General features: G+C 41.0%; 1 protein-coding gene across 2 annotated transcripts; it reads left to right on the forward strand.

The window, feature by feature from the left end:
- Positions 1–7,003: 7,003 nt before the first annotated feature.
- On the forward strand, positions 7,004–215,316 carry LOC126284443 (cytochrome P450 302a1, mitochondrial). 2 transcript variants are annotated; one of them, XM_049983364.1, is made up of 10 exons: positions 7,004–7,145; positions 135,588–135,643; positions 143,015–143,249; positions 147,016–147,253; positions 147,912–148,099; positions 158,945–159,149; positions 166,636–166,804; positions 168,453–168,701; positions 192,948–193,157; positions 215,056–215,316. In XM_049983364.1, exons 3-10 carry the CDS (start codon positions 143,036–143,038, stop codon positions 215,161–215,163), a joined length of 1,581 nt encoding a protein of 526 aa, XP_049839321.1. In that variant the 5' UTR covers positions 7,004–7,145; positions 135,588–135,643; positions 143,015–143,035; the 3' UTR covers positions 215,164–215,316. The 2 variants fall into 2 exon arrangements, with proteins under 2 accessions (XP_049839321.1, XP_049839320.1); XM_049983363.1 differs by lacking the exon at positions 135,588–135,643 and having other exon boundaries at positions 7,005–7,145.
- The last annotated feature ends 48,988 nt before the right edge of the window (positions 215,317–264,304 follow it).

Below are 264,304 nucleotides of genomic sequence, written 5' to 3' on the forward strand. Positions count from 1 at the left end.
CGCACGCAATTGTGCAATCACGTCATCAACATAGATTTTCTGTGAATGTTCGGGCAGGCATTGTTGGTGATGTCTTGATTGGGCCCCATGTTTTTCCACCTACGCTCAATGGAGCACGTTATCATGATTTCATACGGGATACTGCACCTGTGCTGCTAGAACATGTGCCTTTACAAGTAAGACACAACAGGTGGTTCATACATGATGGAGCTCCTGCACATTTCAGTCGAACTGTTCGTACGCTTCTCAACAACAGATTCGGTGACCAATGGATTGGTAGAGGCGGACCAATTCCATGGCCTCCATGCTCTCCTGACCTCAACCCTCTTGACTTTCATTTATGGGGGCATTTGAAAGCTCTTGTCTACGCAACCCCGGTACCAAATGTAGAGACTCTTCGTGCTCGTATTGTGGACAGCTGTGATACAATACGCCATTCTCCAGGGCTGCATCAGTGCATCAGGGATTCTATGCGACGGAGGATGGATGCATGTATCCTCACTAACGGAGGACATTTTGAACATTTCCTGTAACAAAGTGTTTGAAGTCACGCTGGTATGTTCTGTTGCTGTGTGTTTCCATTCCATTTATTAATGTGATTTGAAGAGAAGTAATAAATTGAGCTCTAACATGGAAAGTAAGCGTTTCTGGACACATGTCCACATAACATATTTTCTTTCTTTGTGTGTGAGGAATGTTTCCTGAAAGTTTGGTCGTACCTTTTTGTAACACCCTGTATAATATAATGTATTTCTTGTACATAATTTTTTTTTAATGCTGAAACTTTCTGAATAGCCCTTGTATTTGTGGCAATCCACCATGATGTAACACATGGCAGTAGATATATAAATAGGACACACTTTTTCTATGAAAATATAACTACATGCAGACCTTTTAAATGACTGGAGTCTTTGTTTTGATTTTAACATGCAAAAAACTTGGTTGTTGAAACAGATACTTCTGTTTACTATCTAATGTAGAAACAGTTAATCCATAATCTGAAGGAATTACTACTTATCTGTTGTTCAATGTGTTATTTGGAGAAAAAAATGTTGTTTTGACTAAGCTTATTATTACAGTTAAGGATCTGACCAAAGCTGCATAAAGAAGAAGTGTTTCTTGAAGTAAAAATGCTTTGGGTTGCTTTAAGCTGATTTTAGTAAAAATAACAATGAATACATTATGAAAAACTATGCTGTGGGTAATTAAAATAATAAAATTACAAAATTGTAATCTGATTTAAGAAATGATGAAACTGAGAAAACCTAAATGAAAGAAAAAGCTGAACACACATTAAACATCCCAAATTATAATACGTCTGTAACGTTACACATATGTAGGTGAGTTTGGGTGCATAAAGGTGATATGAGGTAAGGTGCATTAATCTGTCCAGCTGAGTACTAGCTGGTGAGTCCAGGGCCCAGAACAGGCAGCATGGCCGGCCCAGCTGAACCGACCAATACAGATCAGCTCAGGTACAAAGGCGAGTAACATGTGGCTGGATGTAGGTAAATCCCAGAACAGGGAGCATGTGGGCAGTGGTTGCTTGCATAACGGGAGCACAGAAGATGCACCTGAAATGACAGAGTATAGAGAAGTCTTAAATATGGCTACTGACAACTTTTAAACGTGAGTTCCATAATTAAGCAAATCTGAATACATCTGAAACATCAGAGAAATGAGGTACATCGAATGATGTAATAATATTTTCAATATCTTCTACAGCATAAAAGTAAAGATTTTACAGTGACAGAATTAACAGTTTCTAAATGCTTGGTGCAAGTTCAACAAACAATGTCTCAGATGATAGCATGCACTATAGTTATCATCCCTGGAAGCTACATATCGGCATCTGTATTATTCATTGATATATTATGTTTTTAAATCTTTTTCATTGTGCAAATGTTTGTCAGAACTTTGTATCCTCTACAACAACACAGTAACTGAATGCAGCATGACTACCTCATATCTTGTCATATTTGTGTAGTTATTTAATGACTATTGTACTATTTTTGCCAATAACTTTATTGAAAGAAATTTGTAATCAATATTAAAAAAGAAAGAAAAAAACCAATGTAATTTCAAAGCAAACTGAAAGTGTTAGCTGACACCACCTTTGAAAAGGGTGCCAAAGGACACTGCTATCAAGCAGCCCTAAGTAATTGCGTAAACAATATTCAACAACAATTAAATGTCAGTTAATATGAGTGCATGGGCGCAATAATATTTGCTTTTTTATTTGTGAACAAATTATTATTTATAATTGTTGTAAATATTCAGACTGTGACCGAATGTCTATAACATTATTTTTATTTCAATATTGATGATACACTGAAGAGCCAAAGAAACTGGTACATCTGCATAATATCATGTAGGGCCCCCACGAGCACACAGAAGTGCTGGAACACAACATGGCATGGACTCAACTAATGTCCAAAGTAGTGCTGGAGGAAATTAACACCATGAATCCTGTAGCAATGTCCATAAATCAGTAAGAGTATGAGGAGGTGGAGACCTCTTCTGAACAGCATGTTGCAAGGCATCCCGTATATATGGTGAACAATATTCATATCTGGAGGGTTTAGTGGCCAGTGGAAGTATTTGAACTTTGAAGAGTGTTCCCGGACCACTCTGTAGCAATTCTGGACATGTGGGGTGTTGCATTGTCATGCTGGAATTCCCCAAGTCCATTGGAATGTGCAATGGACATGAGTGGATGGTGGTGATCAGACAGGGTGCTTATGTGCGTGTCACCTGTCAGAGCTGTATCTAGATGTATCAGGGGTCCCATATCATTCCAACTGCACACACCCCACACCATTACAGAGCCTCCACCAGCTCGAACAGCCCCTGCTGACATGCCGGGACCATGGATTCATGAGGTTATCCCCATCCCCATATACGTCCTTGCTCGATGCAATTTGAAATGAGACTCATCTGAGCAGGCAACATGTTTCCAGTCATCAACAGTCCAATGCCAGTGTTGAAAGGCCCAGGCAAGGCCTAAGGCTTCGTGTCATGCGGTTACCAAGGGTACACAAGTGGGCCTTCAGCCCTGAAAGCCCATTCAATGATTTTTCATTGAATGGTTTGCATGCTGACACTTGTTGATGGTCTAGCATTTAAATCTGCAGCAACTTGCGGAAGGGTTTGACTTTTGTCACGTTGAACGAATCTCTTCAGTCATCATCAATTCTTTTCTTGCAGGATCTTTTTCTGGCCACAGCGATGTTGGAGATTTGATGTTTTACTGGATTCCTCATACTCATGATACACTCATGAAATGGCCATACAGGAAAATCCCCACTTCATCACTACCTCAGAGGTTCTGTGTCCCATTGTTCATACATCGACTACAACACACAGTTCAAACTGACTTAAATCTTGATAACCTCCAATGCAGCAGCAGTAAATGATCTAACAACTGCGTCAGACATTTGTTGTCTTCTATAGGCGTTACCGACTCCAGCATCGTATTCTGCCTGTTTACATATCTCTGTATTTGAATAAGCATGCCTATACCAGTTTCTTTGACACTTCAGTGTATATTAGTTTAGTGTGGATAGTGGCCAAGTTGAGTCAAGTCATGTCTATAGAACATAAGAATTATGTATGCTTGGTGGGGATGGCCTTCACCTATGAGAGTTAGATGCTGGTGGAACACTGCTGGGATCAAGTTTTGACAGACACTTTTGAGTGGAGAGCTCAAGGAAGCTGTTCAGAACTTTTGTGCTCAGTTTTGGAAGACGGCAGACCTGCTTGAAGTAACATGTGATATTCAGGGCACATGTGTGATAGATTCTGGGAGATGAATGGTCGCTGTAGTCTTTAATTTTTGCAGGGACTTCAGCTTTTGCATGGTCTGAAACTACTCCAGTGCAGAACTTTAACTTTTATGCTAGCATTAGGGAACTGAGACTAGACAGATTATGGGTTCCTCCTACTTATCTCTCATGTGTTGATGTGTAAATCATCATGCTGAGCTCTGTAGTATTTTGTGCTAGTGGGTATTTTGTGTATTGTGTTCATAAAACGGGCTTAGTTTTTCACACATCTTGGATGACTATTTAGCCTGGGGATTGTGCTACCATTCTTGTAATGCACTTAACATAACTTCATTATTTTTTTAAGATTATCTTTGTTTTATATTATAATCTTATGACTACTATCAGACTGTTTGAGATGACTTACTTGAATAGACATTAACCAATATAATTCTCTAGTGTCATCTGCATCACTTTCATAATAGAACCCTTATTATTAATTATCCATTTATCTGTTATTTAATTTTTTAATGATTCTATTAATTTACAATTCCAGCTACTACATAGACTATCTGACTGCAGGATTTCAGCTACAGGTTATTATTATAAAAAAAGCACCTCTCTCTTTCACTCACTCTACATGGTGAGTAGCAATTTTTTTAATACACTGGCAAGAAGTATTTAATTGAATAAAAACACACCCATTCACACAGTAAAATTACCCCCTCTCATAGTAAATCAAGGGCTCCTAAATCGTACAGACAATGAGGCACCAGTGGTGCAGCAATGTTTAGAAGTAGCAAAAGACCAATGGTTTAGGTTTGCTAGTTGATACAACTAATACAGAAAGTAAAGAAATTTAATACTTGCAAGCTGTTGCACATTAGGCAGCATTTTCAAACCATAAAAATTTAGGTTTTTCACACTTTCCCTAAAGTATATGAGATGAATGGTTTCTTTGGAAAAAAAAAGACTACTAATGACACAGTCGCAGCTTTTGCCCCATCTCTAATGCTCTCACCATTGACAGATCATTCAATGAAAACATTCCTCCATTAGAATAATGTATGCAGAATGCTTCTGGCACAAAAGTTTCCAAAGTATGTAAACAGGGTTGATATTTTGCCACAAAAGTGATGTATTATTTTGGCATTCACCCTCCCCCCCTTCTCCCTCCCCTCTCTCCTTCATGAATTAGTTACCATTTCTTGGGCTCTTGGTTAGATCTTTAAAAATAAATCTAAATCTAGTTATGGTGTAAATGGATTGTTTTTGCTACTAATTATGATATACCCTGTGTGCAAATTTTGCAGTGTTTCTTCAGAAGTCTTAAGAAGTTAACAGAAACAAAGAATCACCTATCACTGTTCTCAATACAGGAGAGTGTGCTGTGATTAATTTAGATGGAAAAAGTAAGCAGACATTTATATTGTATGGAAACAAAATTTGTGATTTAGAAGGGAAAGGTTAGGTTGATGTTTTTTTCCAGAAAAAGCAAGAGCAATTAAACACCTTTATTTTAACAGTCGAGGAGCCATTTTTCAGCGAAGGAGGGGTTGTTCAAAAGCTCTCTATTACTTCTGGAGGTACGATTTGTAGATTCAAAGACATCATTTCTAAATACTTCAATGACGTACTGTATTAACAAACTAAGTTTATCAATTTAATTTACAATAAAGTAAAGAGAGGTAACAATTTTTGTTTAGAAAAGAGAATTAAAAGCTACAAGTAATGCAATATTATCAGTTCCTGATTCATAAAAAAAATTGTCTTTGGATCAGATAAATTTCGCTCCTTAATTCTCCTAGTTCCAAAAGAAATTTGACCTGTCCATATTCACACCAAAGACCACTATACAGAAAAAAATTAATGAGATTAACACTGCTGCTTCTATTCATCCCTCCTCATGCAGTGAACAGAAACACAAAGTTTTTAGTTTTTGTATTACAAAAACTTTTAGCTATTTTCCAAACCTAACTATAAAGTTAGACACAAACCTGTAATCCCATAGAATTTTGATTTTCATATTTCTTTCTAAAATTATCAATTTTTTGCCTTTAAAGTTGAAAAGAGTTTCTATTCACCCCAGTTTACAGAACATGAAACATGTGAATTATTCCGTAATAAGACATTTTGATACCAAAAGTAGAAACAGAAGAGTGAATACTGAGGAGCCTGTTCCAACACATCTCATTTGTCTATGATTTAATACACATTTGACAACCTTCAGTTCTTTCTGGAAATAAACTTCTAAGGTATAGTACATGTTTTGTAACTCTGATTGTTAAAGACTGTGAGATAAATCAATCTATCTATTGTTTTCTTTCAGTCTATACTGCCTTCGTTATGTCTTGTTGTGTGAGGTGGTACCTATAAAGTTCTATAGAATTTTAATCTCGACATAGGTCTGTATGACATTTCTTCTTAGTTACGATGAAGACTAACGTTCTAGTAACACATTTTTCTCATACGTAAATTTGCCTTAGTTTTAATTTCCAGTCATTAACAGTATTCACGTAGTAGATCTAGTAAAGATACAAAAATCAAGTAATTTAGTTCTTGCAGACCTTAGAACAATGACCTCACATAAATTTTTCAGATGCCCTCTGGAAATTCGCATTAGTATAATTGTGACTACATTTTTTTCCTTTCTCCTCCCGATTGAATTTGTAGCCCGTACATCAATTTTTATTTTACTCCGTCGAGATATGTTTGTATTTTTTAATTTATCTTTATACATCCACGGATCATCTGACAATTGTACACGATTTGTCAAGGTAATATCGTGCAAATCCGTAGCTCAAAATATACAACACACAGCGTACCGGTACGTAATACACTCGATGAGGACAGGACATGGGTTCGGCCGTGGTCTTTATTAAGGAAGCATCGCGGCAATGCCTAATCGACCTTGGAAAATCACGGAAAGCCCTAATTCGATTCATTATTGTACTTCGTTGCTTTCTGGAGTGCTGAGCAGTAAAATTATTGTACCGGTACATACTTATACACGATTGTAAAACCGGTAGACTTACTTTACAGTATCATAACCATGTCAACTACTTCGAGGATTAGTTCAGAATATAACTTGAGGATTTGTAGAAGTTTTCATCGGCGAAAGTACGAATGCTTTCGTTGAATGCACAAAATCTTGCAACGTACGTGAATCATCTTGCAACATACAGAGTTTCTATTCGTTTTGTTTTTCCTCTCTCTCTCTCTCTCTCTCTCTCTCTCTCTCTCGCTCGTCACGTGACTCTTATGTTGATGTTATTCAAATGCTGAGCCCGCGACCTGAGGTCACAGACTTCTGAGACTCACCAGATCCAGTAGCACAGGATCATCTGCGAGTGAGCTACGTTCGCGGTACTTTGCTAACAGGTAAGTTTTGTCAAGATGGTATTTGGTTCTTGCTTCTGATTTCTCACGCACCGTGCTGACATTCATGCTCTTGAACAGTGTTCCTTGTCGTAGCCATAAACGTCTTTTACATGTCTCCGAACGTTTTTGCCCAGTATAATGTACATAAGATTTTTCATATCATTAATTGCGAGCATGTGTGGTCTGTTCCTACTTAACGCAGAAACAGCAGCCGCAGTTATTCTCCACAATCCACAGGGCATTTTTCTCTCCCGATGTATGCAACGTGGTAGGCTTGGGTCGGAGCTCCCACCAAGTGTTAGATTAGTAGTTGAGTACTGTATCTTACGTGTGTGCATAAATATATGATCACACCTATCATAAGTGAACAATGTGTGTGTGTGTGTGTGTGTGTGTGTGTGTGACAGCAAAAGGAAAAGCACCGCCGCGCATAGTATTGGGAGGCAAAATAAAAAACAATAGCATTCGGTATAAAGGAAAAGTGCAACAATTCCTCATTATTTTTTCTGTTGTTCAGAATATGATGGATAATATGTCTATATGGAGGCTATCAACTCGGCATTTAACTTTAGATATCGTTGCGCAAAAACAAGGTTGTTTCAAGACCACCTACAATAAATGTTGGTGGTCTTGGTTGTTTGAAAGTAAAAGACTACTGAAAGACCAGGAGATCCATGACCAGTTAGTTATATGTTCCGTAATCATTTGAACGATTCATTTATCGGAATGATGTCGAACGAGCCGGTTTACAATATACGTATAAGTGACTGGTGTTAACATTAATGAACACGTGATTATTTTTAGTCGTACACATGCAACTACACTTCATCAACATCCACATGGCTACTCTGCAAATCACACCCAAGTTCCTAGCAGAGGTTTCATCCAACCACCTTCACAATAATTCTCAATCAAGAACAGCGCGCCGGAAAAAGAACACCTATAAACCTCCAAGCGAGCTCTAATTTTCCGTATTTTATGATGAACATTTCTCCACATGTAGTATCACGTCAACAAAATTCGGAGGAGAAAGCTGTTGGTTGAAGATCTGTGAGATCACATTGCAACGAGAAACGCCTTTGTTTTAATGACATCCACACCAAATCCTGTATCATGTCCGTGACTCTCAGTATTTCTCGATAATATAAAACGTGCTGCCCAGCTTTGAATTTTCTCGATGTATTCTGTTAATCCTGTCTGGTAAGGATCTCCACCGCTCAGCATTATTCCAGAAGAGAAGGAACAAGCGTAGTGTAAGCGAGTTTTTAGTATATTTGTTGTACCATGTAAGTGCTGTGCCAATAAAACGCAGTCTTTGGTTCGCCTTTCCCACAATTTCTGTGTGTTCTTCCCAATTTAAGTTGTTCGTATTTGTAATCATAGGTGTTTAGTTGAATTTACGGCCTTTATATTTGATTGATTTATCGTGTAACCGAAGTTCAACGGATTCGTTTTAGCACTCATGTAGACGACCTCACACTTTCTATTATTCAAGGTCAATTGACAATTTTCGCACTATACAGATATCTTAACTGGATCGTTTTGCAGTTGATTTTGATCTTTTGATGACATTACTAGATCATAGGCAACAGCATCATCTGGAAACAAAGACGGCTGCCCAAATGTTTTCCTAAATCGTTTTTAAAGATAGGGAACAACAGAGGGCCCATAACACTACCTTGGGGAAAGCCACGAATCACTTCTCTTATACCCGATGTCTTTCCCTAAATTACTACAAACTGTGATCTCTGTGGCGATATTCCGTTAGCATGCAATTTGATTTCAAGCTGCGTATGACGTAAGGTTTCAAAAGCCTTCTGGAAATCTAGAAATACGGAGTTAATTTGAATTCCTTTGTCGACAGCACTCATCACTTCGAGTGAATAAAGAGCTAGTTGTGTTGCACAAGAACGATATTTTCTAAATCCGTGTTGACCGTGTGCCTGCTGATCGTTCTCTTCAAGGTAATTCATAATGTTCGAACAGAAGATATGTTCCAAGATATTAACGTTAATGATGTGGGTCTGTGATTTAGTGGATTTCTTCCGTTTCCTTTCTTAAATATTAGTGTGACCTGTGCAAGTTTCCAGTCTGGGTACGGATCTATCATCCAGCGAACGTTTGTATATGATTGTTAAGTATGGAGCTATTGCATCAGCAACACTCTGAAAGGAATCTAGTTGGTGTGCGGTCTAGACCTGAAGACTTGCTTTTTATTAAGTGATTTAAGTTGCTTCAATATTCCGAGGATATCTATTTGTTAGTTACGCTTGTTGGCCGCTGTTCTTGATTCGAATTCTGAAGTATTTTACATCGTCTTCACGGATGAATGAATTTCGGAAGGCTGCATTTAGTAACTCTGCGAAAGCACCACTATCATCGATAGTATTTCCATTGATATCGTGCAGAGAAGCCATAGATTGTGTCTTACCGATAGCATATTTTACATACGAGCAATCTCTTTAGATTATCTGCCAGATTTATTGACAAATTTGCGCTGCAGAAAATCTCGAATTGTAGTCCGCGCTAAATTTTGAGCTTCTGCAAAAGATCGCTAATCTTGGTGATTTTGCCTTCTTTTAAATTTGGCATTCTGTTATTTTGGTGTTTCTGCAACAGTGTTCTGACCTGTTTTGTATACCACGGGGCTCAGCTCCACCGTTTGTTAATTTATTTAGAGTAAATCTTTCATTTGCTGTCGATGCTAATTCTTTGAATTCAAGCCACATCTGGTCTGCACTTAGATTGTTAGTTTGGATTGCCTCTCAGGGAGATACCAGGCGAATTTTTATCTGCTTTTTTCGAGTAGATATGTTTTACGTTTAGTTTTGGCTGATTTGGGAGATGCAGAATTCAGTCTCGCCACGACAACCCTGTATTCACCAATCCCTGTTTCCGTTTTGGTGCTCGCTGTTACCGCGAAATTATTTGTTACGAAGACGTGCTGCCCATCCGAAGACCAGTATCAGCTGCAAAGCGATTTAGAAAAGATTACTGTATGGTGTGTCAGGTGGCAGTTGACGCTAAATAACGAAAAGTGTGAGATGATCCACATGAGTTCCAAAAGAACTCCGTTGGAATTCGATTACTCGATAAATAGTACAATTCTCAAGGCTGTCAATTCAACTAAGTACCTGGGTGTTAAAATTACGAACAACTTCAGTTGGAAGGACCACATAGATAATATTGTCGGGAAGGCGAGCCAAAGGTTGCGTTTCATTGGCAGGACACTTAGAAGATGCAACAAGTCCACTAAAGAGACAGCTTACACTACACTCGTTCGTCCTCTGTTAGAATATTGCTGCGCGGTGTGGGATCCTTACCAGGTGGGATTGACGGAGGACATCGAGAGGGTGCAAAGAAGGGCAGCTCGTTTTGTATTATCACGTTATAGAGGAGAGAGTGTGGCAGATATGATACACGAGTTGGGATGGAAGTCATTACAGCATAGACGTTTTTCGTCGCGGCGAGAGCTTTTTACGAAATTTCAGTCACCAACTTTCTCTTCCGAATGCGAAAATATTTTGTTGAGCCCAACCTACATAGGTAGGAATGATCATCAAAATAAAATAAGAGAAATCAGAGCTCGAACAGAAAGGTTTAGGTGTTCGTTTTTCCCGCTCGCTGTTCGGGAGTGGAATAGTAGAGAGATAGTATGATTGTGGTTCGATGAACCCTCTGCCAAGCACTTAAATGTGAATTGCAGAGTAGTCATGTAGATGTAGATGTAGACGTCAGTTGTTTTACAACCGTTTACTATTCGTGTGGGCTCATAAACTAACTGCTCTAAATAATTTTCAGAGAATGCGTTTAGTGTAATTTAGGATGATGTTTTCTGCGTATCTCCGGTTTGAAACGTGTATTTTCGCCAACACATCGAGGGTAAATTAATTCTTTTAATTTCTTTTAATGGTTGCCAGTATGTAAGTAGAAATTCGTCAGTGGAATAAAATGAATTGTTCAGGAGATCTGATTTTAAATCAGATTAAACACGTTTTGTTACCTGTCAGACTTTTATGTTATTGGGAAAATGATCAAAAATTGTTGTTGCTGCCCATTGAACTCCTTTCTGAGCCACTTACATTTTTAAGAATGGGTAATAAAGTTCATTCCCCCCCCCCCCCCCCCTTCTAGTGTTCATAAGAATTGTTTAATTCATGCGAATGTGTCTATCTTACGCATGGAAATTTATTTGAAGCAATGATTAACCACACTGAAATGCATGGCAGACGATACGCGGCGTGGTACCACATGTTATACGGTTTCTTCCCGTTTCGACCGCATATGAAGTGCGGGAGAAATGACTTCGTGATTCCTCTGTGCATGCTGAACTAAGTCTAAATCATGATGCCCACGGAAGTGTTCCGCGGTGGGTTGAAGAATATAAACATCCCGGCAAGAAGAGATGCACAACTCGAAAATGCAATACTTGAGAAAATTCTACTTAAAGAATAACGTACACTGTATAAGCTTTCCTTAAATTTCGAGTGAGTATTGTTGGTAGTAAATTCCATTATATTTTTCTTGTGTGTTGGTGCACTTCGCACGTATTTTTCAGTGACAAACAAAAAATTGCCGTTTTTCGAGTTGTCACTTTTCTTGCTGGGGTGAGAATTATCCATATTTCTGTCTTTAACATTAGTTCTTGTAGTTAAGTATACTGTCGCTGAATGATGAGTGTTCATTTGCAAGAGTATGCCCGTTCACGTGTCTCGGCATCTCCGTGACTCCCGTGCGTCGAACAAACTTGTGACCATTCGAGTCGCCCTTCTCTGTGTACAAAAGATATCCCATGCATAGCTGTACCGGGGTGACCCTGCGTCCCTGACAGAAGTTCCAAAGTTATGCCTCCCCCTGTAAAACCACCACTTACTTTTTTCCGTGGAGTTTCAGCAAATTTCATGATTTTGTACAGTACGTAGCTTTAATAAAAATGAAACATTATTGAACAACCGATACTTAAATGAGCTGTAAGATATGCAGTAGAGATAGGAAAAGAGTGGAACAGGAGGGGAAAATCGCTGCCCTTCAGGCACAGTTAGAGCAGGCTAGGGAATATCTGAACAGGTTAAGGAGGGAGAAGGGTAAAGAGAGGTGGGAAGTGGCAACAGATAACAGGTGTAACAGACCTAGAACTTTGTCAGACAGCTTTGTGGTGAATGTAAAGAATAAGTTTGACCTCTAGTTAGAAGCTGATGAGCCTCAGACAGAGGTAGGTGTAGAGATGGCACAACAAGTAGAAAATTGAATAAGAATGTAGGGAAGTCAGCAAAGAGAAAGAAAGTTTTGTTGTTAGGTAGTTCACATGCCAGAGGTGCAGGACCAGTTAGGATCAGAATACCAGGTCACAAATTTTTTTAAACCAAATGCTGGTCTGGGTGAGGTGACAGAGGATTTAGGTTCACTCTGTAAAGATTTTACCAAGGAAGACACCATGATTATTCTGGGTGAGCCAGGCAATAGTATTGACAGAGATCCTCGGTACAATATAGAGTGTGACCTGGCAAAGATTGCATCAGCAAAGAGACATACCAGTGTTGAGTTTGTGTCTGTTCTGAGACGCCATGACCGACCTCATTTAAACTCTGCTGTCACTGTCAGGAGAGTTAATTTGGAGTTGGAACAGCTGCTTGAGTTGGGTGCCAGGTCACATATTGGTTTGGTTCCTGTTGATTCTCTCAGTAGGTGTGATTATACTAGACATGGCCTACACCTCAACAGGAAAGGGAAGGGTAAACTGGCTGGCCTCATAGCAGGAAATGTAAGAGGATGGGGGCTGGGAGGCACTGCCATGAGTGGTAATATACCAGTGGTCATAGGTGCTGGAGCAGCACCTTTTTTTAGGATAGGTAGGACAGAACGAAGTCAAGTTCTGAGAGAAGTAAAGATTGAAACAAACCTTCAGCTTGATAAAGAACTCAAACAGTATAATCCTGACACATTGGATCAGCGAACACAGCTGTTGGTTAAAACTTTACAGCAATCAGCAGAAATTTTATTTCCACCCGATTTCATCTCGGTAAATGTGAAATGCCAACTATCTTTAGTGCATCAAAATATTCGAGGGCTTAGAAGTAAAATTAATGAACTAGTTTTGTGCCTTGATGAATTAGAGTAATCGAACCCAGTTGATATAATCTGCCTCTCTGAACATCATGTGACCACTGGTATAGAAATGTTAAACCGTACAGAATTTAAGTTAGCCTCCTACTTCTGTAGACAAAAGATGGAGAAAGGAGGAGTTGCCACATTTGTTAAAACAGTTTTAAATTTAAGAATATTGACATTAATAAATTTTGCTTCGAGCAGCACTTATAAGCATTTTCCACAGAGATAGAATTTCATAATAGGTCCTTTTAATAGTAGCCATATACAGAGCACCTTCAGGAAATTTCAACCTGTTTATAAACGGCCTTTAAGATTTAGTATCTCATCTAAAATTAAAAAAAAACAAGGAACTAGTGGTTGCTGGTGATTTTAATATACACTCCTGGAAATGGAAAAAAGAACACATTGACACCGGTGTGTCAGACCCACCATACTTGCTCCGGACACTGGGAGAGGGCTGTACAAGCAATAATCACACGCACGGCACAGCGGACACACCAGGAACCGCGGTGTTGGCCGTCGAATGGCGCTAGCTGCGCAGCATTTGTGCACCGCCGCCGTCAGTGTCAGCCAGTTCGCCGTGGCATACGGAGCTCCAGCGCAGTCTTTAACACTGGTAGCACGCCGCGACAGCGTGGACATGAACCGTATGTGCAGTTGACGGACTTTGAGCGAGGGCGTATAGTGGGCATGCGGGAGGCCGGATGGACGTACCGCCGAATTGCTCAACACGTGGGGCGTGAGGTCTCCACAGTACATCGATGTTGTCGCCAGTGGTCGGCGGAAGGTGCACGTGCCCGTCGACCTGGGACCGGACCGCAGCGACGCACGGATGCACGCCAAGACCGTAGGATCCTACGCAGTGCCGTAGGGGACCGCACCGCCACTTGCCAGCAAATTAGGGACATTGTTGCTCCTGGGGTATCGGCGAGGACCATTCGCAACCGTCTCCATGAAGCTGGGCTACGGTCCCGCACACCGTTAGGCCGTCTTCCGCTCACGCCCCAACATCGTGCAGCCCCCCTCCAGTGGTGTCGCGACAGGCGTGAATGGAGGGACGAATGGAGACGTGTCGTCTTCAGCGATGAGAGTCGCTTCTGCCTTGGTGCCAATGATGGTCGTATGCGTGTTTGGCGCCGTGCAGCTGAGCGCCACAATCAGGACTGCATACGACCGAGGCACACAGGGCCAACACCCGGCATCATGGTGTGGGGAGCGATCTCCTACACTGTCCGTACACCTCTGGTGATCGTCGAGGGGACACTGAATAGTGCACGGTACATCCAAACCGTCATCGAACCCATCGTTCTACCATTCCTAGACCGGCAAGGGAACTTGCTGTTCCAACAGGACAATGCACGTCCTCATGTATCCCGTGCTACCCAACGTGCTCTAGAAGGTGTAAGTCAACTACCCTGGCCAGCAAGATCTCCGGATCTGTCCCCCATTGAGCATGTTTGGGACTGGATGAAGTGTCGTCTCACGCGGTCTGCACGTCCAGCACGAACGCAGGTCCAACTGAGACGCCAGGTGGAAATGGCATGGCAAGCCGTTCCACAGGACTACATTCAGCATCTCTGCGATCGTCTCCATGGGAGAATAGCAGCCTGCATTGCTGCGAAAGGTGGATATACACTGTACTAGTGCCGACATTGTGCATGCTCTGTTGCCTGTGTCTATGTGCCTGTGGTTCTGTCAGTGTGATCATGTGATGTATGTGACGCCAGGAATGTGTCAATAAAGTTTCCCCTTCCTGGGACAATGAATTCACGGTGTTCTTATTTCAATTTCCAGGAGTGTAGATGTCCTGAAAAACACTTTCAGTGAGCAGTTACTGAAATCAGTTACATTCAATTTAATTTCTACTGTAAATTTCCCAACTAGGGTATACAAATGTTCTAAGACTGTCATTGATAGTATATTTATAGACAATTGTAGGCAACTAAGCCACATTACAAAACCAGTAGTAAATAGGCTACCTGACCATGACACTAACCTAACATTAAAGTTTGAAAATTATCAGGGTAAAACATCTATCAAAACTGAGTACAGAAGGCCAATAAAACAGTCAAAAACTGAGAAATTTAGGAGAAATCTCAAAAAAATTGATTGGATGGATGTTTACAGCATCCAAGACACAAATGGAAAATACAAAACCTTCATTATTAAAGTTAACACCTTATTTGAAAATTGTTTTCCCCTGAAGGTAACTCAAATTAAGCAGACGTCTAGTAAGAAACCATGGATCACACAAGGGATAAAGATATCATGTGAGGCAAAAAGGAAACTCTATCTGATATGTAGGGACACTTTTGATACTAGCATTATAGATCTTTTCAAAAATTACTGCAAAATATTGAAGGTTATCCAGAAATCTAAACACCTGCATTATGAGAAGAAGATAAATACATCCAGCAATAAAATAAAAACAATATTGGATATAGTTAAGTCAGAGACAGGTAGGACCAGAAATGAGGAGGAACAAATAGCTCTAAAAATAAATGAAACCCTGGTAACAAACACATGTTGTGTTGCAAACCATTTAAACAAGTATTTTGTCTCTGTTACTGATAGCATGGGGTTGCTAGATTCATTAAATAATGCAATGGAATATCTGATACCAGTGCACATAGGCAATCTCAGTAAAATTTACAAGCCCACCAGGAAGATACAAGAATACTTTAAGCCTGCCAAGGACACTCGCAAACCATTGGAAATAGCTGGAGTGTACAGGATCCCATGCAGCTGCAGAGATGTTTATGTGGGTACCACTAAAAGAATTTACATGTGGTGTTCCCCAAGGTTCCATACTAGGTCCACTACTGTTTGTTGTGTATATTAATGACCTGTCATCTGTTACATTACCAGATGCCAAGTTTGTCTTATTTGCAGATGATACAAACATTACAATAAATAGTAAATCAAATATAAATTTAGAAAGGGCAGCTAATCAAATTAATAAGTGGTTCATAGCCAATTCACTGTCATCAAACTTTGAAAAGACCCACTATATGCAGTTCAGAACTTCCAAGAGATTTCCTTCTGGTGTGTGTATAAAATATGATGACATGGAAATAGGAGAAGTTGAGAGTGCAAAATTCTTGGAATTACAACTTTATAATAATTTCAGTTGGGAGCAACATACTAACGAACTGCTAAAGCGCCTAAACAAGTCTGTGTTTGCAATGCGAATGATGTCGAACACAGGAGATATAAATATAAAAAACTGGCATATTTTGCTTATTTTTACTCCACTATGTCATATGGTATCATATTTTGGGGTAACTCCACAAGCATAGAAAATTTTTTTAGAGTACATAAGTTTATAATAAGAGTAATGAGTAGTGTAAATCCAAGAACATCATGTCAAAACCTATTCAAAGAATTGGGCATATTAACCACAGCTTCTCAGTATATTTATTTCTTAATGAAATTTGTTGTAAATAATACATCTCTTTTTCCAACTAACTGTGTAGTACACAGTATCAATACTAGGAGTAAGAACAATATACATAAAGATTTAAAATCACTTATTCTTGCCCAGAAAGGAGTCCAGTATTCAGGAACGCATATTTTCAATAAGTTACCAGCAACCATTAAGAGTATAGTTTCAGACAAGGCACAATTTAAACATAATTTAGAAGAATTTTTGGTGGCCAAGTTTCTCAACAAGTGCAGTAGACCATTTTAATGATATACTGTGTGAAAGATGGATGTATGGAAAGCAGATGTAAGCCTTAAGTCTGTAAATAGTGGAAGTTTAATTTTAAATCTTGTACATAATTTGACTGTTCTTAACTAAGGATCACTGAAATGAATAATTTACTTTAATTTTTGACAATACTTGGTTGTAATTGCCGAGAATCTAGCAAATGTCTGAATGATGGATTTAATGAAAGCAGATGTAAATATTAAACTTGTAAATATTAGACGTTTATATTTAATTCATGTACATACTTTACTGTTTATTGACTGAGGATCATTACAATTAATGAAACTCAAGTTTTTCTAATTACATTTTTGTAATGTGTTTATCTGACATGTTCCACACCCAGGAGAATTCCCTTTTTTATGGGTCTATGGAATGAATAATTAATCTAATCTAATATATAATACCGGTATTGCCCACTACAGGTTAATACATAACTTACAAGTTGTATAAACTTTTTAAAAAATGAAAGCAAAACAGAATCTGTCTTATTGTTTATGGCAGCTACTGTGCATTGGCTTTAGTAAAATGTTTAATAAAAAAACAAATTTTAATTATTTATCATAAATTGATTATAGTGCATAAATTATTAATTAGAAAGAAATCAAAAAGGGGTGTAATTAATAGGAATTTTGTTGTTATTATAGTTTTACTTTGCATTCACTTGATTTAAATTAAATTAAAATCTGCCCGAACAGGCCACGAAGGCCCAATGGTACCGATCGGCTGCCGTGTCATCTTCAGCTCAGAGGTCACGGGATGTGGATATGGAAAGGCATGTGGTCAACACACTGCTCTCCCGGCCGTACATCAGTTTACGAGACTGGAGGTGCTACTTCTCAATCAAGTAGCTCCTCAGTTTGCCTCAGAATGGCTGAATGCTTCCCACTTGCTTGCCAACAGTGCTTTGCAGGCTGAATGGTCAGCCCTCCAATTGCTAGCTCAGCCTGGCAGCGCCTAACTTCGGTGATCTGACAGTAATGGGTGTTACCACTGAGAAGAGGCCGTTGGCTTTCCTTGCTTTGTGTGAAGCAAATCCATTGCTTATGCAGTTTTTGTCCCATTTAGCAGCTGTTTGGTATGCCATCAACCAGATAGCAAAATATGACACTGTGCATACTTTCAAACTCGATTATAATTTGCCATAAATGGGTTCACAAGATACAGTAGTCACTGGCATTGTCACAATATAACCATAGCTATTTCTATAAGCATCTCTTAAAACATACTTTGTGAAAAAAATATTCAAATGGCATGCTGTGTATAATTCCTCATCAGTTCTTTCATCTGGAACCTGAGAGCAGCTATTTCCATGACTAGTTCCATTGTATCAGTGTCTTTTGTGTTGTTGTTGTTGTTGTTGTTGTTGGTGGTGGTGGTGGTGGTCTTCAGTCCAAAGAATGGTTTGATGAAGCCCTCCATTATACTTTATCCCATGCAAGCTGCTTCATCTCTGAATAATTACTGCAACACACATCCTTCTGAATCCACTTGCAGTATTCAACTCTTGGTCGCTCTCTACGATTTTTACTCCCCTCCACACACTTCCCCTCCAATATCAAATCGATGCCATATGAGGTTGCCACATAGTCTCAGGCACCTTGCCACAGTTTGCGCTGCCTCCCCCCCCCCCCCCCCCCCCCCCAGTAGAAGGTTTGAGTTCACCCTCGAGTATGAGTGTGTGTGTTGCCCTTAGTGCAAGTTAGTTTAAGTTAGATTAAGTAGTGTGTAAGCCTAAGGACTGATGACCTCAGCAGTTCGCTCCCATAGGAACTTAACACCATCACCACCACCACCAAATTGGTAGATGTGTCCTATCAACTGCTCCCTTCTCCTAGTCAGGTTCTGCCATTAATTTCTTTCCAGCATAATATTATTCAGTGATCCCTTGATATTTCGTAATGTGTCCTATCAACTAATGCCTTCTTCTACTCAGGCTCTACCACAAATTTATTTTCTCCCTAGTACTATTCATTACTTCCTCGTTAGTTATGTGATCTATGCAGTTTATCTTCAGCATCTTTTGTAGCACTCCATTTCAAAAACTTCTATTCTCTCCTTTTCTAAGCTGTTCATATTTCACTTCCATACATGTCTACAATCCATACAATCACTTTCAGAAAAGACTTACTAACACATCAATCTAGATTTGATAATTTTTTTTCTTTGGAACCGCTTTTCTTGCCATTTCCACTCCACATTTTATGCCATTCCCACTCCACATTTTATGTTCTCTCTACTTCGGTCATCATCAGTTATTTTACTACCCAAACAGCAAAACTCATCTACCACTTTAAGTATATCATTTCGTAACCTAATTTCTTTAGCATCGCCTGATTTAATTCGACTACATTCCATTACCCATGTTTTGCTTTTTTATGTTCATCTTATATCCACCTTTCAAGACACTGTCTATTCCGTTTTCATTCAACTGCTCCTCTAGGTCCTTTGCTGTCTCTGACAAAAATATAACAACCTCGCAAACGGTTTTATTTTTTCTCTCTGAACATTAATTTCTTCTACAAAATTTTCTTTGATTTTCTATACTGCTTGCTCAGTGTAAAGATTGTATAACATCAGGGATAAGCTACAACCCTGTCACACTCCCTTTTCAATCAATGCTTCCTTTTCATGGCCCTCAACTCTTACATCTGCCGTCTGGTTTCTCTACAAGCTGTAAACAGCCGCTCCGTGTATTTTACCCCTGCTGCCTTCACAATTTCGAAGAGAGCATTTCAGTCAACATTGTCAAAAATTTTTGCCAAAACCTACAAATACTATAAACGTATGTTTGCCTTTCCTTAGCCTGTGGCCACATTTCTCTGGAATCCAAACTGATCTTCGTCAAAGTCGGCTTCTACCAGTTTTTCCATTCTTCTGTAATAAATTCGTGTTAGCATTTTGCAAACATTACTTACTGAATTGGCAGTTCGATAGTATTCACACCTGACAGCCACTGCTTTCTTTGGATTTACTACGTTGTTCTTGTAATCTGAGGGTATTTCGCCAGTCTCATAATCTTACACACCAGATGGATGGTCGACAGTCTTGTTGGCTTCACTCACATCCACGTTGGACATAGTGAACACCGATCCTTGCTGGATGGCTGCAGTGTTTTCACTGCAGAGTTGGTAGCCATTTATCGCGTCCATGAGCACATCCGCTCATGTGCCTGTGAGTTCTTCATCATCTATAGTAACTCCTTAAGCAGCCTATAAGCTCTCGACTAGTGCTTCCCTCGACATTCATGAGTCTCTTTATGCCATCGAGAACAGTGTATGTTCAGTGACCTCCTTCTGAACCCCAGGACATGTTGGAATACCGGGTAATGAACTTGCTGACCATCTGGCCAAACAGGCTATCAGTAAACAAACTATGAAGACTGGCCTGCTGGAGACCGATTTGCGATCGGTTTTCCGCTGCCAAGTTTTCACGATCTGGGATACTGAATGGAGCATCCTCAGTACACCAAATAAACTGTGTGTTATCAAGGAGACAACAAATGTGTGGCGGGCATCCGTGCGAGGCACCTGCAGGGAATCTGTTGTCCTTTTGCCGGCTCTCCATTGACCATACATGGCTAACACATGCTCACCTCCTCCGTCGGGAGGACTCACCTGGGTTAGCTGTGGCTCACTACGACTATCATTCACATCTACATTTTTTTGGACTGTGCCGTTTTAGCCGTTCTGCGACGGACTTTCAACCTTCACACCACCCTGCCTATGGTGTTGGGCGACAATGCCTCAACAGGAGATTTAGTTTTACATGAGGGGGGTTTTTATCGTACCATCTAAGGGCAGGCGACTGGCCTTCTCTCCGAGGCCTCCACCCTCCCTCCAATTTCACTCTCTGTCATCATTTCTGTGCATTTTGCTTGCCTTGTTTTCACTTTTCCCTATGTGTATTCATCTCGCCTTGTCTTTTTGTTGGACATTTTCGTGTGTCTCAGACTGGCTGGCTCATCCTGTTTTATTCTTGTGGTCAGCCAGCCCAGACCATCTGCTCTATGGTTTTAATTCCTTCCTCTACTTTTCCTTGCGGTGTGCGTTTTCTCCCTTTTTTTTGTTCCTTTCTTTTGTTTTCTCTTTCGGTGTGGTTCCCCATTCCTTTTACCCCCCCCCCCCCCACAAATTAAATTTGAGTGTTGTTTACTTTGAGCGTTGTTTGCATCAAGAAAAAGGGACTAATGACTCTTTAGTTTGGTCCCTTTGTATCCCAAACGAACCAACCATATGGATGAGTTTGGTCATGGCTAAGAGCAAGTTTGATGGAGTATCGTTTACTGCTGGGGACTTATTTCACCTAAAGTCTTTCAGTGCTCTGTCAAATTCTTCTCCCAGTGTCATATCTGCCATCTTCATCTATGTCTTCCATTTCTGTAATATTCCCTGCAAGTTGATCTCCCTTGTATAGATCCTCTATAAACTCCTTTCATCTTTCTGCTTTCCCTTCTTTGCTTAGGACTGGTTCTCAATCAGAGATCTTGATATTCATATAGCTGCTTCTCTTTTTCTCCAAAGGCCTGTTCAATTGTCCTGCAGGCAGTATCTTTCTTTCTCCTAGTGATATATGCTTCTATATTCTTAAATTTGTTCTCTAGCCATTCCTGCTTATCCTGCTTAGCCATTTTGCACATCCTGTCAATCTCATATTTTAGACGTTTGTATTCCCTTTCCCCCTCCTTTATTTGCTGCATTTCTTTTTTTATTTTGTCGTCTCATAAATTAAAATAAATATCTCCTGCATTAGCCAAGGAGTTCTACTACCCTTTTTTTCTCTATTTGATCCACTGGTGCCTTCAGCATTTCGTTTCTTAGAACTACCCAGTCTACATCTACATCTACATCTACATGACTACTCTGCAATTCACATTTAAGTGCTTGGCAGAGGGTTCATCGAACCACAATCATACTATCTCTCTACTATTCCACTCCCGAACAGCGAGCGGGAAAAACGAACACCTAAACCTTTCTGTTCGAGCTCTGATTTCTCTTATTTTATTTTGATGATCATTCCTACCTATGTAGGTTGGGCTCAACAAAATATTTTCGCATTCGGAAGAGAAAGTTGGTGACTGAAATTTCGTAAAAAGGTCTCGCCGCGACGAAAAACGTCTATGCTGTAATGACTTCCATCCCAACTCGTGTATCATATCTGCCACACTCTCTCCCCTATAACGCGATAATACAAAACGAGCTGCCCTTCTTTGCACCCTCTCGATGTCCTCCGTCAATCCCACCTGGTAAGGATCCCACACCGCGCAGCAATATTCTAACAGAGGACGAACGAGTGTAGTGTAAGCTGTCTCTTTAGTGGACTTGTTGCATCTTCTAAGTGTCCTGCCAATGAAACGCAACCTTTGGCTCGCCTTCCCGACAATATTATCTATGTGGTCCTTCCAACTGAAGTTGTTCGTAATTTTAACACCCAGGTACTTAGTTGAATTGACAGCCTTGAGAATTGTACTATTTATCGAGTAATCGAATTCCAACGGATTTCTTTTGGAACTCATGTGGATCATCTCACACTTTTCGTTATTTAGCGTCAACTGCCACCTGCCACACCATACAGCAATCTTTTCTAAATCGCTTTGCAGCTGATACTGGTCTTCGGATGACCTTACTAGACGGTAAATTACAGCATCATCTGCGAACAACCTAAGAGAACTGCTCAGATTGTCACCCAGGTCATTTATATAGATCAGGAACAGTAGAGGTCCCAGGACGCTTCCCTGGGGAACACCTGATATCACTTCAGTTTTACTCGATGATTTGCCGTCTATTACTACGAACTGCGACCTTCCTGACAGGAAATCACGAATCCAGTCGCACAACTGAGACGATACCCCATAGCTCCGCAGCTTGATTAGAAGTCGCTTCTACTGTATTCACTTCCCCTGCTCTGGTCAGCTGTTGCTTAATGCTGCCTCTCAAACTCTCAACAACCTCTGTTCTTCAACTTATGTGGGTCCCATCTCCTTAAATTCCTACCTTTTTGCAGTTTTTTCAGTTTTAGTCTACTGTTCATAACTAATAAATTGTGGCTAGAGCCCACATCTGCCCCTCGAAATGTCTTACAATTTCAAATATGGTCCTTAAATCTGTGTCTAACCATTATGTAATCAATCTGAAACCTTTCAATGTCTCTAGGCATTTTCTATATACACTACCTTATTTCATGGTTCTTAAACTACCTGTTAGCGATGACTAAATTATGTTCTGTGCAAAATTCTATCAGGTGGCTTCCTCTTTCATTGCTTTCCCCCAATCCATATTCACCTACAATTTTTCCTTCTCTTCATTTTCGTACTATCGAGTTCCAATCCCCCACCACAATTAAATTTTCGTTTCCCTTAACTATCTGAATAATTTATTTTATCTCACCATTCATTTCCTCAATCTCTTTGTTATCTGCAGAACTAGATGGCCTATAAATTTATACTACCATGGGAGGTGTGGGTTTCATGTCTATTTTGGTTCACAATGCTGTTCATAGTAGCTTCCCGCATTCCTGTTTTCTTGTTCATAATTAAATCTATTTCTGCATTACCCCTATCTGATTTTGGGTTATAAATACAAAATCAAATATGGGTAATGCAGGAGTAGATTTAATAATGTATAGTAAAATAGGCATGCGGGTAAGCTAATGCAAGCAGCATAGCAATCGCATTATGGTAGCCAGGATAGACATGAAACCCAGACCCACCATATTAGTGTAAATTTATATGCCAACTAGCTCTGCAGATGATGAAGAGATGAAGAAATGTATGATGAGATAAGATAAGTTATTCAGATAGTTAAGGGAAAAGAAAATTTCATTGTGATGGGGGACTAGAAATCAATACTAGGAAAAGGAAGAGAAGGAAAAGATGTAGGTGAATATGGACTGGAGGAAAGGAATGAAAGGCGGAGCCACCTGGTAAAATTTTGCATAGAGTATATTTTAATCATCACAAAGCTCTTTGGTGTGGAATCTTCAATGCTTTATACAACTTGGCGCACCCCAGAATAAAATGGATTTACCATAGAATGTTTGTGTCGGAACTTACACAGGGCACAGGAAGGTCCGATTGTTCCCTCCACACCCCTCCTCCTGCATTAGTCACCCTGCCTTGGGTGGGAATTATTCGTACTGTTTTGACGTTGGCGATATTTTGATCGGGTCTTGTCGGCGGTTATTCGACAATTTTCGTGTCCGCTACGCAACTGCTGCCAACGTATGTGGTGTTGCAATGTGTGGTGCTGCGGCAGTCATCGTGCTAAAGCTCTGTACAAAGGGAAGTATGGCCATATTTTCCACTGCGTATGCCGCCGTCCGCAGTCCAGGATTGGCTGAAACCACATCACGTGACATTAGAAACCATTGTGGGCCCAAGCGTTACGTGTGAAGCATAGGAAGTGTAGTGTATCTTTGGTGTTTTGAGTAGAGCGCTGTACTTTTGGCTGTTCGTTTCGAGGCAAAATGGGAGGACAACTGTATAGAATTCCTTCCGAAGGGAGAGATGTAACAAGGAGGAGAATATTGGTCGCAATGGGGAAGGTTGCAGGAACTCGACTTAACCATTCAGTTAATGTTATTCTTTTCTGGCCTTTTGTCTTTGTCTCCTTTTTACATTTCTGTTGATTAGTTTCCAGTCCATTTGAAGAGCAGAAAATGACAGAAGAACTAAATGGATGGTTTAATGGTAATTTAATTAGAAAATAGAAATCTTAGAGATAAAACTGCCACTGTTAGCACATAAAACGAAAAATAATGAGTGGTACTGCATGAAGTTATCACGACTGGTAAAAAAATTGACCTGATTGTACAATATCGTTTAAACTCATATTTACGATGCCCACAGTAATAAATTGTGGTTTGTTCCACACAATATACCGTACAAAAAAAAGTTTTTTTGCACTGGGCAAGTACCGAATCATGGACCTCAAAATTCAGTAGCCATTAACGTTACCTGGAGACTCTTATAACCGTTGCAACCGGCCGTTGATCTACATTGTATTAATGCAAATACAGTTATTGCTGTTTCCAACAGCCTGCTTTTGATCGTGGGCCTAGTTTTATTCGAACACCTTTTAAAAATATTCTACTCTCTTGTACTTTCGTAATCATTCTCCTAATGTCGTAGAACAATTTGCAGGCAAAATTTTATGGGATAGACCTGACAAAAATTTAAAGCATGCGTAATCATTCAGGCACGTTTATTAATTATATTTACTAAGGTACTGCGCATATATATTTGAATCCAATGCTTTATTTCGTATAACAAACGAGACACTGGGCGAATTTTCGTAGTACCGAGTAGCAGGAACAAGAAGTAAGTCGATATAGAGCTTTAAATTAGCAATGGATTTTTCCTTCCACTTGCGAACTAATATTGGTTTCATTTTGTCCTGCTGACTATGGAATAGGACCATTTTAACGCTAGTTACGAAAACAGATGTTCAAACTCGATACCGCAACAACTACTACGAAATCTCTTTTCGCTATTAATAAAGGATAGCACGGAAAAAAACTGTGTTCACACTCACCACAACAAATGCTTTTCGACTCATTTGGCTTAAATTTGTTGGGCTCCTTTATTGCTAAATATGCGACATGTTCCGTTTGAAACCACATATCTGTTTTAGCAATGCATTAGACAGCTGAGTGCACTTCTTTAATATGCATGGCTAAATATGCTGCAGAGGCCAATGTATCACCAGCGGTGCAGTGGGCATAAAATGGAGGCCAATTGCAAGTTGGCCATACTTTCCCTATATAGTGAAGGGTTTATTGTCGTTATTCACCCCTTTTACATGGGGGTTCCAAAACCGGATTTCGTAAACAATTTCTCGATACCACTTCTGGATGGTCATGTAAATGCTTCAAAATCGATAGTGAGAATTCGCTTTTCCTTTTCCGCAATCGATTTTCGCTTCTATGTAAACTAAACCGGTTTTGAAACGTGCTTGGATTGTCAAGTTACGTCTTGTTTTTAGAATATTCGGTTAATATGGACTTATTGTGCAGTGAAGGAGAAGCAGAAATATTAGGCTGAGCATAAAGCTGTTTAACTGTAAAATTTAAGTGAAGATAAATAACGATTGTGTTGACTGAATCAGAAACTGTATCAGCTGTTTTCCAGCCGCCGTATTTCACTGGGCTAGAAAATCCGCTTTAGACCTTTAATATGTAAACACGACAGCGAAAATCAGTTTCCGAAACTCGGTTTTCGTTCATAAGATGTGTCGTTGGGCCTTACCTTTAATGGCACCATGATAAGAAGAAAGCTTCCATCTGGAACCGGAGTGAAGTATTAGAACGAATTCATTCTCGACTGTTGTAATTGTAATGTGAAATTTAACTTGCGTGACTTACACATAATTGTGTTTTAAGGTAACCATGAAGCGATTTTTAAGCCAGGAAGTTCCTACCTTCAAGGATGCAGTTAAAGAACCTGAACCAACACCTGAGCGCCAGTATGATGAAAGCTACTTATTATCTGTCGTTACAGTAAAGGCCGGTACAGAAACAGGTGATAACCCAATTCCTGAGTGCGATCTATGCTTAGAAATGTTTTCAAACCAAAGCACCAAGTCTTCTTTATTAAAATTCCTCGAAGTTCTAAGCACTCTGTTTTAGTTGTTAAGCGTACTGACTTTTTTCAAAGAAAATCGGCCTTTTGAAAAAAGACTCGAAATGCAGGCAGCTTTTACCAACACTGATACTACCTTGATAAAAGCCTCAAACGTGGCTAGTTTTAGAATTGCAAAGGAAGGAAAACCTCACACATCTGGTGAGTCTCCCGTACCGCGTGTGGTTAGAACCATGGTCCGAGCATTTATGCGGGGAAAAAGCGTCTAAAGAAATACTGAAAGCTCCGTTACTCACCAAGACAGTGACAAGGAGAATTGAAGATATGTCTTACAATATTGAAGAAACGCTGTTATTTCAACTACAAGAGTGTCCTTATTTCGCTCTTCAAGTAAGTTCCCTCGTGTGAACACGAGTACTTTCACGAAAATTTATTACTTGGGTGTGTCACATTCGGCATGACGCAAAAGCTAGCACGAAAGTTTATTACTTGGATGTGTCACATTCGGCACGACACAAAAGCCGAAAGTATGTTGTCAACAGTGAGCTAGATGGCGCACTTATTTTCCCCGTACCGCTCCTCGCTCATACGCCGGTCATCGCTCAACCTTGTGAATTGTGGATCTTGAAGACCCCATCAAGCCCAAATTCTTGCTTCATGTGGAAACAGCACACAGGACGGAAATGTAAGATACATTTGACACTGTTCCAGGTACCACTGCGAAAACTGTGCTCTGAGCTCATAATCATCTGGTTCCAGGTTGTGCACACGCTGTAAGTGAAATGGATCAATAGTTACTCATGGAGGACGTTTCGTACATTAATCTGATTCGTCCCCATGTTATGAGCAATTTCACTACCGTTGAGACATTACGACCTCTACCGGATTAAAAACGTTCACATGTCATTATGACATTAGCGAAAAATGTTTGTTTTGGTGTCCGTGCCATCTCCCAGAGTGGTCAGTTTAAATAATTTTTCACCTTTTGGATCATTCGACAGAGCTTGCTCCCATTCTGGCAGCAGAGTGTCACAGGTTGCTGGAGAAGTGATTTGAGAAAGGTCATTGCCGTTTTTCAACAATTGTAATTAGGCAGTTGGTAATTATATGCCCGTATTTACTGACGTCAGTCTATTTCAGGATTATGGAACACATTTTACTGCTCGCGTTTCATGGTCTTTTTGGAGAGCAAAAATCTTCTCCGTAGCAATAAACATTGATTCCAGAAACTGCATTCTTGCGACACCCAGCTCGCTCTGTTTGTTCATATTTTACAAAAAGAAGGTAGACAATGTCGGTCAGGTGTTGAGTTTCCTTGACTCCTGGAGTGTATTCGAACAGTTCCTCACAGTAACCTACTGAACGAAATGCGATATTACTGAACACTGAATCAGCTTTGCAACTGGCTTGAGAAATCCCTATCAAGCAGATCTCAACGCCTTGTTAATGGGAGCGAAATCGTCAGATGTGAAAGTAATTTTGAGAGTACCCCGGGGGGGTGTATTGGGCAAATATTGTATGTGACGTATATGAATGGCATTATTCATTCATTAATTCATCGTTATTGTCTAATCGGTTTCCGTCGTATAGACGTTTTCAGGACACTCTCCATTTCGGTTATATTTATACGTATAACTTAACACAGTCAAAACGCAATTTAGTCACCCTCACAACAGAACCATCAGACCTGTTCATAACGGATTTTGACGAGCCTTAGGTGTGTTGCAGAGCAGCGGTAGAGTACCTGGTTGCTACCCTCCCTCCACCCCCCCCCCCACCCCTACTGGGCGTTTTAAAAACATATCAATTAGGTTTTCATAAAATTTTGGCAAGTATATGGTAAGTACTTATTACTACATGCGTTAACTTGCTGTAAGTCTGCTTTATAAATTTTAGAAAGAGAAGTTACTTCCATACTTTATAAATCACCCTTACTTTGGAATCGGTGGGCAGTCAGAAAAATTTACTGTTGACAGACACACAGAAGTACGTAGACAAAAAACTTCACGATCTCTATTGTAGGTCGACCGGTCCTGAGTACGAGGTAAAGTGTTTTTCATGCAGTGATCCCTAGTTTCCGAGAAAATCGATGTTAGTGTTTTGTGCGTACGTTGTACACCTGAAACATTGGTCATGTTTCGACCAAGCGAGGTCAGTAGCAAACATTCATGGCTTACTCGTTGGCGGTACAGGTTCAAAAGCTGCCTGTGCAGTTTTTTATTTTTCAGTTTCGTCGTATAGAATATCATTAAATAGTATACGTCGCATACAATTATTCAGTTTCATCAACAAATGGCGACTGGCGGTTTACAGGACCTGGGAATTCCGTGGTGGTCTTTGAGGGAGAGGTGACAAGACATGAGGTCCCTCTTAGGAAAAGCAGGAAGCGAACGTTGTGCAAATATTTGGACTTTTAACTATAAACCACAAACCGAATACACATTTGAAGAAAGTATTCTGCAATGATTATTAAAGAAATTACTACATCAAAAATAACCATTTTGAATAATAAACTATGTAATGATATTTTGTAGCACATAATTGAATAAAAAAATTTGGACTCGTACCACCAGCGTAGCACCGTAGTAAAATGCCTAGGAGATTGCTTACAGAGCGATATGAAGTGGAAAGCAGAACGGCCGCATAAAATTACTCCCGAGTAATGCAGATGCCAGTCTTTCATTGGTAGACTCTTCTGGAAACGTAGTCCCTCAACGAAGGAAGTAGCTTATAAAACTCCCGTTAGACCAATACTCAATATGAGGTTTGTTCAAAAAATTCCGGAACTTTGTCCACCAAATTTTTGTACGCTTACCTTTTACTTATTTTGCATAGCCTCCTTCGAAACGCTCTCCTCCACAACTGATACACCGCCCTGAACGCCGTCTCCACTCCCAGAAGCAGTTTTTCTGGATCGCTCGATGCGCCGTCTGCGAATTTTCTTTTATCTCGTCTATCGTTGCAAATCTTCATCCTTTCAACAGGGTTTTCAGCTGGGAAATAAAAAGTTCGCAGGGGCCAGGCCTGTAGAGTACGGAGGATGAGGCAGCGCAGTGATTTCGTTTTTTGCGCAATAGTCACGCACCAACAGGGATGAATGTACGGGCGCATAATCGTGATGCAAGAGCCATGAATTGTCTCGCCACATTTCAGGCCGTTTCCTTCTCACATTATCTCTCGGACATCGTAACACGTCCGGATAGTACCATCGATTGACAATTTGCCCCTGTGGCACGAATTCATGATGAAGTCATTCTTCAAAGTCAAAGAAAACTATCAGCATGACCTGACGAGCTTTTTTTGGTCTTGGTAAATCTTTCCTGACCCAATGTCAAGACTAAACCTTGTTCTTTACATCAGAACCGTAGACCCACGTCTCATCACCAGTTATGATTCCCCTAAGGAACACCTTGTTCTCATTTGCGCAATCCAAAGGCTTTATTCACAGATTGCAAGGCGAAGGTCTTTCTGGTCCTGACTCATGAGCTGTGGGACGAAATTGGCGGCAACACGATGCATTCCAAAATGCTGTGTCAGTATTTCATGATATGATCCAACTGAAAGGTTACATTCTTCTGGAATCTCTCGGACAGTCAGGCTTCGATTGGCACGCACAATCTTGTTGACGTTTCTGCCAGGATAGTCGTCGGTAGACGTCGAAGGGCGTCCTGAACGAGGGTCATCTTGAACTTTCGTCCGGCCATTTTTAAACTGTGTGAACCATTCGTAACATCGAGTACAGCTTAAACAATTATCAACTCATTATTTGGCGCACCTCTGTTAAGATTTTCCTGAGTTTCACACAAAATTTAGCGCGCACGCGTTGCTCCTCTAACTCTGTCATTACGAAATTCGCAAACTATGCGAACAATGGTCTACCCACTACAGCACTGAACAGTAACTAACAGACATACAACAATGAAATTTCCGATACACATTAAACACAGACGTGTGCAGGGATGCCAACCGCATTTCGCTTCGACACAGCATTGGCTTCAAATTCCGAATGTCCTGGATTTTTCCGTACAGACCTCGAATTGCTCGTCATTATGTGATCCATACCAAATACGACTGATATAGGAAATGGAGAAGAACCGAGAAGAGCAGCACGTACACTATTGGCCGCTAACATTGCTACACCATGAAGATAACGTACTACAGGTGCGAAATTTAACAGACAGGAAGAAGATGCTGTGATATGCAAATGATTAGCTTTTCAGAGCATTCAAACAAGGTTGACGCCGTTGGCACCACCTACAACGAGCTGACATGAGAAAAGTTTCCAACCGATTTCTCATACACAAGCAGCAGTTGACCGGCGTGCCTTGTGAAACTTAGTTGTGATGCCTCGTGTAAGGAGACATAACGTTTCCGACTTTGATAAAGGTCGGATTGTAGCCTATAGCGATTGCGATTTATCGTATCGCGACATTGCTGTTCGCGTTGGTCGAGATCCAATGACTGTTAGCAGAATATGGAATCGGTGGGTTCAGGAGGGTAATACGGAATGCCGTGTTGGATCCCAACGGCCTCGTATCAGTAGCACTCGAGATGACAGGTATCTTATCCGCATGGCTGTAACGGATGGTGCAGCCACGTCTCGATCCCTGAGTGAACAGATGGGGATGTTTACAAGACAACAACCATCTTCACGAACAGTTCGACGTTTGCAGCAGCGTGGACTATCAGCTCGGAGACAACGGCTGCGGTTACCCTTGACGCTGCATCATAGACAGGAGCGTCTGCCATGGTGTACTCAACGAAGAACCTGGGTGCACGAATGGCAAAACGCCATTTTTTCGGATGAATCCAGGTTCTGCCGGACGGAGTGGCCGAGTGGTTCTAGGCTCTGCAGTCTGGAGCCGCGCGACCGTTACAATCGCAGGTTCGAATCCTGCCTCGGGCATGGATATGTCCTTAGGTTAGTTTGGTTTAAGCAGTTCTGAGTTCTAGGGGACTGATGACCACAGCAGTTAAGTCCCATAGTGCTCAAAGCCAGCCAATCCATGTTCTGTTTACAGCATCATGATGGTCCCATCGCCGTACTGGCGTATCACACGGCGTAATGGTATGGGGTGCCATTGGTTACACGTCTCGGTCACCTCTTGTTCGCATTGACGTCACTTTGAACAGTGGACGTTACATTTCAGATGTGTTCAAAAATGGCTCTGAGCGCTATGGGACTCAACTGCTGTGGTCATCAGTCCCCTAGAACTTAGAACTACTTAAACCTAACTAACCTAAGGACATCACACACATCCATGCCCGAGGCAGGATTCGAACCTGCGACCGTAGCAGTCGCACGGTTCCGGACTGCGCGCCTAGAACCGCGAGACCACCGCGGCCGGCCAGATGTGTTAGACCCGTGGCTCTACCCTTCATTCGATCCCTGCGAAACCCTACATTTCAGAAGGATAATGCACGGCCGCATGTTGCAGGTCCGGTACGGACCTTTCTGGATACAGAAAATGTTCGACTGCTGCCCTAGCCAGCACGTTCTCTAGATCTCTCACCAACTGAAAAGTCTGGTCAATGGTGGCCGAGCAACTGGCTCGTCACAATACGCCAGTCACTACTCTTGATGAACTGCGGTATCGTGTTGAAGCTGCATGGCCATCCAAGCTCTGTTTGACTCAATGCCCAGGCGTATCAAGGCCGTTATTACGGCCAGAGGTGGTTGTTCTGGGTACTGATTTCTCAGGAACTATGCATCCAAATTGCGTGAAAATGTAATCACATGTCAGTTCTTGTATAATATATTTGTCCAATGAATACCCGTTTATCATCTGCATTTCTTCTTGGTTTAGCAATTTTAATGGCCAGTAGTGCATTATTACAGGTTCATGAAAGCGCGAAAGCGTCACGAAGATGCTAAACCAGCTCCAATGACAGACGCTGCAAGAGAGGCGTTCCGCATCACGATATGGTCTTTTGTGGAAGTTCCGAGAGCGTACCTTCCTAGAAGAGTCAACCAATATATTGCTTTGTCCTACGTATATCCTGCGAATAGACAAAGATAAAATTCCCGCGAACTTTTCGCGACTGGAACAGAAAAGTGGGACGTTATAGTGGTACATAAAGTACCCTCGGCCACACACCTTAAGGCGGCTTGTGGAGTAGACGGAAATAGCTGTAGCCACGAACCTTAGCGTTGAGCTACGCTCGCTTGTTGGAAGCATGAACATCGCTACGACTATAAAAAGTACTCATAAAACACGACATCGATTTCCTCGAAAGGCCGCTGGCAAGGTACTCAGGGCTGGTCCCTCTACAGCGTAGCGAAGACTCATCAAGTCTGATGGTCCCCTTGTTAGCTGAATATCCAACGCCTGTCCAATTTTCTTAATACGGGGTGTTCAAGAAGTCTCTCCGCAATGCCGCATGATTGTTAGCAGGGCGTGCCGTATGCTGCAGTGAATATACCGAACTGAAACTCAGTGAAATACAAGTTATTAATGTATTGAATATTCATTTTTAGTTACAAATTTTTACATTAAATATTGAAAGTGTCCCCCTGTTGTTGAATACACAATTCATTTCGTCTAATCATGATTCCAAACACAAGCTGTAACATCTCTTCTGTAACAGTAGCAGCGAAAGTGGATAATGCAGTTTTTAGTTCATCGCTGGATTTTGGACGGTTTTTATAGACAGTTGGTTTCACTGCACCGCAGAAGAAAAAGTCAGGTGGTGGTAGGTCAGCCGATTGTGGAGGCCAAAGTCCCTGTGAAATTATGTGATCACCAAAAACATCAACATGCAGTGACATTGATGTGCGAGTTGTATGCGCGGTTGCACCATGTTGTTGAAAATAACAGTTCAGTTATTTCACTTAACGCAAGTTCTCCTATGAATGGGTACAGAATATCACTGCAGTATCGTTGTGCGCTTATTGTTTCGTTGAAAAATATGGGATCCACAATCCGACGTCTAGAAATTGCGATCCAAACTCCTATTTTCACAGAATGAAGTGGTTCCTCATGAATACACAATGGATTTGCAGTACTCCACATACGAGAATTTTGCGAGTTTATGTACCCGTTTAAATGAAACCATGCCTCATCAGTGAAAATCTTTTCATTAAGAATATACCTTCCATTTTGTTGAACGAAATTTTTGAACCATTGACAATAATGCAGTCTCTTGCCATGATCAGTATTTTTGAGTTCTTGCACGACTGTCACTTTGTATAGGAAAACTTATTTTTTCCTTACAGATGTGTGGGCCGTTCCGACACTAACATCGATTTCCTGGGCGACTTTCCTTACTGACTTGTTCGGACTCGTGGACATTTTATCGGAAATATCGAGTAGTTTAGCCTCAGACAAAACGCTAGGACGACCACTTCTCGGTGCATCTGTCACTGAATTTGTTAATCACTTCTCCCACAGTATCATGATGTGGGAGTGTTCTCTCCGGGAAAACTGAATTAAATGTTTGACGAACTGAAACTGTGTATTTACCGCCAGCTTTGAACACTTGTTCGACTGAAACGTTCTTCAATGGTTAGCATTTTGACAGTGACAAAAACGAAGCAAACGAACAAAGGAACTGAACTTAAACGTTCACGTCAACATGTAACGACACACACCAACCATACACTGACGCGGGCTGAGATAAACGAAACAGTGGAATGTTGGGAGCGTCCACTTGAAGGGAAGTAATCCAGGCAGGCGAACAATCATACGGCACGCGCGGCTAACAGCCATACGACACTGCGGAGAGGCTTTTTGAGCACGCCGTATAAACTGTATGGTAAAATGGAAATGCCGTGTGGCTAGGGCCTCCCGTCGGGTAGACCGTTTGCCTGGTGCAAGTCTTTCGAGTTAACGCCACTTCGGCGACTTGCGTGTCGATGGGCATGAAATGATGATGATAAGGACAACACAACACCCAGGCCCTGAACGGAGAAAATCTCCGGCCCGAAACCGGGCCGTTAAGTATGACATTCCGCCGCGCTGACCACTCAGCTACCAGAAGCGGACAGCTGTATGGTTGTTGTTGTTGTTGTTGTGGTCTTCAGTCCTGAGACTGGTTTGATGCAGCTCTCCATGCTAATCTATCCTGTGCAAGCTCCTTCAACTCCCAGTGCCTACTGCAACCTACGTCCTTCTGAATCTGCTTAGTGTATTCATCTCTTGGTCTCCCTCTGAGATTTTTACCCTCCACGCTGCCCTACAATGCTAAATTTGAGATCCCTTGATGCCTCAGGACATGTCCTACCAACCGATCCCTTCTTCTAGTCATGTTGTGCCACAAACTTCTCTTCTCCCCAATCCTATTCAATACCTCCCCATTAGTTACGTGATCTACCCACATAATCTTCAACATTCTTCTGTAGCACCACATTTCGAAAGCTTCTATTCTCTTCTTGTCAAAACTATTTATTGTCCATGTTTCACTTCCATACATGACTACATTCCATACAAATACTTTCAGAAACGACTTCCTGACACTTAAATCTATACTCGATGTTAAATTTCTCTTCTTCAGAAACGCTTTCCTTGCCATTGCCAGTCTACATTTTATATTCTCTCTACTTCGACCATCATCAGTTATTTTGCTCCCCAAATAGCAAAACTCCTTTACTACTTTAAGTATCTCATTTCCTAATCTAATTCCCTCAGTATCACCCGACTTAATTCGACTACATCCCATCATCCTTGTTTTGCTTTTGTAGATGTTCATCTTTAAAAAAATGGTTCAAATGGCTCTGAGCACTATGGGACTTAGCATTTGTGGTCATCAGTCTCCTATAACTTAGAACTACTTGAACCTAACTAATCTAAGGACATCACACACATCCATGCCCGAGGCAGGATTCGAAGCTGCGACCGTAGCAGTCGCGCGGTTCCGGACTGAGCGCCTAGAACCGCGAGACTACCGCGGCCGGCTGTTCATCTTATATTCTCCTTTCAAGACACTGTCCATTCCATTCAACTGCTCTTCCAAGCTGTATGGTATAAAACCATAAATAATCACACTTCGACTTGTGCACAAGAATTTACAGTCTCATCTTCGCAGTTTCATAAATATACACTTTCACCATTTCATTTTAGCAATGCATACCATGCTCCCAGCCCCGTGCTTTGAGGCGCCTTGCCATGGTTCGTGCGGCTCCCCCCGTCGGAGGTTCGAGTTGCATGGCGGTAGCAGTAAGCACGGGCCAACATGTTTCTGGAGTATTGGTTATTCTTCGTGTTTTACAGTCTCTGTAATTACATATCGATAAAATGAACGTCGCACTAGACTATTTTGGGACTGATCTATCGAATGGGCACGTAAAATTCCGCTTTAAAATCATTTTGTTTGTAACAGGAAACAACCCGATGCTTTCCACTGACACTAGGCGTCGCACGAAAGACGCAATTAGCACTGTTTGTCTGAGCTGACTCCAACTACAAAATCCAAAAACGAAATTGCAGGTATCTGCTGAAACACCAGATGAAATGCGCATGGCCATTCTCAGGAAAGACACTCTGCATAAAGATGAAGGGACTAAATAACCTCAAAGTTAATTACTAAAAACAGGTGTCTTTCCAATGTTACTTTATTCTGTGTGGTAATTTACTGTGTAACATGCGCCCAACAGTTACGAGATCTTTTTCGGTTATTTGAGACGCTTTCCATGTAGATAAAAGGTGTACAACTTTGCTTCCGCCGTTTGCCGATAGGTGGAGATAATGGTAATTAGCGGTCCAAAGAAACAGATCGCAGACGCCAAGCAGTTAGCCTGGACCTCGATCAACATAACCTCATTCAAACATTATCGATTTTTGTCTGCATCATAAAGTTGTTCTTGATTGAAAAAGTCAGTTTACGAGCCTAATTCTCGTCATTAGAGGGAAGTGTTACAGTTTTGTTTCAATATGAAGAAAACAGCGGCTGAGTCTCATCGGATGCTCCCAAGTGCGAATAGTAAGAACGCTATTAGTGAAAGAACGTGTCGTGGGTGGTTTCAACGCTCCAAGAACGGTGATTTTAACGTCGTAGAAATGGTTCAAATGGCTCTGAGCACTATGGGACTCGACTGCTGAGGTCACCAGTCCCCTAGAACTTAGAACTACTTAAACCTAACTAACCTAAGGACATGACACACATCCATGCCCGAGGCAGGATTCGAACATGCGACCGTAGCGGTCACGCGGCTCCGGACTGCGCGCCTAGAACCGCGAGACCACCGCGGCCGGCTTAACGCCGTAGACCGGCATAGTGGTGGAAGAGAGAACGTTTTCGAAGATGCAGAATTGGAAACATTGCTGAGCGAAGACTCGCGTCAAACTCAAGAAGAATTGGCACGATTAGTGGAAGTAACACAGCAAGCCATTTCAAAACGTCTCAAGGCTTTGGGCACGATTCAGAAAGAAGGAACTTGGGTCTCGTGTGAGCTGAAACCAAGAGACGTTGAAAGGCGTTTGTGTGTTTGCGAACAGTTGCTTCAGAGGCAAAAACGGAAGGTATTTCTGCATCGCATTGTGACCGGGGACGAAAATGGGTTCCTTACGATAACCCTAAACGCAAAAAATCATGGGGATATCTCAGACATGCTTCCACGTCGACGGCCAAACCGAATATTCACGGGTCCAAGATCATGCTCTGTATTTGATGGGACCAGCTCGGCGTCGTGTACTGTAAGATGTTAAAACCAAGTGAAACTATCGCAGGTCTCGTTATCGAACGCAATTAATGCGTTTGAGCAGAAATACAGCGAGAGGCACGATAAACTGATTTTGCAGCATGACAACGCTCGACCCCACGTTGCAAAAGAGATCGAAACGTATTTGGAAACGTTAAAATGAGAAGTCCTACCCCACCCGCCGTATTCTCCAGACATTACTCCCTCTGGCTATAACCTGCTTAGATCAATGGCTCATGGCCTGGCTGACTAACACTTCCGATCTCATGAAGAAGTCACAAATTGGATCGATTCGCGGATCGCTACAAAAGATGAGCAATTTTTTTGACGCGGGATTCGTACACTGCCCGAAAGATGGGAGAGAGTAGTGGCCAGCGATGTCAAATAATTTGAATGTTACAATTGTAACCAATTTGTTTCATTAAAGTCTCAAATGTTGGGGAAAAAACGGCAGAAGCAAAGTGTTAAAACCTTGTAATAATTGTCCCTATTTCTCGCATTGTAATCGTATGTGTCTCAGTTTATCTGTGCAGTAATATTTTCATTCAGGTGAATAATTGCTGCTAATCTCGTGAAGGGACAGTCATGGTATGAGGTTCTCTTAATTAATTTCTGCAGGATTATCTTGGGGTCAAGTTGCAGAGCATCTAACAACCTTCTTCCGAAGCTACACCATCTTATGTCTGTGCATGTATGCTGTATTTCCCAGACTACAATATAGTTCGACTGGGCCGTAGTAAACTGTCAACACACATCTGTGTTTACTGTCTTAAATATCTTTCTCAATATGCTAGTGTTTACTTTTGAGTATTCTTAGCAGACATATATGGTCCTCCCATGTGATGTGTTATCAGAGATGACACCTAAGAATTTGTGATTCGCTACTTCTCTGAGGACGAGTTACCTAGTTCAAGGCCGATCTATTTTAGTCTTTGTAGTCAAATTTATAATTGTATGTATTTTGTTTTATTACCGTTTACAAGCAATGTGTTTCCATTGGGATATTTACAAACTCATTCAAATCTGCTGTGGTACGTGATTCCAGTTTTTGTACTGAGTCACTTTTTGCTATGAGTGAAGTGTCATCTGCGAACATTACTACATTGTCACCTACCGCTGATATCATATCGTTTGCATACATAATGAAAAGATGGGATACTAGAACTAATCCCTGAATTACACTAAATTTTTCTAACCGAAAATGTACGCACACAGTAGTGACAATTGTTTTATGTTTTACTTGTACACACTGCTCTCCGCCGCGCGGGGTAGCCCCTTGGTCTGGGACGCCTTGTCACGGTCCGTTAGGCTCCCCCCGTACGGTATGACAGCGAAGAGGATTAACGGGGGCCCGGGCGCAGGAGCATTGACTCTGTCTGCCACTTCTTGTTCCTCTTCTGTAATGATTCCGCTAGGCAGTGGCCTCTGTTAGCGATTGCACACAGCTCTAAGTCGCGGTCAATCTGTGAGACATAAAAACTAGATCGAGCTAGAGATCGCCCGTGCCGGCCGTGGTGGCCGAGCGGTTGTAGGCGCTACAGTCTGGAACCACGTGTCCGCTATGATCGCAGGTTCGAACCCTGCCTCGGGCGTGGGTGTGTGTGATGTCCTTAGGTTAGTTAGGTTTAAGTAGTTCTAAGTTCTAGGGGACTGATGACCTAAGATGTTAAAGTCCCATAGTGCTCAGAGCCATTTGAACCATTTTGAGAAACCGCCCGTTTAAATTCTAAACATAGAGCAAAAATATGGATCGTTACTAGTTTTTAGTTAAAATATGCAATAACCGGTGAAAAGGAGCCAAATATGCAAATGCATATAATCCGTCTCTAGTGATAAGGTATTTGAAATAGTCAAACCGTAAAATATCGAGGAGAAGGCCTACTCGTACGGCGTGATAACAAATAGAACGACCGCATAGTACGAGGGGGTGCTGATAAATAATGTCTCCTTATTTTTTATATGAAAACTTTTTAAATAAAGGAAATTACATTAATGATATGTACTTTTACACTACTTTCCATTAAAATTGATACGCCACGAAGATGACGTGCGACAGACGCAAAATTTATCCGACAGGAAGAAGATGCTGTGATATGCAAATGATCAGCTTTTCAGAGCATTCATACAAGGTTCGCGTCGGTGGCTACACCTACAACGTGCAGACATGAGGAAGGTTTCCAACCAATTTCTCATACAGAAACAGTTGTTGACCGGCGTTACCTGATGAAACGTTGTTGTGATGCCTCGTGTAAGGAGGAGAAATGCGTACCATCACGTTTCCGACTTTGATAAAGGTCGGATTGTAGCCTATCGCGATTGCGGTTTATAATATCGCGACATTGCTGCTCGCGTTGGTCGAGATCCAATGGCTGTTAGCAGAATCGGTGGGTTCAGGAGGGTAATACGGAACGCCGTGCTGGATCCCAACGGCCTCGTATCACTAGCAGTCGAGATGACAGGCAGCTTACCCGCATGGCTGTAACGGATCGTGCAGCCACGTCTCGATCCATGAGTCAACAGACGGGGATGTTTGCAAGACAACAACCATCTGCACCAACAGTTCGACGACGTTTGCAGCAGCATGCACTGGCTGCTCGAAGACCATGGCTGCGGTTACCCTTCACGCTGCATCACAGACAGGAGCGCCTCCGACGGTGTACTCGACGACCAACCTGGGTGCACGAATGGCAAAGCGTCATTTTTTCGGATGAATCCACGTTCTGTTTACAGCATCACGAAGGTCACATCCGTGTTTGGCAACAACGCGGCGAACGGACATTGGAAGCGGTCATAATTTTATAAACATATATCCGCCCTACTGAAAAATTAATATATTATAAAACCATTTCTTTTTATATGCAATTCTTACAAAGCCGATTGTCGTGGTGACTGTTAAATAGCTTTCTTCGATTCAGCTCATAAATTGTTAAACCTTTTAATGTTTTCACGCTCATTAAGGCCATGGATGTATGGGCGTTTGCGGATGTACGTCTGACAAAAAAGCGATTCTGGTAGCTGGAGTCGGAGATTTTTGTAAATTCTGCCTTTTGATTTCTTGTGATGATATTTCCATAGAAACTTTCATCCCCTAGCACATACTCCTTTATTTCTTATGAGAAGTTAAATACCAGGTTTCATAGATTTTGATTAAAAATGTTTTAACAAAACAAAATATTTCCATTAAAAATTTCATCCCCTTTGGCATTGAATTTTTTTTAAAAAAAGAAAACGAACACGTATTTCCTATTTCCATCTGAGAAGCCGAATACAAATTTTCATAGATTTAGTTCTTTAATAATGATTTATTTTCAAAGAAAACGTTCACCTACTGTTTCACAGCCATAGGGGTTTAATTTCCAAAAATGCTGAAACATTTTTTTGAAATTTCTGACCGAGAAACGAAATACCAATTTTCGTAGTTCTAGCTTCAAAATTGCCTTAAGAGCGACATATTTTCAAACAACCATTAGAAAAGGAATTTTGAAAATTTCATTCTTAAATACTGCCTACCAGTGTAAAATCAACACGCTCTCCAAATTTCTAGTTGCTATCGTTAGCGGCTTGTACTGGGCGGTGATAAATCAGCCAGTCAAGACATTTCCTTTCATATACAATTTATCTTATTCGTAGTCTATTCCATCTTGTGCAACATTTGGTAGATACGAAAGAAACAAATTCTGAAACTTATAAAGTTGAGAAATCTGCTGATTGCTGCACTGAAGAAATTGGAAAAAAGTGTCGATTGGTGACTTTACCTTGTTTATGTGCTTCAAGATCTAGAAACAGAGTAAATATTTTGTATATAGTGCTCCTGAAGCTACTGCAAATTTTGTTTACGTCATTAATAATAATTCATATGCGCAACATATGTGAATTATGCAGCTCCAGAGCATCAGTTAAACTGATGTGACAGGGAAACGTAACAGAGATATACAAAAAAGTCAGGATTTTTTCGAAAATACTATGCTGTCATTGCAAGTCCACTTGGCTTTCAATTCGATTCTGCAGACAAGAGAGCATGAACTGAAACAGACTGGATCGGTGAAACTCCATGAACCATGGACCTTGCCGTTGGTGGGGAGGCTTGCGTGCCTCAGCGATACAGATAGCCGTACCGTAGGTGCAACGACAACGGGGGGGTATCTGTTGAGAGACCAGACAAACGTGTGGTTCCTGAAGAGGGGCAGCAGCCTTTTCAGTAGTTGCAGGGGCAACAGGCTGGATGATTGACTGATCTGGCCTTGTAACAATAACCAAAACAGCCTTGCTGTGCTGGTACTGCGAACGGCTGGAAGCAAGGGGAAACTACGGCCGTAATCTTTCCCGAGGGCATGCAGCTTTACTGTATGATTAAATGATGATGGCGTCCTCTTGGGTAAAATATTCCGGAGGTAAAATAGTCCCCCATTCGGATCTCCGGGCGGGAACTACTCAAGAGGACGTCGTTATCAGGAGAAAGAAAACTGGCGTTCTACGGATCGGAGCGTGGAATGTCAGATCCCTTAATCGGGCAGGTAGGTTAGAAAATTTAAAAAGGGAAATGGATAGGTTAAAGTTAGATATAGTGGGAATTAGTGAAGTTCGGTGGCAGGAGGAACAAGACTTCTGGTCAGGTGAATACAGGGTCATAAACACAAAATCAAATAGGGATAATGCAGGAGTAGGTTTAATAATGAATAGGAAAATAGGAATGCGGGTAAGCTACTACAAACAGCATAGTGAACGCATTATTGTGGCCAAGACAGATACGAAGCCCACACCTACCACAGTAGTACAAGTTTACATGCCAATAAGTTCTGCAGATAATGAAGAAATTGAAGAAAGGTATGATGAAATAGAAGAAATTATTCAGATAGTGAAGGGAGACGAAAATTTAATAGTCATGGGTGACTGGAATTCGTCAGTAGGAAGAGGGAGAGAAGGAAACGTAGTAGGTGAATATGGATTGGGGGTAAGAAATGAAAGAGGAAGCCGTCTGGTAGAATTTTGTACAGAGCACAACTTAATCATAGCTAGCACTTGGTTCAAGAATAATAAAAGAAGGTTGTATACATGGAAAAAGCCTGGAGATACTGACAGGCTTCAGATAGATTATATAATGGCAAGACAGAGATTTAGGAACCAGGTTTTAAATTGTAAAACATTTCCAGGGGCAGATGTGGACTCTGACCACAATCTGTTGGTTATGAACTGTAGATTAAAATTGAAGAAACTACGAAAAGGTGGTAATTTAAGGAGATGGGACCTGGATAAACTGAAAGAACCAGATGTTGTACAGAGTTTCAGGGAGAGCGTAAGGGAACAATTGGCAAGAATGGGGGAAAGAAATACAGTAGAAGAAGAATGGGTAGCTTTGAGGGATGAAGTAGTGAAGGCAGCAGAGGATCAAGTAGGTAAAAAGAAGAGGGCCAGTAGAAATCCTTGGGTAACAGAAGAAATATTGAATTTAATTGATGAAAGGAGAAAATATAAAAATGCAGTTAATGAAGGAGGCAAAAAGGAATACAAACGTCTCAAAAATAAGATCGACAGGAAGTGCACAATGGCTAACTTTCAAACTGGTGCAGATAATGTCTCCAAGACTAAAAGAAATGTTGGAAATGAAGTGTCAAAAGAAAATTTATTGCCTTGCTTAGAATTATTTTACGACAAAATGTATTACACCCATAGATAGGCCAAAACATTATCACAACCTATTTAACAAGATGATGCCCCACCCTTCGAACGCAGTACAGCTGCGACTCTGCCTGGCATATATTCGAAACGCCCTTGGTAGCTTTTCGGAGGTATGGTTGCGCACCCGTCGACGGACGGTGGCTTGTGAGCGCAGAGATTTCGCCAAACAGCGTCCCAGATGCGTTCCGTTGGGGTCAGATGGAGGGAATTTGATGGCTAAAACGTCAACGCGAGTTCACTTTGATGCTCCTCAAACTACTACCGTCGGCCAGTGTGGCCGAGCGGCTCTAGGCGCTTCAGTCTGGAACCGCGCGACCGCTACGGTCGCAGGTTCGAATCCTGCCTCGGGCATGGATGTCATTAGGTTAGTTAGGTTTAAGTAGTTCTAAGTTCTAGGGGACTTATGTCCTCAGTTGTTGAGTCCCATAGTGCTCAGAGCCTTTTGAACCAAACTACTACTGCACGATAGTGGCCTTGTGAGGCTGAAAGATATCATCGCTGTCGCAGAAGACACCAACCATGAAAGGATACAAATGGTTCGCAGTCTACATCTACATGGGTACTCTGCAAATCATATTTGAGTGCCTGGCAGAGGGTTCATCGAACCACCTTCACAACTCTCGATTATTCCAATCTCGTATAGCGCGCGGAAAGAACGAAATCCTAAATCGTTCCGTACGAGCTCTGATTCCCCTTAATTTACTACGATGATCATTTCTCCCTATGTAGGTCGGCGTCAACAAAATATTTTTGTATTCAGTTGGTGATCGAAGTTTCGTAGAACATTCCGCCGCACAAAAAAAACCTTTCCTTTAATGATGTCCACCCGAAATCCTGTATCATGTCAGTGACATTCTCCCATCTATTCCGGGATAGTAGGAAACGTACTACTCTTCTTTAAACTTTCTCGATGTACTCCGTTAGCCGCGTGGGCTTAGCCGAGCGGTCTAGAGTGTTGCAGTCATGGACTGTGCGGTTGGTCCCGGCGGAGGTTAGAGTCCTCCCTCGGGCATGGGTGTGTGTGTGTGTGTGTTTGCCCTTAGGATACTTTAGGTTAACTAGTGTGTAAGCTTAGGGACTGATGACCTTAGCAGTTAAGCCTCATAAGATTTCACACATATTAGAACATTAGTACTCCGTTAATCCTATCTGGTAAGGACCCCACACCGCACAACCGTACTCCAAAAGAGAACGAACAAGAGTAGTGTAGATAGTCTCTTTAGTAGATCCGTTACATTTTTTAAGTGCTCTGCCAAAAAACGCAGTCTCTGGTTTGCCTTCCCCACAACATTTTCTGTGTATTTTTTCCAATCTAAGTTGTTTTTGATTATAATTCCTAGGTATTTAGTTGAATTTACGGCCTTTAGATTTGGCTGATTTATCGTGTAACCGAAGTTTAACGGATTCTTTTTAGCACTCATGTGGATGACCTCACACTTTCCATTATTTAAGGTCAATTGCCAACTTTTGCACCGTACAAATATCTTTTCTAAATCGTTTTGCAGTTTGTTTTGATATTCTGATGACTTTACTAGATTGTAAACGACAGTATAATCTACAAGCAACCTAAGACGGTTGCTGACATTCTCTCCTGAATCATTTATATGATCAGGAACATCAGAGGGCCTGGGCAACTCTAGATGTAACTTCTGTTTTACTCGATTTTCAGTCAGTTACTAAGAACTCTGACCTCTCTGGTCACGAATCGAGTCACGTAACTTAGACAATATTTTATAAACAAGCAATTTCACTACAAGCCACTTTTGTGATGTGGTGTGGTGTGGTGTCGAAAGCCTTCCGGAAATCTAGAAATACGGAACTAATTTGAAATCTCTTGTCAATAGCACTCAATACTTCATGTATGGAAAGAACTAGTTGTGCTTCACAAGAACTTCGAAGTAATTGATAGACATGAGAGTGTTGTGGTGATATAACAAATGATTAAGAAGAAACGGGTGGTTTATGCAGGATAGAGCTCGAGACAGATAGAGTCTGAAACATTGTACATAAATCAGTGAATTAGGGCGAAGCTGTCGGGAACTAAAGAGAGCACCGTTTATTTGAACTGTGAGCACCAGGGCTGCAGGTGTTTGTCTAGTAGGGCATACAGCAATGCATTGGGAGGTGTCTGTAGCGAACTTAGACATCAAACAGCGAGACAAACACGAGGTCGGTTAAAAGCAATGGCTGTGTGAGCCAAGTCATCTCCTGCACTGTGGACTGACCGGCCATTTCAGGAACATGAACAGCTCCAGTACTGGTAATAGTCTCTATGAGTTGTGAAATGCATCTTCAGTCTGTCCTACTGCATCCCCATTATTAGCTAAAAAGTATTGCCCCTACACTCGCCCTTTAGCACTACCTGCCGTTCCTCATTTAGGCTACTCCAGACACGGTCCTCAGCTGCACGTATCTGTCCAGTACCAACATCTGGTCAGCTGAACATATTTCCCGCTATAAATAAAGATAGTACCTTCCACTCTAGCCTTTTTCCCGCCAATTCACAATTAGAGCAGAGAGATTTATTTCTACTTGTAGGCGAAGGGATCGTCATATATAGAGTTACTATTTTTGTTTTTGAGTAATCTACTAGTTTCCAGTGGTGCTGTGAATTTTTTTCCAGCAAGATAACACGAGCTGTATGACACCATCAATTTTTGAGCTGTATTGCGATTTCAGGTGCTCCTTGTGTAGCGCTATTTATATAAAATGTGTAATTAAGAATGATCTTTACGATTAAATTCGTAATTAGGACCAATCTTTACCTCAGTTTCTCACCCAAAATAAATAAGTAAAGCACACTAACATAACTTGTAAATAATAGATTTCAGCTATCAGTCGTCCTTTTGAAATTTTATTGGTAGATCTAGATTTCAGCTAGAAACTAGCCATTTTCAATGCACTATCGTTTTTTGATCAATGCATGTAATGCCTGTTGGTCGGGCTTCATCCACAGTTAATTGAGTATTCAATTTTCTTATTTTCCTAGATAATCAATTCATTGAGTATTCAGTGAACTGTGGATGAAGCCCGACCAACAGGCTATACATGCACTGATCAAAAACGATAGTGCATTGAAAATGGCTAGTTTCTAGCTGAAATCTAGATCTACCAATAAAATTTCAAAAGGGCGACTGATATCTGAAATCTATTATTTACAAGTCAATGTAACAGTCGTTGTATGCAACAGCCTCTGAATGGAGCGTAACCTGACTAACCTAACTTTTCTCTCCTGCAGCTGACGGAGAGTGACCGTTTTTCTGTGTAGTGGGGTGTACTTGAGCTTTCTGCCTAGAAGGACCAGGGTTTGAGTCCTAGAGAGGACACCCACCGTTTTCAATTTCCTGCCAATTCCCAAGTTGTAGGCGGGTGGGGCTGGGACATCAGCACAGCCTTGAGGCAAAGAAATTGCCGGCAATTTTTTAAGTCCCACCATTTTCTGAGCTTCTCACCAAAATTCGAAATTTCTTCAAACTTCTAAATTCCCACCAATAGGGCAGGTTCTGGAGGGGAGTGGTGGGGCGGGGAGGAGAGGGAAGGGGAGGGGGTGGAGAATTATATGCAGGCTGGGTAAAACCCATGACATAATCTGGGGGTGGAGGGCAATTAACTGATCAATTAATTCGCATTATCAATTTGATACCAAAACTGTGCTCATGTTGGCTTTGCTCTGCTACTTGTACGTTGTTTGGAAACAGATGAAATGGAGGAGCTAGTGGTGATTGAAAAGACGGCAAGCTCCGTTTTTTCGAAAACATGGACGTCAGTAAGCTTAAAGGAACAAGGCGGAGCGGTAAAAAGGTGTCTTTGGTGGGTGGTCTTATGGAAGAGTGCTTTGGCTCTTTCAGTGCCAAAATGAGAAAAGGAAATCACCGAGTTCTTAATTTCCTAGATAAGCAATTTGCACCGGAAAGTCAATTTATCTGACGGGAATGTGACTTCATTCCCGCCACGTTTAACCAGCCTCATACCACCCATGGACCAGGGAGTTATTTTCACGTTCAAGTCCCATTACAGTCGAGTACTGATGCAATCTCTCAGTGTTGAAGAATCCGAGTGTACTTTTACTCTTGTACAGTCAGTTTTAGCTCTGGATGCAGTAAACTGGACTGGCTTGGTAATAAGGAAAAGTGTCACGAAGTGCTTCCGCAATGAAGCATTTGCAGGCGATGAAGGAGACTCATTGAACCTCAAGAAAATGCAACAGCAATTGATGAATTAAATCAAATGCGGAACATTTCATGTAGTCCAATGAGTACATTCGAACTGATGACTTCTTGTCAACTCGCTACACTTTTACTTCGGCAAGAGATCTAATAGAAATCTGCAACAAAGAATATAATGATAAAACAGGAGGAAGAAGAAGAAGAAGAGGATAAAAATGATGTCCCTAGAAAAATTTATACGACTGAAGAAGCTATGTTGTTGTTGTTGTTGTGTTCTTCAGTCCTGAGACTGGTTTGATGCTGCTCTCCATGCTAATCTATCCTGTGCAAGCCTCTTCATCTCGCAGTACCTACTGCAACCTACATCCTTCTGAATCTGCTTAGTGTATTCATCTCTTGGTCTCTCTCTACGATTTTTACCCTCCACGCTGCCCTCCAATACTAAATTGGTGATCCCTTGATGCCTCAGAACATGTCCTACCAACCGATCCCTTCTTCTGGTCAAGTTGTGCCACAAACTTCTCTTCTCCCCAATCCTATTCAATACTTCCTCATTAGTTATGTGATCTACCCATCTAATCTTCAGCATTCTTCTGTAGCACCACATTTCGAAAGCTTCTATTCTGTTCTTGTCCAAACTATTTATCGTCCATGTTTCACTTCCATACATGGCTACACTCCAAACAAATACTTTCAGAAATGACTTCCTGACACTTGAATCTATACTCGATGTTAACAAATTTCTCTTCTTCTGAAACGCTTTCCTTGCCATTGGCAGTCTACATTTTATATCCTCTCTACTTCGACCATCATCAGTTATTTTGCTCCCCAAATAGCAAAACTCCTTTACTACTTTAAGTGTCTCATTTCCTAATCTAATTCCCTCAGCATCACCCGACTTAATTCGACTGCATTCCATTATCCTCGTTTTGCTTTTGTTGATGTTCATCTTATATACTCCTCTCAAGACACTGCCTATTCCATTCAACTGCTCTTCCAAGTCCCTTGCTGTCTCTGACAGAATTACAATGTCATCGGCGAACCTCAAAGTTTTTATTTCTTCTCCATGGATTTTAATACCTACTCCGAATTTTGCTTTTGTTTCCTTTACTGCTTGCTCAATATACAGATTGAATAACACCGGGGAGAGGCTACAACCCTATCTCACTCCCTTCCCAACCACTGCTTCCCTTTCATGTCCCTCGACTCTTATAACTGCCATCTGGTTTCTATACAAATTGTAAATAGCCTTTCGCTCCCTGTATTTTACCCTTGCCACCTTCAGAATTTGAAAGAGTGTATTCCAATCTACATTGTCAAAAGCTTTCTCTAAGTCTACAAATGCTAGAAACTTAGGTTTGCCTTTCCTTAATCTTTCTTCTAAGATGAGTCGTAAGGTCGGTATTGTCTCACGTGTTCCAGTATTTCTACGGAATCCAAACCGATCTTCCCCGAGGTCGGCAGCTTGTATTAGTTTTTCCATTCGTCTGTAAAGAATTCGTGTTAGTATTTTGCAGCCATGCCTTATTAAACTGATAGTTCGGTAATTTTCACATCTGTCAACACCTGCTTTCTTTGGGATTGGAATTATTATATTCTTCTTGAAGTCTGGGGGAATTTCGCCTGTTTCATACATCTTACTCACCAGATGGTAGAGTTTTGTCAGGACTGGCTCTCCCAAGGCCGTCAGTAGCTCCAATGGAATGTTGTCTACTCCGGGGGCCTTGTTTCGACTCAGGTCCTTCAGTGCTCTGTCAAACTCTTCACGCAGTATCGTATCTCCCATTTCATCTTCATCTACATCCTCTTCCATTTCCATAATATTGTCCTCAAGTATATCGCCCTTGTATAGACCCTCTACATACTCCTTCCACCTTTCTGCTTTCCCTTCTTTGCTTAGAACTGGATTTCCATCTGAAGAAGTTACTGCATGTAAAAAAGCCATTCTGCAATTTTCAACACACAGAAATTCCCCAAGTGTGTTGGAACTTTTTTGTTTGTTTGTTTGTTTTATTTGGTCTCCATATTCTGTACTCTCTTTAGCCGTCGAGAATAGATGTTTACACAGAATCCATACATTATGTGATCAAAAGTATCCGGACATCCCCAAAAACATACATTTTTCATATTAGGTGCATTGTGCCGCCACCTACTGCCAGGTACTCCATATCAGTGACCTCAGTAGTCATTGGACATCTTGAGAGTGCAGAATGGGGCGCTCAAGGAGTTCGAATGTGGTCAGGCGATTGAGTGTCACTTACGTCATACGCCTATACGGGAGATTTACACGCTCCTAACCATCCTTAGTTCCACTGTTTCCTATGTGATAGTGAAATGTAAACGTGAAGGGACACGTAGAGCAGAAAATCGCACAGCCCAAACTCGTCTGCTCACTGACAGAGACTGCCGACAGTTGAAGGTCGCAATGTGTAATAGGCAGACATCTATCCAGACCATCACACAGGAATTCCAAACTGCATCAGGATCCACTGCGAGTCCTAGTACTGTTAGGCTGCAGGTGGTAAACTTGGATTTCATGGTCGAGATGCTGCTCATAAGCCACACATCACGGCGGTAAATGCCAAATGTCGCCTAGCTTAGTGTAAGGAGTGACGAATCACGGTACACAATGTGGCGGTCAGATGGCAGGGTGTGGATATGGCGAATGTCCGGTGAACGTCATCTGCCGGCGTCTGTAGTGCCAACAGTAAAATTCTTAGGCGGTGGTGTAATGGTGTGGTCGTGTTGTTTCGCGTGGCACTATCACAGCACAGGCCTAAATTGATGTTTTAAGCACCTTCTTGTCTCCCACTGTTGAAGAGCAGTTCGGGGATGGCGATTGCATCTTTTAAAACGATCGAGCACCTGTTCATAATGCACGGCCTGTGGCGGTGTGGTTACACGGCAATAACGTCCTTGTAATGGACTGGCCTGCATAGAGTCCTGACCTGAATCCTATAGAGCACCTTTCGGATGCTTTGAAACGCCGACTCCGGCTTCGTGCCATGCCGCACCGACCGACATCGATACCCCTACTAAGTGCAGCACTCCGTGAAGAATGGGCTGCCATTCCCCAAGAAACCTTCCAGCATCTGACTGAACGAATGCCTTTGAGAGTGGAAGCTGTCATCAAGGCTGAGGGTGAGTCAACACCATATTGAATCCCAGCATTACCGCTGGAGTTCGCCACGAACTTGTAAGTCATTTTCAGCCAGGTGTCCGGATACTTTTGATCACATAGTGTAATTGTACAGAGATAATACATAAATGCGCATTTACAGAATTAAACGCTCAAGCTGGAATTTTTTCTACAACAAATGTTTAACAACTTGAGGCAGTTATGTTATCAATTCATAGTACTATCGTATAGTGCGAAAAATTGCATAGAAAAAAACAATTTTGAACAGAAAGTTCAAACAGGATTTCCTTCGTGATATGTGGCGAAAAAAGTGAAATGTAAAGGAAATAAACACAGGAATAATATTTATGTGCAACAATACACGAATTTGAAGTTACAGTTAACATACAGACATGCTGTATTATGTATGAGTTAGTGTAATAGTCTAGTTTTCTGCAGTACAGTTTTTCAGTAAGTGAACATTTACTGCACATGAGTAAAATTTCGCAAATACGTGAATAATTGCAAATTTATATACTTGTGCATGGCACTTTGACACATTTGAATAGCTTAGAGTGTTTTTTGTAATCTGGAAACTTCTCCAGTTTGGAAAATTATTTTATTTCTCTGTGATCCTGTTTTGAGCAAGTTTTGCTAGAAAACTGAAACTTCACTCACATCGATGGGTCTTAGGAAAGCGACTGTATAGCGGGTACTGCAGTTTTTTTTTTAGGATGGTTGTCAATTGTATCTTATCGCACGGAAGAGTCTCGGAAAACAGGAATTTGCCCTGTTTGGGAATGACGTAGTTTCATACGAACTTGGGCGTTGTAGGTTCTTAAATATTGATCCTAGTCAGTATAGAAATATTTCCGGCATTCTAGGAAAGCAACTTATTCAGTCATCTTACTCATTTCAGGAGAAGGCAATCTAGCAGTACGCTGCAGTCACAGAGATTAGGGCACGCACAGAAACGCATAGGCCGTAACTTTTCCATCTCTCAGTACGCGAATGGAATAAGACAGAAAACGGATCATATTAATACTGTTGCCCTTTGACATGTACTGTCTGTTGCAGGCGGAGCATGCAAAGGGTGCTTTAGATAAAGTGTTTTCCTCTGTCACTTACAAAACAGTAACATAAAGGTTTGAAATGATAATTAAATCGACACCATAGCTGCAAACAGACGTTGATATACATCATTGGGTTCATGTTGAAAATGAGTACCCCGACCGGGACTCGAACCCGGGATCTTCTGCTTACATGGCAGACGCTCTATCCATCTGAACCAACACAGAGGATAGTACGCCTCCAGAGGCTTATCCCTTGCACGCTCCCCGCGAGACCCACATTCCCAACATGTCCACACCACTACATTCGTAATGCGCCTATAGATGTTTGCCCATCACACTCGTGGCAAATTAATCTACCAAATCCCGTACGAGTTGGGGCATAGCGTGTGCGTTCGCACAAGAAGGTCAGTGGCCCAATGGCCGGGTAGCCATATTTCAACTATATATGAAGGTATTATCTGTTCCCGGAAGAACCGATACCATTAAGCGTGCAAGGGATAAGTCCCTGCAGGCGCACTATCCTGTGTGCCCTCGATGGCTCAGATGGATAGAGCGTCTGCCATGTAAGCAGCAGATCCCGGGTTCGAGAACCGGTCGGGGCACACATTTTCAACATGTCCCCAATGATGTATATCAACGCCTGTTCGCAGCTAGGGTGTCGATTTAATTATCATTTCATTCTAGAGAAGCTGCACGGTCATCAATGGTATCTACTCTTTCGGGAACAGATACTACCTTCATCCCAGCTATCTTGTCCACCCAAAATATCTCTGGAACAATAACAGCTATTGGAAAACGACTTTCACCGGTATCAATGTGGGGCTGGGGCCCACGAATGTACATATTTGGAAACATCCTAAAACGAAAGCATATGTGTTTTTTAACACAAACTTATGTTTTTTTTAAATGGACCTCCTATATTTTTTCTTCAGCAACCCATAGCATGACAAAGCACATACACAATGGCGTTGATTGCATCGCAATATTCCCATTACATCCCGAGATATTAAGACACGAAGATGACGCTTGAAACACCCGACATGCGCTGCTAGCGCACGTCCTGAGGCTCAGGCGTGAACCCCATGCTGCCCGTAATCACGATGTGATTGACATGGGTAATCACACTTCCATACTTATCAAGAGGTCCGAAACGAATAATAAGGTCTGCTGCCATCCTGCTGCGATTACGGACCATACCTGAGGAAAACGGCGACGTAATCATCTCCTAATGTTCAGTTCTTGCAGAACATCACGCGCGTTGTTTGCTGCGTTACCACTGAGTTCCAAGGAACCGGTTATAGAAGATATCCTTTTTTTTTCGCCTTTTGTTAAGACCATTAAAACTAAATCTAAAACTAGTAATAATGGAAAGTGGTTGTATTTCCTTTTGGAATAAGTAGTAAATGGGCAATCCAATGTGATATCGCATAAAGGAGCAACGATCTCAAAGTGTCCTAGTTCAGCCTTGATGTCGCTCTGTGTCAGCTTCCTGTAAATGCCTGACCTATATTAATGCGACGAAACAAGTATGACTCAGATGTAAGGCTGCTGCTGGTACGATGGAAGCAGGATGTAATTTTAATTGTGCGAAAATCGGGGAGATCGCAATCTCGGAATCTCTGATGCTTGCAGAGCTCAACAACGGATCTAATGTCTCCAGAACACTGTGCATTCAAGCCAATTTAGCGAGATTCCGCCCCGAATGGGTAATAGTCGCTACAATAATAATAATAATAATAATAATAATAAACCCCGTGGAGGCCCGGGAAAAGAATAGGCCTCTGGTATGTTCTGCCAGTCGTAAAAGGCGACGAAAAGAACAAACCACTAATAGGGCTAAACCCCCCCCCCCTTCTTTCAGTGTGAGTATTTGGTTCAGGACAGAACTAATGAAGCCTCGGACAAGCGCTGTCACGGTCGGGGACGACGCTTGAACCCTATGCTCGTCCACAATGGTAACGACACTGCTAGCCACACGGAAAATGATTTAAATCCAAATAGAGGTGTTTTGCAGGATATGCTTCCTCCAACCACTCTAGAAGGAAAACAAAGACAGAGGATGAGATGGTCAGATTAAGTTAACCGACACCTCATGTTCTGTAATTACCATGCAAAAAACTTAGGAACCAACACAACTGGATACAGATCACAAGTATGTTGCTGTTGTTGTGGTCTTCAGTCCTGAGACTGGTTTGATGCAGCTCTCCATGCTACTCTATCCTGTGCAAGCTTCTTCATCTACCAGTACCTACTGAAACCTACATCCTTCTGAATCTGCTTAGTTAAGTCATCTCTTGGTCTCCCTCTACGATTTTTACCCTCCACGCTGCCCTCCAATACTAAATTGGTGATCCCTTGATGCCTCAGAACATGTCCTACCAACCGATCCCTTCTTCTGGTCAAGTTGTGCCACAAACTTCTCTTCTCCTCAATCCTATTCAATACTTCCTCATTAGTTATGTGATCTACCCATCTAATCTTCAGCATTCTTCTGTAGCACCACATTTCGAAAGCTTCTATTCTCTTCTTGTCTAAACTATTTATCGTCCATGTTTTACTTCCATACATGGCTACACTACATACAAATACTTTCAGAAATGACTTCCTGACACTTAAATCTATCCTCGATGTTAACAAATTTCTCTTCTTCAGAAACGCTTTCCTTGCCATTGCCAGTCTACATTTTATATCCTCTCTACTTCGACCATCATCATTTATTTTGCTTCCCAAATAGCAAAACTCCTTTACTACTTTAAGTGTCTCACTTCCTAATCTAATTCCCTCAGCATCACCCGACTTAATCCGACTACATTCCATTATCCTCGTTTTGCTCTTGTTGATGTTCATCTTATATCCTCCTTTCAAGACACTATCCATTCCGTTTAACTGCTCTTCCAAGTCCCTTGCTGTCTCTGACAGAATTACAATGTCATCGGCGAACCTCAAAGTTTTTATTTCTTCTCCATGGACTTTAATACCTACTCCGTATTTTTCTTTTGTTTTCTTCACTGCTTGCTCAATATACAGATTGAATAACATCGGGGATAGGCTACAACCCTGTCTCACTCCCTTCCCAACCACTGCTTCCCTTTCATGTCCCTCGGCTCTTATAACTGCCATCTGGTTTCTATACAGATTGTAAATAGCCTTTCGCTCCCTGTATTTTACCCTTGCCACCTTCAGAATTTGAAAGAGAGTATTCCAGTCAAAATTGTCAAAAGCTTTCTGTAAGTCTACAAATGCTAGAAACGTAGGTTTGTCCTTCCTTAATCTAGCTTCTAAGATAAGTCGTAGGGTCAGTATTGCCTCACGTGTTCCAATATTTCTACGGAATCCAAACTGATCTTCCCCGAGGTCGGCTTCTACTAGTTTTTCCATTCGTCTGTAAAGAATTCGCGTTAGTATTTTGCAGCTGTGACTTATTAAACTGATAGTTCGGTAATTTTCACATCTGTCAACACCTGCTTTCTTTGGGATTGGAATTATTATAGTCTTCTTGAAGTCTGAGGGAATTTCGCCTGTATACACCACATTTATTAACAGATACCCAGAATTAAAAATTTTAACAGAACAACGACTAGCTGATCAGATCCGTGTAATAATAAAAAAATAACAGGATACCCCAGTCAGAATTAGAAAACATCAAACCACAAGTACAATAAATACTGGAACAAAATAACGTGCAATCAGAAGAAGAAGAAAATACAGTAATGGACTCAAACATCCCCGAGCAAACAAACAAAGAACAGATGGTTCAGATGGCTCTGAGCACTATGGGACTCAACTACTGTGGTCATCAGTCCCCTAGAACTTAGAACTACTTAAACCTAACTAACCTAAGGACATCACACACATCCATGCCCGAGGCAGGATTCGAACCTGCGACCGTAGCAGTCGCACGGTTCCGGACTGCGCGCCTAGAACCGCGAGACCACCGCAGCCGGCAAACAAAGAACAACACGCATCAATTAATCAATCAGAGGAAAACGAAATCTTAAGACAGCCATCAGAACAAGCACAAATAGAACACGAAGTGACACACTTGTTAGATATAGAAGAAAAATTTCAGCTGACATATATAGAATACAAAGTCACAAATACAGATATTAGACCATTCTTGTATAGACTACCAAATACCCCACAAGTCGAAACAACAATAACAACTATCAACACAATCATACACAACAAAATAAATGAAAGTACAACTATGGAAGAGTTACAACTACTGGTTTATATAGGAGCACTCACTACACTAAATATACACACTAGGCAGAGATCAGAACCAACCAACACACAGAAGAAACCCACAAAACCAGCATGGCAACACAGGCTACAGATCAGAATAGAAAAACTGAGAAAAGACATCGGACAGCTAACACAATTTATAAGAAATGAAGTATTAGACAAAAAAAGAAAAAGGTTAGGTGAAATCTCACAACAAGAAGCGATAGAGCAATTAGATGATAAGAAGTAGAAATTACAAGCATTGGCCAAACGACTTAGAAGATACAAAAAAAAGTGAAAATAGAAGGATACAAACTAAACATTCAACACAAACCAAAAGAAATTTTACCAGACAATATATAACACACAGATTAAAATAGGCAATCCACCAAACATAACAGACATGGAATACTTCTGGAGCAACATAAGGTCAAACCCAGTACAACATAACAGGCATGCATGGTGGATACAAGCGGAAACAGAAACACACAAGATGATACCACAAATGCCTGAAGTGATAATTTTGCAACATGACGTCAACTGAGCAATTAATTCTAAGCACAATTGGAAATCCCCTAGAAAAGATAAAATAGCAAATTTCTGGCCAAAGAAGTTCACTTCAACACATTCACATCTAACTAAATTATTTTAACAGTTACATTAAAGACGCATACACATTCCCTGATACACTTACACATGGAATAACTTATCTGAAACCTAAAGATCAAGCAGACACAGCAAACCCAGCAAAGTATCGCCCCATAACATGCCTACCAACAATATACAAAATATTAACTTCAGTCATTACACAGAAATTAATGACACATACAACAAAGAACAAAATTATAATTGAAGAACAAAAAGGCTGTTGCAAAGGAGCATGAGGATGTAAAGAGCAACTGATAATAGATGCAGAGGTAACATATCAAGCTAAAACTAAACAAAGGTCGCTACACTACTCATACATTGATTACCGAAAAGCTTTTGATAGTGTACCCCACTCATGGTTACTACAAATATTGTAAATATACAAAGTAGATCCTAAATTGATACAGCTCCTAAACATAGCAATGAAAAATTTGAAAACCACACTTAATATCGAAACAAATTCAAATAATATCACATCACAGCCAATACAGATTAAGTGTGGAATATACCAAGGAGACTCATTATGTCCTTTCTGGTTCTGCCTTGCTCTGAACCCACTATACAACATGCTAAATAATACAAATTATGGATACAATATTATGGAACATACCAACACAAAATCACACAGTTGCTATACATGGATGATCTAAAACTACTGGCAGCAACAACTCAACCAATTACTAAAGATAACAGAAGTATTCAGCAATGATATAAATATGGCTTTTGGAACAGACAAATGTAAGGAAAATAGCACAGTCAAGGGATAACACACTAAACAAGAAGATTACATATTGGGTAACGACAGTGACTGCATAGAAACGATGGAAAAAACAGATGCCTATAAATATCTAGGATACAGACAAAAAATAGGAAAAGATAATACAAATATTAAAGTAGAACTAAAAGAAAAATTAGGACAAAGACTAACAAAAATACTGAAAACAGAATTGACAGCAAGAAACAAGACAAAAGCTATAAGTACTTATGCTATACCAATATTGAACTACTCATTCGGAGTAGTGAAATGGAGTAACAAATACCTAGAAGCACTCAATACACTTACACAATCACAATGCCACAAATATATAATACATCACATACATTCAGCAACATCAAGATTCACATTAAGCAGAAAGGGAGGAGGAAGGGGATTTATCGACATAAAAAAACCTACATTATGGACAGGTAGACAATTTAAAAAAATTCTTTATAGAACGACCAGAAACTAGCAAAATACACAAAGCAATCACTCATATAAATACATCGGCTACACCATTGCAATTTCATAATCACTTCTACAACCCTTTAGACAACATAACATCAACAGATACGAAGAAAGTAAATTGGAAAAAGAAAACACTACATGGCAAGCACCCGTATCATCTAACACAGCCACACACCGATCAAGACGCATCCAACACATGGCTACGAAAAGGCAATGTATACAATGAGATGGAAGGATTCATGATTGAAATACAGGATCAAACAATAAACACCAGATATTACAACAAGCATATTATTAAAGATCCCAATACCACAACAGATAAATGCAGACTTTGCAAACAACAAATAGAAACAATAGATCACATCACAAGCGGATGTACAATACTAGCAAATATAGAATACCCCAGAAGACATGACAATGTAGCAAAAATAATACATCAACAATGTAGCAAAAATAATACATCAACAATTTGGCATACAACATAAACTAATAAAACAACAGGTTCCCACATACAAGTACGCACCACAAAATCTACTGCAGAATGATGAATATAAATTATACTGGAACAGAACCATTGTAACAGATAAAACAACACCACATAACAAACCTGACATTATACTCACCAATAAAAAGAAGAAATTAACACAATTAATCGAAATATCCATACCCAATACAACAAATATACAGAAGAAAACAGGAGAAAAAATTGAAAAATACATCCAACTGGCTGAGGAAGTCAAGGACATGTGGCATCAGGATAAAGTTGGCATTATACCAATTATACTATCAACTACAGGAGTCATACCACGCAATATCCACCAGTACATAACGCAATAATTAATAATATAATAATAACAATTATCATCATCATCATCATCGATTGCTTGCAATGCAAAAATAAACGACAATCGTAATATTGACGCTGACTTTAAACTACAAAGAGATTGTTTTGTGGATGCTCGCAAATCCGCCCGCGGACATCCATATCGGCGCAGACTTCTAGCTGTAAGCGAGCACAGAAAGACATCCCGCGTGCGGGAAAGGTTGCCATTGCATATTATTTGCCCTGAATACTGGAGCCGTAAGCTATTTTCGGTAGCGTTGCACTTCTGTCACGTTGAACTATTCTTTACAGTCATCGTTGGTCTCTATGTTGCAGGATCTTTTTCCGGCCGCAGCGATGTCGGAGATTTGATGTTTTACCGGATTCCTGATTTTCACGGTACACTCGTAGTAGTTCTAAGTAAATGAGTTTGGCAGGGGAAGTTTGTACCGTTAATTTTTAGTGAAAGCGTCTCCGAGTTTCAGTCGTCTGACGTAAGGGAAGTCACTTATATTATTCTTGTTATCTCACTTATTCGTGAAGTAATACTTCTTTACAGTATCAGTCGTTAAACAAGTTCTTTTGGCTTGCAAGTGTAGTTCCTTATCGTTTGTTTTGATTTGATAGTTTCTCCTGTAAACCACTAATGCCGACGTGGCGTCCGCTCGGGAAAAGTTGTCGCACTATTCACTGAGAGAACTCTCCACCTTGGCCATTTTTTCCCACACCTCATTTTTAATGTGTTTCGCCCCAAAAAGAGTTAGTTATCTTTATACGTCACGCATTATACTACACACTGACTGATAAATCCTTTTTTATACAAAGCTATCATTCATCATTCTGTTCTATTGTGATGATTTTGAATTGATTCATTAATGACATTCAAAACAATATCTATTCTGTTGTGGTTGGCAGGAGAGCCAACCGTATGGTTAAAGGAGGCCGAAATGCACGCGTCTCAGCTCACGCAGGCTGGCGTGAGGTCTGGAACATGACAAGGGAATTAGACTTGAGAAAAACGGACGTAGCTGGTGGAATACTTAACTTTAATCCATTAATGGAGAACGTCGCTCTTTATGGTACATGATTCACATCAATAGTAGGATATTGGCGCCTTGGTAGGTCGTAGCAAATAACGTAGCTGAAGGCTATGCTAACTATCGTCTCGGCAAATGAGAGCGTAGAAGTTGGCTGTACAACTGGGGCGAGTGCTAGAGAGACTCTAGACCTGCCGTGTGGCGGCGCTCGGTCTGCAATCACTGATAGTGGCGACACGCGGGTCCGACGTATACTACCGGGCCGCGGCCGATTTAAATGCTACCACCTAGCAAGTGTGGTGTCTGGCAGTGACACCACATGTTCTATTTGGCGTAATACGAACATCACATGGAAAACGGCTTGCTGTAGCCGCTTGGTATTGTTTCAGAAAACAATGCGCGAACATGACTAGAAAATATATTCTGAAGTCAGAGCAACGAATTAGATATCTTGTTGCGATGGAAAATGTGATTCTAGCGCCGAAGAGTTAGAGGTTGCCTTTTTTTTTACACGAGGAAGGCAATTTAATGTGCAACTTAAGAAGTTGAAAAAAAGAGTTATTGGAAAAAAAATAGAGATGCTTTGGGCGGTAAAAACATTATGGGAAGGTTAAGGTGCATATTCAATGAAGAACACGAACAAAAAATCCTTTATTCTGTTTTTGAAATGGAAAAGCGATTTTATGGATTTACAGTGAATGACCTACGCCGACAAGTATTCAAGCTGGCAGAGCGAAACAATATACCACCTCATTTTTACGTGCACTAATAATCTATACGGAGAAGTGGGCAGGCGCTGGCCACATTGCCCCTATAGGTAGGGAAAAGTGGCCACTACGTAAGCCTTCAGCAAAAATGCATATAGTTCCGATATATTACTTTATTTTTCGCTTAAAATATTTGGTATGTTACTTTTTAATAAGCAAATGCGAAACGTGTAGGTGCCAAGCTTCTATCAGTAACCATGTTTCGGTGAAAATTTAATTTCCCTTAGAGTAGCCACTTTACCCCACCTTCCGCTACTCGATAGGTGAATGTCTTGGAAAATTTTCTACGACTACCGCCAGACTGAAGTTTATTCATGGTTGTTATCAGAAAAGTTTGTTCGGAACAGACGTGACTGATAATCCGAACTGCTCCTGCTTCGGTTACGAAGAGGCAGGTTAGGTGTAAAAAATTGTCAACGGCTTGTAAAAACACTCGTGAGCTTGAATTGTGGACTGCCTACATGACGGAGGACTCGCAGAAGTGTACGGTGGATAATACAGGGTGTAATAACGAAGTACAGACAAACATTCAAGATACACTGTTCGCAGACAGAAGAGCAAAATATTTTACGTGGATATGGATCTGGAAACACCTTATATTTTACTGGAAAATAGCAGTTTGTGGTTGACACCTGTCCCCACGCAACCGTTGAAGTACGTCGTCCACCATGATTTTCTGTCAATATTCGTCCGGCATTATTGATGACTGTTTGTTAGGATCATTGTGCCACCATACAGTACTGAGTGACGAACCACATTATTTTTCTAAATTTTATTTGCAAGTGAAAACTCCACCTGATCTGCGTGTTTCTCAGTGCTTCAGGTTGAATGTTACTGTCCATCAGCTTCCAAGTAACAGATTCAGTGGTAGATGGGCTACTAGAGGTGAACTTATTACTGGCCTCCACGTCCTTCGGACCAAAATTCACTAGACTTGAACGCTCTTGCGTGTCTAATCCCGGTACAAAATACAGTATGTCCCCATCCTAGTATTGTGGAAGGGTACGAAACTACGCATTACTGAACGGATCTCTCAGCGGATTTACGTATTAGTTGTGAAGGTGAATTAATACATTCTGGTGACCACAGGAAAACTGACAAGTAAATTCTGGGATTCTAACACCTTTTTCAGTGAGGAAAGGAATATTTTAAAATAGATAACTTGGAGCGAAGATAAAATTTCTTGGACACTACATTACATCAAATTGAAAATAGATTTCTGTCTCCTTTCACGGTTTGAAACAAGGACCCTTAAGGCCAGAAACAAGCAACGTATTAGTGCTGGCGCAGGATGATGTGCATAAAATGAATTCAAAGAACAACCACTGTGTCCATTATTGACCAATTCACTTTTCTTCTCGCGCCAACCGAAAAATTCTCCAGTTCTTTGGCCATATTGTAAGAAGAGATGGAAAAATCTAGGGAAAAAATGATGGAAGGAAAGATCAGGGCGTGAGAACGAGGGGAGAGCAGCGCGCAGATCGATAGATCAAACCAAGATCTCCGGTTTACTCTTCTGGAGGCTCTAAGAGCAGCTGCTAACCATCCAGGACAGCGACGCTTGGTTCATGGGGGTCACAACGCTCACCAGTGAGCACAACGACGTGTTATCATGATTACGCACCTGCAGAAAGTAAGTTTTATTTATTTGAGTGTTAAGGAAACATTTCACTTTAAGAATAGCCGTGTTAATTTATGTTTAATCTAAAGCGCTAATCTTCGTTGGGGGTAGTGGTTCAAATGGTTCTGAGCACTATGGGACTCAACTGCTGAGGTCATAAGTCCCCTAGGACTTAGAACTACTTAAACCTAACTAACCTAAGGACAACACACACATCCATTCCCGAGCGTTGGGGGTAGTGTTTGACGTGGTCTCACAAAGGGTGGGAGACACTGTTCGTGATACTCGCCTTTCAGTGACTGCTCTGTTGTGTGTATACTCCACTGATCCTAAGAGTTGCCTCTACAAGCTCGAATTACGAGAAGTCAGCCGGTCTGGTTGGCGCCAGCGGCAGCGCAGTAGCTTACAATGCAAAGCGAACTGTAGACTATTAGCAAGCAGAACACTGCGAGTGCTTCCTCGGGCGTCCAATTCACCTGATCTGACATCTTGTGAATTTTTTTCGCCGTGAACAATTCCACCTTGCAGCCAAGATACGCCTGGCAACAGAAATACCTCCAGACTTCAAGAAGAATGTTAAAAGTCTAATTCCAACCGGGCCAGCTGGCGCAGTGGTTAACACACTGGACTCGCATTCGGGAGGACGATGATTCAATCCCGCGTCCTGCCATCCTGATTTAGGTTTTCCGTGATTTCCCTACATCGCTTCAGGCAAATGCGGGGATGCTCCCTTTGAAAGAGCGCGGCCGACTTCCCTAATCCGATGGCACCGATAACCTCAATGTTTGGTCCGTACCCCCGAATCAACCAACCAACCATCCAATGTAATTGCAAAGAAGGCGAGAGATGGTAGGTGTCAATATTACCGCACAACACGTTTAATGAGTCATAGTTACAAAGTAATGACACGAATTTTTGTGTTTCTCGTATGGTCCAGCTAAGGACAACGTGCCAATTTCGATTCCTTATTCGTTTTTCACTTCTTTTCTTCCAGTACTCCCTTTATTCATTATGATTTTTCTTCCTGTCTTTTGACCGCTTAATGTCGGTTTTTTTCCCTAAACACTTCTCTGCCAGTTGTTTCTTCAGAGTTGATATTGTCGTGTTTCTAAATTCTGTTTTACCTCATGGATCCAAGTTGTTGTCGACTTCTAATCCCACAAGTAATTGAAGATCTCTTTGGTTAATCTGTTGTCTTCCATTCGCTATAAATGGCCGAAAAATACGTCTTCTTTTTCTCATTACTTCTGATATGTTTCCTATGTTATGATAAATTTCACCATTACTACGTGATTACCAAACTTATTTAGTTTTTCGTGGGCATAATATATTTCTAATGATTCGCCTTTCTAGTATTTCTAATTTATCTAAATTATAATCTAATACTAGACATTCATTTGCACATAGATATTGTGGCTTCGCTACTGTATTGTAATGCCCCATTTCTACATTTTTTTACAGGCAGTTTCTGCTACAAAAGTCTTTGGTTATACCATATGCCCTTCCCATCTTACATATCCTTTCCTTTTAGCAGGTTTTTCCAGACAATTTTCTTGGGTGATCTCACCAACCTATTTCAATTGTTTAACCTTTTCAGTTTGGGCAGTATCTGTTTTCGGCAATTTCGGTGTATTTTTAATGTTTGTAAAAAAATTGGTTTTCTCTGCAGACATTCTTAAGTTATTTTTTCTAAAAGATTACTTTGTGTAGATGTCACATTTTCAGAAAGTATAGCAAAGTCATATGCAAAAGCGAAACAATTTAGTCCAATATTTCATTTCGTCTTAACAATCTTATCTGTGAAATCTTTTATTCATTCATTTTTTCATCCCAAAACTCACTATTTTTTCTAGAACCCAATTAAAAAGAATTCGTTCTAGGCCATAACCTTGCCATACACCTGTGGTTATTTCGAAGCGCTGAGATATTTCTCCCATAAATTTCACCTTAGATACTCTGCCTGTAAGTGTTTCACAAATTAGTTTTGGTAGTTTAGACTGAACACCAGTTTCTCGTACTATTTTATCTATAATTTGTCTCTCTGCGAAATCAAAGGCCTTTTTGATATCAAGAATTATTACCACAAATCTTTTGAATTCAGTAATCTGTGGCGGATATTTGACTTCTGATTAGATATTTGCTCAAAGCATGACTTTCCCTTCATAAAGACAGTTTGATTTTCACCTAAATGACTGTCCAGTGTTGTTTCCACCCTGTTTAGTAAAATCTTGGAAAATATTTTGTATGCAACTGGATTACAAACAAATTCTTCTATAATTGTTAAGGTCTTGTTTATTGCTTTCTTTTTCACTGGATGTATCAAGCCTACCTTCAACTCGTATGGGAATTTCTCTGTTTGGCGATTTTCTCAAAGATCGGTTTTAACTAATTTTTTATTATGTTATTATTAAGTAAGCTGTGCAAGAAAACAAGGAGAAATTTGCGAAGGGGATTAAAGTGCAGGGAGACTAAATTAAAAATTTGCGTTTGCCAATGGCCATGTAATTCTGACAGAGACGGCTGAGGACACGGAAGAGAAGTTGAACGGAATGGATAATGTATTGAAAAGAGATTACAAGATCAAAATCAACAGAAGTAAAACTAGGGTTTTGCAACGTAATCGAATTAAGTCAGGAGATGCTTAGAGACTTACACTAGGAAAGGAGACACTAAAAGTAGTTTTCCTATTTGGGCATCAAAATAACTGACGTTGGCAAAAATACAGAGGATATAAAATGCTATACAAGAAAATCGTTCATGAAGAGCTGAAATTTGGTAACACTGAATATCAATTAAAGTGTTCGGAAGTCATTTTTTAAGGTATTTATAAGGAGTGCAACCTCGTATGAAAGTGAAACGTGAACGGTAAGCATTACAGACAAGAACAGAATAGAAGCTTTTGAAATATGGTGTTATAGAAGAATGTTGAAAAATAGCTGGTTAGATCGCATAACTAATGGAGAGGTACTGAATCGAAGTAGAGGAAAAAAGAAATTTATGGCACAACTTGACTACGAGATGGGGTCGGTTGATAGGACACATTCTGAGACATCAAGGGATCATCATTTTGATAATGGAAGAAATAATGGGGGTACGAAGTGCAGAGGTAGACCAATGCTCGAATGTTGTTATGGTCTTCAGTCCAGAGACTGCTTTGATGCAGCTATTTGAACTACGCTATCCTGTGCAAGGTTCTTTATCCCCGAGGAACTGCTACAACCAGCATTCTTCTGAATCTGCTTTGTGTATTCATCTGTTGGTCTCCCTCTAACATTTTTACACCCCACACTTCCCTCCAGTACTAAAGTGGTGATCTCTTGATGCTTCAGAATGTGTCCTACCAACCAAACCCTTTTTCTAGTCAAATTGTGCCACAAACTCCTCTTCTCCCCAATCCTATTCAGTACCTCCTCATTAGTTATGTGATCTACCCATCTAACCTTCAGCATTCTTCTGTAGCATCACATTTCGAAAGCTTCTGTTCTCTTCTTGTCTAAACTATTTATCGTCCATGTTTTACTTCCATACATGACTACACTCCATACAAATACTTTCAGAAATGACTTCCTGACACTTAAATCTATACTCGATGTTAACAAATTTCTCTTCTTCAGAAACGCTTTCCTTGCCGTAGCCAGTCTACATTTTCGTCAGTTATTTTGCTCCCCAAATAACAAAAAATGGTTCAAATGGCTCTGAACACTATGGGACTTAACATCTGGGGCCATCAGTCCCCTAGAACTTAGAACTACGTAAACCTAACTAACTTAAGGACATTACATACATACATGCACGAGACAGGATTCGAATCTACCACCGTAGCAGTTGCGCGGTTCCGGACTGAAGCGCCTAGAACCGCACGGCCGGCCCCAAATAGCGAAACTCATCTGTTACTTTAAGTGTCTCATATTCTAATCTACTTCCTTCAGCATCTCCTGTCTTAATTCGACTACATTCCATTATCCTCGTTTTACTTTTGTTGATGCTCTTCTTATATCCTTCTCTCAAGACACTGTCCGTTCCGTTCAACTGCTGTTCCAAGTCCTTTGTTGTTTCTGACAGAATTACAATGTCGTCGGCAAACCTCAAAGTTTTTATTTCTTCTCCGTGGATTTTAATTCCTACTCAAAATTTTTCTTTTGCTTCCTTTACTGCTTGCTCCATATACAGGTTGAATAACACCGGGGGTAGGCTACAACGCTTTCTCACTCCCTTCTCAACCACTCCTTCCCTTTCAATCCCTTCGACTCTTATAACTGCCATCTGGTTTCTGTGCAACTTGTAAATAGCCTTTCACTCCCTGTATTTTATCTCCGCCACCTTCAGAATTTGAAACAGAGAATTCCAGTCAATTGTCAAAAGCTTTCTCTAAGTTTACATATGCTAGAAACGTAGGTATGACTTTTCTTAATCTTTCTTCTAAGATAAGTCGTAGGGTGAGTATTGCCTCGCGTGTTCCAACATTTCTACGGAATCCAAACTGATCTTTCCCGAGGTCGGCTTCTACCAGTTTTTCCATTCGTCTGTGAAGAATTCGTGTTAGTATTTTGTAGCGGTGACTTATAAAACTGGTAGTTCGGTAATTTTCACGCCTGTTAACACATGCTTTTTTGGGATTGAAATTATTATATTGTTCTTGAAGTCTGAGGGTATTTCGCCTGTCTCATACTTCTTGCTCACCAGATGGTAGAGTTTTGTCATGGCTGGCTCTCCTTAGGCTATCAGTAGTTCTAATGGAATGTTATCTCCTCCCAGGGCCTTCCTTCTACATAGGTCTTTCAGTGCTCTGTCAAATTCTTCACGCAGTATCATATCTCTCATTTCATTTTCATCTACTTCTCTTCAATTTCCATAGTATTGCCCTCCTTCTTGGAAAGTTCGGAAAGTTGTGGTAAGGTCTTATGAGACCAAACTGCTGAGGTCATCGGTCCCTAAACTTACGCACTACTTAATCAAACTTAAACTAACTTACGCTTACGACAACACACACATCCATGACCGAGGGAGGACTCGAACCTCCGACGGGGGCAGCCGCACGGACCGTGCGGCCCACCTTTCTGCCTTCCCTTCTTTACTTAGGACAGATTTTCCATCTGAGCTCTTGATATTCATATAGGTGGTTCTCTTTTCTCCAAAGGTGTCTTTAATTTTCCTGTAGGCAGTATCTATCTTACCCTTAGTGATACATGCCTCTACATCCTTGCATCTGTCCTCTAGCCATCCCTGCTTAGCCATTTTACACTTCTTGTCGATCTCATTTTTGTGAAGTTTGTATTCCTTTTCGCATGCTTCATTTACTGCATTTTTATATTTTCTCCTTCATCAATTAAATTCAATATATGTTCTGTTACCCAAGGATTTCTACTAGCTCTCGTCTTTTTACCGACTTGATCCTTTGTTGCCTTCACTATTTCATCCCTCAAAGCTACCTGTTGTTCTTTTACTGTATTTCTTTCCCCTGTTCTTGTCAATCGTTCCCTAATGCGCTCTCTGAAACTCTCTACTACGCCTGGTTCTTTCAGTTTATCCAGGTCCCATCTCCTTCAATTACTACCTTTTTGCAGTTTCTTCAGTTTTAACCTACAGTTTCATCAGCAACAAATTGTGGTCAGAACCCACATCTGGTTCCGAAATCTCTGTCTTACCGTTATATAACTATCTGAAACCTTCCAGTGTCTCCAGGCCTCTTCTACGTATACAACCTTCTTTCATGATTCGTAAACCAAGTGTTATCTATGATTAAGTTATGCTCTATGCAGAATTCTACCAGGCGGCTTCCTCTTTCATTCCTTATCCCAATCCATATTCACCTACTACTTTTCCTTCTCTTCCTTTTCTACTATCTAATTGCAGTCCCCCATGACTACTAAATTTTCGTCTCCCTTAACTATCTGATTAATTTCTTTTATAGCATCATATATTTCTCCGATCTGTTCATCATCTGCGGAGCTAGGTGGCATATGAACTTGTACTAGTGTGGTAGGTGTGGGCCTCGTCTTTCTTGGCTACAATAATGCGTCCACATGCCCTTAGGAGTAGCTTATCCGCACTCCTATTTTTTATTCATTATTAAACCATCTCCTGCATTCTCCCGGTTTGTTTTAGTATTTATAACCCTGTGTTCACCTGACCCACTATATCTATCTTTAACTTATCCACTTCTCTTTTTAAATTTTCTAATTTACCTGCCCGACTAAGGGATCTGACATTCCACGCTCCAATCCGTAGAACGCGTTTTCTTTCTCCGTATAACGACGTCCTCCTGAGTAGTTTACCTCCTGAATGTTTTATCCAAGAGGACGCCACCATCATCTGCCAAGCACTTTATTGTGAATAGCAATCACGTCGATATAGTTGTAGATTTAGCCATACACTAAAGCTGCATGCACTCGGGAAAAATTAGGCTGCAGTTTCCCCTTGATTTCAGCCGTTCGCAGTATCAGCACAGCAAGGCCGGTTTGGTTGATGTTACAAGGCCAGATCATTCAGTCATTCAGACTGTTGCCCCTGCAACTACTCCTCTTCAGCTCAAATACAGTAACCTAATCAGGTCCACACGGATGTAGGTTGCAGTTGTTATGCAGAGGCGAAGAGGCTGGTTGAGGATAGACTAGCATGTATCTAACCAGTCCCCGGACTGAACTCTGCAACACCAACAAGAATAAGAACAGCAACACCAACAACAATAGCCAACGAATAAAACATGTTAAAGAAGCACTTTCCTGTGTCTGAATGTGCAGTGGCATCCTACAGCTGTGTATTGAATGGCATTCTCCGAGAAATGTAGACTACATTTAAAATGGTTATGAAGAGTGATGTACTGCGTAAATGTTCATGAGGCGTACTTGAAAATAGCTTGCAATTTTTGAATAAAATGACTGCAACTGATTCAGAGGAAAAGGCATTCGGTGTGTCCGACGTACGCTGGTGGACCTAAGCTCCTTGCACACAATCGACTTCCTTGTAGCGCCAAAACAGCGTATGCTGTGACCGCTGCCTACTGTCTAGTTTGGCGTCTGAAAGGCGAAAGTGAGCTTATAATGAGCTATCCTTTTTAAGGAAAACTAAGTACTTGAACAAAATGCAGCAGCAAGCAACGATAATAGTTTATTGGTGACCAAAGCAGAATTTATAGTGGAAGTTCATGTCAAAGGAGTTGGGTGGGGTTGGGTTGTTTGGGGGAAGAGACCAAACAAGGAGGTCATCGGTCTCAACGGATTAGGGAAGGAAGTCGGCCGTGCCCTTTCAAAGGAACCATCACGGCATTTGCCTGGAGCGATTTAGGGAAATCACGGAAAACCTAAATTAGGATGGCCGGATGTGGGATTGAACCGTAGTCCTCCCGAATCCGAGTCCAGTGTGCTAACCACTGCGCCACCTCACTCGGTCATGTCAAAAATTATGTGGCAAATTCTATACACTCCTGAAAACTGAAAGAGTAGAAGTGTCATCGCAACATTTAAGAACATGCACAGTTTTATTTGCTTGAGAAATTTATACGCATCAAATAATATGTAGGACACAGTAAACAGCGTCTTTCTGATGTATCATTTGTATTTTGTTACCTTCCTACCTGTCAAAGAACATCGAACATTATTTTCTCGTCAATTAATCTAATTTCTTTCGCTGTAGAAATAATTTTCATTAAAACACGTCTGTCTATTTAAGTTCTTATTGATGCGCAGAGCACTTTTTTTATCTGTCAAACGTAAATACTTTTTTTGCTTTCAGATATTTCGTCTCTCTTGTAGCAGAACACTAGTAGGAAACGAGGGCCTTGTGTAACTTTTCAGTGTGTTACGAAAACAAAGCAAAGATTAACAAGATACGAAAGCATAAGTTGGGACTGAGCTGGACCGGAAAAGGTGAACTTCCGATGAAGCAGAGGCCGCCATTCTCTCTTGTTTCTGGGCACGTGCAGTGTGCAGCATATCCGGAAATTCAGAACTCCACCCTCGGCACAATGTATGGATAATTGACGTCATGGGCGGTTGCGTCCTCGTTGGCTGCTGATTTACGTGCAGGCATTATTTTGACCAAAAAGTACTTGGGTAAAGCGAGCTTTAAGATGTAATATTTTTGGCTTCGTAAGTATGGCCGAAGATACGGTCCTTCGCTCAGTTTACTACGCGCTGTCTAGCTCTGTACAGTGCAGCAGCCTATTGGACAGTCTTTAAACTTGTATTGTATTGTATTATACCGGGGCCCTAGAAACGACGTAGCGGCTTCGCCCCGCCGTAGCCCTCAGTGGTTCACAACCCCACAACAGGCTACAGCAGTCCACCTGCCCCCACTGAACCCACGGTTATTGCGCGGTTCGGCCCCCAGTGGACCCCCGCAGGAACGTCTCATAGCAGACGAGTGCAACCCCAAATGTTTGCATGGTAGAGTAATTATAGTGTACGCGTACGTGGAGACAGTGTTTGCGCAGCAATCGCCGACATAGTGTAACTGAGGCGGAATAAGGGGAACCAGCCCGCATTCGCCTAGGCAGTGGAAAACCTCCTTAAAAACGATCCACAGCCTGGCCGGAACACCGAACCTCGACACTAATCCGCCGGGCGGAGTCGTGGCGAGGACCGGCACGCTTTCCCACTCGGGAAGCAGCGCGTTAGACTGCGCAGCTAGCCGGACGAGCTGTCTTTAAACTTAGATGCGGAAGACTCAGGTTACTGGGTTGTTACTAGGCAGCATTTAGGGCGACTCTAGTCACTAACGATAGAATCGTTGTTGTTGATGAGATTCAGTGCGCTCAACGGCAAGTCATGAGCTTGCAAATGAAATTATTTTTTGACAAATGAGTATAAAATATGTAAGATCTCAGCATTCAGTATGCTATAAACACAGTAAAAGCTCCGAGGTAAAACATATCAAGTTTTGGTTAGAACAGCTACTGAGTTTTGTCCCTTCATTGTGGTAAGCATTTCTCACTGATTTCGTGGCTCGTCCGTACTAAAGTAGCACCGTTGTAATTGTTTGAACAGGAGGTCGGTTAATGCGCCTTTGTCACGCCAGTGTTTTGGATGTGACAGTGTGGGCAGGTCGCCGGCCTTGAATTACAGTCAGTGCGTTTTTCTAACCTTTCTCTCATGAGACGTACAGATTGAACAGTGTGAGAAACTGCAGCATCCTACAATATCCTAGTTTTGATGGTGTGTCCTTACACTGTTGATAGTTATTTCCACTTTATCTAGTTCCATTTACAAACGGTGGACCAAGGCACCCAGCTCCGATTATTTTGACTAATTACTCTCGCTTTACTTCCCGTGTGACTTAATGTCTGGTGCAGACCTTGAAACACAAGGGCGGCCAAGAATTTGGCTCTCAGGTAGTGCCTTGGCACGACTGCCACAGCGTTGAGCCTAGTTGCACACTTTCCCCGCTATCATGGAAGGCTGTCTGAGCTGGTTGCCATCTAATAGAAACTTATTCTAGTTCCATAATGGAAAAATTGCGTTTCGTACCCATGATCGAAACGTTGTAGCACTTTTGCAACCTCATTATAAAGACATGGAAACTCGACCTGTGGAAAACAATATAGATGCCCTGATCACTTAATGTAAAAGGATTTTGATTTGAAAAGGGAATTACATTGCAGATCAATAAATGACATCTGCACGTGCACTAGGATTCTTTCAAGTGGAACAGCAGATGATCTTCAAAATACAAGTAAGGTTGGCAGTGTCTGAAAAACGTTTATAAACTGTCCTTGTAATTCTTTCGAGGCCATATTTTCTTTAACGTTCTTGAGATTACAGAAATGGACAGTTCTTTCTGTCCAAATTTGTCCCTTACACAATGCGATTTTCTTTTTAAATACGTCCCCATCAAGTCAGAAATTATCTGTTTCTCACTTTGCAGCGCCTTACTGCACTCCTTCTTCCTTCGTAAATTCAACAATAGCGAATTTTAAGTCGAAAAGCTATCCTGGCATGCCCCTTGATTTAACGAAGTATCTTGCAGTAACAGCTCCGGTAAGGCATGTGTCGCGCTGGAATGTGCGTATTCAGTACAGACTAGGCGTGAGTGCAGATTGTTTACGAGTAGTGCACACTTCGTAGTTGCATTCAGGGGGCGAGATCGACGTGCAGTGAAAGACGTAAGAGACTTCCAAAAAGGACAGATTGTGGGGGCCCGATCAGCTGGAGAATCAGTAACCAAGACAGCCAACTTATTGAATGTTTCGAGAGCAACTGTTCCAACAGTCATGACACCCTACAGAAAACATGGAAAGACATCATCGTGTAAACGTAATCGTAGGCGCAAAGCAAAACTAAATGACAGAGATCGTTGTACGCTAACACGAATTGTGCCAAAAACAAAAAACAAAACTACGGCGGCTAAAGCGACTGCAGAGCTCAATAGCCATCTTCTAGACCCTGTATCTATTGACACTGTCCGACGAGAACTCCATAAAGCGAATATTCATGGACGAGCTGCTGTACCGATACCATTAGTGACAATAACCAACGCAAAGAAGCGTAAAACATGGTGTCAGCAGATTAAATCCTGGACGGTTGATCAGTGGAAACACGTCATGTGGTCCGAAAAGTCAATGTTTTTGTTATTTCTAACATCGGGCCGGCTTTACGTCTGGGGAACGCCAAAAGAAGCCTACGATCCTGATTGCTTGATTCCAACGGTTAAGCATGGAGGTGGAAGTGTGATGGTGTGGGCACCCATATCATGGTATTCTGTTGGTCCCATCATTACTCCATTACTCTCAAAGGCTGTGTTACAACCAACGATTATGTGAACATTTTAGGTGATCAGGTGCACCCTATGATTCAGATGTTGTTCCCCAACAATGATCCAATGTTTCAGGACGATAATGCACTCATTCACACGGCCAGGACAGTACAATCGTGGCATGAGGAGCATGCAACTGAACTGAGCGTCTTCCCTGACCAGCACAGTCCCCGGGCTTGAACATGATTGAACCCTTGGCGGCATTGGAGCACAGACTCCGGAGTAGATTTCTGCCTACCTCGTCACAACAGGAGTTCGAAGAGGGTCTGATCTAAGAGTGGCAAACATTCCACTGGAGACTATAAAATCATTATATGCCACTGTTCCAAGAAGAATCGCAGCTGCATTAGCAGAAGCGTATATATATATATATACACACACACACACACACACACACACACACACACACACACACACATATATATATATATATATATATATATATATATATATATATATATAATAAAATGAGTCCTATGCTCTTCGTTCCATTCCCTAAAAAAGTGTTGCAAGTGACAGTAGAAAAATGCGTGCGACTGTTCACACCACCATGTTCTCCATGTTGTCCGCACCTGTAAAACATAGAACAGAGTGCTTCTTGATGAACGATAGATAAATCCCATCTAGTGCTCACTGCAATTTTTTGATTTTTCATTGTCAAGAAGATCTTTAAATTCTTTCTGCGTGGTACTGTAATGTCATTTCTTAGCAAATGTGTAGTACTCGCCGATTATGCGACTGCATAATAGATACTGAGAATTATCGCCCCTCTCTTCTGTTATTTCCATTCAGTTTCAAAGGCTAGTGACGGTAGATGGCTCGATTTCCTCTTTTAGAAGAAACAGCCACTGGATCTGTGAACTTCCTTCATACCACGAACAAACAAAGTAGGCTAAACAGTGGTGACCGAAAAATGCAACACCATAGTACTAAATGAAATGTCTTTTGGTACCTGGTAGTTCAGAGAAGGTTCGAGCAAAGCCAAGACAGGCTGAGCCTCCACCCACACACCTGCCATGCGTGCGGTTTGACATACTGCGGCCGGCCCTAGTAAAGCGTCACTATTGCTTTGGCATGATTAACGAGAAAAGCTATTTTCAGTGTATCACACAGCAAACTGCACATCATTAGTGTAACAAAAGTTATTCGATAACTCATGAGTGGCTAGCAACGATCACACTGCTTAGTTCTATATCAGAATAAACTGCTACTCTCAAGACTCAACTGAAAGAAACTGGTATTCTTATTAGTCACAGTTATGAAGAACATAATGTGACAATCCCTCAAAAACTAGAAATTAGCATTGGTCTTGAGATGTCTTGTTGAAAGATAACTTCGCGGACACCCTTCTTGTAGCCCGCATCTCGTGGTCGTGCGGTAGCGTTCTCGCTTCTCACGCCCGGGTTCCCGGGTTCGATTCCCGGCGGGGTCAGGGATTTTCTCTGCCTCGTGATGGCTGGGTGTTGTGTGATGTCCTTAGGTTAGTCTGGTTTAAGTAGTTCTACGTTCTAGGGGACTGATGACCATAGATGTTAAGTCCCATAGTGCTCAGAGCCATTTGAACCACCCTTGTTGTACCCAACTGGCACTCCGTAGCATCAAGCCAGATGCTGGGCTCGTATGAGGATGACAAATGCAATGTGGCCTTTCTGCTCAGAACCTCAGCACCACGGTTTACGTCCGTCGTGATGCTGTCCACAGAGCCGGTACTCGTATGAAGAGACGACTCGCTGACTCTTGTGGCCACCACTGTGATTAGCTGCACGACTGCAACACGCCTCTGTGCTGCCGTGTCGAGCGAAGCTGCATTAAAAATCCAGTCAACGAAGCAAAATTAGACGAAATTTTTGCATGGAGCTAGGAGGTAGAGTCTTGAACAAAATACTGTGAGCAGCCTTCGATAAGTAACGCAGCACATTTTGTTCTCGGCCAGTTTCGGTTGAAAAAATGCGGATTTTGTTGTGTGGGGGGAGTCGTGCTGTGGCTCGCGTTGGTGCTGTTTGTAGGTTTCCGCCCTCTGTTGGAGGCCAGAGTGTATCCTTTAGTTGCCATGGTTGCGGTTGTTTGTTTCCGTCTCGTCTTGACTGGCGCCACTCGTTTCACAAGCGTTGCCTGTCCGCTAGTGGCAGCAGCGGCAGTTATCAATATGTAGTAGCTGTGGCCCTATCTTTGGGGCGACGTCGTTGTTTTTCCGTGTCGTCTGAGTGTTGCACTTCAGTTGGGAACTCAGGACGAGCCAGGTGTGTGCAACGCCAGGACTGCTGGCGGCGCACATGGACTGCCGGATGGAAGGGCTGTGGTCACGAGGGTGCACGACCTCGTCGTAATCCAGATCCTGTAAGCTTTAAGATGAGTGCATTTCAATTAAAATAGAGAAACCTCCACTATTGTGACATCTCGCGATTCTCCAGTGACTTGGGTTCGTGTTGCTGCTCGTAGTGTTGCCGAGGCGAAGAGCACCGAGTGGAGTGCTTGGGCCAAGCGGATCTGATTAGCTTTCTTCGACTCCTTATTACTATTTACTGCGTTCAGCTTGGTACCAAGGTGTCGCCTGGCTACCAAGAGCTGTTTCAGGACGATTAGATTCACCGATCCAATTATATGGCTCCTTCCGTGTATAGCGATTTTACGACTATGACAACTGGGGCATGAAGATGGCATGAATGAATTCGCGAAACTGGTAGCACATAGAAGTTCATAAAATACAATAAATTTCTACAATACATACGGCTGTTGATAAATTATTGCATCGAGAAGTTCATGACAGCCGTCGTCCCACGATCCATAATGGATCAACAAAGATAAAATTAAACTACGTTAAATTTCCTATAGAAAAGGTCCTATTCATTTTTTTGTCTAGGACTAATAGTTTCCGTGTTGCTGGGGATGAAAATATCGCAGATTATCAAAAATATTGTTGTAACGGTATAAAATTAGTGTTTATCTTTAAATGAAGTGCGTTAAAAAGAAATATTAAATGCGTGTACCACATCTAGGACCAGTAGACCTTTATTAAGGGATAAATTGTGTTCTGGGGATGTAATCAGATGGAGGAGGGAGAAGTGGGGAGTGGAATTGTGCGGGAAGGTAGGTCGCAAGATTTTGTTCATGCATTTCCCTCCTTTATAGGTCTGCGAACTAAAGGTAGAGCAGATGATACCCCACTCTGTCTATCCCAGCACGTCCTGAGAAGCAGCTACAGACCCTCCACAGTGCGCCTCATGATTCATTGGTGAATAAGTATTCACACATGCCTAGAGAGTGTTTATTTCACAGAAAATACTTTAGCGCTACATGGAATGAATATATGAATTACTAATAACACAATCTACGTCAATCTCTGCACACTATACCTCAATGCTAGAGACGAAATTGATTCTTTGCGATCCTGTACTGCAGCTATTGTTTTTATAAGTCCATCCTTGTGATTGGAGGTCTGGGGGATTTCGGCTGTTCACTTATGTACAGCCGTACTTATGATGTCATTTATTGTATGGTTACAAATTTCGGTGCTTTACTGCCCCATCCTCAGGACTTAGCTGATGCAAAGGGGGTTAACACTATCCGTATACACGAGGAACAGTGGCCAACATCTAAAAATGGTTTTTGCAGACTACCTATAACCAAGATGTTGTCTCTCCAACCAACAATCAACGTGATTGTTGGTGGTTGGAGAGAAATGGCTCTGAGCACTATGGGACTTAACATCTATGGTCATCAGTCCCCTAGAACTTAGAACTACTTAAACCTAACTAACCTAAGGACATCACAAACATCCATGCCCGAGGCAAGATTCGAACCTGCGACCGTAGCGGTCACTCGGTTCCAGACTGAAACGCCTAGAACCACACGGCCACAATGGCCGGCCGGTTGGAGAGACAACATGGCGGTTACATCACATGGACGGCTGTAAGTGTTTCATTTTATTAAAGCAGCAGTAGTGTTCTTCTGGGGAAGGCAACTTTCCCCATCGTGAATGTTTTTCAGTTTTCAGATTAAAAACGGACTACATACTCCTCTAGCATTTTCTGTCCAGTTCACTTATGTGAGTAAGCAAAATAACTTCACTGAGCACGTGCTTATCTAATGGAGCTATTTTCAGTTTACTAAATGAACACTTATTTGCAATTGTTATGTGAGCTACTACGCAGAAAAGCTCAGCAGCTGGACCTGTCAACAGTCTACCACATTGAAAAATCTGTCGACAGGGTGCCATGCCGCCAATATGTATTGTATTTGACAATATAGATTTCGTTCTCTCCACTGTGACTGTCTTGGATACTTTTCGCTGCATGGGTCTATCAAATGCATCACCCCAGCCTCAGCTCTACCAAAATCTGTAGTGGCCTTCTTTAGAAGTAGGTCACCTAGTTGTCATGGAACTTCAGATATTTCCACATAAGTCAAGCAATACATTAAGGAAAATTACTGTTCTAGGTTTGAACGTGATCATTCACATTCCGTCCGACATATTGACACCAATCTTGCAATATATACTGTGGATATGAGGTAAGAGGCCCCACTCAGAGCAGCCCAGTCCACAAATGCCAACAATTCCTAAGTGGAAGTGCAGTAGCTTTTTGGTCATCCATCAATACCAAATGGGTAAAACACAATTACACAGGTTTACAATACGCTGCCAAAGATAGACAGCAGAAAAGTGTCACGTATATCAATCCAATCCCTTTCCCAGGAACACTACATAGGCCGGTAACAATGTCACAGAAATAAAACACACAGGAATAAACATTACAGTCATTTAATAAATTGGAAAAAACCTCAATTAATTAAACACATGCTCTGTGAAGTTATTTTATTATGTAGATTCTGTCGATGTCCATTACTTGCATTAGTGTTATCTGTAACTCATATCTCCATCCCATGTAGTGTTAACAATTTTTTGCAATATGAACATTTCCCGGGCATGTCTGCACACTTCGTCGCCAGTGATTCGTTAGGTTTGGCGTGGGGGGGGGGGGGGGGGGGGTCCGTATAACTTTGGGAAACACCTTATAGTTCTTTCTTGTGGCGTACTGGGGTAGACGGAATGGGGAATGACCTGCTCGCTCTTAAGTTCGCAGACCTATGAAGAAATGTAGTACATGATCGCATACTGCCGACCTACCTTCGCCACATTTCTGCCCCACACATCTCCCCATGTAACGAAATATCAAAGTATAATGTAAAGTCAAAGATGTAATTATCCTGAAAAGGGTACAACATTAGCACACATAATACAGATTTGTAAAATTCATGCATATTCTGTTTCAAACGAATTGCTGTGCGGCTTACTCTTGTCTTTTACTGCTTGTTGGCTTTCTTGATTGGATGTACAGAGAGAAGGTTCTCCGTTTATTTGTGTTAATATACGTGATGTTTAGAAATGCTTCTTGTTCCTCATTACCACCATCATTATGATCATATTCTGATAGTTTGATTTTAATCCACTTCATTTGAGATAAACAATAATTTATAGCGTTAGAATAATATTTTTAAGAAACTGCGATATTTCCATCGCATGCGACACGGAAACTGTTAGTATTACAGAAAAAATGAATAGGATTTTTTGGTACGAAATTTAATGTAGTTTAATTTTATACTGGTTATTCGAGAGAAACATTAAAAAGTGACCCATAAACCCAACCTTCTTTCCCCCACGCACATGCCAGCGGTCTAGCGTCTCCCTGCTAGCACTGTGAAAGAAATGACGACTGTACGATTTTTTTTCCCCTGATCGACGCTTTTTGGTCTTCGTTGACTGGGCTATAATGGTCACTTTGGTGACCCAGAATAATCACTATAGTGCCCGTGTAGATACTTTTCTCGCTGCAAACAAGCACATTTCTCAATTCAAAGTACGATTCCGTATGGTCAAGTGAATACTCGGGATCTAGCTGAGTAGGACTATTGAGATACTGCATGGTGTTGGATACGACCCTCCCAAAACCATCGATTCCACATGCTCATGGCAATCATGGGACGAACTCCATGTGAGCAGCAATATCACGGAACAATAGACAGCAGTCTCGATAGGCCATACTGTAGTTGTTCAATTCCGACACGAACTGTATATTTTTGTCCTTGTTATATGACGTATAACACTATCTTTTTACAAACTACCAGTATTCAAATACTCTATCTTGGTGAAGAAACCAATGTGTAATCTTTCTTATATACACTGGCTGACAAAAAAAAGTGTAGCATCGAGAAGGGAGAAAGAAAACAAAATGAATCTACAAGGGTTGAAAGGATATGTAATGTCATTTCAGTGATTATAAAATCACGTAAAACTGACAAACAACTTGCAGAATCGGCCCACTTATCAGCAGGACACTGCACTCCCTCTGGCCCAGATACATGCACTGATTCGGTTGGGAAGGGCGTCATGAAGTTGGTGTTGTCCTCTCCTGAGGCAAATTAAACCGCAAATTTTGTAAATGGTCCTTGATATCTCGGATACAGACACTAGAAAGGAGCTGACACCGAAGCTGGTTATACACATATTAAACAAATGTTGGAGACAGACCTAGGGACCTTGCTGGCCAAGAAAACACGTCAACATCGTGCAGACAGCTCATAGAGACATGTGCCCTGTGTGGACAAGCATTGCCCTGTTGAAAAACGACACCACGGTACTGTTGCACGAGAGCTAGTTATGCTATCAGAGTTCCCTCAATCACTACCGGCTGTTAAGTGAAGTGATGCCCACTGGCTTCCCCACACAATGGGACCAGTATTAACACTGCTGTGCTTCTCCAAAAATTGAAATAATGGGATATAGCCCCAGATTGCCACCATCGCTGATGACGAAATAGGTCGTGCAGAGCCGAGAGTCATTGCTGAACACAATATGATGCCATTCATGAGCAGTCCATGCTTCCTCGTCATGACACCAGTCTAATCAAAGCTGTTTGTGTTGTTGTGTTAACGGGAGCCTGCTGCTGCTGCTAGTCTCGGACCAGTGTTGCAGAGAATGCTGCACAGAGCCCATTACATGTTCTCAGTATGCAGTTGGAGATGTGAAAAGGTTATGATGTGCTTGGTGCACAATATGGCGATCCTCCCTTGTGGTGTCCAGACTTGGACGACCAGAACCTTGAGGACGAATGTGTGCACCCTCACATTACCATGCAGCCCAACATTGGGCCATTGTCATAGCGGAATGCCCACAAATCTGGATATTGTACAGTTCGACCAGCCGATCAAATGAAGAGCGACAATAACCTCTCTTTGAGAGTCTAACAGGTGCTGATAATGCTGTGTCTTACCAGCACGCTGTGTCATGGCTGTCTACTCTGATTAACGTATTATGTGTCATGGTTGTCCAGTTTGATTAGTACCAACAAATGCATGTGACAACATAAGAGCCAATACGGTAGCGGGCGTGGCACAGTAAACAGGATCAGGAGAAAATGAGTCATCATTTATGGATATGTTTCTGGTAGTGAGGTCGTATGTATGTCACATTGGCACAGTCGGTCACTGAATCACAGAAGAGGTAGTGAGCCACCCAGTTTTGGGCACTTCTCTAATTGAGTGTGGAAGGTTTCCAGAAATTAGGAAAAACAATCAGAGAGTGAGGGCAGAAAATAAGTGACAAGAAACCCAGAGACAGAACCACTAGTAAATAGTAGGCTATAAGTTCAAAATGGCTCTGAGCACTATGCGACTTAACTTGTAAGGTCACCAGTCGCCTAGAACTTAAAACTAATTAAATCTAACTAACCTAAGGACATCACACACATCCATGCCCGAGGCAGGATTCGAACCTGCGACCGTATCGGTCGCTCGGCTGCAGATTGTAGTGACTAGAACCGCACAGCCACTCCGGTCGGAGGCTGTAAGTGGGGAGTCGTAGAGAAGAAGTGGCAGTTAGCTGTGAGAAGTCATCGCATTACATTCGGAAAAGAATAGCATAACAGGGTAACCTGAAGAACAGCAGTACCGCCTCAGTGCTTTAGAACTAAGAAGTAAGCGATCTAAAAAGAAGTCTGTATTGCATTTCGGTGACAGACTGACATAGATAATAGAGCACTAGAAGTATGATGTGTTTTTGCCTGTGTGACAAATAACAGGAGAACATGAGCTGTCTATTAGTGAGCTAATATAGTGTTTCTGTAAAGAGTCGGAATGAGTCATGACATACTACTGATCCCTGGCAAAGCTCAGTAGTTAAGGGGACCGAGTGAGGTATTTGTGTTCCGTATAGGTAAGCAGAACGAGACAGGGGACAGCACTAATCTGTGGCAGCTAGGAACCAGTGTTTCTAAAGTAATCAAACTGTTCACTGTATTGCAGCTGAAGGAATTAAGCCAGCGTTCCACAGAGGTAAAGCCGCTGTAAGACATCTCTCCCAGCAGTGAAAATATTTATGAAACAAATAGCTGAATGATTCAAATATTACTTGTTTAAATATTTCATAGTCTGACTGTAACCCTCTTCATTCTTCTCACTTTTTCTAAGTTACCTGGGCAGGTGTTTAGTCCCCGTCACTTCCTACGATGTTAGGACCCCACAAGGAACTGTTCCTCGAGTTCTGTCAGCAGCTAGCTGTGACACGAAACGAAAAATATTTTGGTGCCAGGCGTGTGGTGAGGTGTTAATGCTATTCTGAGAGCTAAGATCAGAAATTAGGCAAGAGAGCTTAAGAGGAGAGAGTAGGAAGGATATCTGGTCAGACTTATGAATGGTTACTGCTAGAAGATAAACCCATCTGGACCCACAGAGATAACAGAGGTTGAAGAAAGAAGAAGAAGAAGATGATGATGATGAAGCTCGCTTGGACGCCAAGCTTGTCAGAGCCAGATAAGTTGAAATTAACACAAAGGAAGACCAGCAAAACTTGTAATAGCACTAAAGATAACACCAGAGGAAGGGTGTAATCGTCATAGGTGCCACTATTGCAACCACTATCGCTACAGAAGGTCACACACGCAAGCAACAACAACATTAGTATTAAGGTACTTTGTGTTTGTATAAGCCGTATCCCTCCACTAGCAAAGGAGTTATCACAGTCAGTAATAAACACACAGTAGTATTAATGAGCAAGTCTTTTGATGGGATAGGAGTTCAAAGAGTTCATCGGGAATATGAGTGCAGCATTTGAGGCTGTGCGGGATGAAGATAAGGTATTTTTGTTGCAATATGTAAAAATAACTGGGGATGCTAATTTAACTGTGCAGGACTAGACTAACATGAGGAGTCAGGTACGTGAAATGTAGAAGAGAATTACCTAGATAAAAGAAGTTTTGACTTTTATGCCCTCCACATTATAAATTATTGTAAGATATATTTTACTTTTGACACATCGCTGTCTTCTGATACAATCATAACCTGTTTCGCCCTACAATGGCCTCTTCAGATGCTATGGGTGGCATTCTGTGAACAAGAGTTCATTCATTTTTCACCAAATGCCACCCATAGCATTTGAAGATGGCCTTATGAAAGGGAAACTCAGCAGTAAGCAGCATTTGAAGAACTGAAATAGAAATTGGTTACCCGTCTGATATTAAGTTACCCACACTTTGAGAAACCACTTACAATAACCACAGATGCCAGTGTGGAATTGTTAGTAGCAATGGTATGACAAGAATAGGCCTAAGTCTCGTCATTCTTAAATGAGACAGAGAATAGACAGAAAATAGAATGTTTGTCAATAGCGTGGGCACGAAACAGTTCGGACTATATGTGTATGGAAGACATTTTGTGGTAATAACCAATCACAGCCAGTGACACAAATTTCTAGAGTCCAAGATCCATCTTTGTAATTGTTGAATTTAGAGGAACACTCATATGATAATGCGTACAAGCCAGGCAAGCTGAATGCACACGCATTAAATAGGATAAGGGCTAATGATACAGGTAGCACAGAGGAAAGTATGGAGCCTCACATAACAAGAGTTACGAGAGAAGAAGATGCCGAGGACGAAGAAATTAGAGCAGACGAAAAAACACAGATTATGAAGGAAATGCATGATAGTCCATTAGGCAGACACCGAGGGACCTACAGAACACTGGATCGCATAAAAAGTATGAAACATGGAAAGATACAAAAAGTTGTGGAAGAAAATAGCAGAATATGCGGAAAGTGTCAGAGTATAAAATATATGAAAAGTAAATCTAATTTGCGTTAGTGAATGTGGACGCGCTAAACACATCTGAGAAGTGTCATAAGGACATAGATGATCTACTAGATATCACAGTTGCATGGAATAGATATATCCTGAATTTCATGATGATTTAAGCATATTTATGGTTGTGATACCAATCGAATCTCAAGCCGCCGAAACTGTGGCACAAAAAATTTGCGGAAGAGATTGTACTGAGATGTGGGATTCCGTCGGTATTAGTAACCTATCAGATGCATGATATTTAAGCAAGTATGCACGATAGTATGGACATAGAATATACAGACGATAGCTTTTCACCCACAGAAAGAGCACTACAAATGATTTATAGTACATTGGTACAATATCTCAGACATTTTGTCAAAGTATACAGAACAGTTTACTGTAATGAAATGTAGGAGTATGGCCAGAGTGCCATAAAGGTAAAGCTCTTGTATACCAAGTCTCTCAGCAGAGTAAATATGTATCAAATAATTATTCAAGTGGCACCAGTTTCAAGAGTTTCTAGTCCGTCAATGACCCTCTTAAACTCTCCTCGACTTTCCTAAGTAACTGACGAAGGCTTCTGCTCCCGCTCACTTCCTGTGACGTTACGAACGAGCCCGCCCACAAGGCATTGTCACTCATGGTGTGTCAGCAACTAATTCTATTTCTGCATCCTAAACAGTAATTCTCAACATCTGACGCTGTTCGCGCTTATATACCCCACCACGCCTGGTAACAACACTAAACACCTACACTACTAGCCATTAAAATTGCTACACCAAGAAGAAATGCAGATGAGAAACGGGTATTCATTGGACAAATATATTCTACTAGAACTCACATTTGATTACATTTTCACGCAATTTGGGTGCATAGATTCTGAGAAATCAGTACCCAGAACAATCACCTCTGGCCGTAATAACGGCCTTAATACGCCTGGGCATTGAGTAAAACAGAGCTTGGCGTGTACAGGTACAGCTGCCCATGCAGTTTCAACACGATACCACAGTTCCTCAAGAGTAACGACTGGCGCATTGTGACGACCCAGTTGTCGGCCACCATTGACCAACGTTTTCAGTTGGTGAGAGATATGGAGAATGTGCTGGTCAGGGCAGCAGTCGAACATTTTCTGTATCCAGAAAGGCCCGTGCAGGACCTGCAACATGCGGTCGTGCATTATCCTGTTGAAACGTAGGGTTTCGCAGGGACCGAATGAAGGGTAGAGCCACGGGTCGTAACACAACTGAAATCCACTGTTCAAAGTGCCGTCAATGCGAACAGGAGGTGACCGAGGCGTGTAACCAATGGCACCCCATATCATCACGCCGGCTGATACGCCAGTATGGCGATGACAAATGCATGCTTCCGATGTGCGTTCACCGCGATGTCGCCAAACACGGATGCGACCGCCATGATGCTGTCTGTAATCAGAACCTGGATTCATCGGAAAAAATGACGTTTTGCCATTCGTGTACCCAGGTTCTTCGTTGAGTACACCATCGCAGGCGCTCCTGTCTGTGATGCAGCGTCAAGGATAACCGCAGCCATGGTCTCCGAGCTGATAGTCCATGCTGCTGCAAACGTCGTCGAACTGTTCGTGCAGATGGTTGTTGTCTTGCAAACGTCCCCATGTGTTGGCTCAGGGATCGAGACGTGGCTGCACGATCCGATACAGCCATGCGGATAAGATGCCCGTCATCTCGACTGCTAGTGATACGAGACCGTTGGGATCCCTATTCCCTTCTGAACTCACAGATTCCGTATATTGCTAACAGTCATTGGATCTCGACCAACGCGAGCAGGAATGTCGCGATACGATAAACCGCAATCGCGATGGGCTACAGTCCGATCTTTATCAAAGTCGTAAACGTGATGGTACACATTTCTCATCCTCACACGAGGCATCACAACAACGTTTCACCAGGCAACGCCTGTCAAGTGCTGTTTGTGTATGAGAAATCGGTTGGAAGCTCTCCTCATGTCAGCACGTTGTAGGTGTGCCCACCGGATCCAGCCTTGTGTGAATGCTCTGAAAAGCTAATCATTTGCATACCACAGCATCTTCTTCCCGTCGGTTAAATTTCACATCTGTAGCACGTCATCTTCGTGGTGTAGCAATTTTAATGGGCAGAAGTGTATTTTATCCAGTTGCGCTGGAATGCTAATCATTTGCATATCAGGGACGTAGGACATTTGACGTTTTTGTATCTACGTGCACGTCATACTTCCCAAACCATCTAATGGGTTGTCGCGGAGGCTAATTCTGGTACCACTAACTGATTCCCCTCCCCCTTTCGCGAAAGGCGCGTGGGAAGAATGGTTGTTGGTAAGCCTCTATATTGGCTCTAATTTCTCGAATTTTCTCGTCGTAGTCATTACATGAATTGTACGTGGGAGGAAGCAATATGTTGGTCGAATCTTCCCGGAAAGTGCTTTCTCGAAATTTAAATAGTGGATCTCTTTGTGATGTATAATGGCACTCTTGTAACGTCTGCCGCCGGAGTTTGTTGAGCATCTCGCTAACGCTCTAGCACCGAGCAAACTACTCGTATCCCGAGACGAAACGCGCCGCTCTTCGTTGAATCTTCTCTGACTTTTATGTCTTGCCTGGTTAGGATCCCATTTTGATGAACAATAGTCAAGAATCGGTCGAAAATGCCCGCCCATGAAGTTTTAATTTTAATGACTACCAGTAAAATTGCGTTAAGACTGGCGGTTTTCACTTTTATGTTTACATGAGCGTAGTTGTTGCTATTCGAAGTAAGTTGTTTATTTCAATAAAAAACTAATCATTTCGGACTATTAGTTTCTTATCTAAAACTGTGTCCAGATCAAAACTCAAACCTGGAAAGTGGAGCCTTTTGCGGGTACTTGGACACTGTAGTACACAAAACTACCCAATTTAATGGATTTACGTCTGTATAACTTTGGTCCTAAAGATTCGGGTCACCCTATGTGCTATGAGAGAATTCTTTACGCGCTGTTTGGCGGACAGAAAGACTGCAACCGAACCAACTCGATGGCAAGGTAGCATTTCTGTAGAAGTGCTTCATCGCTGCCCTTGTAGATAATGTGTTTCCTTTTGGGGTGTGACCAAGGTGAACGGGAACCATTATTCCTAAAGAATACATTCAGGCGCTCTCGGGCTACTCTCGGCGTGCTTTGTTTTTAAATCGAGCGTGTCGCTGCGACTGTGGCATCAGATTGTGTGCCCTCAGACCAAGCGAGTTAGTGGGATGGTTAGGACACAACACACGCATTTCTGAGAAGTAGTGTGCAGACCCATTCAGTCTATCTTCGTGTTTTATTATTAACTGGAGAAATTAGCTTAAAAAAGGTGCTTGATATCCTACCAGTCATTGTCTGACTTCGTCTCTAATCACATTGGCGTCAACTGAAAGTTATACCCTGCACTTCCATGCTTGTCTCCTCTGCCCCTACAGTTAGCAGTGGAACACATTACATTTACAAACTGTATCTCATAAATGTACCTCCGTTACTTAAGCGCAAAATAAATCCTTCGGCGTATAAGTAGCTGCTAAATATTTACTACACAGCCTTAGACTCTTCAATGCAGCTTTGACTTGGCCCGCGTGTCGCACGTTATACCTCTGCTTACATTAAGGCGATATCACATTCATCTATACGGAACATAATGCAAAGAAATGTACGGAAACGATAAATAAAGCATTAAGGGCGGTAAGGAGACCGGGCGCGAGACAACGTGCTTTTGTTCGAAACACCGATGTTACTAATCCCGTTACAAAATTTCTAGTTAATGTTCGATTATTTCCACTGAACATACACTTGGGTGCGGAGGTTCTCTAACAAATTTGGCCAGTCTTACCTGTACAGGCACTATATACCTGCTGCCGGCCAGTGTGGCCGAGTGATTCTAGGCGCTTCAGTCTGGAACCGCGCGACCGCTACCGTCGCAGGTTCGAATCCTGCCTCGGGCATGGATGTGTGTGACGTCCTTAGGTTGGTTAGGTTTAAGTAGTTCTAAGTTCTAGGGGACTGATGACCTCCGATGTTTTGTCCCATAGTGGTCATAGCCATTTGAACCATTTTTTTTATATACTTGCTGATACTGGTCAATTGTCTATAAGATGTGATCATGGGGAGGAAGGAGAAGAGATGGGGAAGAAATTAATTTTAGTTGTGTCTTTCTTGTCTGAAACGCTATCATCTTCAATAAAACTATTCTTATCTGTCATTATGCAGCTAAGTTCAGTCTTCCCTTGTGAGTGCTCAAGAATTCTGTGGATACTTTGTCTGCCAGTATTTCAGTATTATTGACAGGGGTTTTGTTAAGTTTTTTTTTTTACACTTTGAGTAATTTTATTCACTCATAATGACAAGAGAAAAGTTGTTGTGTCATTATTCAATCACTAATGAGCGGCTTCTGATGAAAGCTTTTTGATGTACATGTTTCACCCTTCGTCAAAGTGGAAAAGGGATCATCGACCAAAGTTGCAAAATACTCACGTAGCAATGTACCAGAATAGTTAAACATTTCAACAATTTTGTAGGCACTTTTTTCCCTTTTTTCGAGTTGTTTACAACTCTCTAGATCGTTTCTCGCAACTTCGTATCCAAGACTTTCGATCCTCGTATAAATCTGATTTTCCTGTCTTTGCTTGGACACCAGTGTGTGGTTCGAGAAGTGAGGAAGATAACGTTCCTGACTTCAGCAGAAGATATAAACTAAGCTCACCCACCGTTTCAGAAATGTGATGAACACCACAGCAACTATAGAACTCAGAAATTTCTCTCTCTGTAGCAGTGCCTTCAGACAAGCCGCTAAAACTCCAAAAATGGTGAGCAATGTGCTTAGAGTTACAGAGATATTTATTTCGACTCCCAAGTTTAACCGTTTTGGTGTGTAAAATCATATATTGCAACTGATACCGGTTTCGGGATCTGTTTCCCACAAAAGCGTGTGTAGTGTTTCAGGAAGGTTTCACAAGTGTGTCGTGATCTTTTTGGAATCTGTGTTCAAGTGCGAGGTTATACATCACGAAATTGAAGCAAACTATTGTGCAGCGGTCTGTTTGAAAGTGTTTCAGAGACATATTCAGTTGGGTTTAGTAACTTCTAACGCAGCTCGTGCTCATAGACAAGAGCACGAAGCGTCTCCATGACTGTTTCACAAGTGTGTCGCGATCTATTTTAGAGTCAGTGTTCATGTGGAGTGGCGGTGGTATTCCTCGGAATAAAACGTGTAATTACATCGCAAATTGTTTAAATATTCTTGCGTCGTCAGCAAACCTCGCTCGCTCTCTTTGCGGATTGGTACTTAAAAATTCAAACGTGTGTGAAATCTTATGAGACTTAACAGCTAAGGTCATCAGTCCCTAAGCTTACACACTAATTAACCTAATTTATCCTAAGGACAAACACACACACCCATGCCCGAGGGATCCTCCGCCGGGACCAGCCGTGGTACTTTTAGTTTCTGTGACAACTTCAAGTTATGTATATGATAGTATTCCACACATTGCTTAAACAGCAGACGTAACAACTGCCGAAGCAGTTCATGTTCAACGACAAAGGGTATAGTAAGGATGGGAAGGAGGAATGCTGCAGGTATTTCCTACGCGACAGGAAGTACGCGGTCTCTCTTCGACTACCACGTGGCGGTGCCGTGATCCGGCGCATGGCCTTCAGGGGCAGGGAGCACATGCACCGGAGTGAACGTCTTGCTTCTTGCACTCCGGAAGACTGGCTGGACTTTTATCGAATGATCTAGATCAGGCTCATCCAAGAATCGCGCCAGGCGGGCGTGCCCGCGCCCTGCTGGCGCCAGGCAGTGTAGTTCAGCGCCCCGTCCGCGACCGTGTGTCGCTAGTGTCGCCATAGGAGCGAGAGAAAGCTGCGGAACGAGTGAGATCTCACAGCACTGCTCTGCGCTGGGCCGTCCCGCGGTCTGATCCAACGTAAACAAAATATTCTATTTTAGAGATAGGGATATAGTGTCTCATTCTTACTGTTAGTAGTTACATGTAAATATTTTTTGCTATACTGCGTGCTACAGCTTTTTGTATACATGTTCAGACTTTAGAAATCGGATCCTTAGTTTGCTGTTTTGTACGTAATAATAGTAACTGACCAAGTTTGAAAACGTATTAAAAATTGAATTAAGGTTATAAAGTCCTTTAATTCAACATTGTCAAAGAAGACAATTAACATTTTACACGTTTTTCTTTTTCAAGGAAACTATTTTGTCTAGGTTTGGTAGAATATTCCGTGAGACAGCTAACCTCAAAGAATTACTCAATTTTTTATCGCCAACTAATGAACGGTTCTTAATTTTAGCAAGCTTTAAAAGAGAGAAAAAGCGCTCACAAATATACGTAAAACTAAACATTGAGAGAAATTTGGCCGTGTGCTTGTGCAAAAGAGGATATTTCTCTCGTGGAAGACATCTGTAAAAGTCATCCAAAGTTTTACACATAAGAAAGCGGTTCTTCAGGCGGATATCGCATTGCAGGTCAATCAGCTCTAGTTGAAGCACTTGTGAGACATCCTCTGCCCGAAGGGAAAACGGGCGAACACACACACATATATATATATATATATATATATATATATATATATATATATATATATATATATATGGCCGGTTGAAGCTCACTTATCTCCAAACATCTGTTTTCAGACTGTTCTTGTTATTCGCAAATGATTTCAACATAATCTGAAAAATCCATACTTCTTTAATACTGTCTAGTGCAGGAAAGTGTCCATAATTCTTCGCGCGCAGCTGTTTTCCCCACAAAATATTTTTTTTTTTTAAATGCTTGAATCGTCTGCACCAAATCAGCAACAGAGTGATTTTCGCCTTGGAGTGAAATGTTCAAAGTATTTAAATGACCATTAAGGTCACTCAAAAAAGCCAAATTCGCCACCCACTTAGGATCACAAAGTAATTCTTCTGGACATCCTTTCATTTCAAAAAGATATTTATTTCACCCCTCAAGGAGAAAAAATGGATGAAGCACCTTTCCTCTGCTCAGCCATCTTACTTCGGTGTGGTAGGGGATTTCCGGGTATTCCGCTTCGATTGTCTAGTAAGGTCATCCGAAGACCAGTATCAGCTGCAAAGCGATTTAGAAAAGATTGCTGTATGGTGTGTCAGGTGGCAGTTGACGCTAAATAACGAAAAGTGTGAGATGATCCACATGAGTTCCAAAAGAACTCCGTTGGAATTCGATTACTCGATAAATAGTACAATTCTCAAGGCTGTCAATTCAACTAAGTACCTGGGTGTTAAAATTACGAACAACTTCAGTTGGAAGGACCACATAGATAATATTGTCGGGAAGGCGAGCCAAAGGTTGCGTTTCATTGGCAGGACACTTAGCAGATGCAACAAGTCCACTAAAGAGACAGCTTACACTACACTCGTTCGTCCTCTGTTAGAATATTGCTGCGCGGTGTGGGATCCTTACCAGGTGGGATTGACGGAGGACATCGAAAGCGTGCAAAAAAGGGCAGCTCGTTTTGTATTATCGCGTTATAGGGGAGAGAGTGTGGCAGATATGATACACGAGTTGGGATGGAAGTCATTATAGCATAGACGTTTTTCGTCGCGGCGAGACCTTTTTACGAAATTTCAGTCACCAACTTTCTCTTCCGAATGCGAAAATATTTTGTTGAGCCCAACCTACATAGGTAGGAATGATCATCAAAATAAAATAAGAGAAATCAGAGCTCGAACAGAAAGGTTTAGGTGTTCGTTTTTCCCGCTCGCTGTTCGGGAGTGGAATAGTAGAGAGATAGTATGATTGTGGTTCGATGAACCCTCTGCCAAGCACTTAAATGTGAATTGCAGAGTAGTCATGTAGATGTAGATGTAGATGTATCAGCCAGAAATTCTTTAAATTGATGATGTGTGAGTGCATGCGATCGAAGATAATTAACCGTTCGAACAACTGTGTCCATAACATTTTTTATGTTGACAATCTTCGCACAAAGTGCCTCCTGGTATATCAGACAATGGACTGCCGCGAATAAGGAACAGCCGACTTCAGCCATTTTTGACCTGACGTTACCCAGGAATCCAGTGCGTATCCCTCGTAGCGCACGGGCTCCATCCGTTGTTACACTGATCAGGCGTTCCCATTTTAAGCCCATTGACTCTAACACGTTTTCCACGGCCAGCAAAATATCCAAACCCGTGGTTGTCTTTTAATGGTATAAGGTCGAGAGGCGAGGCGGGCGGTCGGGCGGTCCGGACGGCCAGCTAAGCGGCACGGTTCGGTCACTGCAGCAACGTACGAATTTGCCCGGGGCGCTAACCGCGGTCGATCGCGGGCGCTAGCGCCTCAGGGCCACAGTTTGGACGAGCCTGATCTAGTTACAGCACACGCATTCCGCACCTTCATTATTTAATGAAGCGTATTTGTCTTCACCAAATATCATTGCTTTGCAAACATCATGCAGTTGGCTATCGACACTGCCCTGAGCTGCATGATTACAGTTAATATACCCATTAAACTCCTCCTCGTTCAGCACAGACATCTCATCAATTGAACACAGTAAAAAATTACGTCCATCCTCCCAGTCCAGCAGCTAACACAGACTGAGCGAATTTCCCTCCATTTTTTTTCCCCAGACCGTCATCTTGGATTAAGTCAAAGGAGATGAGAGGGGAGGTCTGACATTCTTCTCTGGTGGTGGTGGTGTTTTGAACTAGGGCAGTTGGACTCCGGACCTCATGGTGAACGTACTGGGTGGAACCCCAATCTATGAGAACTCAAATTGTTTAAATAAAGAATACATACAAAGTAAGGACTTACATCTGGCCTATCCAGGAGCGAGCACAGATTGAGTCCTTTTTCTGCCAGTTTCCAAATGGAAGAGTGAAGGGGGAGGGGAAAGCAGATGGGAGAGGAGATGGGGTCATGTTAGTTGAGGTAGCCTAATTGACCCACTTTCCCATCAATATTTGAACTACCCACCATGATGTCAGTGTGACATTGCCACATCTACGGCTGCCATGTTGGATCCGCCATCTATAAATAAATATGGCAACAATGCAGGGGGGGCGACGCTTTCTTTGCCCTGCTTTTCAGGCTTACATTAACGTTGACTGTCTTCCCCCCCCCCCCCCCCCCCCCCCTCCGGGCCACCGCTGTCTGTTATTCCCAGTCCTAGGATTTTAGTAATATATTAATAAATATTCTCATATAATGGAAATAATAATAATAATAATAATAAATTACTATTTTTTTACTTCAGCGCTTAGTACGTCACTACAGCACAACTTCAGATAGACAGAAATTCAGAGAAATACATCATTAGAAAATCTGAGAAATGTGTTTGTCATGCAATGATTTCAGAACGCTAGTAGAAGCAAACGTTCACATCTTGACTTCTCGACTATTAACAAGTGTGCAACTCAACATTATCAGTATTTTACTTACTACTATAACTAAAAAGTCTGCAGACTACGGACATACAATTGGGGCACACGCCGACTGTTTAGGTCGTTTCTAATTGTGTTTGACAAGTCAATAAAAGTGCAATGGCTATCAGGTTAGAACTTGTTTTAAAAAGTTTCGGCTAACGTGGAAGGAGTGCCGTTTTACATAGTGAAGGAGAAGTAGAAATATTACATTGAGCATGAATTGTTTACTTCTAATATTTAGTTGCAGAAAGATAGCGATTGTTGTTGTTGTTGTTGTCTTCAGTCCTGAGACTGGTTTGATGCAGCTCTCCATGCTACTCTATCCTGTGCAAGCTGCTTCATCTCCCAGTACCTACTGCAACCTACATCCTTCTGAATCTGCTTAGTGTACTCATCTCTCGGTCTCCCTCTACGATTTTTACCCTCCACGCTAACCTCCAATGCTAAATTTGTGATCCCTTGATGCCGCAAAACATGTCCTACCAACCGATCCCTTCTTCTAGTCAAGTTGTGCCACAAACTTCTCTTCTCCCCAATCCTATTCAATACCTCCTCATTAGTTACGTGATCTATCCACCTTATCTTCAGTATTCTTCTGTAGCACCACATTTCGAAAGCTTCTATTCTCTTCTTGTCCAAACTAGTTATCGTCCATGTTTCACTTCCATACATGGCTACACTCCAAACAAATACTTTCAGAAACGACTTCCTGATACATAAATCTATATTCGATGTTAACAAATTTCTCTTCTTCAGAAACGCTTTCCTTGCCATTGCCAGTCTACATTTTATATCCTCTCTACTTCGACCATCATCAGTTATTTTGGTCCCCAAATAGCAAAACTACTTTACTAGTTTAAGTGTCTCATTTCCTAATCCAATTCCCTCAGCATCACCCGACGTAATTCGACTACATTCCATTATCCTCGTTTTGCTTTTGTTGATGTTCATCTTATATCCTCCTTTCAAGACACTGTCCATTCCGTTCAACTGCTCTTCCAAGTCCTTTGCTGTCTCTGACAGAATTACAATGTCATCGGCGAACCTCAAAGTTTTTACTTCGTCTCCATGAATTTTAATACCTACTCCAAATTTTTCTTTTGTTTCCTTTACTGCCTGCTCAATATACAGATTGAATAACATCGGGGAGAGGCTACAACCCTGTCTCACTTCTTTCCCAACCACTGCTTCCCTTTCATGCCCCTCGACTCTTATGACTGCCATCTGGTTTCTGTACAAATTATAAATAGCCTTTCGCTCCCTGTATTTTACCCCTGCCACCTTTAGAATTTGAAAAAGAGTATTCCAGTCAACATTGTCAAAAGCTTTCTCTAAGTCTACAAATGCTAGAAACGTAGGTTTGCCTTTTCTTAATCTTTCTTCTAAGATAAGTCGTAAGGTCAGTATTGCCTCACGTGTTCCAACATTTCGACGGAATCCAAACTGATCCTCCCCGAGGTCTCCATCTACCAGTTTTTCCATTCGTCTGTAAAGAATTCGCGTTAGTATTTTGCAGCCGTGGCTTATTAAACTGATAGTTCAGTAATTTTCACATCTGTCAGCACCTGCTTTCTTTTAGATTGGAATTATTATATTCTTCTTGAAGTCTGAGGGTATTTCGCCTGTCTCATACATCTTGCTCACCAGCTGGTAGAGTTTTGTCAGGACTGGTTGTCCCAAGGCCGTCAGTAGTTCTAATGGAATGTTGTCTACTCCCGTGGCCTTGTTTCGACTCAGGTCTTTCAGTGCTCTGTCAAACTCTTCACATAGTATCGTATCTCCCATTTCGTCTTCATCTACATCCTCTTCCATTTCTATAATATTGTCCTCAAGTACATCGCCCTTGTATAAACCTTCTATATACTCCTTCCACCTTTCTGTCTTCCCTTCTTTGCTTAGAACTGGGCTGCCATCTGAGCTCTTGATATTCATACACGTGGTTCTCTTCTCTCCAAAGGTCTCTTTAATTTTCCTGTAGGCAGTATCTATCTTACCCCTAGTGAGATAAGCTTCTACATCCTTACATTTGTCCTCTAGCCATCCCTGTTTAGCCATTTTGCACTTCCTGTCGATCTCATTTTTGAGACGTTTGTATTCCTTTTTGCCTGCTTCATTTACTGCATTTTTATATTTTCTCCTTTCATCAATTAAATTCAATATTTCTTCTGTTACCCAAGGATTTCTAGCAGCCCTCGTCTTTGTACCTACTTTATCCTCTGCTGCCTTCACTACTACATCCCTCAGAGCTACCCATTCTTCTTCTACTGTATTTCTTTCCCCTATTCCTGTCAATTGTTCCCTTATGCTCTCTCTGAAACTCTGTACAAACTCTGGTTCTTTCAGTTTATCCAGGTCCCATCTCCTTAATTTCCCACATTTTTGCAGTTTCTTCAGTTTTAATCTACAGGTCATAACCAATAGATTGTGGTCAGAGTCCACATCTGCCCCTGGAAATGTCTTACAACTTAAAACCTGGTTCCTAAATCTCTGTCTTACCATTATATAATCTATCTGATACCTTTTAGTATCTCCAGGGTTCTTCCATGTATACAACCTTCTTTCATGATTCTTAAACCAAGTGTTAGCTATGATTAAGTTGTGCTCTGTGCAAAATTCTACTAGGCGGCTTCCTCTTTCATTTCTTAGCCCCAATCCATATTCACCTACTATGTTTCCTTCTCTCCCTTTTCCTACACTCGAATTCCAGTCACCCATTACTATTAAATTTTCGTCTCCCTGCACTATCTGAATAATTTCTTTTATTTCATCGTACATTTCTTCAATTTCTTCATCATCTGCAGAGCTAGTTGGCATATAAACTTGTACTACTGTAGTAGGTGTGGGCTTCGTATCTATCTTGGCCACAATAATGCGTTCACTATGCTGTTTGTAGTAGCTTACCCGCATTCCTATTTTCCTATTCATTATTAAACCTACTCCTGCATTACCCCTATTTGATTTTGTGTTTATAACCCTGTAGTCACCTGACCAAAAGTCTTGTTCCTCCTGCCACCGAACTTCACTAATTCCCACTATATCTAACTTTAACCTATCCATTTCCCTTTTTAAATTTTCTAACCTACCTGCCCGATTAAGGGATCTGACATTCAACGCTCCGATCCGTAGAACGCCAGTTTTCTTTCTCCTGATAACGACATCCTCCTGAGTAGTCCCCGCCCGGAGATCCGAATGGGGGACTATTTTACCTCCGGAATATTTTACCCAAGAGGATGCCATCATCATTTAATCATACAGTAAAGCTGCATGTCCTCGGGAAAAATTACGGCTGTAGTTTCCCCTTGCTTTCAGCCGTTCGCAGTACCAGCACAGCAAGGCCGTTTTGGTTAATGTTGCAAGGCCAGATCAGTCAATCATCCAGACTGTTGCCCCTGCAACTACTGAAAAGGCTGCTGCCCCTCTTCAGGAACCACACGTTTGTCTGGCCTCTTAACAGATACCCATCCGTTGTGGTTGCACCTACGGTACGGCCATCTGTATCGCTGAGGCACGCAAGCCTCCCCACAAACGGCAAGGTCCATGGTTCTACAGTTTCTAATTTAGTCAGCACAGATAGCGATTGTGCTGACTAAATTAGAAACTGGAACAGCTGGTTTCCAGACACCATATTTTGTTGGTCTGGAAATGCGCTTCAGGCGTTAACATGTAAACACAACAGAGAATAACGGTTTCCTAAATTCGGTTTTCGTCATTCGGAAGATGTGTCGCATGTAAACATAGTGATAGAGGCATGTACTTTACACCGTATGCTGTCAGCACATCATATGGCTTCGTTCCTCCATTTTCTCAGTAGGTGGCAACATCGTCTTAAAGAAAGCCGTTTATGGCAATTTCAACGTGTATTCCGGTTTGTTTTAGTAATTTTGCACTAGAGAGTGTTTAGAGCATGCTGTGATTGTTTCTTTTATGGTGCACCGGCGCTACATTCGCAAAGACAGATATTTTCACATTCCAAGGACCTTCTTCCATAATTTTTGGGTCTTTAATGTTAAGTTTTCTGAATGTTGCACACATTTGTCGTTTTTAACAAAAGTAGTATTCGATTTTAACATGATCTAAAATGTTTTTGAATCACCTACAGCTTTTATATTTAGTATTTTAATCTTAGTTTATCTTAGAAAAATACACTGACCACCAATACAAGTCTTTCATTGTAAAATCTGTAATATTAGTAATTTTCGCCTCAAAAGCATTAACATACGCTCAACAGTACACTCGTGATGGCCTGAAGTTATCGAACAATTGTAAAGTAAAAGAAATGAATCACCGCGTAGCAGCGACAGTATTTATTATTATTTATCTTTGCCGTTCTTGCACGGTGCCTCTAAATCTGTATGTACATGTATCGATTAATGATATAAAAAAGAATTCTGTTGTTTCAAGACAAATGAGGCATAGTGCGCCTCACCTTTTACTGTTTGTATTCCATGAAAGGCGGACGCGGACTTGATGCGTTCCGCATCGGTATTTTATATTTTATGTGAAAATATTGAGTGAATATGCCAATTGTTATTTTTCCAATCAGAAAACATGCAGTTTCTTGTAATTGTTTACGAACAGACAGCATCAAGAGGACATTTTGACTGTTATGTATAAAGTATTTAACCACAACGGTCATCTATTGTAATTTAATATAAAAAGGTACGTAACATTAAAAAAAAGTTTGTTGAAGATAAGTGTGCTTATTTTAGTAAATTAACCTTGATGATCTCCATCTCCTCATTTATTTGAATGATAATGATTCTGTGTTAGTTCATCACCAGAAATTACGATCACGCTGATGGGCCAGACGCAGCATGAGGCAGAAAGAACATAATCGGTTTCCTATTATTTATAAACCAACTCTTTTTTTTTAATTGTGTAGTGTTGCATTGCATTTCTTTTAAAGTCTATAAATCTTCTGGTCCCTTAGTGTTGTTCCGGTTATGACTACATCGCGACTATAAAAAATGCGCAGAAATGATGTTTCTTCCGAACGATCTCAAATAAATCAATCTGCTGCTCTTATTCAGGTATCTAATGCTTAACGTATGTTATTATAATAGTGTAATCAATCCCTGATTCTGTTGCCAAGTTTCACACTAAAATATTCACTTTTCGACATTAAAAAAAAGATATAAAATAACAATTGTTTTTCTTTTCGCCCCCAAGAGCAACGCTACAAATCTAAGCCCAGCACTGAGGAGGTTAATATTCATGCAACATTATTCTCCAAAAGTTGACTAAGAAGTTTTGAAATCGGTAACATAAAAGAACAGAAATGGTCGCCTGAAAAGAATCGTGACCCCGATGACTGTCCTCTTGGATCCGCTCCTGGTTGTAGATAGAATCAGCCGTAGAGTCGAAAATTATAGCCGCACAAAAATGACTGGAAATGTGTATGTGCTTGTATGTGAGTGGAGAGAAGAGGCTGTTGAAACGCCACTAAACAAAAACGGCCATTTGCTGGAGAAGGCAGCGTCGGGAACCAGAAAGCTTCTCGACGTTCTCGAAATACCTGTATATCTGCGGACTGAGACCGCCAGTACGCCATGCCTCAGCAGAGCGGAACTAACGCGATACAGCTCTGGTCAAGCAACCATCCTCAGCCGCTGATCTCCGAGTCGCAGGCCGAGCGCGACTCAGTGTTCTCGTGCGACACTTTGGACGATATGCCTGGCATTGAAACTAATTCCGCCGCTGAAACTTCCTGGCGGATTAAAACTTTGTGCAGGACCAGGACAAATTGACGATTTTAGTGGTTAACAAATTTTGATGAATGTATTTTTAAAGATAGTATGTTGTGTTTTGCATATCTTAATAGAACGGCCCTTTATCGAATGTAACTTGTTACATGAGTTTTTGATTTAATATCATCACAATCGTGTTGCCAATTTTGAGAGCTAATGCAGAAGGTTTTTATCCTAGTGCGCCTCATTATGTCGAAGCACGACATATTTTTGTTTATTGTTACAGGCTTCTGATGAACTATTTATTTATTATGCGTATTGATACTACTTACACAACGGCCCCATTACGGTCTTCTGACATTGTCAAGCATATCTGTTCAAAACTGGTTCAAATGGCTCTAAGCACTATGGTACTTAACATCTGAGGTCATCAGTCCCGTAGACTTAGAACTACTTAAACCTAACTAACCGAAGGACATCACACACATCCATGCCTGAGGCAGGGTTCGAACCTGCGACCGTAGCAGCAGCGCGGTTGCGGACTGAAGCGCCTAGAACCGCTCGGCCACATCGGCCGGCAAGCATATCTGTGAAGGTGGTATATTAGGCATGTGTTGTTCTTACGCCAGCTAAATTTCGATTACGCAATAAGTCACACAAATCTGAAAGCTGTAAATTCAACTAAATAAATGGGGATTTCTGTTACAAACAACCTAAGTTGGAACGATCAGATAGATATTATTGTGGGTAGAGCAAACCAAAGATTGCGATTCACTGGCAGAACACTTAGAAGGTGCAAAGGTCTACTAAAGAGACTGCTTACACCACGCTTGTCCGCCCTGTTCTGGAGTTCTGCTGTGCAGTGCGGGATCCCCATCAGGTGGGGCTGCCGGACGACATCCAAAAAGTACAAAGAAGGGCAGCTCGTTTTGTATGATCGCGAAATAGGGGAGATAGTGTCACAAACATAATATGTGGATTGGAGTGGCAATCATTAAAACAAAGGCGCTTCTCGTTGCGACGGGATCTTCTCATGAAATTTCAACCACCAGTTTTCTCCTCCGACTGCGAAAATATTCTGTTGGCATCCACCTACATAGGGAGAAATTATCATCACGATAAAATAAGAGAAATCAGGGCTCGCACGAAAAATTTAAGTGATCGTTTTTCCCGAGTGCCGTTCGAGAGTGGAACGGTAGAGAGACAGCTTGAAGGTGGTTCATTGAACCCTCTGCCAGGCTCTTTATTGTGAATGGCAGAGTAATCACGTAGATGTAGATGTTAGAATATGTCTACGTTTGACACATTATGCTTACGTCTTAGCTGGTATGATGTGGTCCATAATGCGTTTTGAAGCGTAAATAACGGTTGTCTTTTTGTTGTATTATGATCACGCTGTTTATATTTACTCGTATTTTTATTTGCTTATTTATATGTACTTTTATTTGCTTGACCCCGGTAAAATTATTTTTGATAGTTTCGGGTCCAGCGATGCTATATGTTTACAAGAGAATTTCTATTTTGTGGAAAGTCAATGATGATGTTTGATTATTCAGTGTCAAACAGTCAGTAATTTGGGAATCAGATTTAAATAACATACACGAAACTGCGAAAGCATCCACATTTTAGCTGTATTTAAAAAGCCGAAAACGTAAGGCAGAAAATATTGAAAACGTCCTGAAAATCATACACAAAGTACCTAAGGTCATACGTGAACATTTTGATGGAAATGTAAATTTACACTCATACAGAAAATGCTGTGCAAATTGGGTGCCAAGCTCTGGAAAGACCGGCTGTATTGTGCTGGGAATATCAGTTCTCCTGGAACCATCAATGTTCACCGTATACCATTTGTACTGGTGAACACTGGATGTCCTTCACTGCAGTTCTCAACTGAACCAGTGCCAATGCTGCGGTGATGAACTGCACATCAGGGCCGTTATGAGTTCGCGGTGGAATCGTTCTATCATTCTGTTGCTCACTGGATGCTGGCTTGTGGTGAGGAGGTTGTTGTAGCAGCAGAGGGGGGGGGGGGGGGCAAAGTTCATTGAAGATCTGGCGTTCAAATTGTCTCCTGCGATCTGTAATTATGTCTCGCCCGACACCAAACCTGGAGAACTAAGCGTGAAGCAACGCTTTCGCGACTGGTTCAGTGGATATATTCTGTCCCGCGACAACCTCTGCCCACCTGGCAAAGGGATCGACGATAGTAAATAACGATGTCCGGCAGAGTATGGTAGTGTCTCTACGATGTCCCAGTGTATGTGCGACAATCTGTCAGACGGTGTTGGTAACTGTGCAAGGCTCGAAAACATGTCTGACGATCTTATTACGCTGGCAAGTCAGGCATGTACTTTCCCATGTGGGACAGTCTTCCTGTGCTCGCGGCCACACGACTTCGGCGGAGACTAACTTAGCTGTTGCTCGGATTCCTGGATGTTCTAAGCTATCCAGCGTGTCGAAAACTTCTGTGCGGTATTATTCAGGTATGTAGGGTCGCTGCCTCCCTCCTGCTACGCCACACCAAATACCACCCGGCACATCCTGGACTGGTACACATATGAGCTGTAACGCTGTTCGCTTCTCGTGTATGAGACATCTACACCTACATCTACATGGTTACTTTGCAATTCACACTTAAGTGCCTGGCAGAGGGTTCATCGAACCATTTTCGTACTACTACTCTACCATTTCACTCTCGAATGGCGCTTGGGAAAAAGGAACACCTAAATCTTTCAATTCGAGCTCTGGTTTCTCTTATTTTATTATGATGATTATCTCTCTCTACATAGGTGGGAGTCAACAATATATTTCCGCATTCGGAAGAGAAAGTTGGTGATTGATATTTCGTAATTAGATCTCGCCGCAAAGAAAACCGCCTTTGTTTCAGTGACTGCCACCCCAACTCGCGTATCATATCAGTGACACTCTCACCACTGTTGCACGATAACACGAAACGGGCTGCCCTTCTTTGCACTTTTTCGATGTCCTCCGTCAAAGCTACCTGGTAAGGGTCCCACACCGCCCAGCAATATTCCAGCAGAGGACTGACAAGTGTAATGTAGGCTGTCTCTTTAGTGGGTTTGTCGCATCATGTCTGAGATTAATACCTCTGATAACAAAATCGGAATATTATTACAAGGGAGACAGGGCAACCAAGAGTACAAGATGACGGCATCACCATCAAAGTGAATGGAAACTTGATAACAACAAGTCAGAAGTCGAAAACATTTGGAATAATCATTTTTTAAATGTTGTAGAGAAAATAGGATCTAAATGTTCATTAGAAGAAGCAAGGCAGTTAATGGAAGAGGCCTTACCCACAATATTTGATAATTGAAATTCCACCTACCTCTCCTTCTGAAATTAGGAAGATAATAAATTCTCTCAAGAATAAAAGCTCACATGGAATTGATGGCATTTCCAGCAGTATAATAAAAGCTTGTCCCCAAGAAATAAGTGGGATTCCCAAGAAATAAGTGAGATTCTTAGCCACATATGTAATAGCTCTCTAAAGCAGGGTATTTTCCCAGATAGACTGAAGTATGCCATTGTTAAACTACTGATGTCAACAACTACCGCCCAATCTCTTTTCTGACTGCCTTATCCAAAATTCTTGAAAAAGTAATATATTTTAGAATAGCTTCACACCTTTGTAAAAATAAAGTTTTAACAAAATGTCAATTTGGTTTCCAGAAGGGTTTTTCAACGAAGAATGCTACATATACTTTCACTAATGAAATATTAAATGCTCTGAGTAACCGGAAGTCACCTGTTGGGATTTTTTGTAATCTATTAAAGGCTTTTGATTGTGTAAATCATGGAATATTTCTAGATAAGCCCAAGTACTGTGGTATGAATGGGACAGTTCTCCAATGGTTTAAATCATACCTAACTGGAAGAGTGCAGAAAGTTGAAATACGCAGTTCACATAATATGCAAAAGCTGGTGATTTCTCAAACTGGGGAACAATCAAGAATGGGGTGCCACAAGGTTCGGGCTTGGTTCCTCTGCTGTTCTTAATATATATTAATGACTTGCCATTCTATATTCACGAAGATGGAAAACTGGTACTTTTTGTCAATGATACAAGTATAGCTATCACACCCAACAGACAAGAATTAACTGGTGAAATTGTAAACGATGTTTTTCAGAAAATCATTAAGAGGTTCTCTGCAAATGGCCTCTCACTAAACATTGACAAAACACAGTATATACAGATCCACACAGTAAAAGGAATGACACCATTAATAGATATAGACTTCGATCAAAAATCGGTAGCTAAGGTAAAATATTCAAAACTTCTAGGTGTAGACAGCAACGGACTTGGAAGAGCAGTTGAACGGAATGGACAGTGTCTTGAAAGGAGGATATAAGATGAACATCAACAAAAGCAAAACGAGGATAATGGAATGTAGTCGAATTACGTCGGGTGATGCTGAGGGAATTGGATTAGGAAATGAGACACTTAAACTAGTAAAGTAGTTTTGCTATTTGGGGACCAAAATAACTGATGATGGTCGAAGTAGAGAGGATATAAAATGGAGACTGGCAAAGGCAAGGAAAGCGTTCCTGAAGAAGAGAAATTTGTTAACATCGAGTATAGATTTAAGTGTCAGGAAGTCGTTTCTGAAAGTATTTGTATGGAGTGTAGCCATGTATGGAAGTGAAACATGGACAATAAATAGTTTGGACAAAAAGAGAATAGAAGCTTTCGAAATGTCGTGCTACAGAAGAATGCTGGAAATTAGGTGGGTAGATCACGTAAGTAATGAGGAGGTATTGAATAGGATTGGGGAGAAGAGAAGTTTGTGGCACAACTTACCTAGAAGAAGGGATCGGTTGGTAGGACATGTCCTGAGGCATCAAGGGATCACCAATTTAGTATTGGAGGGCAGCGTGTAGGGTAAAAGTCGTAGAGGGAGACAAAGAGGTGAATACACTAAGCAGATTCAGAAGGATGTAGGTTGCAGTAGGTACTGGGAGATGAAGGAGCTTGCACAGGATAGATTAGCATGGAGAGCTGCATCAAACCAGTCCCAGAACTGAAGACCACAACAACATGCACTGATGAGGGGTTGACCTGGAAAAATCACACTGAGGATCTGCTGAAACGTTTGAGTTCAGCTACATATGCTATTAGGGTCATTGCAAATTTTGGCGATATACATCTCAGTAAATTAGCTTACTACGCCTATTTTCATTCTCTGCTTTCGTATGGCATCATATTCTGTGGTAACTCATCATTGAATAAAAGAGTGTTCATTGCACAAAAGCGTGTAATCAGAATAATTGCTGGAGCTCATCCCAGATCATCCTGCAGACACTTATTTAAAGAGCTAGAGATCTTCACTGTAGCCACACAATATATATATATATTCACTTATGAAATTTGTTATTAACAACCCGAACGAATTCAAAAGTAATAGCAGTGTACATGACTACAACACTAGGAGAAACGATGATCTTCACTACTCAAGGTTAAATCCAACTTTGGCTCAGAAGGGGGTAAATTATGCTGCCGCAAAAGTCTTTGGTCACTTACCTAATAGCATCAAAAGTCTGACAGATAGCCATATAGCATTTAAAAGGAAATTAAAAGAATTTCTGAATGGCAACTCCTTCTACTGATTAGATGAATTTTTGGATGTAGTAAGTGGGTAATTTCCCCAACCCGCACAAAAAAATTAAGTGTCATGTAATATTTTGTGTATTGTAATATCTTGTATAGACACCTTTTATTAACCTGACATGTTCCACATCGTTACGAAGTGTCGTATTCATGATCTATGGAACAAGTACTAATCTAATCTAATCTTAAGTGTTCTGCCAACAAAGCGTAGTCTTTGTTTCTCCTTCCCCACAATATTATCTTTGTGGTATTTCCAATTTAAGTTGCTCGTAATTGTAATTCCTAGGTATTTAGTCGAATTGACAGCCCTTAGATTTGCGCGATTTATCGTATACCCCAAATTTATCGGGTTTCTTTTCTTACCCATGTGGGTGACCTCGCACTTTTCTTTGTCTAGTGTTAGTTGCCAGTTTCCGTACCACACAGAAATTCTCTCTATCCATTTTGTAACTGGAATTGATCGCTGATGGTTTTACTAGACTGTAAATTACAGCGTCATTTGCAAAAAATATAAGGGGGCTGCTCACATTAACACCTAGACCATTTATGTAAATCAAGAGCAGCAGAGGGCTTATGAGACTACCTTGCGGCACGCCAGATATCACTTTTGATTTACCGTCTATCACTACGAACTGTGAGCTTTCTGAGAGGAAATCAAGAATCCAGTCACACAACTGAGACGATACTCCATATGCACGTAATTTGATTAATAGTCGCTAGTGAGGAACGGTATCAAAAGCCTTCTGGAAACCTGGGAATATGGAATTGATCTGATATCCCTTGGGCCGTGCGGGATTAGCCGAGCGGTCTCAGCCGCTGCAGTCGTGGACTGTGAGGGTGGTCCCGGCGGAGGTTCGAGTCGTCCCTCGGGCATGGGTGTGTGTGTTTGTGCTTAGGATAATTTAAGTAGTGTGTAAGCTTATGGACTGATAACCTTAGCATTGAAGTCCCATAAGATTTCACACACATGTGAACATTTGATATCCTTGTCGACAGCACTCATTACGTCATGGGAATAAAGAGCTGGCTCCGTTGCACAAGAACGATATTTTCTGAATCCGTGTTGGTTATGTATCAACAAGTCATTTTCTTCAAGGTGATTCATAATGTTAGAGAACAGTATATGTTCCAAAATCCTACTGCAAATTGAGATCAGTGATATGGATTTGTAATTCAATGGGCTACCCCTATTTGCTTGGTTGAATATTGGTGTGACCTGTGTGCTACTTTCCAGTCTTTACGAACAGACCTTTCGTCAAGTGAGCGGTTGTATATGATTGCTAAGAAAGGCGCTATTGTGTCTGCAAACTCTGAAAGGAACCTGATTGGTATACCATCTGGACCGGAAGACTTGCCTTTCATAAGTGATTTGAGTTGTTTTTCAACTGCGCTAAAAGGGATCCTCCCGTTGTTTCATTGGTATCTCTGTCTAACGCACTTGAGAAATGTATAATGTACTCGATCTGCCTGTACTGAAAAATGAACTGATGGGCGGCAGTCCTCTACTGGGGAAGCCTTCAGTTGCTGTGTTACAAGTCTTTCCAGTCGCCCCCTAATTGGGTGACTTGCCTGTCGATGACGATAAAGTGAAAATGAGGGACAACACAACACCCAGTCCCTGAGCGGGAAAAATCTCCTAACCGGCCAGGAATCGAACCACGACAGTCAGATACGCTGACCACGCAGCTAGGGGTATGATGTGGCCAGGTGAGATCAGAGTCGCACTGAAAAAATATCTACCAACGGCTTGTGATCAGTAAAAACTGTGAAATCTCTCTCTTTGGCGGATAAGCGGGAATGTTTCATTGCTAAATAAACAGCAAGGAACTCGCGGTCAATTGCACTCCATCTTCACTATTGTCCAGTCAGATTCATAGAAAAAAAGACAATTGTCTACCAGTTGCCGGCGACATTTTGTTACAGTGCTGCTCCCACTGCTGATCGGATTGCCTCTATCATTACTGCCTAGGGCATATTCAATCTCGGGTGTCCCAGGTCCGTGGCTAGAGCTAGATGTTTCTTGAGGTCCTGTGTCGGTACCGGAATCCACGGTGCCTTACCACTGCCTACAGTGTTCTTGCCGGTGAATAACGCTGTGAGCCGGTCTTGGACGGCAGCTAGGCAAGACAGGTGCCTTCGATAATACATTACCGGCCATTAAAATTGCTACACCAAGAAGAAATGCAGATGATAAATGGGGATTCATTGGACAAATATATTATACTAGAACTGACATGTGATTACATTTTCACGCAATTTGGGTGCATAGATCCTGAGAAATCAGTACCCAGAACAACTACCTCTGGCCGTAATAACGGCCTTGATACGCCTGGGCATTGAGTCAAACAGAGCTTGGATGGCGTGTACAGGTACAGCTGCCCATGCAATTCAACACGATACCACAGTTCATCAAGAGTAGTGACTGGCGTATTGTGACGAGCCAGTTGCTCGGCCACCATTGACCAGACGTTTGCAATTGGTGAGAGATCTGGAGAATGTGCTGGCCAGGGCAGCAGTCGAACATTTTCTGTATCCAGAAGGTCGGTAGAGGACCTGCAACATGCGGTCGTTCATTATCCTTCTGAAATGTAGGGGTTCGCCGGGATCGAAAGAAGGGTAGAGCCACGGGTTGTAACACATCTGAAATGTAACGTCCACTGTTCAAAGTACCATCTGTTGTAGTTGGCTGGAGAGCCAACACCTTGGTACTAAAGGAGGCCGCAATGCACGCGTTTTAGCTCACGCAGGCTGGCGTGAGGTCTGGAACATGGCAAGGGAATTAGAAATGAGAAAAACGGACGTATCTGGTGGAATACTTAACTTTAATCCATTAATGGAGAACGTCGCTCTTTATGGTACATGATTCACAATATCAATAGTACGGATACTGGCGTCTTGCTAGGTCGTAGCAAATAACGCAGCTGAAGGCTTTGCTGACTATCGTCTCGGCAAATGAGAGCGTAGAAGTCAGTGAACCATCGCTAGCAAAGTCGGCCGTACAACTGGGCGAGTGCTAGGAAGTCTCTCTAGACCTGCCGTGTGGCGGCGCTAGGTGTGCAATCACTGATAGTGGCGACACGTGGGTCCGACGTATACTACCGGACCGCGGCCGATTTAAAGGCTACCACCTAGCAAATGTGGTGTCTGGCGGTGACACCACACCGTCAATGCGAAATAGAGGTGACCGAGACGTGTAACCAATGGCACCCCATACCATCACGCCGGGAGATACGCCAGTATGGCGATGACGAATACACGCTTTCAATGTGCGTTCCCCGCGATTTCGCCAAACACGGAAGCGACCATCATGATGCTGTAAAAAGAACCTGGATTCATCCGAAAAAAAGAGGTTTTGCCATTCGTGCACCCAGGTTCATCGTTGAGTATACAATCGCAGGTGCTCCTGTCTGTGATGCAGCGTCAAGGGTAACTGCAGCCACGGTCTACGACCTGATAGTCCATGCTGCTGCAAACGTCTTCGAACTGTTCGTGCAGATGGTTGTTGTCTTGCAAACGTCCCCATCTGTTGACTCAGGGATCGAGACGTGGCTGCACGATCCGTTACACCCATGCAGATAAGATGCCTGTCATCTCAACTCTAGTGATACGAGGCCGTTGGGATCGAGCGCGGCGTTCCGTATTACCATCCTGAATCAACAGTCATTGGATCTCGACCAACGCGAGCAGGAATGTCGCTATACGATAAACCGCAATCGCTACAATCCGACCTTTATCAAAGTCGGAAACGTGACGGTACGCATTTCTCCTCCTTACACGAGGCATCATAACAACGTTTCACCAGGCAACGCTTGTCAACCGCTGTTTGTGTATGAGAAATCGGTTGGAAACTTTCCTCGAGTCAGCACGTTGTAGGTGTCGCCACCGGTGCCAGTCCTGTGTGAATGCCTTGAAACGCTAATCATTTGCATATCAGAGCATCTTTTTCCTGTTGGTTAAATTTCGCGTCTGTAGCACGTCATGTTCGTGGGGTAGCAATTTTAATGGCCAGTAGTGTAGTTGTTCGGCATGTCTAAGAGGAGGCGCCTGTCGTACTGCTTCGACACGCTTTGGCAATCGTGCCGGGGAGATCTAATATCTCATCAATTTAGATTCATGTCTTCCCAATACACGCTTTCCTACGTTGAATATTAGGCCATATTCTTGTAGGCTGGTGAAAAGCTGCTGCAGGTGTGCTGTATGCTGTTCTGCTGTATCCGAAAATACGAGAATGTCGTCCATGTAGCAATAAACAAACGATATTTCTCTAAGAATTTCATGCATGAACCGTTGCTACACTACTGGCCATTAAAATTGCTACACCACGAAGATTACGCGCTACAGACGCGAAATTTAACCGACAGGAAGAGGATGCTCTGATATGCAAATGATTAGCTTTTCATAGCTTCCACACAAGGTTGGCGCCGGTGGCGACACCTACAACGTGCTGACGTGATGAAAATTTCCAACCGATTTCTCATACACAAACAGCAGTTGACCGGCGTTGCCTGGTGAAAAGTTGTTGTGATGCCTCGTGTAAGGAGGAGAAATGCGTAGCATCACGTTTCCGACTTTAGTAAAGGTCGGATTGTAGCGATTGCGCTTTATCGTATCGCGACATTGCTGCTCGCGTTGGTCGGGCTCCAATGACTGTTAGCAGAATACGGAATCGGTGGGTTCAGGAGTGTAAACGGAACGTCGTATTGGATCCCAACGGCCTCGTATCACTAGCAGTCGAGATGACAGGCACTTTTTCCAGATGGCTGTAACGGATCGTAGAGCCACGAGTCGATTCCTGAGTCAACAGATGGGGACATTTGCAAGACAATAACCATCTGCACGAACAGTTCGACGACGTTTGCAGCAGCATGGACTATCAGCTCGGAGACTATGGCTGTGGTTACCATTGACGCTGCATCACAGACAGGAGCGTCTGCGATGGTGTACTCAACGACGAACCTGGGTGCACGAATGGCAAAACGTCATTTTTTCGGATGAATCCAGGTTCTGCTTACAGCATCGTGATCGTAGCATCTGTATTTGGCGACATCCGTGTTTGGCGAAATCGCGTTAACCAACATTGGAAGCGTGTATTCGTCATCGCCATACTGTCGTACCACCCGGCGTGATGGTATGGGGTACTATTGGTTACACGTCTCGGTCACCTCTTGTTCTCATTGACGGCACTTTGAACAGTGGACGTTACATTTCAGTTGTGTTACGACCCGTCGCTCTATCCTTCATTCGATCCCTGCGAAACCCTACATTTCAGAAGGATAATGCACAAACCTTACGTTTCAGAAGGATAGTGCACGACCGCATTTTGCAGGTCCTGTACGGCCCTTCTGGATATAGAAAATGTTAGACTGCTGCCCTGACGAGCACATTCTCCAGATCTCTCAGCAGTTGAAAACGTCTGGTCAATGGTGGCCGAGCAACTGGCTTGTCACAATACGCCAGTCGCTACTCTTGATGAACTGTGGTATCATGTTGAAGCTGCATGGGCAGCTGTACCTGTACACGCCATCCAAGCTCTGTTTGACTCAATGCCCAAGCGTATCAAGGCCGTTATTACGGCAAGAGGTGGTTGTTCTGGGTACTGATTTCTCAGGATCTCTGCACCCAAATTACGTGTAAATGAAATCACATGCCAGTTGTAGTATAATGTCTTTGTCCAATGCATACCCGTTTATGATCTGCATTTCTTCTTGGTGAAGCAATTTAGTGGCCAGTAGTGTAAGTTTGTGCGGCATTCTTGAGACCAAATGGCGTAAAATGATACTCATACATGCCGAATGGTGTGGTCACTGCTGTTTTGTAATGCCAAATGGTGCCATGGGAATTTGTGAATGGTCCTTAGCACACTATATCACGGTGAATATTTCTGCTTACTGATAGAGCTGTTCAGTTGTATTAGGTTCAGGATAGCGGTCTGAAATTGTGCGTCTGTGAAGCAATCTATAATCTCCACATATTTTCCAGGAACTATCCTTTTTACGTACCATGTCGACCGGCGAATCCCACTGAGTACCAGCTTTCAGCAGCCGCTCGAACAATGCTGCTGCTGCAACTAGCTTCTCCAGCTGGAGATAACGCGTGCGGAATGCGACGGTTGATTTCGTGTCATTCGGATGTGATGTAGGGTATTGTATGAGCGTTTCTTGATGTCACAAAAGGGTTTGGAGGATGCTGGAAAGTATAGGAGTGGATTATGGAAATGTGACTTCTCCGATGACGTCGTGATTTTTCCTACCGTACATGAGCCGTTACGATGACCTGCCAGGTTAGCCGAGCGCGCTAATGCGCTGCTTCCTGGACTCGGGTAGGCGCGCTGGCCCCGGAACGAATCCGCCCGGTCGATTAACGACGAGGGCCGGAGTGCCGGCCAGCGTGGATGTGGTATTTAGGCGGTTTTCCACATCCCCCTAGGTGAATACCGGACTGGTCACCACGACTCGCCTCAGTTACACGGCTCGCAGGCATGTGAACACTTTCGCACTATTCGGTGGATTACACTAGTCGCAGACAGTTGGGGTACACTAATTCCTTCCCGGGGGTTACGGGGTGGCGGCAGGAAGGGCATCCGGCCGCCCCTTCAACTAACACTTGCCACATCCGATTAACCATGCCGACCCTGCGTATCCGCGGGAAAAACGGCGCAAGCAAATGGAGGAGAAGAAAGAAGACATGAGCCGTTACGACGGCCGGAGTTCTTGCGGACGCACGCGTGTGCACTCCACGGTGTTGCGGGACGGCAACGATTCAGTATACTCTGGCGCGGTTGACGCTGGATATCTCCGTGCAGAAAGCCACTGGCTTGTCGTAGTGTGTTTGCCCTAGCGCGAAAGGCACGGTATGGGATATCCGTTTGTGGCTAATGATACTAATCGATGGTTGACCAGGTCGGAGATAAACCGATAATGACGTAAAAAGTCGACGTCTGCAATCACTAAAGTCCATGTCGGGTGGAAGATTGAATCCAGGTGTAGCGTTAATCATTTTTCACCGTAGGTAGCGATCCTTGAACCGTTTAATGCGTTGTTGCCATCAGTGTGTCACCGGCACTACCGACCCGTATCGATAAGAAAGTTGTCACCTAGTAGCTGGTTCTGTAAAAAAGATCGGTGTGTCTGGGTGACGGCTGCTAACGTGGCATTTGCATGTCTGCTTCTTCTGACACTCTGATTTGGGCGCTTCTGTTGCCGACAGACGTTAGCGTCCTGTAGCGCCCGTCTGTGAAATTTGGGCAATTGCAGGGTTGAGTGCATTTACGTGCCGAGTTGCCGAAACGCCTGTGTTACGGCTACCACTATTCCGGCGAGTCTTGATGCATGACAGACTTCCTATTTATCCACCTGCGACCTCTTAGCTGCTGTTTGTACTGCATCGGAGTAGTATAGTTAATTATACATCGTGTGACTGACCTCGGAAGGTTACACATTTGCCTCACAAGTCTTTATAACTGATCTATGACTCATGTTTAGAATCCATGTAATTCGTTAAATGTCTTGTAAAGTTGCTTTTATTTTCTTTCCAAATTCTTAACAGTAGTTTTATTGTCGCGAATAGGGTAAAATTTTTCCACCGTCGTTTCGTAGTTTATTTGTAACTGTATTCTTGATGAATGTGTAGCAGTGGTACATTACAGCTGATATACTTTTTCAAATCCGTGATAAATTAACTTTGTTTGTTAACCCACTGGCTATCCACCGTGGCCACGATACCAGCTTTCAGCAGCCGCTCGAACTCCGCTGCTGCAGCAAGTAGCTTCTTCAGATGCAGATAAAGCATCCGAAATGCGACGGGTTGATTTCGTGTCATGCAGATGTGATGTAGAGTCTGAGGCGCCTTGCCACGGTCCGCGCGGCTCTCCCCTCCCCCCCCCCCTTCCCCCCGCCACCCTATCGTAGATTCGAGTCCCTCCCTCGAGCATGCTTGTGTATGTGTTGTCCTTAGTCTAAATTACACTACTGGCCATTAAAATTGCTACATCACGAGAATGACGTGCTACAGACGCGAAATTTAACCGACAGGAAGAAGATGCTGTGATATGCAAATGATAAACTTTTCAGGACAGTCACACAAGACTGGCGCCGGTGGCGTCACCTACAACGTGCTGACATGAGGAAAGTTTCCAACCGATTTCTCATACACAAACAGCAGTTGACCGGCGTTGCCTGGTGAAACGTGATGTCTCGCGTAAGGAGGAGAAATGCGTACCATCCCGTTACCGATTTTGATAAAGGTCGGGTTGTAGCCTATCGCGATTGCGGTTTATCGTATCGCTACATTGCTGCTCGCGTTGGTCGAGATCCGATGACTGTTAGCAGAATATGGAATCGGTGGGTTCAGCATGGTAATACGGAACGCCGTGCTGTATCCCAACGACCTCGTATCACTAGCAGTCGAGATGACAGGCATCTTATCTGCATGGTTCTAACGGATCGTGCAGCCACGTCTCGATCCCTGATTCGACAGATGGGGACGTTTGCAAGACAACAACCATCTGCACGAACAGTTCGACGACGTTTGCAGCAGCATGGACTATCAGTTCGGAGACCATGGCTGCGGTTACCCGGTTACCCTTGACGCTGCATTACAGACAGGAGCGGCTTCCATTGTACTCAACGAGGAACCTGGGTGCAGGAATGGCAAAAAGTCATTTTTTCGAATGAATCCAGGTTCTGTTTACAGCATCATGATGGTCGCATCCGTGTTTGGCGACATCGCGGTGAACGCACATTGGAAGCGTGTATTCGTCATCGCCATACTGGCGTATAATCCGGCGTGATGGTATGGGGTGCCATTGGTTACACGTCTCGGTCACCTCTTGTTCGCATTGACGGCACTTTGAACAGTGGGCGTTACATTTCAGATGTGTCACGACCCGTAGCTCTACCCTTCGTTCGATCCCTGCGAAACCCTACATTTCAGCAGGATAATGCACGACCGCATGTTGCAGGTCTTCTACGGGCCTTTCTGTATACAAAATATGTTCGACTGCTGCCCTGGCCAGCACATTCTCCAGATCTCTCACCAACTGAAAACGTGTGGTCAATGGTGGCCGAGCAACTGGCTCGTCACAATATACCAGTCACTACTCTTGATGAACTGTGGTATTGCGTTGAAGCTGCATGGGCAGCTGTACCTGTACACGCCATCCAAGCTCTGTTTGGCTGAATCCCTAGGCGTATGAAGGCCAGAAGCGGTTGTTCTGGGTACTGATTTCTCAGGGTCTATGTACCCAAATTGCGTGAATATGTAATCATATGTCAGTTCTAGTATAATATATTTGTCCAATGAGTACCCGTTTATGATCTGCATCTCTTCTTAGTGTAGCAATTTTAATGGCCAGTAGTGTAGTTTAAGTAGAGTGTAAGCCTAGGGATCGATGCCCTTAGCTGTTTGTTCTCAAAGGAACTTACCACCACCAACTTATTATTCAGGAAATAGCTTTTATAATGTCTATGAGAAGAAGCTCAAATTCTAAAATAATGTTCGTCATGCTTCATATGATACCACATCTTTAATGTGTAGTAAGCTCATGGAGGCTAAAAGAAGGAGGGAGTTGTCATTACGTCACAAACTTGAAGCCGATGTCCACCATGCTATGTAGCTCAAAACATTAGATTCACCATATTTATACTTCACTGGTTCATCGCGGTGATACTAACCTCAGGATGTCACTCTGACGTGTCCGTACCCAGTTTCGACCGTTGAAGATGAAGATATCTATATCTGCTTTTGCGGTCGCGGTAATGAACTTTATTCCACAAGCATAGCAAAAGGCAAAGCATAGAAAACTAAACAGCACTGTACATAATAACAGTAACCATACCGTCAGCGGCAAAGATGCTTATTACCGTCCGTAATGATTTCGCCATACACACATATTACTAGACTGGCAAAGGCTCATCTTCTGCTGATGTCTGGCGTTTGGCGAGGTAAGATGGCAGCGTTAGGTAGAATCGTACTATTACGACTTTCTGAAATAAAATGACATAAGTTTTACAAGGACTTGAGCAAATATTTGCGTGCTGGTTGTGTTTAACACATATCTACATCTAAATCCATACTCCCCGAGCCACCTGACGGTGTGTGCCGGAGGGTACCTTGAGTATGTCTATCGGTTCTCCCTTCTATTCCATTCTCGTATTGTTCGTGGAAAGAAAAATTGTCGGTATGCCTCTGTGTGGGCCCTAATCTCTCTGATTTTATCCTCATTGCTTCTTTGCGATATATACGTAGGAGGGAGCAATATACTGCTTGACTCCTCGGTGAAGGTAGGTTCTCGAAACTTCAACAAAAGTCCGTACCGAGCTACTGAGCGTCTCTCCTGCAGGGTCTCCCACTGGAGTTTATCTATCATCTCCGTAACGCTTTCGCGATTACTAAATGATCCTGTAACGAAGCGCGCTGCTCTCCGTTGGATCTTCTCTATCTCTCCTATCAACCCTATCTGGTACGGATCCCACACCGGTGAGCAGTATTCTAGCAGTGGGCGAACAAGTGTACTGTAACCTACTTCCTTTGTTTTCGGACTGCATTTCCTTAGGATTCTTCCAATGAATCTCAGTCTGGCATCTGCTTTACCGACGATTAATTTTATATGGTCATTCTATTTTAAATCACTCGTAATGCCTACTCCCAGATAGTTTATGGAATTAACTGCTTCCAGTTGCTGACCCGCTATATTGTAGCTAAATGATAAAGATCTTTCTTTCTATGTATTCGCAGCACATTACACTTGTCTACATTGAGATTCAATTGTCATTCCCTGCACCATGCGTCGATTCGTTGCAGATCCTCCTGCATTTCAGTACAATTTTCCATAGTTACAACCTCTCGATATACCACAGCATCATCCAGAAAAAGCCTCAGTGAACTTCTGATGTTATCCACCAGGTCATTTCTGTATATTTTGAATAGCAAACGTCCTACGATACTCCCCTGCGGCACTCCTGAAATCACTCTTACTTCGGAAGACTTCTCTCCATTGAGAATGACATGCTGCGTTCTGTTATTTAGGAATTTATTGTGGAATAACGTTATGTCAGCATTAAACTACGTCTGTTAGTACTAGATTTATTAAACCCCTTAAAATATAAGAAAGCTATTTAATGACTGCCAGTATTTGAGATAAGACAAACTGTAATGTAATTATTTAGGCTTACAAACACTACAAAATCAAAACTATGTTTAGCGTTATACTTATGTTGAGACTTGTTTATTTCCTTTTCCTACCGCTGTATGCAAAATTAGAGCCAAACACGACGCATGTGTTGACCAGTATTTCAAAGCTGTAAAGGTAACGTAGTTATATCAATATATCCCCATCTCTTACGACTGTTTTATCAGTAAATAAGCAGCCATTTACATGTCCGTAGCGTTCTCCGTCACACTGCGATACTGCAGTGATAGCTTCAGTTACATCAATGAAACCGTATACAGTAATGTCAGTCTAGAAATGTATGTCTGTGGATTTCATCCACTTATCGTGGCGAAGTGTATTGTGGTGTTGCCACACCTCAATGAAAACCAGAAAACTATCTTTGAAAAATCAAACGTAATCATTGACTTTCGCGAAATATGAATTTCATTGTGAACATTTAGCATTTCTGGAGCCGAAACTGTCAAAAAAGACGTCAAAAATAATTTTGTAAGGGTCTCGCAAGTAAAAGTATGTATAAACAACATTGAACAGAGCTATTAGACATAAGCCCACCATATGCACATTCGTCGACTTTAAGAAGGCGTATGACTCAGTCGACCGTAAATCCCTTGTCAGCACTCTAATAGAACTCGGACTTGACCAGAAAACACGTAAGCTCATTGAACAGACAGTCTCCAACACAACCTCTATAGTAAAATTCATGGGGGATACCTCAGAATGTTTTGAGATCAGAACTGGAGTAAGATAAGGAGATGGACTATCTCCAATTCTGTTCAGTATCGTTTTGGACAAGGTCATAAGGGAATGGGAGACTGAGCTTAGAAAACGTGGCCTATGGAAGGCAAAGAATATTGGAAGGAAAACTGAAGTCACCTGCCTAACCTTTGCCGATGACCTTGCAATTTTGACAGACAGTGAACAAATGCAATTACATCAAATAGAAATATCGAACGAATGCGCCGAGAAGGTTGGCTTGCAAATTTGTTTTGAGAAAACGGAATTTACGTGTGCACTCTTAAACATACAGAATCTCACCTTGAAATATGTATGGATAAACAGAGTTCCACATTTGAAATACCTGAGGGAAATTTTGGAACCAACTTTACAGCAAAAAGTGCATGTCCATGCATGCAAAAATCAGACACTACAGCACTGTCATTAAACCCGAAGTGCTATACGCAGCAGACACCTTGTCACTCCATAACAAGATGCTCCTACAAAATCTACAAAAAGAAGAACGAAAGATCATTAGGAAAATCCTTGGACCACGAAAAACTGAAGCTGGATATAGGCCTCAAACCAACAAAAACTACAGAGGAAATTCAAATATTGCTGCTGGCATTAGAAAAAGACGCCTTAAATTCTATGGACACGTACACAGACTCACACGCCTGATACTCACAGCCACTGAAATCCTTAAAGGTATGACACAGGCCGAACAAGTACGAAGAGACCTTGCTGATGCTCGACTCACCATTCAGGACACTGCAGACCGTAAAATATACTGAAGCGAAATGGAGAAGTGGGAAGTCCAGCTAGAGACAAGAGCCAAAAAGACCGGTACAGCGAGAAAACGAAGGTCTCATAGAACAACCGCAGGAAGAACTGGAAACTTCTCGTGATCCACTAAGGGTCTACTGCGTGTATAATAATAATGTGATAATAACATAACAGAAAGACACCCATCATTTACGCTCCAAGATGGAAAACGGACCACTCCATACCAGCCAATGGAAGACCTTAGAGAGTGCGCTATGACATAATTACTTACAAGGAAGACTGCCCATCGCACCCCGTGAGATTTAGTTGTGAAATACAAATGTCGTGTGACTAGGGCCTCCTGTAGGGTAGACCGTTCGTCTGATACAAGTCATTCGATTTGACGCCACTTCTGTGACTTGCAAGTCGATTGGGATGCAATGGTGATGATTAGGACAACACAACACCCAGTCCCTGAGCGGAGAAAATCTCCGACCCAGTCGGGAATCGAACCCGGGCCCTTAGGATTGACATTCTGTCCCGCTGACCACTCAGCTACCGGGGGTAGTGGACAGGTTTAGTTGTAAGAAGGTCCAGTGGATAAACTGTCAAAAGTGGACACTGATCAAGGATGAAAACAGGAAGGTGTACTGAACTGTTAAAAAAAATTTCATAACTTTATGAACTGTCCGTCACGTCATTGAAATGTTCGTTCGCTCTCTGTGGTCTTGGCAGTTGTCATACTATACACATTGGTAATAGGATATGCGTCATACGGTAAGAGTACGTTACCGCCGCAAGTAAACGTGAAGAATAGTGAGAGCAGCTTAGATACCATATAGATGTGTCACAGAAACGGAAACAACAAATAAACGGCTGTGTACTACTACAACAAAGGGATTCAACAATCAAAACTTCCAAACCGGAACGCAACTTCAAAAACGTTAAAAAAAAAAAAACGAATTTTGACAGAACCTAGAGAAACCGTGTGATTGTGAAACTGTTGCATTCATTTGTTGCAGCTTGTATGGCAAACTATTATGTTTTCATCATTTCCTTGGGAGTGATCACATTCACATTCATGCGAACACCTAAATCGGGCGGAGAGGCGTATCTCACTCACTTGCCAGGAGTACAAATTAGGTGCGTCGGTAAGAGATTTCTGTCGTATGATACATGTACTGTCACTAATGCCGTTGGAGGATACGGCTGAGCTGTCGCCTCCTCATCAAACGTTTCCGCTTCCCATTCGAAAGCCACTTCCTTTCGCCTTCCAATAAAGTAGTTCTGCGGAATCAACTGTCCTTGTAGGTCCATTCCTTACAGCTCGCTGTTGCAAACGGGCGTTACACCAGCGAACAGCGAAAAAAAATACGCTTCTGGTACGAGACACGAAGACGGTTCGCCCGCTTGGCAGTCCAACACCATAACCACTTCAAAGCGACGCCATTGCGCTGTAAGTCGCCTCTATACTGGCTCTCCAGTCCTTGGAATGTTCACTGTTTCTATTTTCCTTTCTTTTCACAGTTTAGTACATCTTTCTGTTTTCGGCCTTGATTTGTGTTCAGCTTTTTGACAGGCTGTTCACTGGGCCATCTTATTACTAAATCTGAAGGGGATTCGATGGGGAGTTTCCATTGTTAATTTCGCGGGGCCAACGAGACATGCGGGCTCAGTAACGTACACGTGACGGCACAGTAGTCAGCTTGAGAGCCACACTTCGCGAACGCGTGGCTCCGGACAGGGCTCATGGGAATTCAGTATTTAACTGAAAACGTATCCACTAAAGATCTTATTATTGTCGTGTGCTATCGAGAACTTGCAGACATTTAAACACACTGTCAAGAATTATTAAACTCGTATGGAATACAGGGTGTACATAAAGTTTGGTGGGAACACTTTCAATTATTTATTGCACAAGAACTAAGCGTTGTACAGATGTCATACATATTGCATTTTGAAAAGAAACTCGGTAAGTTTTTTTTGCAAATATTCGATATGCGAACCGTGAGTGACCCGGCAGACGTCAATCGATAATCGAATTCTTGCCATACCCGTCCCAGTATGGCATCGTCGACTGTGGCAGTCGCTTCCCGTATTCTGCTCTGCTACATCACGTCATAGAGGCAGTACATACACTAGATCTTTAATGTGTCTCCACAGAAAAAAGTCACACAGAGTGAGATCTTGTGATCGTTGAGGCCATTTCATGAAACAGCTGTCCGCTTCTGTAGCACGGCCCATTAATCGATGCGGCAGCTCCATGTTCAGGTAATCACGAACTTCACGATGAAAATGAAGACAGCTTCTGTCACAGGACTTTCCACACAGTCACTGGAGCCAATTCGAGTTCACGGGATGCACGACGCACTGATTTCTTTGGACTCCTTATGAATATTTCTCGTACGCGCTCCACATTCACTTCACTCACGCTGGAACATTCGCCTCTCTTTGCTGGGCACAAGCAACCCGTCGTAACGAATTTGTGTGCCAGTGGTAAATGGCGTTCCTTGTTGGTGGCTTCTTGCCGTACTTGGTTCTAAACATCCATTGAACAGCTGTAGAATACTTGTTTTTGTCGAACACTAACACACAGAAAGCTCGCTCCGCACCTCAACTCGCCATGTTTGCGACTAGCGCCGAGTATCGGCAAATTACTAAACTACGCTGTGGCGGTATACATGAAAAAAAAAAGAAACCTTTCAAGGTTTCTCTCCAAAACGACGTATGTATGATATCTGTACAATGTTTGGTTCTTGTGCAATAAATAATTGAAAATGTTCGCGAACTTTATGTGCACCATCTAGTTACTAGCTCCTCACCGGAGACGGCTGCAGGTTCTCGTAAGACCTTCAGTGTCATGTGTTGCGACGTACGCGCCACGGGCTGTCTTTTTCGTAGGCCCCGGCAGGTTCGCTGCAGTTCTCTTAGTGGCACCTCCTTAGACCGAGCACAACAGGTACCAAGTTGAATAACAGGTTTCAACGAATAAATCAGATCCTACACTCAATGAACACTCAAGTATTAGCATTAGTTATTACTATCTTCCACCAACCTTTTGCTTTCAGAAAACCTAGATGCCATGATGTATCTACCTATCGTCTTCAGTTCAGAGAACGACAAAATAAGAAAAAAGATTGACTTTGAAACCGGTGTATGAACTATAATTCGACAGAGTGATACATAATCATCCACGAAAACTACGAATATAAGTCAAGAACCCGACAATTACGGCCTGCACTACGTAATTTTACAAGACGATTGTTACTGTTTTTTTTTTTAAATTATACGTTTCTAATATACTACACAAACACTGATGAGAAGAATCTCATTACATCTACATGGATACTCTGCAATTTCCACCCGAAATCCTGTATCATGGCAGTAACACTCTCTCCCCTATTTCGCGATAAATACAAAACGTGGTGCTCTTCTTTAAAGTTTCTCGATCTACTCCGTTAATCCTATCTGGTTAAGGATCCCAGATTGCGCAACAGTACTCCAAAAAGAGTAGTGTAAGCAGTCTCTTGAATAGACTGTTACATTTTCGAAGTGTTCTGCCAATAAAACGCAATCTATGGTTTGCCTTCCCCACAACATTTTCTATGTGTACCTTCCAATTTAAATTGTTCGTAATTGTAATTCTTAGGTGTTTTGTTGAATTTACGGCCTTTAGATCAGACTGACTTATCGTGTAATCGAAGCATTCCTTTTAGCATTCATGTGGACACTACACACTGCTCATTATTTAGACTCGATTGCCAACTTTCGCATCATTCAGATATCTTTTCTAAATCGCTTTCTAATTTGTTTTGATCTTGTGATGAGTTTACTATACGATAAACGACAGCATCATTTGCAAACAACTTCAGGCGGCTGCTCAGACTGTCTCCTAAATCGTTTATACAGATAAGGAACAGCTGAGGCCCTGTAACACTACCTTGGGGAACGCCAGAAATCACTTCCGGTTTACTCGAAGACTTGCTGGTAATTACTAGGAACTGTGACCTCTCTGACAGGAAATTACGAATCCAGTCGTATAACTGAGACGATATTTCATAAGCTCGCAATTTCAGTATAAGCCGCGTGTGTGGTGCTCGTACAGTTTCAGAAGCCTTCTGGAAATCTAGAATACCGAATTAATTTGAAATTCCTTGTCATTAGCACTCAACACTGCGTGTAAGTAAAGAGCTTGTTGTGTTTCGAAAGAACGGTGTTTTCTAAATCCGTGATGACTGTTTGTCAACAAACCGTTCTCTTCTAGGTAATTCATAATGTTCGAACACAATGTATGTTCCAAAATCCTGCTGCATATCGACGTTAATGATATGGGCCTGTAATTTATTGGATCACTTCCCCTATCTTTCTTGAATACTGGTGTGACCTGTGCAACTTTCCAGTCTTTAGATATGGATATTTCGTCGAGAGATCGGTTGTATACGATTGTTAAGTATGGAGCTATTGCATCAGCATAGTCTAAAAGGAACCTAATTGGCATATAGTCTGAACCAGAAGACTGGATTCTATTAACTGATTTAAGTAGTTACTCATGTTGGCAGCTGTTCTTGATTCGACTTGTGGAACATTTACTTCGTCTTCTTTGGTGAAGGAATTTCGAAAGGCTGTGTTTAAAAACTCTGATTTCGCAACTCTGTCGTCAATAGTATTTCCATTCCTATCGCGCAGAGAAGGCATTGACTTTGTTTTGCCGTTAGTATACTTTACATATGACCAGGATCTCTTTGGATTTTCCGCCAGGTTTCGAAACAAAGTGTCGTTGTGGATCTATTGTAAGCATTTCGCATTGAAGTCCGCGCTAATTCGAGCTGCTGTAAAAGACCGCCAGTCTTGGAGATTTTGCGTTCGTGTAAATTTGGCATTCTTTTTCCTTATTTCTGCAACGGTGTTGTAACCTGTTTTGTGTACCGTTGGGAATCAGATCCGTCGTTTGTTAGTTTATGTAGCATAAATATCTCAGTTACTGTCGATACTATTTCTTTGAATTGAACCCTCATCCAGTCTACACTTACTTTGAATTGTAGCCACATTTGGTCTACGCCTACATTTTTAATTTGGAAAGAGCGGAGATTGTCTCTCAGGGAGGCGTCTAGCGAATTTTTATTTGCTTTTTTTGCATAGGGGTGATTTTCGTTTATTTTTGGAGGATTTGGGGCCTACAGTATTCAATTTCGGTACGACTGCCGTGTGTTCATGAATCCATTATCCGTTTTGATGCTCGATATTAACTCAGGAGCATTTATTACGACCACCTGCGTAATAGTGTGTTTGTCTTCCTTTGGAAGCAATACAGCAGCGGTTCTGCGTGGCATGGATTCGACAAGTTCATGGTAGGTTTTCTGGGGTATGTGGCACCAGGTGTATACGCACAGGTCACGCAATTCCCGTAAAATACTGGCCCAGGTAGCATTTTGCATGGCTTCTCGTTGTCTTGATTCTAAAACCTACACGGGTATGACGATGAGTGCGGGTGTGGGTAAATTAATTAATAATCTAAGGGGAGAAGTAGACAGGGTCGGTCATTGTAGCGTGCTCGGATAGCGTAAGTGATAGGGGACCTCCTGTGATAAGAGGGAAATCCGGGTTCGATTCCTCGTCCTGCACAAATGTTCATATGTCGCTTTGGGTAGTACATCTATACTTATTACAGCTAAGTTGAATTTCAGAAACGAATTTCAGTATTTCAAAACTGCAGTTCCTCATCAAATATAAAGATTGCAATCGCGAACAGGGCAAGCACAGATGGACGGCTAACAAATACTATGTTAGAACATGGCGTCACTTAAAGAACAACAGTGGACTTAGGACAGAGTATTTGTCCTGTCTCTCAGACGTGTTTGAACACAAAATCATTTGGTTCAGATCTGGATGCAACGACAATATTTTTCTGAAAGCACGTGTATGTTGACTTATATTTTTCCCCATTATTAAGACCAAACAGAATACTACGAGATCGGTTCACTGTTGCCTTTCACTCTTTAGAGCAAGCGACATCTTTTTCGCAGCAGTCCAGAACTTACAGAACGAAATACCTGTTCCCTGATCGTCGTTCATGTATCTGTTACAGAGAGGCTAAGTTCGTGAGGCGCATTCGAAACTTGGAGGACCACTTTCGATAGAAGATGACACACTGCGCAAAACTTATGAATTAAACGGAGGTGCAGATTAATACGAAACTAACGGGGCGCGTGCAGATTACGAATCGCTTTGTGCCTAATGCACTTGGCAGAAACATTTAATGTTTCTGGCGCGTTAGAGAGAACATCGTGCCACTCCACTGGTCCAGTTTTTGTGTTTTGTAACAGGAAATACACCGCAGTGATAACTGCCTTCGGCAGTTCCGAAGCGACGGTTTACCAGTACGCTTTCGTAATTTCCACATCCTGAAAGTAACGCCTAGTGCTGATTCTCGCCATAGCAGTTCTTTGTCCTACCAGTTTCACATCTCGGTGTTACGAGTGTGCAAAGCTGACGTTGCAGTCCGATTTAACTGAACATAAATTACGTGCTTCACTTGCCACGGTATGATGGGTGCTAAACCGTACCTCACATCGTTATTATTACTGACAGCACGCCTTCGTATCTGCGCTCATCTGTATTATCATGTCCATATGATCTTTACGTGAGGTATCAGGTGCTTGCCATAGACTGTTTTATCCTATACTTCGAGTACTGATTCCATCTTCTGCACATTTCACGGTCGGTCTCATCCACGGTTACCGTGCAAATACAGCAAGCTCTTCTGTTACACTCTCCTGCTAAACAGCACTGTTCCGAATCCCTTTGATCTCCGTCATTAATTTGACAAGACGTGCATGTTAAACCCTCGAGCAGTTCTCAAGGGAGAAGGTATTGTACCAACGCCTTCTACACTTCTTTGCAGCTGCGCTTCGTTCTATCTACCTGAGACGATGCAGCACTGGTCTCGCATCCAGAAAGAGTAGGGTTCAAATTTTCGCGTGGACATCCGGAGTTAGGTTCTCTATAAATTTTCTGCATCGGTTAATGCGATTTTCGTTATGGTTCTGTTATAAAAGAATACGGTTGGTTTCCTTCTCCAGCCTTGTTCTGTTCGAGCTCGTGTCCCTTTCTCCTCTTGGCCGAGATCTGCTGTATCCCCTGAGGAACAGGCGCAATCGGTTTCGCGAAAAAAATCTTCCTTAGGTTCCCGCATTGTCAGCAATTCGAAAATCTAGACAAGTCAGCTTACAGACTACAGAAAAGCTTCAGCCTAATCCCAATTATTGTTACTAGTTCAAAAATAAGAAGCAGTAATTTCTGGAAGCTCTGATAGATATTCGACTATTACAGAACATGTTGAAACACGCACAGACAAAATGAATCCGCGGATTGATTTGAGTTCCCCAGTGGTTTACTAACTATGTATCTGTTGTAGGTAACACGTTCTTTCTGACACTCCTCGTTGACTGGATGTTCAACTGTAATCTTTCTTCCTTTCTACCTTAGAACTGCATCGATCTGATAGTCGTACGGAGGTACACAATTCAATGTGAAATTCGAACCACAGCGGAAACGTTTTTTTATTCATCGAAATTATTGACAGAGCTGAAAAGCCGTTTCTGTTGCCAGAAAAAAATCTAGGCCTGCTGGGGACCAAATACGAGATAGAACAGCACTTCCACCATGATAAAAGCACCTCAAAATAACACCCTGTATGCTACTATTATGCTACTAAAGATTCCAAGAGATAAAGGAGGCTTTTGTGACCTAATTCAACGTGGGTGGATGATACTGGGAGACATGCATGGGCAACATGGATGTGTGCTGCTCAAGACTGTAATTCAGGGAAAAACTTAGATGGGGTCAAGTTACTAGTGGTGCTGTTGGTACTACTAAGAACTGTATATACCTCTTTATGTTTTGTCAGTTGATACCAGTGTTCAGTTAATTTATATGACTAGAATACCTGAGGATTTTTGACTGAAAAATATTCCGCGTCATACTCACGCAAACATGTACACTGTCGTGAAAAAGGTAGTACTTTGAAAATTTCTCTTCGTTTTCATGTTGATATTTCGCTCTGGCCATTTTTTTAAAATGTCATTGGAATCCTGCTCTGTTTCGATATTCCAAAGAAATTTACGTTTCGGTGCTCTCTAATGCCTCGTATGGACTTGCTCTTAACTGTGGGACATTCCATACAGAGCTTTTCAGATTCATTGGGAGATGGGGCAGCGCATACAGCACCATGTTAACTTTCCGCGAGTGTACTGAATTTCGAAGTCAGATTATTGAAGTGTTAATGCCCATAGGGCCACTGAGTTATGCATTAGCTTACATTTCAGAAAAAAAATATAGTACTTTACGCTCAGTTTTTACAATGCTCTTCACATTGACCTCCACGTAGGAGGTACGTCGAGATTAGTACATGCCTGAATTAGTCGAGGATGGTCCCATCAAATATCTCTCCGACAAGATCCAGTGAGTCATTCAGCGGCACTCGTGTGAAGAGAGACATCACGTCGAAATTTAACATAATGTCAGAGTCCACGATGTGTCGTTGCCTCAGTCGTTGCAGGAAGTCCTCAAAGTTCCGAGTGTGGTGAACACATGTGCCCAAATGTGGTGCCAGCAACTTCTTCAGATGTTTTTCAGGAAACCATTGGACCATTGGAGAACCGCGGACGGAACACCCGAGGAGACGCGGACCGATTACGAAGCGCCCAGCACCATCCAGGCATAAACACTGGACTCGATCCACCCAAGGACCATTTTCGGGTAGCACCTGAAGAATACAGCCAGTTTTGAAATATTGTGCGAGGATGACGCGAACATCCAGCAGAAATCCCGAATATTCAACGTATGAGATATATGATTTACTCACAAAGTTCTGTGGTCGATAGTTAACATAAAACTGTGTTCACAGCTGTTCGTTGTGCCTGGATGATAGGTCATACATCATACGCTAGTGTATTGCTGGTAGTGTAATTGGTAAAGTCGACCGCCAGCCATCGGTGGTACACACCACCCATTGGGAGGGTCTAGCATGAGCCACAGGTAGTACACACTAGCTTGAACATATTAACCTGAACATTGTCTCTTCAGATCTAAGAATATGCCCTTCCAATTCGTTTTTAACCTTGTTGGAAAACACTTTATTGTGGCCAAAAATTTTTACACTACTGGCCAGTAAAATAGGTACACCAAAAAGAAATGCAGATGATAAACAGGTATTCATTGGACAAATATATTATACTAGAACTGACATGTGACTACATTTACACGCAATTTGGGTGCATAGATCCTGAGAAATCAGTACCAAGAACAACCACCTGTGGCCGTAATAACGGCCTTGATACGCCTGGGCATTGTGTCAAACAGAGCTTGGATGGCGTGTACAGGTACAGCTGCCCATGCAGCTTCAACACGATACCACAGTTCATCAAAAGTAGTGACTGGCGTATTGTGACGAGCCAGTTGCTCGGCCACCATTGACCAGACGTTTTCAGTTGGTCAGAGATCTGGAGAATGTGCTGGTAAGGGCAGCAGTCGAATATTTTCTGTATCCAGAAAGGCCCGTACAGGACCTGCAACATGCGGTCGTGCATTATCCTGCTGAAATGTAGGGTTTCGCAGGGATCGAATGAAGGGTAGAGCCACGGGTCGTAACACAATGGAAATGTAACGTCCACTGTACAAAGTGCCGTCGATGCGAATAAGAGGCGAGGTGATACGCCAGTATGGCGATGATGAATACTCGCTTCCAATGTACATTCATCGCGATGTCGCCAAACAAGGATGCGACCATCATGATGCTGTAAACAGAACCTGGATTCATCCGAAAAAATGACGTTTTGCCATTCGTGCACCCAGATTCGTCGTTGTGCACACCATCGCAGGCGCTCCTGTCTGTGATGCAGCGTCAAGGGTAACCGTAGCCATGGTCTCCGATCTGATAGTCCATGCTGCTGCAAAAGTCATCGAACTGTTCGTGCAGATGGTTGTTGTCTTGCAAACGTCTGCATCTGTTGACTCAGGGATCGAGATGTGGCTGCACGATCCGTTACAGCCATGCGGATAAGATGCCTGTCATCTCGACTGCTAGTGATACGAGGCCGTTGGGATCAAGCACGGCGTTTCGTATTACCCTCCTGAACCCACCGATTCCATATTCTGCTAAGAGTCGTTGGATATCAACCAACGCGAGCAGCAATGTCGCAATACGATAAACCGCAATCGCAATAGGCTACAATTCAACCTTTATCAAAGTTGGAAACGTGATGGTACGCATTTCTCCTCCTTACACGAGGCATCACAACAACGTTTTGCCAGGCAACGCCGTCAACTGCTGTTTGTGTATGAGAAATTGGTTGGAAACTTTCCTCATGTCAGCCACCGGCGCCAACCTTTTGTGAATGCTCTGAAAAGCTAATCATTTGCATATCACAGCATCTTCTTCCTGTCGGATTCGCGTCTGTAGCACGTCATCTTCGTAGTGTAGTAATTTTAATTACCAGTAGTGTATATCCTGCTTCAAATTTTCGATTTTATTTTCAGCATGTCCTGTAATTGTTGGCTCGGGCACACTTTACATGCTTCACAAATATTTAATCCATTACCCCCATTTAGATATACTGTTACCGCTAAATACAATTTACCATATCGTTTCTAAACATTATGCTGCACTAATAATGCTAAATGCCCATTATACGAACAAGTTCGTCAAATTATACTGGTATAATATCGAAAACTTACAGTGGTACATTATAGGCAACAGGCGAACTGCTGCAAATAGTCGTCACTATCTCCAGACTAAGATTATTTCATATATATGGTTCAAATGGCTCTGAGCACTATGGGACTTAACATCTATGGGCATCAGTCCCCTAGAACTTAGAACTACTTAAACCTAACTAACCTAAGGACATCACACAACACCCAGTCATATACAGGGTGAGTCACCTAACATTACCGCTGGATATATTTCGTAAACCACATCAAATACTGACGAATCGATTCCACAGACCGAACGTGAGGAGAGGAGCTAGTGTAATTGGTTAATACAAACCGTACAAAACGCACGGAAGTATGTTTTTAACACAAACCTACGTTTTTTTAAATAGAACCCCGTTAGTTTTGTCAGCACATCTGAACATATAAACAACTACGTAATCAGTGCCGTTTGTTGCATTGTAAAATGTTAATTACATCCGGAGATATTGTAACTTAAACTTGACGCTTGAGTACCACTCCTCCGCTGTTCGATCGTGTGTATCGGAGAGCACCGAATTACGTAGGGATCCAAAGGAAACGGTGATGGACCTTAGGTACAGAAGAGACTGGAACAGCACATTACGTCCACATGCTAACACCTTTTTATTGATCTTTTTCACTGACGAACATGTACATTACCATGAGGGGTGAGGTACACGTACACACGTGGTTTCCGTTTTCAATTACGGAGTGGAATAGAGTGTGTCCCGACATGTCAGGCCAATAGCTGTTCAATGTGGTGGCCATCATTTGCTGCACACAACTGCAATCTTTGGCGTAATGAATGTCGTACACGCCGCAGTACATCTGGTGTAATGTCGCCGCAGGCTGCCACAATACGTTGTTTCATATCCTCTGGGGTTGTAGGCACATCACGGTACACATTCTCCTTTAACGTACCCCACAGTAAGAAGTCCAGAGGTGTAAGATCAGGAGAACGGGCTGGCCAATTTATGCGTCCTCCTAGTCCTATGAAACGCCCGTCGAACATCCTGTCAAGGGTCAGCCTAGTGTTAATTGCGGAATGTGCAGATGCACCATCATGCTGACACCACATACGTCGACGCGTTTCCAGTGGGACTTTTCGACCAACGTTGGCAGATCATTCTGTAGAAACGCGATGTATGTTGCAGCTGTTTGGGCCCCTGCAATGAAGTGAGGACCAATGAGGTGGTCGCCAATGATTCCGCACCATACATTTACAGTCCACGGTCGCTGTTGCTCTACCTGTCTGAGCCAGCGAGGATTGTCCACGGACCAGTAATGCATGTTCCGTAGATTCACTGCCCCGTGGTTTGTGAAACCCGCTTCATCGCTAAACAGGTAGAACTGCAACGCATTCTCTGCTATTGCCCATTGACAGAATTGCACTCGATGATGAAAGTCATCACCATGTAATTGCTGATGTAGCGACACATGAAACGGGTGAAAGCGGCGACCATACCTGTTGAATACAGTTGGCGGTAGATGTTTTGCAATGTGCGGCACGTTGGATGCTCTCTGTCCGTGTACCGTTCTGCATACACCCTGCAGGCTTCAGCTGCATTTCGTCGACACTCGCCATGGATGAGTCACTATCACAGACGTCTGGTAACACAGACGAATGCAGAATAACAATAGCAGCAAGCGCTACATGCGGACACTGCGACAGCTAGACCAAACCACAACAGTGCACTACAGCCACACTCGTAAACACGGTCGTCATCGTAAACATGTCCCTGCAGATGGTGCTCGCCGACCGTGGCCCGTGTTTGTTACAACACTCAACTGAACGTCGGAGGTTTCAAGCGTCAACTTTAGGTTACAATATCTCCGGATGTAATTAACATTTTACAATGTAACAAACGGCACTGATTACGTATTTGTTTATATGTTCAGATGTGCTAACAAAACTAACGTGGTTCCATTTAAAAAAACGTAGGTTTGTGTTAAAAAACATACTCCCGTGCATTTTTGTATGGTTTGTATTAAACAATTACACTAGCCCCTCCTCACGTTCGGACTGTGGAATCGGTTCGTCAGTATTTGATGTGGTTTACGAAATATATCCAGCGGTAACGTTAGGTGACTCACCCTGTATATTTACCTATAAATAGAACATTATTTAGGCCCTTACTTTACAACAGTAATTCTCTGCGTCACAAAAACGTACACGAAAACTACAAGAAGATCGACGCTGTCTTCAGACGATCTGTTCCTCAACCCACACAGAAGCCATAGCTGATGATATGGGTCCAGGAACCACGTAGTTCACATGGACCACATTAAATGTTGGTTAGTACGAGATGCACGCAGGAGTGGTACGGATTAAGGGCCGGTACAATAGAGGTAACTCTCCATTATCTCATAAAATCCAGCGGGTAGAAGTGTTTTTGTTGGTCTAATTCTGGAAACTCTAAAAATGGTTCAAATGGCTCTGAGCACTATGGGACTTAACATCTGTGGTCATCAGTCCCCTAGAACTTAGAACTACTTAAATCTAACTAACCTAAGGACATCACACACATCCATGCCCGAGGCAGGATTCGAACCTGCGACCGTAGCAGTAGCGCGGTTCCGGACTGAGCGCCTGAACCACTAGACCACCGCGGCCGGCAATCTGGAAACTCTATTCGCCAATAACAATTCGTCAATAACAAAGTTTGTTCAATTCACACTACAACTTATTTTGTATTATTTCATTTTCTTACGTAATGAATCTACATAAGTAGGCGAGCTGCTCTTCTTTGTACCTTTGACATTTTTGTCCAGTTCTCAGATATTTGTCACTAAATTAGAATACTGCCGCAGCACACACTAATTTAACAACCGAAGCCCTTGTGTTCTTCAGACAGTGTTCGCATGCTAACGACTTGGCGCAGAAGTCTGGATTTTCTGCCGCATATAGAGCAACAATTGGGTTTCATATCTGTACCATTGATTTGCACTTGACACTGCCCCTGGATTTCAAATTTGAATTAGTTAACCGCACATTTAATTTTTGCTACTCGGGTGTGAGCGTCTGTTTTTTGATCTGATGTCTGAATTCCTTCCTTCATTGCCTTTGGTGCATCATTTCTATTATCATTGGCAGCTGCGGCTCTGGGAGGGGTGGGGGGCGGCAAACTGGCGTGTCTACCCTAGGCAGCAAATTCATATTCTTGAACAAAAAAAACCTCTTTCACAAAGTGCCTAGCATCCAGCGCAAATTGGTCTATCGATTATTCACATGATTTTGAAACACATCCCAGTTGGTTTTTAAATATATTTGAACACATTATATGTTCAGTTTTGAACGAATCATAGGTTGATTTTTGAATGCGTGCATAGTGATCGTGATGTCTCTGTCAGGGGGATACCCGTCGCACCTAGAAATAAAGACTTTCACGCAAACAAAAGGGGACGGGTCTATACAAGCTGAGCCAAATAAACCCGAGCAGGTGAATGCCAATCGCTATTTGTTTATATAGTTGATTGCGTCTGCGAATGATCAGCTTTGTTATAATTATTAGCGAAATCCATAGATTCAGACTACCAGAATGGAAATAAATGAGTGACAGGAATAACACCTAAGAAAGATTACACTTTACCTTCTTGGTGCATCCAAGGAAATGAAATTTTGACAGAAAATTTTTGTCATATCGCTACACTACTAGGGATCAGTTGCACAGTCCACAGCCAGCTCATTTTTCCTTCCTAGGCTACATTTCCTTTAACCTGCCCCTCCCCCCTATCCTTGTTCTTTCCCCGCTGCCCCCTCCTTCCCCTCTCTCGGTGTTCTAATATATGTCGACCTAGCTATCCACATGGTTCCCTGTAGTGCTTGCAATTTTGTTCCTCCTGCCTGTTCTCTTTCATCCTTTTTGACGTTGAGGTCGCTGTTTGAGGTTTGACCTCCACTTCCAAATTTTCTGTTTTTAATGTGTACCATTTGGTACAGTACTCCCTCCCTAGCGTCTACGGCGTGGGCTCCTCCCCCCCCCCCCCCTTCCTTCGCCACCGTAGGCCCCCTCCACCCCTCTAGTAGCATCCGAACTCCCAGCAAAGGCCGCTGTGCCAGGAGGCCCTTGCTGTGGCTGGATGGCGCACATGGGGAGAGGACCTGATCAGAATGGGTGGTATCAGGGTGGATGCTTGATACGTGAAGCGTATCAAGCTGCACAAATCTGGCCATTCTCAATTGGCCGTCTCCCTGAATGGTGAAGGATAATTGAATGCTGCTTCGTATGACCTGGCAACCTTCTCTTCCCTGGCTAAACCATGGAAGGAGGGCCAGGCTCATCGTCTTGGGGTGAAACACTTTCCCTGCTACCTCGTCTGTATTAGGGCGGACGGGGACACATTAACTGCCACAAATCCATTGTTTTTTGTGGAGAATGTTGAGGGCAAGTCTGGTGGAGTCTCTCAGTAAGATGAGGTCGGGCTCCCTGTTGATCAAAGCTTCTTCTGCTGTTCAATCTGCAGTTCTTAATACTTGTGATCGTCTTGGTAATGTTTCAAAATCCATTACTCTTCAAAAACCTCTAAACATGGTCCAGGAGTGATTTTTCATAGGGACCTCATCCTGCAAAGTGATGAGGAACGCTGGGCTAATCTGGAGTGATGTGGCGTTCATTTTGTTTGACGTGTGCAGAAGGGTCATAAAGACAAATTTCACCTTCATTCTGGCTTTCGAGGGGGCTACCCTCCCAAAGAAGGTCAAAGTTATGTGCTACATATTGACGTGAAGCCACATGTCCCACCACCCTTGAGGTGTTTTCGGTGTTTGCATTTTGGGCATATATCTTCCCTCTGTACAGTAGAACCTCTGTATGGTTACTGTAGACATCCATTCCACGAGGGAAGCCCTTGCGTCCTGCCTGTGTGTGTCAATTGTCATGATCGCCAGTCTCCTCACTCTCCAGATTACCCGGCTTACAAAGAGAGAAAAAAATATCCACGAGTATAAGTCACTGGACTCCCTGTCTGATGCTGAGGCTCGCCAAAAATATGAGAGAATCCATCTGGTGTCACTTTCTTCAACTTTTGCCTCTGTTACATTCCTTCCCCCTCCTACCTCTTCCTTAACCCAGCCACATCCCCCTCTCCCCTCCTCCTCCCCTGCAATTCCCATTCCCTCTACTCTGGGAGCTGCTCCCCCTCCCTGGATGAAGAAGTGGCCCCTTCTTCAGCACCTGTTGGTGAGGGGACTCCCCTGTAACCCCTCTTCCTGGTGTTTCTCAGGCTAGAAGCCTGTTACCACTGCTTGGCCATAAGACACACTATCTATGTGTCCCAATGTCGCCCACTCTATTCCCGTTATAGGTCTTGCAGAAGTCTGTACCCCCTCTGTGCCTTGCCCTCCTCCACCTCTGAAAGAGAAGCAGCAGCAGTAGCAGAAGAAGAAGAAGAAGAAGAAACTTAAGTCCCAAGACAGGCGCACCCCCTCCTCTCCCCCCCCCCCCCCCCAGTGCCCCAGAAGTGCCATCTCACTACCAGAGTCTAACATTTTATTTATTGATGTTACCTCATCCTTGCTGGGGATGACCATTACCGCATCCTTGCTGGGGACGACCACTGACTGACACGACATCTCCTCAGCTTCTTTATGTCTAACTTGGACTCTCTCCACACTATAACCCGTTTCCTCCTGCGTTCTGTCTTGTTCTACAAGAAACGCACCTCGATGATGACCACTCTCCAACATTTTGTGGCTGTCAGGCAGTTTTTCGGAACTGTTCTGGCCCTGGGATAGCATCTGGAAGGGTTTGCAATTTGGCTCACTCCAGTGTCATTAGTGACTCGATCTCCCTCCATATCAGCCTGGAAGCAATAATGGTTAGAGTGCATATAACTTTGTCAATCACTCTTTGCAATGTCTACCTTAATACACACCAAGTCCTGCCCCCGTTTCTCTTCCTTGCGGACTTCAGTGCACACCACTCCCTCTGGAGGAATGACAGTTCAGTGGGTAGGGGTCTCCTAATTGACCAACTCATTACAGACATTGATTTATGTCTCCTCAGTGACGGTTCCCCTACCCACTTCATTGCCACTCAAGGCACGTTTACTGTTTTTGATCTCACGATCTCCTCCCCTCCCTGAATTGGTCACCCCATGATGATCTTAGTGGCAGTGATCATATCGTTCCCCTGCCGCCGCCAGGCAGACAGGCCCCCTTGCTGGGCATTCTGCAGGGCCAGTTTACATTTATATACGTCTGCCGTGCACTTAGACACCTCTCTCTCGAATTGCATTGATGTGGTCGTGCAAGACACCTCTGCCACTATTCTTCATGCTGCTGGCACTGCTGTTCCCCTATCCACAGGGCCCCTTGGTCATCGACTTGTACCATGGTGGATCAAGGATGTAGAAGTCGCTGTCCAAGACTGACAACGGGCACTACAGTGATTTAAACGATACCTTTCACTGACGAACCCCCTCGCTTTTGTCTCCTTGCTAGGGCTCATTACCTTATTATCTAGAGTAAAAAGAAATGCTGGGAGCGCTATGTTTCCTCCCTGGAGACGTATGCCTTTTCCTCACAGGTCTGGTCCAAGCTCTGTAGCCTTCTGGGCTGCCAGCGACAGTGAACTGGCAACACATTTTGCGACATCATCGGCATCCACTTTCTATCCTGTTACTTTTCTCTGGCAGAAACGCCAACTTGAACATACCCCTTCTGTTTCAATCCCTACCACACTGAATCCTATAATGAACCTTCACTCAATTCTCAAAGCTCTTCACATAACATGGCACCAGGCCCAGATTCCATCCAGAAATAGATGACCCAAGACGTTACCCAGAGGCAATATCTACTCAAGATCTTTAACCGCATTTGGCTCACTTGTGCTTTACTGTCAAAATAGCGAGCCAGTATAGTTATTCCCATCCTTTAGCCCAGGAACAACCTAACATCTATCAACAGCTACCACCCGATTAGCGTGACGAACGTACTTTGTAAACTGCTTGAGAGAATGGTTAGCTTCTGATTATGTTGGGTATTCACATCTCAGGGCCTTTTGTCCCCATTCAGTATGGCTTCTGGGAGGGATGATCTCCAACTGACCATGTACTCAGACTGCAAACAGCAATCTGACAGGCTTTTTCTAACCACCATCACCTTGTTACAGACTTCTTTGAACTACATAAGGCACACAACATGGCTTGGTGCCATTACATTTTAGTTACCCTCCATGACTGAGGCTTTAGTGGCCGCCTTCCAATTTTTTCCGCTAGTTTTTATTTCATTGGCACTTCTTGGTTTGAATAGGCACTTCACTGAGCACCCCTCAGATTCAGGAGAACGGTATCCCACAGGGTTCCATGTTAAGTGCCACACTCTTCCTCATACCCATCAATGGTCTTGAAACTTCTGTTGGGTACGTGGTTGCTCCAGCATTGTATATCGACGATTTTTGCATCTAGTGCAGCTCCCACTCGGTAGCATCTGCTGAGCACCGGCTCCAAGACGTCATCTGATGGGCTTCTGTGTGGACTGTCTCCCATGGCTTCCAGTTTTCTCCCTCCAAAATGCAAGCTATACATTTTCGTCATGGACCCACAATACACCCCCCATCCAGAACTTCATGTAGGCGACCAGCTTCTAGATGTTGTAGCACAGTCTCGTTTCTTGGGCGTTATTTTTGATAAAAAGCTGACATGTCTGCCTCATATTCACCACCTGAAGACTACATGCATGTGGAAGCTTAATACTCTCCACCTCCTGGCCCACAAGTCTTGGGGTCCAGACCATGTACTCTTCTCCATCTTTACCATGCTGAATCTTGTCCAGACTAGATTATGATAGTCAAGTTTATGGCTCAGTGGCTCCTTCCACTCTGAAAATACTTGATCCTGTTCACCATTGTGGGGTGCATCTGGCTATTGGTGCCTTTCGCACTAGTCCCATTGACAGTCTCCTCACAGAAGAGGGGATTCTCCCTCTACAAATACAATGGAGCCAACTCCTAGTTTCTTATGCAATCGCCATTCGCCGTTTTGCTGACCATCCTGTGTACCTTGTCATCTTTGCAGACGAGGGATGTCTCCCTCCTGATAACCGTCCACAGGTGGGATTGCCAGTTGGAATGTGCCTTACTTCTCTCTTTCGGGATCTCCATCTCCACTCACTGGAATGAGCCCTGTGTATTCTACCCCCCTCCCCCCACCTTGGATGGTGCCTAGACCATGTATTAGAACCGACCTATTCCAGGGTCCTAAGGTCTCTGTTGCCCCTGTGGTCTTCCAGCATTTTGTATGTTCCATCCTTGCAGAGTTCCAGGGTGCCACCATCTTCTACATGGCTGATTCTAAGATGATAGGTAAGGAAGTATACGCTTTCACATCTCCTAGTGGCTTAGAACGCCAATTATTGCTGGGATCTTGTAGTGTGTTTCCAGCAGAGCTGCTATCCATTTACAGGACCCTCCTTTTTGTTACTCAGACCTCCATCCACAGTGTTTTAATATAGACTGAGTCAATGAGCAGCCTGCAGGCTGTCAACTGAGGCTACTCTCGCCACCCTTTGGTTTCTGCTATCCACGACCTTCTCTCTGCCTTTGGCCATGCCGCCTGCTCAGTTGTCTTTCTCTGGGACCCTAGACATGTGGATATCCCAGGGATTGAACTGGCTGACTGTTTGACTAGAGAAGCAGATATTTACCCCCCCCCCATTCCCTTTCATGATTCCAGCTGTCAGTATGTGGATCTGTGCCAAATTTCCCTTTGCCCAAAAGTGGAACAACATCTGGTGCACTTGTGCTCTCAGTAATAAACTCCACACAGTCAAGGAGTCTTCTGCAGGTTGGTGGTCTTCCTTGCGATCTTTTTGGAAGAGTCCACTGTCTTATGCCGTCTATGCATTGGTCATAGCAGACTCACTATTGTTTCCTCTTGCGTAACAAACCACCCCTACAATGTGGTTGTGAAGCCAGAATGATGGTATCTAATATATTGATCTTCTTTTGGCCCTTTGTACTAAGTCTAGTCGTTCAGATTCCTTAATTTTAATATTAGCAGATGATTCATTGGTAACTGAACTGATCCTCTGTTTTCTCCATGCAAGTGGTTTTTATTTTCAGATATAAGGTTTTCCTTCACTCCTGGAGCTGGAGCAGGGGCAGGGTGGTTGTACGAGGTGAGTCAAATGAAAGCCATAAATCTGTAAAAACAAATCGAAATTTCGCGCCGTTATCCTGTAAGTTGGTAAGCGTGCTATAAACAGCGTGCAGAATGGCGTGTAGGTGGCAGCATAGTGCAGATGCACACATACCGTCGCAATATCGGTATAAAGATGGCCGCCCCACTTGCGATTTGCACCAGGGAAGAACAGCGTTCTGTTATTCGGTTTTTTGCGTAGTGAAGGTGTGAAATCTATGGAAATTCATCGAAGATGAAGGTTCAGTACGGTGATGCACGTTTGGCACAGCAGCAAGTCTATGAATGGAGTAGGAAGTTTGCAAATGGTGTGACTTCAGTGGAAGACGCTCCTCGCCCAGCTCAGGTACAACGAGATGTGACTCCACAGAACATTGCAGCAGTTGAAGCCATAGTGAAAGAAAACCGCCGAGTGACACTGAATGACGTTGTAGCATGTTTACAGATTAGTCATGGGTCAGCACACCACATTGTGCATGATGTGCCTCAGTTTAACAAAGTGTCTGCAAGATGATTGCCACGGCTGCTGACTCGAGAAATGAGAGAATGACGTACTGATGCTTGTCAAGAACTTCTTCGGCGCTTTGAAAGAGAAGGTGGTGGCTTCCTTGCAAGAATCGTTACTGGGGACATAACCGGGGTTCACTTCCACCAACCGGAAACGAAGGGAGCGACCAAGGGATGGCGCCATTCCTCATCGCCAAAACCAATGAAGTTTCGAACAGAACCATCAGTAGGGAAGGTTATGCTGACTCTCTTTTGGGACGAAAAAGGCGTCATTCTGGAGCATTACATGCCTAGAGGGACCACTGTCACCATTGCATCACACACAGATCTCCTAAAAAATCATCTGCGGCCTGCAATCAAATCAAAGCGACCTGGATTGCTGTCAGCAGGTGTCCTTTTGCAACATGACAATGCAAGGTCTCACACTGCCTGTATAACAGTTGCAACAATCACAGACGTGCATTTTGAGTGTCTTCCTCATCCACCATACTCACCAGACCTTGCCCCAAGTGATTTCCATATGTTTGGGCCACTCAAAGACGCAATGTGAAGAAAGAAGTTCCATTCTCATGAAGACGTACGCCACGCGGTGCATGAGTGGTTGCGCAGACTACCAAAAGAATTTTTTTCTAAAGGAATTTATGCACTTTGTAAGCGCTGGAGGACTTGCATTGAGCATGGGGGAGATTATGTTGAAAAGTGATACAGCTTTGTACCACTTCTGCACAATAAATAATATTTTAAAAAACATTTAAGGTTTTCGTTTGACTCACTCTCGTAGTTGGAGCCCCTCTTTATGTTTTCTCCCTCTGGGACCCATGGCCACTCCACTTGCAAAGACCACTCTTTTATCTGTCTGTCTACCCAGCTTTTAGATTCGGGCTACCCCTTCATACCTTCTACTGAGTGTGTTTTATCTTCCTCGTTTTATAATTTGACTCCCCTGACTGGATCTGTCCACTTTTAGTGGACCGTCTCTCTTCCGCGTGCAACTTTGGAATCACGGGACTGGTGACCTTACTGTTTAATCCCATAGCTCCTCTCAGTTAATCAATCAATCAATCTAGTTAGCAGTCACTTTAAGGCTGTGGTCCTAGTGACGCCGATATCGGCGAATTGTGCCGACGACCAACATCAGCTGATCTTTTCAAATCAGAATGTGGGCGTGAATGCGGAGACACAGTAGCTGATTTCATCGCCTGAAAGTACAGACTTCGGACGACATTTGGTGAAATTCAAATCGATGTTCTCCATACGATCTGTGAAAAAACTGATGTTTAATCCAAGAAAGAATGAGTTTGTGGCATCCTGAGGGTAAAAAAGTCATAATCGGGATGGTGTTCGGAATCTGTCTACAGAAATTGCAGGTTTATTAGAAACCACAACTAGGCAAAGCTTTATCGGAAATTTTAGGTGTGAACTGTAATCTCAAAAAATAATTTGTTCAAATGAGAATAACGGAGTATCTTATGCTTAATGTTACTGTGGTGGATCTTTTTTGTTTTGTGGTTGGTGGACATTAGCTGTCTACAAATTACTAATACTGCTTACTGATGTTTCTATGCCAGGCGGGGGGTGATTCTGTTACATGGACCGGTTTGCAAATGTGGTGTTATGTGCGTCCAGTTTTCAGTGCTTTACATGTTCGTAGTATCGTATTCTAAGCTTTATTTATCTTTCACGCGTATGTTAAATGATAATCATTGAAAGTTAACTAACGTATGCCTGCACAGCTTCAAATAAATTCACCAAAACATAGTGTTTGTAACCTTGCTTTTCATCACTATCATATTGAGTGCGTAAAGCCGAAGACTCAAGCGCAAAACACTTTCGGATAACGAAAGCTAATTTAGGGTATTTGTAGAGGTGTAATTCGAGCTCGGTTAAAAAATACGGATTAAAGATACAGTTCTGGCTCAAGTAAAAGTAGACGTGACATTTCGGTATTTGATATTTGGCCATTTCATTTTTCCACTTTTCAAGCCCATACCACGTTCTGAAAATAGAATTTCTAAGTTTTTGTTCGATATCATGGATGCTGTTTACGAGGCTCTAAAGACCAATTTAAGAGCGCTAATATCTTCACTCTTGCACCACAAAGACCGAAATGTTAAATTTATTCTATACCGAATTTTGAAGCTACGCTTTGTGCAAATGTACTAAAAAGACGCAGTGATAAGTTATAGATGATTTCCTATATTGAAATCTACACTCGATTTCAAATAATACTGCTATCAGAAACCTTGTTACTTCCTTTCTCAAATCCACTAAGCAAGCGTTTAAAGAGCACTGAAGTTTCCTGTACTAGAAACTGATTATATGAATATCCTGCCACCATTGCATTAATTTTCACCATTTTCAAAATAAGGTGAGCTACTTTGAACTCACAAATCTGTCTCACATTAACCGAATAATTCTTCCTTACTCACACATATGTTATCCATGTATCATACAGCTACTTTCACCACGTACGATAACCACTATGTGCTCACAATCTCATTCGCAAAAACCTTTATACATAGAAGTCGCACATCCTATCACTGTTCTATAATAAACCATACTCAGAACAACTAGTGTGGGAGGGAGCCTTATTGCGGTGTATCACAGAAACTACATATTTTGGTAATATACACATATAAATATGAAACGCTACATGAATGGCATTTTAGATTCAAGGGTAGTGGTTCCTTCTGTCACTAATTGGTGGTGGGAGAAGGAAAATGTTGTCACAAAGTTAAAGCATTGTTAACTTTTGTAGCATGGCGTTTTCCCATTCATCTCATATTTATAAAACTTGTCGCATAATTCCAATAACAGATGACAGAGTGTGCAGTACTCGCCATGTCCGTTTCGAGACAGATGTAGATTATTTATATACAGTTGGAACCTTTTTAATGGCAAACGTAATACTGCAACTCTCGCCTCCAAGCACAAAGGCGTCGTGGTATCTATCCCCCCTTTGGGGGTTAAAATCTTAACCAAACTTCATACATACAATACATTCTAAGCTACCCTAACCTCCCCTCCTTGACCTTGCCACAAACTGCCGAAGAAGGTCGGACGGACCGCGACCAAGCTGTTGGCCGATGTTATCGGGTGGCATCTGATGGCGGGGGTCTGACGAACGTTGTCGGTGACACTGTAAACGCAAAGTAAGTTCTGTTCTCGGAATAGCGCTGTACGAACATGTAATAACGTCTAACCGAAGAATAAACTCGGGGCAATAGAACTGGTGATCCTGGCAGGGTTAGCGAAGTTCCCCAGAGAATAAGTTTTGGCAGTGGCTGGAATAGTTACAGAATTAGTTATGACAAGATTGTTTGTTAGAACAAGGAGTGAGAAGAAACGTGGACGTCCCACAAATTATATGGTAGAACATGACGATTCAAAATTTATACAAAAATTTCTTACTACTACTTTTCGATCTCATGCTTCAGAAACTGGAGCACATGAATGAAATGCGAAACTATTTCCTAACATAAAACTTTTGCTTGTAGTAAGCTTAATAGGTAAGTGATATTGATACTTCGTGAAATATATTCTGTCCTGTTATTTATGTAATGAGGTACACAAAAATAACCATTTGTGTCAAAATAGTCTCCCCTTCTTAACGTGTGTTACAATTGATGCAATATCAGAAAGTCCTATTTCGTTTTATCTAACAGACAGTGACATAATAGACGTAATCAAATCAGGAAACTACATCCGTCTTAGGTTCTATTCGTTTTAACAACTTTTTCAGTATTAGATAGTGACATTTTGATTTTTCATGTAGAAAAACGTTTGATGAACTTAGATGAGGTAAGATTATTTTCTAGGAAAAGGATTGAAGAAGTGTTTACTGTCTTGATTGCCTCTTGGCTTTCCTCGTTTTATGTTTCCTATATTTAATTTTATGACACACGAAAGAGAACGTTATTAACTAATTCCAAAGTACACACATTTGAATTCCACACAGCGAAACAACTGTGACGAGGGGATAGAATAATGTTGTGTGAAGAGGCGTGGCACTGGACTTCAGCACACTTACGACCAAATGACACGTCTTACATTTCCTCGAACATATATTTTATATATCAAACTCTTCAGAAAGATATGCGCTACAAACTGATCATATTTTTGAAAAATCTATATTTTAAAGTTTTTGATGTCCTACCTCAAACACTCGAGGGGGGGGGGGGGGGAGGTGGTGAGAGGGGGGACCACTGTCCTCGGTTCGGAAATTTCGTAGATCCAGGGCTGATCATTGTTAGTTGAATTTGCATTATCGGCTCATTGCTCTCTCTTGGACATCATTAACTACAAGATTAGTAACAACTAAATATTGTGCCTGCAGACAGAAATTTTTGAATTTTCACATGCAACTGAATTTACGAGCTCGTTAATATTAGCGGCTGTTAGTGCAATTAGCAACTGTTAGTACATTAAGCTCAACGGAGTTAAAACTGAGTGATTTTCCCCGACAATGACGGTATCACTATCGGTGTCGTTAAAATTAACCTTCCTGAACTAACTGCTTCACATTCACAAATCAAAATGACTGTTGCTTAGTTCATAATAATAATAATAATAATTCACCATTTGAAATTCGCTTCTATACAAAGTCGCTACACTGGATAACGAAGCACCGCTGAAAATTAGATATTCGTCGCTTGGGCACACACTGTTCTTTTGTCCTTGCGTCTGTATCGTCGTAACTGACTAAGAACATCTTCTCCAGTGCAATGTCGTATCGACTTTCCATTATTAAGGTGGCTGATGGGCACGATTCGAAAGCCAATAAATTGCAATACATAAAAAGGATTCTTGCGAGAAATGTCAATCACTTCAACATGACTGGGATACTGGTGGTTTGAACATAAGAACTCAAACATTTGCCGGCCTCGGTGGTCTAGCCGTTCAATCCGGAACCGCACGACTGCTATGGTCACAGGTTCGATTTCTGCCTCAGGCATGGATGTGTGTGATGTCCTTAGGTTAGTTAGGTTTAAGTAGTTCTGAGTTCTAGGGGACTGATGACCACAGATGTTAAGTCCCATAGTGCTCAGAGCCATTTGAACCATTTTGAACTCAAACATTTATGGTCATGAGCATTATTTTATCATCTAGCGACCTACAGATATTTACAATAAAGCTCACCACACTGAGGTGACAGAAGTCATGGGATACCTTCTACTATCATCGGACCTCCTTCTACCTGGGGTACTGCAGCAACTCAACGTGGCTTGGATTTAGCAAGTTGTTGGGCTTCTCATGCAGAAATATTGAGCCACGCTGCCTTTACAGTCATCGATAATTTCGAAAGTTTTGCTGGTGCAGGATTTTGTGTATGAACTGACCTCTGAATTATATCCCATAAATGTTCGATAGGATTCATGTCGGGCAATCTGGGTGGCCAAATCATTTGCCCGAATTGCCAGAATTTCTTCAAATCAATTGCAAACAATTGTGGCTCGGTGCTGTGACATCGTTGTTTGAGAAGATGAATTCCATGAATGGCTGCAAGTGGCTTCCAAGTAGCCAAACATAACCACTGCAAGTCAATGATCAGTTTTGTTGAACCAGAGGACACAGTCCATTCCATTTAAACATGACCCACACCATTATGAAACCACCACCAGCTTGCACAGTACCTTGTTGACAATGTGGACTCATGGCTTTGTGCAGTTTGCGTCACATTCAAACCCTACCCTCAGCTCTTACCAACTGAAATGAGGACTCATCTGACCAGGCCATGTTTTCAGTCGTCCAGAGTCCAACCAATATGGTCACGGGCCCAGGAGAGGTGATGCTGTGCTGTTTCCAAAGGCACTTGCTTTGGTCATCTGCTGCCATAACCCATTAACACCAGATCTCACTTAAGAGATATGTTCGTTGTACAACCCACATTGGTTTCTGTGGTTATTACATGCAGTGTTGATTGTACTTTTGCACTGACAACTCTATAAAATGTCGCTGCTCTAAGTCGGTAAGTGAAGGCCATTGGCTACAGCATTGTCCGTGGTGAAAGGTAAACCCTGAAATTTGGTATTCTTAGCACAGAGTTGACACTGTTGGTCTCAGATAATTGAATTCCCCAATAATTTCCAAAATGGAATTTTCCTAGCATTTAGCTCCAACTACTATTCTGCATTCGGAGTCAATTAATTCCCATTGTGTGGCTATGATCACATTGGAAACTTTTCACGTGAGCCACCTGAGTACAAAGACAGCTCCGCCGATACACTGGCCTTTTGTACCTTGGGTACACAATATTACCGCCGTCTGTATATGTGCATATTGCTATCCCATGTCTTTTGTCACTTCAGTGTGTATTGTGTACCATGAAATATCATCAAGATGTTTCACAATATTAAATTGTATATTGCCTGTCTGTTCCCAAAGTGGATGCACACCTGTTCTCCTGTGCTTTATGACAATATTAATTGAATCATCAGGTCTGTATGCCAGCACAACATTTTTTGTATAATGACTACATAGCATCATTGCTCACAAGAAGTACTAACAATGTGTACAGCTCTAGCATTGAATCTCTATGGCTCATTGTTTGTTGACAATAGTATGCTTCTATTTCTTTCAACAGATGGATATTATTTGACCTGCTATTGCATAGCTATTATAGTTAGCCACCCAGACTCTCTGTAGAAAAAAAATAAAGGACAAAAGTAAATAATAACACACAGAAATATTGTGTGAGGATATACAACATTACAATGGGCCTAATATTTTATTTAGGTTGTGCAAATGATTCACTGTTGCTGTGCTGAAGCCAATGTTGTATCTGCTTCATATTTTATTTATGTAATACATAATTTATACTTAAATTATATTTTGTTCTTTGCAGGAAACAGAACATCGTACAGCAATGAGAAATTACCATTGTCCCAGGCTGCTATCGAGACTGAAATTGGACGAATTTGAGAAACTACATAGGCCTGGTCGTCGTCTATTTCAGAAGTGTTACAGCACACATAGCACTGTAACAACTGGAACATCAGACCCCAAATTATTTAAACACATACCTGGACCCAAATCACTACCACTGATTGGAACTTTGTTAAATTATGTTCCATTACTTGGTATGTAACAAATCTCAATTTTTTATTTTGAAGTATATAAATGACCCAGTATTTTAGTAATTTCGAAAGCATTGAGGAAAACTGTTTGGTATCAGGCATTGCTTCTCCAACCATTTTTTAATAAGAACTTCCCTTCACATTTTATCCAGGCTTATGGTTGGCTCTGCACATTAATCATAGGCTTGTTTGAATGTTTTTTTTTATATTTTGAATCTGATTAAAAATACAGAAGATTGAATTATTGCAGTGTCAAATGAGCAGCAATGATATTTATAGTCCGACTGTTTCTCCTGAATATGGTGCGGTATCCAAAGGTGTGGTTAGGTGGAAATCAAGGGTACAGCTTAAATGATTCCAGAATGAAGTTTTCACTCTGTAGTGGAGTGTGCACTGATATGAAACTTCCTGGCAGATTAAAACTGTGTGCCGGACTGAGACTCGAGCTAAGGACCTTTGCCTTTCTTAGGCAAGTGCTCTGCCATCTGAAATACCCAAGCACGACTCACGACCTGTCCTCTCAGCTCTTCATCTGCCAGTACCTCGTCTCCTACCGTCCAGACTTCACAGAAGCTCTTGCAAAACCTGAAGAACTAGCACTCCTGGAAGAAAGGATATTGCAGAGACTTGGCTTTGCCACAGCTTGGGGGATGTTTCCAGAATGAAATTTTCACTGCGCACCAGAGTGTTCATTGATATGAAAGTTCCAGGCTGATTAAAACTGTGTGCCGGATCAAGACTCAAACATGGGGACCTTTGCCTCTCATGGACAAGTGCACTTGCAAAGGTCCTGAGTTCGAGTCTGGGTCCAGCATAAAGTTTTAATCTGCCAGGAAGTTTCAGCTTAAATGATGGTACACCTCTATGTTGCTGAGTCAAATGAAGCCACAACAATGGGGAGGCTCTGGATGAATATCCCATGGTGCAAATCTGATTAATTGGAAGCACTACGGTACTTACGACACCTACAAAGGGGTCAGAAACATCACGGTGGGGGGCGGGGGGGGGGGGGGGGGGGAAGTCCACAGAGTTGAAGAGTTTATTTATTGTTCTCTGCTAAGTTATTGTGGCTTTTGATTGTTGGATTGAATTTAAAATTGCAAAGTAATTTAAATACTTCAAGGCAGTGTTTGAATTTTATTCTTATTAACTGTAAGGACAGTCTCCAAACCACACAAATAATTTTATGGATGCAATAATGATGTTTATCTCTAAATGCACAAATATTGGTCTTTGAGAAACACAGGCCCTTCTGTTTATCTGTACTGCTCGCAAGTCTGTAGTTAAGTTGTTAATAGTAGAGAATAAATGTGAGAAGGCATCTGATCTGAATAAAATGTGAGATACAGCTAATTTTGTGGAAGCTGTGTGAGACCAATATTTTTAATAATAGCCTTGTACCTCACCTGTTAAGAAACTGCATTTATTAAAGCTGAAGAAACTTTTGTTTTGATATATATTGTTAGGATCTACCAGTGTTAATATCAAAACAACACAGTTAAGGCGCTCAGGGCTGATTTCAAGTTACGCAGGACCTGTAAAACAGATGAACTGCAGGGCCCTGTGTGGCGATATGTGCTCATTTTTTTAGTCATATTATTTTACTCTCATATAACATTTTAAGACAACAACTAATTTGAACTGTATAGGTGTTATGCATTTTTATTTTTGATCTATTATCCAAGCAATATCTATTGTCATAGCTTAGTGGTCAGCATGGCTGACTTCCATGTGAATGTGGGTTCGATTCCTGGCACTGCCAGTGAGTTTTCCTTGGTTGGATGACTGAAACGAGGTACACTCAGGCTTATGATGGCAGTCAATGAGCTTCTTCAATGAGAAATAGCAGCACCAGGTCTGCTAAACTGATAATGACTGGGAGGTCAGTGTGCTGACCTCACACTCCCTCCACTACATCCGTATGATGAGGGCCAGCTCCAGAATTTTTTCCTCAAAAGTGACTTATTATTTGATCCCTCCACCCTCTTTCCTCATACACTTTCACCTTTCAGTTTTTGCTACTAATTGTGATAAAAATCTTGCACTTTGGGTGCTCCTAGCACCTCCCTCATTTGGGTGCCCCTAGCAGCTGTTGCCAGTTGTGATAAGTCCTGCATATCACAGGCGTAGTGCCTCTGGAGCCCCAAGCAGCAGCTTGTGCTGCATGGGCCTTAAACTTACTCTTCATGTGGCATTTTACAGGTAGAAGATGACATGGCAATCATTCAGTCCTGACCGCTTTGTCTGTGACCAGAGTAGTGGAGCTTTTTTGGCTTGTGTTATTATGTAAACAACACTATAAACATTAGTCAAAGCACTAAACTATGTGTCACAGTAGACTTTTCGTAACTCCATACAAATCACAGTGGAAAATCAACAGTGTAAAAAAGTAAATAATACATATGTCCTTCTGTGTATTATGTTTCTTCTCAACAAGAAAATTGTTAACTCACTGACGTAGTTATGCAGTAATGTGTAGAGGTGAGCACTTTCTTGAATCAATTCAAACTTGTTCCAAGCCCTAAGTTGGTCTAACTCAGAGTGTTTTCAGATTTGTAACATGACATGTGCAGAACTAGTGAAGCATTTCCACCTCAGCGACTCTTGACATAACAAGGAAGAATAAGAAAAAAGTGCCCACACTAGAATGTAAGAGAGATTTGACCATTTACACATTGACCTATAGATTTAACCATCAGTCATCCAGATTAAACAACACACTCACAGGATGACATTTGCAAAAAAAGAAAAGAAATTGAGAAACATGTTTACTCCTGTTATTTGGATCAGGTATCTCAGTGCTTTCATAAGGAATTATTGTGCTCCCACCTATTTAAATTTCCTTGTGATAAAAAGCTGCCAAATTATTCTGATGACAGTTGATGTGAAGTGGAAAGTTGTGGTGTAAACACAGATTTTTACCAATTTCTTAGACAAACAATACAAACAGAACTTACAATCCTTCAGACTGAACTCACCCAAGCAGAAAACTGATTTTTTAACCATGTTGTACAACAATATTCCATTTCCATAAAATATGTAAACTGAAACTTCACATTGGCTTACAGTATCAAACTGCTGACTATTATCTTGCCTCCTCAGTGTGAACTAATTTCTTGAATTTTCTAAATTTCATTCCATATTTTTTATTCAGGTACCTTCAAGAATATTCAGTGATGTCTTCTCCCAAACAATGTTAATGATAGCATCATAAAATGAACACCAATTGCTAAGCAAAATACTAATTGGATATGATAGCATTTAGTGTGTACCACTATGAGGGAAACAGTTGCAGTGCCTACTATTGACCTCACACAGGTCACTACTCATCGCAGCCAAGTGATGAAGAGACAAAAACACTCCTGTGCCAATGTTGTGATTTTTGCACACTGTCATTATTATTAGTTATTTTCTGTAATACCTGCAAACTACTGGGATGTGTCAGTGTAAAATCTTAAAATTAAGACCAAAGATACTTTTGTCCTTCACACACTCACAAAACTTATCACTCAGTGTGCATGCACTGTTCTGTCAGCAGAGTCGATTGTGCTCTCCAGCATACATCAAACAGTAGCACTGAATTTCTGCTTTGGATATGTAAACACTAACAGATGCACCCAAATCTCACCCTCCTCTTATTGGCATAATTACTAATACTGATTGAAAAATCATATATTTTGTCATATAATTTTGACTAATTAGTGTTACTAATCTATGCTATCCAGTTTTTGGCTAAGTTTAGAGTCAATAGCATGTTTGCATTTTATAGGTGACTATAAGTTTGACAGATTGCATCGAAATGGAATGAAGAAGTTGAAGAAATATGGAAAGCTTGTGAAAGAAGAAATTGTACCTGGTGTTAATGTTGTATGGGTCTTTGACCCATCTGATATTGAAACAGTATTCAAAAGTGAAGGACGATATCCAGAGCGCCGAAGTCATCTTGCAGTGGAAAAGTACCGACGAGAGAGACCTGAAATCTATAGCAATGGCGGTCTTTTGCCTACGTAAGAACTATCAAGTCTTTCATTGTGTTAGGCATGCAGTTCTGTTAGTTTTACAAATGAACTTATGCAGCATTGATGAATTTAAAACAAATAGACAACAGATGTATTTGACACATTGGCACATGTGAAACTGTTCATGTCAAGGATATGCTATTCAAGTGAAAAAGAGCTGAAAATATGGCAGTGAATGCATGTGAACAAAATAAAATTTAGAGGCACTTAAATTTTCTGTAGTTTATCTAAGTACAAGATACGTGAATGATTACTGATAATGTGTCCTACATTAAACAGTGAAACATATTTGCAGCACCCCATGCTAACAATTTCCAAACTGTGTTATATTAAACTATAGCTACTTTTTTGTTAAAGTTGTGTGAAATACTTTCATCAAGAGGGGGTTACAAGGAGGGATTTTTAAGGAAAACTGACTGTTTATATGGTGAACAATTAGTAATGATACTAATTTTAAAAATTTTCATAATGATATTTTCTACAGCCAAGAAATTATTCTGTACAACTTAGATGCTGTGTTGTACTAACATCATAATGATACATTGTTGTGTAAATTGATTTTCACATGCACTTATATACACTATATTTTTAATTAATTATTATTGGCACTGAAATAATATCAGCACTTTCTTACTTTTACGTGCAGGAATGGAGCAGATTGGTGGCATCTGAGAAGTAAATTTCAGCAAGCATTGAGTCGACCCCAAAATGTTAAGCTGTACATAGAACAAACTGATGCTGTAATTCAAGAATTTATAGAACTGATCAGAAGACATTCAAAATCTCAAAAACCACATGATTATCTACATGATTTGTCTCATCTTTTCATGGAATGTATGCATTTTTATGTATCTGTGTTACTGTTGAGTAAAGAGGATACTGTAACATTTTCTTCTTCTTCTTCTTTCTTTCTTTCTTTTTTTTGTGTGTAAAAGTAGACCAAAACATGTTGAATAATCACATTTCTGGTCTAGTTTATCTTCTTGGACAGTTAACAACAGGAGTAATTTCAAATAGCCAACAAAGTTGCCAGTTCCATTTTTATGTGCATGATTCTGGCAACAAATATAGATAAATAAGTCAGACTCTGTAAGTTGGTATTACATATGTTTGATGACTGGACACCTACCATACTATGACATATTGTTGGTGCAAAAGTGCTAGTTATGTCCAACTTAGACTACTGGCACTTGCTGTGCATTTTGCTCGTATGTTTTCCAAAATCAACATTGATATTCATGTTACTCATCCTACAGTATAAATGACCCTGCCAAATGAAGTGACTGTTGTAATATTAACAAATTAAGTATTACATCTCAAGCCTTGTCTAGATGAAGTCATGAATATTATTTATGGGATTTTCTGAAATTCCTATTTTAACAGACTCTTTAAATATGCTACCAGAGAAATTAAGAGCCTGCTCTGTCATGTTTAATTTCATTTTATATTCCAGGGGTAGTGTGTGATGTTGCTGATCTTAACTATCAAGAAGTTGATCAGTCACAGTAGTGCCCACTTGCACTGCCCATTAAGCCATCGGAGTCTCGATGATTAAAGTCTCATAGAACAGATTTAAATTGCAACTTCCTGGCAGATTAAAACTGTTTGCTGGACCGAGACTCAAACTCAGGAACTTTGCCTTTCGCAGGCAAGTGCTCTACCATCTGAGGTACCTAAGCATGACTCACAACCTGTCCTCACAATTTTGCTTTCACCAGTACCTCATTTCCTACCTTCCAAACTTCACAGAAGTTCTCCTGCAAAACTTGCAGGACTAGCACTACTGGAAGAACGGATATTGTGGAGACATGACATAGCCACAGCCTGGGGGATGTTTCCAGAATGAGATTTTCACTGTGCAGCAGAGTGTGCACGGATTTGAAACTTCTTATCAGATTAAAAGTGTGAGACGGACCGAGACTCAGTCGGAACCTTTGCCTTTCACGGACAAGTGTTCCATTCTTCCTGTAGTGCTAGTCCTGCAAGTTTTGCAGAACTTCTGTGAAGTTTGGTAGGTAGGAGACAAGACATTGGTGGAAGTGAAATTGGGAAGATGGGTTGTGAGCCTTGCTTGGGCAGCTCAGATGGTAGAGCACTTGCCTGCAAAAGGCAGAGGTTCCGAGTTCGAGTCTCGGTCTGTTACACAGTTTTAATCAGCCAAGAAGTTTCAAATCAGTGCACACTCCAGTGCAAAGTAAAAATCTCATTCCAGATTTAAACTGATTCCTGGATATTGTACTAATGATGTACACTACACAAATTTTCAAGTAATGTGGTTTTTTCCACATTTATTATCACTTCAAATATTGTGACGACCAGATCCAGTTTCACATATAACATCCTTTGCAACTAGTTACCATCACACTATGCCATGGTAGTGTAGTGGTTGGTACATCTGGCTAGTGGGCAGCAGACCCAGGTTCAAATCCTGGACTTGGTACAAATTTTCATTCCTCACTTCAGTCTGTGCATGTACATAATAGTTTCCATCAATTTACTGTACCTAAACGTGGCATTAATGACACAGTTACACTATGAATTCAAAGTCCTTTTGAACACAATGCTAATAGACCACAGTGTAAAAGACAGTGCGCACGTTTGAAAGATGTTCATACAAAATCATACACTTATCGAAGTTAATATGTCGAGTCAAAGTTATATCTTGAGTGAGCAATACAGGTGGCCGATTTTTATACAATGTTATGAACTCGAACTCTCATGAGTATGTTACATATGTGTTACTTGATTGCTTGCTGGTCATGAACTTTCACATAAATGTTGCTTGTGAACTTTCAGAACAAGGACTTACTTTTTGGGGTGACATGAGCTTTACCAAGACAGGTGTATGAACATATTGTGACTTTGCAAACTACATTTTGTTTTAAAAAATGGCTAGGTAAGATATTGCTAATTCAAAGAGACTGTTGTTGTTGTGGTCTTCAGTCCAGAGACTGATTTGATGTAGCTCTCCATGCTACTCTATCTTGTGCAAGCTTCTTCATCTTCCAGTACCTACTGCAACCTAAATCCTTCTGAATCTGTTTAGTTTATTCATCTCAAAGAAACTATATGTTACAATAGTAATCTTGCATACAAAATATGTGGTGGTTAGGAAGATACAAAAGATAAGGCAACCACATTGTACACCTTCACTTTGAATAACCTATTTAGAAGTACAGTTGCTTTATTTTGATTTATGATCATTTATAGCAGTTTTAGGTAATTCTCAATGAATCGCCTAATTACTTAGTGAGAAGTGCCATTTGGTCCAGGAAATTTAGAGTGACAAAAGCATAGTGGTAAGAGTTGGAATCTAACAAGTGCAATGGCTAAATTTGCAATGGAAAATCTAAGTACATTTGAGATTTAAAATTTATCAGTGAAGATAATTAGTTTCAGTAAAATTAAAATACTTTACCATAAAGTCTTAATGTTGATCTTTTAGTGAGTAGTGTCATCATTATCAGATATAGCTATTGCTTCGAAAGGTTTTTCCCACTACTTAATGTAGTAGAATTTTCAGTTGGGCATAATTTTTAATAAACAAAATTAATTATGTCTTTGAAATCATCTGATCTGTGACAATGTAGGGAATAATGAAATTGAATGGGATCTGGTCTAAATAATAAATGGGTCGATTCACACATTCTTCAGAGATACACATTATAGAAAATGAGAATCAAATTACAGTTAAAGAAAAATAATTAATTATTGGTAGGAGTCTAATAAGGCAAATGAGAGATTTCAGCTTGCTCTGTTCCAAGGCAGCTGCATTTTCAGCTTGCTGAAGTTTACAGAAGGTAGTGTCTCAGATATGAGAGTTACTGGAAGTGGATTTAATGGCAGATGGTTAAACAGGTAACAGCTGTTAGTTTTTTTGTAACTTTAAATAGACTTGAATCAAGAAATGTCATCTCCAGGTAGGAATATCAACAATATAGGAAAAGACAGATTGCTACTTACTGTAAAGAAGACATGCTAAGTTGCAGTCAGGTGCACTGTTAATAAAGTTGGTTTGTCTCCTAATATTCTCCCCCACATACAAGAAGCTAAGCTGGCATGCAGTGTTTTATATACTCAGCTTTGATACTGTTAGTTTGTGCTTAATGTTTCAGTGAAGGCGTTTTGTCATTGTAGATAAAAATGAAATAATTTTTCTAGAGACAAAAGACAGCCAGTAGGGGGCATAAAAACAACCTTTATATTTTCCACAGTGCTCCTGATTTTTTACCACAATGAGAAATTGATTTGTCAGTTTGTGTATTTATCCTTTTTAAAAATATTCATAGACATTTTATTCTATGAAAAAAAATCTGCCTATCTGGCATTATGGATCAAGGTTCCTAGTGTGGTACACCTGTACATGGAGCATTTTTTGACAAAGGGACCAGAATTCACTAAGTCCCAGTTGGTGTGTCTGTATGGGTGATATGTTTGTTGTATGGTATCAAAGAACAAGGAAACTACTTGAAAACCTAAAATTTATACATCTTAATACAAAATTTAATGAAAAGGTTAGTTGATACTTCCATAAAGCAGAGATACTGAATCATAGACAGGCACAACAAAAAGACTCTTGGAAAGTGAGCTTTCAGGCAACAAGGCCTTTGTCACATGAGATGACTAGAGAAACGTGTGAAAGAAGAGAAAGAAGGATAAAAAAGTCTTGTTGGCTGAAAGCACACTTTCCAACTGTCCTTTGTGCCTATCTGTGTCTATATGTTGTGTAGCAACTGTCCTTTTCACGAAATTTTTACATTCTTCATGCATTTTCCATTGTTTAGCAATCCAAAATTTATGGTACAACTTGAAAATCTGAACTTGCTGTCACTTCTCAAAGTGTTAGTTGGTGGAAAACAAGTGAATTACCCAGCGAAAATCTGTATAGAAAATTTCTGCACATTGACGCTCTCTCTGTGTCTGAAACCACCATACCAACTGTAAGCTGGATGTAACCCTTTAATTGCTTACCTACCATCTTCCCTCATAGAGAAAGGCCTTGCTGAAATGAAGTAGGCACTAGAAGTGGAACTCTGGTATAAACTAGCATTTCATGAAAATACTACAAAACTGTCTTAAATACTAGAATGGGACTTTCTAGAAAAGCTACTTTCAAAGCCAACGCATGGAAAAAATATATTGGATCTTATGGCAACAAATAGTCTCAACGTCTCTGAGAATGTCCACACTGAAAAGGATGTTGGGGAACATGAGGCAGTTGTAGCAATACTGATAACTGGAAGTACAAAGGACATCTGACAGACATTTGCAGATTTGTATACTTGTTAGGCTTTTAAAAGAGGCTGTACTTTCATATTTCAAGGAGCTAATGAAATCATGTACTCCTGGACATAAGCATGTAGTAGAATTATAGCCCAAGGTCAGCAGAACAGTTGGCGAGGCACTGGACAGATGTGTTCCTAATGAAACAGTCATTATGGAAATGGTGACTGCTACACAACAGTTGTAAAACAAAGCATAAAGCTGGAGATATATGCTGAATGGAACATGCTTCACAGTCAAGAAAGCAAATAAATAAATAAATAAATGTAAAAATAAATAAAGGTATGAAGCCTCCAAGAACTATTGTAGCAGCACCTTATTGAAAAAATCTCTTACTGTAACTCTGAATTACTGTATGAATACCTATGTACTGTCATTGAGAAACAGCTGAAATCGTTCATAGTGAACAAAACACAAGGGCCTGATGGAATAACTGTCAGATTCTATTCATAATTTGCAACAGAGTTAACCATAATATACCACAGATTGCTTAATTTTTTAGTTTTATTTTTTTATATTTTTATTCATGATGTAAATAAAATAGAAAGAAACTTCCACATGGGAAAAATATATTAAAAACAACGATTCCAAGACTTACCAAGCGGGAAAGCGCCGGCAGACAGGCACAATGAACAAAACACACACACAGAATTACTAGCTTTTGCAACCGATGGTTGCTTCTTCAGGAAAGAGGGAAGGAGAGGGAAAGACGAAAGGATGTGGGTTTTAAGGGAGAGGGTAAGGAGTCATTCTAATCCCGGGAGCGGAAAGACCTCCCTTAGGGGGAAAAAAAGGACAGGTGTACACTCGCACACACACACATATCCATCCACACATCCCCTTTTTTTAGGGGGGGGGGTGTCAAAATTGTCCTCGTTGGTTGTAAGAAACTGCAGGTGACACCTGTCTATAGGAAGATAAGCACAAATGATTGTTTAAATGACCATCCAATGTCATCGACATCAATCAGTTGTAGAGACCTAGGACATATTCGGAGATCAATTGTAATGAGATGTCTTGAATAGACTGAGTTCCCCATGTCAAACAGCACAGATTCCAAAAACATTGGTCCTGCAAAACTCACTTGCATGTTTCTCGCAAGGCATTCAGAAAGTCATAGATTGAAGCAATCAAGTGGATACATTATTTCTTGACATTTGAAAAACATTTACCTAAGTACTATACCAACATTTATTAACAAAAGTGCAATTATACTGGGTAGTAAACAACATTTGTGACCATATAATGTAATTATGTTGATAAAAAACTACTTACATAGAATTCTGTTCTGAATGATTGGGATGCAAATGTTTATTTTCTGCTCTCATTTGGATTTTCTATTGTTATCCTATAGCTACACAGGTGAATTTGTGCCTTAGTTCCTCCTCTTGACTGTTTTCTGTTCTGTCATCTACCCTCATCCAGCTTAATTTGTGCTCTAGCTCTGATGTTGACAATATGTTACAGTAATTCCTTCTTTCTACTCGCCAATTTTTCCTTTCAAAAGTATCTCTCTTCTTTACTGGGCATCTGTCAAGGTGAATAAAAGATTTAGGCTGCATCTTTCTTTATGTTACAACTTATCATGTTTGCTCTTCGTCAGTAAAGAGAATTTGCACATTAACCAATGAGTGATAGGTGAAATATTTTTTCATTATTATAGGTCTCTGTTACTGTCATGATGTCCCTTACTCCATCATGGAGAAAAAATTTTGTTTTAAAATTATGGATGATATTTTGCCAGCTGTAAGTGTTTATGATTGTTTCTTTTTTCCTTGTATCAGTGTATAACAAGCATTATTTTAAATACAAATTGTCTGATGAGTATGGCTGACTGAATCCTTATGATTATTACTAAACATTGTACCAACAAAAAAGGTCCCACATTGTTCCTTTTGCAAAGAATTAGTGATAAAAAACCTCTAACCTGTGGATGATTTCTCAGATATATATGCAAGTGTATTATGAAGGCAGCTGTGGTGGCTTCCTATGCAATGCAGTGGATTCTTGTATTTTTATTGTTATCGATGATTATAGAAATTACAGTTTGGAAATGAGTGCTTCCAGGTTCAAGTCCATATCATACTCTTTTTTAATATTATCAGTGGTGTCAATAACAAGGGAATATTGCTAAAGGTCAATGAATGACCTTGAAACTTAGTGGGCATGTAGAAGAGGCAAAATAAAGCAGTACCTGTTTATTTGTATGTGTCCAATTTCATTTTTAAGGGGTAAAATACACCCAGAAAGGTAAGTTAGCGTATTAGGTTTAGAGCGAATAGCTCTGAAACCAAGAAATATTAAAAAAATGTGTTTCATATGAAAGTTGAAATGGAACTAACATTCTTGAAAGCTGTATAATCAACTTTTGAAAAAAACTGAAAATATTTCAAATTACCCCACTACCATTAATGAATTTTGCAAAATGGAAACTTTTTTTTTTACAATGCTTATTTATACTAAGCATCAAGCATATTTTGGTAGATTGGGAAACCTTGGTGAAAAGAATTGACTATATGCTAGTGACTGCAGCTTGACTGTATTGTTTCCCAAGTGGAGATTAACATCATGGTCGTGCAACAGAACTAGTTCTGAAAATCTTCTCACAAAATTCTTCTGACATTGAAAGCTGTGTACATTCAATGGCTGTACCTGCCCCATCGAGCCTTTTGGGATAACTAACTGAACAAGTTCCTTTTCCTCAGGAACAGCACTCCAAACAATTTTCTCATGCTTATAACCCTAGGAATCTTATAATAATACAAATTTTTCTCTTGCACTCGGAAATAAAATGTCCGCCAAATAACTTTTGATGTGGTCAGACGGTTTACCAGATTTTGATGCTTCACAAGAACATCTGGGCCTTCAAAGGGAGATTCTTTAATTCTCACTCCAAACTATCTATTAGGTTCTTTTAAAGCTATAAAAGGGGGATAAGCAGTTTGCCAGCTGCAGAGACTGTAGGCTGAATAGTGTAACTGTGAGTAATTGATGACAGTGACTGCGTCATGGATTCAATTTTCTTTGCCTCTTTTGGAACAAAATACATTGAATGTGCAGCTCCAGATTCAACATGCTCTAATCAGGGTTGTAAACATTTTCAGCCATAAAAATGCTGATATGCTCCTTAACTTGCACTAAAAATTTTAAAGTGACATTGTTGAGATAATTTTATTGTTTATGTAATGTCTAGTTACAAATGTTGCTATTTTTCAAGATACAATTCCATGCTCCTCTTTAAAATTCAGTAGCCATTTGGGGACTGACTTGGAACTACATAACATTACTTCCCTGCTCATTTGCAAGCCCCACTTTTGATTGTCAGTATCATTGGTAACCAGACAATGACAGTACTTTTAGTGAAGTCTAGCAGTGTATTACCATCATCATGTCATGTTTCGAGCCATCAAGAACAATGTACTTTTCCCAACGATGCAGCTGTTTCACTGACATAGCTTTGTGATATTTATGCTAAGTGGATGGAAGCCATCTTTTCCCTTTTTCCTGTTTTTCCAAAATTCAACCACAGATTTCTTGTATTCAAAGTTTAATTAACTTTCTGAAGGAAGGACATTGCCTGGAATGAAAAAGTCTCCGTGTGTTTCAAAATCAGATACACAATAATTATCAATCATTGCTATATCATGGAGCCCTGGTCCATCAAACCATAGGCCATTATCTTGTTCCATAATAGTTGAATGTCCCTCCATGCTGTCACAAATCAATGTTACAATGGTATCTTTCACTTGCACTTTCTGTCAATTGATAGAGCTCTCAAGAAAGTTCATAATGCTGAAATGATCATTCAGCATTCAAGAAATATTAACTGGGTTTACATTTGGCACCTTCCCTATTTGCAAACAGATTTACTTCATACACAGTACAAAGTCTCACACCAATTTGACAAGAAGTTTATTCAACACCACAGGCTCAGTGAATACTGACAACTACAGGCAGTGCAAAGAAGAATATGAAGAAATGTCCGTGTTGATGACCACATCCAGAAATCTGTGTGATGTGCATTAATGCAAAGAGCATTCTGTGAGAGAGAGATCCTAAAAAGTCTACCAGGGTCCAGTAATTGTACAGTGATGTTCAGTTCCATAGCAGTTTCAAGTGCCAGATGAGACTGCTGCAGAGCTGTCAGCACTAGCTTATATAACAGGAGGCACCAATGGAAGACACCAGCATGCACAGCTATTAGCAGACTTGTAATATGGTCTACAATGCCATCAACTAGCAGTTCATACCTAGGAATGTTCTCTTGTAAGCTCCACAACAACTAGTAGGATTACAGTCAACACTATGACTGCTTTCACTGAGTAAGACACTCAAAAGAAGTCTGGAATATGAAACTGGATATAGTTGCACAGTCTGATGATCAGAAACTACTTGCTGCAATCTCTCCTTAGCTCTGATAACCATACAGTAATGTTAACAATTTTTTTCACCACTATTTATTTGAACTACCTACCTTCATGTTGAGTGCTGCAGTGAGAAAATTGCTGATCTTTTTGTTTTCAAGCATGTTTGATAAGAGGTTTAATTTCAAATCTGCTCAGCAGTGGGGACAAGTTATCTGGTCAATCTGCATGAATTACTACTACAAGACTGTAAAAATGACTCTGTGAATTATTGGAAAAAGCAGTTTGAGAATTTAGGAGGGAAAAGTTTTCATGACAACAGTTTCATGAGTAGTGTTAAAGTTGATTTCATATGTATATACACTGAAGTGCCAAAGTAACTGGTACAGACATGTGTATTCAAATACAGAGATAAGTAAACAGGCAGCATATGGTGCTGCAGTCAGCAAAGCATATATAAGACACCAAGTGTTTGATGCAGTTGTCAGATCGATTAATGCTGCTACAGCATTAAGTGAGTTTTAATGTGGTATTACAGTTGGCACATGAGCAATGGACACAGCAGCTCCAAGTTAGTGATGAAGTGGGGATTTTCCTGTACAACGATTTCATCAGTGTGCTGTGAACATCAGAAATCTGGTAAAACATCAAATCTCCGACATTGCTGCTGACAGAAAAAGATCGTGCAAGAACGGGACCAACGATGGCTGAAGAGAATTGTTCAATGTGACAGAAGTGCAACCTTTCTGCAAATTGCTGCGGATATCAGTGCTGGGCCATCAACAAGTGTCAGCATGTGAACCATTTAATGAAACATCATCAATATGAGCTTTCAGAACTGAGGCCCACTTGTGTATCATTGATGACTGCACAACACAAAGCTTTATGCATCACCTGGTCCTGTCAATACCGATATTGGACTATTGATGATTGGAAATATGTTGCCTTTTTTCAAATTGAGCTGATGGATGTGTACCGGTATGGAGACAACATCATGAATCCATGGACCCTGCTTGTCATCAGGGGACTGTTCAAGCTGGTGGAGGCTGAGGGATATGGGACTACTGATACATCTAGATATGACTCTGACAGGTGACACACATGTAAGCATCCTGTCTGATTACCTGCGTCCATTCATGTCCATTGTGCATTTCAATGGACTTGGGCAATTCCAGCAGGACAATGGGATGCCCCACATGCCCAGAATTGCTACAGAGTGCCTCCATTAGCACTCTTCTGAGTTTTGACACTCCTGCTGGCAATCAGACTCCCCAGACATGAACATTATTGAGCATATTTGGGATTCCTTGCAACACACTATTCAGAAGGGATCTCCAACCCCTCATACCCTGCAGAACTCATGGTGTCAATTCCCTCCAGCACTATTTCAGACATTAGTCAAGACCATGCCACATAGTGTTGTAGCACTTCTGCATGCTAACGGGGGCTCTGCACGATATTAGGCAGGTGTACCAGTTTCTTTGGCTCTTCATTGTATGAGAAACAACATAAAACTTATACTACCATGTGAGATATGAAACAAATTTTGTCTTGTAATTACTATAATTCTGATGCAATGTCATTGGTGCATATTTAGGCAATATTGAAACAGAGAGAGAGAGAGAGAGAGAGAGAGAGAGAGAGAGAGAGAGAGAGAGAGAGACTTTACATTGGTCTCATTGTGCCATATTACTTGTCTGTAAATTTCATTACATGTTTATACAGGGTTCCTTGAAAAATTAATCTAATTTCTGTGTTACATTGTCGATCATGTATATATAAACTTATAACTTGTACCTTTTTAGGGTTCATAAACATTTTATTTTATTTATTATTATGTTTCTGTTATAAATTCATGTAATGACACATTCCATGACATGGAGATTTGCTTCTCAGTTTGGCCCTTCAGGACTAGATGTGTAAAACAAAATTTAAAAAAGTACCTATAACACATTTAAGTAACATATCACAGCAAATGTGAATGTCATGGTTGCATTTGATCTAATGCTTAGTTATTATATTTCATTCTCAGTGGTGGGGTTAGTGGCATTTGACGTTAATTTAGGCAGCCTTACTGAAGATGGACTGAAAAATGACTCTCGATCATCAAAACTGATTAAAGCTGCAGAGACTACTAACAGTTGTGTTGTGGAACTAGACAATGGATTACAGCTGTGGAAATTCATGGAAACTCCACTGTACAAGAAGTTCAAAATAGCATATCATTTTATGGAGAGGTCAGTGAAATATTGTTTTATACTGCATAACTTTTATATACTATCAGTCATAGCATTTTTGTGTATAATAGACTATCAGTCCACTTAAAAGAAGCCACAACCAATAATTAAGGTGGTAAAAACCTGCTGAGCTTGTTTTTCAATAAAGGTATTCTTCTGGAATAGTCTTCTGTTGGTTTTAGATTATTTCATCTTTATAGAAAAGCCCACATAGTATATTGACTGTAGTTACTAAACATTTGTTTGTATAACCTATTATTCTAATTTCCTTAAAAATACTTCCCTTTCTTCCAGTCTGATAATAAACTATAGAGAAAACGGAGTTCAACAATAGTAAGCATCTGCTTTATGAACCACTGAAGTGCAAATCACATCTTGAAATATGATACATAAGGAATCAGTTGTGAGTTTTCTGCCCAGCCTCTTCCTCCCTGAAAACAATGAGTCAGTGTGTCCATGAAAGGACTGTGGTCAGCTGTGGAAAAAAAGCAGGAGCAGGTGCAGCTCATTTCTGATAGTACTGCCACCCCACAACACCACAGTACTCACCACCATGCTCTCTCCTGGGAAAGCCAGCTGCATAATGAACTTACACAGCAGAACACTGCCCCTTCCCAAACTCAAAGTTCAACACTTAGTAATTTTCTGAGTGATAAGAACCCTTGAACTTTTTAATAAACAAGAAATAGTGAAATTTTGAGGCATCAAATGAATAGTACAGTTCTGCTATCTCTTCAATATTAGTTCTCAGATAAGTGCAGCATTATTATATCTGTTTTCAGACATTTTCAACTAGGATTTATAGTGGAATTAAATAGTATAATACAATCTTATTGCTGAAGGTGAAGATGTAATGGATGATAATTAAGTCATCCTACTCATTAAAGAGAATAATGAGTAGGTTCTCCATGATATGACATACTGTGTCTACTATTGAAAGTAACTGCTAAATTAGGCACATAGTTCTATTTTCTGCATTCAAAGTTGGAGTGAAAACTCTTTGTTTCACTTAAGTAGCCGCATAGTTATGTGTGCCTACTATTCAATAGCATTTCAAATGATGTTAATTTTAGTCTTCTAAACACTGAATGTTGTATATGGTGAATGATTTTAACTTTTTGGACAAGATTTTATATCCTACATGTGTCTATTTTAGACACGGTGTCTTAGCTTAATAAGTAAGTTTTCCTTCCTCATAATCCTTCTTCATAGCTTATTGTACTATATGTGTATACACATTTTCAAACTATTATGTGAAAACTACCAAGTGATTTTCACAATAAAATGACTTATAGTTGTTGTGCAAATCACAATTTTTCAAAAAACATTATATTTATTATTATGAGAGGAAAGTTGCCACCCACATATAGCAGAGATGCTGAGTTGCAGATAAGCGCAACAAAAAGACTTTCGCAATTAAAACTTTTGGCCATTGGCCTTTGTCAACAATACACACACACACACACACACACACACACACACACACACAACAGTCACGTGTGTGAGTTGCGTATGTGTGTCTATTGTTGACGAAGGCCAATGGCTGAAAGCTTTAATTGTGAAAGTCTTTTCCTTGTTACTATGTGCAACTCAGCATCTCTGCTATATGATGAGAGGCAACTTTCCTTCTTATAATATTGTAACATTTCATCCTGGATTTTCCATTGTTTGATTTTTATTACTGAATCTCAAAACATGTTCTGGATTTCACAAACTCAGTTATGGTAGAACTAAAGAAACATTTGTTTGATTGCATAGAGCATAAAATTCTGCTATGGTAACTAAAATCATGTGGTGTTAAAGGCATTCCTTTTGCATGGACAAAGTATTAGCATAAGAAAAGCAAGTTCACTTGCAGCCACCAGAAGCAGAAATCAGTATGCATAAATTGAATGAGTTTGCACAATTGATGTTCCAGGGCAGAGATACATCATAAACTCAAATGATTCCAGCATTGTAGCAATTAATTGAAAAGTTCAGTTCGCCCTGCTTTGTGATTAGAAGTCTCACCGAATTATCCTACAGGCAAGATTGCTAGCATAGTTTCACTCACTACTGTCCTGGTGAAATGGAGCTAAGCCTAAAAAGTATTTATTCTACAGAAGCATACAATGAGAACATTGTGTAACATTGATAACCAAATTGCAGAATCCTTTTGAGGAAGCTCCACATCTACACACTCAAAACCAATGTGAAGTGCATGGCAAAGGGTACTTCCCATTGTACAACTTGTTGCGACTTCCTCCCATTCCATTCATGATGTATGGAGTGTGAGATCAATGATTGCTGAAATACCTATGCCATGTCAATACATATACTCCTGAGTAGTATTTGTTATAAACAACTGAAGTGCATTTAGGATTTACTCTACAACTCATAGTCACAATACTATAAGAAAATGTAATTTCTGTGTGCTGTGCATCCCTATGTAGGGTTCAGAGAGGACTTTTATGTCCAGTTGTGCTAACGTATAGGAGGTTGCCAGCAGACATCAGGCAGGAAATTGAAAATCTCCAGATATTCAAAAACAAACTAAAAGAATATCTCATTAGCTACTCCTTTTAAAGTTTGTCAGAATATTTGGAATTAAGATTATAAATTTGCTGTAATCTACTGCCACATAAACACCATGCAAGCCACCAGATGGTGAGTGGTGGAGGGTACTTTTGGTACCATTAACTGATCCCCCCTTCCTTGTTACATTCATGAATGGTGCATGGGAAAAATGATTGGTGTTAAGCCTCTGTTTTAGCTCTAATTCCTCGAATTTTAGCATTATGGTCAATATGCAAGATATATGTTGGAGACAGTAACATACTGTCCGATTCTCCCTGGTATGTACCCTCTCTAAATTTCAATAATAAACCACTCTGTGATGCACAGTGCCTCTCTTGCAGTGTCTGCCACTGGAGCTTGCTGAGAATCTCTGTAATGCTCTTTTGCAGACTAAATGATCCCCTGCTGACTGTGAAAGGAACCACTCTTTGTTGTATCTTCTTTAGCTCCTCTATCTGTGCTACCTGGTAAGGATGCCTGATAGATGTACAATACTGAAGAATCGATCAAACAAGTGCCTTGTAAGCCATTTTTTAGTAGATAAATTAGATTTTCTTAATATTCTTCCTATAAATCACAGTCTACCATCAGCTTTTCCTACTGTTTGTGGGCATTTCACTTGAGGTCACTCTGTATAGATACTTCTATATATTCTGTGGTAGTCACTGTTTCCAGCAATTTGTCATTAGTATTGTAGTTGTACAGTAGCAGATTTCTTTTCTCATTTAAGTGCACTAGTTACATTTATTTACATTCAGGATCATCTAGCAGTCCCTGCTCCATTTATCAATCCTCTGTAGGCCCTTCAGCAAACTATTCCTGTCTTCTGGCGTTGCTACCTTCTTATAGCCAACTGCACCATCTGTGGACAGTTTTAAAGAGCTTCTGGTGCATTATACTAGACCATTTATATCCATTGTAAACAGTGAGATCCTCTCTCACTTCCCTGAGGTACTCCCAGAATTACTTTTACATCTGTCAATTTTGTTCCATTAAGAGTGATGGGTTGAGTTCTGTCTGCAAGAACGTCTTGAATCCAGTCACAAATCTTGTCCAATACTTGGTAAGCTTCTTTTTTTCACTAAGCGACAGTGCCAAATGCCTTTCAGAAGTCTAAAAAATGGCATAAACATGAATGCTGATGTCTGCAGCGTTGTGCATATCATAGAGGAACAGAATGAACTGAGTTCACAATACCTTGTGTTTGTGGAATCCTTGTCGATTTTTATACAGGAGATTTTCATTCTGCAAAAACATCACAATACGTGAGCACAAAACATGTTCCATATTAACATCAATGATATGGGCCTACAATTATGTGCATCTCTCCTACGATGCTTCTTGAAAATGGGAATGATTGTTGCTCCAGAAACTTACGATAAACTGCTGCTAGAAGGGGAGCAAGTTCTTTTGCATAGTCTTTGTAGAATATTAAAGGTATCTCATCTGGTCCTGATGCCTTTCCATTACTAACAGATTGCAGTTGCTTTTCTATTCCATGATTGATTATCTCAATATCTGCCATTTCAGCATTTATACAGTGGTGGAAAGGAGGGACTGTGTTATTATCTTCCACACTGAAACAATCTCAGAAGACTGAATTCAGTATTTCTCTTTGTCATCTTCCATTTCAGTTTGAGAATGGACACTGAGTGAATGAATAGGAGATTTTGAACTGCTTACTGATCTTGTGTTAGACCAAAACATCTTAGGGTTCTTTTCTCAGATCGGCTGACAAAATTTTTCTTTCAAAAATCATTGAACACTTATCTCATTGCTCTCCTTATGCTCATTTTCACTTTGTTCAGCCTTTGTTTGTCAGCTAGGTTTTGACTTCTCTTCAATCCATGAGGAAGGTCTCTTTGTTTATGTAGCAGTTTTCTAACAAGGCCATAACATGACAGTGGGTCTTTTCCATCCCTTAAGACCTTGCTCAGAACATACTTGTCTAAGACATATTGAACAATGCTTTCAAAATCTTTCCTTTTGTACTCCACACCAACACCCTGAGCACCAAATATTTGATGTTGAGTACTCAAATATTCTGCAATTTATATCCTATAAATCTTGCTAAGCAAAAACTTTTTCCTGCCTTTCTTAACATTCATTGTAATGACCATAGTCACAGATGCTATCATAGCCTCATATCACTGATACTCTCCTCTGTGTTAACTAGTTTGAGAAGTTCAGATCTGGTTGTTGCTAAGAGGTCTGAGACTTCACCTTCATGAGTTGATTCCCTATCAGCTCAAAGTAGTTTTGAACAAGACATTCAGAATAATGTCACACAGTCCCTGTCTCTGGCACCAGTTCTGAAGCATGACTCCTAGTCTACAACTGAAAAGCTGAAGTCACCCCCATTACAACTGTGTGATCAGGAAACATATTCACTAAATTCTGCAAGTTCTCTCTGAAGTGTCTACCACTACAGCTGCTGACACAGGTGGCCTATAAAAGGATCTCATTACCATTTTTTACTCACATGTGATGATTAACTTCACCCATATTAATTCACATTCAGAATCCATTATAATCTCTCTAGATGTTATTGAATCCTTTTCTCCACAGAATACATGACCACCATTGGTGACTAATCTATGAGTATGATTAAAATGTAGGATTTTGTTGCTATTCACAAATGTCCTTTGAGATCTTGATAAGATTTCAAAGTAGTATAAATATTTAAACTTACATTAAATGTTCAGAAATGCAAAATTCTGAATTTTACAAAATGCAGATAGATGATATCTTATGACTGTAATGTTACTGATTCTCAGCAGGAATCAGCCAATTCATACAAATATCTGGATGTAACAATCTGTGTAGATATGAATTAAATGATGATGTGTATTCAGCTGTTAATAAAACAGGTGTCAGGCTTCAATTAATGGCAGGATACTGGGAAGATGCAGTCTGTATACAAAGGAGATGGCTTACAAAACACTTGTGTATTCAATTATAAAATATTGCTTAAGTGTGTGAGATCCATACCAAATAGAATTAACAGGGATACTGAACATATTCAAAGCAGACTAGCACACATGATCACAGATTTGTTTGACCCAGCAAATAGTGTCATGGAAATGTCAGAAAAGCTGAATTGGCAGATGCTCAAAACTAGATTCAACCTGACTGTGACATCTTACTTTTAAGGTTATAAGAACCAGTATTAAGTGAGAAACCAAGAAACAAATGTATTCCCCCTATAGGGCCTGTGAAGAGAATATTAGACTATCTATGGCAAGCACAGGAGCTTTTAAGCAGTTACTTTTACTGTGCACCATACACAATTGGAGAGGAAAGAAATCTGAATATTGGGTACAATACCAAATACTCTCTCATATGCAATTTTGAACAGTTTGTGAACTATGTATGTAGCTGTAGAAGATCTGACATATTGATTGTCGAATTTGTTTCCACGCTTTCTGAAGAATGACCTGGGTATCACTAACAAAGTAGGAAAAGATAGACTGCTACTTACCACAAAGATAACATGCTAAGTTGCAACAGTCATAATTAAAAGACACACATAAGTTTTTGGCCACAGCCTTCATCAGAAACAGAGAAACACGCACCGTTCATTCACACAAGCAAGCATACCTGATGCACATGTGACTACCAGCTCCGGACACAATGCATTGTATGTAATGAAATGGAACACTTGCAGCAGTCCTGTCAATGTCATTTATACCAGTTCAGTGCTTCAGTACACCATCTTTAGGCCTTAACTGATGCTGACAGTGTTAACTCCAATCATATACACAATTCCATCAGTGGCCAACATCTATGAACTGATTTTCGCTGACTAACTGTAACAATGATGTTGTGTCCCCAACTATCAACTACCATTGGTTAAGAGCTGAAGATGGTGTACTGAAACACTGAAACTGGTAGTCATATAATAAATAATATCATAATGATTGCCGTAGATGTTCCATTTTATTATGTAAGTGAATGGCTGAAGTCCCCCAAACCTCCAGTCAGAAGGATGGACATACAAAAACAATGCATTGTGGTCCAAGATGCTGAAGCTGGCAGTCTTGTATGTGTGAGGTGTGAATGATGTGAGTTTCTCCTTTTGCGACAAAGGCTGTGGCAGAAAGCTTAGGTGTAAGTGTCTGTTAGTTGTACCTGTCTACAACTTAGTGTGTTATCTTTAGGTAAATAGCAACCTATCTATTCGTATATTCTTGATATTCCTACCTGGAATTTCCATTGTTTGAGGGTCATTCAATATCTTCTAAATCAATGTTTCATAAAACCTTCTCCTATAGCTCCATTGACCAAATATGTCATCCCACCAGTCTAAAGTCATTCAGAAAATCAGCCTGTCACTAAAATCTGTATTTGAGCTGTAGTGGTAGTCCCAGGATGTCTAATGGTCCATTTGAAAAATGTGCTTTAGAGTTCAGTGTTCTCTATTAGTCATTTATATAGGATCATGAAAATATTATATGAGTTTAGGGTGTCCCTAAAAAATTCAGTTCACAATAATATCTCTAATAGTGGTCATTGAAACTTTTATCTCCCTATCTTCAATGCCCAACATGAATTTAGTGCAAAACATGTGACAAATGTAATGAGAACATTCTGTAGACATATTACGACAAGAAACAGTATACTTGTTAACACATTGCTTCTACATATATCCACTTTCAGCTCCATCATGTGACAACACACAGTGTTGCAGTGTTATTTGGGGGGGGGGGGGGGGGGGGGAGATAGGATGCTTATCTAGGGACTTTTGACAACACAGTATACCTACATTGTGGCCACATCATTCTGGAAATCTGAAATTTGTGTGCAGTAGGTTCTTCAAAAGCTACTGTGTAAATGAGTTAAATTTTGCTTGTGATGTGTAGCTAAAAAAGTTGCACTAAAAAAAGGAAATGCTTCCCTTTAATTTTCTAAATATGGTGTTTTATTTCAGTGTTGCATTGGAGCTGGTATCACAGAAGGCTACAGCTATGGAAAAAGGATGGAAGCGAAATGATGGACATCAGGCATCTCTTCTAGAACAGTATCTCTTATCACCGGATTTAAGCCATAAGGATATTGTAGGGATGGCAGTTGACATGATTTTAGCTGGAATGGACACAGTAAGCTCAAAGAATTTGTGAGATTGTACAAAAATCTGTTGAAAGTGTAAATAATACTTTGGCAATAAGATCAGAATAGCATTATTCTCTTAACCAATGAGAATAATCAGTTTTTGAAAATATGATGTAATTGGATGGATAAAAAATCTAATATCCAGGCAGCAGCAGGAGAACACACATATAAAGGCATTAAAGTTTGCAAGCTTTCAGAGCCAGTGGCTACTTCTTCTGGCAGAAGGGTTGAAGGGGTGTAACAGGGGTTAAGGAAAAGTGTTGATGAGGTTAGGAAAAGTGATAGCATTCAGAAAAGTTGCCCAGAACTCCAGGGTTGCTTTTCCGTAAGCCCTCTTCCATCCCCTTCAACCCTTCTGCCAGAAGAAAGAGCCATTGGCTCCGAAAATTAGCAACTGTTAATACCTTTATCTGTGTGCTCTCCTGCCAAGGCTTGGTGATTAGCTCTTCATATTAATTAGATAGTGAATGATCATGTTCGAAACCCCACTGTATTCACAAAATAATTTGCCACATTACTGGAAGTGGAGCAGTTGGTGTAAGTTTGACTTATTTCCAATCAGAGTTAGAAAACAATACAGTGTGCTGTAGCAATTTAGCATTGCCATAGTCATTGCAACTGCAATATTGAGTCCAGTGTGCTGCCTGCCCTGTGAGGAGGACAAGAGGCTATCACCCCTGCCTCCTCCCTGCCCCCGTCACCCCTCCTACTCTCACCATTACTGCAGCAGCCCATGTGCTAGCCATGCTTATGCTCCCAGCATCCATTATAAAAGTGAAAAGTTATTTGTGTGCATAGTACATAGATGTACTTGTTGGTTTCAAGACTGTTTCTGCTAATTTTTAAAGTAATTTATTTTTTGTCTATTGATAAGTCCACATTGTATTGTACAGTGTGGCCTGTTTTTCTTCCACTGTTGCATGACATCTACCTTCACCCCCCCGCCCCCCACCACACACACACATCTGCCCTGACCACCTCCGTCCAACCCCTCATGCACAAAGAAAAAATCTTCAGTTTTCACTTACTTACTCTCTTTACTTTTCTTGAAGATGTCAAGGTGGTGAATTTCAGATAACCTCTGTGCTTCTTATCCCCCCTCCCCTCCCCCAGTTCCCCACCCCCTTCCCATCATGGTCATTTTATATTACTTAGTAAAAGACTATTTTAGAGATTTCAGTAATTATTTTAGTGTTTATTTTTTGTATACTGAAGGCTAGAGAACAAACTAAAAAACATATAAAGAAGAAATTGACTCATGCTATTAAACTCTATAGGCATGTAGGAGAACTGCATCTTTATTTGGGAGTAACACTGATAAGAAGATGTTACTTACTAATGTGATATAATGACAAGAAATGGAGACAGACAAATGCCTGTGAAACTAATAACATATGATCATTTAATCAGTGGCACTTGACACAATTAGCTGTGGTCAGTTATTTTTAGAAATAAGTGACTGCCTCTGTTAATTGACATGATTGTGATAATCATTATAATTGTCTTGAATATGTTACCATCAGCATAAATTTATAATAAGTGAAGACATATGTATTTCTATGAGAAAAATTAACTATGTAAATTCTGTTAAGGAATGATGAGAATTTCTTAACACCACATTTCTTTTTCTTACAGACATCTTATTCATCATCATTTGCCCTGTACCATCTAGCTATGAACCCAGAAAGCCAGAAGCTCATGCATCAAGAGGCACTAAAACTTCTTCCAGAAAAGAGTACTCCTGTAACTTCACAAGTGCTTAACCAGGCATCCTATACAAAGGCTGCTTTAAAGGAGACATTTCGTCTCAATCCAATTTCTGTAGGAATTGGGAGGATACTGGCACATGATGCTGTTCTTTCTGGATTCCATGTACCAGCAGGGGTATGTTTGTTAATTATGGCTCTCATTTAATCTTGTAATTACATTTATACATGAGGTCTGTGTTTGCAACTGAACAAAGAAAGTGTCCTATTTTGGCCAGTGATACACAACTGGAATAAATATAAGTAACAAAATAAAATTATGTATTTCAAATTCTGTTTTCATGAAGCAGCTTTTGGTAAATATTACTCTCAGCTTTTGAAGAGTCTGTTAGTTTTAATTGCTACTTGTTGTATTCACAGTCCCATCAATGCTATGCCTAATCCATTTCTGGGCTAGAGGCAACATGCTACTCTGCATTTATGTAATACTGACAGAAATAATTCACTTTTACTAGTTCATGTCAAACTTCTCTACCATTATGTACTTTCCTGTACAGCCAATTGTACTTGAAAGTTGCTTGTCTGATATTGGTAGATAAATGCGATGTTGCAGTGTCTGTGTTATTCTGACTGTGATGCAAAGTTCTTTTGGACATGCATGCATGTCCAAAAGAATAAATGCTTCAGTGACCACAGCCATTATGAAACACATCAAATGAATCTGCAGTTGCAAGTAAGGACTATCATCAGCTGTAGAATGGGATGACAACAATGAAAATTTGTGCCTGACCGGGACTCGAACCTGGATTTTCCACTTATTGCACCAGTCACCTTACCATTTGGCTAACCATGCACAACTCACAGCAGACTAAAACTTCCATACGTCAAGTGAAAAAAACAAGTATTGCAATTGATTGCAATCAGCCACAAGCTAAGTGCTGCTGTATCTTTGAAATGTTATTTATGAAATTATAACTACAGTTCACAAAATTAGTGTACATAAGTTATTTAGATATGAAGTTATTTGTAGTAAAAAAAAAGATATTAGTATGCATTTTTGTGCTGTTCATCATTTTTGCAATGTTATATTTGTACATAAAATTACATTAGTCTGTCCATGTAATGCTTCAGGATTCTCTGACCTCTACATTTTGTGATGAAACAAGGTCATCCAATACCATATGGCCTATTTCTTATTTTATCATCTTTCAACCATTTTGTGTAGATTCTCATGACAGTAGTATGCCAACAGGTGACCAGCTTCACCTTCTCAGAGATTCTCATTTCCAGCCTCAGGGGCATAACAATGTGACCTTTGTCAAAACTGCTTATATCAGTGGATTGTTGCATTTACAGCCCATATATTTGCTATAGTGCCTGCCCATTCATCTCTCTTCTGCTTACATTCTTTCCTTACTGTGTCATATCCCTGTAACACCACCAGGAGGCATTAGAACTCTTGGTGGGTAGTGGTCATAATGTTTTGGTTCATCAGTCTAGGTAGTTGCAATTTAACAAGAACATCATAAGTGAGTGCAGCTATGTCTGCTCCACATACATAATAAGCTTTATAGAACCCCAAAAAAAACTTTAGCGATGATCTACATTGTCATCACACCTTACCACAAAAAAAGGAAAAAAACCTTGTTCATCACCTGAAATATCCCTTGTGCCATGACAAACCACTGAATAATTGAAGAATTAACTGAGACAGCTTTTTAAGTATACTGTTTAAAATTTCTTTATCAAGGATTTCAATTAATTCATTTTGTGTCTTTGGATAGGTGCAAGTTTGTCCTCTTTGAAGCCTCAGTTTGAAAGACAGCTTTACATTACTGTGGAGTTCAACAGTTCCATTTAGTTTCTTTCAAAGTTTTTGTGTACTATAACAGCCAATACTTATCTGATAAGATATTTAAGGTTATTAATAATGATCAGCAGTGATTCTAAAGCCATTTCTTGTTGCTAAATTTCAGTTGAGATAGTTCCATTTAGTAGGTAGGTGCTTTTAACTGAATATGTCTCAATACAGTCCGTGAATGAGTAACTTTCTTCTCATGTGCTCTGAATTTTTCAGTAGTCTTTGTTCAGTTCTGAAATCCTTTTCCAGTAAATGCTGTATCAGATTTGGTAGCAAGAGTTATATGTGGGCATGTTGTTGTTGTAGCATTCAGTCCCAAGACTGGTTTGATGCAGCTCTCCATGCTACTCTGTCCTGGGCAAGCCTCTTCATCTCTGAGTAATTACTGCAGCCTACATCCTTCTGAATGTTCTTGCTGTATTCATCTGTTGGTCCCCCTTCTGTTAATCAGGTTGTGCCACAAATTTATCTTCTCCCCAGTTCTATTCAGTACCTCATAATTAGTTATGTGATCTACCCATCTAATCTTCAGCATTCTTCTGCAGCACCACTTTTCAAAAGCTTCTGTTCTCTTCTAAACTGTTTATCATCCATATTCCACTTCCATATATGGCTACACTCCATACAGATACTTTCAAAAGGGGCTTCCTGACACTTAAATCTATACTCAGTGTTAACAAATTTCTCTTCTTCATAAACGCTTTTCTTGCTGTTGCCAATCTACATTTTATATCCCCTTTATTTCAACCAGCATCAGCTATTTTACTTCCCAAATAGCAAAACTGATCTACTACTTTAGCTGTCTCATTCCCTGACGTAATTCTCTCAACATCACGTGATTTATTTCAGCTATGATACTCATTTTGCTTTTGTTGGTGTTCATCTTAATCCTCCTTTCAAGACACTATCCATTCCGTTCAACTGCTCTTCCAAGTCCTTTGCTGTCTCTGACAAATTTATAATGTCATTAGGAAACCTCAAAGTTTTTATTTCTTCTCCTTGGACTTTAATTTCTACTCCAATTTTTTTTGTTTCCTTTACTGCTTGCTCAGTGTACAGATTGAATAACACCAGGAATAGGGTACAACCTTGTCTCACTCCTTTCTCCACCAATGCATAAATGGGGCATGTTTGAGAGACCTGACTGTGACTGTGGACGTAACAAACAGACATTACAACACATCACCACTGAGTGTTCTTTAAGGAAATTAAGGGAGAAGCTACCACCTGGCTGAAAGGACTGGACATCCATCCTCGAGCAGTACAGTAATGCCAACTGTATGGTCACCTTATGGAATTATACATCACTTATTATTTTATTCTATGTGACTTGATGTTATATATATTTGTCATTATCAGTGTTTTATCTTATAATCAGTATGTACTGTACATATATTTTTATCTCAAAATGTACCAGATGTAGTCTGATGCTTTATTTCTGGTGTAATCTGATGTTGTATTTGAAGCCATATGAAATAATCATAATAAATCCATGACTGCTTCCCTTTTATGCCCCTCGACTCTTATAACTGCTACCTGGTTTCTGTACAAATTGTAAATAGTCTTTCTCTCCCTGTAATTTACCTCTGCAACCTTAAAAATTTGAAAGAGGGACTTCCAGTCAACATTGTCAAAAACTTTTCTCAAAGTCTACAAATGCTATAAAAATATGTTTGTCTTTTCTTGGCCTATCTTCTGAGAGAAGCCTCCTACCTTTCTCTGGAATTCAAACTGATCTTTCCTGAGGACAACTTCCTTTCCTTTGTAAAGGATTCATGTTAATATTCTGGAACCATGAGTTATCAAACTGATAGTTTGGTAATTTTCACACTTATCAGAACCTGCTTACTTTGGAGTTGGAATTATTATATTCTTCTTGAAGTCTGAGGGTATTTCACCTTTCTCATACATCTCACTCACTAGCTGGAAAAGTTTTACCATGGCTGGCACTCGCAAGGCTATCAATAGCTCTAACAGAATGTTTACTCCTGGTGCCTTGTTTGACTTAAGTCTTTCCGCACTTTATCAGATTCTTCATGCAGTATCATATCTCCCTTCTCATCTTCATCTACATCCTCTTCCATTTCTAATATTGCCCTCAAGTACATTTCCCTTGCATAGACCCTCTATATACTCTTTCCACCTTTCTGTTTTCACTTTTTTTTGCTGAGGACAGGCTTTCCATCTGAGCTCTTTTGGACATGTAGGGCGTCACATTTCCAGCTGGAATTGCCCATCAGAATGCACAATGGACATGAATTGATGCAGGTGATCAGACAGGATGCTTACATATGTGCCTGCTGTCAGAGTCATATCTAGACATATCAGTGATACCTTGTCACTTCACCTGCAGATGACCTACACCATCACAGTGTCTCCACCAGCTTGAACAGCCCCCTGCTGACATGCAGTGTCTAAGGGTTCGTGAGGTTGTCTCCATAACTGTACACATCCATCCACTGAATACAGTGTGAAACAAGACTCATCTGACCAGGCAACATGTTTCCAGTCATCAACAGTCCAATGTCAGTTCAACGGGACCAGGTGAGGCATAAAGCTTTGTGTTGTGCTATCATCAATGGTACACAAGTGGGCCTTCAGCTCCGAAAGCCCATATTGCTGATGTTTCATTGAATGGTTCACACGCTGACACTTGTTGATGGCCCAGCATTGAAATCTGCTTCAATTTACAGAAGGGTTGCACTCCTATCACACTGAACAATTCTTTTCAGTTGTCATTGGTCCTGTTCATCTACATCTACATCTACATGACTACTCTGCAATTCACATTTAAGTGCTTGGCAGAGGGTTCATCGAACCACAATCATACTATCTCTCTACTATTCCACTCCCGAACAGCGAGCGGGAAAAACGAACACCTAAACCTTTCTGTTCGAGCTCTGATTTCTCTTATTTTATTTTGATGATCATTCCTACCTATGTAGGTTGGGCTCAACAAAATATTTTCGCATTCGGAAGAGAAAGTTGGTGACTGAAATTTAGTAAAAAGGTCTCACCGCAACGAAAAACGTCTATGCTGTAATGACTTCCATCCCAACTCGTGTATCATATCTGCCACACTCTCTCCCCTATAACGCGATAATACAAAACGAGCTGCCCTTTTTTGCACCCTTTCGATGTCCTCCGTCAATCCCACCTGGTAAGGATCCCACACCGCGCAGCAATATTCTAACAGAGGACGAACGAGTGTAGTGTAAGCTGTCTCTTTAGTGGACTTGTTGCATCTTCTAAGTGTCCTGCCAATGAAACGCAACCTTTGGCTCGCCTTCCCGACAATATTATCTATGTGGTCCTTCCAACTGAAGTTGTTCGTAATTTTAACACCCAGGTACTTAGTTGAATTGACAGCCTTGAGAATTGTACTATTTATCGAGTAATCGAATTCCAACGGATTTCTTTTGGAACTCATGTGGATCATCTCACACTTTTCGTTATTTAGCGTCAACTGCCACCTGACACACCATACAGCAATCTTTTCTAAATCGCTTTGCAACTGATACTGGTCTTCGGATGACCTTACTAGACGGTAAATTACAGCATCATCTGCGAACAATCTAAGAGAACTGCTCAGATTGTCACCCAGGTCATTTATATATATATCAGGAACAGTAGAGGTCCCAGGACGCTTCCCTGGGGAACACCTGATATCACTTCAGTTTTACTCGATGATTTGCCGTCTATTACTACGAACTGTGACCTTCCTGACAGGAAATCATGAATCCAGTCGCACAACTGAGACGATACCCCATAGCTCCGCAGCTTGATTAGAAGTCGCTTGTGAGGAACGGTGTCAAAAGCTTTCCGGAAATCTAGAAATACGGAATCAACTTGAGATCCCCTGTCGATAGCGGCCATTACTTCGTGCGAATAAAGAGCTAGCTGCGTTGCACAAGAGCGATGTTTTCTGAAGCCATGCTGATTACGTGTCAATAGATCGTTCCCTTCGAGGTGATTCATAATGTTTGAATACAGTATATGCTCCAAAACCCTACTGCAAACCGACGTCAATGATATAGGTCTGTAGTTAAATGGATTACTCCTACTACCCTTCTTGAACACTGGTGCGACCTGCGCAATTTTCCAATCTGTAGGTACAGATCTATCAGTGAGCGAGCGGTTGTATATGAGTGCTAAGTAGGGAGCTATAGTATCAGCGTAATCTGAAAGGAACCTAATCGGTATACAATCTGGACCTGAAGACTTGCCCGTATCAAGCGATTTGAGTTGCTTCGCAACCCCTAAGGTATCTACTTCTAAGAAACTCATGCTAGCAGATGTTCGTGTTTCAAATTCTGGAATATTCCATTCGTCTTCCCTGGTGAAGGAATTTCGGAAAACTGCGTTCAATAACTCCGCTTTAGCGGCACAGTCGTCGATAACAGTACCATCGGTACTGCGCAGCGAAGGTATTGACTGCGTCTTGCCGCTTGTGTACTTTACATACGACCAGAATTTCTTCGGATTTTCTACCAAATTTCGAGACAATGTTTCGTTGTGGAACCTATTAAAGGCATCTCGCATCAAAGTACGTGCCAAATTTCGCGCGTCTGTAAATTTTAGCCCATCTTCGGGATTTCGCGTTCTTCTGAACTTCACATGCTTTTTCTGTTGCCTCTGCAACAGCGTTCGGACCTTTTTTGTGTACCACGGGGGATCCGTTCCATCTCTTACCAATTTATGAGGTATGAATATTTCAATTGCTGTTGCTACTATATCTTTGAATTTGAGCCACATCTCGTCTACATTCGCATAGTCAGTTCGGAAGGAATGGAAATTGTCTTTTAGGAAGGCTTCTAGTGGCACTTTATCCGCTTTTTTAAATAAAATTATTTTGCGTTTGTTTCTGATGGATTTGGAAGAAATGGTATTGAGCCTAGCTACAATGACCTTGTGATCACTAATCCCTGTATCAGTCATGATGCTCTCTATCAGCTCTGGATTGTTTGTGGCCAAGAGGTCAAGTGTGTTTTCGCAACCATTTACAATTCGCGTGGGTTCATGGACTAACTGCTCGAAATAATTTTCGGAGAATGCATTTAGGACAATCTCGGAAGACGTTTTCTGCCTACCACCGGTTTTGAACAAGTATTTTTGCCAACATACCGAGGGTAGGTTGAAGTCCCCACCAACTATAACCGTATGAGTGGGGTATTTATTTGTTACGAGACTCAAACTTTCTCTGAACTGTTCCGCAACTGTATCATCGGATCTGGGGGTCGGTAGAAGGAGCCAATTATTAACTTAATTCGGCTGTTAAGTATAACCTCCACCCACACCAATTCGCACGGAGTATCTACTTCGACTTCACTACAAGATAAACCACTACTGACAGACACAAACACTCCACCACCAATTCTGCCTAATCTATCTTTCCTGAACACCGTCTGAGACTTAGTAAAAATTTCTGCAGAACTTAATTCAGGCTTTAGCCAGCTTTCTGTACCTATAACGATATCAGCTTCTGTGCTTTCTATTAGGGTTTGAAGCTCAGGGACTTTTCCAGCGCAACTACAACAATTTACAACTATAATTCCGACTGTTCCTTGATCCAAGCACGTCCTGTAATTGCCAAGCACCCTTTGACATTGCAGCCCATCCCGCACTTTCCCGAGGCCTTCTAACCTAAAAAAAATCGCCCAGTCCACGCCACACAGCCCCCGCTACCCGTGTAGCCACCAGCTGAGTGTAGTGAACTCCTGACCTATTCAGCGGAACCCGAAACCCCACCACCCTATGGCGCAAGTCAAGGAATCTGCAGCCAATACGGTCGCAAAACCAAAGGTCCGCAGTCGGTTCTGTCAACGATGCTGCAGATGGTGAGCTCTGCCTTCATCTCGTTCTTGCAAGATCTTTATCCAGTTGCAGCAATGTCAGAGATGTGATGTTTTACCAGATTCCTGGTATTCACAGTACACTTGTGGAATGGTCATACAGGAAAATCCCCACTTCATTGCTACCTCAGAGATGCTGTATCCCATCGCTCATGAGCCAACTATAATGCCACATTCAAACTCACTTAAATCTTGATAACGTGCCATTGTAGCAGCAGTAACTGATCTAACAACTGCACCAGACACATGTTGTCTTATATAGGTGTTGCTGACCACAGTGCTATATTCTGCCTGTTTATGTGTCTCTGTATTTGAATACGTATTCCTATACAAGTTTCTTTGGTGCTTTGGTGTACATTATTATGGTCAACTAGCTGGTTACCCATCCTTCATACGAGCAAAAAGAATATTTTCCACAGTTCTTAACATCATTCAAGGAACACTACAAGGCTGTAACCATATGTCATTTCTATTTTTGTTTAACTTTTTTTGACTTTTTGGAACAGTTTGTGAAGGATATAATCACTGATGATTGAACTTCAGTGCAATATTTAGAGCTTTTCTTTCTTGAGTGTATATTTGTGCATTGTTCTCAATGAAAACAATGGATCAACTCCTCACATATTGTTAATGACAATGCAAATCATTGAATTGGCTATTACCATGAAATGGTGAAGTATTTCGAAATGGTAGTAGTCCTAAGGTATTTCCTCATATAAAGCTTTTGTTCATGCAATTTTTGGCACAGTTGGTTGAGTGAAACAGTAACAGATGAAGACCTCCACATTTCTAATTACTGTATTAGTCTGATTATTGATGTATTTATTTATTTAATCATCTGTGGAACAATATACGTTGTATGGATGTCATCAAATGTTTGTACCATATTTATGATTAAAATAAATATTCCTCTTACAGTATTTATAGCTTCTATACTTAGTTCTACTTTTCTAATCATATCATAAATTGTTACATAGTACAATGTTCATGAACATTAAGTTACAATTTTATAGTTATTTTAAATATTCATTTACAGTGTAGTAACAATTTTTAGTAAATATCTTTTTAGGCTTTGGCTAAAGTTGTTTGTCTCATTTATGTCTTTTATTTTTTGTGGCAGACTATTGCATAATTTTATTCCATAATATAATACACAATTTTTGAGTTTTTGACTTGTTTCTTCTGTCTATATGTAAACATTGTCTGGATTTGGTTCTTTGGTCATATATTGTGCTGTACAGATTAAGCTTTTTTCTTATATACATAGTGTTGTTATAGATGTAGTCACATGGAACTGCCAGAATTTCTAGCTTCTTGAATAAATCTTTACAGTGTACCCAGTTACTACTGTTTGTCACTATTCATACAGCTCTTTTCTGTATGTTCCCAGCATTGATTCCCCAAAACATTATCTCATGACTGAGGATTGAAGGCAAATATCCAAATTAGGCTACTTTGAGGCATGAAATGCTGCACACTGGTGTAATGATTCACAGGGTATAACATTTTGATGGTAGCTTCTTCGTCAAAATTGTCACATGTTGTCCATTACAACAGACAGTCTACATTCATCTCCAAGAATTATATGGGGAAGAGAACTGGCCCCTATAAACTTCCTTGGGGGCCACCTGTATTAATATATTTTGCATATGACATTTGTGTTGTAAAATTTGGCCTGTGGTTTCCTCCATTTTCTGCATCATCATTTTTAGTATTGGTATTACTTTTGCTTGTTTCAGGTATTCAGGAAAGCAGCCAGATATGAAAGATTAATTAATTATTATTGTTAATGGGGTCTTTATGTTGTTTATAAATTTCTTAAACAATAGAAAATCCAGATGGATTGTAACAATATTATGAAATGATAGTTGCTACTCACCATACAGTGGAGATGCTGAGTCGCAGATAGGCATTACAAAAACTGTTGGAAAGTGAGCTTTCGGGCAACAAGGACTTTGTCAAAAATAAACACACACACACACACACACACACACACACACACACACACACACATGACCACAGTCTCTGGCAGCAGAAGCCAGAGTGCAAGCAGCAGTGCATGATGGAAGGGGCAAACTTTAATAAACTGTGCTAAAATTAACTGTGTACTTCTTGCAGATAAGGAGGAGGCTGGGGTGGGGAGGGGAAGGGATAGCACGGCAGGGGTGTGGATGCTGTGGAATGTACAGAGACAGGTGGAGAGAGGGTAAGGCAGTTAGGTGCAGTTGGGAGGTTAGATGGAGAATGGGGGAGAGGGAGGGGGGAGGAGTACAAAAGGAGAGAAGTAAAAAGATTGTATGCTTTGGTGGAATAGAGGCCTGTGTAGTCCTGAAATGGGAACAGGGAAGGAGCGAGACAATGATTAACGAAGTTTGAGACCAGAAGGATTATGGGAACATAGGATATATCATGGGGAGAGTTCCCACCCACGCAATTAAAAAAAGTTGGTGTTGGTGGGAAGGATCTAGATGGCACAGGCTGTGAAGCAGTCATTGAAATGAAGAACATCATGTTTGACGCATGCACAGCAACAGAGTGGTCCAGCTGTTTCTTGGCCACCACCATGGATCATTGCTCCTTCCATCTGCATCAATACAGGAAAGTTTCCTAACCCCTAGCCAGAACCCAGTCCCACATTCTGTTTACTATTGAACATCTATGAGCGGCAAAAACCTAACCACTAAGTTCACAGTTCTTGAAGAATACAAAGGTATATATGGAGCAGACACTGTAATTGTCTTAATGTATGACCTAATTCTCTAACACTTGTTTCACAGTTTAGTTGAAGCATTATTGTTGTTCTAACCAACACAGGTTTCTCGTCTGAAACTCGTCCATGGACTGACTGTATTCTGAACAAAAATTGGGCCCTTATATATCCTCACAATAATAGGTGCCGAAACTACACATTGTTTTAATTTAAAGTTACAGAAATTACAATTAAAACTTAACTCATTAAAGTAACTGAGTACATCAAAAAAGTCGTTCCTTTTAACATTATCTTCTACTACCAAGTTTAGGCCGAATTATTTGTTTAAATGATGTAATTAACAGACATCGGTATGCAAACAATACTTTTGACAAAACTGTTAATTACTTTGAATTAATTATTTTGAATTTGCTAACATATTTTCAAATAGAGCGAAATAGATACAGAACATTACTAGCATTTTTGTCTTCCAAATGTTACAATTATTACAGAATTTATATTTGTTTATATGTCAACAATAGAATTTAAGTTACAAAACAATTACTGATTCATCCTATAACAAAAGATACTAACTAGTAATAGTTGAAATAAATTAGGAAATCAATTACATACATAAAACTAATAAAACTAAGCACAAAATTATATCTGGTGTTCAATTCTTAAAAACTGATGGCCAATCTTTCTCTTTTATGAAAATGCAGATTATACTCATGTATGTCAATGTTAATTAGTTTAAAGTAAAAAAAAGAGAGAATTTAAAGGAGGCAGATGGCAAAACAAGAGGGGAAGTAAAAAATATCTCAGCTTGCTTCATCACATCACCCCCTCATTGGATTGACCAGATAGATATTGCAAATACGTAACTGGGCAATTCAATGATTAGGTTTAAAATCTACACACAAAAAATATTACATAAGAAATCATATCAAAAACTACAGTACATATGTTTCTCAAATTATAACATATATGAACTGGCCATATGAAAATCTGCATACAAAATATTTAGATACAGTGTATTGTACAGTATCACAAAATATCCACAAGTTATACTTTTAATAAAATTCAGGCATCATCATCATAACTGATGTCCTTTTTGGGTAAATGAGGATTACATGTAAAGATACATATCATTTTATACAAGTCCTGTCTTGTTTAACAAAAATTAATCCTCATAGGTTGCAATACACAAAATATTTCACTTGCTTGATGTTTTGTAATTTTCATAAGCACTTTCACACACTTTCCCATTAATTTGTACTCACCTTCAACAGGTCCAAGAGGCAGTTAGTAAGGCAATGCACTGCTATCATGTCCCTTGGAGGTGATTCTCCTCCTTCACAGTACTTGAAAAAATGAGACAAAAATACCCTACTTTAGTACACTTTTACTTCTAACTTAAGTCTAAGAAAACAGTTTCACCAATGGCAAATGATAGTTATTACATCATACATACATTACATTACTTAGTTCTCATAACATTACAATCATTAGTACTAAATTTGACTATAGCACAAAAGGTGGTGCCGAGGAAAATTTTTAAATATAGTGCACATTACACTAACAAAACATTACTCGACGTCATAACTGTCTGAAACTGGTTAACCTTGAAAGATTTGGGTTTCTTTTCCAATTGCAAGGTAGCAAAAATTCAAGATGTGTAGAAGTATAGATTTACTAATTATTACATTACGAAAAAAGAATAGAGTCACCATCACATAAATTGATTACTATTCAAATCAAAATGAAGGGAATGGAAGTTGTATCAAATCATTGCCCCACTTCTCTACTCCACTCTGAGCACTACCCTCATTCAATAAGAAAATTAAAGCCTCACAAAATCACTAAATATTACCAAGGAGAGAATATTTACATCGCTGTAGCACCACAGTTATCAGTTAATCAGCAAAATTACTTTTCTTCATCCCAGTATTACCACTTTAAGCTCATAATTCCTCAGAACAGACACACAAGTTTAAAAATAATGTATAGCTCCAATAATGCAGCATTATATGGCATCTACCTCACAAAAATGTTGTTCTTTCTGTTAAGTTCTCATTCCCAACTGCAGTGTCATGAATTGCACAATATACACAGTACCCAATGTTGCCTAGTTCACAGTTAGATCATCAATACAGTTACCACACATTTGTTTGTATACAGTTATCTTTTTCATTAATCATGTCTGTCAGCTCCATTATTTTAGTTACCTTTCTTACTTAGTTCTCAAAAAATATCCCTACTGCAGAGACATTACTCGAAGTCATAACTGTCTGAAACTGGTTAACCTTGAAAGATTTGGGTTTCTTTTCCAATTGCAAGGTAGCAAAAATTCAAGATGTGTAGAAGTATAGATTTACTAATTATTACATTACGAAAAAAGAATAGAGTCACCATCACATAACCATTAAGCCCCTAACATTATTTATTGTTTTATTATCCCATTATTGCTTCTTAACTAATAAATAAACACCTGCTCTGCATATTCACTGCAAAATTGATTCTACTGAAAAACACTCCACAGTAACAGATCCTTCTACTAAGGCTAACTTAACTCTAATTAGTGATCAGACAAAATTATCACTTAGAAAAACTATTATTTCAGTGTATTACATCAAATTGCTTAATATTCTAGTCTGAAGGACAGTACACATATAACTGATGCTTATTCTTTCCACACGTTACTGCAGGCAACTAGGTTTAAAGTTGTAATTCCATTATGTTAGAAAAGGCTGTACCATGACACACTTCTATAGGTACATAGTTATCTCAATATATTGATGGCACTGAGCACAAACACTTCTATTATACCACAATTAATATAAGATCTAGTATTAAAGATGGTTTCTTACTGCATATTGACTCTGCTGCTGCACTAAACACTAGAGAAACTTTTCTGAAATATTTCTGTACTAAAGAATCCTACTGCACAAAGTCACATGAAAGTCAAAAGATAGAATGTTATGATTCACTTATAAACTACAGATAGGATAGGAAAAGAGTTTGACTGCCGCAGGAAACATGATAAGCAAGACACACAATGAATCCAACACAGATTGTTGAACCACCTACTTGCCAATTGCACAAGGAATTAGTCCCAAATTTTACATCAATGCTGAGATTTTGAATCACCAATAAGTTGCACTCTAGCAGCTGTCCTGCTAATTCCACAGTTAATAGTACCTCTTCTTTCACACTCTTTGATACCTTATCAGTAGCACCAATAATTTTTATTCCAGAAACATACATCACCATACCTTCTGTGTTCTTACTAGATTCAAAAAATGCCCATGAAATGCCATTCAAGTCACTACCCCTGTTCAGTAAACACTTAACATGTATACCTTGTACACTTGTTATTACATGGTGCCACACTTCCATTTACTTACCATGAGATCCTCATACAACAAATCCTCATTAATCTTTTCTTTACTTAACGCATTGCCCTCATTATCAATTATAAATTCAAATACCCCATCCTCATCACTACTGGATTCATCATTGCTATCATCATTACAATTACAGTCAGAACCAGACCCAATGTCACTTACACTATGCTTTAGATCTTTTACCTCTTCCACATTTCTCTCTATTTTAGTAAATTTTGAATCTACATTTTTATTTACTTTTTCCAGTTTTTTCCTCACCACTACTGCACATTTGGTTTCTACCTCCATTTCAAATTCATTTTTAATCTGATCAATTTAGTTCTCAAGTTTAACTCTACTTTCAGCACATTGTTTATCAGAAACCTCCGCCTTCATGCTATTGTCATCAAAAAGCTTCTTTCTCTCTTCCACACATTTACGACTCATTGTTAATATCTCATTAGTATTATCACTATCTTTAACTAGCACATCAAACTTCTTATTTAATTCTGAAAGATTAGTGCTAACTACCTTAATTTCCCTTTTAATTTCTTTCTTCAGTTCATCCTTTAAGTTAACCATGTCAGCTTTCTTTTCCACCCTATTAATGTCTCCTTTTATGCTATTTTACACCCTAGTAATGTCTTCTTTCATACTCATGTTACTCAAACAACTCATTATAATTTGCCTTAACAACACTTCCAAATTTCTGTCTACCATAAACTGTTGCCCTTGCTGACTTTCGTTGCTGGATTCCTCCTCCTTAACTTTAATGATCTCACCCACTTCTGTACTGTTTTCATCCATTTTGCTCAGTTCACCATACAGTGTAGATGACGCTTTTATCATTTCATTTACATTAGGACTTTTGTCCCCATCATTCAAAGTTACATTCATGTTTTATTTATAATCATCTACAGAACCAATCCCACTTAGGTCTTTTTGTTCATTTAACAACTTAACCTCTACAGCTTTGTTTTCAGTCACACTGTCTTGTTTGTTAAGATCACTCATTATGTATCACTTAATACAAAACAGCTTTTGCAATGAATTACCTTGTTTTTAATTTTTCTTTTTGCTACCGCTCTGCTGTGGTTATCATCTCAACTCATCATCTGCTATAAGTTGTTATTCTCTTGGTGAGGCATCTAGTTTATCTCGATCAGCTGTGCCCACCTGTGTGCTGATTGGCTACTCCTGTACTCAATGGCTGCTTCCATAGAACCCACTTGATGATTGGCTGCTGCACCTACTTTGTTATGAAACCCCAGGACTGATTGGCTGTAACATCTCTTCCATTTAAAACTGTACTGTAAACCACTCGAGTTCACACTTCACTGTCAAATTTTGTGAGTTCTAGTTCATTGTGCCCACATACAATAGTCCTCATGTCAGGGCACCACATGAGATGGTGCTCACCTGCTTTCTTTAGTTCTTCATTTTTTGTCCTCGGTGTTGCCATACTGGTTGAATAATGGGTTGTGGAAGTGCAACTACTGTCTACTGTAAATGATGTAGCCAACAGATGCACAGTTGTGTTTCTCAGTCTTTTACTTTTGCTGTTCACAACCCCCCAGTACTACGCAGTTATATGGCCAGTGAATTATTGTTTAACTTTTGATAAGCCTCATTAATAGATTGCAGGTGGACATCCATATATCGCTACAATAGTTTATTATTGAACATCTACAAACAGTAAAACCCTAAACACAGTTCTTGAAGAATAGAAAGGTACATATGGAGCAAACTCTGTCATTGTCTTAACATATGGCCTAATTATCTAACACTTATTTCACAGTTAAGATGAAGCATTGTTGTTGTTCTAACCAACACAGGTTTCTCACTTGAAACTCGGCCGTGGACTGACAGTGTGGTGACCAAAAATTGGGATCTTATAAATCCTCACAATAATAGGTGCCAAAAATACACATTGAAGTTAAATTTACAGAAATTACAATTAAAACTTAACTCATTAAAGTAACTGAGTACATCAAAAAATTTGTTCCCTTTTAACAATTTCTTCTACTGCCAGGTTTAGGCTGAATTATTTGTTTAAATGATGAAATTAACTGATATCGGTATGCAAACAATACTTTTTACAAAACTATTAATTACTTTGAATTAATTATTTTGAATTTGCTAACATATTTTCGAATAGAACCAAACAGATACTTTAAGATTACTAGCATTTTGTCTTCCAAATGTTTACAATTATTGCAGAATTTGTATTTGTTTATATGTCAACAATAGAATTTAAGTTACAAAGCAGTTACTGATTTCAACTTATAACAAAAGATACTAAATAGGAATAGTCAAAATAAATTAGAAAACCAATTACATGCATAAAACTAATAAAACTAGTCACAAAATTAGATCTGGTGTTATATTCTTCAGAATTGAGGGCCAATCTTTCTCTTTTATGAAAATGCAGGTTAATGTTAATTAATGTTAATTAGTTTAAAGTTAAAAAAATTAATTCAGATGGCAAAACAAGAGGGGAAGTAAAAAATATCCCAGCTTGCTTTGTCACACATCCAACTTTGATCCACGCCCAAATCACCCTCTTTAAATTCCCAGAATTTCTTAACCTTGAACATTGCCTCACCATCTAACCCCAAATCCCTCAACATGCAAACTAACCTTACATCTTCAGAAAAAAGCACAGTCCCCCGCCTAAAAATGATCCCAACCTTATAATCCTACTTGCTGATGAAGTTTCCACCACTGTTGTTTTAAGGTGCAATGATTACCTGGCAAAAGGACTCTGTCAGCTGTCAGATTCACTCACTAACAAACCCTGCTGCAGTGACCCCATTCCAGAAATCCAGCAGGATCTCTACTCTCCCCTCAAATCCTTGGGCCCATCCCACAACATCTCCCTGAAGTCTATCTCTCTGCTCACCCTTACCACTCCCCGCACTCCTATCATCTACATACTTCTGAAAGTCCACAAACCCAACCCACCTAGGACCCTCCAGTGACTGGTAACTGTCCCCCCCTCCCCCCCCCCCCCCCCCCCCCACTGAGCGAATTTCAGTTTTTGGGTTTTTGTAGATAAACACCTTCAGCTTATTACCTGCTACCTACCATCCTACATATAATAGGTAACAGCCATTTCCTCTGCCAATTCTCGCAGTTCCTGTTCCCTTACCACATGGTGTCCTGCTCTTCACTATTGATGCTACCTCCCTTTACTCTAAGATCCCTAATAACAATGGTCTTACTGCTATTAAATACTACCTTTCCCAACACCCGACAGATTCCAGACGAACAGTCTCCTTCCTAGTTGCCATGACCAACTATATACTCACCCACAATTACTTGTACTTTGAAGGCGTTACCTACAAACAAATCTGGGGTATGGCTAAGAGCATCTGCATGGCACCATCCTATGCCAGCTTATTCATGGACCATCTATAGGAAGGTTTCCTAAACACCCAGAATCCCAAACCCCTCATCTGGTTCAGATTCAATGATGACATCTTCACGATCTGGATCGGGGTGAGGACACCCTATCCACATTCCTCCAGAACCTCAACACCTTCTGCCTCACTTGCTTCATCTGGTTCTGTTTAACCCAACAAGCCACCTTCCTCTATGTTGACCTCCACTTAAAGATGGCCACATCAGTACCTCTGTCCATATTAAACCTACCAACCACCAGCATTACTTCTGCTTCAACTGCCACCCATTCCATACAACCTAGCCACACATGGCCATGATATTTGCAGTGACAAGCAGTCCCTATCAAAATATACCAAGGGTCTCACTGAGGTCCCTTCCAACCTTGTGCAAAAACAGATATCCCATGCCTTATCTTTCCAGTCATTCACTACCTTTCAAAGTCCCACTGCCCAGCCACAGAGGAGCATTTCCCTCATGACTCAGTACCACCCAGGAATGGAGCAACTTAATTATGTTCTCCACCATGGTTTTAACTACCTCTTGTTGTGCCCTGAAATGAGAAACGTCATACCCACTGTCCTTCCCACAGTGCTATTTTGCCACCCACTGAACCTTCATCCTTGTCCATCTCTACACAACCCATGCTTCACGGCTCATATCCTGTAATAGACTCAAATGCAGGACCTGTCATCCTTCCACCAACGCCTACCCCAGTCCAGTCACAGATATCATCTATCCCATCAAAGGCAGGGCAACCTGTGAAACCTGTTGTGTTATCTACAAGCTAAGCTGCAACCACTGTGCTGCATTCTATGTGGACAACGCAACCAACAAACTGTCTGTTCACATGAATGTTTACTGACAAACTGTGGCCAAGAAACAACTGGACTGCCCTATTGCACACCACCCAACACAAGAGTCTACATTTCAGTGACTGCTTCACAGCCTGTTCCATCTGGATCCTTCCCACCAACACCATCTTTTCTGAACTGTGAGAGTGCGAACTCTCCCTGTGATATAGCCTACATTCCTGTAAACCTCCTGGCCTAAACATTAGTTAATTATTGTCTTTACCTATCTAGCTCCTTCCCTGTTTGCATTCCTGTACTACACAGACCTCTATTCCACAGACACTCACAGTCTTTTTACTTCTCTCCTTTCTGCTACTCCCCCTTCTCTCTACCCCAACCTCTGTCTAACCTCCTGACTGCACCTAGCTGCCTTACCCTCTCTCCATCCATCTTTGCACACTCCCACAAGCAACACCTAACTGTCCCCCACCCCTATCCTGCTATCCCTTCCCCTCCCTGCTCCAGCCTCCTCCTTACCCCTACCACCCAGTTGCCTCTCCCATCATGCACTGCTGCTGGCAGTCTGTCTTCAGTTACTAGATACTGTGGTCACATGTGTGTGAGTTGCTTTTGCATGAGTGTGTGTGTATGTTGTTTGATTTCTACAAAGGTCTTGTTGGCTGAAAGCTTACTTTCTGACAGTCTTTTGCTGTGCTGATTTGCAACTCAGCATCTCCGCTATATGGTGAATAGCCACTATCCTTTTGTAATATTGTTGTACATTTCTTAAGGACACTGACTGGGATCTTATCTAACAATGTGGATTTTTTTATTGTTTAATTGGTGTATTACTCATTCCACCTCTTTCTCTGTTGTTTGGAAGAGCACCATTGAGTGTGGTGGCTGGTACTGGTTTAGAATATATGTGTCTGGAAATTTATCTTGCAGTTTCTTAGCAGTGCCAATGAAATATTCATTCATGCAGTTCGGGTTGCTGATTTGAATATCTTTGTTTTTAATCTTTTTTTTCCAGATGTTTTTGTCCAACATTTGCTGTCTCCTGTTTGATTATGTTCCAGATTGCTTTGCTTTTGTTATTGGCCTTCAGTAATGTTTCAATAACTGCAAGTTTGTTTGCAGCTAGAAGTACCTTTCTATAAGTTCTCCAGTAATTTTTGTAAAATGCTGAATTGGTGTGTCAGTTTGGCTATTTTGGATGGATGTGAGATGCCTTAGAGTTTCAGAGGAGTTTTTGATACCGCTGTTCACCATATAATTTTTTTTCAGCCTTCAACAATGATGTGCAATATTTTGGGAAATCTTTCCTCGGATTTTAGTTTAAACATTGTCATGAACATTTTGTTTACGTTTGTTTCTGCATACCCTTCCTTCCACCTTTCATGTTGTAGCTGGAGTAAGAACTAACATACATTTGATTCTGAGAAGATGCTTTTGTATTCATTCAATTTGTTTGCTTATATTTGCTTTTAATATCTGCTAGAGATGATCTGATAGGCCTAGCTCTTGAGCAAGTAACTTTCAGTGCCTTCTTTCTATGTATGTTGCCTCTTAGTTTGTTATTGAGGAAGATCATTTGGTCACTCTAGTTAGATAGTTTACGAGTCATGTTGCAGCTTAGCTGCAGAGAATGCAGTATTCAGGTATGTACTACTAACAAATTCAGTTTTTGTTGTGTTCATATTTAAATATTTAAATCCCCACATATGAGAAAGTTCAGTTTTGGGCTTGATACTGTGCTCTGATTGAGTTTTGAGGGAAAAAAAAATGTCGGTATTAGCACTAGGAAATCTATATAAACAAAATACAATAAATTAATCATGTAAGTCCACTATCACCTAACATTGCATTTCCACTGGTCATTTGCTGAAATATAATGAAACAAAGATTGTGAGCCATAAGTCAAATCTTCAGAGCTCAATCATCAGTAAATCAGTGAAAATATGACTGCCTCAATCCCTTATGAATCGAGATGGAGGTTTCCAGTTAAATTCTACATTGGACTCAATTATTGTAAAACTTCATACTCAGCATAATCAGCATTATCCTGTGGGCTTACCTTGTGAAGACAATCATTCAGATATCAAAGAGGTGATCTTTCACCATGGATAGTGTGCAGAGACTTACAGCTGAAGCACATGTGCTCAAGCAACACATGCATAATACCAACCAGGACACCATGCATATACCACCAGGATCTTAAATAGGTGAGCTTAGTGTATTACTCATCAGTATTCACCTGAATATGACCAGAAGACTCTATGCTGAAATATTGTACCAGCAAGTTACAGACATCCAGCAGTTCCCAAAATTTTATAGAACTGTTTTCATATTTTTGAAAGCCCTCTTCGTAACTTGGTCTGTGAACGAGTGAATGACTGTGGAATATGACATAAGTGAATGAGTGATGACTGAATTAAGGCTGTTCATCACTCCGTACTGTAAACTATATGCAATTAATTACCCATATGATGTACATCCCCCCCATGAACCATGGACCTTGCCGTTGGTGGGGAGGCTTGCGTGCCTCAGCGATACAGATGGCCGTACCGTAGGTGCAGCCACAATGGAGGGGTATCTGTTGAGAGGCCAGACAAACGTGTGGTTCCTGAAGAGGGGCAGCAACCTTTTCAGTAGTTGCAGGGGCAACAGTCTGGATGATTGACTGATCTGGCCTTGCAACATCAACCAAAACAGCCTTGCTGTGCTGATACTGCGAACGGCTGAAAGCAAGGGGAAACTACAGCCGTAATTTTTCCCGAGGACATGCAGCTTTACTGCATGATTAAATGATGATGGCGTCCTCTTGGGTAAAATATTCCGGAGGTAAAATAGTCCCCCATTCGGATCTCCGGGCGGGGACTACTCAAGAGGATGTCGTTATCAGGAGAAAGAAAACTGGCATTCTACGGATCGGAGTGTGGAATGTCAGGTGACTACAGGGTTATAAACACAAAATCAAATAGGGGTAATGCAGGAGTAGGTTTAATAATGAATAGGAAAATAGGAATGCGGGTAAGTTACTACAAACATCATAGTGAACACATTATTGTGGCCAAGATAGATACGAAGCCCACACCTACTACAGTAGTACAAGTTTATATGCCATCTAGCTCTGCAGATGACGAAGAAATTGAAGAAATGTACAGTGAAATAAAAGAAATTATTCAGATAGTGAAGGGAGATGAAAATTTAATAGTAATGGGTGACTGGAATTGGAGTGTAGGAAAAGGGAGAGAAGGAAACATAGTAGGTGAATACGGATTGGGGCTAAGAAATGAAAGAGGAAGCCGCCTAGTAGAATTTTATATAATGGTAAGACAGAGATTTAGGAACCAGGTTATAAGTTGTAAGACATTTCCAGGGGCAGATGTGGACTCTGACCACAATCTATTGGTTATGACCTGTAGATTCAAACTGAAGAAACTGCAAAAAGGTGGGAAATTAAGGAGATGGGACCTGGATAAACTGAAAGAACCAGAGGTTGTACAGAGTTTCAGGGAGAGCATAAGGGAACAATTGACAGGAATAGGGGAAAGAAATACAGTAGAAGAAGAATGGGTAGCTCTGAGGGATGAAGTAGTGAAGGCAGCACAGGATAAAGTAGGTAAAAAGACGAGGGCTGCTAGAAATCCTTGGGTAACAGAAGATATATTGAATTTAATTGATGAAAGGAGAAAATATAAAAATGCAGTAAATGAAGCAGGCAAAAAGGAATACAAACGTCTCAAAAATGAGATCGACAGGAAGTGCAAAATGGCTAAGCAGGGATGGCTAGAGGACAAATGTAAGGATGTAGAAGCTTATCTCACTAGGGGTAAGATAGATACTGCCTACAGAAAAATTAAAGAGACCTTTGGAGAGAAGAAAACCACGTATATGAATATCAAGAGCTCAGATGGCAACCCAGTTCTAAGCAAAGAAGGGAAGGCAGAAAGGTGGAAGGAGTATATAGAAGGTTTATACAAGAGCGATGTACTTGAGGACAGTATTATGGAAATGAAAGAGGATGTAGATGAAGACGAAATGGGAGATTCGATACTGCGTGAAGAGTTTGACAGAGCACTGAAAGACCTGAGTCGAAACAAGGCCCCCGGAGTAGACAACATTCCATTAGAACTACTGACGGCCTTGGGAGAGCCAGTCATGACAAAACTCTACCAGCTGGTGAGCAAGATGTATGAGACAGGCGAAATACCCTCAGACTTCAAGAAGAATATAATAATTCCAATCCCAAACAAAGCAGGTGCTGACAGATGTGAAAATTACCGAACTATCAATTTAATAAGTCACAGCTGCAAAATACTAACGCGAATTCTTTACAGACGAATGGAAAAACTGGTAGATGCGGACCTCGGGGAGGATCAGTTTGGATTCTGTAGAAATGTTGGAACACGTGAGGCAATACTGACCTTACGACTTATCTTAGAAGAAAGATTAAGAAAAGGCAAACCTACATTTCTAGCATTTGTAGACTTAGAGAAAGCTTTTGACAATGTTGACTGGAATACTCTTTTTCAAATTCTAAAGGTGGCAGGGGTAAAATACAGGGAGCGAAAGGCTATTTACAATTTGTACAGAAACCAGATAGCAGTCATAAGAGTCGAGGGGCATGAAAAGGAAGCAGTGGTTGGGAAAGGAGTGAGACAGGTTTGTAGCCTCTACCCGATGTTATTCAATCTGTATATTGAGCAAGCAGTAAAGGAAACAAAAGAAAAATTCAGAGTAGGAATTAAAATCCATGGAGAAAAAATGAAAACATTGAGGTTCGCCGGTGACATTGTAATTCTGTCAGAGACATCAAAGGACTTAGAAGAGCAGTTTAACGGAATGGATAGTGTCTTGAAAGGAGGATATAAGATGAACATGAACAAAAGCAAAACGAAGATAATGGAATGTAGTGGAATGAAGTCGGGTGATGCTGAGGGAATAGATTAGGAAATGAGACAGTTAGAGCAGTAAATGAGTTTTGCTATTTGGGGAGCAAAATAACTGATGATGGTCGAAGTAGAGATGATATAAAATGTAGACTGGCAATGGCAAGGAAAGCGTTTCTGAAGAAGAGAAATTTGTTAACATCGAATATAGATTTATGTACCAGGAAGTCGTTTCTGAAAGTATTTGTTTGGAGTGTAGCCATGTATGGAAGTGAAACATAGACGATAACTAGTTTGGACAAGAAGAGAATAGAAGCTTTCGAAATGTGGTGCTACAGAAGAATACTGAAGATAAGGTGGATAGATCACGTAACTAATGAGGAGGTATTGAACAGAATTGGAGAGAAGAGGAGTTTGTGGCACAACTTGAGAAGAAGAAGAAGGGACCAGTTGGTAGGGCACGTTCTGAGGCATCAAGGGATCACAAATTTAGTATTGGAGGGCAGCATGGAGGGTAAAAATCGTAGAGGGAGACCAAGAGATAAATACACTAAGCAGATTCAGAAGGATGTAGGTTGCAGTAGGTACTGGGAGACGAAGAAGCTTGCACAGGATAGAGTAGCATGGAGAGCTGCATCAAACCAGTCTTAGGACTGAGGACAACAACAACAACAACATGATGTACATTAGAAAAAATATTTATCTATATACCACAAATAGGTCAATAAATGAGCATGGAATTGGAGCCTTCCAGAGGAAATTAAAGATGCAAATGACCCAGCACTTCTAGCCAAAGGCTTAAGGAACATTTTTGAATAACACTTAATATATCATAAATGAAGTGCACCCTGGTAGCTGAGTGGTCAGCACAGCAGAATGCCATGCCATGAGGCCCGGGTTCGATTCCCGGCTGGGTTGGAGATTTTCTCCACTCATGGACTGGGTGTTGTGTTGTCTTCATCATCATCTTATCCCCATTGACATGGAAGCCGTTGAAGTGGCGTCACCTAAAAAGACTTGCACCAGGCGACTGGTCTACCCGACGGGTGGCCCTAGCCCCACAACATTTCATTTCAGCATAAATGAATAGTTAAAACAGCCCTCAACATCCCAATAACTATCCCTAAACTACAATATGTAACTTTATTCCCATATATGTGTATTATGGAAAAATATATATTAATGACATAACTAGGAATGCTATAGAACTAAGTATGTAAACCTCCAAAAAATGTAAGAAATTATGTTCATTATTTAATAAGAGCATTGTATCAACCACTGACAAAATCCTTACAATACAAATTGTACCAAGGATGAGTAAATAAATATATAATTAGAAAATCCATTACCTCTGTATCATGTAAGGAGAGGAGAATATGAGACAACAGATGAAGAATACTAATGATTTAATTTTTAAAATCCAAAATTTTCATTGATGACATGTTTGAAAATGAAATTCAGTAACTCATATAGAAAAGTAGTAAAATGTAAAAAAATATTCAGAATATTGATCATAAAAATTAATATACATGTTTTGTATTTCAGACTGTGGTTGTGACACAAAATCAAGTATCATGTCGGCTACCAGAGTATTTTCCAGACCCAGATCGCTTTGTCCCAGAAAGGTGGCTGAAAGGACATGCTTTGTATCATGGTAGTGTCAGTCCATACCTGGTACTTCCTTTTGGGCATGGACCACGCAGCTGTATTGCTCGCCGCCTAGCAGAGCAAAATATGCAAATTCTGTTGCTGAAGGTATGTGAGCTGCAAACAAACTGAAGATAATTGTTACTGCCTTTTATTGTTTCCCCACTAAATGTGTATAGAAAAAGACTTCAAGTGTCTCTTTATTACCATTTTATTTCCAAGAAGTTGGGCTTCACCTTTCTGTTCCTGAGCCCAGTTTAGAGGTGGAATGAAATAAATGAATGAGAACTAAAATATAATGTCTCCATGATAATAAAGTAATTAAATGTCACAAACTGGGTAAAAAAATTAGATTTGAATCAAGCAAAGTGAGCTGTCTTTAGTAGCTCATATAGAACAATGAACCATTTGCAATGAGAAAATGGATACGAGTTAATATTTTGTCTGGGAATCAAATGTTTTGAAGAATTTTCAACAAAAATTTGCCCTTGAGAAACAAAGCATTGATATCAACTTGATATTTGCTGGTGAGACTGTGACTAATATATTTGGTAGTTAGGTTTTCACTTATCCTTGAGCAGCTTCTGCATTCTGGTTGGTTGCATTCTGATTGCCTGCTACAGAAGAGATGCTTTTGGGATCCACCGCTCATTCCATTTACTTTATAGACTGATCAGGCTTGTCAACTTAATAAAACTGAGAAATTTAGATACTGAAAGATGTATTAATATTGCACTCGGATATTGGTGTTAACCGGAACTTTGTTGGTGAGCATATTTTTGCATTCTCATACCAGAGTGTTTTTCTATTTGAGATCTGGTGGACTCATATCTACATATACATCTACACGATGTTCTACAAATCACTGTGGAATGCATGACAGACAGCAGTCACCATTGTATCACTTGTTAGGGTTTCTTCCAGTTCCATTTGCAGTGGATTGTGGGAAGAGTGTCACAATGTAGTCAGTGAAGTGGAGTGGACTTGATAGTCCCCGGTATTAGCATCACTGTCTGGTTTAACTGCAGTTCTGCATGCCATGTTTACAACAGTTCAGCCAAGTGGGTACAAAGTATGTGGTACAGAGCCCAGTGAAGCTGATTGCAGGATCTTTGTTTGTACTCTTCAAGAGGTGACTCTTATTTGTGAAGAATATTGTTTCATACTCCAGGCAGTGCAGGGAAGATACCGATTGTACAGTAGATATATGTCCAGTTTGACATATAGTTAAGATGCCTATTGGACTAGATTGATAGTTTAATGTTAACAAGCATGTTTCAAATGTTGAAGTATTGCATTTCAAGTTTTCTCATGTTAGGACAATCAGTTTTCTGAAGTAGATAGGCCAACACCTCCTCATGATGCTCCTGGATAAGTACATTTGACAACTCAAAAAAAGTGGGTCACCCCTGAATTCCATTGTGTAGGCCGCACCTGACTGTACATAGCATAACTGTGCTGCAGGTCCTCTAATCCTGCAGCAGTACAGTTGTTCGACTATACACAGTGGTTACAACAAGAGATCACAAGAAAACACTGCTCATTATGGCAGTTAGTCCAGATATAAGCTAATGCCACTATACAACAGATATTAGAAAACATGTTGTTAGAGATGAGACAGTCCTTAACATTTTTAATCCTCGAGCAGCCATGCCGATTTTCGTAACATGAGCAGGCATGCGGTGCACTTTGTACACATGCAGTCAAAAGCTGTCAAGGGAAACACGTATGAGTTAAATCATAGTTTAATTTTAGTTTATTTAAACAACAATATAAGAAACTTATATTACATTGATAATTTCCTATTTGATTTAAACGAATAAGAAACTTTCATACCATTCTATTGCTGCAGCTGACATACCAATCTATTCCAACACTTTTCAGCACATACTGAACAAAAATGTTCTTTCATTGCAATATGAAAGGACAAAGGCTTTGTACATTGATGAAGTATCAGTTATCACAAAGTTCCTTCCATCCACACAGTTAATTGTCTTGCGAATTTTCGGGAAATGCTTTACACTTCTCACATGTATGCACTGTTTTTACATATCATTTGCAAACAAAGCTGTGGCATGAGTTACACCTTACGGTAGTAGATATATTTCTTGCTCATCCACATGTCACACACCAGCACCTTTTCTTGGTGGTAGGCTCCTTAATTCTTTAACACGTTGATCTTTTGTATTTCTCGAGGAAAGTTGCAATGTCAGCATTAAGTGAAGGAATACTAGCTCTTTCCACTAGTTGAGGCTTCATAAGAGACAGTGCTAAATCTTTCAAGAAAATTCTTACCTTCTTTTTTGGATTTGCCTCATTTGCATGGAAAAATATTTGATCATTTATTCCTACTATATACATTAGAACATAGAATAAAATCAATGGCAATCTTTTTGTCACCTGTGTGATGGAATATGCACCTACCAGTTGATTGACTGTGTGGACTTGTCCCTTTGTTATATTGTCATCTAAAACTATCTCTGGTGTACCTGAAATCATGCGTAGTTGAAAGTAATATAACTGCCTTGTTTTGTTTTGGCACATATGAGACTAGCATCATATCATTCTGAAAACCAAATAGAGAGGAGTGAATAGTCCTACATTTCCCAGGTAAGAATTCTCGTCGGATCTCACATTTGTTTTTTCTCAATGTACCAATGCATGTTAGTTGCTTTTTCAAAAGGGAGTTGGCTATGGCATTGCTAGCATACCAATTACCCATTGTAATGTTTATTCCTGAGCCTTCAGTGTAAGTAAATAGTCTTTGAACAATATCACAGGTAGAATTAGAAACATTTTATGGTCCTTTAGGTTGTTTTCCACAATACACTTCAATATTACTAATGAAGAATGTTTTAGCATCTGTTAAAATAAAAATCTTTATCCCATAGTTTGCTGGTTAGTTCAGGATATGCTGAACAAAAAGGACAGCGACCCCATGAAGCTTGCAACTTTTCATATACTGTCACAAATTGTCCAATGCTATAAGTGGTCTTGCATTATTGAAGCAAGTTTATCAGTTACTTTTCTTTCTTGCCTTGTACTCTTGCCATCAAAACAGATACATTGTAAAAGGAACAGAAATCTTCTACAGCTCATCACACTCTCATAATTTCCATGCCAGTACCATGTGCTGCCCACAGTTCAAAGACATTTGTGTGGTTTGCTTTCTTGGTTAAAATGAGATACAGCAATCCCAACAATGCTGTTATTTCATACCTTGTAGTTTCATTATCACCCCTTTTCTGAAATATTGTACACATTCTTTGTTAGATTGAATGTATATGTTCGTGTATTTTACAATTTCGTCAATCCTTTCCAGACTAAGCATTGTCCATAAAGCCTCTGTTTCACTTATGATCCCTCTGGCAACATGCATAGGCCCAGAGAATATTTTCGCAATATGCTTTCTTTTTGTTTTTGAAGTCACATTAGGACATATTTTATTCCATTTACACATTTCGTCCCCCACAATGAAAATACCACCAGTGGAGAACGGCCCTTTACAGTCATCATCTGAATCATGGACTTGACCAGAATCTGAATTGTGGTCACTTCGAGTGATAAATTCTTCTACTTTTACAGAGCTGTCATTGTTTTCGTTGCCTGGCACAGAGTTGAAATCTGGATCCTTGTTGAGTAACCAATCAGGCTTGTGGTTTGTCAGCTTTGATCTTGCCTTGGACAGAAATATATCCACTTGTTATATGCTTTCTTTTGATTCAACTAAAAAGGATCAAAATAAAAGTGAAGGAAAAATCACTTACATGTCCAGGCATGTGGCATATTTTGTACACTAAGATGAAACACAGTTTTTTTTAAATTACTGTAGGCCACATGAACCAATGACAGCACAACTTCTCACTGTGCTAGCTGAAAAAATAATGCAGGGATAGGTAGAGGCTTGCTATTGTAAAATAACAATGGAACTGTACACGACTGTGTTATTTGCAGTTGGCGCACTTTACAAAGGCTTGTCCGCATGAGGGGGTAAATTAAACATCATTACAATAAGTGACACTGCAGAAGTCTTATCACATCCACTAAATAACAACACAAGTTTTTGTTTGTTATCTGAATTTGAATCCACTGTTAACTAAACAAAGCTTGCATGACTGATTGAGACTTGACTAGGCATAAAAAGTATTGAAGTGTTCACCAGTATCAATTTAGAAGGCAGAATGTCTGAGTGGGGAAATAAATGACAATACATTTAGAACTGCACCAGAAATCCCCTGATGCTTACATTGCCTCAGGGAAGTAATCATGAAAGGTATATAATGAAGACCAACACACAAGTGTGACACACCATGAGGTAAAATTGTGGTGATGGACAGGAGTAGAATCCAGTACCTATTGAATAAGTTCACCAACAGTGTGATACTGGAATGATGATACACATGATGTTTGCCTGGCAGGGATTTGAACTTGGCACCTTTCGCTATTGTCTTACAGCTACGAATAGACATGAAATATTTATTGTTTCTTCACCAGTAGCGAGATGTGCACATGTTGAACTGGAGGTAATGCAACAAATAGTTCCATGCTGCTGCAGACTCCAACTCACGCATATTATCATTGTTGACCACACACAAAGAGGTGCCAAGTGTCAAATCCCTTTCACTAGTAGTTAGGATCACACTGTTTGTAGAGACCTAGAGGAGTCTGGCATCATGTGGAAACAACAAAATGATTGGACAGTATCATCTTGAAGGGTTCAAATCCAGAGAAAAATTGGAATCAGAGCTCAAATCCAAGACCAGTGCCAATATATTCTAAATCTCAAGTTCACTTAAAATAAGAAATGACGGTCCTAAGATGACACATGATGATTTGTTCATGAAATAGAATAACATTACTACTATAAGAAAGCTTACTAGAGACAGAGTTTCTGCAAACAGCGACTTCCACTACTGATAGCCAAAACTAATCAAACTCTGTTCCAGTCAGCAGCAAGTGTTGATTTGCAACCACAGCACAATCCTGTGTTCTTTACTTTGCATTACTGGAGGTGAAGAGGTTATGTTTGTAGCTGTTAAAAACAAGTATCCCCAGAGGCAATCAAACACACTCCTAAGCCATTACAAACTAGCCTCAGTCCAGCCAACCACCAAATTTCATTTTTATCATAATGGGGTACACAGCACGCTTCACAAGCAGTGTTGACTTCCACTTGAGCTTTTGTTGTGAATAATCCATTCATAATCTAATGGCTGGATTCATGCAGTGTGAACACAAAGCTGTGATACCAAAACCCATCCTTTTCCTTTCCTTTAAGCCATTTCCCATGTGTCTGCTAAGAGAATCAATCTGAAAGAAGGTCAAACACAGTTTTGTTCATTTTCTAACCAGCCAGTAACAGAAACATATTGCGGAAACATGTTTGTTAAAGGGCTTGTGGGTGTTTTACATGGTTAAACCAGTTTCAGTGCCTTCAGCCAGTGGCTGCTTGATACAGACTGGCAACCACCCAAGTGATCAGAATGCATAGGGTATAGAGCCTGTGATCTCCAGCAGACTTTCATGTACTTAAAGTACCAATATAACATTATGTAACATTGCCTATGATATAATACTATGTTTCAGGATACTCTGTAGCAATTTTGTATGTCATGTTAATATAAACTTATTTAAATGTGGTCTTATTTTGTTCAAGTTTGTAGTATAGCTTGTGCAATGACAAGTTGAATATTTCTCATTTTTGATGTTATAAAGAGCATCATTTGTGCATTAGAAAATGAAGTCAAAAACAGAGTGAAGTCTGATATGTGTTACATTGTGTTCTTTTTCTGTTTAATAAAAGGGAGAAAGCAGTTGAGGCAGTTTGAAACACCTGTGCCCTGTATGGAGTGTGTTATTGAGAAAGTCAAGTTGTATTGTTTCAAATATGATCATTGTGAGATAAATTGATCACCACATTTAGGAAGACAAACGGGCGTTAATGCAGGATGTTTCTCCAGTTTTCTAGTATGGCCAATGATGATGTATCTGATAACTGGCAATGTGATGACCAATTAACCTTCATGTAACACTTGCCTTCAGTAATGATATTGAGGTTAAGAGAAAGGAAAGAGGATTACAGTACAACACCTTGTCAAAAACCAGATTAGATGTGGAGCAGATTCTCCAACTGGGAAGGAGTGTGAAGGAAGGTGGCTGCACCCTTTCAAAGTATTGGTCTTGGCATTTGCCGTAACAGATTTGAGGAGATTACTGTCAACCTAAATCAGTGTGGTCTGATGGCAGTTTGAAGTACCTTATGATACCTTCATAAGGAGAAAATAGTGGGTAAGCCATACCGAACATTATCTCAAATGATGGCCTGTATACATCCACAAAATGTGTTGTTGTTGATACACATTTGGTGGCACAAAGATGATGTTTTGTGTTATGAACTGTTTCACAGGGACATGTCCTTTGCAGTTGGCATTTGTTTCCAAAAAATGAGATGCCTTGCAGTTTCAGAGTAACAGCCACGTTGGTGAAGATGCCTGCTGCACATCTTCTAAGCTGGCACCCACATGTTTTTACCTTTTTGCCTCTTGTTGATCAACCAGCAAGAAAGTTAATTTTTGTTTCCTTGTGTTTTTTGTTTTGGTGATTGTGCTTTAAATGTGGCTCATCTCAGAATCAGCAAGTCGCTACCTGCACTGTGCATCTCAGGTGGTTTGGGATAATGAGGTGAAATATATTGTTGAGAATTTCTCTAATATTTGTGTCTATTTTGTTCAATAACCTAACAGGAAATGCTATAAATATGCACTACACTAATACAACTGGTGTCCCATCATAGTACCATACAGTGAATGGCTATCTTAATTAAACTTGAATTCTCATATTGAAGTAACTCTACCAAACTACAATGTAAATATGATGATGTGGCTGTGAGAGCAGTTGCTGAATGAAACACATTCAACAGAGAATTAAGTGATATGATTTCATTAACTGATTTGTAAATTTTGATTAGCAGTTCTGCCATATTCTCAACCCCAGATCTACTGGTTACTGAATGTAGCAACATGTCTTATTACACCAAAATTTCTAACGATGTCATTTTGAGTTCAATACAGTTATTTGTAGCTCTGTCACAGAGGAGATAAAATCTTACTTTCACACCAGTTTGGAACTGAGAGCTACTGCCTCTTACTCTTCACAGTGTGTCAACATTCTTGTGGATTAAGTGATCAACTGCAGCATTCATTGCCTCCTCCTTGCCCCGGTGCTGGCTGATACAGATAATTCACAATGAAGTCAATGATATTAATCATAGTTGTTGTGTGAAAGTAATTTATGCTTTCTGTAAAGTTATGTTTGGTAAGTTGATGACACACCAAAATGAAATTCATTCAGAATATTTGATTGGTATACCATGCATATATCAGGTGAATCTTACGAGATAATCATGTCATTCAAGGCAGCATCAAAACTATCACAGTATTGGCAGACATGTTCCACTGTGTTGTCATGATGCTATCATACTTTTAGCAGAAGAATTATGTTTCTACTGGCGGTGTCTTTCATGAGTGGGCTAACAGTTTACGAGTGCATCTTGTGCATCAGTGATGCAGCAGCTTAATTGCTTTTCCTACCGCATCATGATGAATATTCTAGCATTTATGGCTAGAGAAAAGAATGGAAAGTTGCACAGACCACTGCAGTACATATGAAAGAAAATAAGCATAATCCACTGAGTTACAGATCCATTTAATTGATTTTGACATGTAGCAAGATGTGTGAACAATTACTTTGTTCCAATGTTAAAAAATACCATGAAATATATTACATATTGACATGAAACTAACATGCATTTGGCATTTGGAAATCATCACTCTTGTGAGACACACTTGGCACTTTATTCACATGGTGTACTGCACATAGGGGGGCTCAAATTGCCTCCATGTTTATAGGTCAGTTGTGCAACTGAATTCATGATTTCCTGCCTGAAAGCTCACAGTTCACAGCAACTGATGGGATGTCACCTAGTGAAATGAAAATAATGAGTGTGATTCTGCAAGTAACATGATATGGACCTTCTGCTATTTCTAATTTATGTAAACTATTTAGCAGTCAGAATGTGTCTCATAGATTTGTGGCAGGTAATGCTACTATATAGTAAACTCCTCAAAAGAGCAAAGTGAGTTGCCAAATGGTGTTGAAAATTTATCTTCACAGTGCAAAAGGTGACAATTGACCATAAACTATAAAATGTGTGAGGTTTGCCACATGATTACTAAGAAGATTTCATCAAGCTTCGAGAAATTGAGAAGTAACACAAATTTTTGGGTTATAGATCTAATGAAAGACCTAGGAGTTACAGACATAAACAATGTAACTGGAAAACATCACATGTTGTGGCAAAGGTGAAACAAATGTTGAGGTATTGACCAATCCTTAGAAGACCCAAGAAATCTACTAATGTGTTTGCCAGCACTATAATTGTTCAAGATCTTCTGATATATCGCTGAGCACTGTGTGATCATTACCTGAGGGGATTGATTGAGGACATCAAAAAACATTGACAGAAGACAGCTGATTTTGTATTATAGCAAATTATGGGAGAGACTGTCACATATATTTTTCTTTTTTGCTTGAAGTGGAGGGGAGGGGGCAGTGGGACAAGTTGGGGACACAATATTAAATGTGAAATGTGTGAAATGTGGTTTATTAGTCTAATTACATACATTATACAGATCATATGATCTATTGTACAGGAGACATGCCAAGTTTAGCAAAAATATAATGTATAATGATTTACAGAAATTCTTTTTACACTATTTTAAGAATAGTGCCAATAAATACAACACTGTAAATTAACAGTTTACCAATTTCGTTTGTTGTACACTGACAACACTGCAATATTAGCTATAGATTTTTATTGTTCAAAGTGTCACTGTCTTCAATGAATTTTTCAATGATGTACTAACATTTTTCTATTAAAATATTAAATATTAAAATATTTTGGATTAAACTTTTCAGTGAACCAAGGTCCATTTTTAATATGTATAGAAAATCATACAATAGAAAAGATTCCAGATAGTATAGAAAATGTTCTGAGGAAACTTGAATCCTACCACAGTTATTTTGAATCTATTATACAGTATGGCATAATTTTCTGGAGAAACTCTAAAAGCAGCACAAGGCTACTAATTCTTCAGTAGAAAATCATTAGAAACATGTGTGCTGTGCACAAAAATGAGTCATGTCAGCCATTGTTCAAGAAATTAAAAATACTAAGAATTACTTCATTGTACATTTTTGAAATTCTGATTTTTGTATATAATAATCAACATAATCTAGAAAAGTTCCATTTTAAGCATAGCTATGGTACTCGTCGCAAGGAAAACTTCAAATTTCCTTTGCATCACTCTATGCTCAGACACCACTGTACATGGGGCTGAAAATATATAATATTTGAACACGATTTACAATAATATCACCCTGAAACCTAATTCGAGAAATTTCTTGAATTTTAACATTGACTCCCAACTCTGATTTCACAACAGACCACTGCCTTTGTTTTATTTCTTTGTTTATTCATGAATATATAAATATACCATTTGCCAGTTTTTTTGCTGCCTTATCACTGTTTTTGAATATAATCTTATAGCACTTAAGTTACAAAATTAGTGTTTCTATTTACTTTGAGTTCATTGTGCAGCTGTCTTTTTCTGACACTTGAAATTTTTATGCCTAGTGTAATCCAATTTCATTTATTCCTGACTCTCTTTTGATAAAATGTTGGGGGAAATATTTCATTGAATACACCCAAAAAACAATCTAGTAATTTATCAAAATTTTTGTTGCTTGAATCACAGTGGTCCAAAGTCCAGCTTATAACACTTAAATTATCACTAAACAACTCTAAATTTTCACTGCTGAAATTCATTCTTATATAAGATTCAGATTTTAGTTTCTCTGTTTTGGGGAACTCTATAAACAAAACTGAGTGATTAGATATCACTAGATCTAGGCAAAACTCCCTTATATCATCAAACTGATAATTTGTAATAATATTATCTTTGCAAGCTGCTGAGTGGAAGTTTTCTCAAGTGCATTTTGCTGGAAGTCATTGAACCTAATGTATTCAGTGTAGCCCATCTTTTCGCAGACACTTATCACTTAAAAATTTATTAGAGTCTACAAAAATTGCACCCAGCTCGTCACACTGTTCCCTGATTCCACTGTTTATCTTATTTATGTATGTATCACTTACACATTTTCACTGTGGCATGTTATTTCTATGACATTTCAACTACCATCTTTCTCCCCCAAATGCAAATAGTTGTTGTCATCTTCATGCAAAGGATGATATTACAACTGCAATAACATAAGAGAAATTAGAACTTGCACATAAAGATTTTGATGTTCCTTTTTCTTGAGCTTCATACTTGAGTGGAACGGTCAAGAAATTGAAGCAATTTTGTGAACCTTTTATGAAACACTTAATTGCGAGTTACAGAGTATTGCAATGTAAATGAAGTGCCTCAGCAGAACATAATTTCCATTGTGTGGCACTTATTGTTTCAGAGACACTGAGTACACTTTATAGTTGTTCAAAAAGTGAATGATATACTACGTATACACAATTATTTAGCAAGGTTGCCACCCAAACTGTTTACTTTTAAAATCTGCTTAGTTATCTTGATAGGATACACATTTTTGAAGGCTATATCTGATGCAGTGCACTTAGAAGAAAGAAGAGTTTCCTGCTTGATGTGATAGCCTTCTAGTTAAAATATTTTGTGGTAGCTATGTTTATCATGGGGGAAATGGCCTTGCCGCAGTGGATACACCGGTTCCCGTCAGATCACCAAAGTTAAGTGCTGTTGGGCATGACTGGTACTTGGATGGGTGACCATCCTTGCCGCTGTGCACTGTTGCCGTTTTTCGGTGTGTGTGTGTGTTTATCATAAGTGTGTTTTTAACTTATTTTTTGTTAAATATTTGAATGAAATGTCAAAGGTAGATGTGACTCCCATGTTATAGCAAAATAGCTCTAGCTTTGCTATTTTATACTACAGACTTGGGTAGGGTAGATGAAAGTTTGAGCCTTGAAGTGGTGAGCATGGCTTTGTGGCCAGGGCTTGTATTAGTTGTGTGCATGATGGGAGTGGTGACTGGGTGTGGGTAAAGAGAAGACTGGGGTGGGGATGGGGAGGTATAGTAGGGTAGGGGTGGCAGACAGAGTAGTGCTGCTGGGGAGCATGCAGGGATGAAGTGGAGAGTGTGTAGGGCAGTTATGTGCAGTCGGGAGGTTAGACGGAGGGCAGGGTGTAGGTGAGAAGGGGGTATGTAGCAGAAAAGAAAGAAGTAAAAAGACTGGGTGTGCAGGTGGAGTGAGGGCTATGTAGTGCTGGAATGGGGACAAGGAAAGGGGTTGGATGGGTGAAGACAATGACTAACAAAGGTTGAGGCCAAGAGAGTTACAGGAATGTAGGATATAGTGCAAGGAAAGTTCCCACTTGCACAGTTCAGAAAAGCTGGTGTTGGTGTGAGGGATGCATATGGCATAGGATGAGAAGCAGTCATAGAAATGAAGGATGTCGTGTTTGGCAGGGTGCTTGACAATAGGGTGATCTTGGCCACAGGTTGTCGGTGGCCATTCATATGGACAGGCAGCTTGTTGGTTGTCATGCTCATATAGAATGCAGCGCAGTGATTCCAGCTTAGTTTGTAGATCACATGAATGGTTTCACAGGTAGCCTTGCCTTTGATGAGATAAGTGATGTTTGTGACCAGACTGGAGTAGGTGGTGGTGGGAGGATGTATGGGACAGGTCTTGCATCTAGGTCTATTGTAGGGATATGAGCCATGGGGTAAGAGGTTGGGAGCAGGAGTTGTGCAGGGATGGACGAGTATATTGTATAGGTTCTGTGGACAGCAGAATACCACTGTGGGAGGGGCGGGAAGGATAGTGGGCAGGACATTTCTCATTTCAGGGGACAAGGAGGACTAGTTGAAACCCTGACAGAGAATGTAATTCAGTTGCTCCAGTCCTGGGTGGTACTGAGTTATGAGGGGAATGCTCCTCTGTTGCCAAATGGTGGGACTTTGGGAGGTGGTGGGAGACTGGAAAGATAAGGCTTGGGAGATTTGTTTTTGCACAAGTTTGGGAGGATAATTACACTCTGTGAAGGCTTCAGTGAGACTCATGGTATACTTTGGGAGGGATTGCTCATCACTGCAGATGTGATGACCACAGGTGGCTAGGCCGTACAGAAGGGACTTCTTGTTATGGAACGGGTGGCAGCTGTCGAAGTGGAGGTATTGCTGGTGGTTAGTAGGTTTGATATGAATGGAGGTACTGATGTAGCCATCTGTGAGGTGTAGGTCAACATTTAGGAAGATGGCTTGTTGGGTGGAGTAGGACCAGGTGAAGCAAATGGGGGAGAAGTTGTTGAGGTTCTTGAAGAATGTGGATAGTGTATCCTCACCTTCAATCCAGATCACAAAGATATCATCAGTGAATCTGAACAAGGTGAGAGGCTTAGGATTCTGGGTGTTTAGGAAGGATTCCTCTAGATGGCCCATGAGTAGACTGGTGTAGGATGGTGCCGCACATACCCCGGATTTGTTTGTAGATAGTGCCTTCAAAGGAGAAGTAACTGTGGGTGAGGATATAGTTGGTCATCATGACTAGGAAGGAGGTAATTGTTTTAGAATCTGTCAAGCATTGTGAAAGGTAGTGTTCAGTAGCGATCAGGCCATGGGTGTTAGGGATGTTAGTGTAAAGGGAGGTGGCATCCATAGTGATGTGTGGTAAAGAGACAGAAACTGTGGAGAATCGGTGGAGGAAATAGTTGGTATCTTTTATATAGGAGGGTAGGTTCTGGGCATTAGGTTGAAAGCGTTGGTCTATGAGAGCAGAGATTCTTTGAGTGGGGGTACAGTAACTGGCCACAATGGGCATCCTGGATGGTTGGGTTAATGGACTTTAGGAAGCATGCTGAAGGCAGGAGTGCAGAGAGCGGTAGGTGTCAGCAGAGATTTGAACTCCAGGGGGAGGTTCTGGGATGGGCCTAAGGATTATAGGAGAGAGTGTAGATACTGTTCAGTTTCGGGAATGGGGTCACTGTCGCAAGTTTTGTAGGTGGATGTATCTGACAGCTGGCAGATTCCTTGTGCCAGGTAATCATTGTGGTTCAAAACAACAGCCTTTGTCCACAAGTAGGATTATAAGGTCAGGATCAGTTTTTAGATGGTGGACTCCAGTTCTTCCTGTGGGTGTAGGATTAATTTGTATGTTGAGGGATTTGGGGAATGATGGTGAGGCAAGGTTCAAGGCTGAAGTTCTGGGAAGTTAACAGAGGGTGATTTGGGGGTAGTGGGGTGGATCGAAGTTGGATGGATTAGTGAACTGAGTTAGGCACAGTTCAGCATTGGCCTTTGGTTGAGTCTGATTGGTAGGGTTGGTGGCAAAGAAGTGTTTCCACTGTAGCGACCAGGAGAAGGAGACAAGGTCTTTAATGAGTTCTACATGGTAGGATATGGGAGTGGGGCAAAAGGTGAGGCCTTTGGACTGGACTGCTACTTCTGTAGGGCTAAGGCTTCTGGAGGAAAGTTTCATGACTGTGTTTTGGGTCTGTTTAGATTCTGAATTTTGTGTGGCAGTGGAGGGAGTTTTGGATGATAGGGTAAATGTAGTAGGTCTGCGAGACAGGGTTTGTCAGTTATGAGGGGAGGTGGGCAAGGTTTGGAGGTTGTTGTAGAGGTGGTGGACAGTGGTACTCCAAGGCAGGAGTACGAGGTAAGCAGGGTGGAGAGCTTTCTGAGGTGGTGTTGTGCATGTTGGGTTGGTTCTTGGAGAACAAGAGTTTCAGTGTGTGTTATGGGTTTCAGGAATTTGGGATTGTATAGCAGGAGAATTTTGCAGGTAGAGAGAAGGAACTGCCAGGTGGTTAGGGCTCGGTTGACACAGTTTTGCTGGACTATGTTGGTGAGGGTTACAGATTGGCAGAATCTGAACAGGTGGATATCATTGTGGAAGGAGGGGTGGCAGCCAGAGGTGGGCAATTTGATGGGGGAAATACATGGGCCAAGCAACAATGCAGAAACAGTATGTCTGATGGGATTCTGGCTAGTGATAAGGAAATTTTCCTGTATTGCTGCAAATTCCAGTTTAAGTAGTCTGTGATCATAACTCCTATATATTTAGTTGAATCAGCAACCTTCAAATGTAACTGATTTACTGTGTAAGCAGAATTTTTTGGTATGAATGTGGAGAACCTAACACATTTTATTGTTTAGGGTCAATTGTCATGTTTTGCACTGTGAAGATATATTTTCAACATCATTTTGTAATTTGCTTTGCTCTTCTGAGGACTTTACTAGATGGCAGCATTATCAGCCACAAATCCAAGAGAAATGTTCAGTTTGCTAAATTGTTTATACAAGGCGGAATCCAAAATTTTTGGGACTGTTGCTGCCATCTGGAAAGTAGGAGTAGGAGATCTTTGCACCATTAGTTGGCGAGAGATGCATATCTGATGAGTCAGTGTGTAGAGTGGCATTCAACTGGGAGGACGTGTTGCATGTCCACAGTGATTTATGTAATACTCTGTGATTGGTGTTTGGCAATTTTATGATGGATCCGTGACCAGAACAGCACGAGTGTATCAAATTCTGTGCGAATATTGCGAAAAGTGCTATGGAGACCCTTGCAATGATTCAACAAGTGTTTGGGGGGGGGGGCAAAGCAACAATTGTCCCAGTGGAAGAGCCTGGGCTCTCCAAGACCCAAAAAAAAAAAGCGAAACAGGAGAAGAGCAAAGTGAAGATCAAGATCACCATTTTCTTTGTTACCAAGGGAGCTGTGCACAAAGAATTCATCCCACCCAACCAAACAGTGAATTCCATGTATTACTGTGATATTTTGTGACAGCTCCATGAAAATGTGTAACCATGACAGCCCGAACTTTGGTGTCAAGGGAACTGGCTGCTGCATCACAACAATGCACCCTGTCACACGTTCTTGCTCACCAGGACCTTTTTGGCAAGAAACAAAATGGTGGTTGTACCCCACTCACCAGATTTGGCACCTTGCGACTTCCAACTATTCCCAAAACTGCAACTCAAGTTGAAAGGTCGTCGGTTCGACACTCTGGAGAGGATTCAAGAAGTGTCACTGGTGGTGATAAACACCCTCAAAGAACAGGACTTCCAGAAAGGGTTTGACCAGTGGCAGAAGCTCTGGGACTGGTGTGTACATGTTGATGGGAACTACTTTGAGGGTGACAGTGATCATTAGTCCAAAGATAAGGTTTTCAACAGATGGCAGCACCAGTCCCAAAAATTTTGGATAGCACCTCATATACATTAGAAAGAGCAAAAGGTATACATCACCTTACTTGTGAAATCACACTCATCACTTCCATTTCAGTAGGTGATGTCCCATCAGTTACTGTGAATTGTGACCCTTCTGACAGGAAATTAGGAATCCAGTCACAGAACTGAGATGACAGTCCATAAAGAAGCACTGTGGTTAGAAGCCACTTGTGAGGAATGATATCAAAAGTCCTTTTGGAACTCCATAAATATGGAAGCAATTTGAGAGCCCCTGTACATAGTACATGATGTAAATAAAGTGGCAGCTGTCTCTCACAAGAGTGATCCTTTGCATATCCGTGGTATTTTAATGTCAATAGATAATACGTTTTGGGGTCAAAGTATTTGTTCAGACAACCTGTTACATGATGATGTGAATGAAATGGATCTGTAACTCAGTGGATTATGTTTACTTTCTTTTGTGAATATTGCAGTGGTCTGTGCAACTTTCCATTCTTCTCTCTCACCATAAATACTAAAATACTCATGATGTTGTAGGAAAAGTAATTAAGTCACTGCATCATTGGTGCACATGATACACATAAATTGTTAGTCCACTCAAGAAAGACATTGCCAGTAGAAACATAATAATTCCTGCTACAACTATGATAGGTTCACGACAACATAGTGGAATACATTGGATAGTTTTGTTACCTCCTGGAAAAACAGATAATTACCTTTCAAGATTCACTTGATATATTCGTGGTATACCAATCAAATATTCTAAGTGAATTCCGTTTTGGCATGTGTTTGACTTGTTAAATATATGTGTACAGAAAGCAGAGATTACTTTCATCTAGTAACTACAACTAATCTCATTGTCAACGTTGTGAATTACCTCTATCAGCCATCACAAGGGCAAGGAGGAGGCAGTGAATACTACAGTTGGCCAATTGCACCACAAAAATGTAAATGCGCTGTAAAGAGTAAGAGGCAGTAGCTCTCAATTCCAAACTGGTGTGAGTGTAAGATTTTTACCTCATCTGTGACAGAGCTATGGACAGCTATATCAAACACAGAATGGCATCTTTAGAAATGTTGTTATCGTAAGACATGTTGATACATTCAGTAGCCAGTAGATCTAGGGGTAAGAAACATACAATATGGCAGAACTGCTATTCAAAATATACAAATCGGTTAATGAAAATGTATCACTTAATGCTCTGTTAACTATTTCATTCAGCAACTACTCTCACAGCCACATTGTTATATTTATGTTGTAGCCTGCCAGAGATACTTGAGTATGAGAAAAGACTTTGAGTTTAATTAAGATAGCCATTCATTGTATGGTATTATGATGAGACACCAGTTGTATTAGTATATTGCATATTTATAGCATTTCCTGTTAGGTTATTGAACAAAATAGGTACAAATATTAGAGAAATTGTCAACAATATATTTCACCTCATTATCAAAAACCATCTGAGATGCACGGTGCAGGTAGCGACTTGCTGATTCTGAGGTGAGCCACATTTAAAGCACAATTGCCAAAACAAAAAACACAAGAAAAGAAAAACCAACTTTCTTGGTGGTTCATAAATAAGGGACAAAAATATAAAAGCATATGGGTGCCAGTTTAGATGTTCAGCAGGTGTCTTTACCAACCTAGGTATCTTACAGGTCACATTTGTTACTCTGCAACTGCAAAGCATCTCATTTGTTGGCAACAAAGGCCAATTGTGAAGGACACATCCCAGTGAAACAGTTCATAGCACAAAACACCTTCTTTGTGTGACCAGATGTGTATCAATAACAATACATTTTGTGGATGTATACAGGCCATAATGTTTGGTATGGATTATCTACTATTTTCTCCCTATGGAGTTATTATATGGTACTTCAAATTGCCATCAGGCCACACTGAATTAGGGTCATGGTGGCCTCCTGAAATTTGTTACAGAAAATGCCAGGATCAGTCTTTTGAAAGGGCACAGACACCTTCCTTTGCCTTCCTTCCCAGTTCAAGATTCTGCTTCACATCTAATCATGTTTTTGACAAGATATTGTACTGCAATCCTCCTTCCTTTCTTTTAACCTCAATATTACTACTGAAGGCAAGTGTCACGTGAAGGTTAATTGGTTATCACACTTGTCACTTATCACACACACTGCCATTGACCATACTAGTAAATACTAGAAACATCCTGCTTCAGTGTCTGTTTGTCTTCCTAAATGTGGTGATTAATTTATCTCAAAATTATCATACTCAAACAATCCAACTTGCCTTTCTTGATAGTACTCACTCCATGTGGGTACAGGTCTTTCAAAATGCTTCCACTGTTTTCACCTGTGTACTAAACACCAACAGAACAGAATGGCATAAATTTTATACTTTATCTGTTTTAGACTCCATTTTCTGATACATAAAGGACACTTCCTGTAACATCAAAAATGAGAAATATTCAGGTTGTCATGGTATGAGCTGTACTACAAACTTCAACAACATAAGACCATAGTTAAATAAGTTTATAGTAACATGGCATGCAAAATCACCACAGACCATGCTGAAACATGGTATTGTATCTTATGCAATGTTACACTTGCTAATTTGTGTGCAGGAAAGTCCACATGAGATTGTAGGCTCTATGCCTGATGCATCATGATCACTTGGTGGGTGTTGGTCTGTGTCAGGCAGTCAATGGCAATGGTGTTGAAATTGGTCTTACCATGACAGTCACCCAAGAGTCCTTTCACAAACATGTTTCTGCATGACACTGACTGTTAGATCATGAATAGGTTATTCACAACAACAGCTCAAGTAGAAGCCCATGTGCTGTGTACCAGATTATGGCAAAATCATGGTGCTAACACATGTGAAGTTTGGTGGTTGGTTGGACTGAGGCTAGTTTGTAATGGCTAAGGTGTGGGTTTTTTCCCCTCTGGGGATACTAGTTTTTAACAGATACAACCATACCATCTTCATCTCCAGTAATGCAAAGTAAAGAATGGAGGACTCTTGCTGTGGTTGAAAATCAACATTAAACATGTCCATTTGATGACTGGAGCAGAGTTTGATTAGTTTTGGCTCTGAGAGGTGAAAGTCACTGCTTGCATTAACTTTGTCTCTTGTAAGCTTTCTTACAGTAGTAATGTTATTTTAGTTCATGAACCAATCATCATGTGAGGTCATAGGACCTTCATTTTGTATTTTAAGCAATCTTGAGATTTTGAAAATTTTTGCCACTGGGCTGTGATTCGAGTTCTGATTCCAGTATTTCTCTGGATTTGATCCCTTTGAGATGACACTGTCCCATCATTTTGTTGTTTCCACATGATGCCAAACTCCTTAAGGTCTTTTCAAATGGTGAAAGGGAATTTGATAGTTGACACCTCTTTGTGTGGAGTCAACAACAACAATATTCCTGGGGTTGGAGTCTTCAGCAGCATGGAGCTATTTTTTGCATTACCTTTAGCCAAACTTGTGCACATCTCACTACTAGCTAAGAAACAAAAATGTTTCATGTCTATTCGTAGCTATAAGACAAAAGCGAAAGGTGGGGTTTGAATCCACTCCAGGCAAAATACACTTGTGTCGTCGATCCAGTATCATGCTGTTGGTGAACTTATTTAATATCTGACGTCTTATTGTGCTTAGTTAATAATTCATATAGGTACTGGGTTCTACTCCACTTTCATCACCACTTCATGGTGTGTCATAACTGTGTGCTGCACTTTATTACATAACTTTCGTTTTTACTTCCCAGAGGCAATATGAGCTTCATGGGGTTCCTGGTGCAGTGCTAAATGTATTGTCATTTATTTCCACATTTGGACTTTCAGCCTTGTAAACTGATACTGGTGAACATTTCGATATTTTAGGTCTCTCTATATCTAGCCAATTCTCGATCAGATACCCAGGCTTTGTTTGGTTAACAGTGGGTTCAAATTCATATTACGAACAAAAACTTGTGATGCCATTTAATGGGTGTAATAAGACTTCTGCAGTGTCACTTATTATAATTAAGTTTAATTTACAAATTTTAAGGACTGTCTCATCTCTAATAAAGTGGTTTCTAATATTTGTTGTATAGTGGTATTAGTTTACATCTGGGCTGACTGTTGTAATGAGCAGTATTCTATACTAGAGAACCTCTCTTTTGGTAACCTTTGTGTGTAGTCAGATGACTGTACCCCACAGAGGTTTGGTGTTTAGAGCATCTATGACACAGCTATGTTATGGTGGTTGCATTCAACAGTGGACACTTTTTTTGCTGTCAAGTGTACATGGTAGCAGAATTTTCTCTACCGAGGAGTGTTAGTATCTGGCTGCCAGGCTACAATATTCCCCTGCTGGCTTACAGACAAAATGGTCAGCAATAAGCACTAATGGAACATATCTGAACTATATTTATTTTGTTGATGATTTGCACAAATGTAATTTTATTGGTGTAAGTCTGACAGTAAGCCTGAAAATCAATTGCAGTAAGACTAAAATAATGTATGACCAACACACTGAAAAAGAAATGATGCAAATTAAAAGCTAAGTCATATTCTCAGTTGATGAGTTTTATGTTTATAGTACTTGAAGACAGTGACTGGATGAACACGAAAAAAGTTAACAGAGTTGCAAAAATGTGCTGGAGAGCTTAGGCATTTTATATAAAAACCAAGTGAAACATTAGGGTTGCACTGTGAACAATAGAAAGCTGCTTGTTGAAAATTTATAAGGTTGGCTGGGAAACAAACAGGTTGATCAGGGAACAGAATGGAGTGGAAGACATAATTTTGAGCATAATAAAAATGGAATGGAAAAGGAAGGAAGGAAGGACAGAAGGAAATTAGAATTAGTTGGGACAGGTGGCTAAGTGAATTGAATTGGATGTAGATGGATCAAAGAAGTTCTTTGCTGGATTACACAAAATGAGAAGAGAATGAGATTATGATCTGATGGAAGGTGATAGATGATATTAAAAAAAAGTGACAGAACAGCATAGATACCATCTGACAAAGATAATAAGGAATGGAGAAATCTAGGGGCAGCCGTTATGCAGAATTGGATGTAAAATGGCCTGATGATGATGCAGCCTAAGAACATAGAAGATTTTACCTACAGTGGCAGTGGCCATGAAAGCCTGCAGACTTGATGGTGGTGGTGATGATGATGATGATGATGATGATGATGATGATGATGATGAACAACTACTACTATTTCATTCATGTGGAGCCATTTGGAACCATTTATTTGTGATGCTCTATGTGACCATTATTATTGCAATTAAATTGTTACAATTTCCTGTAAATACACACCCAGAGGAATAACTACACTCAGGAAATATAAATGTCTAGCCAATTTGTGTTATATGTTACCTAAAACTTGTTAATCATTGGCTCCTTCACCGTTTAAACTAAAACTCTTCTTTTAAGAAATCTGTTTGCAGAGTAGAACAAAACAATCAGTCCAAGTTGCAATTCTTACTTTTTATTCATTTGATGATTAGTTTCAGGCTGAGACCCATTTTCAGATCATCGTAACGAAGTGGAAAATGGAATTTCTGGAGATGTTAAAAATGTGCAACAAACATTTATAGTGCATACAGGTAATTCCTTTTTTAAAGCTACATTCACAAACTTTGTTGGATCCTTATCAACCTGTCACATACCATTACTTGTCAAAAAGTCCAGGTCCTTTTCCCTGTACATTACCTCTGATAAAGGTGACTAACATACTTTCTTTATCGGCATTTGTTATTAAAGTGTTCTCTCTATTTAATATACCATTGATGCCCACCAAAACCCATGGCTCACTTTGACTAGCTCTACTGCGCTTAGCACTGAGATGCTCCTTAGCTAACAGTTCCTGTATTTTGACAGCAAATAACATCTCCTCAGGGCAGTCCAGTTTGCTATATATACATGCTGGTTTAACTTCAGTGATCAAGTTCACCACATCACTCTCAGATGTAGGCAACTGAAGTGAATAACCAGACCCCTTGCTCAAAAGTAATGTTTCCTCATCTGTAAACTGGACATAGTCAAGTTAGCAAGCCTTTTGGCAAAGTTATATGACTGAGGAACAGACTATTCACAGCCCTAGCCAGACCTAATCATCTAAGCATATTATTCTGTGTGCTTGATATTTCACTTCACTTTTCACTAACACAGGGATAAAGAACTGGAATTGTAAATATCCAATATACACTACCAATTTCAAATGCAAAAAAGAAAATCTTTGTTAAGTTTGTGTTTTGTACCATGGGCCATTCTAATCTCACTCCTAACCCCCATGGTTTTCACCCTCCTATTCTGTGTCACTGCATGTTTTGACTTGTTTTTGACAGTCACCTTTGCATATTTTGCAACAATACCATTCTGGAGACATATTTGATTCAACTGTATCTTTGCACGCGACTTTGTTAGCCTCAGCCTTATGTTCACATAGTATATGCATCTCTTAATGTCTGTCCTGGCACTGTAAGTGTCCATTGTTCATTTTTGACATTTTCAGAAATGCCATTATCGACTTGAAAATGGGTCTCAGCCCGAAACTAGTCACTGAATGAATAAAAAGTAAAAGTTACAGCTTGGACTGGTTTTTCATTCTACTGATTAACAGAATTTGTTGGGCCAAGCTACTTCAGCATGCTGGAAGTTTGTAAATCTGTTTGCTGTTTAATAGTTTGGGGTATGTGTACTTTACAGTAATGTATTTTATGCTAAATAACATTTTTTTCTGTTTTGTCAGGTCTGTCGTAACTTCAAGATAGGCTGGTGTGGTGGACTTTTGGATGTTAGGACCCAGCCAGTAAATAAGCCTGATGAACCAGTATTATTGACGTTTGATGAATATTGATGTACTTTCTGCTTTGTTGGTGTATTAACTTCTCTGTAAAATATTTGCAAAACTAAATTGAACTTCATTGTATTAGTGCTTTTATATAAGTTGTTTGCAATGTCTAGTGCCAGAAGAATAAGTAATCATACAAACTGAATCTGTTACACTGTACAGCCTGTCCAATTTTTGACTGCCATGACAATAACAGCTTTTACAGCTACACACTACGGATTTTCACACACAGTCAAGAATGCCAAAACACTAAGTACAACTTCAACGGCTGTGACAGTTCTAGAAAACAGTTCCATTCAGCTCTTTACGTGATTCCAATAAAAGTATTCCATCTATGTTACAGCCGGTAACTGAAAACAGAATACAACTACCATGACAAAGCCTTAAAGCTATGTATCAAAATGGTTCTTAGTGCTGAACAGTGCCTTCTTTTCTAAAATGGTTTTCAAAGTGTGCTCATATTCCTCAATTGATTTTTTATGCATTTACCCTACAGAGAAGGCCACCAAATCCAATTTTTAGCATTCAGTAGGCTTAATTAAAAATAATGTCATCTATCTCTGATGAAAACTCTCTAAAACGATCTCTCTCTACCTCAATTTTCAGTTACTGATGCATGCCAATTTCTTACCAAAATTTTTCTTATGTGAACCAACTGAAAATCTCTGAAAGTTCTTGCCTATGATCTTATTTACTCAATTGTTGCATTTAAACTTTGTTATTTTTTTATAAAATGCACAAATTAGAATGTGGCCAGTACTTACCTCAGCTCAGTACAGCCGATAGAAACACAAAAAACAACCGAAAATTTAAGTTCCTAGCTTTCAGAATAAATGTTCCTTCATCAGGGAGGAGAGAGGGGAAAGAAAGGGAAGAAGGGAAGGTGGATTTAGTTACTCACAACCCAGGTTATGAAGCAACAGGGAAAGGAAAACAGGGAGGGTAGCATGGATGGAGGCATGGTTGTCAGAGGGAAGCCAAAGATATTTTACTGTAGGTACTGTGCCAGCTTCAAACCAAAGAGGATGCATACAGAAGTAAAGAGGTGTATAGTATAAAGATGTAGGATGAAAAGATGCATGAATGGCTAAAGAGGAAAGGGAAAGAGGAGAAGACTGAAAAGTAAATGGGAGTGAGGTTGTTTAACGTAGGTTCAGTCCAGGGGGATGGCGGGATGAAAGGATGTGCTGGAGTGCAAGTTCCCATCTCCGCAGTTCAGAGGGACTGGTGTTGGGTGGGAGAAGCCAAATGGCACATACAGTGTAGCAGGTTCCTAGGTCCCTAGAATTATGCTGGAGGGCATGCTCCGCTACTGGGTATTGGACATCTCCTAGGCGGACAGTTCGTCTGTGTCCGTTCATGCGCTCAGCCAGTTTAGTTGTTGTCATACCAATGTAAAAGGCTGTGCAGTGCAGGCATGTCAGCTGATAAATGACATGTGTAGTTTCACACGTGGACCTGCCTTGAATTGTGTATGTTTTACCAGTAGCGGGGCTGGAGTAGGTGGTTGTGGGGGGATGCATGGGGCAGGTTTTGCAGCGGGGTCGGTTACAGGGGTAGGAACCACTGGGTAGAGAAGGTAGTCTGGGAATATTGTAGGGTTTAACAAGGATGTTACGGAGGTTATATAAATACAAATAAAAATAAAAACATGGATAAACACTTCACCAATGCAAAGTGTCTTCCTTACATATTTTCACTAAAATGGTATCTGATCTATATTTACATCTGAAATGCATGGAGGAGGTACTCCCCATTGTACCAATTATCAGGGTTCTTCTCATTCTATTAACATATTGAATGTGGGAAGAATGATTGCTTAAATGCTTCTAAAATTACTGCAATTATTCTAATGTTATGTTAGTGATCTGTGTGCAAGTGATACATAGGAGAGAAAGCTTATTGGTAACAGAGGATTCCAGGACATCATGGGAAATAAGTCAGCAGCCAAAAATTCCTTAAAAATGACTTACTTCAAGGCTCAGTGTTAGCCCCGCTGCTTTTCAGCCTATACATTGACATGCCAGAACAGTTTGTAGGAAATTTATCTACGCTAATGACTGGACCATGCAACAAGGCACACTGATTTTGATACAATAGAAGAAACCTTGACATCCGATCTGTCTGCCCTGACAGCGTACATCAGAAAATGGAGGCTGAGGCCTGACGCCACAAAGACAGAAGTAACTTGCTTCCACCTCAATAACAGAGAAGCAGACAGAGCTCTGGAAGTATACTTTGACTACACACGCCTCAAACACAACAAGGAGCCAAGGTTCCTAGGGATCACGTTAGACAGAACCTTGTTATTTAAATCACACCTTACGAAAGCAGCTGCCAAGGTGACAAAAGCAGCTGCCAAGGTGAGAACAAGAAACAACCTCATGCATAAACTCTGCAGAACCACCTGAAGATCAACGGCAACAACTCTGAGGATGTCTGTGCTGAGCCTGGTATACTCTGTGGCGGAGTACTGTGACCAGTAAGGCTGAACAGTAGTCATGTGAGCAAAATCGATGTCAAACATAACAACACCATGCACATTACTTCAGGAACCATTAGGTCTACCCCTAACATATGGCTACCTGTCCTGAGTCATATACCACCCCAAAAAATATGACGATAAGTAGCCTTGGTCAGGGAAAACAAGATTGAAGCAAACCCTGAACTAACGGTACACATCGATATACCTGATCTGAGTATCAAGATGCTTCATTCAAGACATCCTCCTCTTGCTCTTGACAGCCTCACTGACTGCAGTGCCCCCAAGCAGACCATCCAACACATCAGAGAAGAATGGAGTGCCACAGCGTTCAGTGGGGACTTTGAAGAATTCCTCATGGCATCCCAAAAATCCATTGAATGTATACAAGGACTAGATGTTTGACTGTGAATATATGTAATGTTATGTAGTGTAGAATAACATGATCCAATACTGAAATGTACTTAAATGCCATATGCTAAATAAATAAATTTATTATATTCTTAGGTTCCTCACATAAAGATGGCTCCTGGAACTTCCTAAGTAAGCTTACGTGGAATAGTTTGCATCTCTCTGACACTTCCCCATGGGACGAACAAACCTGCGACCATGTGTGCTGCATTTGTTTGTATGTATTCAATATCACTTGTTGGTCCTCTTTGGTATGGGTTTAAAACACTTGAGCAATATTCTAAGATGGGTCACATGAGTGTGTCAAGTAATCCGGTTTGTAGACTGACTGCATTTTCCTAAAACACTACCAAGAAACTGAGGCCTGTCACCTGATTTACCTCTGAATAAGCTTATGTGATCACTCCATTTCATATCCCTACACCTTGTTACAGCCAAGTATTGGTACGAGTTGACAGATTCTGTTCGTGATGCATTGCTGCTATATCTGTGATTTGTATCAGAATTCATTTCAGAGGCCTACAAGTGGACAGTCGTCGATTGAATAGTGACTTGCTGGGATACAGTCCATAATCACAGAATGTATTTAACAATTGCTGATCATGAAATGATTTGAGTGTGGTTGGACTAGGATCGCTGTCAAGTCTAGTTCATGCAAGTGTTTACAAGCAAGTGCAAATGCTAATCACGGCTGTATTTTAAGGCCAAGTGTATCATAACCAAACTGTCCAATTGTAACTAAGAAAATACCAATGGGTACCCGTATATAAAAAATACTCTCAGACCAAAGGTTTCAGTGCAGAGTGCTGGACCTGCCAGCCTTATTGTGGTGACTGCATCAGCATATCCACCGACTGTACCATCTTGTGGTGGCTCCTGCTGGTGTGATTCCATATTGCTGACTCCTGTCTACTGGCATCTGTCTCAATATCTTGACAAAATTATCCAACAATGACTTAACTTAGTCCAGCTCAACATCACCGTTTGGTGGTGGTATAAAAATCCATCCTCCATTTATTTGGCCCCTAGTGCACTCTGGGTGCACCTCTAACTGTGCAGTAAGACTGGGACTGTATGACAAGGGATTTTTGCTTCGCTGGGAAGAATTACATTTGCATTGGGGTGCTGTAATATTAGCAAGGATCTATAGTTGCTGCAGCTGAGGATGGTAATGAGGCCATAAATCATTGCAATGTGTGAACTAAAGTTGTGTGGAGGCCTGCACAGACTGGTGGGACAAGGGTAAGGCAATGACTCATTCCATGCCTGTGAAATGGTGCAGTGGGCATAGGCAGTGCAGGGATCATATGTACCTATTGGTGTTGTGACTAAAGCTGGTAATGGTGCTGAAGCAAACAGTTTTAATCAGTCTCAAAGAGTTGATGACCCCACACTCATGATGAATTCTTGAATTCATGTTGGGGTATAGCCAAACGTATGTGCTCAGACACAAGTTACATGGGACAGTGCAGTTGTGTCTGTGTGAAAAGATGTTCCATAACTGGCCACAAGAGGTCAAAAAAGGTGCAGTGCTCATGCCCATCCAGCAACTCTGTTAGGCACCAACTGGTCACAGTAGTTCTAACAGGCCTCCTACTTACTGCAACAATATAAGATGCCTAAAAGTTGTGAAAAATAATGACTTTGAAGATTAATTTAGATTTTCAAGAGCTTCTAGAAGCACTCACATATTTTGTAACTGATATATCAGCATGCTTGTGTCCACAATTGCAAATTGCCTGCGTAATTGAACTGTTCAAATATGCTTATTTTCATCTTAGGTACTTTCTTCTGTCATTGTGTAGGCAATGACTATTTCCTATAAATACTGCCAAAATTCTTCAGTGCCCAACACCCATTCATAAGTAAATAACATTTACTGTTACTCTTTCACCAGCAGGTTTATTAACTTTTACAGATTCATCCATGATGAACATTACAATGTTGCTAACTCTGGCTGGTTCACAGTCATTCTGAGTATGTTGGACTTTTCATCTCATTATTCTACTGCTTGTGTTTACAAAGACCAACTAACTCCAAAATAATATCTAAAAACAAAGATGATGTAACTTACGAAACAAAAGCAATGCTATGTTGATAGAGGCACTAACAAACACAAACATACACACAAAATTCAAGCTTTCACAACCCACAGTTACTTCATCAGGAAAGAGGGAAGGAGAGGGAAAGACGAAAGGATGTGGGTTTTAAGGGAGAGGGTAAGGAGTCATTCCAATCCCGGGAACAGAAAGACTTACCTTAGGGGGAAAAAGGGACAGGCATACACTTGCACACGCACACATATCCATCTGCACACATATCATATGTCACTGCATTGTATTAACAGAACACTTACAAGATGTAACAAATCCATTTTAGAGACTGCCTGCATTATGCTTGTCCATCCTCTTCTGGAGTATTGTTGTGTGGTATGGGTTCCTAATGAAACAGGATGACATAGAAAAAGTTTAGAGGAATGCAGCTCATTCATATTATCATGAAAAAGAGAAGAGAGAGTAATGGATACGACAAGTGAGGTATGGTGGCAATCATTAACACAAAGGCATTATTAATTGCGGCGAGATATTTTCATGAAATTTCAATCACCATCTTTCTTCTCTGAATGTGAAAATATTTTGTTGACTCCCATGTAAGTAGGGAGAAATGACTATCATAATAAAATAAGAGAATTCAGAGCTTGTACAGAAAGATTAAAGGAATCATTTTTCCTATGTGCTATTTGAGAATGGAATGGTAGAGAAATAGTCTGGAAATGGTTCGATGAACCCTCTGCCAAGCACTTAAATGTTGGTTACAGAATAATCATGTAGATGTAGATGATTACTGAGCATTATGCTGAAATTATCTGCATATACTTGGACTACAAATTTTATGTCATCGAAAAGGAACCAGTTGTAGCTGGTAGTTGGTGCAACAAGACTTCATGAGTATCGCATAGAGTGTCATTGAGAGAGGGCAACATTGCTTTATTTCCCTAGGGGTGTGGACTCTAGAGCAGTGGTTTCCAACCTTGAAGGGTAAAATGAAATATCCTGACGGGTAGAAACAAAAGCGTTCAACTGTGTTTTGGTCACAGAACTAAATTATTTTGAAAAAAATCATTACTATTATCAATATTTTGCATGACTTTAATAATGATTACATAAGTTACCAATAGTTGCTTTTTTCTGATACTAGCAATTATGTGTGACATGATGTGGTGGAGGTTACAACTTGTGATACAAATATGTCAACATCAACTTTGTCACATAGCTCACCCACTAGCCTCACATATGTAATTTTGTATTTTGTGTTGTGTATCTGTGACAGCAAGATTGAGACATGTATATCACATGTGTTTAAATATCTCATGAAAATGCCTTAGCCTAGCTGTAGTTAGTTCCCACAATAGACTAGAAATTGCGTCATTATTCCCTTTGTAACCATAAATGAATAAATTTACAGTACTGCACAATGGTAAGTATGTATTTGTACTATGCTGACATAGGGCCTACTCAGTATTATTTTATTATTGTTGTTATTATTATTATTTTCTCAAGGCTTTTATTTCTAGTCGGTGATTTTTATGTGTTTTTGCCTCTTGTTTATGAGCCTCAAGTTAGATTTTATGTATCACATAATGAATTTACAGAATTTCAATTTAAATATTTCCTTAACCTCTACTATCAATGTAGGAAATTAAGTGCTGAAATGTAACCATAACTATCTAAAAACAAAATAATTAAAGGAGACTGTGTACTGATTACATTGTTTGCCAACATATAACATTAGTTTTGGTACATGACAATTCCAGGATATACATTTGATGACTTTAACTCACTTCCTTTCACTGCAGAAGTGTGATATTTGAGATTGCCTTAGGTGCTGAGTGTCCAGCAGTAGTCAGCTAACATCACAGTATTCCACTTTCCCTGGTGACGTGTCTCTCTCTCCTCATGTCTCATAGAACCAGTCACCTTCGTCTTCACAAAAATCTCCCAAGTTTTCAGAGAAAATGTTGAAATGGCTATGAAGAAAATTCAGCTTGGTGCTCATATTACAACCTAAATTTTTCATAGGCAGCAACATATATTCCACAAATTTCTTGTTGTCTTGGTACTTTCTGTTCCCCAAGAAACTGTTTTACCACATTCTTGTTTCCTCATAAGAAGTTAGATCCTCAAATCATACATCTGTCATTAGATTCTCTAACTATGGTCCCACAATGGTTCCTTCTTTCAGTTTAGCAGCTGACAGGAAGGAGAATTTCTGATGAATATACTTAAAACACAATCTTTATTCAGTTTCTTTACAAAATGTTTCATGATCCTCAGTGTAATGTGGAGAGATAGAAGAATTATTTTCTCTTGTTTCATCAAATTTGCTTTTATAACATTCTTGTCTCCTAGATCCAGATTTGTTCTAGCTGCCCATCCCTTTCTAACGCAGTGCAAATCACATCTACAACTACACCACAGGCGGAGGAAGCAGGGATATTTTGTGTAGCCTGACTGTTGTCCAGGAAGCATTCCTGTAACCTTTAGATCAAAAACACACTCAGTTCATGCTCTGAATGATATTTCCATGAATACCAATGTAGGATTTCATAGTTTTTCTTCAAGATAGCATACCCTACTGGTATCAAACCATATTTGTTGGTAATGTGTAGGAATACAGCTTTGATATTTTTTTGAGTTCCATCGATAAATAAGCAGCATTCTTTCTTGTTGTGTGTGGTTCCGTATGTTGGTACTACTCCTTCTATATTATTACCATGAACAAGAGGGCATCAGCAGTGAAGTACTTGTGAAACTTCGATTCTATCCTTTGATACCAGGAGAGTGGTCAGTCTTTGTTCCTTTAAATGAGAACCTGGAACTTGTGACAACTCTTTAGATCTTTTACTAAGATATTTAATTCACCCTGAATAAGCAGCTCTGGTTTCAGCTCTTTTGTGGGCACAAAAATTTCATCACCATCTGCAAAATGAGATGACCACTGTAGAGTTGGAGGTGGGTTAGGTTGGGGAATGCTGGTCTATGTGGTGAGGCCTGATAGCTGATTTCAGGTTTGAATAAACAATGTTTATAATATTCTACTTGTTATGGCCCTCAACTTGTACAATGCAAAAATAACAGTTATTGGTTTGGTTTGTTTGTTCTCACCATGTTATTGGAATTCCAAAAGATAATGGCTACTGCTTTCCCTGGATCTATTTTCAAAATCCTGTAACACACTTAGGACACACACTATGTGGCTTGAATATTTTATCTTGGTCTCCAAACTTGACACCAAAATAAGCAAGATAAGCTTTTTTTCATGGATGAGCTCATGGCCTCACTTCTTGTTTTGAAATAGATGAACTGCGCATGAAGCAAAAAGAGTTGGGATTGTTAATGCACTGTTGTTGTGAGGAACTCACCATTTGTAGACAGATGTAAATGCAGTGGTAAATGTAAGAGCTATACAAAACACAGTTAAAAACCAAAGTAAAATGGCATCAGTGTTTCTTTGTGAACATATCATCAGAATATATTGATCTTACCACAACTGACCATTTTTGATTACTCCAATGTACATTATATTAGCCACTTTACATTGTGATGCACAAATTTTAGCAGAAGCAGGATTATGTAATTATATAATAACTATAGGTGTTAAAGGAAATCTGATGACATATTTGTAAACAGCTCTAAGAAAGAACGTAGAAACACCTATTTTCATGCAAAGCCCCAAAATGATGTTACCCAATGTTATTAGTGAAAACGATGAGACACAAAATTTACAAACAGTAACTATAGTGCACCTCTTTAACTTAGTTGATTGTAAATGAGTATGCAGGGTATGGGAACAAATGTTGCTAGGGAGAGGAGTAGTGCAGGGCAAGCATGTTCTGTAACAAGTGTCCACCTTCCTGTGGATAGTTAGCTTCCTTTTCTGAGAAAGAGTTGTAGGTAGGATTCATGATGAACTGGGAATTGTTTCATCACACTATAAAAAATGTTGTTAGAAATAAGCAGCACCAACTGTCTCATTGATGCATTAGGTCAGGGTCAATTAAAAACCCACAAAAACTGAATGTCACATACCTTTTGTCACTTTGAAGTAAAAGTGTTCAAAAATTATTTTTCACTGTAAACTTTAGTAAGGTGGTGATGTTGATGATAGTGGAGAGAGGGGGCACTAGCTAATATCTGTTTGCACTCAGTAGGCTAGGAAAGGTTGGGAACCCCTGCTGTAGAGAGTGGAGCTGTTTATGACAAACCTTGTGCAGGTTGCCACACACAGCTATTAATAATGTTCACAAAAGCCCAACAGAAGCTCAGTCATTTCCATCTCTTTGCTAAGGCAGATGCACTTGGCTCAATCATAGCCCTTGTGAAAGTTGAGGAAGACTATAGCCCTGAGAGTGTTTGCCATCCAGATGAATGTAGCGATAATTCCAAACAGCACCAAAATATTTGATGTTGACTGGCATTGGATCCCACTCGTTTCATATGGCCCAAATGTTTGAATTAAAAGTGACTGTAATCATGCACTTATAGCATGTGTCAGGTGTTTAAAATGTGCATTGACCAAAGTTATGGGCCAGAAATCCTTGATAGTTTTCATCTTTGGCTTGTTAGATATTAATCATTGCCTGCTAGTATGCTCTTAACTGAGCATACTAGCAGGCTATGTATTAATTCAGTAGTCCCCTCCATGAAGGCAGGGGGTAGACAACCCCACAATGTCTCAAAAGAAAGTTGAAGAGCTTCCTATGCATGAGCAACAAATTGGAGGACATCGGGGAGTATATTCATTGCTTGCTTGGCCTTTAGGAATTTAGTCAATATGGAGCCATTCTTGGGAGTGGACCACACATTCAGTGGGTGAGAATTTTTGTTTAAAACAATGATTTGGTGACTGTAGCAGGAGGAAGTTTTGCAGTGATCAGGGAATGAATCATGTAAATGATGCTCCAAGTGTTCCCCTTATCTGGAAATGGATCATAACTTTTGAGGAGACTGGTTCTGCAATGGCCAAATGAAATGTGGGCAACCAAGGTCATCAAGAATGGTCAAATCCATGGAGAGTGTAAATCAGCGTGTTTCTGATGATCATAACCTCTCTATTCGTAAGCGTGCAAGCTATTTAAATGTGAACAGATCATCTTGGCACCAAAGTCTGCAAAAAGACCTAAAACTGCACTGTCACAAAATCCAATTGGCCCAAGAGTTGAAGCCTCCGAATGCCAGACATAGGCTGCAGTTCTTTAATTAGAGTAGATTAGATTTACTTTCGTTCCAATTGATCCATAGTAAGGAGGTCCTCCAGGATGTAGAACATGACAGAAAAAATATACATGACAAATATAAGCTAATGTATATTTCACAGATCCCAAGTGGAATGATCATCATTTTTTTTAATGAATGCTGTATGGGAGAGTCATTTTGCAAACGCTCATTTACTAAGATCACATTAATGCACTGAATTTAAAATTTTTTAAAAAAAGTTTGTTTTATTTATGAGGTAATATGCATATAATAGATCTACTACAATACTTATTTACAATGAACACATTACTGCACTAAAATGGTGCAGAAATTAGATTGTACTTACACACACACAATCCTTGTGAAAATTATTCTTATTTCTTATATTGATTCCATGAATTGAGCTGTTGGTTTGAAAAAGTGATATATTTTTAATGACAAATTTTATTAAGGAATAAATATATTGGGAAGCAGTAGTTAGTATCCTTAGTTCCCCAAATAGGCTTCTGCAGTGTGTTCTTGAGTTCACACCACATATAACTCTTTTTGCACATTTTTGTGCCTGGAAAACTTTAGCTTGGCTTGATGAATTACCCCAAAAAATAATCCCATATGACATTATGGAATGAAAGTAAGCATAGTATGCCGGCTTTTTCTTTTTTATATCTCCAATGTCTGACACAATTGGCATTGTAAATAGAGATTTGTTAAGCCACTTCAGCAGTTTTGTGGTGTGCTTCTCCCAGTTGAATTTATTATCAAGGTGTAATCCCAAGAATTAAACACTATCCACTTCTTCTATCTGCTTGTCATCGTATGTTAGGCATATACTCGTGGGACACCCCTTACAAGTTCTGGACTGCATGTAGTGTGTTTTCTCAAAGTTTAGTGAAAAGGAATTGGCTAGTATCTGGTGATTAATGTCCACAAATATTTTATTAGCCAATTTTTCGAAGACTACACTTGATTTGCTGTTTAGTGCAATGTTTGTATCTTTGGCAAACAACACAAACTTGGCATCTTGTAATGTCACTGATGAAAGGTCATTGATATACACAAGAAAAGGTAAGGGTCTTAAGATGGAACCTTGTGGGACCCCACATGTAATTAGTTTCCAGTTGGATGATGCCTGATAGCTTAATACATATCTCTTTCCAAATGACACCCTTTGTTTCCTGCCAGATATATAAGATTTGAACCATCCTGCAGCATTTCCTCTTATACCATAATATTCTGATTTACTTAAAAGGATATTGTGACTTTCACAGTCAAATGCCTTTGACAGATCACAAAATATACCAGTTGCCTGCAGTTTTTGTCTAATGAATTAAGTGCATTTTCACTGTAAGCGTAGACAGCCTTCTCAATATCAGAATCCTTTAGAAATCCAAAGTGCAACTTTGACAGTATGTTATTTGAGATAAGATGGTTATAAAGCTGATTGTACATTACTTTTTCTAAAAATTTTGAGAATGTTGGAAAAAGTGAAATTAGACGGTATTTTGATGCTATTTCTTTATCTCCCTTTTTAAACAGTGGCTTAACTTCCGCATATTTCAACCATTCAGGAAATATTCCACTGATAAATGACTGGTTACACAGATAGCTTAATATGTTACTTAACTGAGAATAACATGCTTTAATTAACTTTGTTGATATTTCATCATACCCACTATATGTTTTTGATTTTCAAGATTTTCTGATGGACATTACTGCTGCTGGGATGGTGAGGGTCAAATTCATATTATGGCAGTTACTTGAAATGTCTGGTCTGAGATAGTCCATAGCAGCATCTACAGAACCTGACAACCCCATCTTTTCAGTAACAGCTATAAAATGTTTGTTAAAAAATTCTGCAACACTATACGCATCTGGCACCAATGTATCATTTACTCTTTATGCTATTTGTCCCTCTTCAAGTCTGGTTCTACCAGTGTCCTCCTTCACTATATCCATATTTTTCTTTATTTTGTTATCTGATATGACTATCTTTTCCTTGTAATGTATTTGCTTTGATGTCCAATTTACAGTCTTTAATATGTTGCAGTATTTTTTGTAATGTGATGTATTATCAACATCAGAACTATTTAGGATTGACAGATACAGTTTTCTTTTTGTTTTACAAGATACCTCTATTCCTTGAGTAATCCATTGCTTCTTTATTGACTTTGCTCTAACCTTGGTTAGTTTTGGAGAAAAACAGTGTTCAAATAAGGTAAGCACTTTATTAGCAAAAGTGTTACATTTTTCATTCAAGTCATGAGCACTGTAAACATCACTCCAGTGAATGTCTCTGAGGAGTGTCCTAAAATGTTTAGTATTAACGTTTGACAGAAGGAACTCTATGTCATGGTCTGAGAGGCCATTGACTATTGGTTTTGTAATATAATTTTGGTCATTGAACTTTTCTATAAAGATATTATCAATGGCTGTTAGTGAGCAATTGGCTACCCTAGTGTGGAACTTTACAGTGGGGAATTAATTAGAATGACAGTGTTTCTAACTCAGATAAGTTCTTATTGGGAGAGTCTTTAAGGAAATCTACATTGAAATCGCCATCAACCACTATTTCTTTATTTTTGATTGTTAAATGGGGCAGTACAGCTTCAAGGTGGTTTATGAACAGATTAAAGTTTCCTACAGGTGCTCGATATGAACCTAATATTATGAAAGATTTTTTTTTTTTTGTGAAATTATACTCTGTTGCACGTGCTTCCATATGCTGTTCTAGGCAAAATTTATGAATGTCTATGTTCTTAAATTTATGACAGTTCCTGATGAATGTGGCCAAGCCTCCTTTCTCCATTTCTGCTCTACAAAAGTGAGATGCTAACCTAAATCCTGTACCATGTAAAAGTTCTAGACCAGTGGTCACATGATGTTCAGAGAGGCAGATTTTATCAGCTGGGTTTGAGGACTCTAATTCATATATGCAGATAATTAATTCATTAATTTTATTTCCCAGTCATCAAATATTTTGCTGCAATAAAGATAGCTGATATTTCACATTGACTGAGTTGAAATTGGGTAGAGTTGAAATTTCTGCTCATTGTTGAAAATTCTTAACCAACAGCTGTTTAAGCTGATGTAATAAGCTAGAATTATGTTTCTTGGTTTGTTTCTCAAACTGAAGGTTTGTCTCAATCCCAACCTCTCTTAAAACTTGGTTTCTTTCTGTCCTTCCTGCCCTAAAAAAGGGTCTCTTCTGAACCCTATAACTACTGGTGTTTTATCACTCATGACAATGCCTCTCCCCTTTAATTTTCCTGCTATTTTCCAAGTCAGTTTACACTTCCCTTTCCTGTTAAGCTGAAGGCCATGCTTAGTATAATCCCACATATTGAGAGAATCAACAGGAACTACACCCGACATAAACAGCCATTCCAACTCCAAATTAACTCTCTTGACAGAAGAGTTCAGATGAGGTCAGTCATGGTGCCCAAGAGCAGATACAAACTCAACACTAGTATGCTTTGACACTGATGCAGTCTTTTCCAGATCACACACTATACTGTACCCAGGATCTCTGTCAATACTATTACCTGGCCCACCCACTATAACCATGGTGTCTTCCTTAGTGATACTTTCCAAAGTGATCCTAAATCCTCTGTCATCTGCACTAGAACAGCACTATGTTTTTAAAAAATTGGTGACCTGGTATTCTGATCCTAGTTCATCCTGCAAAAGTTAGCCATCACCTCTTGCATGGGAACTACCTAACAACAACATATCTTTCTCTTTACTGATTTCCCTACATTCTTACTTTTCAGTTTTCTGCTGAAAGTTTTATTGTGACCTGTCTACACCTGCAACTGTTTGAGGCTCACTATCTTCTAACTGAAGCAACAGGTCAAATCTATTTTCCACATTCACCACAAAGCTGGCAGACAAAGTTCTAGGCCTGTCCCCATCTCTCTTTATCCTCTCCCTCCTTAACCTGTCGAGATCTCCCATAGCCTTGCCTAACTCAGCCTGAAGGGTGGCAATTTTCCCCTCCTGTTCTAGTATCTTCCTATCTCTACTACATATCCTACAAAACCACTGATGAGTCTTATTTCCTTCCCCTATTCCCATGCCACTACAGTCACCCACATGGAAAAAACTACAGTATCCATCTCACCAAAGTCCTGACCTAACAATCCTACAGCAAGTCAAGCCCTTTTCACTCATGATAAACAAAATAGTTTACTAAGAATAAATCAGTTAAATTACAGATAAACATGGAAATATGATTCCACAAATTTGGCCTACATGCAACTGTATGTAAACAAAAACAACATTGTGAAATTTCTGAAACAACAACTTAAACTCTACATTACTTTCTGGAAATGTGAGTTAAATAATGAACAGGTATGCCACAGTTAAAGTGCTGGAGAGAGAAAAGAACAATTAAACAAAATTCTATGGATTTGCTGCAGGAAAATGTAAACAGAAAATATGACTGTAACCTGACTGTACAATCTTTCACGTTTTATGCTGTATTACATAAAGAAAAATCAAACCTTTAATGATATGCTTAAATGATGTGATTGAGTGCGCTTCATTTATCATCACCTAGTTTTCTGATGAGGCTCATTTTCGCCTGAACAGTCATGTCAATAGGTAAAATTTGTACTACTTGAGTGCCATGAACCCTAAATAGAAATATGAGAAACCCCTTCGTTTGTCCAAAGTTACTGTATGGGCTGCAATGTCAGCTTGATGAATAATTGGCCTATACCTTTTGGAGGACGAGACTGGTTGTGTAGACGGAGCCACAGCACACATGTCCAAAGTGTCTGTACTGTGGGTTCACAAAATTTTCCCTGCCAAATTTATCTCCAGGAGGTGTGACATAAATTGGCCCCCACACAGTACAGATTTGAGCTCCATGATTTTTTTTCTTATGTGGATATGTCAAATCTAAAGTGCATGTCAATAATCCAACTTATCTGGAGCAACTAAAGAAAATATCCATAGTGGCAGCTCTGAGTGTCTACATGCTGAGCCATCATACAAAATTTTGTTCATCATTTGAATCAGTGCCTTTAGCATGCTGGACTGCATGTAAATGACATTATTTTTAAGAAGTAAATTCCTGAACTGTATATTTCAATAATACATAAAGATTTTTTCAGTAGACTTCAACCTCTATTTTTTTGACACATCAAATATAAACTTTTTTTTGAGACATCCCATGTTTCATTAATATCTCCTTAACTCGTACACCTATTATGTGCCAGTATCCGGTATAAAACTCAGTGAGTTGCCTGTCTGTGGCCAGTGGTTTACTAGGTTGGAGCATAAGTTCATAGCATTTTTCCATAAGTTTAATGAACACAATAGATACACATAACAGAGACTTTAGTCATCAATAATACAAGGTGATAAAAAAAAACTGTCCTGTATGTCTGGGGATGATTGTATGCATCAAAACAAGAAAAAATTTTTATAACCATGGGTCCTACAAAACATACATTCTGACATATGACCACTTGTTCACTGGAGGTGTTCAACATGATGTCCATTCGTCTCAGTGCATGCCTCTGCCCTTCAGTGTAAGGATGCACACAGTCTTTGAAATTGCCTTGGTTGGGTCTGAATGTGCTGAGATGCATGGAAATTATGATTGTGTACTGTTTGCACAATGTTTATTGCAGTTGCATAGACTAATTGTTTCAAGTGTCCTCATAACCAGAAGTCTAGTGGATTTAGGTCAGTGAGGGAAAGGGGGGGGGGGGGGGGATAGCAGGCCAAGGTATGGGATTCCCCAGCCAATCCACCGGTTTACCGGTTTTCAAATTTCCTCATCAGGTGACAATGTGCAATGCAGAGATGTGCTGGTGTGCCATCATGCATGAACCACATCCATAGTCTGTCCTGACATGGCACATCCTCCAGCAACATAGGCAGTACATTCTTCAGAAAGTGGTGATAATGTGCCCCAATTAATCTCTGTGTTAGCACATATGACCTTAGTAATTTATCACCAAGAATGCCTACCCATTCATTGATTCAGAATTGATCCTGGTGTCTTGTTTCTCAAGCTGCATAGAGAGTTTCATTAGCCACACATGCTGATTATGGAAATTTACAATGACATCTTATTGAAACATCCATTTCAGACATGTGAACTGAACAAGTCCTTCCTCTGCCTGAAAAACGTTTTGGGCTCTCAGATTAACCGCATTTGCTAAACCATAGTAGTAAATCTGCCATTTCCCTTGTGAAATAAAAGGCCCCCTTTTCTAGGTTGTGTCAGAGTACCTGCAAGAGAGAAAACATGTTCATACCACACCAGAAACATAATAATAACATGTACTTTAAATGTGATCTGTAGGTAGGCCAAGCATCATATTATGCAGGTGGAATTGGGAGAAATGTACACGAATGTTAACAGATTTAACAAGAGTACAGTATAATCACACAATGTAAATGGAACAATTCACTGCAAATCACTGAGCCAACTAATGTTTACATCAATACTGCTCAGCAGTATCCCAGCACACTGCTGATACTGGTATGAAGCAGACTGCAAATGCAACAACAGTGTGCATATCCGCAATCACATGTTCATAAGGCATTCCTACCTTGCAGTATTCCATGCCAGAGGTTGTAATTAATGTTGATTATCGGGCAGACATCTGTAATAGGACAAGCAATGCATTTCCATGGACAATATGAACACATGTTCATATGTCAGAACATATACATTGTAGGACCCATGGTCATAAGACATTTTTGTCTTGTTTTGATGTGTACTATCACCTAAAAAATATTGAATAGTTTTTTTAAACATCCTGTATCTTCTCCTTCACTATTTACAACAACCTGCCAACTCTGAGGTAACTTTTCAATCCACAACTGTAGAACTCAGGTGGTTTTGAGGTGAAGAACTTTCTGAGCCATGTTTGCACCACGTCTTCATCCAAAAAGAAGTTCTGTGAAGGTTGTTTGATAAAGATCAGAAAAAGTTAAAATCTCAGGGCACAAGATCAGGTCAGTAAGGTTGGTGAGGAATGATTTTCCAATCCAAACCCTGTATAGTGTTTTTTGTCATGCAGGTGGGCATTTTCGTGGAGTAACATCTCTTCACACAGTTTCCTAGTCATTATTCTTGGCTTTTGTATGCAAGACATCTCAATTGTTGACAATAAATGTCAGCTGTTACAATTAAACTTTGGGGAAGCAATTTGGAATGCAGCACACCATTGCTGTTGCACCAGGTACATAATATTGTCTTTCACTGATGCGAACAGGTGTTTGTACAGGAAGCTGTTGCTTAGTTTATGCACGGTCATTCCTTTCTGTTCTTTATGTTAGAATAAAGACATCATTTCTCAACACCAGTAATGATAAAGGATAGGAATGTACATGAACCAATTGATGATGAGCAAGCAGAGATGCACATATAGTGATGTGGCTTAGAGTAGTGGCTTGTGACCCCCCAGGGGGTCACAAAGCCTTGCTCAGGGGGTCACGTTCGCAGGAGAAGAGAAACTTGTCCGTTTTAAGCTCACTCAGAGCGAGGTTAGAAGACTATAATCATGTCTGTACTTGCTGGCTTAATCGGACAACTGATTGTAGTGACCAAAAACTTGCGTCATGCGTCCGCTGACCCCTTCTAACCCCCACATCTCTACTGCGGATCACTGTGACCTCTTTTCACATTGCACTTGATTTCTTGATCACTATAGTATCAATAGAAAGAAAATTAAATACGTGGCCTTTGAAATTGCTGACATACTTTTATTATGGTTCTGGGGGTCACCAGAATATTTTCTCTTGGAAAGAGGTCGCGTGTTCAAAAAAGTTTCAAAACACTGGCTTAGAGTATGTGGTATCCATACACCCAGTTATTGAACATTATCCATTGCATGCAGATGTTGCACAGTGGTGGAATGATTGCCATGCCAGTTATAGAGTGCTCTGATGTGGATCATTGTGGATAAATGCATTTAAACGATCTTCACAAAACCCTGAAAGTATTCCTGAATGTGGAGAGTCACTAATGTCAAAATGATCCTCCTTAAAATGAGAAAACCATTTTATTGCTGTGCTCTGTCCAATGACATTATCCTCATATGTGGCGCAAATGTTCCTGGCTGCCTCCGCAGTAGTCATCCTTCTATTCAACTCAGACAGAAGAATATGTTGTAAATACTCCAATTTCTTTGCTTGGCACTCCATTTTATAGTGTCCACAACTGTACTCACTGTATCATAATGACTAAATGACAATGTGTAAACTCAAATAGCGACAGTGAACAATAAACAGAGCCTGACAGTCAATAAATAAACCCACAGCAGCCAAAATGGCAACATGCAAAACAAAAACACTACATACTTATGCATCAACCTAATATTTTGTGGTGTGAGCTTAAGTACACTGCAAAGTTTATCATTGGTGAAAGGAGTGAGCATCTACCATGCATACATGTCATCATGAAAAGGCTTATTGTTGACAATGACATGTGGATAAGTAGGAGGATTTTAAAGTCTGACATCTACTGACGCAAAATCTTTCGCAGTACCAATTGAAAATGCACCAAAAACCAAATTTACAATTGTGAAATAAATAATTTCTGCAGTCAATGGAGAATATGACGTCATTTAAAAACAGATTCTGTTAATATTCAAAGCAGATATCTTGCACTCTTGTGTCGGACAAATGGGTCTGCCTTTGTATGGGATTGGTCAGCGTGCTTGACTGCTGTGCGGAAGTCCTGCGTTCAATTTCTGGTACTGCAGCTTCATGATACCAATTAAGGAGCGACTTGACTGAGTAGTAGCTGGTCTATGTCATGAAAGCAGACAACAGCGGTGTGCTGACCCCACGACCCTCCATACTGCATCCAGTGGCACTATTGGCAGAGGATGACATGGTGCTCAGTCGGTACCAATGGGTTCACCAGGGCCTGTGTATGAGATTTTTGGTTCATTTTGCTGCCTACCAAACCATTTTGGGCTCTACCAAACCGTTTTGGGTTTGTATCCTAACTTTAGATTCCTCCTTCAGCTGAAACTTGAAACTTCCTGGCAGATTAAAACTGTGTGCCGGACCGAGACTTGAACTTGGGACCTTTGCCTTTCGCGGGTACGTGCTCTACCATCTGAGGTACCCACACATGACTCACGCCCCATCCTCACAGCTTTTCTTCTGCCAGTACCTCGTCTCCTACCTTTCAAACCTTACAGAAGCTCTCCTGCGAACCTTGCAGAACTGCGGAGACATGGCTTTGACATGGCTGGCGAAGTGCAAGGTTTGCAGGAGAGCTTCTGTAAAGTTTAGAAGGTAGGAGACGAGATACTGGCAGAAGTAAAGCTGTGAGGAGGGGGCGTGAGTCATGCTGGGGTAGCTCAATTGGTAGAGCACTTGCCCGCAAAAGGTAAAGGTTACGAGTTCGAGTCTCGGTCCAGCACACAGTTTTAATCTACAGCTACATCTACATTTATACTCCGCAAGCCACCTAACGGTGTGTGGCGGAGGGCACTTTACGTGCCACTGTCATTACCTCTCTTTCCTGTTCCAGTCTCGTATGTTTCGCGGGAAGAACGACTGTCTGAAAGCCTCTGTGCGCGCTCTAATCTCTCATATTTTACATTCGTGATCTCCTCGGGAGGTATAAGTAGGGGGAAGCAATATATTCGATACCTCATCCAGAAACGCACCCTCTCGAAACCTGGCGAGCAAGCTACACCGCGATGCAGAGCGCCTCTCTTGCAGAGTTTGCCACTTGAGTTTGTTAAACATCTCCGTAACGCTATCACGGTTACCAAATAACCCTGTGACGAAACGCGCCGCTCTTCTTTGGATCTTCTCTATCTCCTCGGTCAACCCGATCTGGTACGGATCCCACACTGATGAGCAATACTCAAGTATAGGTCGAACGAGTGTTTTGTAAGCCACCTCCTTTGTTGATGGACTACATTTTCTAAGGACTCTGCCAATGAATCTCAACCTGGTACCCGCCTTATCAACAATTAATTTTATATGATCATTCCACTTCAAATCGTTCCGCACGCATACTCCCAGATATTTTACAGAAGTAACTGCTACCAGTGTTTGTTCTGCTATCATATAATCATACAATAAAGGATCCCTCTTTCTATGTATTCGCAATACATTACATTTGTCTATGTTAAAGGGTCAGTTGCCACTCACTGCACCAAGTGCCTATCAGCTGCAGATCTTCCTGCATTTCGCTACAATTTTCTAATGCTGCAACTTCTCTGTATACTACAGCATCATCCGCGAAAAGCTGCATGGAACTTTTGACACTATCTACTAGATCATTTATATATATTGTGAAAAGCAATGGTCCCATAACACTCCCCTGTGGCACGCCAGAGGTTACTTTAACATCTGTAGACGTCTCTCCATTTATAACAACATGCTGTATTCTGTTTGCTAAAAACTCTTCAATCCAGCCACACAGCTGGTCTGATATTCCGTAGGCTCTTACTTTGTTTATTAGGCCACAGTGCGGAACTGTATCGAACGCCTTCCGGAAGTCAAGAAAAATAACATCTACCTGGGAGTCTGTATCTAATATTTTCTGGGTCTCATGCACAAATAAAGCTAGTTGGGTCTCACACGATCGCTGTTTCCGGAATCCATGTTGATTCCTACAGAGTAGATTCTGGGTTTCCAAAAACGACATGATGCTCTAGCAAAAAACATGTTCTAAAATTCTACCACAGATCGACGTCAGAGATATAGGTCTATAGTTTTGCGCATCTGCTCGATGACCCTTCTTGAAGACTAGGACTACCTGTGCTCTTTTCCAATCATTTGGAACCTTCCGTTCCTCTAGAGACTTGCGGTACACGGCTGTTAGAAGGGAGGCAAGTTAACTGGAAGAATGCAGAAAGTTGAAATAAGTGGTTCGTGTAATGTTAAAACAACAGCTGATTCCTCAAACTGGGGTGCTATGAAGCATGGGGTCCCACAGGGTTCGGTCTTAGGTCCTTTACTGTTCTTGATATACATTAATGACTTACCATTCCACATTGATGAAGATGCAAAGTTAGTTCTTTTTGCTGATGATACAAGTATAGTAATAACAGCCAAAAACCAAGAACTAAGTGATGTAATTGTAAATGATGTTTTTCACAAAATTATTAAGTGGTTCTCAGCAAACGGACTCTCTTTAAATTTTGATAAAACACAGTATATACAGTTCCGTACAGTAAATGGCACAACTCCAGTAATAAATATAGAATTTGAACAGAAGTCTGTAGCTAAGGTAGAATTTTCAAAATTTTTAGGTGTGTCCATTGATGAGAGGTTAAACTGGAAGCAACACATTGATGGTCTGCTGAAACGTCTGAGTTCAGCTACGTATGCCATTAGGGTTATTGCAAATTTTGGTGATAAGAATCTCAGTAAATTAGCTTACTATGCCTACTTTCATTCACTGCTTTCGTATGGCATCATATTCTGGGGTAATTCATCGTTGAGTAGAAAAGTATTCATTGCACAAAAACGTGTAATCAGAATAATTGCTGGAGCCCACCCACGGTCATCCTGCAGACATCTATTTAAGGATCTAGGGATCCTCACAGTAACCTCACAGTATATATATTCCCTTATGAAATTTGTTGATAATAATCCAACCCAATTCAAAAGTAATAGCAGTGTGCATACCTATAACACCAGGAGAAAGGATGATCTTCACTATGCAGAGTTAAATCTGACTTTGGCACAGAAAGGGGTAAATTATGCTGCCACAAAAGTCTTTGGGCACCTACCAAACAGCATCAAAAGCCTGACAGATAGCCAACTAACATTTAAAAATAAATTAAAAGAATTTCTAGATGACAACTCCTTCTACTCATTGGCTGAATTTTTAGATATAAACTAAGTAAAAAAAAAATAAAAAAAAGTAAAAAAAAACCTTAATCATTAGTGTCATGCAATATTTTGTGTAATGTAATTTCTTGTACAGACATCTTTTATTAACCTGACACGTTCCACATCATTACGAAGTGTCGTATTCATGATCTATGGAACAAGTATTAATCTAATCTAATCTAATCTAATCTAATCTAGCAGCTTACTGGTGACAAGGATGTTGGTATGTCTTCTGAGTCTCTCTCAGGGTAACGTCATCTTCCATTTTGGAGTTTATTTGACTTTTGCATCATCTTTGACTTTCCACAAGTCTCTTGTCCCTCTGTCACAGAAATGGAGGTGTGTTTCTTTGAGGTCGATTTTGGTTGATGATTGTTGGCTATAGGCAGATGTTCTGTCATTACCTTGCAGTCTGTTGGTTCAAATTTTCGTTAAATGTTTGTGCTTTTTGTTGGAGTTTAAAATCCTGTCATCTGCGATGTAATTAGAGACAGACTTTTTCTTTGGTACCTGGGCAACCATCATTCCTTTTTTTGCATTTATGTGGGGATGATCCATGTATGAGAATTTCATTCTCTGAAGATGAACTACAGTTTTATAAGAGGTACTGCCTTGCATCTTTTTGGATGTCTACAGTTTCTCCAGTTGTATTGTTTTTCTTGTGAAGTGGATCCTTGATGATTTGTATTGTTTGGTTGTTGACTGAAACAGCTTCAAAAAATGGTTCAAATGGCCTTGAGCACTATGGGACTTAACTTCTGAGGTCATCAGTCCCGTAGAACTTAGAACTACTTAAAACTAACTAACCTAAGGAGATCACACACATCCATGCCCGAGGCAGGATTCGAACCTGTGACCGTAGTGGTCACGCAGTTCCAGACTGTAGCACCTAGAACCTCAATGCCACCCTGGCCGGCGAAACAGTTTACTCGGTATCCTTGATCTCCATGAGAATGTTAAAACTGTTGATGAGCATTCCTACTTACAAAGTTGACATCATGGCCAAGTTGTCAAGGACTGCCACTACGCTCAGGGTTTGTTTCAAAAAAATTATATATATAAATTATATGTATTCTAACATGATGTAATATAGGTGAAAACTAGAAGGCAACAACCCTATAATTGTATGTCCAGAAACTAATACCTGTTGAGATGTGGGTCAGTTTTTTCTCTCGTTCCCATCTGTCAGTTGCGTAGAAGTGGATAGTATAGGCAGTGCTGCGTGTGCCTACCAGGCATCCTGGCACATCGTTCAGCCCTTCTTTCTGGTGAATCACCTCTCTTTTAAATACTTCTGGGAAGAGTGTCGTTGAGTTGAGCATATACCAATGGTTTTAAATGTCCCCACAGCCAGAAATCCAAACAATTCAGTTCTGATGAATGGGTAGGCCACTCTATAGGACCTCATCAACCAATTCGAAATCGACAAATGATATGGCCCATGTCACAACACCTTTTAGTTTCCAGACATATCATTATAGGAACTTTCTCCTAGTTTTGACCAATACTACCTCCTGTAAGAATATGTGACAATTTTTTTAAACACCTTATATATTGCTGATATCTATGTCATGTTCACGAGTTTACTCTTTCACCTGCCCGCATCTGTGTTACATGTTTTTGCATGCAGGGCATGAACATGTCGCTTATAATTTCAAGTTGAACATCTTCAGAGTTGTCCCTCATACATTACAACTGCCCAATAGCCACAGGGATAGAGTGTGCTTTTGTGGATAGATTTTGATTTGGCAGATGTCGTTCAGCACTGCTACCTTGTGAGAAGGTGTTCACTTTTCGTCAATGTTTCTTGTTGTGGTTTCATCTGAAGAGTGGAGTGCCACAGCAAATCCGGCACCTCACAACAAAACCATAGAACAGTATAGTCTCTGCATGCTGTACCGACAAATGAGAAATGCTAGTGTAGGCACTGCTCCTAGGTCTTCTCCAATCTAGTGCAATGGCTCCTCTACTTACAACTGAACAGATGAATGCTTGGTTCAGTCTGCAGTCACCAACCAAGATGACAGCATCATCTTAGGTAGGCCAATTGTCTTGGGCAGAACCATTTTTGAACATTGTCAGTTATTCTTCAAGGAAAGAATCCTGTTAATTTTTCTATCTCCAACGATACTTTAATATTTAGAAATAGTGTAAATACTGACAAGGGGAGGCAATGACGTGATTACAGATTTACTTCAAACTTTGTACAGCTTTAGTAGGCCATTAAAACAACATAATGTACGAGCAGTGAGGAGCACCACTCTGGCAATTATGAGAAAATTGCAAGAGAAGCTTCACATATCTGTTATGTACTGGATGTATCTGTGCATAGGAACAGGAAGTTAGAGTTCATGGCAGTCAAGTGGTTAGTGTTCGAGCTTAGTAATATGAATGGAGGTTCCACTCCTACACAGACTTAATTTTTTTCCTCACTGGTCATATTATTTAATTTATATATTTGAGAAGTAATATAGCTTAAAAAAAGACCACGTGTATTTGAATGAAATTTTTGTGCATTTCGTGTTATTTGACTAGTTACTACTTTTAATTACATTTAATTATTAGAGCAAACATATTTATAACTCTTGACAAGTAAATGAAGGAATTCATGGTGTTTTCCTGAAGAAGTATGCCGGCCATCATTAGCAATCTGGTAAGGTAAATGGAACTACTTTGCACCTCAACACTTCGAACTGCAGGCATAGAGGCAGTCCCTATTTGGCAGTTAACCTGCTTAGAAGTGAGAAGCTGCTAATGTAGCAAGTATGGATAGTGAATGTGCAAATTTTTTGAATATCACAGAATTTATACTTGTGCTACAAAAATGAAGATCTGAGTGGGGGTCAAACTGTTGCCTTACACATGGTCGTTTTTACAAAACTCGAACACTGACAACTTTATGTATATAGGAAATTTATATATATAGAAACCTTCCTGGTGCCCAAAAGGAGGGGTGGAGGCAAAGTGGGCATAGCTCGTAACCATGTCCCATTCCCACCCTCCAGGAACCAAGGAAATCATAGGGAACGTGCAGTAGAGGTACAATTATATCAATGATTTTTTTTAAAATTAACATTAATACCACTGAGAATAGCAGCAAACTGGCGTCATGAGGAGGAGGGCGCAGGAGACCATCGATGTATAGTTTTTCTGAGAAGGACATTCTGGTGACCAGAGAATATTTCAGTTTTAAGTATGGAAGAGACGGGGATCAACTCTTCATGACAAGAACACACCAGTTCTGGGGTGGGTTAAGTAAGACACTGAAAAGGAAACTGCAGAAAAATTGTCTATATTTTGGATTGCAGTAAGTGCACAATGACGTTCATTAAGAAACCGCCAAAAATCTCGCTGTCAGCAAACAAGCAGTGAGCTGTGTGTCCACAAATCCACTTCACAGAGTTCATTTTTGCTTGCAGGAAGTATCCAGCATCTGGAAAGAGGAGCAGTTGGGTAGGTATCTGATGAGATGTATGAGTAATTAGGGAAAACATCTGCAGCACCAAGAGCAGGCACCTCTTGGTGATATGCCCACCAGGCAGTGCTCGTCTGTGCTCGACACATCACAGGCGACACAAAACGGGTTATCTGTGAGGTGAATCCCATAAAGGCATGACTGGCATACTTCCTCCGCATTGACAGTAAGATACCATGCAGGATGGACATCAGGGTCAACATAAAGAGTGCACACTGATTGCCAAATGGCATGCCATTCAGCATGTGGATGCTTCCCCTCAACTGTATTAGGTGACCTGTGCTCCTGAAGAAAGCCATAGATCACCTTCATGGATGACAAGCGCACTGGCATTATCACAGTATGGACGTAGCTCAGGTTGAGGAAAAAGTGGCAGAAGTAAAAGAAGGGCTGTGGGACGTCCAAAAATAGGATAGATGCTGAGAGAGAATGTGGTGCAAGGGCCTCCAGCAATGGGCTGCTAAGGCACGTAGGATGATGGTGCCATAGCGCCATGTGAGAGCCAATAAAAAGGGCTATGCTGTGTCAGGCACAAGATACAGACCTAAACCACCCCAGCACTGTAGGAGGGTGAGGGTCTTGTCCTTATCTCAAACAGCAAGCTGTCACAAACAAATGAAGCCAATGTTGCTAACTTGTGGTGGGTCATGGATGGTGGAATAGGAAGTGTCTGTGGCATGTGGGAGAGATATCAAATATAGATTTACATATTGTGTCTGTTGCAGAAGATCGGGACGCTCATAAATGGTGTTCTAAGAGCCCATCTTGTAGTTAGGAAAGTAGGCACTGGCAGTTGAGGGCAGTAGTGCACCACAGGTTGCTTGCAAACTTGAGTCCTAAACATTGGATAGTATCAGCTATATGCAAAGGAGCAGTGCTGTCTGCAGGAAGCCCTGCACCTGTACTCATGGCACCCAATTTACGGACATTAAGGCAGTTACCAGAAGCTTTCCCATAAGTGGTAACCCATGCCAGTGACTCCCTAACCTCAGAACTGCTACAAAGAATGATGTGGAGATCGTCTGCATAAGCAGTGTAGCTAAATACAGGGAGAGGTGTTGACGGAGGCCTCAGAGCAATAATTCCATGGCAGAAGGATGTAACAGTGCAGAGAACAGGCAGCCTTGATGCACTGATCAATGGATCAGGATGGGAGAAATGAGACGACCATTGTAGAGAACACAAGACGTAGCTCCACAAAGGTGACGCGTTACGATGGTAGTGGTAGTATCGGGGTATCCCATATTATGGAGTATCCCTTGCAGGTAATCATGATAGACCCTATCAAACGACTGGCTGAAGCCAAGAGCTGCCAAAAGTCCAGGCATACGACAAGTATGAGGAAGATTGATTGCATCCCAGTAGTGATAGGGGCAGTGCAGATTTTATTGGCGCCTCCAAAGAAGTTTGATCGGGGGAAACCATATACAGATCCATCTGTTTAGGCCACAAAGACAACAGCCGGGTAAACACTGTTGTGTCACTGTTGATTAATGTCAAGGAGTAGTAATCACATATCTGTGAGGCATCCCGGGGCTTGTGGTTGCGAATGAGGAAACCATTGAAGAAACCATCGGGAACCGGCATGAAAGGTGACATAAGTTTCTGACAAATTTACTTCCACACTGACGCCAGAAGGGCATGAAATGCCTGATAAAACTATAGTGGGAGGCCACCAGGGACAGGCGACCTATTTGCAGTAACCACCTGGATAGCATGATGGACTTCATCATCTATGCTGTTAGCAAGAAGATCCATCATTGCATCCAGGGGAACCAAGCCAAAGGAGAATCTGGAGAGTGCTGTAATACTGGCAGTGTGATGACGTCACAGAGTACAGCATAATGTGCATGGAGGGCCTATATCCCATTGGTTATCAAAACATCACCTGTAATCGGTCAAAAGAACATTAATCAAAGTCCTCTGAAGTGGTGTCGTTCCACTATGACATGATAGATAGATGGACACTACTGATGTAACCCATCGTGTGTGTATGCTCCGACCATACCTCCTTCAAGGCGAGAGAGGGATGTAAGCTGTGCCTTGGCACGATTCACCATTGCACTCTGTCGAATATGGCATCATAGAACATCCCCGGCAAATGGTGAAGTAGAATTCCTGGTTTCATCGCTGCCCTGATGAAACCTCCTTTCCATAACCAATCATGGCCTTGTACAGAACACCCAGCATGACAGGGCAAACTGATAGGCATCACAGCGTTGATGACAAGCCGTCCATGTGGTCTCGATGAGATGCTGGAAGTTGGGTAAAGTAAGGTGGATCATGTTCAGTTTACATGGTCCACGGCCATGCCACACCCTAGGGAGCAGATATTAATGGCGCAGATATATCCATCATGGTCAGAGAACACAGTGGGTCGGACTTCAGCAGCCTGCACTCCACTGACAATATCAGAGATGTAAATATGATTGAGGCAGTTGGAAGAATGGCTAGCTAAATGAGCGAACTCTGGATGATCACCATGTACATGCTCCCAAGAATCCACAAGGCTGAGGTGCTGGAGAACTGTCACTAGTGCCGCATACAGAGAGTGATGTAATAGTGGGTCTTTGGGTACCTGGGTGCAGTCGAAATTGCCTCCCATAATCAGTGTAGCCTGGTGACCCAGGAAAAGAGGTGTGACGGTCTCTGAGAATAGGGTGAATCATTCACGGTGGTGACCAAAACAATATGGTGCACAGACATTGAGATCCTGATGCCTCTAAACTTGAGGGCCATATCTTTTGCATCAGGGAGATATGCAACTGAAACAGTGAGGATACTGTCACATAGGAGGATTGCCACCCCACTACAGTAGGGAAACATGAGAGACCTGTGCTGTAAAACCATGGGGGGGGGGGGGGGGGGGCAAAAAAAGTTGCAACATGCACCTCCTGAAGGAGAGAAACGCAAATGTCAACAGCATACAACATGTTATTTACCTGGAACATGTCTATACAACAAGTCTGGAAAGCTGCCATCGTCAGGAGGATAGGTGATCAAAATTTGGGGAAAACAAAGGGAACTCCCTGTTAGGCCCCTGTGGAAGGGCACATCACTGTGACAGGGAGGGAGCCAATCCCATTAAGAAGAGTGAGTCCATCGATCTGTACACCTTCAGAATGTCCATCGTCAGCATCTGCGTCGTCCGCCCTAGAGACAGATGCATTACCAACCTGGTTGAGTGGAATATTATCAGAGGTGCGCCAACAGGTAATGCCAGACAAAGAAAGAGAGGCAACCACATCAGAGACAGGTGGGGGAAGGTTGGTGTCTGGAGGCAGACGCTGACTGGAGATGGAGGTGGGGAAGGATGACATATCGTCAGGTGTCAGGGTGTGAGAGGACAGCACACCATCAGTGGTAGGGTCGTCATCGTGTGCACACATCCAATGGAGGCAGTGATCAGAAGGGGTACAGAGTTGTCTCTTCCATTTCCTCGGCAACATGCTGTTCTATGTCAGATGGCAGGTAGCTGTTGCCCGACATGTGACCAGATGGCAGAAAAGTGGAGATCGGTACAGCTCCATGATCATCAACCATAAGGTCGGCACAGACAGCTTGTACCTGCTGTCAGTCATCGTTCATTTGTATTGCTTCTGGCAGGAATGTGGGAGAGAGGGGTAAAACGTCCACCGCGTCGTCAAGAGGAGACGATGCCAGTACCGACTGATTCAGAAGGGGCGCAGCAGGCAGCATTTCTGCATACACGTAAGACAGAGGTAACACAGTGGGCGCCGTAGGAAGAGCGACGTCTCTGATCGGCGTTTGAACCAGTCTACATCAGAGATATTCAGAATGGACATGACCTTCCTGGCCACAGCTTGAACAAGTGCACGGCTGTCAATTGTATGTGACAATGGCCTTGCAGCTGGAAATAACCAAGTAGGAAGGCACGCGTTTCCACAGTTCAATTTTTGTCTGATGGACACAGTTGAGGACACGGTATGTTTCAAACATCTTCCACATTTCAGCAATGTAACATTGCCTTAAGGTATAAAAGTTGCCACCACAATGTGTGACAGTACCTCAAACAGGAATTCGAAAAGCTGCAGCGTTCAGAGGACAAAACCAGCGTGATCAACCACGACAGTCCCTATATGTCCGTCAGAGTATCGGAGCTAGAGAACGTTAGCATGACGTACATCTTTAGATTACAGAGGTCACGGATCACACATTAATAATAATTATAATACAAAGTAATATCTCCAGTTATAGTTACATTTTCTGCAAGTGCACCAACTCTTTTCATCCATACATGTATCTTTTCACCATTACTAACTTTTGTACAGGAGCGTGTATACATTGTAAACGGCATATTACTGTATACGTAACTAGGTCTACTTTGGGTCTTCGGGTCGATGCCACAGCGCCACGTTTTGTTGGCTTGGCGCACCACGGTACGCGTGCTGCTGGTACGACTACAGCACGCGTTTGGGATAACTCTTTCTTGTTCACGCCCGTAGAGTCTTAAGTCCGTTATCAGTGGCGTTACGTAACCAATGTCGTTTGTTTCTACACTCCTGGAAATAGAAAAAAGAACACATTGACACCGGTGTGTCAGACCCACCATACTTGCTCCGGACACTGCGAGAGGGCTGTACAAGCAATAATCACACGCACGGCACAGCGGACACACCAGGAACCGCGGTGATGGCCGTCGAATGGCGCTAGCTGCGCAGCATCTGTGCACCGCCGCCGTCAGTGTCAGCCAGTTTGCCGTGGCATACGGAGCTCCATCGCAGTCTTTAACACTGGTAGCATGCCGAGACAGCGTGGACGCGAACCGTATGTGCAGTTGACGGACTTTGAGAGAGGGCGTATAGTGGGCATGCGGGAGGCCGGGTGGACGTACCGCCGCATTGCTCAACACGTGGGGCGTGAGGTCTCCACAGTACATCGATGTTGTCGCCAGTGGTCGGCGGAAGGTGCACGTGCCCGTCGACCTGGGACCGGACCGCAGCGACGCACGGATGCACGCCAAGACCGTAGGATCCTACGCAGTGCCGTAGGGGTCCACACCGCCACTTCCCAAAAAATTAGGGACACGGTTGCTCCTGGGGTATCGGCGAGGACCATTCGCAACCATCTCCATGAAGCTGGGCTACGGTCCGCAACACCGTTAGGCCGTCTTCCGCTCACGCCCCAACATCGTGCAGCCCGCCTCCAGTGGTGTCGCGACAGGCGTGAATGGGGGGACGAATGGAGACGTGTCGTCTTCAGCGATGAGAGTCGCTTCTGCCTTGGTGCCAATGATGGTCGTATGCGTGTTTGGCGCCGTGCAGGTGAGCGCCACAATCAGGACTGCATACGACCGAGGCACACAGGGCCAACACCCGGCATCATGGTGTGGGGAGTGATCTCCTACACTGGCCGTACACCTCTGGTGATCGTCGAGGGGACACTGAATAGTGCACGGTACATCCAAACCGTCATCGAACCCATCGTTCTACCATTCCTAGACCGGCAAGGGAACTTGCTGTTCCAACAGAACAATGCACGTCCGCATGTATACCGTGCCACCCAACGTGCTCTAGAAGGTGTAAGTCAACTACGCTGGCCAGCAAGATCTCCGGATCTGTCCCCCATTGAGCATGTTTGGGACTGGATGAAGCGTCGTCTCACGCGGTCTGCACGTCCAGCACGAACGCTGGTCCAACTGAGGCGTCAGGTGGAAATGGCATGGCAAGCCGTTCCACAGGACTATATCCAGCATCTCTACGATCGTCTCCATGGGAGAATAGCAGCCTGCATTGCTGCGGAAGGTGGATATACACTGTACTAGTGCCGACATTGTGCAGGCTCTGTTGCCTGTGTCTATGTACCTGTGGTTCTGTCAGTGTGATCATGTGATGTATCTGACCCCAGGAATGTGTCAATAAAGTTTCCCCTTCTTGGGAGAATGAATTCACGGTGTTTTTATTTCAATTTCCAGGAGTGTAGATAAGCGAGTAGCGCAGACCAGCGGAACCATTCCGCTGTGAGCTATATCTGCAACAGCGTTGAAGCACTATGCCTCGTCGACGTGTGTATCGTCAAACCGGCACCGCGTGCCTGTCTACATACGTACTATTAGCCTCGAGAATAAACTCGTCTTTTGCTAGCTTCGTGTACACAGTAGTACTGAGCATCGAAAAATGAATTTCGAGAACATTTTGTGGCGGGAGATGCATTTCATCCCGTGTAAAACGTTCTACTTTATACGCCGTCAGTCGTTCCTTATTCAAAGGAAAAGTTAATTTAATTGTGGCTTGGCAGTGAGAAAACGCTGTGAATGTCAGTAAGTCAGACTCTGAGACAAGCCACTGCACGGAAGTAATCAAATGCGCACTAGCTCGCAAGCAGCACGACAGGCAAGACGCTAACGAGGCGTCCGTGCCTCACCGCTGCCGAAGGCAGACTGACGACCTGACCACAAGAACTCTAATGTTTGGCTCAGATGCACAGGTACGTCAGTTACATAACAGACGCGTAAAATTTCTCTTGCGATTTTCTCGGAATTGGAGAGTGGTGCACCTTACTACTTCCACATTATGTTGTTTTAATGGGATACTGAAGGTGTACAAAATTTGAAGTAAATCCGTGATCCCAGCGTCATGGCCTCCCTTGTCAGTACATACCCGTGGAAACGGAGTCTACAAAGTTAAGTAAATCTTCGCATGTGCGTAGTAATAAATTGAACTAAATTTTGTACGTTGTAGTTCTGCTCAACCTCCTCCCAGAGCAAACCAAAGAGCCCATTGTCGTACCAGCGAGTGCGTCTTCGTACAGCACAACACTTACAATTTATCTGTATGATTTAATGGTGACATTATTTTGCTCCTCGGATATTTTGATATGGCAGTTTAAAAATTCTAACGATTGTAATGCCTAGCCGAGGACGTGCAATCGACTCCTCCCAATGTAACAATTGTGGCATTTCCGGTGTTAGAAGCCATGATATTCTGCCTCAGGTTTCACTTCATAATTTGCTTGAGATTACATTAGCTGAGGTGTGATACGAGAAGTGAGAGGTACTATACTGGCCACTAAAATTGCTGCACCAAGAAGAAATGCAGATGATAAATTGGTATTTATTGGAAAAATATATTATACTAGAACTGACATGTGATTACATTTTCACGCAATTTGGGTGCATAGACCCTGAGAAACCAGTACCCAGAACAACCACCTCTGGCCGTAATAACGGCTTTGATGGGCCTGGACATTGCGTCAGAGAGAGCTTGGATGGCGTGTACAGGTACAGCTGCCCATGCAGCTTCAACACGATACGACAGTTCATCAAGAGTAGTGACTGGCGTATTGTGACGAGCCGGTTGCTCTGCCACCATTGACCAGACGTTTTCAATTGATGAGAGATCAGGAAACTGTCCTGGCCAGAGCAGCAGTCGAACATTTTCTGTATCCAGAAAGGTCCGTACAGGACCTGCAACATGCGGTCGTGCATTATCCTGTTGAAATGTAGGGTCTCGCAGGGATCGAATGAAGGGTAGCGCCACGGGTCGTAACACAACTAAATGGCTCTGATCACTATGGGACTCAACTGCTCTGGTCATTAGTCCCCTAGAACTTAGAACTACTTAAACCTAACTAACCTAAGGACATGACAACATCCATGCCCGAGATAGGATTCGAACCTGCGGCCGTAGCAGTCGCACGGTTCCGGACTGCGCGCCTAGAACCGTGAGACCACCGCGGCCGGCGTAACACAACTGAAGTGTAACGTCAAAGTTCCGTCAATGCGAACAAGAGGTGACCGAGACCTGTAACCAATGGCACCCCATACCATAATTCCGGGTGATACGTCAGTATGGCGATGACGAATACTCTGTTCCAATGTGCGTTCACCGCGATGTCGCCAAACACGGATACGACCACCATGCTGCTGTAAACAGAACCTGGACTCATCTGAAAAAATGACGCTCTGCCATTCGTGCACCCAGGTTCGTCGTCAAGTACACCATCGCAGGCGCTCCTGTCTGTGATGCAGCGTCAAGGGTAACCGCAGCCATGGTTTCCGAGCTGATAGTCCATGCTGCTGCAAACGTCGTCGAACTGTTCGTGCAGATGGTTGTTGTCTTGCGAACGTCCCCATCTGTTGACTCAGAGATCGAGACGTGGCTGCACTCTCCGTTACAGCCATGTGGATAAGATGCCTGTCATCTCGACTGCTAGTGATACGAGGCCGTTGGGATCCAGCACGGCGTTCCGTATTACCCTCCTGCACCCACCGATTTCATATTCTGCTAGCAGTCATTGGATCTCGACCAACGCGAGCAGCAATGTCGCGATATGATAAACCGCAATCGCGATAGGCTACAATCCGACCTTTATCAAAGTCGGAAACGCGATGGTACGCATTTCTCCTCCTTACACGAGGTATCACAGCAACGTTTCACCAGGCAACGACGGTCAACTGCTGTTTCCTCATGTCAGCACGTTGTAGGTGTCGCCACCGGCGCCTACCTAGTGTGAATGCTCTGAAAAACTAATCATTTGCATATCACAGCATCTTCTTCCTGTCGGTTAAATTTCGCGCCTGTAGCACGTCATCGTCGTGGTGTAGCAATTTTAACGGCTGGTAGTGTAGATGACGGGTGGTCCATTGAGTTCCAGTTCCGCGAGAAACTACGAAAGTTCAGTACAAGGATAATCTGATTGGCCACGGGAGCCAGCACGCCAAAGCTCCAAGATTCATTTAATAATGTTGTATGAAGCACAGCTCAGATGTAATTGTCTATCATTCTAAAGATCCTCTCAGTAGTAAGGTATAGTTCAGTAACTTCAGATACCAATTTATTAAAAAATTTCGTTAACAACAGAATGACAGTATCCAGTCTGTTCGGACCATCGACTCCCACAGAAAATGTGTGCCGAGCGAAGTGATTCGGGATGACCAGTCCAGTCTATTAGGATGTGTCATACACTATAATTAACGTTAACGGCCACACGATGAAGATCTGCGTAGCGCGTCCATTGGTTCAAATGGTTCAAATGGCTCTGAGTACTATGGGACTCAACTTCTGAGGTCATCAGTCCCCTAGAACTTAGAACTACTTAAACCTAACTAACCTAAGGACATCACACACATCCATGCCAGAGGCAGAATTCGAAACTGCGACCGTAGCGGTCTCGCGGTTCCAGACTGTAGCGCCTAAAACCTCTCGGCTACTCCGGCCGGCACGCCCTTTGGAATGATTTTAAATAATTACAATTCTGCGTGCAAAAGTAGAAAAGAATATAGTAGAAGTACAACTTATTTCTCAAATGTACCTAAATGCACGAGTTATTAGCGTTTCTAACATGAACTATGATACATGTAACTTTGTAGGCGTACTTGCATAAAATATACTGTCGGTAGTTCGATGTGTTGTCTGCAGTGCGATTTGAATGATAAATAAAAAAGCATCTGACATCCTGAATTGAAATTTGACAGATTATTTTGTAGCGTTGAGAGCATTAGCCATCTCAGTAGTTTCTTACAGCCCCATCTCAAAAACAACTAATTCGCGACCTGAGCGCTATATCTTCTCTGGGTAAAGGACGTATTCACAAGACATCTGGCTCACGAATCACTGCAGAATATCAGTCTTCTGCCTTGGCACAGCAGAATAAGCATAGGTCCCTCGTATGTCCTGCGTTTCCAGTACAAATGGGAATACTTATGTGTAGTCTGTGGTAAGAGGAGGCAAAGAATGAATGGATGTGAAGGGTGCTTTGTTGCACTGTACACTGATTGCATTCTTCACTTTCAGTTCTTTGTCCACGTGTTGCCACAGCAACCCACGTATTTCATTTAAATTTCTTTGTACCACTGTACATCACTATGTTTAAACTTAAACATCCACATATACAAATCTATGCTTTTTTTCACGTGTTTGTGTGTTTGTCAGCTCGCTGTAACCGGTACTGTTAACAACTGACTGCTTTGCTTTCACTGAACGTCTCTCTAACCATCCAAACTTCAGTCCACTAGTCTGTGGCTAAGCTGTTTCTCCACAACATCTTCTCTTTTCAGTAGTGCTAACAGCACAAGTATGTCAGAGAACTTCTGCGAAGTATAGAAGGCAGGAGTGAGGTACTGGCAGAGGTAAAGTCGTGAACAAGAATCGTGAGTCATGATTGGATAGCTCACTCAGAACAACACTTGCCAGGAGAAGTCAAAGGCCCGAAGGTTCAAATGGCTCTGAGCACTACGGGACTTACCATCTGAGGTCATCCGTCCCCTAGAACTTAGAACTACTGAAACGTAACTAACCTAAGGACATCACACATATCCATACCCAAGGCAGGATACGAACATGCGACCGTAGCAGTCGCGCGGTTCCGCACTGAAGCGCCTAGAACCGCTCGGCCACACCGGCCGGCAAAGGGTCCTTAGGGCCCTGGTCCATTAAACGCTTCACTCTTCCATGAAGTTTCTACATATAGGGGGCAGACAAAAATATAGAAACACTAAAAACACTTACCAAGGCTAATATGGTGTACGAAAACCGTTGGAATTCAAAACAGCTTCCTATTTTCTCGGAGTGGTTAAATACAGGTCTTATATGGTTTTCAAGGGAATTTTATACCATGCTTCCAGCAAAGTAGTGGCAACTTCAGGTAATAATGATGGAGGCGGATAGGAATCACACACGCTTCTCTCCAAAGTATACCACAAAGAGTCAGTAATACTGAGAACTAGTGAAAGTGATAGCCAGAGGACAATTCATTCTCATGGTCGCAAAACCAGGTGGATGATGTGATGTGTGTGAGCAGGGTCCCTACAATCTCGCAACACAGCATCAACACTGGGAAACAAACATTTTGCCATAGGATGGACCAAAGTGGTCACAAATCCTTGGCTGTAATGCGTTCCTGACGAGTAAACACTGTACCCATGGAATACCACTATATAGCTGCCTCTATCACCACTGAACTATCCCTCATGTTTCATTCTCAGGATGTAAACTCGGCCAGAAGATGGAAACAGTGTGCAGCAAGACTCATCCAACTGAATGATTTTCTTCCATTGATCCGTAGTCCAGGTTTTGTGGTGTAGTGTCGCAGAATAGCAAAGAGTTGGAAACGTGGAATATTGTCAAAGTTTCGTTGCCTATGCCGAGAGCCAGAGGCAGTAGGTTAGCCAAGAGGTAAGAGGATTGCGCATGTATCGGAATGTGTTGTCACGCAGGCGTAGTGGCCTGGTTACACACAACAGGCGAGAGAGAATTGCTTAGCACGCGGGTTTATGTTAGATGGAGACTTCCGTATAGTGCAAGACAGAGGTATAGCGTCATCTGTACAGCAGTTTCATAACTTCACGTAAGTCTGCCGCAACAACACGTAACTCTGTCACAAGAATACCTATGGGGCGAGTACGACAGATAAATCAGCAGTATAAGTGGAACGAAGGCGTTCAATACAAACGAGCATGACGTCGGGACGTCCCCCGCGCTTCCTTTAAATACGCTAGCGTTGATAACAACAAGGCATCACAACCACAGGTGGAAACACAAGCGGCCAAAGACACTGCTAGCTAGGGCATAGCCACCTGTGGTAAACTAACATACGCAAACAGCGACAAACGTCGGTAAGCCCCTGCACATCAGCAACACTGACTGGCAACTACCAGCTGCTACTAGAGCCGATCAACAGGCCACAGCAGGGACACCGACGAGCTCGCCCACAGACGCACAAACAAACTGCCAACAATCCCTCACACTGTGTCTCCGGTATATGACCTATCGGACACAAGATCGATAACAAACCTAACTGTTACAGGTTGCTGATGCTGAACGAGGACTCCGTACCAGCACCCAGCGCCAGCCGCCGAGTAGCACAACGTACAACGCCAAGGTATCGACAAGCATGATACCCACTACTAACAAAGCCTATCCTTGCACAACCTATCGCTGGCAGCAAGAAAACCGCTACTGCTCTTACCACCCGACCTAACTATCGCAGAGGTTTTTTCCCTTGGCTCTTGCCCTGGCACTTTTTTTCCTCTGCCCTTAAAACCGCTACCCTTCGTCAGATTTCGACCAAACTATCTCCAGATGAGCGCGTATTAATGATTAATCCTAACCAGACGTACGCAAACATCGCAGTACCCACATCCTGCGACACCTCACTTTAGTGAATACTAACCCTTATGCAGAGATGGCCGTAGACCTTTTGTGTTGGCCATCATGCCGGTGTGGGCGTGGAGGGGCTCAACCTCTTATTAAAAATAAACAACAAGGCACTCGCAGTTAGACTTGCAGTTAGATGTGTACTGGGTCACTGCGTAGCGCTCAGCTCGGTGGTCGACATGTTAATCTTTATTATGGAAATGTTGCAGTAAGGGCGGCCCATCCAGCAGCAGACGTGAGGGGACAGTACCAGCTCTGGTCCTCTTTGCTGCCGCTGTCAATCATCTACCCCAGATTAGCAGACATCGTGGCAGACTCACTCGCCGCCAATGCTGACCACATTAGTGAGTCGTCGTCGATATCGTGTGAGGCCTAGACCCTGTGCATCTGCCGTCACGACTGGGTGAGCCGACGACGCTGGGGGATTGCAGCCCGTTCCACCCGTCAATCGCGGACGAGCCACCAGGAGGAGCAGGGAAGAAGACAGGGTGGGATAAAGTACACTCCGCACTACGAGAACGCCTCTTGTACCGATAGCACCGGGACTCCAACCCGGAGCCTCCTACGTGCACCGGCCTGCTGTTCACCGCCTAGCCGGCCGGCCAGCCAGGCGCTGCCAGCAGCACGCGGCCGAAGTAGGGGCATTCCACCGCTACGTCACAGCACGTGGCACTGCGCTAGCAAGACTGGTGCGGCCCAGAGCTGGTGTCATCGCTCCGAGTCAGCAAGGACCCGGGGAAGGTCGTTGATACCACCAAGCTCCGCCAGCTTGCGTTACGTGGGCGACATTGTACTCGGCAGGAATAAAGGTGTCATGAATTAATAATGTTTCTTTGGCGTTTCTGGCGCGTCCACAGTCATTTCCTAGCATCCTGACAACTGGAGAGGTCACCACTCGGCTTCCAGTCCACCGTAGGCGACCGGGACCACCGGGGCGCTTACAGTGACTTCGTCACCACATTTTCCTGTTATGGGCATTTGTATCCTCTGAGGAGCTGTTTCTGGAATTCCAGCTCGGCCTAATATTCCGAACTTATGGAATTCCATTCTTGTTGTTTCGGTGCTGTCTGGCCTAGCGAGGGCAATATTAAGTTCTGCCGTGACTTTTGCAGCTGTTGTCCTCTTATTTTCCATCATAATCCTGTTCAGTGGCCGTTCTGACACGATCATTTTACACATACTTCCGCCCACATTATGATTCAGCGGACAATGTTTTTTCGCTTTCCCTAAATGTACGATACGGTGCCCCTTGAAACACCAAAAACTTTGGCTGCCTTGGTTATGGAGACACTCATCATACGACCACAAACAATTTGCCCACGTTCTATTTGACGTAGCTCCGACATAAAATGGCTTCCTATTTCACAGAACATTTTTCTGACCATGTCTGAGACTTGCAACGCGTCGGGGCCTTGCACAGGTGCCGTCCCATGTCAAATATGATACTGCAATCTGAAGACATGGCTAGCATTTACGTTTATATTCAAGCCAGCATTTCTCTAGGTGTTTCCATATTTTTGTCCAGCCTATTTACTTTGTTGTAGAAAAGTGTGATGAACGACAGAGTGGATAATATTTCTTTCTTACACTCGCAGTTTGGCTATGAGAACTATAACAATACTGTATGCACCCTATAAACATTTTGTTATTGGTATTCATAGGTTTGTGATTACCACCTGAACATTTTCAGTTTATTCATCTCTTGTAAAACTCTGACTGCCTGGACACCATATTTGATATGCTGTTTGGGTTTTGATGCTGTTTGTATTGCAGGGCCATACTACTCTATGTGATAATTTACTTTTCCTATACTTACAATACACATTAGAAGAATGCCATACTTACATGCAGAATAAGAAATGCTTCGAAAAAGTATGTAAATGGTGTTAAGCAAACCATTTTATTTGTAATTTAATCATTTTGCTAATCACTGAATATTCAGAAGACTATATTGTTGTGCTGTGTATCAAGAATTGTAACTTGTTTTTATACATATGCAATGAATCATTTGATGTTGAATAAAGTATTATTATTATAGTTATTACACTGAAGAGACAAAGAAACTGGTACATGTGCCTAATATCGTGTACGGTCGCTGTAAGCATGCAAAAGTGCCACAACACAATGTGGCATGGACTCGACTGATGTCTGGAGTATTGCTGGATGGAACTAAGACCATGAATCCCGCAGGGCTGCCCATAAATCCATAAGAGTAAGAGGGGGTGCAGATCTCTTCTGAACAGCACGTTGCAAGGCATGCCAGATATGCTCAATAATATTAACGTCAGGGGAGTTTGGCGTCCAGCGGAAGTATTTAAATTCAGAAGAGTGTTCCTGGAGCCACTCTGTAGCAATTCTGGACGTGTTGGGTGACCCATTGTCCTGCTGAAATTGGCCAAGTCTGTCGGGGCGCACAATGGACATGAATGAATGCAAGTGATCAGACAGGATGCTTATGTACGTGTCACATATCACTGTTGTATATAGGTACATCAGGGGTCCCATATCACTCCAACTACACACGCTCCACACCATTACAGAGCCGCCACCAGCTTGAACAGCCCCCTGCTGACATGTAGGGTTCATGGATTCATGAGGTTATTCCATACACATACACGTCCATCCGCTTGATACAATTTGAAACGAGACTCGTCTGACAAGGCTACATCTTTCCAGTCATCAACAGTCCAATGTCAGTGTTGACGGGACCAGGCGAGGCGTAAAGCTTTGTGTCATGCAGTCATTAAGGGTACACGAGTTGGCCCTCGGCTCCGAAAGCCCATATCGATGATGTTTCGTTGAATGGTTAGCACGCTGACACGTGTTGATGGCTCAGCATTAAAATCTGCAGCAATTTTCGAAAGGGTTGCACTTCTGTCACGTTGAACCATTCTCTTCCGTCGCCATTGGTTCCTTTCTTGCAGGATCTTTTTCCGGCCGCAGCGATGTTGGAGATTTGATGTTTTACTGGTTCCATGATATTCACGGTACACTCGTGAAATGGTCATACGGAAAAATTCCCACTTCATTGCTACCTCAGAGATGCTATGTCTCATCGCTCGTGCGCCGACCATAACATCAAGTTCAGACTCACTTAAATCTTGATGACGTGCTATTGTAGTAGCAGTAACCAATTTAACAGCTGCGCCAGACACATGTTGTCTTATAAAGGCGTTGCCGGCCACAGGCCCATATTCTACCTGTTTTCATATCTCTGTATTTGAATACGCATGCCTATACAAGTGTCTTTGGCACTTCAGTGCATTACAGGCCTTCTGTGACTGTGTAATACTAAGGGTTGTGTATGGATATGCCACAACCAGGTACAATGTTTGTAGGTATTATGATATTAATTTATTTGTGATACATTCAGAGCATTGCTATACTATCTCATAGGTCGAGGCATACAAACAACTTAAAAAGTATTTACCTTTCAAAGACTACTAACTAGAGCATTGCTATCAATAAAATTCTTCTGGGTATGTGCCGCACTGTCAAGGCTAACTGATAGCAAAAACACCACGAGGAAGTCCATTTACGACATTGGCCGAAACCTCGGAAAATTTTACGTATGGAAAATGTGGTCACGTACCAAGAAGAATTTTAGACAACGGACGCGGAAGCCTACACTTACATGGATTGTTACTAGGTCGTTGAGTTGCCAGGGACCTCATTAGGTCCAGATCAGCTGCCTTTCCATATAGCAATTAAAACACATGTGGTATGTCCTTTGGCAAAAAGCTGTGCTGAGGTGTACATATTTTTCTCCAATGTGATCAAGGAGCTTATTGCATTTAAATCTAACTGTAACTGAATATGTGGGAAACAAGGATAATGAAATAGCCTATACCAGAGTCATACATGTTTAGGCAACATACACTATGTGATCAGAAATATCCGGATACCTGGCTGAAAAGACTTACAAGTTCGTGGCACCCTCCATCGGTGATGCTGGAATTCAATAAGGTGTTGACCCACCCTTACCCTAAGTCCACCCCCGGTAGCTGAATGGTCAGCGCGACAGAATGTCAATCCTAAGGGCTCGGGTTCGATTCCTAGGTGGGTCAGAGATCTTCTCCGCTCAGGGACCGGTGTAGTGTTGTCCTAATCATCATCATTTCATCCCCATCGACGCGCAAGTCGCCGAAGTGGCGTCAAATAGAAACACCTGCACCCGGCGAACGGTCTACCCGACAGGAGGCCCTAGTCACACGACATTTACATTTACCCTTAGCCTAGATCGCAGCTTCCACTCTCGCAGGCATCTGTTCAATAAAGTGCTGGAAGTTTGCTTGGGGAATGGCAGCCCATTCTTCACAGAGTGTTGCACTGAGGAGAGGTATCGAAGTCGGTCGCTGAGGCCTCGCACGAAATCGGCGTTCCAAAACATCCCAAAGGTGTTCTATAGGATACAGGTCAGAAAGGCCAGTCCATTACAGGGATGTTATTGTCGTGTAACCACTCCTCCACAGGCTGTGCATTATGAACAGGTGCTCGAGCATTTTAAAAGATGCAATCGCCACATTTCCCTTCAACAGTGATAAACAAGAAGGTCCTTAAAACATCAATGTAGGCCTGTGTTATGATAGTACTTTGCAAGGCAACAAGGGGTGCAAGTCCTCTCCATGAAAAATACGACCACACCATAACACCACTGCCCCCGAATTTTACTGTTGTCACTACACACGCTGACAGATGACATTCACCGGGCATCCGTCATACTCACACCCTGCCATCGGGGCGCCACATTGTGTAACATTATTCGTCATTCCACGCAGTGTTTTTCCACTCTTTAGTCGTCCAATGTTTACTCTGCTTACACCAAGCGAGGCGTCGTTTGGCACTTTCCGGCAGGATACGTGGCTTATAAGCAGCTGCTTGACCACAAAATCCAAGTTTTCTCACCTCCTGCCTAACTGTCATAGCGCTTGCAGTGGATGCTGATGCACTGTGGAATTCCTGTATGATGGTCTGGATAGATGTCTGCATATTACACATTACGACCCCCTTCAACTGTCGGCCATGTCTGTTAGTCAACAGACGAGGTCAGCCTGTACGCTTTCGTGCTGCACGTGTCACTTCACGTTTCCACTTCACTATCACATTGGAAACAGTGGAGCTAGGAATGTTTAGGAGTGCGTAAATCTCGCGTACAGACGTATGACACAAGTGACATCCGATCACTTGACCACCTTTGAACTCCGTAATTTCCACGGAGCGCCCCATTTTGCTCTCTCACGATGTCTAATGTCTACTGAGGTCGCTGATATGGAGTACCTGGCAGTAGGTGGCAGAAAAATGCACCTAATATGAAAAACGTATGTTGTTGGGGGTGTCCAGATACTTTTGATCACATAGTGTACTTTCAACTAGAGTATTTAATACTTTGTACTATTATTATTATAATAATAATTATTATTGTTGTTATGTTGACCTACATTTACTACCATGTTTGTTTCTATCCACAACACTTTAATTGTTGTTTAATGTTACAATTTAATAATTTGTAGACGGTAAATTTAATCATTTAATACACAAAATTAGAAAATATTCAAGTCAAAATTTCATGTATACGTATTTCAATTCACTCAGTTTAAAAGTTTCATATCCAGATAGAGATTATTTTTTATAATCTCTATCTATCGGGATATGAAACTATTAAACTGAGTGAATTGAAATACATATACATGAAATTTTAACTTGAATATTTTCTAATTTTTTATAATGTAATTTTTTACAAAATTACCACTAAGAAGTTTCTGGAAAGCATTGTTATCAATTAATCAAAATGTAAACATTTCAAGTATTAACAATATTTACCATTATTTTAAAGAAGTCTATTTGCTTGAATTGATACTGTAACTTTTTGAAATGAAGGGAAGTGAAATACTCATATATTTTATTTATAATTTGCATAATTTTTGTGTTACTGCATAAACATAAAACCTTACAAGTTTTTGTGTAGCGACGATTAATGTCTAACTGGAAGTATTCGTTAGACATTTAATTTATTTAGGTAGAACATATCGTAATACTAAAAACCCGTTCAGTAATTCCTCATTATAAGTCAGTACCTGTAAAAATATGAATATGGAATGTATTATCTGTGACTGATACTAAAATATTTTAGGAATTACACTGGCTACATGCCAGCGGCTGTCTGTTCATGTAGTAGTGAAAGTTGTTTTGTGTAATTTATGTCGCAGTTTTGCAGCAGGTTTTGAACAACCAGATATTCGTATGTACCAGCCTTCAACCATGATTTGCAATTTCGATGCTGCATTCCATAGGGAGTGAATATAACTGCATGGGACAGAAAAAATGTTTTTATATGCATAGTTTATATTATGACCCAAATCTTTTGCTGACCCAAGACAAATGCTAAGTGTTTAATAAATTCTTTATAATTCTAAAGTCGTTACCTTACGTTTTACAAAGATTGTCTTAAATTAATGACACTGCAGATGGGAAGGTACATCAGCTACTGGTTGCTATGATTGCTTATCATCTCACCTTATATTGTAACCAAGAGGTTTTCTTCCCATATTAGTATATTAAGATATTTTTACATACTTGCTGTCTACATCATAGAAATCGGTATGGAATACAAATCATCGTTTTACTAATGTTTCTTTTGACTGTACGATACTTTTTATGTATTTTACTGCCAGTTTTTAATTTACAACTATATCTCAGTGTGCACTTAAGTTTAATACCACACTTATTTTTTCCAGTCCAATATACTGCGTAACTTATAATTTAATGCTAAGTGTTTACTTGTAGATATGCATTCTAGCTAACCATACCTTACTGACTTAATTCAGTTTTGTGATTTTATATACACAAACTTCTGTTGGAAATATTATTCTTCCCTTCTGTAATGATTTACTATTTGTTTTTTTATACAAACACTTCTGATGCAAGTAGGCCTATAATTAATTATGCAAAATTCTCCTTTTGTTTTATAGCTTCTTTTTTTGTTCGTAGTCACCTCATCTAGAAAGAAGTGTTTTCTTTGCAGCTTAATTGTTTGAGAGAAAATCTAGAGTAGAAAATCATATATGTTTTCGAAGAGATTGCTGCTCATCGAACAAAATAGGTCCTGAGCAGGAGACATGAATGTTGACGATGAATCAGACTAAAGCGTCAGTACACATTAGCGGTACTATGTCTGCGTGTGGCACGTGTGTATACTAGCTCTCATGGAGAAATCTGTTCGGCGGCTAACCAGTTTTTCATAGCATAAGGTCCAGTCACCTATGTTCCAAGTCAACGTGCAGCGACCACTCATAGACAGCAGGTGACAGCGCTAGCAGTGGAAGATGTTTGAATCGTGTTGGAGGGACGCAGAAAACAGTTCAGCCATTGTTATAAAGCGAAAAATGAGGCGATTTATCTGATCTCTGAAAGGACATGATCATTGGCTTTCCGGTGAAGGGTGGAATCTTTTCCAAAACAGCTGAGGCTTTAAACTGTTTCTACGTCACCATCAGTTAAGCTTACTATAGATGGCAAAATGGCGCTATCCAAAGCCAGCTCGAACCAACTGTTGTGCCCCACAGGCCATAGATGACAGGGATGAATGACGGCTTCGAAGACGTGTACGACAGAATAGACCTCCAACTGTTGAGGATTGGCCTCCCAGATGAGCCAAGGGGTTACCAACAGTGTCTTTTCAACAGCTGTTCAGCGGACATTGGCGCAAGCGCCTGGTCCATGCAGTCATGCTGACTGCTGTTCATCGGCAATGAAGGCTGGAATTTGCACGTCAATATCGCAACTGGATGTCCAGTGAGCAGTGACAGGTGGCCTTTTCAGATAAATCATGCTTAATCTTCCATCGGACAGATGATCGTTCGCTCATTTGAGAAGGGAGTTGCAGATGGTAGGAGATCACGCTATCTAGATAGTCATATCAGATAACAAATTAAAGACTATATGGGATACAGTGAAGGAGGAGACTGGTAGAACCAGACATGAAGAGGGACAAATAGCATTAAGAGTAAATGACACATTGGTGACAGACACATATAGTGTTGCAGAACTTTTTAACAAACATTTTATAACTGTTACTGACAAGATGGGGTTGTCAGGTTCCGTAGATGCTGCTATGGAATACCTCAGACCAGACATTTCAAATAACTTCCATAATATGAATTTGACCCTCACTACACCAGCAGAAATAATAACCATCATAAAATCTTTAAAATCAAAAACATCTAGTGGGTATGATGAAATATCAACAAAGTTAATTAAAGAATGTGGTTCTGAGTTAAGTAACATATTAAGCTATCTGTGTAACCAGGCATTTATCAGAGGATTTCCTGAATGGTTGAAATATGCTGAAGTTAAGCCACTGTTTAAGAAGGGAGATAAAGAAATAGCATCAAATTTCCGTCCAATTTCACTTTTGCCAGCATTCTCAAAAATTTTAGAAAAAGCAATGTACAATCGGCTTTATAACCATCTTATCTCAAATAACATACTGTCAAAATCGATATTGAGAAGGCTATCTAAACTTACAGTGAAAATGTGCTTAATTCACTAGACAAAAAATTGCAGGCAAGTGGTATATTTTGTGATCTGTCAAAGGCATTTGACTGTCTAAATCACAATATCCTTTTAGGTAAATTAGAATATTATAGTGCAACAGGAAATGCTGCTTAATGGTTCAAATCTTATATCTGTGGCAGGAAACAAAGGGTGTTATCAGGAAAGAGACATGTATCAAGCTATCAGGCTTCATCTAACTGGAAACTAATTACATGTGCGGTCCCACAAGGTTCCATTTTAGGGCCCTTACTTTTTCTTGTGTACGTCAATGACCTTTCATCAGTAACATTACCACAAGCCAATTTCGTTTTGTTTGCCGATGATACAAATATTGCAATAAATAGCAAATCATGTGTAGTCTTAGAAAGGTCAGCTAATAAAATATTTGTGGACATTAATCACTGGTTCCTAGCCAATTCTTTGCCACTAAACTTTGAAAAAAAAAAACCACGCTAAATGCAGTTCAGAACTTGTAAGGTATGTCCCACGAGCATATGCCTAACATATGATGACAAGCAGATAGAAGAAGTGGACAGTGTTAAATTCTTGGGGTTACAGCTTGATAATAAATTTAACTGGGAGGTGCACACCGCAGAACTGGTGAAGCGTCTATCTCTATTTGCAAGGCGAATTGTGTCAGACATAGGGGATATAAAAACAAAAAAAACTGGCATACTACGTTTACTTTCATTCCATAATGTCATATGGGATTACGTTTTGGGGCAATTCACCAAGCCAAGCTAAAGTTTTCCAGGCACAAAAACGTGTAGTAACAGTTATATGTGGTGTGAACTCAAGAACATCTTGCAGAAGCCTGTTTAGGGAACTAGGGATAGTAACTACTGCTTCCCAATATATTTATTCCTTAATGAAATTTGTCATTAAAAATACATCACTTGTTCAAACAAACAGCTCAATTCATGGAATCAATAATAGAAATAAGAATAATCTTCACAAAGATTTAAAGTCACTTAGTCTTATACAAAAAGGTGTGCATTATTTAGGAACACACATTTTCAATAACTTGCCGGCAGCCATAAAAAGCTTAACAACCAATGAAATTCAGTTTACGAAAAGCCTAAAGGATTTATTGGTGGCCAACTCCTTCTACTCTATTGATGAATTTCTCAGTAGAACCAACTGATTTGTGTTTATATATATGTAAGTGCAATATAATTTCTGCACAATTTCAGTGCAGTAATGTGTTCATTGTAAAGAAGTGTGTGTGTGTGTGTGTGTGTGTGTGTGTGTGTGTGTGTGTGTGAGTGTGTGTGTAAGTACAATATAACTTCTGCACCAGTTCAGAGCGGTAATGTGTTCATTGTAAATAAGTATTTAGTAGTTTTATTACATGTTTATTACGTTATAAAAATAAATAAAAACACTTTTTTTATTTTGAATTCATTGCATTAGTATTTGCAAAATGATTCTTTAATATAGTGTTCGTTAAAAATGACGAACATGCCACTTGGGACCTGTGGAATGGTACATTAGCTTATTTGTTTGAGTTGTAAATATGTGTCATGTATTGTTGTTTTTCTGAGATGTTCTACATCGTGGAGGACCTCCTCACTACGGTTCAAGTGGAATGGAAGTAAATCTAATCTAATCTAATCTACAAACGCCTGAGGTTGAATAATGGGTTCATCTGGCTGCGGATGAAAATTTATCAACTGAAAGCAAACACTGTTCAACAATCAACAGAATGGTCCAGGCCAGAGTAGTGATCCTGGATGATCTAGTCACTCTGGAAAGCGCAGTGGATCAGCACAAGCATTCATCTATCCTTGTGGCTAAGTCCATCCCTATATGCAGTTTGTTTTTCCCCAGCGTGATGACATCTACCAGCAGAAAAAAGCAACGTGCCATACGGCTTGTAGGGCACATGCATGGCTTGAAGAGCACCGTGATGAGTTTATTGTACTCCACTGTCCACCTAACACCACAGATTTAAACCCAACCGAGCAGCTGAGGGGACCATCTCAATCGAGCTGTTAGCGTCATAGATCCTCAGCGGTAAAACCTTTCAGTGCTGGCCACGGCACTGTCGTTGTCATGGCTCCTTGTCCTGTCGGTAGCATCCAGAGCCTCATGGACTCTCTTCCTGCACTTCTCACAGTTGCCTGTGCAGCAATAGGTGGTTATTCAGGTTTTTGACAGGTGGTCACATTAATTTGACTTGACAGGTTGCGCCTGTTGGTTTTCTGTTTATTGGTGCATCTCCAATTTGGTGGATCATTGTCTTTCCTCATATACAGGGCATACAAAAATATGTGTCAAGGATTTATGATTGATGTAAAAACACTATGAAAAGTTCATATGAACGTAGGCCTGAAAATCCTGAGTTAGGGATATGTGAAAGGAATTCTCTGTAGAGTCTCCTCGTTGTATAATTTACACTACTCGCCATTAAAATTGCTACACCACCAAGATGACGTGCTACAGACGCGAAATTTAACCGACAGGAAGAAGATGCTGTTATATGCAAATGATTAGCTTTTCAGAGCAATCACACAAGGTTGGCGCCGGTGGCGTCACCTACAACGTGCTGACATGAGGAAAGTTTCCAACCCATTTCTCATACACAAACAGCAGTTGACCTGCGTTTCCTGGTGAAACGTTGTTGTGATGCCTCGTGTAAGGAGGAGAAATGCGTACCATCACCTCGTGTAAGGAGGAGAAATGCGTACCATCATCCTTCCGACTTTGATAAACGTCGTATTGTAGCCTTTCGCGATTGCGGTTCATCGTATCGCGACGTTGCTGCTCGCGTTGGTCGAGATCCAATGACTGTTAGCAGAATATGAAATCGGTGGGTGCAGGAGGGTAATACGGAACGCCGTGCTGGATCCCAACGGCCTCGTATCAGTAACAGTCGAGATGACAGGCATCTTATCCACATGGCTGTAACGGATCGTGCAGCCACGTCTCGATCCCTGAGTCAACAGATGGGGACGTTTGCAAGACAACAACCATCTGCACGAACAGTTCGACGACGTTTGCAGCAGCATGGACTATC

This window comes from Schistocerca gregaria, chromosome 8, assembly GCF_023897955.1.
Source record: "Schistocerca gregaria isolate iqSchGreg1 chromosome 8, iqSchGreg1.2, whole genome shotgun sequence".
Lineage (NCBI taxonomy): Eukaryota > Metazoa > Arthropoda > Insecta > Orthoptera > Acrididae > Schistocerca > Schistocerca gregaria.

Excerpts from the sequence above, each read along its gene's own strand:
- LOC126284443 (XM_049983364.1), top strand. The coding sequence starts at position 143,036 with ATGAGAAATTACCATTGTCCCAGGCTGCTATCGAGACTGAAATTGGAC. Across the intron at positions 168,702-192,947 it reads GATTCCATGTACCAGCAGGG|ACTGTGGTTGTGACACAAAA; the intron begins GTATGTTTGTTA and ends TTTGTATTTCAG. Across the intron at positions 193,158-215,055 it reads TGCAAATTCTGTTGCTGAAG|GTCTGTCGTAACTTCAAGAT; the intron begins GTATGTGAGCTG and ends CTGTTTTGTCAG.